The 288,358-nt window shown below is 40.0% G+C and overlaps 1 protein-coding gene across 3 annotated transcripts; it reads right to left on the bottom strand.

Annotated features, from left to right (window-relative positions):
* Nucleotides 1-93,653: 93,653 nt before the first annotated feature.
* EPHA3 (EPH receptor A3) lies at nucleotides 93,654-279,693 on the bottom strand. 3 transcript variants are annotated; one of them, XM_048293609.1, is made up of 17 exons: nucleotides 279,666-279,693; nucleotides 259,494-259,558; nucleotides 220,032-220,692; nucleotides 156,466-156,621; nucleotides 155,651-155,986; nucleotides 144,166-144,290; nucleotides 136,819-136,981; nucleotides 135,186-135,288; nucleotides 134,671-134,738; nucleotides 130,959-131,084; nucleotides 126,235-126,420; nucleotides 122,349-122,410; nucleotides 119,883-120,092; nucleotides 112,448-112,597; nucleotides 110,150-110,343; nucleotides 98,941-99,096; nucleotides 93,654-97,567 (listed from the first exon to the last, which is right to left on the bottom strand). In XM_048293609.1, the coding sequence occupies exons 1-17, from the start codon at nucleotides 279,676-279,678 to the stop codon at nucleotides 97,462-97,464; spliced, it is 2,880 nt and encodes a 959-aa protein (XP_048149566.1). In that variant the 5' UTR covers nucleotides 279,679-279,693; the 3' UTR covers nucleotides 93,654-97,461. The 3 variants fall into 3 exon arrangements, with proteins under 3 accessions (XP_048149566.1, XP_048149564.1, XP_048149565.1); XM_048293607.1 differs by lacking the exon at nucleotides 279,666-279,693 and adding an exon at nucleotides 275,140-275,316; XM_048293608.1 differs by lacking the exon at nucleotides 279,666-279,693 and adding an exon at nucleotides 275,140-275,316 and having other exon boundaries at nucleotides 136,819-136,978.
* Nucleotides 279,694-288,358: the final 8,665 nt, after the last annotated feature.

Below are 288,358 nucleotides of genomic sequence, written 5' to 3'. Positions count from 1 at the left end.
TGAGGAAACAGTAAGGCCCGGCAGGAGAAGAGGGGCTCTCACAGTAGAAAGCACAGTCCCTTCTTGGATAACATGTCAAAGACAGCTCCCCCACAGCACAGGGTATTGCAGCAAACTTTCCGTGAGGCTGTTCTTGTGTCAGTGTAACTTATTTCCCTGAAAGAGTCTCATTTCCTTCCCTTTTATAAGTGCCTCAGGTGACACCCCTTATCTGTAACACATTCTTCTCTAATGTCAAGCAATATTAAGCCTGAGTAGGTTGTACAGAGAATACTGGTCCTGGACGTTATTTTAATAGCAATTCCATATTCATTAACATTGTCTTATATGTCAGAGACCAAGTTATTCCACAGGGCAAACAAACCTGGCAGGATTTAATCAAAATGCATCTAACGACTATCAAGGACAGAGCATTTGAGATAATTTGCTGGGACACAGAGTCTGTTCTTGAAGAAAGTTCAGCTTTCACAGTTCACAAAACATGAAAGCTCTCTGGCTGTTCAGCAGAGAGAGCTTGCAGCCTCCAGTGGAAGATTTCCAAGGAGGGTCTGCCAAGGAGGCCGTAGAGGCAGCCCTCATCAAAGAATAGTCAGTCAGCTCTCACCTCTGCCGAGATTTCAGAGTCTGGAGACCCAGAGTTTGCTCTCCTCCCACTGAGCTTCTTCAACAGTAAGGAAAGAAATGCCATGAAGCACTCAGCTATCAAACATATTCCCCTATTCCCCCCCTCATTTCAACCCCATTCCTTTTCCTCCAGTCATTTACCCTTTAAGTAAAGAAGCTCCTCCTTCACATGATTTTGTTCTACCACTTCAGATCTGGAAAACCTTTGTAAGTGCTTTTTCTCTGGCTGACATTGAGTCCCCATTCTTGCAGCTGTCACAGATGTTTTAAGCAGCATTTTATTATGAGTAAAATCAATAAGGCAGTTTCGCAGCCTTTCTAGCACTGAAACAAACAGAATTAGCTTAAATGACAATCTTATTACTGCTGTAGAAGCTTCAATAAATGGGAGCCCTTCCTACTAAAATATAAACCAGACAAAATTAGATGTAACAAAAAATCAAATAGCCCAATTAAGAACACTGCATCCACAGCACAAGTGGAAGATCAATACCCCTTCAAAGGTGCAGAGAGTCAATTGCCCCCATTTGCATATAAAGAATTCGTTCATCAAAGCACCATCTCATAGCAGGATTTTGAGGTATGATTAACCTTTCATGGTGTTTTAGTCTAAACTACAATCCTCAGTGCTGGGCCTGATTGTAGACAGCACTCTGTGGGCCCAAACGAAACAGCATTTTTCTTTATGCATTAATATGGCCAACCTTATCCTCACTCTACCAGAAGGAAGCTTCAGAAGTAATGACTTAAACCCCCAGTAATGGTACTTCTGTGCTAAGCCATTGGAAATACAACATGATGCTCTAAAATAACAATCTTAATCATAGTCATTATAAAAACAGCTCTTCAGTTTTCCTCTCAGTTCTCCATGGCTTTCTATCATGTTGAGGACATTTGTTATATTAAATATTCATTCACTTTTTTTTTTTTTTTCCTTGTTATGATTGACACTGCTGAGGTCCAAATCCAAGAATTAAAAAATGAGGAGATGTGGATTTCCTGAGGGCAGATACTAAATCCCTGGAGGTGCCAGGGATTGTACTTAGCTTTGCAAGTCACTCTGGAAAATCTGACTTTAAAGACCTTTAAACCCTACAGAGCTCTAGTACAGGCAAAAAGACTTCAAGACTCTGTATCCTATCTGCAGCCAAGATACGTGGGGAAAAAAATCAGAATATTCATAACCAAAATAAACCCCTTCACCCTATGTATCATAGAGGGTATTACTCTGAAATACTCTGTCAAGATCTCCAGATCATTTCAGAAATCACAAGCACATAAAAATTTAAAAGTAAGCCTCAGCTCAACATCTCCCTTCCCTCCTGATCACCCTAATTCCTTAATAATTTTGTTTAAACACTTCCAGTCTCTTATTTCTTGTGTTAGCTGTTCCCAGACAGACACCTGTTTCTTATGACGGGACATATGATCAGAGTCAGGTATTCTTTTGAAAAGATTAGAGAAGTCAGTGGAAAACTGAATTGTGCCAAAATCAAAACTGTTGAGGAACTGAAAGCAGGTTTAGCATACAGTGTTGGTTGAAAGAAATGGGTGGGAAATATTTTGGAAACGCTAAAATATTTCCTTTTAAATTTTGGGAGAAAGGAATGGTATTCAAATCACTTTGAAGGGTCATTTCTCATTCAGAAGCTGAAGTTAATAGAAAAAACAGAGTAAAAAAGCAAATTTCTTTGGAGTTAAGGGGAAAGTTTTAGCCTAAATCAAGGTAAAATTATGGATTTTTGTTTAATAAAACATTTTCTGTTTAGATTCTAAGAACATAATAAATTTTTCCTTATTTCTTCATTTTAACCAACAACAAAAAACCCCCCAAACCTCTCCAGCTATGCTTGTTCTATCACAAGAGCGCTCGTTAATTTTTTTTTGTGCTTGATTAAGGAGACTGCACCCACCCATCTCTGGATCAGTCAAATACTCTTGTGACTCAGTCGCAGCATCCAGAAAGGAAGTGGAGCTGGCAAACCTGCACCCCCTTCAGCTTTCCAAACCTATACTCTCCATGAATTCAATGACATTTTATTATTCTTAAATTGATTAATATATTTTTGCTGGCAATACATCATATTCCTTTTCTGTCATTATTAAAACAGTTTTAAGGACTCGGTATCCAAGAACCTTGCCCAAGGGGTGAGGCATGGAGGGGGGAAATGTGGAAAGTCCACCCTTGCGCAATGCTGTGATTCAAAGTTGCCTTTTCAGCTCCTTCTCCCACGGGAAGAAAATCATCCAGCAGAGCTGGGGCAAATCCAGGCCTTTCTCTCCCTCCCTGCTTGGAGTGGCCGCTGGGAGAGCTCAGCAATCTCTACACAGCACCAGCAAACACCTTCTCCAGCCTAAACGTGAATATCATTTCCTTTTTTTGCCACGCCCAGTAAAACTTAAAGTGTTGTATTTCTCCTGCTTCTGTGGTCAGAATTTTCAGGGGAAACACTAAGATCTCCACTCAAGGTATGGCCTAAGAGTATTTGACTGATCCAGAGATGGGTGGGTGCAGTCTCCTTAATCAAGCACAAAAAAAATTAACGAGCACTCTTTGTGATAGAACAAGCATAGCTGGAGAGGTTTGGGGGGCTTTTTGGTTCACCAGCTAGTGAAACAAACACACAAATAGATTTAAAGGTTCCTAAAAGGTGAGATAGGTGAACTACCAGCTATGCAGTCTTACTGTGAAAGAAATAAATTTGGTATTTTTCACCAGAAAAGGATGTGGGATAAATAAGGCAGTTGTGATTTGTTCACCAAGAATCCTCAAACAAGGCTTTTACCTGAAGAAAGATGAAAGGAGGTATAAATCTTGCTTTTCTTTTTCAAGAAGGATCTTCTTCTGATAGTTTCCGGGGGCTGTCTGACCATTTTAATCATTAGCTGTAAAAATTGAAACAGTCATTTGCATTCATTGCAGAAATTCAATGTATGGAAAAAAGGATACAAGGAATAGAAAGAGATAAAATGTAAAGAATTGTCAGAAAATTTGTTTTCCCTCTTGAATGTTTGACCTGGCATAAAAATAGATTAAGTTTTAACTAACCTTTTTTGGGGTTGGCTGGTGTGTTGGCTTTTACTGCTGTTGCACGTGATTAAACTACTGAACGTGCACTGGTTGTTATCAGGAATAATATAGAAATTCAACACCCAGAAGCCAATTCCCTCTTAGAAACTAGAAGACATTCCCATTCTCTCTGTCCTAAACTCCAATATCATCTCTACGTGCAATTTTGTTATTAAAAAAATTACCCTGCTTAATATTACTTAATTTTGGGTTCACTGACCATTGGGTTTGCAAGTCCACACATGTGATCTTAGATGTATTTAGAGTTCACAAACACAAATACGATGAAATAAAAATGAAATTTGGGGTTATATTTGTCTTGTTCCTTGCATTCAAGCCTGTCATGAACCCAAGGCTACTTTTCCTCATACAGACATATCTGTTCTGTTGTGTCCAACACAGCCTTAAGTAGCAATATAATTTCTGAATCCTGATAAAACATGAGGTTTTGTGCTGGTTTTTGCCTCCCACATTCACTTCAGTTAAACTACAATGCTTTCACACATATGTTATGATTTTACTGACTGTATCTTGTCCTGTCTTCTTTGCACACACAAACATCCAAAGAATGTGAAAAAGAACCCCCAAAACGTTATTCACAGATTATCTGCATTAATTCTGATTTTAACTGTTGGCCCTTTTTCACATGTTGATCTCAGTTTTGCCCTGCCCTGACTGGTACTTGGCATTTCCTTCTCCGCCAGGCATTTCCACTTTATATCTAGAGGTCTGTGGAATTTTGTTCTTAGAGAGGAATAAGTTGAAATAAATAAATGTATTTTGAAATAATTTCTATATCTAGATATATAATTTATAAAGAAACTCAGTGTGAGGGTATGTTAAACTTTCTTCAGAACAAACAAGTCAGGAAAATCTCAGAGAGAAAACAAGTGAGGCCATTAGCACAGGGTGTGATGGTCTGAGGCCACTCAGCGCACAGCCCCTACCAAAGCATGCATTAACAGCTAATGAAAAGCAATGCTATTCTGTTAATATGGATTAGAGACGAAGTCTGAACTGTGAATCCTTGCCAACTTAAACCGTTCCTGTAAGAGCGTGAATAAAAGAATCCACGGACATCTTCCTGACACAGGGGCACTAAATCATCCTAAAATCAATACCAGGGCTTTGGTTTAGTCATCTCCACCAAGAGCTGAAGAAGGCTGGCATTTGTCTTCCAAATCTGTGGCAGGATAAGAGGCACAGCTTAAACAAAGTGGAACGGAAACTACTCCAGCTGCCCCCACACGCATTTTTTAAATCCTGACAAGAGTCAGTCTGGGAATGTGAGGATTATGCCAGGCTGGAAGAATGAAAAAGAGCACTGCTTCTGGAACATATGTTTCCTCTCAGTCTAGAGGTGGTCTCCTCGTGGGCCTGAATTTCTTTGCACTTTCTGTTTGGCGCGAGCGTGCAAGATCCAAAGGTATTTTTAACACACAACAAGAAAGTGCTTGGGCAAAATGCCTCCCACACAAGATGACACTCACACTGGGTCTCTCCTAGTGAATTTCCAGAGTATATTTGTAATATTTATATTATACAGATGATTTCACAGTATTTTTCATTTTAAATTTCCACCAGCCGCAAAACAATTTCAGACACATCATAAAAAAAATAAAGGACAAAGGAAACACAGTTACATTGTTACTGGGAATAACTGGGTTTTCCTTAAGTACTACTTATTTTAAGAAAATATAGCTTCATTTCTCTATTTTATACATTGCAGGAAAAATTCTGGGCAGAAACATTTCCAGCAGTTTAAATACCAAGGGGTTTAAAAAAAATGAAACAAACAAAAAAATTAGCATAGAGGGAGAATGCTAAGTTTTATGAATAGGAATGCAAAAGGAAAACATTCTCAGTGTGCACAAATACTTCTATTCAGCTGAAATGTAAAAATTCCTATTTTCATAAATAACAGATAGCTTCAAAGAAAAAAACCATATTTCCTTCACAATGCCAATTCCCAATATTTAATATTTCACACTACCTTTTTACTCTACATTAACCAGGTATTTGTTATCAGCTAGCAAAATGTTGTATTTCTACAGGTTTGTTTTAAACTGAGCCACCACCAAAAATAAATAGAGAAATTACGGCTCAACATATGAACAAAAATCAGCTCAATTTTGTTACTCTCAGTGAAATCACACCAGAGAAAGATGAGAATGTCAATCTGCAGTAAATTTAGTAGGCAAACAAAAAGAAAATCATACCTGAACAATCCCAGTTAAGTCTGATTAAAAGTTTAAAAATTTTACTTCTCCCCTGCCCTCCAAAGCTACATAAGGTTTTGCTCATATGGTCTTGCTCTACCCTGTTTGCTGAAAGATTTCAAGAAATTCCAAAGTTTCCAAGTGTAGGGGCATGGTATAAGGAATTCAGAGACATTTTCTAAGTTCTAGTAGACACAGAGAAAAATGCTGCAGTCAACAGATTAAACTGATACAAAAATCCATATCATGCGTGGTGAGGTGGGGTATCCCCAAGCTCCTTTCCTGATGTTCATAATTTTCAGGTTTATTTTAAGCTGATGACCCTCAAAAGTAGAGTTGGTTGAGAACTGCTTCTGGAGTTACCTCAGAGAAATGGCTGTATATATGAAGAAAAATATGGTTTTTAAGGGTTGTTGATAAAAGTTAAAATGAAATTCTGGAACTGATAAAAGCTGTGGAGTGGTAACATTCAGCTGCTTGAAAAGCCTTGAAAATACGGTGGTGGACTGGCTGCTGTAACAGTCCTCACCTTGGCCCAGAAATTCTGAAGGAAAGGTAAAACTTAAAACTTGACAGGTTCTCCACCGCTGACTAAACCGTCTGGTAAGCATTCTTCACACTGGTTTTGATTTTACATGTCCTTCAAAACCACCTAAAATGGATTAGAGATTTGGAGAGGGAGAATTTGCCACAACCTTTGATAAAATTACTTTTTGTTTAATTACTTCCCCTCATTGTCATTTCTTTACCCCCCAGTCCCTAATTTTGAATCTAAATTTACTGTGTGAATAGTATTTTAGCTTTCTATACAAGTTTTACTATGCTCCACGTGGTAAAAAGCATAAAGAACTCAGAATTTTAGTCAAATAAAACAGCACCACATTTGCATTCTATGCAGCACACTGGGTTTTGGAACACCCCCTCAGTTTTGAAAGCACAGTAAAATCCATCTCTGACAGCAGGGTGGTTACAGAATCTGTTTCCCTGATAGCAATCAGGCTCGTTCTGTGTTCCAGCCACACAGCCCCAGTGCACACACGAGTCCTGCGCATGAACACAGCAATAAAAAACACTTCATCCTCAGCGGGGCTCAGGGTTCAGCTGTGGTGCTTTTTAATGTTGTTCTGCTCAGGTTAATGGGCAAAGCAAAAGGCTTGTTTGCCCTTATGAATAACTATATTTCAAACAGTAATTTGAGTTGAGGGTTTTCCATCATTTGCACTTGAAGTCACAGATCTTTGAGCACCTTCCATGTTTTCATAATTCCTTTTGCTGGTAGACTATTGATTCCTAAAGATAACACGACTAGAAAGATCAGTGAAGGTTAGCTAGTAAAAGAAACATGCATCATTTAAAATGCCTCTGTGCATCTGGGAGTTCAACAATACCTATTAGTATTACTTAGGAGTTACAGGAAGCAACTGCTTTTAGGATGATTTTTAATCCACACTGTTTGCCTGTCAAGCAAAGCACCAGCTATCTTTTCATATGAAGGCAACTTGGCCATGTAGTAACAGCACATTTGTCTGTTCAAAGTTAAATAAAACACCAAGATTGGTGTTTTACACCAACATTCGGTCTTCAATATAAAATCTCTCCAACGCTTGAATTGAGTGGAAAAGCAATCCTAAATCCTTGCTCCTAGAGATTTTTTATCACTAAATCAAAGAAATAGGACTCTGGATGCCATCAACAGGTCACCATGCCTTGTGCCAGGGGCATTTCCATCCCTGAACCAGGCATCCTTCTTGCCCACATGGGCCAGGATGGTGAGACCACTGCTGTGTTAGCCAGAGGCTTTCCAGCTCCTTGAAGCAGCCACTGGATCTAGCAGCTCACTCTGGGAAGGAGGCAGTGCAGAAAGAAGGATAAGTAGTGCCAAAAAGCCCCATGTGTGCATGGCTAGAGCACAGGACCTGCAGGGTTGGACCCTCAGATGCAAAAAAAAACACTCCAAGAAGAACTTGGGGAAAAAACCCAAGTGGAGCATGCTGCCTTATGGCGGGGGCTCTCTGCATTTTGCAGTTGTAGGATGACCCTGGCTTTTATTTCCACAACCTAACAATGAGGTCAGCTAAGTTTCTTCTCCCTGTACTGAGTTTTGATTTTATTTACCCACTCCATGGGTGAGAGCAGAAGGAATAATTCTGTTTACTGATTTGTTCATTGTGAAATACAGTGGCTGGGTCTAAAGCAAACAAATTCCCTCGTGGGTCAAGTGTCTTACATGGAAGAGCAGCACTTCTTTCTTGGAGCTCTTGACTGAGCTTTTAAGGAAATTGCAGGTAAAGCATGAGCAAAATAATTCTGGTTTTTAGAAAAATTTTATGTTTATGAAAGCAATTGATTGCATTAAGAAATTAATGTTATTACTCTGGCCTTCTATGATTTTTTTAAAATATATTCCTTCCTACTAAGAAGAGATATCTATTAAAATAATTAAAGAGATCACAGAAGCAGAGATTAAAAAGGTGTTTCATTTTTTACAACCTGATGGAAACTGAATTCACATCCACAACTAACAAGAGGTATTCTGTGTGTTTGGAAAAGCAAATCACAGATATACATGGAAGATTTTGAATAATCTTCTTGTTGTGTCTGTACTCACACTATAAAATCAGACTCATCTGTATCTTGTACATTTTTTTCCTTTCCTTCTCTTCACCACCTTTCTGCAAGCCCTTGCTATCATCCAGTGTGAAAATCAAAATCATCTGTCTGTAATGGGCTTCCCCAGCTATGATGTAGCCATTTTCCACCAGAAATGGTGCTGTTATAAACTCAACTTGCAAGCATACCTAAGATGGCAATTTAGAAAATTGTACAAAGCATAAAATACCTGGAATAAAGGCAAAAAATGCTCTCTTTACAAACGTTAAAGCATTCAGTGCTTTATTACTAATGGGCTTGCTTCTATTATCTGTCAACCTATACCCACCTTTGCAGTGCTCCAATGCCAGAGATAATTAGTGCAGGCTTGTCAATTTGATTTTGGTTAACTTTTATGGCCTTTTTATGTTATGGTTCCTGTGGGAGCTTGCAGTTTGCTCACTGGCCAAGCAGAAAAATGCATTTATTTTGGGCTAAACAATAGCACTGTTTAATTAAGAGGTGTCACACTATTTATTGCCTACCACGTGCTGTACCTTTGATGAGGGGGCTATAAACACAGAAAGTTCGTCAGATTGAATTTCTCTGCTGTAATTTCCTACCAGAGAAAATGTGACACAAGTCAGAGAACCAATTTCCCATTTCTATTTAGCATTTATATTGACAGAATTAATGATTTTATCATCATCTTTGGCCTGCTCCTAAATGGAAGATATATATTGCCTGCTGAGACAGTAATTTTTCCACTAAATTATGTATATGTGTGTGTGCATACACTTATATACACTCTCATATATATACATATATATATATTTTTCTGCACTTATTTTTCCATGGGGAAATTATACCTTATTATTAAATCCCCTATTGAGAAACCAAGGGTAAATTGCTGGGAAAGGTAATTAAGAAGAGTAATAAGAATGATCTTAGACAATGATTCTGAGAAAGGATAAAGGTGAAAGAATCCTTTGCACAGCCACCATGACAAAGGGTTTGGGAAGGCCCAAGCCAATGAACTCGTGGCATGCTGATGGAACTAATTTTATTTCTGAAGTTCCCCATGAGAATGCTGTACAATATATATGCTGCACATTTGTCAAAGTTGCCATGTAAGAAATTTCAATTTCCTTCCCTGAAAATAATTGATCAAAGGATCATGAAGTTCAAAAGACTAGGGAAATGAATAAATATTATATAGAGATATAATGCATTGTAATCATACTGTATATACTATTTTAATAGAAATCTGGAGACCCCTGTTACAATTCTTGAACCTCCTAATGGAGCCAGCAAGATCCATTTTGCAGTTTCACGTGCTGGAATTGGACTGAACTCCTTTCCCTAGTAATCTAACCATCTTTATAATTTTGTTGGACACTAGCTTTAATTTACTGCTAAAATAATAAGAAGTGGATGATATCTTACATCCCTTTTCGTGGATATTCCATACTCTGAATAACTTCTGTTGGAATCTTTGGTAAGTAAGAAGCAAGAACAGCCTCACTCTGTTTTAGGGAATATCTGAACTCATCTGACAAAGAAAGATCCATTCAAAGGAAGAAGAACAAGTTTCAGAGGGTGAATTACACTTAGCTCTCCTCTTGATGGCTTGACACAGGCAGGCTCTGTGCATACAGGTTTGCAGTTTGGGGTTGTCAGGCTAAAATATAAAAAAACCCTTAAGTTTCAGCTAATGTCTTTCCTGTTATTAAGGCTTTCCCCTTATTATGGGCTTGGGGTGTCATTTTCCCTCAGGGCACCTAGGCACCCGTTTTTTTCTACATGAGTGACAGAGCTGCCTACCAGAGCTGGCCTGGCATTTTAGGTCCCTTGACTCCTTATCCCAGGCCAGGCCAAACATCTCACCACACCCAGGCAGAGCAGAAAGGAGAGAACAATGGGTAATTTCAATCCCAGCCATGATGGTGCATGGTCATCCACCTCCAGTGCCCTGTGAGGGCACAAAGAGAATGATTTCCCATTGCATTTTTGCCCATAGAGAGGTGGCACTGCAGGAACATGGGATGACTGGAGATAACGGCAATCTGAACAGAAATTAAAATATTTTACTAGAAATGTTTGCCTCCAGTTGCTCCACAGGCCAAATGAATCAGGGTTCAACACAAATACTGGAGGTTAATTTGCAATTTGCTGAGTATCAATGATTTTTTCTGTGAACATCTGAGGAGGGAAGTGTTTTACTGAGCCCCAGAACATTATTCTGATGTTCCTACACCTTCCAATTAGCCTGCTGCAGGACAATCTTCCTCAATTTCCTGTATATGAATTCACTGGAAATAAACATAGAAACCAAAAGGCCAGAAAGACTTTACTTCATTCTTTTTTTTTTTTTTTTTTTAAATTGCTCTTTCAAACTCCAAATCTGCTTGGGAAAGCTCCCAAAAGTAAATCCCTTTTCATATGGGCCAGCATCCTTGTCTGCAGAGTTGTAGGATGCAGATGTGTTCTGACTAAAAGTGCTCATTTGATGGTTACCATTTCAACTCAAGATATTTGGCATGAACAAATTATCCCGGGTTGAGAATATTCTTATGGGAAGAAGTTACAGAAAAATACTTTCTTATACAAAGCTACTCCTTTATATAGGCTTTTAAAAATTATTATATTGCATAGCATCCATCTGGCAGCCATTTGACTTCAACAATATGTTAAAAGGCATTAGAGAAGCATCCTAAATTTACAGATTGTTCCAACTGCCAGGGCAGATACCCTTACAGGGTATACAAACAGCCTGTACTGGTACTACAGACACTTTCTGACTATAAAATTATTGTGTATATTTTCTGCCCATGTGCTACAGCTGAAATAAGAGCAGTCAGGATGTGTTCTTTTCATAAAAAGCACAATTTCAGAAAGTTCTCTAATGGAGTACTAGGGCCAGGCTTCTCCCAGATTTCAGTTTCTGGCAGGTTTTGAAAAATTATTGCAAATTAAAAAGCCATAAAATTAGTATTTGCATTTTTTCCCCCCTACTTTTTAGTCATTTTTATCAGTGAAACAACCAACATACTTAAAATACTATTGAAGGCAATTAATATTATTACAGTTAGTGTTATAATGGGAGTTTTATACAGAAATATATTTTAAATTATGAATGAAACAAAAATGTATCAGAAAATTGTAATTATACTATTTTTAGAATGTAAATTATTGAAATTTCATATTGTGCAAATTAGAGAGGAATTCTATTTCTTCCTAAAGTGTGGTTAACTTATTATCTGTAAGGACAATATTAACAACCTTAGAGGACATGTAGGATTTGAATTCTACTGTCTGCAAACTCATCTAAAAAAGACCTGCACTGTTTTCTGCCTACCTAAAAAGGACTGTAACAGTAATGTGATTATTTTGGTAATTTATACATGAAATAAACTCTTAGAGGTGTTATAATTATGTATGTTATGGGAACTTGAACATATTCCTCATCTGGAAGGGCTCTCTGCTGCATTGTAAGCAAGAAGAAGTAGATCCATCCATGACATCAACTTCCCTTTCCTTTTGAGTATCACATCTAAAATGTCCTGAGGAAATAAAACCCAAAACAAAATCAAGGGATTTGATTTTGACAGAAAATGCCTCCCTCTGTAGAGATGTTCTGGTTAATTTATAGAGTTTCCAGTGCTCTAATTGGAAATGCAGAACCCAGGATAGCTCACAGACCTCCAACTCTACTGACCATGGAAGAGTCTCCCACAGCCTGGAGCCCATGGGAGTATCCCAGGCATGAGCTCTTAACTGGGGGTTTCCAGCTCTGTTGTGTGACGAGAAAAGCTCTAAAAAATTAATGTAAATTACTCCAGTACAGATAAGAAATAAAATCAACCCCCCATTTATAAACCATTGACTGCCAAAGCTGAATTATGAGCTTTAAAGGCTTCTTATAAGCCATGTTTTTGTAATGGCAACCTGTGGATACTTTCCCAGTCTGTTCTCCTGCCACAGCTTCCACCTAACAAGGGAGAGGAAATTGCTGAATGAAATTACAGAAAACCCTTTAGGAATCCACACACCTGTGAAGGACAACAGTTAATGATAGTCCCCCTTCAAAGGAGAAATTTTTGTGCCACATGATTAAATGACATCAATAGGAGAGTCTCCCAGAGAAAGATGTTTCTGCAAAGTCTTGCCAGGCAAAAAGTGTGATGTGAATTATTTCTGTGAACTGAAAAAAAATGGATCATCAATTTGTCTTTAACAAAGTTCAGTGAAAGCAAACACCAGAAAACTCAGTTGTGATGCTTTGCATGGTCTTGGCCCTGCTTGCAGAGGTTGAAAGGGATTGAAAAGTGAAGGCAGAAGGAAAGGTGAAAGCAAAAGAAAGAGGAAAAGAGGCACTGTTCCTATATACAAACCAAATCTCCAGAAATCTGGTGCTGTCTGAGTTAAGTTTGGAACAGGGTACATTCAGAGTGCTAAAAGTGTGACAAATTAATCAAGGAATTTTAACTATTTCATTAATGATTCATACCCTCTAAATATCTCCCAACAGTTAAGGGTATTATAAAGGTGGTGTCTGTGTTGTAACCTACCCATATCTGACCCCTTGCAGCAGCATTTATTGAACAGAGGAACTAATTCATGAAGGAAAAGGCAACCACTACATTTTGCTTCTATACCTGCTCTGTAACCAGGCTGCAATTTCCTATAATGTTTTCATTACCAAAAATTGTTCAATTAATTCCTTCAACATTGCAAACAAAGCGTGAATTCCTTTCTTCAAATATTCACCCCTGAAGGAGTATTGATCAGTCCACACTAGCTGGATAAGTAAACAGCAGTGTTTCTGGTCTCCATCAGGCTGATACTTAAGGACCCTTGGCTCCTACACTTGTTTATGAATCCAAAACTGTAGATCATGAATACTCCAGCATACAAGTTTGGCATTTGCTTTGCACAACCACGCATCATGCTCCCAGTCACTTTGATTTTCAAAATGGCACAATTTTGTGGAACCTCTGGCAACAATCAAAGCCAGCGCAACGAGCTTACAACATTTGACATTTTACCTCCTGGAATCAAAATGACAAAGTTTTTCTTTACAATTTCTTTTTCTCCCCCATTTCAAGATGGAACTTCAGAGCCACTGAAAACCTCTGCGAGATTTAGAGCCTCAGGAGAAGGCAGAAAGTAGTCCCATACTTCATTTTAATCTTCACCTTCTAGTCATTTTTATAGCCCCAGCATTGTAGCTATCCCAGAGGTGGGATGTCTGCAAGCAACTCCAGTGCTTGGGGAACGTGGAGCACTGAGCAGCCAGTGGGCCCTCACAATGTCATTTGGTAAAAAGAGCCTGAAAAATTAAATTCATTTCATAACCCCATATTTTTCTTTTATTGCCCACAACCTTAATCTTTTACTTCACTGAAATGGTATGCAGGAAAAAAGAGCAGGGGGAAGATACAGATATTAATGAGGTAATGGAAGAAATTACTTAAAAATAATTCTAGGAAAATTGATTTTCAAAAGTTATAGTTCTGGCTGCTCACTTTGGCTTGGGGTTAAGGTTTTAGTAGCCACATTTTCAAGCTCAATTCAGGCACAACCTATGGACTAGGTTAAACGACCCCCACAATCAAAAAGGAAATGCAACACCTAAAAATAGATTATCAAGTAGTAACACAGCTCCAAAGCCTAGAGGACTGCCAATCGTCAAATCTGATATCTGCAAACCAGATTTATTTAAGTCCTAAAAAGGATTTCAGCAATGGATTAGGTGACAATAATGTTTACCAAGTAGCAGAGTAGGAAATACAAGATGATGGAGCAGATGACATGTTCATTATGCTTTAGTTTAAATGCTAGACCTATCCAGCAGTTAAAATCGCTGCTATTAAGGAAACTACACCTACACAATTTATTTAAAACTCTACTGACTTCCAGGTTCATCATCTTGAACGTGGTTAATTATTCCTTGCTATTTTGAGATATGGAGAACTCCAAAATAATTTTAGAGACATCAATACAGAGAACATTTTTATCAAAGGAACTCTGGACCAAGACAGACTTTTTTTGCCCCCAGACACAAGTTATTCTCTGAGTTCCTGCCAGCTGCATACAAGGAAGTGGCATGCCAAAAGGGAACCAAAAAGACAACTTACTAATTCCTTATGCCAATACTTCAGATGCTGTTTGACAAATAATGTGCTGAGAACACAAGTGTAAACAACAGACAGGTGAATGCCAGTTGTTTTCCAACAGTGACAGGTGCAAGAAATCTTTAGGAAAGTGTTCATTAGGGGCAAGGCTCAAACGAGGTACTTAAAAATTGTGGCTTCATTTAGGTCATTTATCATCCTCCTCAAAGGCCCTTTTGTACAACTGAATTTTGAAGTGCTTTGTTTGCTCTTAGATCATCACAGCTGCCATGGTATCACTCCAAGCAGATGTTCCACAGACAGAGTGCCCAGCTCACTTCCAGAAGTAACTCCAAGCCCCTCCCTGGCACTGTTGCCCCTGGACGTGGATTTGGCTATGCAGGTGCCAGGGGTCTGCACAAATAAAGTGCCAGCAGCGGCAGACCCCAAGCTGATTCCACTCTGGAGAGCTCCCCACCCTGAATTTTTAATTCTCATTTTTGTTTTGAAACAAGCAGACAATAAATCAGCTCAGATGATTATTGAACTATCTCAGCACTCTGCTGTAAAAATAAGAGGGAAATGGGATTCCTTGACTTTGCACTGCTAGGATTATTCCCCACATGCTACTTGTGTAAAGAGCAGGCTCATCTCACAAGCTAACAAATAATTCCTGTGAGACAGAAGCAGTGCTCACCTGCACGTGGCTTCTCTACCTGCATGGCTGTGCGCTACTGCACAGCCTGAGAGCAGGGATGTGGTGCTGAGGGAATGCAGAAAACTCACTGGAGAAGTTACTTCACTCTTCCAAACAAAACTTCTACAAATGTGCCTCTTCTGCACAAGGCATTGAAAATTCTTTGCCAAAAGAACCTATCTAATGTTGTTCTGGGGGCCATGGTGAGTTTTGCTATAAGATGTGGAAGGTGATGGGAGAAACACATCCTGAAAATGAGCAAATGCTGTGCAGGTCAAACAGCTCTTGTAAAACAGCTCATTAGTGGCAATCCTAGACTAGGAGGCACCTGAAATTAGCAAAGTGCAGAATTAGCTCAAAACTGGCAGATCAGCTCCATCTTGCACAATATCTCTTTAGTTCCAATAAGCATGAGAGCAGAGACATTTAACAAATATTACAGTTCTCTATTTAGACAGAGTCAGGATGACATAATCCCATCCTTTGAAGGCAATGAAGTACTTTCCAGTCCATTAGCAAGGGAGAACGGTGTCATTAGACAATATCCATTAGAGAATTAGTCATTAAAAAAAGTTTAACTCCAGGACCAATGATAACTTTTGCTCAAGACTCAAGAAGTTTCGGAGATCTCTGGCTTGCTATTACTTCTAAAAAATTACAAAACCAGGTATATTTTTGTTAAAGTTCACAAGAAAATGCCTATAATGGTAAGGGAGGGACATCAATCTAAAAAAAAAAAAAAAAAAAATTTAGTAGGAATTCAAAAGCCATGTTCTAAGGAATATAATCCTATGAAAGACAAGTGGTGCCCAATAACCACAATGGCATCTTTAATAAGGTAATGAGTTTAGACAATAAAAATAACTGACATGTTTAAATTAGACTTTTGAGGTATTTTTGACCTTGTTCTACACATCTCCCAATTAATAGCACATATTAACAAAGCATATATTATATGGATTCAGACTTCTCTGCTTCTCAAATATGAAAAAGAAGGTGAGCAGTTAATCAATTATGAAAGTTTGTTTAATTAAGAATTTTTAAGGATCACTTCTAGGCAACTATCTATTAAATTTAAATGTGACCATGGCTGATAACATTGCTGTAGTTGATCTGGATTCTTGAAAAAGTCCTTTGAAGAATAACAACGGGTTGGAAGTATGTTGAAATCTTAGGACAAAAATTGAGATCTTCAAAATTACTTGAGAGCAGTTGGCCAAGTCATACAGCAAGATACATAGAGATGCATGCTTGCTTATCTCTCTCAAAACTTGGGCAAAGAAACCTAACATTAAGGATTATTTAAACCAGTTAACGATGGCTCAAGAAAGAAAATAGCTGGCAATTAAACCAATTTCAGTTACAACAAATAACAGCTTGATTAACTTACTCAAAAGCACATCACATAAACATCTAGAACACACCCCCTGAGGGACATAGTGCAATAGCTTCAAGTTGATACCTTCCTAGAAATTGAGTGTTATGCCAACACAAGTTTCTAGACTCAACACACTGTTAACTGTGTGAAGTGTAATAGCCTGTGGAAAACAGCAGTTCCATCAAACTGATGTAACAGTCCCTTTTGGATCGAAACCCTGGGAATTCAAATCTGGGCCTGAAAAACGCTAGCAAGAAAAGAACACCCTCTCCAACTACTTAAAATACACCCACCTCATATCCTCACCGCCGCTGCGTACTGTAATCTGCCACTTGAAATTATTGACATCTCTGGAGCCCAGTTTGTTAAATAAGGGGGAAGAAATGCTGGCTCTGTGCCTAGAAAACCTCAGCTCTTCACAACAGCATCTCAGGCAACAACGCTTTTAGTTTCCATAGACTGTAACCACAGCTCGTCCTTTAACCCCACTTTCCAGAGTTAAGTAGGGATGACGTTGATATCCAGCAGAAAATTTGAATTTCCTGTCGGCATGGGCTCTTGCGCAAGCTGTCAGTTGTGGGTGAGGCAAAGAATTTATCTCCATCCCTTATGAAGTCCTAAAACAATCATGAAAATCATTTCCTCTGCTTTCCAAACCCTCAAGGAACAGTTTCTTGAAAAGCACTTCCATATGGTGGTAGGTACAGGAGAGGACTCATTTGGCCAGAGATTCCCTCTCTCTCAGACAGCAGAAAGGTCCAAGATGGTTATTGTTGGGTCTTGATGATTAAAGTATTCCAAGGTACTGCTTTTCTTCTCTCTGCCTAGATACTCCCACTTCAGGAAGTTCCTCAATATAGAAAAATATATATGATTCATTAAGATTGAAGCTTTTCAATTCTCTTTCACTGATCACTCATTAAAAAGTAAAAAACAGGTATTAAATAGAGGAAATGTTCATTTTTCAGAAAAATGCTCTCATTCTCATTTGTCTGCAGCAGGAGAGGAAGAACGTAACAATACCTCAGTTACCTCAGTGCTGTGACATGGAGATACAGAGGTCTGGACCTGCCCAGCGCAGGCAGGAGTTACTGGTCACCCTATAAAATTATATTTTCATTTGCTCTGCATGGAGATTAAGCTCATTAATATAAGAAGACCCAAATACCTCCTGTTCATCACATTTTTAAGCTATATACAATCTAAGAATGAAATTTGTCTAAATCATACAGTGAAATTAGAATCAAAATCACAGTAAAATTTGGATTTTTTTTTTTCTTTTTAGATAAAGACACATGACCTGGTTTGTAGAAGACTGCTTATCTCACCTTGAAAAATAAAGGCCTTTGAGCACTTGCTTCAGATTGGTAATTTCCAACTGAAAATTGATGAAGAGCCATTTTGTTCAAAGCCTTACATGTGATGTGAATCCACTTAAAAGCGTTGGAGGAAATGATGAGATTTCCCTTTCTCATTTACCTGATCTCCAAATTCTATTCATTTCCCAGCAGGTGTAAAAGCCCAGCCCTGCATCAGTTATTTGGCATCCTGACATCAACCTTGCTGGGGTCAACATGCTGTTCAGCATTTCATGGGTTATTTTGAAGCACCAAAACTGAGGATACCCAGGCAGGGGGAGAATAGAAAGATTTTCTAACAGGTAAAGGGGTGACTGACTCAGCTGGACTTGAGCACAGCAACAGCAGAAGGCCCAGGGGCAGCTCTGGAAGGCTCAGCATGGCCTAGTGGGGTTCTTCTCATTTTAGGGGGCTCCAAACAGAGCAAGGAGCCTCAAAAAGGGCATTGGGACTTTCTTCAAACAAGCACAGCATTCTTTATTAACCTCTAACTCTCTGCTCTTGGTTGGCTGGGAAAGTGGAGAAGGAAAGAAAGAAGGGGGGAAAAAAATAAACCCCAAACAAAATGCCAGGATCAGCTTGTGCATCCTACAGTGGCAAGAAAAGGACACAAGGGTGTGGATCTAGAACAATCACTGGAGGAAGAGCCCCCGAAGGCACATCTTTTGCCTTAAAGAAATGGATTTGTACTCACTTTCTAACATTAGCTTGGTCTGTCATGGAGCTAAATTGGAAAAGGGACAGAAAGTATCCATCTTTCCTCCATAATTTAAATTATGAACAATGTTAAAGAATAAAATACAGAATGATCATGCCATTAAGGCTAAAAAAAGTCTTGTGCATATAGCACAAACCAAAGACAGAAGATTTATATGAACTGTTTGAACAGTTCTGCATTTTTTAATATTGCATTGTAACTGTTTTAAACTTTACCTTCAGTGAGTGCAAAATAATTTGCTTCTTCTGTCCCTGCTAACTGGGAATGCAATATCAGAGAATGACAGAATATTTGGCATTGGAAGAGACCTCTGGAGGTCACCCAAGGCAGCGTCACCTGGAGCAGGGGACACAGGAGCAGGTGGGGTTTGAATGTCTCCAGAGAGGGAGACTCCACAACCTCCCTGGGCAGCTGTTCCAGGGCTCTGCCACCCTCAGAGTAAAGAAGTTCTTCCTCACTTTGGGGTGGAACTTTCTGTAGTTTTGTTTATGGCCATTGCTCCTCATCCTGTCATTGGTCACCATCCTCTTGACGCTGCCTTTGAGATATTCAAATGCAGTATGAGATCCCCTCTCAGTCTTCCCTCCTGTGGCCTAAATAGGCCCAGCCCCCTCAGTCTCTCCTCAAAAGAGAGGTGCTCCCTCATCATTTTTGTCGCTGCCTGCTGGACCCTCCCCAGTAGCTCCTTGCCTTTCTGATTTGATATTTTGGGAATTTACAAGGCAGAACAGTTAAACCCACCTTGTGTCAAGTAATAGACAGAAAAGGTAGAGATGGCACATGCTATGACAAGATATCCTGAGAGTAGGGATTCTGAATATTCTGTGAAAAAACTCAAAATAAATGGGGACAGGCTCCATTTAAAGAATTTAGTATTTTCAAAACAGGAGCATGAATTCTGCCTTCAGTATTTCTAAGCTTATTGCAGTTTATTGCAGATTTTGTGACTGGAATTAATCACAGTTAGCAACTTTGATTTCCTTTGTAAAGCAAAATGCATTTAAACAGAGAGGTAGGAAGAAGATCATAACAAGGTGACAATTTTTGCCTGAAAGGTTCTTCCAGCAAGTTGCATGATCCCCATCAGCAGGGGGTGGCTCACACAATTTGGCTGGTGGAGTCAGGATAAAATCACAACCACATCTGGTTGATATTTAAATGTCAGTAGTGCCTGCAGTATAACTGTGCTCCCAGAGAACTGAATACAAAAGAGCTCAGGTACCTCGTGCAATACCAAGGGCTTGATGTTTGTGTGCTCTTCAGAAGGAGCAAGGAGAAGAATTAAACCTGTGGCCTCAGAGTATTGCTGTGCTACATTCTGCCTCAGCTTGGCCTTTATATCAACAATTATCTACTGCAAATTTGGTTTGGCTGGAATAGGAGCAATATAACACAACATTTTATATTCAAGAGAGCAGGTACCACAGCTGTCTAACCCCCTTTTTTCCTGGTCCTTTCTAATCCATGAATTGGAATAGAGCATCCATCTAATCTTTGGAACAGACTGTAAACTTGTACATTTAATGTGATAAAAGTATATAATTTTCTCAGTCCTGACAAGTTTGGGGAGTTTCTTTCTGATGGTTAACACCTACCTTGCTGAGGCTAAGTTAATAATCAATTACTTCTGTAGCATTTAAGGCCTGTCAAATTATTTTTGGACAAGATTAATCTTTTTCTTGAATTCATATAACTGAAGTTCAGCAATTTACTTATACCAGCTGCTGTTTTCCCTCCTTTTGCTCTTTATCTCTGGAAGCATAAACCCTGCCTTGGTCATAAGAACAGGGAGGTGAAACCATTTACAGAATTATCCTCCAACTTTCAAGTTAGTTCCATTAAGTTTGGTCAGTGAGCTTAAGGTGAAGTCAGCTACGGTTTTTTGGGTGGAAAAAAAAACACCTCTTAAAATAATAATAATTTCCCCCAGCATCTATAGATAGGTAGAACAGATATACTAATTAAGAGATAGTATGACATATTAAGAAGTTAAAAAAACAAAAGACCTTTTGAAAATTCTGTGTGTTCCAACGATCACTCTTAGCACTCTGGACATTTGGAATGATAAATTGGGTCAGATGGTTTACAAAGCCTAAAATTTGCTAAATGTTCATTCCAAATACTAAATTTAAAAACAAATGTTTTATACCTCTTTGTGGTTTTTTTTTTCAGAGTGCTAACAAGTATCTCTGCCACGACAGCAGCGTTATCTCATGTTCAGTCGCACATTTATTTTGTGATTAAAAATAGGACATTTAAAAATTGATCTGTTTAGAAAGGTAAACAAGAATCATAAAGCCTGAAAACTCTAATAGTACTACACAAATCTCTGGGAATAAACCTATAGAAATGAAACAAAACAAAAGACTCACAAGGCTCTTCTCACTCTCAAGCCCCAAATAAGGAGGGAAAAAGACAGAAGTATTCTTATCTTCAGTGTTTTTGTGCTTTCAGAACTACTCTCTGGGCATGCTTTTTTTCATGTTTTCACAATAAACTTGAGGCTCACATGCATGGAAAAGTTAATATCATGCAGTTTTCCTGTTCTGTTATCCTCACACATCTCCAGTCAGCATTTCCTATGGAATCATGCAAGATATTTTGGGATTGGTCTCGGGGGTTGCTGTAATTTTGGCCAAAAGGATACTTTCCTGATAATAGTTTGTCCATACTGAAAACTTCCATTAGAAGCATGAGCTTTAAAATGATCCTGTCAAAACACTCCCGAGCAGCCTTATTCCTGAATCATGTTTATTTTCCCCTTGGTACACCCTTGTATCACAAGTTCTGGTGTTTTCCTACTTCTTCATCCTGTAGCAGCCAAAGTTCCCATATTTTTTGTCATCCCCCCTGCTGTTTGCATGACTGTAGGTGATGCAATCTTACTGCTCATGGGGTTTTTTTTGCTGTCTACTGGTGATGACTCTCAGCATGGCTTCTCCACCACTTTTTTCCCCTGTTTCTAACATCTTTGAAAAGGGCCAAGCTTTCCCACTCTGCTGCCTCTGTTGCTGCTGTCACAAACCACACAGCATTGGATTCTTTTCCTCTCATATTCATCCAATTCCCAGCTATTATCACTCCACCCTTAACAGAGCCAAATATCCCCTTTCAGTGCAGGCAATGAAATCTTTCGTTATCGTTTTAATTTTCTCACCTTAAAAAATTATCTTCCTTTCTGCAATGCTCATGTTGTCCCAATACACACTCCAAAAACAGGGGATACAACACTCAGTTCCTTCAAATTTGGAGTTCATCTTGAAATTTTTTTTGATATAATAGCCCTGAAACTCTAGCTTGAAAAGAAGTGACACATTGATTTTTCCCTGTCTCTCATTTCCTACTTCTTTAGGAATTGGGATGCATTATTTTCAGGGCTATCAAGTACTGTCACATTTGAAAAGCATTTCCTTTGCAAAAAAAAAAAAAAGAAAAAAAAGTTGTTGAAATATCACAAAGAAGATTGATTCATCTCTCAAGAAAAAGTCGCTGCTGTCTCATGGGTAGTTTTGGCAAAATCATCTACTTGGATTAATATCAGCTGCTTACTTCTTCCTTTCCTTCCTCCTTCCCCAACTGACTACTTAGTCCTAGAGAGTGAGGCATATGAAAACCCATGTTTTCTTGAGGGCTCCTCTGTTTCTGAAATTATATCCTGCCATTGGAGACCAATAAAACTGTAAAACTTCGTGTAAATTGCTATTGGGTTGGAAAATTACCGATTTTGCAAGCAAAGGATGTGACTTTATATGGTAAACAAGCATCATTCATTCTGGCCTAATCTAAAATAATACAAGGCTTCAGAGACAAAATGGGGAAAAATTAAAGAAGAAACAGGAAAAGAAATCCATGTGTCCAAGAATAGTTACTAAAAAACCTCAAAAGTCAGCTAAATGTTATATTAAATAATTTGGTGCCAATTAGCTTTGCTGAGGCCACGTAGGACCCCAGGCAATGATTTGGTGGCAGAGTCCGGCCATGAGTATCTACATACTTTGGCAGTAATTTTATATTTAATCTTCTTATTTCTGACTTCATTTTGAGGAAGAAGAATAATTTGTTCTGCATTCATGTCCATTCAAGTTCCAGCCTGTCTATAGTGCTGCTGATAATTTTGTTTATGAAATAATAAAGTTTTCTGTGTCATTTTATTTTCGTGTGCCAACAGCAGTGCAGTAGTTTATATGATTTAGGATCAACTACGTTTTGGGCTATGAATTATACAGAGATCACAATAATAAGCCAATTCATTCTGTATCTTTCTCAGTGAGAATAAAATTTCTTGTCTTCTTTGTCAAGTGTTAATTTTTGAAAATGAACAGGGTCAACAATGAAAGCATCCTTTGCTTGCCAAAGAAATAATTTGTGATTTATCACATGGGGATTTGCAGTTTTTAACTGAGTTGCGACGAAGAAATCACCCTTGTCAAGCCATCCAAATGACTGGAGATTTATAATTCAACCAGTGAACAAAGACTTTTGTTGCTAGAAAGTCTTACAGCTCTAATACATCTTTTGTCTTTCTGTGAGTGACTCTTTAAGGGATGCTTCAGTTTTCTGTTGGAAAAGCCTTTGTTCAGATATGAATTCCCAGGGATGAGCTAAGTGTTGTGAGAAAAGAGAACATATTCCTTCATGGCTATCAGCTGTGTTGTCAGATTCACCACTGGACAAAACATCCAGATAGGCCTGCTGAGTGGAATAATCAATCCCTTCTCCAGAAATTCTTTAGTTTACCGTCTCAGCAGCTGCTCTGGTTTCTGTGTTTGCCTCCTCACCACTTGACACAAAATCTATCACCGTTTTCAGTATAAAATATGTAGTTTTTTCTCCACATTTTCACCAATGTCCTCTCATGTCTCCATCCCTGTTGTGTTCCTCCACTTTCATCCATCCCTTTGGAGTTAACTGGCCTAAAATCTACTGTTAACCCAATTAAAAGTCAACAATGTGTTTATCCACCACACACCAAGAGGTCTGTCCTGAGCAAGCTGTTGCTGTAAAACAAAGATACCAACACCACCAAGTTTTTATCAGGTGAGTAACTGATCAGATGGGATGCAGAAATAAGGACAAACAGTAATTTCACTACAGAAAAGATCTTAATGCTACACAAGAAATAGAAATATCTTCTCTTCACAAACTTGCCACCTATTTTCTTCACTTCCCTGACACAGTATTTATTTTGGTAAACACAAGCATTTCACATAGAGGTAGAAGAAAAAAAATTTCTTCAACTGAGGGAGAAGAGATGGGAGAAAAAAGCCTCAGGGCACACAGCAACCTGTCAACATATGGAATGAACAGTGATGCAGACCAGATTCGTGGCCCAAACTCCTCCCAGCACAGACTCTGCATTAGGAAGCCAGCGTTGGAATGACTCTTTGTGCCAGGAGGGCCACAGAAGAGAAATGGAACCAAGTCCTCCTGATAAAGAGCACCCACGCTGGTTAGATTTCAGTTCTGCACCTGCTGCTTTCAGCCTCTGCTCCTCAGCTGCTGGCAGAGCTTTCATGGAAACAGGAAAAATTTCAAAGTTCTCTCATTGCTGTTTAAGGTCTTTTGTTTTTCTTCCATCCTTGATTTTGTTTTAGAGCTTGGTTTGGTTTTTGGAGGGTTTCTTCTATTATTATTTGTTTGGGGGTTTTTGAGAATCTGTTTCGCTGCCTGCTTACTCTTTGTACTCAAATTTCTCTGCTTTGAACTTCTGCTGCCTTCACCCATTCCTGACTCTCTATCAGATACCTCTCCTAACCTTTACTGATTTCTCCCTCAGGTCGATCAGTATTGCTCTCCTGCAATCAAGAAAAAGCACAACTTTCCATTTTTTTAATATATGTATATTCATTTTCCTTACCTGAATTATTGGCCAAAATTTATAAACCAAAATTACAAAGTTCTCTTTTTAAACAAGAAATTTGCATTACTGAATTCAAAGAATTTTTATTTTTTGAAAGCACTGACCTTTTGTAGTTCCCTTTGATTTCTCCCCAATGAGGCACTCAAAGCATTCAGGAAAAAAAAAAAAAAAGAAACTCAAACAATTAAAAACACTCTTTGGTTTTCAAGAGAAAAGTTGGATAAAATTAAAAATAACTTTTAATCCTTAATTTAATAAAATTATTTTCTAAACCTCTGTTTCAGTTATTTTCTTCTATTGTCAGCCCTGTGAATACAAGAATGTTCTAACCATATCCTCAAGTCCTTTACACATAAATTTTGGCTACTGTGAATCCAAAAATGATCCTCATTTTACAGATGAGCAGACAAAAAGAACAGTCACAACATCCTGAATGTGGCCTCCAGTTTTGACTTTGAGTCATATCAGCTGACCTAACAACAAGTACAAAATCAAATATCTCCCAAAACATACAGGGAGCTTCCAATATCTGTTTGTTTTTAACATTAATATTTTGATAACTAAGAGAGAAGTAAGATAATAGTAAGACCTCTAGAGAAGTCTGGTAAGGGTGATAAGCAGGACAAACCAGAAAAACAGAAATCCTTTCTTCAATTGTCTCTGCTGATCTGACAAAGTGAACATCGGGAAAAGCCACCCCAGTTCAGAACCCATTTAAAAAGGAAATGGTGCCACGTGTAAAATAATTTTAAAAAAAAATTAAAAACCACTTTAACACCCAAGACAAAGTTGTCATAGAAGTCAGTCAAGGAAATGGTAAATCTTTAAAATGATCAAATAAAATGAGATGGAAGTATTTGGCTGAGATTCCTACTGCTTAATGTTTTTCCCCACTCCTGGTCAAAAGGGTTCCTGATAGAGCATTTTCCGGAATTTTATCCAACTTATTCTGAAATGGCATAATCAGCAGGAGTGACACAGAGCAGCCCAGTGTTCCCAGCAGCAATAATGATAAATAACACCCTGTGAGCGTCCCTGTGCTTACTTTTTTCTGCAAGCCTGAATTACATCAGTGTCAGCTTCCCACAGTTTGCCCCTAAGCCACAATGCCAGGACTGCTGGTCTGGCTCACTGTACTGCTCAGGACATTTTCATTATTTCATGAAATATTCTGTATTTCATTTTATCATCTCTTTTTTTTTATTTCACAGCACATATTTCATTCTTTGCACAGAGCCACAACATGAGCAACCACAACAACACTTTGCAATCCACAGTGGGAGAAAAAACATTTTGGGGTTTCCTTTCTCAAGCAATAGATTCCTTCCCTCTTCCACAAATATGTTTCTACCCTTCTATGGAAATATCCCCTGGAATGTTACATCTTAGACTTCCTAGATATTGGAGAATTTTTATAGGTACTTGAGGTGAAACTCACAAAGGTTTGTTTTTGCAGCAGTGTCTTCACCATTTCATAAATTGAAGAAATAAATTTGTGGAGTGTTGAGATTCCACATTCCCCTGTGGTCAAAGCACTGCCTGACCACACATTCCGGTGTTATGGGTGACAACAAGCTCACATGATCCACACAGTAACTCTGACTAAGAAAAAAAGCTTTGTAACACCCCCAAAGTCCTGACATATCAGTTCAAAACAGTCATTTAGATCTGGTTGTGGTTTACTTTGTAAATAAAGATTCCTGATTCAGATTGTCTTTTTTTTTTTTTTCTCCATTTGTTTCACTGTAAATGTCATCATTAAAAAATTTCTAGTGATTTCTTTTTGCCTCTAGATGAATCCAGTGACAGAGCTCCCTTCCATACCCCCAACCACCTTTGTGAGTCTGGAGAAATTGAAGATCACATGGGCTGCTTCACTACATTCCTCTGAAGAACAAGCTTAGCATTCAAAACTTGAAGAGATGGTTTTTCTTGTTTTTGGAAGTGTCAGGTGTGAATTAGTGAGATGCAGGCACTTATGCACAAATGTGGATTAGTGAGATGCACAGTGGGGTTCTCTGCTGAGCCCCACTGGCATCCTCAAAACAAACTGGTCTGTACTGGCCAGAGGCCTTCATTGCTGGCAGGATTCATAGTCCAAGATAAAACTCAGTCAGACACACGTGGACAGCCATGGAATGCACACCCTGAGGTGGGCTCTCTCTTTGCTGTCCCACTCCATCTTTCCCTTCCCCATTTTCCCCGTGAAAAGATGGGAGAGCAGAAAGAGGAGTCTAGACTCCCTAATGACTCTGGCAGAGAGGGAAAGAAGAGCCCAGCGCCAGACTTCAGACTCAGCAGAGGTAACTGCTGCTTTAATTTCCAGAGGACTTCTCCCCCAGATGCCAAAATCTCCCATATTACATCACGGCCCTGCAGAGCTGATGTTGCAGAGTGAGAGAAGACAGGTTGATTATTTGAAAGGACTTGGATACCTGGGCCTCAGCCCAGATTTCTGCAAGCACTCAATGAGTTACTCTGGGTTCACTGTGTATTAGAGGAAACTGGTTAAAACCAAAAGAATTTTCATTTTAAACCTCTCTAGTACTCAAATCTGATGTTTTTAAACAAAGATGGGACTTGCTCCTGCTTTATGTCTTTGCAGGAATGTATGTCAGATAATAGTTTTTGATATATATTCCTAATATAATCCTGAAAATCATGAATTCAGTCAAATAAAGCAGGTCATAAGTGCTCACTTAAAAATAAAATCACATTTAGAATTAGTCTTGGACACAAAATAGATGTACTATATATATATTATCATGCACTGAATCTAAGGGAGGCTTTGCACATCTCTGCTGAAGGGAGCTAAAGCTGCCCAGCAGAAACAGAAGGGAAAAGTACATTTAAAATAACAAGCTGCAGTGAAACCACTTGCAGGCAGATAAGCTGTTTCAAATAAAACAATGTAACCAAGCCACAGAATGAAACGCACAAAGAACCTGAACGGAATCTTTCTGCAGTTAAAATTTTGACTTAAAATTTGATTAACATAGCTTGCTAACTATTGGAAATACTCAGACAAAGCCTTTTCTATTTCTTAATTTATATAACCTATGTTTTCACTTACTTCTTGCGGCAAAGAATTTTGGGTTAGGCCCAGCATTTCCAGAAGCTGTCACTGAACAAAATCATTGAATATTTTGTGGTTTTTTATTACTACTGAAGGCATGGGTGGGACCCCAAATATATGAGGCCCTTAAAGGACTCTTAACCTTAAACTGAGGCACAAAGACTTGATAAAAGGTTATCTGTACCTTCCTCTAAAACCAAAAAGTCTTCACAGAGTCCTCCATTCACACCAAAACTGTGGGAATGTATTTCTATTTTGCATGGAAGATATCCATAAATGCCATAACCAGGAAAGCAGGCAGGCAGGCAGTGCCAGTGCAGCTCTAATTGTGCCATAAAGTCTGTAAATCTGCTGTTTAGCACTAAAAACCAAACCTTTCCTTTCAAAATGGGATATGAACAGACAGCTCCTCATTCTCTGCAGGATTTAGCCTGTGGCTGTGATCAGCTTTTTCACTTGATACGTTGATAGTTTTGGCTGTGGCACACACACCACCAGGTGGTTGTCAGGATCTGTTGGGATTTTTATTTGATCAAATAGCTGTTCTTGATAAATGCCATTACAGACACAGCCCTACATGGCTGTGTCCTGCTCTGTCATATGCAGATCCACATCTGGACCTGGGGAACTGCTTTATGTTCCTTTTGCCATTTAAATTCCTAAAGAAAACCAAGAGGTGTCCTCATACTCTCCTTGACAATGACACAGGTAGGGAGCCCATTCCTAAGGACCCTGGAGAAGAGGGGATTCAAGGGCAATCTGCTCTCCTGTGGCCCCAGGAATTCATCACTGGTGGTGTCATATATCTTATAGCTTCAGGGAATGAAAAGATGTCCTTCCTGAAGGACATTATCAACCGTTGTTCTTAATTTAACACACGCTGACTGAAGGACAGAGATGTCATCATAATATTTGGCTGTAGATTCCCTGAGTGTAGGTCGGTGCCTGTTTTCAATTCTCTGCCTCCTGCCTTTCACCTACATGGCTCTAAAACTTAGGGACTTATAAATCCAGTATCCTTAAACTGTCTTTCTTTTTGACTATTATTTAATACAAATAAACAGTGATTATGTGGGGGTGGTTTTGTTTTGTTCTTGAGAGGAGCAGCAAGTTACAAAATTGTACACCTAACTGCACAAACCAGAATTTTAACAGGTTGAAAATGCAGTGTACTGAGAAATGTTTGAAATTTTCAGCTTGGACAACACTGGAAAGAACTGTGTGAACACTGCAAAAAACCAGTGATGAAAGTGAGTTTCTTTCACTCTGATTTTGTTTTGCAGAGGAAGAGTAGCCTCATACAAGCATTAAGTTTTCTAAAAGCAGTATTGGCAACAAGTCCCTTCATAATAGCAACACTAACAGTAGCTATACATATAAGGTTATGTAGGTGAACATCTGAACAGGCTTTGTCCTTATTTCTCAGACTTGAAGCATGATGAAGTGAGAATAAAAAAATATCAGACAGTTCGAACGTTCTGATACATTTTCCTACGTTATGAATCTGTTTACATCTTCATGATATGCTTAGCATTTATAACTATCTTTCTTGAATTTACTCTGAACTGTAACTATACACACAACTATTTCCTCTACAAATTTCCACAAAATCTATTATCTTGATGTTATTATTGCTTTAGCAACTTTATCAAACCTGTCCTTCAGCTTCATCCTTGTTTCACCTTTCAAGGTTGTCTTTTATGTGCTCTGCAAACACACAGTTTCTTGCCCAGAGATGATCCTTGAGGGCAGAGAGGAATGAGGGGAAAGAGAGGTGGGGATGAGGGGAATGTCCAAACACTGATTCTGGAACACAGCATGCTCCAAAAAAGCATTAAAAACTTCCTTCTACCATATTTTGCAGCTGCATCACACATGAAATAAACAGACTTGAGGACCATTTTTTCATGCTGTGCATGTGTATGGCATGTACCAGACAAAGATCCCATCTATGTGTTTTATATTTAAATACACACCTGAAGAACTGGTTTGGTGCAAAAGAAGAAACATCACTATTGGCCTCTAGTAAAAGAAGAATTTTTAACACCATGTGGAAAAGAATCTGTACCCTGTCTCTTTGCAAGAAACTGGGGATGTTACAGGGGGAAAAAAAAAAAAAGGTGCCAATAAAACTTGGACCACAGAGCAGAGTATACTCAGTGGAACACCTGGCAGTCACAGTGCTCACCTCAGTGTCCTTTGCTTGAATCTAGATAAGCTGCCAGCTGGATAGAAAGGTTTTCTCCACAAACACTTAGAAGAAAAGCCCGAGTTGCTCTCAGAGTAGTTACAGATACTTTTCCTTGTTAGTTTCCTAAGGCTGTAGAAGAGAAGTAAAGGTATTTCCAAAATAACATCATAACAACAGAAGGAGAACAAGAAGACCTGAAGCTCATCAAAAGCATTTTTCTTTCACTGAAGCTGTGCACATCTTGGCCCAAGCTGAAGGGCTCTGGGGCATCAGACATTTGTCTTTTCCTTTGGAAGGAAAGAAAAATCTTCCCCAAACCAAGGGCTCTGCTAAAAGCTCTGCAGTTGGAATTTCATCTTTTTTTTCACATCCCCTTGTTTGCTCCTCTGGGAGAGTGATTAGCCCCCAGGAAGCTCTGCAACGGAAAGCAAAACCCAAGGCACCCAGCAGGTCACACTGTGTGCATATATTTATATCTGGTGTTTAATGGAAACTAGCTACCTTTAAGCTATGAATTAAGACCATCTTAATGAGCTTGATTGGCTTCATTCTCAATTAAAATTCTCATCCTGCTGATATGAGCCTGAATGCTGGTCCTGCCAAGCTGCCAGACAGCAAGAGTGTCCCTCTTAGCTGAAGAGGAATTTTGCAAGAAGCCAGACACACAGGAATAGATAGGGAGGGGGCTTGGTTAGGCTTACAGAGTTTTTTAAGGTACCTGGTGTTTTGGCAGCTTATTCTTGCTCTTTATAGTCATTAGGCATTTGCAGCCCTCAAAGAATTTATTCCCCAGACACTCCAAGTGAAACAAAAACTGCCATTTATCATCCTTGCTTTTATAGGACATGGAATAGAGACAGAGAAAACAAAAGGGCAGAAGCTCCCCCCTCCTCTGCAGAGGAGCCCTGTCAGCCCTGAGAGCGTCTTGTGCTTCCAAAACTGCCTTCCTCTCTCCATGGATTTCATTCCATGAGCTCCAAAGCAGCTGGCAAACAGTGCCCTGTGTGACTGAGGTTCTCAACTCAGCTTCATTCATTTGCAGCTTAGCAAATTTCCACAAGTCAGCTCCCAGTGCCCATGTGCACAACCCTCAGCAAACAGCAGCTAATGCTGATTAAAATAATCCCTTTTCTTGTGGGTTTGAAAGAGAATGCATTGCTTTTCACCCCCATGCACATGGACAGTTGATGGGACCACTGAAACTGCCATCATTTGCTTGGGCAGCAGAGTTTTGGAAGAGAATGAGCTCAAATGTGTGGATGTTCAGTGTTCAGCATAACCTGAACACAGCAATGCAATTATTTGCTTTTTGAAAAACCAACCCATTCTCATGTTCCCATAAGCCTTAAAAACACTTTGTGGCCTTTTATTTTGCTCAACAGGCTACTGAATATTTACTTTTTCAGGGGGGAAAAAAAAAGGATGATCAAATAAGACTGAAGTAAAAATAAATTTACAATCTCTTCAGAGGCACGAGGGGAGTGTAGACTCAGCTCCTAGTGGCCAGGTCAGAACCAGATGAACTCTGAGGTCCCTTCCAACCCAAACCATGCTATAATTCCACATCATTGCTTCTTTGCCTTAAGCCTCCCTAATTTTAGCAGCCTAAAATTGCCACTCAGCCATCCCCCCTTCAGGAGCTCATCATCTCCCCTCCCCGGGGGGGCCCTGGGGGCTGCTGGCCATCCCCAGACCCCACTGTGGGCACCACCACGGCCAGACTTGGCTTCCCCCAGCTGCAGCAGATGTTTTGGGGTTTGGGCCAAAGGAAACTTTGTAAGGCTTTTCCTCCCCTTCAGGGAGGAATGCCAAAACAGTCAAGAAATGGGAAACATATAATTTTATTCAGCTTTCCAAACCAGGAGGGAAATGCTGCTGTTGGATTGTTTGGAAGAGCGTAAAGGGCCAAATTCTGCCATTGAAAAAAAAAAAAAAAAAAGAATGGGACTTGCACCTGTGTAACTCAAACATCCCTGTCTGCATAAAGGGGCGGAAATCTTTTTTCCACTTCAACAGATAATATATAATTTTCCTAAAACTTCTTCAGACAAGCATAAAATAGCAATGTATTTTTTAAAAACTAATTCTAGAATGGAACAAGGAACATTTTTCTACACAAATCTGGTGCCTTAACTTATCACACTGGGATAACAATGTTTTATTTGCCTTCACAACACAGGCAGCCTAAGATTCTTGAACAGCCAATTCTTTGTTTAAATTAGATTTTTAAATTAACTGTGTCTAGCTTGTCATCAACCCAAAATTTCACTTAGTTTTTAAAATTCTAGTTACTTTAAAGTAAATAAATAAAATAGCCTGAAGAAGGGTAATATATTTTATCGCTTGTATTTTAATTTTCTGTTTGTAGTTTTTCCTGCCTTGATAATGCACAAAGATGTCTTCTTGTGGAAATAATCCCAATTTTCAAATATCACTCATAAGGATTACAAACAGCTTGAACATTTACATTTCTGCAGACACCCTGCTTGTAGACCTCTCTACTGCAAATTCCATCTGAGTAATTAATTATTTCACTGAGAAACAGAGCTGTTCAATTTGAGATAAAAGCACTACAAGAATTCAGAGAACAATCCTTGAAGGCAAAAGACTGAGCACATCTGCTACACCCTTGATCTACAGGATGGATTGTTTTTCTTGGACTCTAGAGATGGATGGATGCATCAAGAAGCCACTAGGCTCCTGTTCAAACTAATCTGGAATGCGAACAAGATGGGTATCAGCTATTCCACTTTCTTTGGTGTGGGATTGTTAAAAAAAACTGAAGTTGCACTTACCCAATATTGAAGCAAGTCAATAAAATACACTCAACTCACACTTTTTCTGGAGGTTCACAGCAAGTTTCAGTCATGAGAAGAGCATTTTTTCTGTGACCATGAACTGTTTAAAACTCCCAGTCCTGTAAATCTCTGAGAACTGGAACAGACCCAGTACTCTGTGGAGCCCTGGTGATCTGAGCTTGGAGCCCTCCCCACTTCTCTGGCAGCAGGGCAGTTCTTAGAATATGCAATTATTTATGGAAGTAGTCAAAACCTCATGGAAATAATAGGGTTCTGATGACAAATAGGCAAAGTTTTTGTTAAACTAAGAATTAAAGGCTTAACATTACAGGTGAAATTTCAAATGTAACCAAAAGGAAGCAAACCCCAATTTGGTGCACTTACACAAGCATTCAGAGGAAAAATCCCAACTTTCTTTCTCTACCTACATGACCACCTGCAGGATCATCCCACGTCCAGTTCACCATCACCTCTGGTTAGTGCACTTATCTCTTTAACTTTTAATATCAGCTAGGTGTTTTTAGGTTAAAATGGGACTCTCCTATTTGCCAACACAGCAGTTTGGCACTTGGCTCCCAAGAACCTGACATGATTCCTATTCCAGTATGTGCCTAATCCCACCAAAGGAAAATATGCATAGCCAACTATCTGTCCAAAAAAAAAAAAAATAAAAAGTACGCAAACCACACACAGGTTCTTTAACCTGTGTGAAAGAACACAGTGAAGCTGAGAGTGTCCAGCCACAATTTCAGTCAGTCATCTATTTCAAAAACCTGTTTTTTCTCACATTGTTCTTAAATGTGTCCAACCACTACAATTCAGGGAAGGTTCCTCAACAGATCAGTGGAATCTGAAAGTAATCCCAGGGAAGACAATTTATTTTATTTTACAAATTAGTCTCCTTACCTTCAATTAATTGTGAATTAACTGAAGCCTTCTTTGTGTCAAGTTTGCTCTTCAAGCAAATTTGGATACTCTGGATGCAAACATATCCTGCCTGTTGTTCTTGAATTATTTGTTACATTCTTAACTTTGTATTTTGAGGGCCTGACAGTTCAGAATAAGAGACTTTACAAATGACATTTTTTTTCCCCTCAGGCTGAATTATCATTTATTCACAAAAGTGAAATTGAAGGTTATGACACCTAAGGAATTTTTTTTTTCCCAGGAACTTCTTTATGTCTATGTATTTGCATAGTCTGAGACTCTCATTCTCACTAAGCACCACAGCCATACCTCACGTTAACTGAGTTAAAACCACTCATGTCCAAGGGTTATGGATTCTCCAGCTTATTTATAAGTTTTATTTGATTAAAAAGAAACCATAACTTACACAGATATTTGCTGAGAATGTATGAACACTCGTGTTGAGGTCAGGAGTTCCGTAAGAATCGCAATTCAGATCATTCGGGAGCGGTCCTACGGTGGCTAAATCCTTTCAGAGGAACATTATCAGGAACTTGCTGTTCCTTAGGAAAATATTTTCTAGAAATGATTTCTACGGGCAGGTGAAAAAGCCATTTCTTTTCCATTATACCCATGATGCAGAGACAAGTAGAGAGCAGGTTCAGAAATGTCTGTCTGAAAGGGAAGAACAAAGGCCTGGGATAATGAAAGCTCTGGATTTCAATGCACAAGAACAGTCTTTATGTTTGTGGCAACAAAACAGAATTCTTTCGTAATGGATCATCCCAACCTCACCAAAACATCTGGTCATCTTTTCCCATCTGGACTCTTTTTTTTCTTTTTTTATTTGGCTTTTCACATCTTGGGACTGGTGAAGGTGAAGCAAGTGCTGGCAAAGAAAACCAGTGAAAAGTGTTTGATAGTTTGGGGCTCAGCCAAGAGGAAAATGTCGAAGCTGTTCCACATTGACCCCCAAGTGGCTGAAGTCTCCAGCAAAAGAGAAGGGCCTCCCATGAGACAAGTAATTCAATCTTTTTCTGGCTGGCTCATGTCTTCTTACCAAAGGCTACGAGTTCATGGCGACCTTAAATGAATTAAATGGAACTCTCTAATTCATAGCTATCGAAACATCACCTGCAGCTTTAACTCTCGCTTGGGAGACCTGAAATACGAGAACCATTTCCAGTTACTTCCATTTTCAGAAATCCTCTGGACATAAAAAAGTAATGCCAAAGCATTACAGGGCCCCAAATACATGGCTGTTATCAGTGTAGAAGGATTAGCACTTCATCCCTTCATGAACAAACCTCACCCACTTGATGTTCACACTGCAAAGGTCCCCTTAAAACCTGAATCTATAACAAAATGAATCAAAATATTTCAGATGACTGATGAAGACTCATCTATTTTTACAGATTCATGGCTGCCTACTTTTTAGTCTAACAGTGGGTATTGATGTTTGTGGCCTGTTCTTCTGCTCAAAAAATAAACTTTCAGCTTTTAAAAACACCAAAGCTGGAAGCATTTCCTTTAGGATGTGACTTCTCTCTAGCAAGCTTTTTCAGAGCAGAACTAATACATGTATTTTCAAAAAAAAATTAGGGTTTTATCTAATAATTCTTTATGTATTTTTATAGAGGAAATCCTTTAACCATTAAAGACTTTCCCTGAATCTTATGTTCACAATTTTATTGACCTTTTACTGTCAGTCATATTTTTTCCTTTTTTCTTTAGCTTTATCCAGCTCCTTTCTGGAGCTGTGCTGTGAACACTCAGTGGTGCTCCAGACACACTATGATTTTGGGAGTAGTTGGTGAGAGTGAACAAAACCTCCCAGACAGTTTTTAATTTGTTGTGAGGGGAAATGAACCCTAGAAGCTGGGAAAATCCTTCAGAGAATGAAGACAAGGGACTCTCTTCAAGTCTAGACTTGTTGCAATTCAAAAGGAAAGGTGTGAAACAGGAAAGGGCCAAGAGCAGCAGGAACAAAAGCTGAGGAAGGTGGTCAAGGGATCCCTCACACTAAGCACCTGTGAGGTTGAATCTGGAACACTGCATCCCATCCCCACCTCCTCAGTCCCCAAGACAAAACAAGACTTATGACAAGGTCATAAGAGAGGTACCAGGATGAGCAGGGGCTAAAGGACCTGTTCTAGGAGGAAAGGCTGAGGGTCTGGGGCTGGTTCAGGCTGGAGAATGGATGGCTTTGAGGGCACCCAGCAGCTGCCCCCACTGCCTACAGGGAGGTCATCACGAGACAGAGGCAGGCCCTTCCCAGGGGTGCGCAGCAGGATGATGGCAGACAGCAGGCAGAAGCTGAAACAAGTAGTTCATGCTGGAAATACAGAAAAACCTTTCCCCCATAAGATCAGTGAGACACTGGAACAGTTCCTGCCCAGTGCAGTCTCCAGCCTTGATGTATTTCAAGATCTGGCTGGATCAAGCCCTGAGCAACCTGGGCTGAACCCATGGCTGACCCTGCTCTGAGCAGGAAGTTGGATTAGAGGCTTCTTTAGCTCCCTTGCAAACTCAGTTGCCCTCTGATCCCATGAAAATTCATGTTTGCCCCTCAGGTGTTTCTCTCATGACTTTTCCAAACTTCACAGAGCTTTTAAGAAAGCATTATAAAAATATTACAGTGGCCTCTTGCTGGTTCCCCTATGATCCTGAAGTCCTGCTGTCACCACTTAGCAATGCAAAGAGGTCATCATCTATCCTCTGAGATTTTCACACACACCTTGCAGCGAGAAAGTATCAAGGTACAAATTCTGTGTTAATACACCTGCAGGGACAATCAAAGACAGGGAAAAGGGAGCACTTAAAAAGGGCTAAGGAAAGGTATTCACTCAAGCCTAATAAATACAGAGAAAGTAGAGCAGCCACAGTACCATGTAAAGCTGTGATAAAAAGAATAAATATTGCAGAAGGGGGTGTAAAAGGCAAGATTTCTGTGAGATGTAGCATTTTGGGCCTCTGGGACACCTGCAAACCTTAATTTACTGCACCAGGACCCATACCTGGGCACTCTGAGCTCATTTCTGCTCAGGCTGGACAGACACTGCAGCCTCATCTTCAGCTCCTGGAAGGAGATGAACCCTGGTTCACCCCTCACTGATCCAGGAGCTGTGGATGAACCCCATCATCATCACCCCTCTCTGTCCATCCAGCATTTATCCAGGCTGGGGAGGGCACAGACTGTGCTGAGGCACAATCCATTTTCTGGCTTCTGCTGTCTCATGGATGCAGGTTTCCTAAACAGCTCCAAGGGAGAATAACCAGGAGAATAAGACACCACCTCTGGAAGAACCGTCATACATGAACTCCTCAGAACCTGAAACATCTGCCACACTTATGACCAATCCAGTAAAAGCAGAATTTAAAAAAATAGATGTGCACTGTTGTCCAGACACGGCGCTAATCTCACCAACAAGAAAATGTGTCCTCTGCAAAGTTCAAAAAGGTAAGGCAGGCATTAGCAGAGGAACACATTTTCTGAGGTGCTATTATTCCCTTGGAAGAAACTGTTGAGCCCTTTAGCAGCTCCAGTAATTGGAAGGAAGGCAGTGCATTTGCAGAGTCCTTTGGAGCGTTTTAACTAATGTCGCTGCAGAAGCGTGGAACCAGAGCAGCCAGCTCACCTTCTACTGATACCACTGAAAAGATAAATATTCCCCAGATCTCAGTTGGATGAGCAAAGCAGTAAAGATCAGCTCTCAGCAAGCTCCCAGACAAGCACTGATTCTGTGTTTTAAAGTTTATAGGGTTTTGGTTTTAGCTGAGTGCAAGCACTCCCCTATTGATCTGTAGTCTGTGCCATTTCACAGAGCCCTGTAGAGCAGCAGGGAAGATAAGGGTGTCTGACAAGTAATAACTCCTTTTCACCTCTATTTTTGATTCTATCTCCAGCCATCAGCCTTCCAAAGGCACCTGTAATGAAAGCTCCTAGGTAAATGAAACCCAGGTCCCCTCCATAAGTCGCAGCTAATACACCATTAAAAATACTTCTGAGGATTTATAGCCCCCAAAAAATACACACTGACTGCACAGAGAGCATCTTATGGGAATATCTCTGGGACAGAGAACTGGGAAATTCCATCCTTGCGAAAGATGGACTTTATTGCTATGCTCAGCAACACCATTATTTTGGTTAAGAACTGCATTAAAGAAGAATTAGCTAAAATAAATTGTATCCCCCTTTGGATCTGAGTATCTCTACAGAGTTTTAGGAATGGGGATTTGTAGTAGTGCCCCTCTGCCCCACCTCTTTGCATTTCCCTATCACCAGTTAGGAAACCGCAGAAGGCGTGAATATTCTATGCTGCAGAACACAGTAAATTTAATAGGTTTACAGGTTCACTGCTTCTGAATGCTGCACAGTCCTCAATGCAATCAGTTATTAGTTGGAGGAGTTAAGCTTTGTTTGCCCAGGAGCCCTGGTAAGATCTCAAATAAAGTTTACTCAAGTACATTTGCAGAGGTGTCACTGAGAATCCCCATAAAACGGTCCTTAAACTGCATTTAACAGGCTTTACTTGATTAATTGAGAAAGATATTGGCTGCTATTGGTGATTAGTAGACACCTAAATGTTTCCATTTACAAGAGTCTTAATAAGGAAGCATCTGAGGAGATTAAAACTTGAATTTAATTAAAAAAACAAATCAAACCACACAGATTTCTTTAACACATCACCTGAGCACACCATGTTGAACCCCAGCAGCAGGAAATCAAGACCACATTGACAACTTCTGACTATCTGCATCCTTACTAGCAAACACTTGTGTTTGTTAGTATTGCTTTAAACATAAAAAACTTCCCCAAAAATTTATATTTACATATATATAAATTTATATTTTTATATATGTATATTTATATATATATCTATATCTCACTTTAACAAAATGTAATTCATCCTTTCTGGATACAAATCTGTTAACTAATTGGAGACATATTAATTCCTACATTAATCCACCCTAAAAGTGACTTTTATTATTTTCCCTCAAACTTTCTCAGTCATCACTTATATGAGCTTTACTAGATCATCATCCAAGATTTATCTTATGTTTTCTCTCCAGACAGACAAAATGCTGCAGTTAGGAGGGTCTATAAACTCAAAATAGAAGTATTCAGTCTTTGCTGATATAGGTGCAAATAAGGCATCTTTTAAAGTAATGGATAAAATTATTTAATTTACCAAACTCAAGTCAATAATTCTAAACAAGACAACCAATGAGTATCCGGGAAAAGCAGAACCAAAAGTAATTATTTTATATTTATGCACCAATAAGAGAATTTATCCCAGTCCTATTGATTTCAAATGCTACAGAAGACAAAAAAAATCCTTATCCAAATCACATGTCACATCAGCTTCTGCTCTGTGCTGAGTCCAATCTCAGATTTCCAGCACATTTCTAGAGCTTAAGTTTGAACTGGCTTTGCACTCTGAGCAAAATAATACATCTTACCCCAAACCTACGTGTTTCAAGTTGAAAGTAGCTGTTTGAACAAGATGGTCTCAAATGTGAAACACTGGGGATTAATTCCGGGAAAATGCTAGCTGAATTGTACAAATATTCAATTATATCTTACAAAAAGAGGAAATCTTCACACAGGATCTTGCTTTTAATTACCACTGATAAAACATCACCAGTGCTACGAGACTCACACACACTACACTAAAGAAAAATTACGTCCAGGAACCTGGATTTCTGCTTAAAAAGCTGACATCTGCCAACAGTGCAGCAATTCCAAGAAATTTCTGTTTTCTCCCAAGGAAGACAATCTCTTCTTTCAAAACAGGGTGCAAAAATTTGGGAAGGAAAACTTTCAGGACTCAGTAAAACATAGAAATTTTCTTGGTAAGAGAATCAAACTGGTTGGTTGTGCTTCAGAGAGGACATTGTAGAGGCCCAGTGGGGCCAAGAGCGTGAAGAGCAAACAACCCCAGAGCAGCTGCTGTGACATTCTCCCAGAAGGAGATTTGGTCATGGAACTGTCAGCAGAATAAACCCAAGCACTGCTTTCCAGAAAACAAATTTTTTCCAATCTGATTTGCAGTCTGGCTGACAAAGTTTATCTGTTACAAAAGCAACAAACCTCAGATTTAAGACCCCATCATGTGTTCAAACAGAAAAAGAACATTTTCAAATAGACCTCTGTGATTTCAAGGAGATACTCAAGAGCCTTTTATCACTTTGCATCACACTTGGGCTTGTGAAGTCTCAGTTGCCTCATAAAATAAGGTTTAAGATATTACATCTTCTCTGATTCTGATGAAAATATACCCATATAATTCCTAAAAGGATGCAGCTGATTTTTGTAATAATTTTCTACACACTCTGTCATATTGTTCAAGTACATAGGAGAAAATTCTTAGAAACTCAAATAAGACAGAAGAAACCCAAAAGCAACAGTGCTGACTGATGTGGGGCTGCAAAGACTTTTAAAAGCAGGGAGAATAGAGAAATTACAGTTGTAACCCATGTAGCTCCAGTTTTACTTGTGCAAATCAGCACCACGTTACCCCATTTTAAAGCACTGTTCCTCTTCCCTGTGTGCAGTGTAAAAACCTACAGAGCTGACTACGTTTTATTAGTGGAGAGCAGCTGGGGAGAAGAGAATTCCTACACAGCACCTTGTCATGTAGAAACACAAGGCATTATTTTTATTAATTATTGAGCAATTTGTCTGCTCTACCACCAAACAACTTTCCCTCATGTGCAATCCACAGCCCTGCCAAGAGAAGGCTGCCAAATCACCACTCCCTCCACCTGAAAGCCATTTTCATAAGCTCTTGTTTAAAGTAGAGACCAAATGGTTATTGTATTTTTGTTAATGTAATGCAGCTCAATTATAACAACCTGTGGCAGATACACAGGATTTGGACATTCATGCTAACAGATGTTTGAGAAGGGAACAATTCTGTTTGGGTTGTTTATATGCCAGCAGATCTTGTGCTGAACCTATATAAAAACTATCTTCCTCCCCCCTGAACATATATATTAGAGGAAGGACTACATTAATCCCCAGTGTAAATCCACTGAAGTCAGCAGTGCTACATCAGCAATGAATTTGACCCTTTGTGGTTAGCTGACATTTATTTTAAAGCACAGTCATGAATCCATCTTCTCCCTGTCTGCCCACCTTCCTAAAGAGAGGACGTGCTGCACCAAATAATGAAGTGAGTTACTTGGAGGTGGCTTTCTGAGTATGTGCTGAACTTCTCCAGTTATCTAAGGATATGGTTTCATGTGTTTAACTTTTGTATTTGGATAAAGGGATTACACCATGAGTAATGTCTAACAACCATTGCATACGGTTTATTTGCTTTGCAACATCTGCTGAATCTGCTGAAGCTCAAATCCAATAAAAAAAAAAAATCTGGAAAATAACTAAAGTCTCAGCAACGTACCAAATTAGGGACACTGTTTTTTTGCTTGAAGAGAAATGTTTCCATGTCCATGAGAATACAAAATGGCCCTGCCTCAAACCCATCCACTGATTTACGTCACTGGTGCCAGTAGGAAATATAACAGTGAAAAGAAAAATAAACAGTAGAAGAACAACAAGGGGAAGAAAAATAAGTGCAGAACAAAGCAGAAATATAATTTCCATGAAGTTGTAATGCTGAGAGAGGGTGAGAATCAGAATAACAGACGGAAGGTTTTGCTGGTGAAGTAATAACACAATAGGGAGAAATTGTGTTGGACCTTTTCAAGGTTTCTTTGAACAAATCTCCTATTTGCAAAGGGCTTGGGTGGCCTGGCAATCTCCTTCCTTGTTTTCCCTGTGAACACTGACATGTGGAATATGTCTTTGAAGGTCCATTAGGAAAGTGACTCCAAAACAGATGTATTTCCCCATTTATTAGCAGGTACAGGCTAATGACAAACAGCACTGTGGCTATTACCTCGTGCTTAAATTACTGCCTTAGCAAAAGACCAGTACACTTAATGATTCTAAGGAAAGAGAGAGCAGGAACAAGTTTTTAACTTTAAAGAAAAAGGTATCTGCCATCTGTTTATTTTTTCAGGTTTTTTGCTCATATTTTAATTTCTCTCCTTTTTTTTTTTTTAAGTGTTCATTAACATCCCTAATCCTTGAGTGCCAAAATGGAAATCCTTGACCAGCAAGCGTTACACTAGAGAACAAAAATCTTTGTCAAATCTCCTCTCACCTGCTCCTAACACAAAAAAGGAATTGGAATTTATTCTTCTTGAAAATGGATGCTTTCAGTGCCAGCAGTACTTTCATGCTTATTCTTTAATATAATTAAGAAAACAAAAAAAAATAAACCAAAAAGATGTTTTACTGATGCTCAGTGGTTGGTGTGGCCCTCCTCAAGGGTTGTTAAGAACATGGAACAAAAAAGTTGGACACTGAGATTGAATGTTCACTTCTCTATCCCAAAGAGGTAAGTGAGGATTTTCATCTGAAGACTACAAAATAGCCGGGGGGAAGGAAAAAAAAAAAAAAAAAAAAAAAAAAAAAAGAGGAGGGACAAGGTCAAATACGCTGATAAATATGAGGCTGTTTGAAGCCTCTCTCTCATCATTTAGGGAGAAATCATCTCACCAACAAAGCTTGCTGGTTCTCTTCCATTTTTTCCATCTAGGGAAGGATCCTAAATTGTGTAAACTCAAAAGAACCTTGCTTAGAGCTTAGGCAATACCTGGATTTGTTATCTAAGCACGGCAGTTTTATCTGTGTCATCGTTCAGAAAGTTGTCAGTCCTGTGAGCGTTTCTCTGAAGTGTGAAATACAGACCCTACTTCTCTGATCAACAACCTTTATTTACAGCCCCTACTTTTCACCTAAACTTGGGAATTTTAAATGAAATTTAGCTTACATTCATCTTTTAAAATATTGAACACAAAGAGGTAATTTTAAAAACCCCAGAGCAACAGTTTTGTTGATTCTGTGGCAAATTCCAAACTAACAGAAAAATCCTGAACTACTTGAAAAGGTTTAGTCTAAGTGATATTTACTGTAATAGCCACTGCACAGTTTGTTGTTCCATCCCAGAGCAACCATCAACTCAATTAAGTAAGTGAGAGAATACAGTTATTCGAGGAATGTACACCTCTAATTAGATGGAATTATTTGTGCAGTTAATTCATTTATGGATAGATTTCTCAGCAAGCCCACGGCTTCCACTGCTTTCTCACTGCTGTACTGGGCTTAATTGCCATTCTGTTTCTCTTGAAAACCTTAATGGGTAATTGAGTGCTGTAAGGGGATGCAGGTGGGGAGAGTGAGATCTGTAAAGGACAGGCTGTCCTCAGTCATAGAGCTGGAAAAGAACCTTTTTCTTCCTTCTGACCACTCCTATTGCCTAACCTGCACTTCTTGTTGGTACAAATAGGCACCAGCATGGTGCTTGCACCTTGCCAGAGAGGGAATATTCAGCCTGAACCTGACCTGGCAAACACTATTCTGCTCCTGGCCAACCCTCCTTGCTGTGTGTTAAAGCAACCTGACCTCCCCTCAAAGCAGCAAAGCAATGACTCTTATCAAATGATGGAACAATATCTGGGCAGAGTTTTCATTATTTCATTTCCACTGCAAATACCCACATCACAGATACATAAAACCCATAGAACATGTCTGTTTTCTTGTTAACTTCAAGTGATTGTCACCAGTTCAGAGAACAAAACCACAGCTGATTTTAGGAAAGTGTATACAAAGAATTTTTAAAAAGTTACCAAATTCTGGGCCAGAGGATTTTGCTGTCTGACTCCATGAGGAAATGTAAGACAGTTAAATTTTTCAACTTGTTATTTTTATTGAAAAGCACTCAAGAGAGAGTCTTTTTTTTTTCCCTTTTAGTGACTTACTGCACTTTGGATGTTGAAAGGACATGGTTCTATTTAAATTAACAGTTAGACATCTGATCAAGTCACTCATGATTAGAGCTCTCCAAAAATACATATCTGCTGAGAGGACTATTTTTGACTAATTAGAACATGGAGAATTTTTATCAGACTGGATCAGTTACTGTTTAAAAATTACAAGGAAAGGATTGTAACAACTGAGCTGAGCTGTATTTTCAGTGTACATAAGTTACTGTCTTGTGACAGTAGAAAGAAAAGAAAACAGCTGGTGGAAATAGTGAGATGGAATAAACCAGGGAGTTTCTCTTTTACAGCCAGCATTTGGCGCCTGCTGTGTGGCTGAAGCATCGCTGAATTTCTTCTAAGGTACAATTTTCAGCTTAGCACATACAATACCTATGGACCACTGAAAGAGGGCAAAATGCTCCAATATGCTGTGATAAAGTGGAACATGACACCCAATTCCTGAGGCAATTTATGACGAGAACAAACACCCTCTTGCCAGCAGCACGCACAGAGCTCAACCAGTGGTTTGTTCTGCCTCCCCCAGCCCCCTGAGAGCTGCAGGCTCACCCCCTGGGAACTGCAGGATATTTTCCTAACAGCAAAGCAGAAATCATCGTCCAGTGGCTGAAATTCAAGAACTTCCCCCTGAAGTTGCTTGCTTCCCTGAGGTCTGCTTTTAGATATGTCACTTCAACACTTCTCCATCCTCCTTCGACTCCTGGCTGCAGCTGCTTGGGCTTCAAGGCGCACAGATCAGGGATGGTCACTGCTGGCTGGGGCAGCACCACGGCCCTGACCCCAGCCAGGGTTGCTAAGTGCTCTTACAACACAAATAAGGATCTGGTGCTTGGCAGCTGCCTGAAATTAATGGGCTGGAGGGGAACTGAGGGACTTTCCAAGGGTTTTGGAGAAACCTTAGGCCAGCCACTTCCCATTCTGGATCCCAGCTTTTCCATCTGTAAAAGCTGAGGGTGAGATGCTGACTTCATGTGAAAGCGCTTGGGAGCCTCCACGAAAGCCAAATGCTAAAAACATGCCCCTCTGTCAGGAGTTATAGCCCATTTGTTTTAGTAATATTGGACAATGTGAATTACATTTAAAGGAAAAAAAACCAAAAATTACTTCCTTAAATATATGAACTTTGCTTGCTGCTACCTTTGCTGATGATGCAGCCACACAATATTTGGATATTGGGGATATTTGAAACATAGTTCACAGAAAAGATACATAATTCCCTGCTATTAATGTCATCAGAGGAAAGATTATTTATGCTCTAGAGATTAAACCTGGATCTATTGGAAAGAAATAAATACAGGTATGAGCTGCTTGATTGATTTTTAATTAGACATTTTAAGATGTATTTATTTTAACTGGTTTCAGGGACAGATCATTATTTATTGCTACATCAGGTTTTACTGGAAACTGGAGGTATGGGATTCATTTGCCAAACTCACTGCAGACATGAGGGGGATAGACAAGTCTCAGTCAACAACTGAGAGGATTTTGGAGGAAATCTTTTGATGGCAAAGCAATCCCAAAAACCAAACCTAGAGGAATTATAATTTCTACTGGTGGAAAGTAGCAGAGCCCACATGGATGACAACAGATGATATTGCAGCCTCCAGGAATCGAGGGATGGAGCAGTACTACAGTGTACATCCCCTGTACCCACCACCCAAATTCCCTAAAATACCTCCCAGGTTACAGAACCTCAGAGGTTCCCGCTTCATCCAAACCCTCTTATCCCACCCCTCAAAGCCCAATATTTTCTGGAAACCAGTCCCTCCCTAAGCCTCTACCCTCTGCAGCAGCAGCATCACTTGTAAAGGGGTTTCAAGTCACTGTCCCCACTGCAGATGTGGGATTACACTCCCTGGCTCTTTTCCTGGGAAAATCAGCCAAGGGATAAGGCTAGGAGTAGGAAGGCTTTGAGCTGCAGAAGTCTCTTCCTCCCACAATACTACACTGATTTGCTTTGCCTAGAGGGGTACAGAGCAGAAATAAAGAGCAGAGTTTCCAGGCAGCTCTCACAGATAAAAATTATTACCTCTTTTGTCTGGCAAACTTTCCAGAGTTTTAGCACAAGATATGAGAGCAACAAGTCCCCTTGGGCCTGGCTTTATGGTCAAAAGGGGCATGCTTGGGAAAACAATCTGGTTCCCTCCACTATTCCCCAGGCACTAAACAGTATTCCTGGATAAGTAACTCTTCAAGCTGAGTCCCTGGACCTGAGTCCACCCATTCAGCAATAAATCTCATCTTCAAATGGTCCAGAGGCACCTTGGGAACAAGGGACAAACACTGTGCCCAGGCTGCCTCTTCCAGCTGGGACCTGCAGGACATGGCTGACAGGGAAAGATGTTGCAGCACTGCTGCTCATTCTGCTTCTCCCTTTCATTTTCACAAAGAAAAAAGTAGTTTTGAGGATTTTCATGGAAAAGAAGCATACCCGAGGCCAGATAGGAAATTAAGGAGGTTCAGAAATATTTTTCAGGGATCACAATGAATGTGATCACATCACAGTCCAGTCATTTATAATTCTCTCCAGAAGCCAACAGCTAAAGACTAAAGGTGAAATGCCCTTTAGCATGAAAGAAACTAGATAATTATCTAATCAAGTCAATACTTCTCAGAAGTGATGAATTCATTCAAGCACTCTGTCACTATTTACAAGGCACTTACCCCACGAAACCTGTAAGTGTTGTGCACTGACAAGTTACCAGCACGTTTTGTTACCTGTGGACTTGTATTTCATTCTTTTCTGCCACAGGAAGGAAAAGGCTGAAATTTATAATTACCGGGATGCTTTTAAGTAGTGCAATTTTTCAGTAATGCACAAAAAAAGGGGGGAAAAAACCCCAACAACAACCAGACAATTCCTACACACGTACACACAAAACACCCAATGAAAAACCACAACCAAACAAAAACAGAAAGAGAAATCCAGAATTTTCTCTTTTTAGTTGAAAAGGTGCCCTCATGCCTTCATAAAAAGACACAGCTGGTGTTAGTGGCAACAAATAGGTGAAGAATTCACAACTAAACTGCAAACGAGAGCAATTAGGCCTGCCAGAGCTTACAGAAAAGCAATCACCTAGCTGAGTGTCTTCCCTGTTCAGGTGACCAAGTGCCCTTACAGTTCAGGTCTCCACCAGGAACTCAGACTCAGTGTGTAAATGTGGGGGAGTTCCTGAGGATTTCCCTTCCTCCCATTAAAAATCAAACCCAAAACTTATTCTTTTGATTATGGAGAAGGTCACAGGCCTTAAAAATATTTCAACTTTATTTCAGACTAACACAGTGTTTTCAAATAGACACTAAACATAATATTTATATGGATGGATAAATAAAGAACAAGTATTGTAGGTCAGCAAGTCAAAAGCTTCCCCCAGTTACTGCCATCACACTAAGCTCATATTTGCTAACTTTTCCTATCTCACTGTTTGAAATCACACACATGCACCACAGTCCCAGCAGCGTTCAAAACAAAGCATCTCCAGTAGCTCATTTAAGGAACAATTGTCTAGGCAGAAACTCTGAACTTTTATCTGGAAGTCTCCAAAGACATCCAGAGTGGGGAAACAATAAGGAGAACCAATCTCCAACTAAAACTGTAGTCTGGAGACGTCTTCATTTTCATTACCATATTTTAATTCAGAAAGACTTAATTACCTCCTGAGGATCTGACTGTGATCTAAGTCACTTCATGTTTTTAACAATGAAAGTTGTCCCACTGTAGGAAACTCTTGGCTCATACAGGACTACACCAGATATAGGTAATGACAAAATTATTAGAAATAACTCCTAGAAGTTCCCACGTATTAAATCATATGATGATTATTTTGGGGTCTCCTTACCTCTCCAGTTCTGCTAAATCTTTCTCTATCCCTTGTAGCACCACCCATGCTAACATGCCTCTCTTTTCTGCAGTGCATTTTTCTTTTCCAAGCCAGTTATGAAAGGATTTTTGTTTATTGTTTTGGTTTTTTGGGGGTTTTTTTCCCATTTATTACAACAGAAGAAAAGTATTTACTAAAATAATTCACAGTATATCTCCAAGTTCTGACTTTGCCTTGAGGATTTCTAAATATAACACTTCTACCTCTCAAATGCAGCAGTAGTTACAGTCTGGCAAGATCATTGTCCAAAGTGATGGAACACGTGGGATCAAGTTGGAGCAATGCTGTTCCTCTTGCAGATGAAAATAGAGTAATGCATTTGTGGGTCCATTTAATCCTTTCTTTGCTTTTTACAGGCCAAAGGTCCTCTGGGGATCATTGCAAAGTGTTCCCAAGTGCTGCACTCCACATTTGGGGTTGGCTTTACTGACAGATGTGAAAACACCTAGCCAGATATTCTCCAGCCAATGCACAAGAGGATGCTGAGAGCATAAGTAATCACAGCTAAATTTAAGAATAACGTCCATTTAGGATTTAGGCTATTTTATTCTGAGTTTTTTGTTTGTAATGAGTTAGTTTACTGATCTGCTTAGAATACAGACTTGCTGTTTGCTTGCTGCAGAAAGACACCAGATTAAGATGAAATTCAAAATGAAGCAACTGTCCACTAAGTGTATAAAGCATAAGTAATTTTAGATTAATGAAACAGAATAGTCTGGATCTCACTGGTAGTGTTTGAGGTCATAAATATTTTCATTTAACATTAATTTATAATTGCATCTAACCATTTTACACCTCTTGAGTTCCTTCCTAACCTCATTTCTTGCATGTAGACACTGAGGCTCAGAGTTATTTCCTGAAGTTAATCACCATTTTTATCTTTCTAGCTCTCATTCCTTTTCTACCACATATCTTCATGCCCTATAATCACATGACACAGTGCTTGTTTTTAACGTGTTCCTCCAAGATTGAGACTTAGCACAGAATGTCACTGTGTATAAACCTTAATCCAAATACCCATGGCTGTTCCTGAATAATTTAGAAAGCTAGTCACAAATTGATGGCATTTCTTCCTGGTGGTAAGATGTGTTTAGTACAGCTCAGAAAAGCTTTCTTACAGCACTACTTCTGTTTTCTGGGTGCAAATCCCTCATTAACACTCAAGATCTTTTTTTTTTTTTTTTAGGAATAAACTCGTTACAGCAGAAAATATTTACGAACCTTAAGCCTGATTTCTGGATGCTTTATTCTCTTAGCCTTCTCAGATGGATTCTTTACTCTCAGTTTCCTCAGCTGGCTTGTCAACATCTAACCCAAAGATCTTTATTAAATGTTTTCAGATACCTGCTGCTCCATTTTGTCATGTTTCACTTGGATCTTGGTTGGCAAAGGTGATTTGTATTTTGAACCCTTGGACATAACAATCTGCAGTACAGCTCACTGTCTGTTTATGCTGCCAGGTGTTTCAGAAGCTGTGCTGAGCCAAAAGCTGGCAGTGAAAGGTGGAAGGGACTCCCCTCTGGCCAACAAGGTCTGTCCAGTGATCAGGGCATCCCTTCTTGGTGATCCCTGAGGACTTGGTCAGCAAGGACCACTCTTCCTCCATTCAAAAACTCCAGTTAGGAGGCAAATGAGCTTTTGAAGCACCAGCTCAGCCAGCCATGGCCATCTAACAGCTCTCCAATACCATTAATCAGAGTCAGAGCAGCAGCACCAAGTCAAAATAAGGGTCCAGCCACTTCTCCTGTCTCCCAAATAATTCTTGTAGCTTCCATCTGTTTGCAACTCAGACTTTCCAAGTCTGACTTAAAAAATTGCATTTTATATCAATTTTCCTGGATGCCTTTTAACAAAAAAACCATTTAGCTTCCGCATCATCTGGAAGCAAGGCCTGTGCTGGTGTGAGGCCTGGATGTTACAGACATTGCAGCAGCGAGGAGGAAGAGAGGTGACATTTCTGTGATCCTCAGAGCCACCCAGATGACAACACACATTAGTATTATGAGGGAAACAAGGTTAACTCTTTTTGAAAGACATGCACAACACTTCAATAGAATTCAGCTCTGATCTTTATCTGGGCTTTTATTTGTTTGGGCTTTTTGTTTTGTTTTTTTTTTTTTTAATCACATCAACTGAACTTTGAGGCCACAAATCAAAGAACAAGGTCACTGCTGCAGAGTTCCCTCATTTCTTTACTGCTATTTATTGCCCTGGCCCTACATGCTTGCATGTACCCAGTTCTTAATTTTTTAATTGTCCTCAGTCACTCATTGAAAAGCCTGTCAAAAATCTATTTGCCAAAGACAGATTCAGCAATGGAGCACGACTTTACTTGCCTATTATGGAAAGGCAAATACCTATTGTTTTTCCTTTTGTCATCAATGTTTTGAAAGCTTTAGTGTATAAAGTACGAAAAAATCAGCTGTACTTGCTGTTACTTATTCAGGAGATTAAGATGACAAAGGTGTCAAAACAAACAAGAAACACTGATCTACTGCAAATATTTTGTATCAAAGCTCTCAGGAATCCATTCTTAGCATACACCACACGTTTCTTCTTAACATGGTATTACTGAACAGGGTAAGAATTGAGAAGGTTTTGGTAAGTCACCACTCACAGACAGATAATCTTCTGCACAGAGGAAACTCACACTGGGATTTCTCAATAAGAAACTACTGAAAACACACACGAAACACAAATGGGCCAAAACCACAAACAAGTTTCCAGCCCACAATATATGAGTACACATTCCCTTCTCTGAATAAAAGCTGCCGCTGACGTCAGAAGGGCCAAAATAGCACCTTAAATCCAACATCTGCCTCTCAAGTTTTGATCACATCACTAGAGGAAAGTGTGAGGACAGAAAAAAGTATGGTTTCTACTTGGAATAAATTCGAGTAGCATAACTGCATAAAACACATGAGGAACTCGGTATATTTATTCACCACTCAACTCCCAAGGTGCTGAACCACTCTCCTAAAGCAAAGTCTCTGAATCGATCATTTTCGCCCCTTGGTCATGAAAATTTTGATGTCATAAAGGATAAAAGATGCGTATAAAAACAGTGCTACACAAATATTTTAAAATCCTTATAGCCGTCAGGTGAAGATGCTGATTTTAAAGACAGCATTCCCCATTTCTGAGTAGGATCAGATGGCTCATTATGTGCCTTGAGATTCCATCTCCAGTTTCCTAAAAATCACTCCACTTCAGTACCTCACTGCAGTTACCCCATCCTCCCTGCTCCAGAGGATGATGTGTTCCTCAGTACAACTGCCCTGGCCATGCTATAGAGGCAGGGAAAGAACTCATTAGTTATTAATCTGTCCTGGACATCCCACTTCTCTCCTCAATCCCTAGGTGATTTTACTATCATGATTTGTTTCTTTGCCATTCAATGCCCCTTGCAGAAGAGTTTCAAGTAAAGCCTATACATATTTTTTTTCTAGTAGTACAAATTTGACATCCAGTGGGATTTTTTGTTGTTGTTTTTTAGAATTTTTTTTTCTTTTTGAGAATTTTTCTTCCTTTTTGATGAGATCTAATGAGACTACACAAGGTAGAGGTGGATATTTTCTTCTCTTCATCCTCTGGAAGATATAAAGTATATTGATCATCACAGGCAATGTCAAACACCCAACAGCCACCTGAAGAATGCACAGCAAGAAAGTAATAGCTGCAATAAGGTTAAAACCTAGAGTGAAAGTAGTTTAAAAACCCCCCAAAACCAGAATAAAGCTAGAAAATCCTTCACTGGTAATTTATGTGTGCTAAGGAGAGAACGCTGAAACCTGAGCAGTGTGGTCAAAACCCAAGGGTACAGCAAGAAGTTGTACTCAGTGAGAAAACCAAGAGTAAAACACTATATAAGGTACTGCTGGGAGATGATCCAGGTGGGAAACTGGCTAGGACTGTAAATTACAGTCCAGGAAGTGTTCACAGAAGGAATAAAATCTTTTTCACTTATTCCTATTGAAAAAACCTCCAAACCAACCAACCAACAGCACAAAACCCCCCACCAAAAACCAAAACAACCCACATTGCCAAACAAACAAAATTTCTTTTATAACTTAAGACTTATCCAGTTTATTCTATGTTTCAGATGCAGTTTTATCACAAATTAAGTAAAATAGGAAAAAACAAAAGGCTAACAGCACAGGCAAAAAAACCCCAAACCAAACCTCAAACAAAAAAGCTAGCACCATCCTGCTTCTGAAACACTACTATTTCAAAATCTACAAGTCAAGGTAGATTAAAAATTCCATCTGAGGTACAGAAACAGAAAAGAAAATTCTAAGATGTATTAATGAATTTTAAGCTTTTAGACCCTTTCCACTCTTTTTTGTCCCTAAGAATCTTTTGTTTTGTGAAATGTGTGACAGGTTTAAGGTATCCAGGCAGAAAGATGTGGTGGTAAAACTCAAAATAGGTCACTGTACTCAAAATGACACCTGAGGAAGAGCAAACGTCACTAAGATCAACCCTAACATCCAGTTAACAACCCCAACTACGATGGGCAAGCCTCCCACATGAGTTTTGCTGCAGCTTTCTCTGATCACAATTTTTTGTCTTCCTCACGTAACAGAGTCAGGTAACTGTCTGAATATACACATTCTATGGTTTAGGATTTTATTTCTCCATGTTCCTTTTATGAGAGTTTCTGAAAGTTTTGTAACTCACCACCTTGACAGGTTTGAAGATAGATATATTAATTTCCTGACACTCTGGCAGCAACTGCTCTGATAAAAAGGTAATAGCAAGAAGAAAAATAGGTGTCGCTTCCCTGCATTAATTCATAATATGGTTTCACATTCTTTAAGTCCCTTCCTCTCCCATGAAGTCGCTAGTGCAGGGCACTGAAGCAATAATGAAATTCTGCTCTAGTGAAGGAGGGAAAAAGAGGCCTTTCAGTCCCCACAATGAAATGTGAAAACTGAAATTTATATCTAAGTTGTTCCCTGAAAAGCACTCCTCCTGTAAAAGGCTTGCACAGTGCCTGTCTAAAGAAACGCAACTGCAGCATTGTCAAATTATCCCCTCAAAAGGGGGCATTAAGTTGTCCCCAACAAACTCACACCCCTCTGAAATCTACATTTCAGGGCTAAATGTCTTTGCACTTGTCAAGATTGGAGAGCGATGATTATGCGCATCTATAGTCTAACAACAATCCATTAATCTTGAATTTATTCCTTGCAACAGAACATTAAGTGCCTTAAAACATCCAGGGCATAGATTCCCTTTTGGAACTAATACAAAGTGAAAAGCTGTACAAGGAAGGTACCAGCACAAGACAGATACACACTAAACAAATGTTATTACGGAAAAATAGCAATTAAGATTCTCTTAATTAGCCTGTCATTTTGTATTTATCATCATAATGTTTGTTTTACAATGCTTTATTAAATCTGGCTTTATGACAAACAGTCTGCTGGCAATGCATCCTGCTGTGCAACATATGGTGTTACACCTAATGAATATTAATGCTGTGAAGTACAAATGGTCTTCAGGGACAAGGGCTGATGGCTGGGAAACTCCTGCAGATGGCATCATTATTCAAAGAGCTTCACCTCACGTGTTTCTCATCAGGTCTCCTCCACAGCTACCTAGGATGCTGCCTGTGGGCTTTCAAGGGAAGACTAATACGTAAAAAAAAATCTTCACAGGCCTATTCCCAATTTTCAGGGGGCTTAGGGGTGTGTGTGTGTTTTGTTTTCTTTTTATTTTGTTTTGTTTTTTTAAACAAAAGTTGTAGATTAGCTTCATGTTACAAGTTCTTCTAGTCTTTGCTTAAAAAAAAAAAAAAAACCCAAAACAAAAAAAAAAAAAAAAAAAAACCAACAAAAAAGCCCCCAGCCATCTTCCCAAGCTAAAGACAATCCTCATTTGGGATTTCTTACTGTGCTAGACAATGTCTAGTGCTGTTCTGAGAAGATTATTTTTCCCTTTTTCCCTGGTCACTTATTTGTAGCTTTGGAGCCAGCAGAGTCACAGCTCTGAGCCGGACGCAAAGGGACCATGGTAAGGAGTTACAAGGAGTGTTAAGCCTTATCTTTCCCTCTTCACTTTTGGAAGCCCTGGGGAGTTCACAGCAGGAGAGCACTCGGGCACATCCGGCTAACAGAGCTCAAGCCCCGCAACACTTACTCAAAAAATAAACCTGTGTAATTGGGAGACTCTTGAAGAGACCAGAGAACCAGTATTACACTGGTTTTGTGTCCTGTATCAGCCTTCACTGAGAAAAACCTTACTGATTACTCCAAGCAGAGCTACTTCTACACAAAGCTACCTCCTACACTGCTTCCCTTAAGGACCAAATCTCTCCAGAGAGACCCTGTCCTTTTATTGTCACCTACCTCTTCCAGCCCCACCTTCTCCTGTGGGGAGAAGTGATCCTATCAACTGGTAACTCAGGGAAGGGAGAGGGGGGTGTGCTATCCCCAAATTTCCTCGCCCAGGTGCGTTAGTGGTACATACATGACTTTATTGAGGACAGAACCACCCTCATACCAATAACTGAGCAGTCAGTTCTCTTCCACCCATCCCTGGAGGTGGAAGAGGTCTATCTGTCAAGAAATTCTCTCCCTTTTTTCTGGCTGGAAAATCTCAACACCAAGAGAAGTAGTTCATTATGATTTCTACAGCATATCTGTTTAGGGAGCTCCTGCAACTGCACAGATTCCTACTCTAAACAAGCTTCTTATTATTTCACAGCTTCAGCAAAGTAGCTCATGTCTGGCAATGATATGACCCAAGAAGTTATTTCCCAGTCCTTTCAGCACATTAAGTTTTAAAAATTTCATTATTGAATATGACTCATTTTTTTGAAAAAAAAAGCTGCTTGATTTAAAAATTACTTTCTATCATCATTTAAAAAAAACCCCAGACAACAAAACAATCAAAATAACCCACAAAAACCCCCAGCCCACATTCAAAAGCCCTGATTAACTTTGCTTTAATTGCTTCCTTTTGCACCCACAAAGAAACAGTGCTGTATCTCAATGAGCAAAGTGATTATGGCTTTCCCTGCACAAAAAAAAGCACATTATGTTTGTTTGAGAAATCTTCTAGATTCTTCTGGAAGCTTACAAATTAAGAATGACAAAACAGAGCCACCAGATTTTCATAACAAGTGACTCCCAGATTCTCCATCAAGTGTGACTATAGAAATGACAGCTGTGCTCACCAATAGTCACTTTGTTTATGGTACACCAATTATGCAGCATATTCCCCCAAACAGCTGGGCAAAACATGCTTATTTGAATGCCATAAATGCTTCAGCTATTCACAGAACCACCCCAATACATGCTTTTGGCTTCCCTATGCTGAGAGAAGTCACAGTTTTACTCAGAGTACAGAAAAATAAATACAGCACTGGCTGCCAGAATGCTGAAGATAGGCTCTTGGTTTTCCCCAGAGTTATTTTGAGAATATTACATTTATTTCAGTCTTTCAATTGCCTCTTCCTGCAACAAATAGAAGAAACAACTCTTTTATGTTCAAATATTCTTGGTAGACACTGCAGAGACAACACTGGCTGGAACAGAAGAAGCAAATCAGCAGCTTGCTCTAGGCCATAAAGAGCTTCACGGCTTTTGCAACACTTCCCAACCCAAAAGGTTCCAGTAATACACAGAGATGGCCCAGAAGAGTAAGAGCACATAGTGCTAAGCCAACCCTACACCTTTACAGTAGAAACCTCCTCCTAGAGGAAAGAAATTAACCCTCACAGGGTCAGGCATCATCTTCTCAGATGAAATCAGACTAATCTACATTTTCATCAGGTTTTTCAGGAATAGCAATCACTGCACCTGCTGCTCTCCAAGCCAGAGCAGTATGGTTTGAAATGAACCAAGTCTCATATACATATCTTAGGGTGTTTGAGGATATTGCCTGGACAGACAAAGCTTGGTTTCTGCTGTCAGAAAGAGCTCTGTGTCCAACTCCCACATCACCTCCCAGCTCCATGCCTCATTCCCAAAGAGAATCTCCAGTAGACATACAAAGAACTAATTAGATTGACAAATTAACACAGTAAACTGTGGCTGAAGAGCCAGTAAAGGTTCATTTAAGTCCTGAGGATCAGAAGGGTATTAATATCACCATGAATGAATCAGTGCAGAGAATTCCCTGCCAGCAGAGAATTCCCCTCTGGTGCTTGAGAGAAATCATCTGGAAGCTGCCACAATTCTGGTGTGAGGCAGGAGCAAGGGGAATAAATGGCAATAGAAGTGTATTAAAAAGCTATTGAATTTATCAACAAAAAACTGTGTGGAGTTTTGGCAGTCTTTGGACACAAGGTCAGAAGCTGTCCTGCCAATGTCCTCCTCCATCCCTCTGCTTGGCTGACACTTTTTCCCACTGCACGCTGAGAACAAAGCAGAGGTTGGACTCTCACCCTCTCTTTACTTGTTTTCCTCTTTGTTAAAAGACCATCAATAATGAAGGCAGATCTCTGGGAATGAGGTTTGTATTCAGCTTGTGACATTTGTTGTAATTGGATCCAAAAAAGTGTAAAACATCGTGGATGTTTCTGTGCAAGTGGATAAACAGTAGCTGCCGCTTTATGGATATTCTGGCTTATAGTTGGCTTTAGAAACTGAAGCAGTTTCTAAAGAGGCAAATTCTTCATTTTTCATATGGGATCTAGGGAATACATCACATCTGATTAGACTGAATTTTAAGGCAGAGAAATTACAGGCCAAACTTACAGTCTTGATATAATAGACCTTGCACTTCTACATTGCTCAACACAGACGGTGCAAAATCTCTTAGGAGTTATTTCTTCCCTTGTCTTCCTTTTAAAATAAAAGGAAAAAGGGTTTTGAGACACAGAAGATGACAGAAAGCTTATATTTTAACCTGATAAAGTTAACTCCGTTTATTTGCCAATTTTGAGGAGCAGCCTGCTGTCAAGAAGCAGGATCTCTCAAGTTATTTGTAGTTTGACATCAGAATTGTCTCTTGCCCAGAGTGCTTCTCCTCAAGGCACCTACCCTCACTTCCCTCTCTTGGCAGCCCCTACCCAGCTCGGTGTCTGAGCCTGTGGATGGGACAGCAGAGATAAAGGGGATGAGGAAAACCACAGCAAAATCTCTATCCCTTCTCCCTTCTCCTTGCACACTGCCTCAGGGCAGGCCAGTCCAGGGCTGACAACACACCGAGCTGGGTGGAAGGAACAGCCTCGACCTCCTGGGGCAGAGAATACCCAGGAAAGGCACTCTTTTGGCACTGCTGAATCCAAACCTACAGCAGCTGCTGAGACACCCAGAAGGTCTCTCTCTGTCTGGCTTAAGGCTGTAATTTTGTAGCCTGAGGCTGCTGTCTTCTTTTGCCTATTTACCCGAGAGGAACAATTAGCAGTTTCCCCCAACAGGGATATCTGAATACCACTTTATGATTGTTATTCCTGCTTGGTGGCTCAGCATACACTTTTTTAACCTTTATTTAGTTTTCAAATTAACAGTGTTTGTATCCTGATCAGTTTAAACCAGACAATTTCCACAGCAGTTTGTGCTCCTGTTACCCAAATCTGAACAGTAGTTCATCATTATAGCTATTTCAGCATTCAGATCACTGACCTTGAAAACCTCATCCAAATGATTGATAATGGAGCTTCATTCTTTAAAATGGGTCTCATTCCTGATAAAGGTACTACAAAGTAAACACAATTAAATGTAGGTCTGAAAACTTTGCTGCTCCTCCTCCAGTTCCAGACAGCTTTCCAGATGCTGAGGTCAGCTTGTGAAATTCTGCACTAGATCCCCCCCCAACACCTTCATATATTTCTAGGAAGTTCAAACAAGCAGCTACAGAGAAGGTAAAACCCATAATGGTTTCCAAGGATGAAGCCTGCAGCTGCAGGGCTCACTGTGAGAGCAGAGGCAACTTTTCTTGGGCTGCTGATACAGCTTCAAAGATAAACACAGGCACTAAAATAACCAGTCTCTCTCTTATCTATTGTACGTCAAAGCTGTTTTCTCTCTTGCACAGTACAGAGAGGGAAAACTTCTTGGCTGTTTGGTATCTTATGCAGCTGCTTGTCTTCTCTGAGGGGACATAATTCAATACTGAGAACTTTTCATACCCAGACATGAGTGGGAACAGTAACAGAATCCTACAGATTTTGGGGCAAAACTGGAAGAGAAGTGACTTTTAAAAAAATGACTGGGCTACACCAGCTCACCTGAGAGTTTTCATTACACTTCTAAGTATGTTCTCTAAGCAACAGAATAATTCTTTTAATTGACACTAACCTCCAGCTGCTGGGGCTAGGGGTAGATTTTACCCTGACCCCATTCTTGCTACCAGGCTCCTGATTTTTCCAAGAGAGTGTAAATCCCACAGTGTCCAGGTTATAACATTTTCCCCATCACTGTACCAACAAGCAGGTCAATTCAGCTGGCTGAAATGAGCAGTTTCTCCAGAAGACATGAGCATCTCATCAAGTGTTCTATCCCTAAGCAAGCCAGCAAAGGTTAAAACAGCATTAACGTTGATGTCCTGCTTATGAAATGTTTGTCACACACAGGAGGCGAGTGGTTCACAATACTGTGCTAATTCAATAATGAGAGTAGCCATGAAGTTTGTGGTTTTTAATTAATTGGTGCTGTATCCATCTTAAATGTCAAGTACTAAGTTCCTAGGAACTATGCACCATCCATGAAAATAGCAGAAATGGCAGGTATAATGCATCATATCTTATATACTAATAAAAATACGGACTGCTAGGCTTAATAAGGTCATGGCTTACTGCTGTCTCTCAACAATAAAAAGCTTAATGCAACACTGGGCTCTGCATGATCTTCATAGCCAGAATTAATGAGGAGGAATCACAATTAATAGTTTTCTATGAACCAATGGATCACAAGTGACAGGGGCTTATTCACAATTTATGAAGACCTGATTTTTTTCTTTTTTTTTCTTGGTGGGTAGAGGGCTGGAAAATTTCAAAGAGATAATGAAAAGCAACTACTACACAGAATATGGTAATGCAGGTTTATAATCAGAAGCCCCAGACGTGCCCATGGCAGGGAACTAGTGAGCTGCAAGCTTGCAGCTCCTACAGGGATGAGATTTTTAAGACACACTGACAGAAAAGTACCTGGGGCAGCATCTGCAAGTAAATCACTACTGTATAAAGTGACCTACAGAGGGCATCTTTCTGCATGATTTGTGGTTTGAAACATGAATCACAAAAGACAGAGAAGAAAGGTAACTGAGGAGGGAGAGCTGAGCAAGGAGGCAGACTTTCCTCTGCTCACTTACCAGTCACAATATCACAAGGTCCTCCAACCCTCAGGACCTGGGTTTCAAAATAAATCATATTCTGAATACTCACAAATCAAATTTAAGTCATGGGTCTAAAAGTTCATAGTTACGTGGCTCAAGCTACCAGAGTTTCAGTTCCCCAGCCTTTTCTAGGTTTATCTGAAATCCTGTAAAGGCTTAGGTTTATACCTTTGGGCACGTACAGAGTTGTCACAGTCTTGATACAGGTGGGCCCCTTGCTACTTCTTTATTTAAAAAAAAAACCCAACAAACTTACCAAACAAACAACCAACCAACAAACCAGCAAAAACTACCAAAAAAACCCCCATGATACAGACACTAGGTTTTTGTCATTTAAAAGTGAAATATTTGAATCAACAGAAAGAGTGGACCAGAAATACTGAGTCCTAGACCAGACCTTCACCTCTTCTCCCTAACCTTTCAACAGTATTGTTCCTCTTTAGACCACAGGGTAATTTTAGAGCCCTCCTAACTGCAGGTAGCTCTGCAAGTCCCCAGGAGACATCACAGCCACACCAGAGCTCAAACCAGGAGTGTCAGTGGTACAGTGCCCGAGCTTCCCAGTGGTTCAAACCCTCAGCTTCTTTGGCTCCTTAAGATCTTCTGTGGGCCACAAAAGGAAAGCAAGGTGACCTCCTTTACCTTGTAAGGGGAAAATACCAATGGAAGTATTCTGCCTCTGATCCAGAGCCCACGTGGCATTTGGGCCAGCACTGCAGAGGGTTTGAAATGAGGTGCTCAATAAAACGTGCTTTGCTTTCTCGCAGCTGGAGAACAAGTCCTTCTGTAGCACAAGGAATCGACAGAAAAAGAAATGTGTTCCTTGTAGTGGCAGAAAACCACAAAATTGAATGAGTTTGGGAGGGCTTTGCTGGTACAAATATTGTCAAAGTGAACATCACTGGTTCAAGGCTTCCACACCCTTTCTCCTCCCCATCTCACCCTAGAAACCTTTTTAGCACCTAATGTGTTTTCCATTTTAACATTTTGGCTAAGCAAACCCAGTGGTTGTTTTCCCTGACACAGCCAGTTAGCAGGGAGATAGAAACGAAGGCAGAGTGATGAAACCTGGCACAATAATTCCAGCTATGACATAGACTGTGCACTCTTAGATTAATTATTGAATTGAGGTGATTGGTTACAAGGTGAGCTCCTGTTTTCCTTCTGCAGCAATAGATGCAGATCAGAGCAGGCAGCTGGTGACATCAAAAGGCCTGGGCAGCACATCTGATTTTCCATTTGCATCTGCATAAGTCCACCGATTCAGATTTATATGGGGGTGGAACAGAGAATAATCAAAGCCAGTGTGCACTATCTGAGCTAGGGCAAAAAATGTCAGCTACCTTAATCTTTATAAGGAATCCATCAAGCAGGGCTTTAATGCAGCCTGGATGGTACACCCAAAGCTGCTGGTGCACAATGATGGATGCGTGGCAGGTAACAGAGCTTGAAAGCAAGGAGCAGATAATTGAAATACACGTGTAAACTATTAGGCTATCACTCCCTGCGGGGCAGGCAGGGGGAGCAGCAGCAGGATGGCTTCCAGGTGGAGCTTCTGGAACCTGAACTGTCTCCAGCCGAGGAGGGGACACATAGCAAGGGATCAGGAGAGAAAAATATCCCTCAATTTTTGATTAAAAAAAAAAAGCTACAGATGCACACAGCACGAACAAAAGTAAGAGCTATGACATGGCAGAAGGGCAGGTTCTGGTTAGCAATCTGTAGTTAACAGAATTCTTTCCCTTAAGTGGACTGATAGCAGCAGGAGGCAGGGAGGAGGAGGAGGGTGGAAGGGACTTGCAGGAACAGCATCAGCCATGCCCTGACCTGGGCTAACTGCACATTGCAACCCTTCAGCAAGCAAAAGTGACTCCAAGGTCGATGTAGTCCAAAAAACCAGCATGGCACATATTCCTCACATCTCCCTCTGCAGAACGAGGCACAGCTGAGCCAGACAGGGTGTGTGCTGGTAACCCCACGCTGCTGGACAGAGCCTTCAGAGTGACAGTACACCGAACAAAAACCACCAGCAACATTGATGCAGGGGTCTAATGGCTTCTCACTACCTGCAGGAGTGGAAAAACACCTTTAAATCCTATGTGCATCTTCTATTCTAATATATCTGAGGATTCAGCCCTAATACTTCATTTTTACCCACACAGTTAGTCTTTGATATGTGAGGACAGGAACTTCAGAACTCACTCATGCAAAGCTAAGGACACAAGCAGAAAAGTGATCCGTTTGCAGGGAACCATTTGACATGGATCAGCTACCGGTTCAACTATTGGAAGTGAAAGAAAATGGGAGTGCATCCTTTTACACAGACATAAATGTCAGAGCTGTCCTTAGAAGTGAAAGAACAATTATTGCAAGAAATAAAGCTGAAACATTTCCTGTAAACACACAGATGCACAAACGGTGAACTTGTGAAGCCGTGTGCTCATTGCAATGCTGCAGAGAGTAATAGAGCAGAGGTAAGTAACCTTGGTTAGAAATGCACAAAAAGCCTGCACATTTACCCGCCAGCCACAGCATATGGTCTGCTTGCAGGGCTGATTTCCTCCCCCCAGTGCTCCTGGTCACAATGGATGTTGTTTCATCCTTCCCCCCCATCCCTGGTCAGTCCCGCTAAAACACAGATAGGTGGTTGAACTCTTCCAAACAATTTTTGAAGGCAAGTTTTTTTCTGCTTTACTCTCAGAATGGGAAATAGAGCTGAGTGACACCACAAGTGATGACATCAGCTTTAACAGCTCCTCAAAACTTAGATTATGCATGAAACATTTCTCCAACATTTCCCCAAGCCCCTGGTATTTTTCCTGGCCTCCAATTGCAACATGTTGGCCAAGAAAAGATACACTTCACAGGAGTTCTGGAGATCTTTGCTCTGGTGATAGCTTGGAGCTGTATTCAGCACAAAGCCCCTACACAATGGCCTGAGCCGTCACCTGCTTCTGTCTCCCCACACAGAATTTTGATGCTGATCCCCAAAACCCCATTTCCATTGCTCACCTCCACTTTCTCCCACCACCCTGGGTCTCCTGGAACATTTAACCTGAAGATGTTCTGTATTTGGAGCATCAAAGTATTTTCTCGAAGACCTGTGCTATTTGATGTGCACGTGGTTCTCGTTAGTAAGGAATGGTTTGGGCTTTATGAAGAGATTAACTTTGCTGAACTTGTTCATCGGGTGAAAAACAGCTTTCAGATGCAGAACTTCTGTGATCCTTCCTTACCCAGGATGATTTTAGGGTATGAAATAAACCAGTTGCAAAGTCAGTCTTGCTCCTTGCAGACTCTGGGAGTGAGTGGCAATAAAGGGCATATTCATCAAAGGTTAGTGCTCAGCGTGAAGGAGTCCATATGGCTTTAGACTGGAACAGGGGGAAGAGGCAAAGGAGGGGGATGAAGGGGGAAAATTTCAGTGAGGCCAAAGACTACGAGAGAAAATGTATATTTGAACAAGAGTATTGCATAAGGAGGCCTGAATGATACTTCCAGAGATAAGTCCAACAGACAGCAACTTTTCAAGTGCTAAAAGAGGGAGAGGAAGACTGTCAGCACACCTGGTACTGCATTTACTGTGCTCGCTAGAGTGGCTGAAGAAGTCAGATGAGCATGCAAATTAAACAATAAAAAAAAAAATCATTGAAGTCAAAATTGGGAAGATTTAGTTTCAAAGTCTTTTAGTCTCATTATTTGTATATTTCACACAGCTATTTTTCACGAGCTACCATATTGCATTTTTGCAAGACCCTGAACAATATACCATGAGTGAATTTATTCCAAGCAGAAAGAGATTTATTGCCCTGGAAAGTTTCCCCAGATATTCCAAAATCATGTAACCCGTACCTTGAATAAGTGTTGAGAGCCTCCCACTGCCAAATAGGGAATTTAAAAATTCTAGATATTAAAGCTGATTACTTCAAGTAAGCATGAAAAAGAATTATTTAACTGCATAAAAATGAGGAGCACTGGCAAAGTGAAAGAAATTTCTCTTGATTCAACTTAAATATAAAAAAATAACTGATCAAGCAGCCCAAGGTATTGTGCTGCATTCTCACAGTTTAGCTGGCATTCACACCAGACCTGTCTCTGCCCCATATATCAGAGAGAGAAGAAAAATTGCTTAAAGCCTCAGTATCATCAAGAGATTTATAAATGGCAAGGTTTAGTTACAGCAGATTGAATTCATGCCTGCATCTTATCAAACTGGGGCCAAATTATGCCACAGATCTCAGGTTTAAGGCGAGGCACAGGGAACAGACAAGCTATTCACTTGCACCCAGGGCACAAAAGGGAAGGGCCAGATGTGGGAGGGAAGGTGAAGTATCATTTAACCAGAGATGTTAAATCCAGGTCTTAAAGTGTGCCAAGGGAAAAAAAACCCACAACCAACCAACAAGTGAACAAACCCATCTGTTGTTGTTAGTTAACTCAATTGCAGCCCCACCTCAGCGCTGCAGGAATTACAGGGTGCTGCACAACTTCTCACCAGGACTGCATCCTGCACTTCCCCAGGAGCTGGGGGAATGCTTTCTGCCACTGAAAGCTAGGAGATAGCTGAACATATTTTCTCCCTTGCCAGCACTTGCTGTACAACTGAGGCAGAGTTTCACTTGGCAGAACCCGTGTTCAGAAAGCTTGCAGCACCCCACCACACTTCCCTCAGCTTCTTTACACTTCCCTCATGCTGGAGCAGAATGGAAGTTATTCTGAAGACTGAGAAAAATGTCAGTTTAAAATATTCCTGTGTGAATTTGGCACCAGTTATCTTGCTTAGTGTCTTCACTGTAAATTAATTAGCTCTTCTACAGACACATTTTCTATTTATAACACTTTCCTCAGTGACATTGCTGCTGACTTCTTCCTGCCTAAATATTACATGCCATCTGTGGGCTCCCTGTTGTTTCACCCACAAGTCAAACAAACAAACCACAACTGAAAGCACTGCTATCAGTGCATTCAGAAACAAAGCTGATGGTATATTTTAAATTTGGCAATATACAATGGACAACATGCATACATAGAAAACAAAACCAAAACAATTTATACAAATAGCTGCCCAATCCTTCTGTGAAAAGAGGATGCTGACCCAAATTGCTCCCACTGAGGGTCTTTCTCCCTCTCTTTCTCTTATAACAACACTCAGGTGTTCTATACTACTTTCAGAAGGAAACCTTAAAAGACTGTGAAATGGTGATTCTAATACGCACAAGGAAGCAAAATAGATTGTGAGAAGCAGGTTATAGCCAATCCAGGAAACTTCACATACCCAAGACCTAACTCTACTGATTTCTTCATTGGTCTGCTCTGTCTCTTTATAAGGGTTTCAACTAATTAATAAAATGCAGAAAAAATACAAGTTACATTAAAAAAAATAGAAAATACTTTAAATCTTTGCTTTAATCCCTAGAGATGGAGCTGCCCTCTCATAATAAATTTCTTGGATAAATGACATTTAAATTTACACACACACCCCAAAAAAAAAAAAAAACCAAAAAAAAAAACCAAAAAACACTTCAGTTGGGAATAGGTAGCTGGAAATTCCTCCTCCTCCTCCCTCAAGAATCTGATTTAGAAATAGGTTGAATAAGAGTTTTGGTCCCACTTTAAAAAAAAAAAAAAAAAAGAAAATCAATCAACTATCACAAGATATGCAGGTCACGAGGGGATACAAGGGAAAGGGTGAGGAAAAAAGGCCAAGAAGCCCTTGGGAACAGGAAGAAGTGGTGTGAAAAGAGTGAACCTGAAGAACAAATATTGCTGTGCAGGGACTCACAGGCTCCAGAGAGGGGAGAACCCTGAGTGATGCATCCAAGAGATTGTTGCTCAAGCAACTGCAGAGATAAGCATTGTGCACCAAAAAGAGCATGAAGAAGCTATAGAGGAAACACTGTTGTCAATCTAACAATGCTTTTTCTTTCTCTAGATAGAATATGATAGAAAAGGAAAACTTATTGCCTTCATGAATTCTTATCAAGGTTTACAGTGTCCTTATGCATCAGGCATTAATATTTCACACATTCGAGGTGAGTCAAAGTGTCCCTGCTCCCCTCACAGGTTTTCTCTTTGGTGCACAGCAGAGATTTTTGGAGACATCCCTTATCATGTACCAATTATTTTGCAAATACTTCCCTATGTCATCTTTTCCTAAAGCTTCCTACAGGACACAAAGATCTGTCCCAATTGGTGCTGCGTTTAACCAAAACTAAAACCCAGTGCCCAGAGTCCCAATGGTCTGAACTCTACTCTGTGAACACTGATTAATTTTCTTCTTCACATTCTTATCACCATTTCTGATTCAGGTCCAGACAGAAAAAGACAGAGGGCAAAATATAAAGATAAATAGATATAGACACACACCTTGCCCAAACACCCTTGTGCACCTTGGAAAACACTTGATGTGTTTTTTACCTCCCAGTCGCTCCCAACACCAATTTGCAGTTACAATCAGGTTTTCATCTTGGCTATCACACCACAAAGATCACTAGCTAATTAATGGTAGTATCTTTTCTCTCCTTATAAAACTGGGGAGATGTTAAGCTTAGTTATAGTGTGGAATAATTCCTCGACCCTGCTTTCAGAGATTACTGCCCCCACACCAGCTAGAAGCAAAGAAATCAAACGTCTCCATCTACAGCTTTCAGGTTCTTCACTAACATTTTAAACAGAGATTTGGACAAAAATTAAGGCAATTGGTACCCCTGAAAAAAAATCTTCAGCCACTTAAGGCTTCAAAATGACTTATTAAATTATTATTGAGACTCTAATCAATCACATTCCAGAGATATTATTTTTAAAAAAAAGGCAATTTCTGAAAGGCTTTAAGGCTTTAGTACTCTTTACGTCTATAATCAGTGCTTAGATTCCACAGCTTTGCCTGGATTTAAGCACTTCCTAATACAGTTAAGTTCATCAAACTTCTGCAAGGTCAGCATAAGATGTTCTGGAGCAAATGCCTTCTAAACCCTGCACATCCAAGCTCCAATAGCAAAAGAAAAGGAAAGTGGGATACACCACAGGATTTTTCTACCATTAATGTTACAGATCATCTCCACTTATGAAAGTTTTTAGCAGAGAGTAATGCAATGATTAAACAAGACCCTGGTTAAAAGCAGTGAAGACTTCAGAGGGCAGGAAAGGAGGGAGAAGGAAATGTGACATAAATCAAAAAACTGCTATTTGACTGAAGAAAAAGAAAATAAAAGAGTCAAAAGCAGAGGTATGAAAAACCAAAAGACACACATGCACGAGGAAGCTGAAAAAATACAAATGAAACACACGCAAATGAAAAATCAATTCACTTGATACAAAAAAATGTTATGTACTGGGCTTTCTTGTGCCTTCTATCTACACAAATAAGAGATGCAGCAGGAACCAGGGGAGTAGTAAATGCTCAATCCTTCCCCAGCCACACAGAGTAGAGCGAAGTTTGGGTCATGACTCAGAATAGAACGGACATCCCAGATTTGCTCACTGATGTAAAGTTATCCTTATTGTTTTAAGGCCCCTTTCTAGGGACAAGTTTCATCCTGAGGACAGGCCCAGTAATTACAGGCAGGTCTCCTTCTCAGTGATGAAGTTCCAGCCGTGGCCAGACAACATCAAAAAGGAAGGAGCACCCAACATGTCTCCTACAAGCACTTGGTTACAAAATTGAGAAAGCACCAAGCACAAATAAGAGGGAAATGATGGATCTGAGCAGTTATTCTTTTGACATTCCTGCTAAAGGTTCTTCCAGAAACAGTTTATATCCAGGCAACTCACTGTAGCAGTGCCCATAGTTTCCTAATCAAATTAGAAAGATTGAGTCATTAGGGTCAAGTGACCAGCCACAACATGATTAAAGACAGTAATCAAGAAATCGAAACTAATTAGTACCTAAGCCTATTAAAATGGCTTCAAAATAAATTACTTCTACATGAATTTATGTCCAGAAGTTCAATTCTGAAAGGTAATAGAAGCTTCAGGTACAAGTTGCAGCATTCCTGAGAAGAGCAAAGCATTTCACTGGGACAGCAAAACACAGGAAAAAAAAGGGCTTAGTTCCAAGTCAGCATTTTTAGGTGAATAAGCAGATTTTGAAGGGTCAGAAGTGCCACAGGGCTTGCAGTCTGAGCTCATCTGAACAATCTCACACAGAATTTATGGTTAACTCATCTACAACTGCATTTTTAAACATCCAGCTTCAGGAAATTTTACTCCTAAATGTAGAAGCAATAAAACGAACTGTTTTCAGAAGTTCTGAGAAGCTAAGGGGAGAAAACTAGAAAACAGTAATTTGCTCAATTTTTAGTTGCTGGAAAACCTCAGTCTGGGATTTTTTTGTATGTGGAGACCCAGAAGCTGAGACACCCTCCTGGTTACACAGAACTGGATAGGCCACCAGATTTCTAGCTTTTTTCTAATGCAAATGCAACCCTTAATTTAAGACATTTCAGCATTTTGTATTTATTTTCCATTAAAACCAAGAAATGGAAATGAGCATAAAAATTAAGAGTTATAGGGAACAGAAAAATCTCATGCAACTATTTTATATGTCAAGTTCAATTCTGATTTCACTTAAGAAAATAATTTTGACTTGTTTTTATTAGGAACATGAATCCAAAGAGGTTTATTCATATGCTATATGGCTTATCCTTGTGCACAGACCAAGTTCTTTTGGAGACAACACTTCCAGGAACTGTGAAATTAAGCACATTATTCTTTCCGTAGCTGAGGTTTTCTTCCTGGCCCAGTCTCTTCTGCAAGCTGTCAGTACATTTTAGGAAACACATTTTCTTGCATCTCAGCTCTTAGTTCAAAGCACACTCACAGATTTTTCTCATGGCAACAAGTAACACAACATGCATAACCAACTAACCACATCATCAAAAGTAATAACACAGCAAGCAGTTTTTAAGTTCAAAATTAATGATGTGATGATTAGAGTCAAAATAAAAGCAGAATTAATTTTTTTTTTTCTTTTTATCTCTTGATCATAACTTTTCTACTCCAGCCCCACACGTTTTCAGATGATTTTTGGCTGCTGTGTCACCCAGTTTCATAGAAAAAGGAGTCTACTCTCCTAGTAATTAATGCAAACAAATACCTCATACTCAAATCCAGCTGAGGATATATAGGATTTTGGAACTTGAGTAGTCTGTCATACATTGTGATTTCAACTGAATGAGATTATTTTTAAAAAACAAACTACTTCCCATGGAAGTATTTATTCAATTTCATTTCATTTTTAAAGAATAATCTGGAAAATTCTGATGCAGAAAAATATGTCACAAAGAGACTCCTTGGCACCCAGCAGGAACAAGAATTGTAGACCTTATCCCCCATCACCACCCTGTCCTTTGGGAAGTTAGGTCACATATTTTAGCTTGTCAATGAATTAGAAATTATATTTCTTTTCAAAATTTTCTCTTTTCTTACACCAGCTCTTGCTACTTTTCATATGTTACCTCAATTCTTTCCTCAGCTCCTTCACTAGATCTCTATGCCATCTTTATCCCATCTTCCCCCTACAAAATCCCATGGATTACTTCAGAACTCTGGCTGCAGCAGTTCTCTCTTTATCTCTCTGATGGCCCTCCTCCAGTCACTGCCTTGTTCTAAGGCTCAGTGCAGAAAGAACCATCTGGTACACGTTAAACAAGCTTAGATTGAAAATTACTTTTTTTTTGTGGCTGGAATAGGCCACTATGGCTAAAAAGCAAAGGGAAGCAGGGAGCACCAGCTGCAGAGTTTATTCAAGCCCTGCAGAGGATTGCATCTGCACCGTGCCTGAGGTGAGCACGGCACAGAGGTCCACGTTCTCTGGCCTGAGGCACATGGGAGAGGAAGGGTAGGAGCACATTGAGCTGAGGGGCAGGGAGGCCCTAAACTCGACTTTGTAGGTGCCAGTTTGGATTAAATACTAAGATCACTTCAAATCTGCCTCAGTAAAATCCCTGCAAGCACACCACGAGCCACACAGGCCAGCAGGCAACGCTGCCTGCTGACACAGAGAGGAGCTAACACTAAAAATTACATGCACAGCACATTTCTCAGTGTTACACCAGATAAGCAGCATGTCTGGCAGTCATTCAGTTTGAGCCCGTTCTGTTTCTGAGGGCGTGTGTTTCTTGAGGTTTGGCTACCAAATGTTGTGCTCTAATTATCATTGCTTCCTGGAGTTCTCCAGCCCCTGAGACAGACCCTCACTGGATGTATTGTGCTCTTTGCAGGAGTAGCAGCTGCTGGTGTTCACCTGGACGCATTCATCAGGGTAGAGCTCCTTAACACTATTTCAATCATTTTTGCAGGAAAATCTGTGCTAAACAACCCCAAATCTCTCCTCTGCTTCTTGCTTATATGAAGCTTTCAGCTGCTCTGAAGCTTACTGTAAAGATGAGAGTCTATGGGTTGTTAGCAATAAAAATGTTAATTTGGCTGTTCTATAAAATAAACTCAGTACTAAATTTAAAAAAAATATATAAAAATCACATTAAAGTAGTTACAGCAAATTTCCTAGGTAATGAAGAAGGTATGGTCCTTCATTTCCACCTCTATCATTAGTTACAGATGTCGAATTTTAAAATATTTTTCCATGATCATGGACTGTACACCCTGGGAAAACAAATATCTGGGGGAGGGACAGGAATTTGCTGAGGAACTTTTCTCTAACAGTAGTTTTTTCATCCACTGATTTACAAGCCACTGATTTACAAGCTGTGAATGAATAGTAGCCTTCAACAACAGGAAGCCATGGCATTGAGAAACCCTATAGCGTCAGGTGGAGCCTGGAGACAAGGCTGTCTGCTAGCAGGGAAATTCACTGCAGGAGCCCCCTGTAATCAGAGCTGTTAGCCAGAAGGAAATGTCTTCAGTGCTCTTACATGGCTCTTAATCAGATACTGACAGAGTCCCTTTGATCCGTGCATTTCCAGGACGAGGGGAGCTGCAGTTTGCAGTGTGTCTACACAGATTTCACAGCCAGTTCCCAAAGTGTGCAGCCAGAGAAATTACTCTGACTTCACCCTCCTCTCCCCTTTTCTTTTGCTGTCTCAGAAGATAGCCAGGGACCCAGGAACGAGCAACACAGAGCACCACAGATGCTTAACAGCTTTGCTGGTCCCCTGCATGCAGCAGGGAGTCAAGCCTTCCCTTGTGTGCCTCAGGGCATTTTACAACCTTGGGGATGGGGCAGCAGGAGAGAGAACACACTTGGTCAGCTGGTCCAGACTCATGGGGAGTCAAGGCTGGAGAATCAGGCTAAATCAGTCTCCTATAAAATTATTGTGGTCTAAACAAGAGTGTAAGGAAAGCATTACTGAAGATTAAGGCCCTCTATCCTGTCAAGCTCCCTCTGAATGAATTACATTAATCAACTACTAAGCATTAGATGTGTAATAACTTACAGAAGATATTGCATGGAAAGCATCAGCTTCACCCAGAGTGTAAAATGCTGTGGTACTTGGCAAGAGGAGAAGTGAGACAGCTCTGGACGTTCCCTGTCCATGTCATTGCAGGCACATGAAAGCTGGCACACCCCAGGACTCATTTTTTCAGTCATAAGAGTAATTTGGGAAACCAAAAAGGCTCCCAAGCTTTTATTACTTGAGGACAGAACCTCTGTTTCTAATAAGCCGAAGACCACAACAAGAGGTTCCACACATTACACAAGTTAAGGAGGGAAAGAACAGGAGGCTACAGAGGGAGTGGAGGGGAAAATGGTTTTGGGTCCCATTCCTCTAAAAGAATGTGCTCTGAGCAGAGAGATCATCAAGCAAAACAGGAATATATTAATCAGGCAGTCATTCCTCATCCTCTTACATCACCTGGCTGTACCCCGGTGCAGCAGGGGTCCGGAGCAGTGGGTGATCATACACAGCATATGCAGTGACCTGTGCAGCACATATGGTATAGACATTGCAGAAACTGGAGATAAAAGCTCACCTGCTGTTCTGTGGCTTTCTTAATAGAGTGCCTATGCACCACCAGGTGAATTAAGAGCAGAGTAGCAGCTTTAACTCTGGATTTCCTCACCTCTGTGTTAGAACGCCTTTCTTGTTTAATTTAAGTACTTATTAAGTCATTGAGGAAATGAAGGAAATGAAGAATGTGATGTTAAGACAGAGAGTAATTTAAATGGAGCAAAGGAGCCTTCTCAAATTTATTCAGTCTTATTGCATAGTGAAAGTTACCCCACAACATAAAACAGATAGAGATTTGTCCTATAGCAGATGCTCTCTGTAATAATAATAATCTTAATAATTACAGGCATTTAAAAAAACTAACATAAATGGCTCATAAAGGCAGAAGAATACTGGCACTGTTGGTCACAAATACATCAAAGAATCAAATGAGATCAAAACTAACATTTAAATGCCCTAAAAGGCTTCACACCTTCAAGGATGAAAAGAAAAAAAATATTAGAACATTTGACAAATAAATGGTTGCTCATTTACAGTTTGAGAGTGCACCTGTATGCAATGTATACATATTTCATTAGGCACACAACTGGTCTGGATACTGGTAGCACACGAAGAGCTTACAGCATTTTATGGCAGAAACCTCACCTTGGGCTTACTGCTTGCTCCTTTCTTTCTCCTCTGTTTGTAGGAGACAAGATAAAGTATTTCAACCCAGATTCATCCCACATCATTTTTGGTGCCCCAGCAAAAAAATAGTTTATCAAAAATCAGCAGTAGTTCCATATCATGATCTGGATAACACATGAAATTTGAGATTTCATTGGTTCTTATTTTTGGTATTTGCCTGGGCTTCCCCACCACTGCCTGCTATGCAAGGTATATCACATAATCTTGCTTTTCTATTAAACAGCTTCTATATTTGTTCTCATGCACAAAATAAAGTTAACATGGACCCACATGCTGTGGCTTATAGCAAGAATGACCTTCTAAGTAATTGTTTACTTTTAAAGCTAATTCTGCCATCCATCTACTCTAAAATTTAATATAGAAATTGTCAGAACCAGCTTTCTACTGTTTCATGCATGACCATTTTAAGGAAAATTGAGATGGATGCAACACAAAGCAGAATGAAACTCTTTCCTCTACAGCCATTAGATGGTACCTTTTATTTCAGCAAAACTTTTTGCATCATGGAGGGAACCAACCTAAAGGGTAGAGATGGAAGTTTTTATGAAAGTCTTTAAGAAGCTTGTTAATCACAGACAGCTGATGGAAATGGAACAAGAAGAGGATAATAACAAGCCCCAATGTGGCTTCAGTGAGCTTGGTTAGTCTACAGCATTGTGCCTGTCCTGAGGAGACAGCAAAGCACCCAAGAAGAAATCCTCCCTCACTGTTGTATGATGGCTGTCAAATATTAGGATGCTGTTGTCCTCGTGGATGTTTAGAGATATACATTTCTAAATCAAAACATAAACAAACAAGTGAAACCACTGTGCAAGCCTCAAAACAAGAGCAACCTTGTGTGCTAGCCCACAGATTGAAAGCAGATGTAGGGCTTGGTAATTAGGCCTGATTCGAGCTGCATGGAGTGCATAAAGGCAGTTGTTTTGGAAATGAAGGGAAGGACCAAGGTAATGTAAATACAATTTGTCTTTTTGCTGCACATGGCAACAGATTAAAGAACGCAAGAGAATTAATCATGGGGCAAAAAAAGAAAAAAAAAATCTTCAGGGAGGGCACTTACATTCTCTCATCCTTCAAAAGTGAAATGTTTGAATGCTGCTCTTTCGGGGCTTGTATTTGCATTACGCTGATGTGCAACCTGATCAGCAATCTCATTTATTTTAGAAAGTTCTATATTTATCGAACACATGTCTCTGAAAATGCACAATTAAAGTGGTTGTGAACTTATCAGGAAGAGATTGCTGATAGCATTCTGATTTGGTCACAGACTCCTGCTCCAGTCAATGGAACTCCTGCTTCCCAGCACTTGGATCAAGACCCTGTGCGTGCTTAGGAAAGACTGAATGCAGGCATCACCTTTTCCAGATGAGTGACACCAAAATGGTGCCTGGAGGAAGTCACTGTAGATGAATCATATGATTTCATGAACTTTCCTGGTAGTTTTGGCTTTGCAGAGAATTGAAGCACTTTGCAATCTGTTCCCAAAGAACTGAAGTGTGATTGCACATCAACAGGACACAAAATTCATAGGTTGCTCCAATATCCTTTCAAGGTGCAGTGTGGCCTCTGAATGTTGGATCTAATTATTCAGGCTCATCCAGCATCCCCACCTGAATGTGATGTGGGGATATGACAATGTGAGATTTCTTTGTTTATCTCACTAAATGCTGTCAGTCACACACAGGACACAAACACGTTTTATGAAACTTAATGAAAATGTTGCATTAAACACTGAAGTTGTGTAGGCTAAAATCCATTACTTATGGTATTATCACACAGATGAAAAAAATCCAATTTTTTTTGACTTTGAGAAGGAAGATCTGCTATTTAATAACTGCCTGGGGCTATTCTGAGAGCATCAGTGTTATAAATATTCACTATTCTTAATCTCCGCTTTGTGTTTTTCATCACATATCTCAAAATGTTGCCATTTGGATTTTAGCTCAGTTTTTCCAAAAGCCAAAGCATCACAAAAGACCTGCACTCATCTAGGATTAAACACATGCATTCCCACCACACCTGCTTTTGTAACGGCAGGATTATCCCTCTCTCTGTCTCTTTTGCCCCTCCCCAGTATGTAAAAAAGCAGTTTTAAGTTGCAGTGTGCTTGTTTTAAAGGCATTGCCCTAACAGGCCTTGCAAGAAGTTTTAAAAATGAAATACAGGTATTTGACATAGTTGCAAGGGCATGAGTTTTTAGTTGGAAATCAAATTAAGGTTCCCTGTCAATGTTCTCAGAGTACATATATATTTATATGGAAGCTCACTAATAATTATTTTTACTGTTGTGGTTTAGGGCTGGGTTTTCTAGGTTTTTCAGGGGTTTTATTGGGTTTTGGGGTTTTTTTTCCTGAATACTGTAGGCTTTAACACTATCAAGCTGAAAGGAAGTAAAAGCACTCACATCACTGCAGAGCAGCCAAAAGAATTTGTTTTCCCCTTGGTTTCTCCATCTAAGATGTGTTAACATCAGATTCTTGCCCTGCAAATGGTGACAGGATGCTACATTGTTCATGTCTCAGAAATTCACTTTTCTTTTTCCCTTCATATGGAATGTATCACAAAAGCACCAGGGCCATTCCACTAGAATTTTTCAGTAGGAGTTAAATACCTTCTTTTTCTTTTTTTTCAGATAATTAGAGGCTTGAAAACATTAGTGATTGGTGTAGCTCTAGCCCGAATGATCCAGTAAAATACAGCAAAAATAAATCTCCCAGAAGGAAGAAGCACTGAGAAAGATTTTTCAGGTGGTTTTCTTGAGGGGGAAGGTGATGGGAGCAAGCAGAATGTGGCTTAGTGAGCCTCCTTCCACAGTTCTCATCAACCCTCAACTAACTTTGGCTTCTGAACTACTTATATACTGATTTACAGAAAGCCTATGCATACCACTGCTCAAAAAGGAGAGAATTTTGCATTAGGATTTTTTTGTGTGTGTGTGGGTTTAGGGTTGTTTTCAATGGCTTTTCCTGTTTTATCCCAAAGTCTGAGGAAGCAGAGGCAACTCTAACCCACCACAGTACTCAGGGCTTCATGTTCCCCACAGTGAGAGAGATTTCTGCAGCCTCAGGGGCAGCGAAGCCAAAAGCACAACAGCTCGAGCTGATAAAAAAAAGCATTCAGGAAATCAAACTCTGAGGCTGGGGAAAACAAAAGGGAGAAAAAAAAAAAAAAAAAGGAAGATGTTTGTTTTGAACATAGTGACATTAAATCCCAATTTAAAGGCAATTCAGGAATCTCTGCAACCATTTCAAATTTGCCAGCCCAGTGGTTTATGAAAACAACATGAATTCTCTCTCAAAGCAGGAGTCCTCACTGCTTCCCCCTCCCTCAAACACGCACACTTTGGACCATGCAATGCCTATTTTAAAGGCAATTCAGTGTCTTTGTCACCTTTGAGAGGCTCTGGTTTCCAGTTAGAACTCCCGGGGCTGTGGTGGGGAGGATCCCTATCACAGCAAGGAGGGCCCAAGAAGCCCCTTTATTGTCCCAAGTTTTGTTTTACTAACTTGTTTCCACATCACTGACATTTCACATTCTCAATTAAAAAAAAAAAAAACAAACAAAAAACCCCCAACACAACCAACAAAAAACCAAACCCATACAAAACTAAAGTAGCCTTCAATGAAAAATTTTCATTTTTACTATTTTGCCATGCACAAGTTCTGCTTAACTGAGAGCAGTGTAGCTATAAGGTGTCTAAAGTTATGCTGAACCAGTTTCTCAATTATATTAAGCTTTCTTAACATTCAAATACTAATTGGCACTTTTACAATTTGTGTTTCTAGCTTTCTGTCTGAAGGAGTGGCTCCAGGCTGGGCAGCCAGCACCACCAGAAAGCCAGGATTAACTCCAGAAGATGTCACAAAACCTGCAGAAACCCTCTCAGCAGGCTGGGAGCTCTACAGCTAACAAGAGGATACAAACACAGTTCAAATTAATTTCAAATTTTATCTTCCAGCAGTTCAGCTACCAGGTGCCTGCTGTCAGTGAAGAAAGCTCCAGCATCTAGATAGGTCTGCTTTCTAATACATGGTTAATTAATAGTTTGATACATTAATTTTTGTCTCTGACCACTTCTCATTTGTTGAATTGTGAAGTTACCCTCAAGCTCCCCTTTCCCTGTCAGGATGAATGCTGTTCTCCTAATATTTCAGTAAGGATAAATTTGGGGGCACAGGATGGTAACAGCCTCCTTCAGACACATATTCCTGGCAGGGGAAGATGTAAACATTAAGCTTTATCCTTCTGTCTAAATTCCTAGAGACCTTTACTGTCCTCAGGTATTTCTCCTCTGCCAGGATCAGTTCTCACTGCAACCAACCAATGGCCAGGTTCAGGGATCAGCTGGATCATCTTCCAAGAGAGCAAAGCACACAAGAAATAGCAAAGAATGTTTCTTCACAGAGCAAACCTACAAAGTCTCTAAGTTGAATGTAGCAGCAGCTCTCAGACACTCCTTTACTGCTATTTAGATAAACAAAGTAATTCACATCCACCCCCAGGTAACTGCTTTAATAGGAGCTTTTGGGGGTTTTTTTAGATCTTTCTTGTTCTCATAGAACACACATCAGGGAAAAAAAAGTTAAAGTCTTGCATCAGGACACTGGGCTGAACAACTGTTTCTATCAAACCATGTCTGAGATTTTACCCTCTTTCTACTTTCCCCAATTCCACTAGCAAAAGCATTGCCAGTACCCCTTTCCTTGAAGGTTTATTTGTTCTTAATAGAAAAGTTGTGCATCCCTGCACAACTGTCTTAAGGCCAGATGGATTAGTCTTCCCTCCGCTGAGTTCTATGTCTGTTGGTATTCAAATATTTTGGGACTTGGTAACTTATGAAAATTGTTTACCTTGAGAGGTCTCCCCACCACTGGAAGTGTAAAACTCTGGGAGATCTCCTTGCCCAGGAATCTGATCTCTTTTAAGCTATGTGTCTGCAAATTGCTTTCTGTCCTTAAATATACAAATATCAAATATTTCCTCATTGTGTCCTCTCAATTGCCAGTGCAATGAGCTCTTCATGAACTTCATTGTGGCACATTAAAATTGTCCATGCCATGAGACATTTCAAATGCAATAGTTTCTGCTCAATAAAGAATTATTCTGTTGGCTGTTGTGGTTGTTCAGTGGGAGCCATGAGAGACTAAGGACATATGGAAGAATAGGAAAAGGATTTCTATCTTTCTTCCCCTCTCTAGCCCTCATTAAATACAGGCAACCAAGGTTTTGGGCGGACAACCTCGCACCCATAGACCCCATCAGCTCTCACTGTTTAAAATTAACTGAGATTTATTACATAACCTGAAAAATAGAAAAGGTAGGATAAAGAGTGATATCAGCTTTCTGTAGATCTCCCTTTAATTAAGTTTTTTTGTCCCTACCAGCACCCTAACTTTATTAATCCATGTATTTAAAAGTATAGCTGCACATACAGAAGGAAAGAAATCAAAGTGGTTGCATGATATTACAGGTAGCTGTAGCAGACACCTCAGGCTGCTTCCAGCATCACATTTTCACCAGGGAACAGTTTCCTGGGTACTCCATGCACTGCTACATCCCTACTTCTACTCCAAAGAAAAAGAAAGAAAAAACTTAAATCCCCACAGATGCCAAAAACCAGACCTAAACCTGACATGCTGGCACATTCCCTTTTTCTGGGAACACTGCAAGGCACACAGCAGAAATGGTTTCACATGTCTCTTTCATTCAGAGTCTGTAAAAAGCTGAGCAGTCGTGGATGAAGATGTGTTACTGAGACTCACAGAAATGTGAAACATTTTAAAATTGAAACTGCTGGCCTTTAAGTGGCTGTAGGTAATAGCTGAGCTGCAGCCACACTGCTTTTAATTTAACAGCACTGAGTGACAAATGATAGCACAGCATGGAGAGAAATGGCCTCCCTGCAGAGTCCTGCTCTTTACTGCATTTCTAGTGTGCTTACTAATCAGATATGAAAATAAGCAGCACCTTTTAGTTTACGAAGGGACTTGAACTAAAACCTCACAGACCTCTCAGGCAGTTGATCTAGGAAGGTTTTCCATCTGGAGATTCTCTCTTGCTGTAAATTTCTCTCTTTCACCTTTATGTTTATCAGAAAACCAAACATAAAAGGCTAAACGGGATTTTTGGAAGTCTTTAGCAAGCCTTAGCACAGTCAATATGTAAACTATGGGTGTAAAGTTCCTTAACTCTATCAAGGTACTCCTCTCTAACCCTAGTACTCCTTTCAAGACTTGTCCTCAGCCTCCTATTTCTGACATTTTATTTACTCACAGTTTATCACCACAGTGGTGACAGTAACTGTGTCCTCCTACTTCTGACCCAGCTCCAAGCTTAAATCTCAGGACTCCCATTATTTACCCTCTACCATCTGATGATTTTTTATATTAATTAACCATTCAGATCACCCCATTGCCCTGCAATTCAAACCTCGTATGAATTCCATTTCTAAACACAAGTGGTGTCTGATAACCATAACTATGAAACAAAACATTCAAGAGAGTTTATGCAACCAAGCAAAGGATGGTTTGCAGGGGACAGCAACTTTTGTCTCGCTCCTCTCAGAAGAGGGCTTATTTGGGCATTGAAATGTGATTTAAATAAGCTTTGAGACTTCCTCCAAGGAAGCAAGTGCTTCTCCATAGCAGAACTGGGCTCTTTTGACTTTTTTTGAGAGGAAAGGTGCTGCTGCTGCGCCAGAAAAAAAGGTGCAGGGTCTCAGGGGCAGCAAACCCTTCTCATGTGCTGCCACAGCAGGACCTCAAAACATCTCTAGAGGAAATGTCACACCTGCCCCATCTCACCCAGAAGGACGGGATAAAAATCCACAGAGCAATGCCAGTAGATGGGGATACAGGTGCCACAAGAGGACAGCAGGAGTAGTTTTTATCACCCTGCTCCACTGAGCATTGCCCTTGGCCACACACAGGATCCCAAGGCATGATAAATTGTCCTGTCTCACAGGACAACATGCAGCCCTTTGTCTCAGAGTATTTTTCTGTTATGCAAAGGGTAAGTCAAAGCCCTGATTTATGTGAGGTTACAGCCACTGCTTTGTTCTGTGAGAGGGTTTTTGGTGTTTGTTTTAGACTTGGTGTTCGTGTCCTGTGCGCAGGACGAGCACGAAGGTGGTGAAGCTCAAAGGAGCGTAAATGACTCGTGCTGGTCTGTCACTCAGTGACAGCAGAGCTTGGGCACTTGGCTTCTGCAGAACTTTAAGTCTCTAACTTAATAAGTAGGTAGGCAGGCTGTTGGAAGCCCTGTGCATCTAGTTTAAATATGTAACAATAACAGAGAAAAGCAAGGGACAGGGTTGGAAAAATTATGTCAGCTCAGCTGACAAGTTCAAGGAGCTACTGCTATTTTCTACTTTGATTTATTCAGGGAAAATAAAAAGAGCATATAGATTTAAATAACTGAATTTGCCCAATTCACACCAATGGAAGTGCTGGCTCTTCAATGGTAAAGGTTCAGCAGTGTTTTCCCAGAGTCACAGATAGACAGAGGTGACACAGACATAGACCAGACCTGGCTCGTTCTAGGACATATCTCTGGCAATATTTTAATTGCTGGAGCCAAGTTTCATCATTCTACCAATGCTATTGAATAAAAGCTTTCATCTGAAGTAACACTTTCATCTGAAGTAATGTTTTTACATCCTAAAATTGTTCTTGATCAACTTTACCCCCAGGTATCAACAGAGACTCCTTAGGGATTTTGTTTCCACTGCCCAGTTTCCTTGCCCCCACTAAAATTCTGGTAATGGAAAATTGACATGCAGAACCCAAATCCTTCAAAGCCACTGGTCTTGTTAATTAAGGGCCTCCTGCCTTCAGATTTCTTCCAAAAGTCAGATTTTCCTTTAGGTCCTCCAGACCTCCCTTGCGTTACTCTTTCAGTCACTTCAACCTCAGATCTGCTCAGTTCTTTACCAGAGCTGCAGGGTATGTCTATATAGTAGGGCTTAAAAAAATGCCTTAATCTTTCACACTAAAGCTCACAAGGTTCAATTAGATGAGAAACAGGCAAAACTCTGATCAGCAGAGCCTAATTAGTGTAGACATGGCCCTCTATCCCTCCCTCCCTGGTGTAATTGGCAGTAAAACACGCAAAAACAAGAGGAAGAAAGGATGGGCTGGAGACAGAGGTGATCATCTTAAACAACTAACTAATCATTCATAATCTGGATTCTCATATTTAGTAAATACATCCTCTTCCTTTCCATGGGCGTGTGTTGGCACCTTCAGTAATTACTCCCAGAAAGTTAACTCTCTGAGGCAATATTTCTACCCTGCTTAATTGCACAAGGACCAACTTGCAGTGTATCAGCACTGATGAGCACTGACATCCTCCTGTCAGCCAAGTAATTTGTTGGCAGAAAATGCCACAGACACTTTCTTCTGTACCTTTCAAAGCTTCTCATGCAAACGAGGCAAAGTAATTAGCACTGACCTTTGGCTAATGCTGGTCGCCAATCAGCAGTGCTTCCCCCACTCAGCAGCGCTTCCCCCACTCAGCAGCTGCGTTTGTACATCCTTATTTAACAACCAGGAGTACAAAACAGGCACAGCAGGCAGACAGCAGCGCTGACGATTGCTCACCAGAGAGGTTTAGGATATTCCCCCCAGCACTGCTAGAGATTGCAAGTGCCCAGAAGGAAAAAAATTCCACCACACTCCACACCTCATAGGAGTAAAGGAAATTTTTAGCCCAAGAATCGAAGAAACCACACAAATGGAAAGCAAAACAAGCAGTTTTCATTCAGAAAGTTTCAGTGATAAAAAATGCAGGAAACAGAGGAGCTGCAGAAGTGTGGGCAAACTGAAGTCTGGTCTGGAACCTGCTTCTCTGAGACAACCCTGTGGAAAAGGTGATTTGAAGCTTCAGAATGCTAAGGTTCAAAAGTTAGAGTGACCACATAATGCTCCAGGTTTCCATAAGTGACTTCCCCGAGAAAAGGAAGGGCACAGAGGGCTGTCCAGTCCTTCCCTCTGGCAAGCCACCCCCCTAAACCATCAGGGTTCATTCTGAGCTCCCCTGCTCCAGGCAAATTGGTTACAGTCTCATTCACTGTCAAGCAAATCCAACAGAAGACAAATCACCCTGCATCAATCTTTTGCAGTCTACATATAATACAAAAGAGCAGCAACCTGACACTTTAATCATGGCACTGTTACAAGCTGCTGTTCCCCACCAAGCTGAAAACGCCTTTTGCACTTGGGCCTGTCATGATGAGCCTCATCATCAGAGTGGAAAATGCCATCTCTGCCTTTTTCAAGAATAAAGATTAATATAGAAGCCACTGGGAGTTGCTGGGGCCTACCAGGACAGAGGAGGAAGCAAATGGTCCTGGAGCACAGATATCCAAGCAGCCCCACCACCAGCAGGTTTCAGCTTGCTCTGAAGATCCAGAACTGCTGGCATGGGGATCTCCATGATACAAAGCTCACGGGTTCTCTGTCTAGTTCAGTCTGACTCCTCAGCAAAATAAAATTTTACCTTAGGAAGCTGTTTGTCAACAGGATACCTTCCTACCTGCCACATCCATAGAGTCTGTAACCACAAAAACTCTCTGCTGTTTTCAGCATCAGTTTGTTAATGGTAACTAAAGCATTTCTCCAGTGACATGCACTGTCTATCACAGATGGACATAAAGAACTACTTCAGAGCTCCATAACAAATCCACTAAGTCATGAGAAAATATCTAATTGTCTATCCATGGTCTACACTTTAAAAAAGTCACATTTGCTTCTGCAGGAGCAGAAATGTGTAAGCTTTATGTGGGGAGAAGGGGAAGGATGATTTGTATTAAACTTATTAATTAATCACAAGGTCACATTCCTGAAGGAGTTCTGCCCAAAGAATTTCCATTGGAAAACAAGGCAAGACATACAGGCTATACCTAAAAGTAAAATTGAGATAAAGTCTTCTAAGTCACACACATTTCTCTCTCTGAATTGCTCCATGGAACATCTTTCACTTTGAACCAGAGGAAATGTTCTTGGGACAACTTTTCTTCAGGAGACGCTGAGCCAGAAGCTTGCTCTGAAGCCAGGGAAAACTGCAGCTTCTCAACACCTTCAGCAGATATTACTTGCAGATATACACATATGCATGTATCACACGTACATAACACACACAGAGCTGCAGGAAGACATTTGAAACAGAGCTCCCTTTTGTATTTACTTTACAATCACCATGGGACACAACAAATTAACTGAACTAATCAACTAATAGAGAACATTAACTCTTTCAAAATCTAGATGTTGTGGTTGCTGAATACGGGAATTGATACCAGACAGCCTGTAGCCACTGACTGTGTTACTGATTATGTCCAATTATGGCAAAGAAAAAGGATTCTGAAACATTTGAGCTGGGGCAGAGGGAGAGAGAGAAGCATAATTTGTGCCTTATGTTAGGCAGATCCTCCTCACTATTATAGCATTATTCAATTATTCACCATCTATTTACCATCAAGGAGACAGTCTGGCCATGTGCTCTGCAATATTTACCCTTTTGCCAAGCTGTCTGATGCTAACACGTCCTATTAATAGGGCACCAAGGGGTGACACCGAGCGAAGCCGCGCTGGAGTGCTTCAAATCCTGTTCAGCTCACAGCCAATTTGTCAAGGTGGGAGGTTGAGTTTCAGGCCTGGAATGTAGTTCACATTTCAGCATCCTGACAAGAGGCAGCGCCGGTGCCTTCTGCAGGCAGGGAAAGCAATCCTCCGCGAGCCTGCGACGGAGCAGCGGCACGATTATCCCACACACCCTCCACAGAGAATGCCTCCTGTGTCTGAGCACCACAGAGCTGCTCCTGCTGTCTGCCAGGATAATTAACTGTGTGATCTCTTTACTTATCGCTGTGTCTGGCATCCACAGCTCGGACACACACACAGAGCATAAAGCAGACAACACTCCCTGCTCACAAGGGTGGTTTAGGCAAAGTGCTGCTTTAGAGGAACTACAGACGTCACTGCCTTTCCACTGCAATCACCTCCTTTCCCCAACCCCGAGTAAAAAACCAATATAAAACAAAAATAAATCAATCTATATCAACTCAGAAAGGAAAATTCCTGTTTCAGCAAAAGATTTGCAGCTCAAATACACTGGGTGTATCTAACACTAGAGAAGAGCCAAGCATCCATCTTAAGGCACATCTGTCCAGCTGGGCAGGGACACAAACCAAGGCTACCACCATTCCTGGTTTCAGTCCACCAACTTCCACTTCTCAAGCCACAAAAAAACATCTCTGCATCACCCCAAGGCATAGCAGAGCTTGCTCCCAGCCCATGCAGCACCCCAAGGTCACGAGGCCAGGCACCCACACCAAGGCGCTTTCCATGGAAATAGGTTCCTTCCCTATCTCAGGGCCTTGCAGTTCACCTGTAGCAGAGCAGCCATGCCAGGAACCCGCTCTCAGCTACCACATAAAACTCTTTCCAGCCACATTTTAACCAGTGACAACCTACAAACAAACCCATGTCATCCAACACAAGACAGCTCTAGGTTTACCTCAAATGTGAAAATGCCAAAAATGACAATATCAGCAGTTATTTTACCTTTTGCCAGCCAGCAGAAAGCAGCCCTCAGGAAGTCCTGGTGTGCTTGGTCATCAGAAAGAACCAGACACACTTGCCATGAGTTGCTTTAAGCACTGCTTTAAGTATGCACAGCTGTGACAGGGGAACCTCCATTTACACCCAAGCAGAGAGGCTCTCTTCAGTTTACACAGCATTTTAAACAGGTGCTGAGGACTGTACGTGATAAAAGGCCATAAAAAAATAGGTGCACTAACCCCAGGGGTGGTTTGTTTTTTCCTTTATAAGTGTTTTTAATTGATTCTGCAGGACAGAACACCAGAGTAGCCTTTTAATCCCAACATAAGTTTTGCCCTGAGTAAAAGTTTGGACTGGATTTACTTTTATCCAAATCTGTCCCTTGTGTAACTCTGTGGAAGACAATCAAGTTACAGCATGGGAAAATACACACTTTGACATCTAAATGCAAGCTCTCTTTATTAACTCACTGCAGATGGATGCAGGTGCAGGTAGTTGCTACTGATCCCATTTAAAAACTCAGCTACACAGGTTCCCCTAAAGATGTGTGGATGCTAAAAGGAAAAGGTCAAAGCTGCACAGGTCAAATGTTAAGTTTCTTCAACAAAAAGAGAGGTTCCTGTGACAGTAGGGCAAGTTTCTGGTTGCTTGGGTCTCCACTGTTGCTCCCTGATGACCACAGGGTCCAGGACAAGAGCACATCCTGCACCAGGGATGATCCATCTGGATGACTGGGAGATGCATTTTGGGCCCCTGAGGATATGACATATTTCTCTCCTGCATGTCATTACATTAAACCACTTCTTCTGTATCAGATGATCATTTCCTCGGCAGTTTCTAGAAGGAGGTAAATCCCTTAACTGCCTTGGAATAAATCTGCAAGTCATTAGGCATCTCAGGGGGACACGGGGCTCCAGCTGTGCCAGGCTGCAAGGCAGTGCTCCTTCCAGGATTGGAATAGTAAGAAAGGGGACAGGCCTCTTCCTATTTAAGCCTCAAAAAACCGAGGTATAAGCACGATACAACTTGATCATCTTTTGTTTTCATTTTCTCGTTTGGCTGCAGCCCCGTTAGTTTTGATTTGATTTGTTGGGGTTTTTTTTTCACTCTCATCAGTTAACAGGAATTAAACCAAAGGAAAGGCCTCACTAGTTTGATCAACCCACCCAGGCAGTTTTGTAAACATCCAGTGACTCCACATGTGGTATCACTCAGTTAATAAATAGAAGCTCATGATTTCACTATCCCTGTTGCTGTGCAGTGTCCTGAAGGGTGCTGCCATGCCCCAGCCCCTCACAGATGACAAACAAGATGCTGATTTTCCCTGAGAAACTGCAGCTCAGGTAGAACTGGAATGCAATCCAGACCATGAAGATCCAAAACTGAGATTTCACAACACCTTCAGAGAAACACCTGCAGTCTGAGTACACTACAGATGGTGTTTCTGGTGGCTTTCTGCCCACCTCTCAGAGGCCACTCTGTGCCCAAGGGCTACTGTGATGCAAAGGATTCACAGCCCCCTGGTCAGAAAACTCCTGAGGAGCAGACGAGTACAAGGCTATATGAGAAATGTTTTGCCTCTGGATAAGTTTTATGCTGCTTGAAGCTCATGAAATTCCTTTTTTGGAGAAAAAGAAAAGGGTCAGGGCATGACGTCAAAGCTTGCACAGGTGACACAAAAGCCTTCATGCTCTTCTGTCCAGCAAGAGGCTTTAACAAGACCAATGTTTTCCTGCACACTTCATCCAGGAGAGAATAAAATTCTCCCTAAGACGCCCACCTAGGAAAATGGATTGGATTTGTTGAGCTTGTTGGCTGACCCATTAAAAAGTTATTTTAAAATATCAGTTCTCCACTGGCTGCACTTGCACTGCTCAGGACTGCTGGCATTGAGAAAGTACTTTCTCATTAGAAAAATGCTCTTTTGTGGAAATTCCAATAATCTACAAAAAATCTAAAAATATTTATCCCCAAAGCAACCTGATAAGCAGCTAATAAGTCCACAGATGTCCTAAACTCCATTTTTCTGCTGTGAGGACTGTCTCAGAGCAGAAAGCCATGGATTTGAGACAGCAGAGGAAGTCATATAAACTCCAGCTACACATCTGGCTTGATCCTAGAAATTTCCCATGTCTTGGCAGGTGGGCACAGATATCCAGACTCTCCTCTTTTGGGCTTCTGGGAGTTGTGTGTGGGGGCAGGCATCCCAGAAGGTCTTTCAAGCCTCCAGCGGGGTTGTAAATCCTGGTTTTTTCTGCTCTCCTCAGGATTTTATGCTCTGTGGACCAGAAAGCCCCCAAAGCCTTAAGAATCAGGATTGTCCAAAAAAAGTCCTCCAAGGATAATGCTACGGACTCCACAGCTAGATGTAATCATTCATTTAACAATGGAAAAAATATAAGAGGCTGGGATTTCACCTCCCTTTGGCTTTAGCAGTGCCCCTGGTGGGGTGGTTGTGCCCTCCAGCTGTGCATCCTGCAGTGCTCTGGGTCCTGCTTGGCATCTTTCTTCCACCTCCAGCCACAGCACAGGTGGCCTCCTTCCAATTTAATTTGTCTGGATGGCAACTTTCAGGCTTTGGAGATGCCACCACCTCTAATTTTCACATTCTTTGAACAACTGCTTCAACAGGTTATCTAAAATGGTGGTTAAAAATCATATCCTAAGAAAAGGAATATAACCACTGTCAACAGGAGTATAACATATTTTAAGGTTGTATCTACTAAAGAGGTCCTGTTTCTACCTGTAGCAAAAAAAAAAAAAAAACCAAAACAAAAAAACCCAAAACAAACGCAGGGTTTATTTTAAACTCTTTGTTTTGCTCTTGTGATGTCTAAATTATCATTAAAATCGACTCCGAGTTCCTAAATCCATGCAGAGACTTTGTTTTTTCCAAACAGGACAATCAAAATGAAACACTTCCTTGGCTTTTTTCTTTTTTCCTTTTTCTTTTTGTTTTTTTTTTTTTTGAAGTGAGATTTTTTTGAGTGCAATTTTCAGAAGTTCTATGAGCACCTATGTACTAAGCCCGGCTTGGGGACTGAGCTAAATTCTGTGGGAGCACATCAAGGTAGAGAGCTCAACATGCAGCACTAAAATGAGATTGTTATGCGTGTTGTAGCTACCTGGTTTTGAAGGATGGGGTCTTTCAGCCCAGGGAAGGGCTGAGAGTAGAAGCAAACCAAATACTCTTCCAATTACAGGCCATTGATTACCTCCCATTACTCTGCCAAGGAGTAAACACCAGATAGTTTTATATAATTTATGTAACTTAATTCAACCTCATGATCCCACTAAAATCAAACAGGGACCCGTCCTTGCATCTTTTTGTTCAAAATCTTATTCCTTTTGCTTCCCTCACTGGGAATCGTTATCTTACAACAAAAATAAGCTCTATTGTGACCACATGGAGTCAGTGATCAGCAGCTTTAATTGCCTTCATCATGCCCCTTAGTTAATTCAAGAAAAATAAAGGTTACAGTGAGTGGATAGGAGAAAAGTCTTTTCTCAAGCCACAGGACTCCTTCAAGCTTTTGGTCATCATTGATAGACACTGCAGTGACAAAGGTTACATTAAATGATCTTTAACAGAATGTTCTTTAAACACAAATTTAGCAAAAAAATCCAAACCAAAACAAAACACCACTCAGCAAACAGTATAAACCCAGTGCTTTGGCACAGCCTGAAGAAATGAGACGGAAATTATCAGGGTTGCAAAAACATTTATTTCCACTTACAGAGCAAAAACTCGCCAACAAAATCGAGTTGTCTGATTGATTTTAGTTTTTATTAAGTCATCCAGGCCTGCTGCAGCCATAATCTTCATGTTAAAACCTACTGCAATTTCATTTATTAAACATAAAAAAAAAAAAAAAAAAAATCATACAAGCTGATGCCATACTCTTAAATTTCTTGAAGCTACAATTGACTTGTAACAAAATCCCCCGGTGCATTACAAAACAGGGCTGTCAAGTCATAACAGCTCTATTACAGCTTCTGCTCCAGTCTCTGTTAGCCTTTGTACAGACTGCCAAAACCCCCCCCTACCCAAGGGACGTTATATTCAACAACAGAGAAGAGGAAATTGTCCTCGTATGAGCTGTTCTCCCGCCGAACAGATTGCACAGGTCGTTCTCTTGTTACTGTAATGCTGAGGGTGGAGGAGTGGTGCAGAGCTAGAGAAAAGCCACGGGGTGATGAGCAGCAGGAGAGCTGTGTGCAGTTTGGGTTTTTCCCCCACTTTGTGGTTCTCAGAGGGTGTCAGGATTTTATGACAACAAACAGGCAGGGCTGAGCAGCCTGGGGGCAGAGGGACCACGCTGGGTGGGAATCAGCCCTGATCCAGGCTGCAGCAATATTAATGTCTGCCTCAGACACAGCCAGCAAGGGTTGTCATCTCTCTGTGCCCAGCACACCAGGGAGATGGGAAAAATGGGATTTGTCTCTTAGGCCAAAGATTTTTCAAGTGTAGGGATGGGAAGAGCTATGTGACTCCAGGTGAGTCATGAACTCTGAAGCCGAAAACACAGAGAGGTTTTTCTGCCTCAGACCATACCAAATGATTTCTGTGAGATGTCAGACTATTATTTTCTTGAAAGACTTTGGTGACAGAGGTTTCAAACCTGCTTTTGCTGCTGACTTTGGAGCATAGCTAGTGTCCAAGTGAAAACATCTGAATTATTCCACAGCTACACCCCTCATTGTATTTGTTTTCCTCTGCTGTGATTTAATCATTCCCACTGTTTTGCATAAGGCACATTAAGAAGTTTCAGCAGAAAGAAGAAATTTTCCAGTTGTTAGGTTAAAGTAGACCTGAGATCTTCTAAAATGAAACAAAAAACCCAACAAGAACCAAAGCCAACGAGGCATTTAACAAAGTCGTGCTTCTATCTTGGCTCTCCCCTGTTGCTGAGGCACAACAGATACACACAGAGAATGAAATGTAACGAGTTTCAAATGATGAGCACTTTCCTTCATGAAGTATTCCACCACCATCCACCATTTAGCCTTGCCAATACCAGCAGTGCCCCAGCAAGGGCTGGGCAGTGGCTGTGCAGGTGTTGGTATCCCACAGGGAAGCCTGGAGCTGAGTTTTGGGGTCTCCAGCCTGAATGAAATCCCCTCCCTTGCTGTCTCCACCCACACCTGCTGCTTCAGACCCTTCTGCAGCTGAGAAGCAGAGCTGGAAATCACAGCCCCACAGGGAAATTCTGGCCTTCAGGAGATCCCCAGGGACTGTGGCACCATGGGGTGTGATGCCAGGGATGTGGTGGCAAGATCAAAGCAAGGAAGAAAAACCACCCCGTACCTAACAGAGCATTTTTTCTTCTCTTTTCTTTCTTACATTTCTTCTTTTACCTCTGAGAGTTGGATAAAGTGTGCATGGCCTAAAAAGAAAAATATGTGCACATTACTCTAAGCTTCTAATGGTAGCAATAAGTCTCAGGGGTGTTTCTCCGAGCTGCAGTTGGACTTTTACAATATGCAGAACCCCCTTTTAAGGCATCTCATTCTGGTTTCTCACAAATGCAAAGAGCTAGGCAATTACTGAGGGGTTGGAAATGCCACAACCCTTAAATGACACAAGAGCCGGTGTATTTTTCTTCCAAGAATCTTACACTCTCATGTTCTGCAAAGAGATTTATAATGCACTGCTCCCATTCCACATCCAAGCCCCTGCACAGCATCTCTGGAGAGAGGGGTAACTTTACCCTGTGTCCAAACCCTGCTAAGGCTAAATGAAGGAAACAGGAATGCTTCCCCTGAGTCCTCTACTCCTGCCTCCGATATTACTGAGCTTGGTATTTCTGGGACTAAACCAGATATTTTAAATTTTTTTTTTCTCTCACTCTCCCACTGGAAAATTAATCAGCTTTTCACAAACTGTAGGTGAAATTTCTGACAACCCTCTGAGCTTTTTCAGATTCCTTTGCACTGGAAGATAGAGCTTTTCTCTGCATAGTAGTGGCAACCTCTCTCTCAAGATATAGGACTAACATTTAGCCTAAAACATCAAGTAGATTTCATATATCTGGTGATCCAAGCCCATAAAACTTTTACTTGTTAAATATTTTAAAAATATTTCAAGGATATTTTAAAAGTTTTATACTTTCAGTATCACAGTAACTACACACAGCCAGACCTGTCACAGCAAACTCAATATGTTTTACAGAGTGACAAGAATGGTTACTTGGAGAAAGAATTCCTGTTGATAAAATGATAGGATAGTAGCAGATAAGTCTGAAAGTTTCCCTTTTGGGAAGCCACTAAGACATTTTTGACCATTGGTTCATTTGGCTCTGTGCCTGTTTGAGTCGGATCCTGCACAGACATCAAGGACACGGATGAAAAGAGTGTGTGATCTAAATTTCAGATTGTAAATTCCAAAGGATTAGGAGAAAAATATCCAAGTTGGTTGTTCCACTGGTTTCCCACAAGATGGAAAACTTTTGTTCTGTCTTCTGGAGGAGCACAGTCTACCGTGACCCATGGGATCTTCCTGTTGAGAGCAGCAAATTATTTAATCTGTAATTTAGCACTCTTCTAGCAGGCACTTAGCCACAAAAGGCCATAGCCAAAATCCTTGCAAGGACTCAGGAGGAGGTCATTTAACAGCCAGTAATTACCTGTACTAAAGGTAAAGATTTGGGCTTGGGAAGAAATCCTGTGAAAGAGGTTCCTCTGAAAAGGCACAGAACAGATCTCAGTGAAAACATTGAAGCAGATAGAGTGGGAGAAAGGGTTCTTTTGGTGCTGTGCTTGTCATGGTTAAAAACAGACTGGACACACAAAAATGCAGTCCAGACAGAGCACCTAAAACCCAAACAGCAGTAGGTGTCGTGGCAGGCAGAGAGAACGGGCCAAAGAGCTGCTTGTGTTCATGATGCTTATACACATAATGCCTCCAAACACTTGTTGAGGTGGTGGAACCTGGTGTACACAGCAGAGCTGCATCCCCATCAGCCAACATTATCTTAAGCGTGGAGGAGCTGCTTAGCGTGCGGGTGCTACTAAATCTCTTTTTTTTCAGTCTAAATGCTTAGCTTAGCCAGTTATGCTTCAGCAGAGGATATATTGATAGAAAGAGGATATATTGAATAGAAATCACAAGAGAAGGGAAAAAGAATGCACCTAGTTTTGGAGGTTAAGACTAGCAAAGGTCTCTGACTTCTTCAGCTTCAGTGTTTTCCTTCTGTTCTTCTTCTGATGGGATCTCTTACCTTGCAGCAGGAGATTGATAAAGCTGTGTTACAATTCTGATGGCTGGGACAGAGGTTTACTTTAATTTGATCTTTATTTTATATTTGTTTGAAGGAATTTAATTTTTTTTTGGCTTAATTGGTTATTTAGATAGTCCATGCTGGGGAGGTGCTCCCATACAGATTTTTGGTGGTATCTGATATACCTGGTTTTTCACAAAAACCCTATAGAACCTTATATGAAGAGGACTGCTTATATATGAAGAAGAGGTAAAAAGGGGCAGAAAAATAATTTCTCAGTGTGCCAACTCCTCTGTCTCCAAAAACCCACATGCACAAGAGAAGCTGGGAACAGAAAGTAAAAAATTGAATCGAGTAATAACAGAATATAAAAAAACCCCCAAAAACAAAAACCAAGCAAAAAACTCAAGAAAACTATATCTAAATCTCAGAAATAGATTTTATTTGTTCCAATTGTTTCCTATTTTCATTTAACTTCCTTGGCAGGTAGCCCAGTGCTCCATCAGAGAGAGGAAAGGAAGTTACAGCATCACATTGTTGTAGGGATTGAATTTTATTGCTTTGCTATTACAATTAGGCAAGAATTAACTCAGTTAATGAGGCACAACTTTTTTTAAAAGTATATACAAGTGGGAATTGTGACTTAGTCCTCAACTAAAGCCCCCCAAAAAACCTTTATGAAAGTGAAAGAAAGAGATTACAAATAGCTAAATAATAAAAGGTGATGCAACTTGAAAGGGGCACACTAAAAATGGGAATCATTACTGGTGGTTAGCTGACAACCAGCCTGGGGGGAAGCTGCATGTCTTAGCAGTGGTCAAAAAACCTGCCAGCAAATACCCAGCTGGATCTGCAAAAAGCCACCCAGATAATGCAGAAAAGATGGGGACAAAATGTCTACACCGAATGTGATTTATGGGGGGAAGAATCCCAGGCAAATCTAAATGTCTGGTGGGGTTCACAGAGTTAAACTCATATGGCACAGAAAGGGAAAGTGCAGCAAGGCCAACAATCAATAGTGCAGCTACTGAAACACTGCTTCGACTCTAAAATACCTCCTCAAGTCATCTCCCATCCTTATTTTTGGGTTTTCTGGTGGATTGGGCTGCAAGACACAGCAGATGGGGAGCCCCTGTTGCCAGCAGAGGGAGGAGGGGTCAGGGCGATGCTTGGTGGGGACAGCAGGGGACAGCAGGTACCAGGGAAAGCCTGCAGGAGGAAGGGGCTCTGCGACACAAAACTTCTGTGGTTTGAGCCTAATTTTAGCCTCTTTTGAACTGCACAAGCTCTGAGAGCAATGAAAGTGAAAGGAGAGGAGCACCCTGTGAAAACAAAATGCTTCAAATAAAATGTAAACCATACCCAAGAACTATTTCCTGCTGAGTGGGGAGGGGGAATGACAGGAAAATTGACATCAGAGATGCTTATTCGAATCCCTGGTCAGACTATGGTGCAAAACTACCAGACCTCCACTTAATTTTTTTTTTTAATTTAAAAAAATAGGTTTTAGCATTTATATGTGGGGTTTCTTTACAGGCTTCATTTCATCTCAGTGCCTTAAAATAAAATGTTTTACTCTATGCTCTCATGAACACAGTGAGACTAAACGCTCATTTTTTCTGTCCACGCAGGCCTTGAGGCAGGAGAAGAAGCCAAAAGCCTGCTTCCCTAAATCCCCAAATATTAGGAATAAAAAGCTCTGGTTATTTCACAATCTCTTGCAAACGTACACTTCTTAAAGGGCTGGAAGCTAAACTCAGTATTAATTACAAATGCATGGTGAGTAAACACTCACTTTACTGAAGAAACTAAAAAATTGAGCTCCCTGAGAATACTGGATAAAAGGGGAGTGGAGATACAAGATATTTCTCCTCTAGTGGAGAGCAATAAAGTGAACTGGAAGATTTCTAATGAACCCACACCTCAACTACCTTCAAAGTGATATAGCAGTGATGAACCTTAGTTACTGAATCTAATTAAGAGCAAATAATGAAATTTGCTAACCAAATGCTCCCTTAATGATGACTCTTAAGAAGCACAAGAAGTGGCCCACACTAAGTTTTAAACCACTCCTTTTCAGAGCAAAGAGTCCTACAGAAGTCCTGGAGCCCAGGCAACTGGAGAGGAACAAAGATCATCCTGGGCTTTAAAAAGAGGAGAAAAGCAGAGCCAGGCAATTCCAGAGCAGTTATGCTAACCTCAAACACCCAGAAAGATATACATATATATAGAGAGATATATAAATACATATATCTCACACAATACATTTCTAAGCAGCTGGAGGATTACAAGGTCTTAAGAAACCAACTCAGATTTGTCAAGAATAAACAAATCCTGTCAAACTCATCTAATTTGTTTCTGTGACAGCATAATCTAAAAAGTAGTGGATGTGATTTATCTTGTCTTTACTAAGACTTCTGGTGCTGTCCCCCATGACATTCTTATGAGCTAACTGGGGAAATATGGGCTATTATGAAACCATTTTAATGTGAAAGCAGAGTGAGCTGAAAAATCCCATGTACTCAGCACTCTTCACTTACCAGAGGTTCTCTGGCCATCTGAAAAGGATAATGAGGAAGCCAAGAGAAAGCTGGGTTTTTGTGTTTTGTGCTGTTCACCTTTGCATGAGTAACCTAGATGAAGACCATGTGCCTGTTTGTATGTGGGAATGAATCAAAGCTGAGAGAAATATCTCTAGAATAAATATTTTTAAATAGGAAAAGTAAAATTCATTAAGAAATACCAAAGGATTGAACCAAGGACTGAGAAAGGATCTGAGTGCACACCTATTAAACAGGGAATTACTGACCAGGCAGTGATAGTTTGGAAAGGATCTGACGAATTAGAGCAGCTCAGAAAATGAAAGGAAGTCAATAGTCTGGATATCTGTATGAATTAACAGGAGTGGCACATGAGACAGCAGAACTAGTGGTCTGATTTCACTTGGCATTGCTTGGGCTTTTAATGATACAGATATCTGGGTCTGGGCATCATCCTTGAGAAGAAATGCAAAGTGGAAAAACACCACTTGGGCAGCACTAGAAAATCCCACAGACATATTGAATTTATGGAACAGATTATCAGCAATTTACCTCTCCAGACTCGAGGATCCTGATGGGTCCCTTCCAAATCAGCACATTCTGAGATTCTGTGGTGGTGGGGGCTGCCAGGCAGTTCCTTGTCCTGCTGCTCTTAACTGAATGCATCCTGCTGCCCTTCCAGGACTGGCTGAATAAGCACCATTTTACAGTAAAAGCAATAAAAACACCAATAGCCATTGTGCCCTCTAGGATCCAGAGCAAATATGATGTACCAGCAATGCCAAAGGGACAGACACAAATCAGGGTAAGGCAATTCCTGAAGTGAAACCTACTACAGAGCAAATGCTTTGCACACTGCATGGATTAGACCCCGTCAGAGCCGCCTCCCTGGTGCTCATACACAGCATCAAACCCCCCCTGCTTGGAAGCTAAAATGGCACCATTTACCCACTACAGCAGGAAGAAAAAGCAGCTGTCAGTCCAGCTGTTGTCATTTAAGGACAAGTCCAGCTCTGGGTGACTCTTTTCTGTGATTCCCCTTTCTGTTGAACACATCAAGATAAAATGCCACTTCCCCCCTGCCCCCCCGCCAAAAAAAAAAGTATGCTACATCCACATTCATAAAGTTTATCAACTTACAGACTCCAGGACAGGTATATCATTCATTGTTTTGCACCAGTAAGCAGAGTAGTATACAAAAGCATGCAAGATCAGGTATGGTACAGAAAGAACCTGCGAAATTCAAGAAACTGGCAAGCATCAAAACCATTCCTATTTTGATAGGAAGAGGATTCCTGAGTTGTGTATGTTGGCATTTTCAAAGACCCTGTACTTGGGTGAAGCACACAGAAACAATGGGGCAGGGACATAACAAAACAGGGGCAAAATATTATCTAATACAGATACTCAGAGGCAAGAAATGATCATGGGGTGAAATTACAGTATGCGGTGGGCTATTTTATTTTGTTGAAAAGTACATCTTTGACTGGATTCAACATAGTATTAAGATGAAAAGAGGTCCACTGGTGAGGGAGGAAAAAAAGCAAAAGTTTGGAAGTATTTGACACAACTAAAATAAATGACAGCTTTTTTCGATATCCCATAGGCAGGCTGTAGAAGATGATGTTTTCCAGTATCCATGGAGAAAGTAAAGTCTTTGACTGATGTAAGTCAGTTTTGCACAAATGCTGGTCTGTTTAGTTAAAACCTGCACTGCTTGTTTCTTTTAATAGATAATATAGGTAATATCTAGCTTTCACTCCAGACCCATGCTTTAACACTCAGAATTTATCCATATTTAATTACAATTTTATCACACTAATCAAATAAATTTACTTTGTCCTCCAAGCAATCACCTCAGTATTTCAGTATGTAAAAAATACTTTCATTATGTTTATTATAAAAATATAAATGTTTCCACTACAAATCATTTTACATTAGTAAGAGGCCATCTACAATTGCACAATATATAATCTAAATGAGTAAGTAATGCTTTCGAAATACAAGTTAAAGTAAATACATATTGTCAATCAAATCACATCTATACATTGCTTATTGGATGCTAAGTTACAGCACAAAAACTAGGTTATGTTAACAGAAATAAATAAAATGGAAACTATATTGAAAGGTACAAACCCAATAATATGGCATGGCATTTTATGAGCAGTTTGCATTTTGCTTGATGTCCATAACCTGTACAGGCAGATGGCCACACGACCTCTATTTCTCTACTCCACACTGAAGAATTGTACACTGCTATGTTTACATATGTACAGGGGGACAGGGAGTACAGGATGCTTGCAACAGAGGCCACTTAACAGTACAAATCAACTTCTGACAGAGAGAGAAAACCAAACGGGTTTTAAAAACTCTCTACTCCTAACAGCAAAGAAAAGCAAAACTGAGCTGCTTTTTTTTCCCAGTGAGATTGAATCTTCTATGCTGAGCATGCCTGAACAGTGGGCAAGGAACACGACAAGACACATGACAGGAGGAAACTGAGGGTGGTTGGTGCTAAGTTTTCAAGTGTCTAAAACTCTAAGAACTTCCCAGAGGTCAGCCCCCCACCCCAGCCCCTCACCCCACTCTCCCGCAGCAGAATGAGGCTGAGGAGAAATGTCACAAAAAGCTGTCCCCACACAGTCAATGTCTGCCACTGGATTTTGGTGGCTTAAATTCACTAATAGAGTCTGATTCAGAGCAATCTCAGCTCGAAGAAAACAAAGATTCTGGATGAACTGAGCAACAGAGCATGCTGCATTTCATGAGAGATTGGGGCAGATACGGAGAAGATTCTTCACATCTTAAATGCTTTAGTTTAACTTTCTTCCACTTTTTTTTTTAAATTTCAACTTTAAAACCCATTCCCTATTCTTTCAGAAAGAATTACTAATTATTATGCTGTGAGTGTGTTTCAAATCCAGTCCTTTATAGCATGTTCACTGCCAGCACTCATGAAAAAACCTCTAACTGCTTCTCTTTAGCAATGTGTGATAAATGTCATGCCTGGACATTTTATAAGTCCTGGACTCATGGAGAACAATTTCAGCCCCACAGACCCTAGAAACTGATTCTTTCCTTACTTATATACCAAGGAGTTTCAACACCCAAGCCAACAGAAGAAGGCACAACTGGTTACCTGGTTTTGCATGCACAGGGCAAACACAGCGTGCCATTTACTCATCTGCCTCTCACACAGTCTTGGACTTTTAGGGAATCACTCTTATTCATCAGAATCAGGTCTATATTCTAGAATGGCAAGCTGGGAAACAGAATGGTTTCCCCTGGTGACCAAGGCCTGCTGTCTGTGTGCCTGGCATCACATCTAGAGCGTTAAGAAGCACAAGAAGTGGCCCACACTGTGTTTTAAACCACTCCTTTTCAGAGCAAAGAGTTGTGTCTGCTCAGAACTGGGATTGATGTGCTCCAGAGCAACAGCTTAGGAGTTGGGAAGCTCTTTCGAAGATGCTGGAAATGGTGGAGGGCCCTCAAAATCCACTTCCAGTCTCCTTTTTCCCCGGGGAGATGCGAACACTCTCCTAGACTTGGGCTCCCTCCCGCTTTCTTTCAAGGAACAGGTAACCACAGAAGCTGTGCCAAGAATTCAGGTCCTCTGCAGGGTGGCAGTGTCTGTACAGGGGCTTTCTAGCTCAGGCATGTGTAAACTTCCACACCAAAGCCCCACTTCACAGCTTAAGTCATCCTTTTAAACAGGGGCCACTTCCCAGGGAACTCAAAAAGTATCATCAGTTAATGCAGGATGCAAGAACCCTGGCCCTTTTTAAGATTTTCTTGGCAGATCTCTCACCTGAACACCGCCCAAGAATAGGGGTCCTTGTTGTGACAGGAAAGCAGCCTTGGGGAAGGAAATGGGAAGTGCAGTTTGGGGCAGATACTGATCTAAAGATCAGTGTACACACCACTGTCAAAACCCCAGCCTGGTTGAAAATACCACTCACAGCAAGTGGAAGAAATCTCAACAAGTCCAGATGCTTTTCATAGTGTCAGTGCTGAAAAAAAGACCACCTTTCTTTCCTTCTGTACTTCATGCAGGACGCTATGAGTGTAAAATAATCTAGTAACTAACCCTCAGACAACACCTCAGGTTGAACCAAAGAAGTTTTGATAACATTTGGCACTTGGCAATAATACAGCCAGGTTAAGGTATTTAAGCATAAATATAAACAATAATGAAAAAAAAAAAAAAAACAAAACCAAAAAAACAAACCAAGAAAATAAATAAGCCTTTTAAAAATTAAGACTTGTTTCTGTTTAAATGAACACAGGGAAGCTAACATAATGGTGAAAATCTTTTGTCAACTAACTCAAAGTCACTACAAACTTTATTTGTGTGTTCCTTCCTGAAGTTGAAATAGCATGTTACAATGACATTATAGTAAATATGGCCAGACAGGTTGTGAGGTATAGTCCTCCATTTTCCTTGCTTTTAAAGAAATAAAATACCTGTTACAGATCTCTTCTGTATAAAAATACTGCAAGTCTTTCTTTCTTCTTGTTTGCTGTATAGATCAAATACACAGCTTTTATGTCCATGGGGTTTTTTTTCTGTTATTCAGTCACTTAATATTCAAATGGCTCTAGGTTTTAGTAACACTGGTTTTTACTTGGAAGGATTTTTTCACATATTCTTTTTCCTTTTGAAATTTACTATCTGCATTAACAGTCAGTCAAGAGCACCCACCCTTTAGGATTAATAGATAGAAAACAAGTTTGCTCCTATTTTAAGGCATTTATACTCAATATTTGAGTGTCTTGTGGGTTTGAAATCTCAGCCATTACATTTCCAAAGCTGTTGCAAAGAAATCCTTTAAATTCTGCCGTTTATCAGCCATCACTTCTGACCTGTGATGCAACTTTTCTCCTTTTTTTTTTCCTCTCCTGAGCAACATCATTTTGGTAGCTTACACAGGAACGGGGCTGTTCTTTGTATGAGTTTCGAGAGCTTTGATACTGCTGACAATCTTCTTCTGTGGGCCCACCACTGTAACGCCAACTTTCTTCATGTCACTGGAAAAAAGAGAAGATGTGTGAGTGAGGACGCTGAGTTTCCTGGCACTGACCTCAGCAAACAGCAAAGAACTTGTCCATCTCATAATGCTGCACTGCAGGAGCCTCCAGGTACAGGGATATTGCTGAAACACAAGCCCTGGTGCAAAAAATACTGACAGCCACTGTCTGAAAACAAAAGGGGGCTGCAAAAAATAGAGTGAAAGCTCATTTAGCCTCGTTGTGTTTGCTTACCTGGATGGAAACTGTTCTCCAGTGATACAGCACCGGGGTTTTGGGGCAAGGGGATCACTGGTGGATCAGCTGAGCCTCTCTAACATCTCTATCCCCTATCAAACTGATGGCTTTTCCTGGGCAGTGCTGACACATCACTGCCCTCTGAATGGCCCTCTGAACTCTGCTATCAGCACTGAGGTGAAGGACTCCATGGCCAAGCTTGCAGGGTCTGCCCTGGTTTTCACCTCGTTTGTCCAGGATCTCCAGTCCCATTGTTCCTTGTGCAACACAGAGGTGGTTTGACACCTGTGAAGGGCTAATTAACCAGGGGCTCACAGGAAATTGGGCATTCCTACAGGATTTCTACACTGTCCTCAAAGGGTAATTGTTACAAAAAGCCATTAGCACCCTTTTAATAGATGCAATAACACACTAATTAGTGGCATTGATGTGTTTAATTGTTGGTAGCACAGCTGCTGAATACTTCTCCGTAACTCGTAGTGTATCCAGCCAGCCCAACTGGGAATTAAGATTTCCTTTGACATTAAAATTTTATCTGCACTTGATGCCTTTTCAGGTGCAGAGAGAACATTTATCCTACTCTTACTTGTCACTAGAACAAAGATGGATTGCATTTAAAATGTAATAAACTTGCCATTTGCTCACTTCCAAGCATCGCAGGAGGGAGTTCAGCCCCTGAGTAATTATTAGCATGGAGGAGGGAAACAGCAACAAAGAGTTTGCACCCTCACCTGGTTTGGTGACATATAGGCTGGGCAAAAAAGGGAAAGATTGGCAATGTGCCAGCTGTAGAGAAACTCCCATATGAAATACAGAATACAAAGAATCAACAGAGAAACTTCAGTGGAAGAAAGTGACGCTAGTGTACCAGAGGATGCACGGTGCTACCGTATTGGAATAAACAGGGAATTTCCTTGTACTTAGTGAGAAAAAGCTGTGGGACCACGGCCTTAACACAGTCAGCAGACATAGATTTCCTTCATAAGTATTTCAACTACAACAAATAGCTCCCATTTGTCTCTTTAAATGTAAGAAAATTTTAGCTAAGAACTGGAAACACCATATAAAAGTGCTACCTTCATGCTTATGCCTGAACTTGTACCTGTGAGGAAAATCCACAGCAGATTCCAACTTACTCTGTGGAAATCTTGGCTATTGTGTCACAGGAGCTGTACTCCACACCCGTGAAAATGTCCTTGCACTGCCCTGTCCGGAACCCATTGAGCCAATCACCCGTGGTGCGGAAGGCTGAAATGTCGATGCTGCTTTGGTCCAGGAGGAGATTTGACGGCCTGAAACGACAGAATAACGCAATGCAAGTTAGGGAACAGAGGGAGAAACAGATTTACTTTGTATCTAAACTTACAGCGGCAGGAGCACCCAGGCTGGATGTGGCTTTGCTGTTGGTCTATGGGAGTTCTCAGCTGCCGAGGCCACCACAGGGGCTGATGCTGGTGGCTCTGACAAATGCTGTGTAATCATCCTGCTGAAGAGCGCAGCTCCCCATGCCCGTGTTTAAATCATTGCAGCATTCACAAAGCATATTGTCACCTCCCAGTTTAATGTGCAAAGCATTTACAAAGACTAAATCGGATTATATTTATGGGATTCACCCAGTCCCAAACATCACACAAACGATGCACACTCCAGGCTCCAAGTCGAGCGTGTTGGTAGGATTTGGTCATGTCAAATACTCAGAATATTGTGGCCCACTGAAAAACCCTAAGTGTTGCTACTAAGTTAGAAGCCTCAACAATAAGTAAAGTACCTTATTTTTATTGTTTTATTGCAGGCTTAAAGCCAAGCATGTGCTTTGCTCTGCTGCACTTGAGACTGAACTAGAGAATGTTCAAAGCAGTTATCTCTGCAACTTCACAGCCTATTTTCTGCCCCATAATTCTTTTTCCCTCTAAAACCTGCACAGGAGTCTGACTACTGCTGCTGAACCCATTTGAAGTGACTTTTGTCACTGAAAGCATTGAAAATGAGAGGTGGCTGGACTAACAGCATAATTTAAAGGCAGTGATTACACAGTGTAACAGGTAGGTGACAGCTACTGGAACTGGAGAACCGATCTGGGTTGTAAAACACTCTCTTCATACCCAAGTCATCTCTGAGCACAGGAACAAACATAAATAGGAGGAGATTTTAAAGGCACCAAGAGAACCACGTATCTAAATATCAGTGCTTTTAACCTCATAGAAAGCCCAGAAAATCCAAATCCTTCTCAATTCCAGCATGTCTTAAATTCCATCAAGTTCAGCAGCACTACAACAGCACCTGACTTACCCTGGAATCAGGAGATACCTCATCAGTTACAGAAGTAACATTACAGTTACATCTTTTTGAAGAAAAGAACAATGATTTTTGGTATGGCCACACATTAAACAGCTCTTTTTACTTCTGATGCTTTCCTGATTGTTATCAATCAGCTGATTTCTTTCAGGCTCAGGAAGTTAATACAATTTTTTTTCCCCTTCTGGGAATGCAGGGCATAATTAAAGAGCTACTTGGATTCTTGAAAATCTTAACTCCAAAACACAGTTCTCCCCAGGTCCCAGAGCTGTGATGTCCCTGATGGGGCAGCTTTTGCCTGGCTACCTTCCCTCCAGAGCCCAGCCAGGGCTGTGATCACTGGCAACAACTCTGGACCTCACATGCTGGGAACAGCCATCCATGGAAAGAAAAGCAACAGAAGACACCAAAAACCTGGTCTGTCTTCAAAACACCAGCTTAGACACCTACATGATACCCAGCTTTAAATTCCCTCAATTTGATAATCAGGCCCAAGATAATTTTAATCAGTAGCTCTAAGGCCTGAATTTCACTGACTACTGTTTGTCCCATGAAGAGCCAATGGTTTTTATTTATAGTTTTCTGGGTATAGTGTCTGGAATCCCAAGATATTAATTAAGAGTATTTATGAAGTGTTCTTAGTGATAAAGCATGGATTATTTTTTTTCCCCAGCCTAGTATGCCTTTTTAACTTAAGTCTAATAAAACAAGGTCCGACTGAAGAATCACTAATGAAAAAAAAAAGTATAAACAAGTTGAAACAGAACAGGTCTCTAGGATTAGGAATTAGAATGGCCCAAAAGAGCCTTTATGTTTATTACTTGGATCAAAGTATCATTATGATAAAAAATATGACCTAATTTTAATGTGAGTGACCTCAGAGTAACCACCACTGTAAAGTATCATTTTTCTTCGTGCAGGATTCCAAACAAAAATTAGTTACTTTCCTCCTCAGAGAGGACATCTGGACTGTTTATCAATGAGCAGGAATTTGCCTCGCTGCAAAGAGTCTGTGATGTCTCCTCATGTGCACCAGGGGAAAGCTGGGCTTGCAGAGCATCTGCACACCCTGGCAGGCTTTTTCCCCCTGACCCAGCCCCTAGACAGAAGGGCTGAGCACGAAATTTATGGTCTGGGTGATGTGCGCCATGAGCTCACACTTTAGCAGACAAATTAGACGGGCTGCAGTCTGTGCAGCTGTAAACGACGTCCTGCAGGGTTCCACCTGATCCTTTACAGCTTTTCATAAATCAGTACCTACCAGTTTCAGAAGAGAGTCATTAAAAAGAAATCATGGAAATTACATGTTTGCTCAGGGGAAGTGAAATAGAACATTTCTCTCCATCTTTTCTTCGCTCCCCTCCTCTTTCTTTTTCTTTTTTTTTTTTTTTTTTTTTTTTTTTTAACTCTTTTTACTTTGTTGCCTTGACTATGATACACCCTCTCATGTCATCTTCTGACAGTCATGGCAAGATTTTCTATCGGGTTCACCCTGATTTTCTATCCTGTTCACCCTGACTGTGGGCCCCATCTACAAAGTTGTATTTACTGACATGTGGTGCCCCGAAAAAAAAAATCAGGAAGACTCAGTTTGGAGACACAAATTGAACAGTGAGATGCCAGTTACAAAATATCCTGTGGCTGGAAGCTTTCTCTGGATGTGTCCATTACTTTAACAGTTGGAATTAACCTTTGAGCCATCTGCAGTGAGGAGAACTATGGTGCATTGTCATTAGCACAGCTTTTTGTCACAACACAGGAAAAACTTGCTTTACTAACAAGAAAAAACACAGAAAACATCATTACAACCTGGCCCACTACAGCATTGAAAATCTCACCTCTGGTTGGCTGCTGTGTGGGGAGACAAGGAGATACGCCTACTTGTAAAATCCAGGAATTGAGACAAAGAATATGAAAATGTCCTGCCACTTCTTCTGCAAATACACAGAGGAGCTGTGCACACACAATGCCAGACTTTGTACTCTAGGAGCCTCTCTCCTTCCATCCCTTCCTCCAAACAGCACAACCAACCTTCAGTTTTTAAAATCTGGACTTTCCTTTCCACAGTCAATTTCTTTTAAAGAGGAAAGCATTTTTTAAAACCAAAAAAAACCCCATAAAGTAATTTCCTGTAGCAAATTTTAGGTAATTAAAAGCTGATTTTGTAAAGTGAAATTGCTCCCTATGAGCCTGGTTGGAACACAAATCCTATGGGCTTTATGATTATGGCAAGCTGAAGCACAGAATTCAAGTCTAACAAGAATTCTCTTTCAAGAGCAAAATAACTCAAAACCATCAGGTGGCACGGAAAGCAAATTTCAGTTTTATCTTCTACAGCAATCAGAGTCATATGCACAAATGTATATAACAGGAAACCACTAAATAAATGCCATGCCAAGGAGCAGTAGAGTTATTCTGTTTACTTGATTATCCCTGGACCTTAAAGATAAAAATCTTCAGAGTTCCAACTCTTCATGCCCATTTTTAACATGCTCTTAGCAGGCTGTAATTTAGTCCCTAAAGTACAATTCACCTCTTAAGGGGGCACATTTGCATTTCCCCAGGGCTTTCATGTGATGTTTTCATACTCTCCAAATAAGCAGGTCTTGGGCTGCTCCTTGGAGTGAAAGGAGAGCTGGAGAAATGGAGAGGGGCCATACAAATAACCAAAGGGAAAAACAGTGCAGTTGAGGCTGAAAAAATGGTACACCTCTCTAAATGTCAATATTTCTTGTTTCCTAGCTCCATTGTTGCTAAAAAGTCCCGAACTTACCACAGCTTCCTCTAGGATAATAAGCAAATAAAATTTCAACAAAAGTCAGTCCTTCAGTCTTCCCTACTCCTTTAGCTGCCTCTCAGAACATGATTTTCAATATACTTTATCTTCTCAGCATCTTGGTGGGATAATAAATCATATGCCTGGGTGTGTCAATGCTTCTACATTTACTTTTTCCCAACACCAAACCACTAAAGACAAAAAATACCAGCATGCTGCTGAATTTTTTTTTTTCCTTTCATAACCCTGCTTAAGCTGTGCTTTTAAGGAAATACAGGCACATTTCCTGGGATGTGTAGCTACCTGACAGACCCTCAATGCCAACCAGTTATTATTGTTAGGACAGTCTGTAGGCTCCTCAGAAGAGGGAGAGAAAAATGCTATATAAAACTCTTAAAATGCTTAAAATCTAGCATTTGCTGTGGAGAGTTTCCCTTTACGTCTCACTTTTGGCTGCACTGTTGTCGCCTATAATCAAAAGAGAACCAACCCTTGCAGCAGTGTTAGAATAGTAAAGTAAAAAGCAGACCTTTATCTGGAAGCTTCCAGGTGTCCCAGTGCTGATGGGCACACCCTGAAATCAAATTTCTGCAATTTTATAAGGTTAATTAATTAGGATATCTAACAGGCACATCCAATAGGAGATTCAGCTGCCCCAGTAACCCACCCCCAGGTCAGCCCCTTGGAGTTGGTCCAAGGGGTTCTCTGACCCACTTCTTACTGTAGGTCCCCTGCTTGGAATAAATATTATTTATTAATCTAAACAATATTTCAGGGATGTGTTTAGAAGGTCAGCTTATTGTTCCAAAATCTAGGGGGAAAGGGCAGGAAAAGTACTGGAGCTACAGCCATCTACACAGCTACAAATACATGAGAAACACATAAAAAGCTCAGGCAGCACCGTGAATTTCTACTTTTGCCACAAGAAGCGCGGCCATGGCTCCGTGCAGCTCCTCTCTCCAGCACTCCCAGTGTGGAATTGCCACCCCCACTAACGAGGGCTCCACGAGCTGAGAGCAGCAGAAGGAAAACACCTCGGGAGTCACTGAACAGCAAAGCCTCCCTTCCCCACCAGGCCACCCGCTGGTCCAGCTGCATTTCTCTTTAAATTACACAGTACCCAAATTGGCCTGCTGCAAATTCCTGCCCGAGTTTCACCAAATTAGAGGTGCAAAAGTGCCAATAGATGTTTTACTGTCCCTGTTAACAGGGAACCCAGCTCACTTCCATCTACTCACTTCGAAGGGACAATGGGTGAGCCGAGCCTGCCCCAGGCTCAGTAATAATGACTGCTGGGGAAATCGGGTGAAAACAGGGCTTTTCTGTCTCTAGCTGAATGAAGTCTCTAAAAATCTCCTCAGTTTAACTCCTGCACACGTCCAAACTATGTTCAGACACCAAGAAGTAGAATTTACTGTATTCCATTTTGTGATTTGTAGTTCAGTTTCTTCCCCCCCCCTCCATAAAGTCACTATTTTATGTTTAGCAGGCTTCAGAGAGAGAGAGAGAGCTGGAGTTTTAGGTTTACATTACTTGAATTCTTTTAGGGCGAACAGTCTGGGTTTAGGACACAGATTATGTTGTTGCTGGATTTTAAACGAAGCTTAAAATCCACACAGAATCTTGCTCTACACAGCATTTGGCCAAACTCAAACCCCTTTGTTAAGACCCTGACAACATCCAAGGAAAACTGAAATCTCCATCTCTCTTCCACCCTGGAAGTTCCTAACAAGGAGAAGCAAACAAACAATATTACAGCAGGTCAGCAATATATGTCAAGCATCTGAGGCCTTCTGACCTGAATGGCAAAAAAAGAGAACTTCTCAACAAAATGTTCAGCCAATCTAAACAGTAATTTCATTGCAAATATTTTTGTAAAAACAGAGCTGGAATTAGGCTGCAAAAAGGAGCAAGTCTGAATTTTTTCTTTGCCCTGTTCACTGCTCCTTTTGAGCTTGATTTTCATAAAAATCCTACCAAGCTAGAAGGTAGAGTGTTTCCACCAAATTATCAGGTTTTAAGTGGAAATAAACTTTGTGAGGAGCAAACTTCAAATTGTAAACACTGCCCCTGGATGTCTCAGGATGACACCAGTGAGAGCAGCACAATGAGAGACAACAAAGCACATGTTTAGCAGTGAGCCCTTAAAATCAATTACTCACAAATAACAGCTCTTCCAAAGACTGCTCAAGGAAATTACCTCAACCAGTATTTCAAACAACACATCAAATTTAAGAAAGTCAAGTTAGGATTGTAAACAACTTGCTAATACGTAAAAGAATGTATGAGGAATTAATTATTCATACACGGTTTTTCATCAGGAAGAATACCTGACCCTCACTCCTTAAGTTTTCTGGGCTATATGAAAAGAATTTCAGGTACAATTTTTCTGAAATATCCTGAATTCTCAGGTGTTCTTCTCCCCATCCTTGCAGCACAATTATTTCCTCGTCTCCTAAACATGTGCTTGCAGTGTAAAGAAACAACAGCAGCAATACCTGACACTTTCACTCTACCAAAAGCAAGCACAGAAGCAGGCTGGGATTTTTTTGTGCAGACTCCGCATCAGTTTTGCAGTCAATCAGAGGCCTGGCAGAAATCCAGAATTTCTGAAAGTCATATGTTGGAATTAGAAACAAATTTCAGTTTTTTTTCAAGTGCCTTTTTTTTTTTTTGGCAGAGGTCTGTGCACTAACTCGGCTACTCCTTGTTTCATAGGTTCATGAAGACTAAAGGGCTTCAGTTCCCCCTACATCACAGCAAATATGGGAAAGCTGCCACAACGTTTGAGCTGCCTGAATCCCGTGTCACAACCCTGATACCTCAAGATCACACTATATTATGACAGCTTTGGGACACAGAAATGCTTTAGATATATTAAATTACACTCCATGTTTTAAATATATTTTTTGAAACGGCCATGTAAAAGTAAGATTCATATACATAAAAAGGTAATATACATTGTAAATATATATATATATATATATATATATATATAAAAATTCAGAATCAGGAATATAAGCAAGAATTTAAAAAAATCATAAATATAAATAAGTGAAAAAAGTGAAATGGATAAAAATCATTTTCACAAGTGCATTTCAGATTTGTAGTGCACACAAAGTGTTTCCAGTTGCATGACTTGGGTTACATGTTTTCCCCTCACAAATGAAACAACAGCTAAAGAGCCATTTCAGCCTCACCAACTTACTCACAGGTGGGTGAAGTGATTCTGACTCCCCAACCCAAGTTGAGAAAAGTTTCCATCTGCTTTGTATCTGTATGAAATGCTCACAAATGTGAAGTAATACACAGTGGACTAAAAAAAAATAAGCTAGAGAGGAAAAATAATGAACTTGATCAAAACTGGAAGAACGATGAACTCACTTCCACCCTAAAGATATCCAAACAACCCAAGGACTCCATTAGAAAAATGAACATCATGTTCAGAAAACAGGAAAGAACAGCAAGACATAAATCAAATAAAAATATCATGAGGTTGAGCTTTAGAAAACCACATGGCTTGTACTGAGTTCTGTTCCTACAGCCCCTTACAGAGCTGGTTAACTCCAGGCAGCCTAAGGGACACAAAAACCCATGTGTCCAGAACCAGTGCAGGTCTTGTTAGCAAGAGCTCAAGGTGGCCACCTGATTAAAAAGTGAATTTTGACAGGTAAGAAAGAAATCAGCCCTACTCTGTACTTTACAAGGAATAGAAATGGAGCTTTCACGTGAATCCGAGATGAAACACAACACCAGGAAAGGTATTATGAAACGTTTGCTGTGCTGAGGCTACAAAAACCTTTTGTCAGTGTAAGGTTCAAAAGCACGTAGAATGGTCTGCAAAGCAATGATCAATAAGGATAAAAACATCCCCTCGGGCATCAAGAAATTATTAGATGCCATGGAGTGGCCTGAAGGGATAGAAAACTTTAAAGGAAAGAGAGAATTGAAGGCTTTGACTCCTCTTCTGTGAGGTATTAGTGTAAAACATGCCTGGGCTGTGGCCTGGAATCAGATGTACAGCCAAGCACATCCTCCAGTGGAGGTCAGTTAACAGCAACCAGCACCCAGAGGACAGGGATGTCCTATGCACCTCCAGAAATATGTTTTTTAAATAGGATACAACAGTGCTGTGACTATTTTAAACAAACATCAGCCCTAAAATCTGTAAGAAGAGACAGGTTTTGCAGCTGCAGCAGACGTCGTCAGGTTAAACATTTTTCCCTGACCGAGGATATTCTGAACACCTACAAGCATATGGTGGGCATCAAGCTTTAGCATTCCTCCAGTAGCACCACAGACATGGCTAAAAGAGAGCTGGGACCTCTATAATTAAGATTAATTGCTTATTATGGGTAGGAGGAGAGGTGGTGTGGGAGTGCTGCAGCCTCAAGTAACAACTGAGAGCAGCCATCTGAGCAGATGGAGTCCCTGGAGCCCTCGGGGCCGAGTCCCTGAGTTCTTTCCCTCTGCAGTGATGTCTGTCCCTCTCTGGCTGCTGACAGCAGAGGAGCACTGGCAGGGATCCCACTGTGTCCCCTTCTCCAGGAGCTGCTCTGACTCACAGCCCTTCAATATCAGTTGCGTATTCCTGCACACAAGGCTATGGCAAGCCCCAAGCCCATTTTAACTCTTGCTTCTCATTTTTCAGCCTCATTTTTCTCTGTCAGCCTGTCAAAAAGGCGGTGCTGAACCTCCGGGCTCAGTCCCTGGCCAGCAGCACCAGTGGCTGTTACCTGCCACCAGTGCCTCTCTGCAGGACACCAAGGGGGTGTGGAGCTGGCTGCAGATTTTCAGCCATGTCCATGGTTTGAGATTAGTCTAAGGTTTGAGATTAGTCTAAGGTTTGAGATTAGTCTGCTTTGACAATGGTTACCTGGCACAGGCAACCTCTCATTTGTGTTTTTACATGGTTGTGTTTAAGGACAGCCTGGGTTGGCCTGCAGACACTGACAGAGTGTGAGATGGAGAGATCACGGATCACACATTCCCTGAACTGCAACAAGTTCCTTCCTAAAGGGGAAGGGCTTGGGCTCGTCCATGCTGGGACCCCACAGTGCCCTGTCTGTCAGCAGGGAGTGAGGAGCTGCAGAAAGGCAGAGAGACTGCACTGCTTGGGAATGTGCAGGGATGTGGCAGTGGAAGGGTAATTGGGAAGGAAGCAAGGAATAAAATCCCCTTTGATGCCACCCTCCTCAGAAATGCGCTCTGTATCAAAGTGAAAGCAGCAGCAGGAGGAGCATTTTACTGAGAGCTCACCTAAAGCAGCTGTGAGAAGTCCCCTACCATGCAGGCAGCCTCCTTCCCTCCTTCCCTCCCCATGAGCAGAGAGCATGGCACTGTGTTAGGGATGTGCAGCCTCTGCCACCCCTCTGCACCAGCACAGAATGGATCAGGAGCAAAGAGAGCATGAGAGAGACAGAGGGGAACAATATCCCACTGTGGAGCTCCTGCACAGAGCCCAGCAGGTGGAAACAGTGCTCAGACTGAATTTGGTCTCCATTAGAGGATATCAGCTTCTACTGGCTATGAACAGGTAACTGGAAATGATGGTTTCATGTTGTTTTCAGCTCTGCTGTGGTTCAAATCTGCAACTGGAAGGACAGCAAACAGGGAGCATTTTGCTTCTGTTTGGAATGCAAAATATGCAGCACTGGTTTCTGCAATCAAGCCTCCAAACTCAAACAAGATAGTTAGGAATCCCAAGTCCCCTATTCAGCAGATAAAATAATTATTTGCACCAATTGTTTGCCAAATAGGGGTGCAAGGTGTTTGGAAGGAATGTACTTGACTGAGAAAATGGTGTTTAAACAGTTTGGTGTTTTTCCCAAAAATGTGTTGTGTTGTTTTGTTTGGTTGGTTGTTTTTTTCTGTCAACTCCTAGACATAATTGCTTCTGTAAGCATGTGGTTTCCTATGTGTTAAAGACTCACGAAGCAAATTATTGAAACATAACTAGTGTGCAAGCCATCTTCTCTCAATATATAAATTTAAAAGCAAAGCCCATTAGTATGACTGCCTTTCTCCTCCCATCTCTACTTTCTTTTTCTCCTCTCTGGCGTGGCAGTAGGAGGTAATTAGAGTGGTCAGTCTCTAGCTGAGGGTGCAGCACAAAGCTGGGGCCAAGAAGAAGGAGGCAAGGTCCATGGCAGTCGCACAGCAGGCTGCAGGATCAATGCAGTTCTTTCCACTGCCTTTGCTCCTTCTGTGCCTTCCCATTCAATTGCCATGGTGGGAAGCATGCTGCATCTCAAGTAAAGGTCTAACAGAAAGGTCTTCTGTGTTCCCTTTTGAAACTTGCCTTGTGTCAGGCTCTGGTCTCTTGCCCAGTGAAACACAGAACAACCTCCAAGGCGTGGGTCTGAAGCAGCACAGAAGCAGAGTGCATTTCTTCCTGACTCTGCCTGCTTTGCTGACAGAGGATTTGGCACTAGCATTCATGCTAAAAATAATTTTACATCTTTTGCACCCCTCCAGTAAGAGTATGACATTTTGTGCATTGTACAAACGAATTCTCTTTAACCCTACTTAACTAAAGCTCTTCTTTCACCACATCCTCATTATGCCCCTAGGTGTCAACACACTCTTCAGCTGCTCACTCTCAATGAGATAATTCTTATCTCATCATAGTGATGATGTTTCAGAGCGTGTTGAAAACGCAGGATTAAAAATGAAAGTTTTTAATGCAATTAGGAATATTGTACAGGTTGAAAATTAATTCCTAGTTAACACATTGATCTAAGAGGGAGCGTAAGTGCATTTTTAAGTCTGTGAGCACTACAGAAAGCAAAGAAACATTATTCATATGATTAAAGTTAACATGACTTGTCAGAGAAGAGCACAAGTGTATTTGGACCCCATTCAGAAAGATACTTAGGAACGTGGCTGGCTGTAACCTATGAAACACTAAGCACTTAAAACACCACCAAAGAGCAGAAGGAAAAGGAAGATCACATGATGGCCAAATCTGCCAGCTGTGCTTTTCTCATAAAACTCTGCTCAATTCTACAATGGGTTTCAAAACCTTAGAATAAAAATCTTTCACAAATTGGATAAATAATAGCAAATAATTAATAAAAACAACAGCAATAATAAAACCAATAATATTAAATCCTTCTCCCAAAGGGATAGTCCGGAAGCATTCTGTATCCTTAAAGATTACAAACAGCTACAGTTAAAGGGTGAAGAGGCAGCAAAGAGAGCAAACAAATCCTAATTACAGGAGATGAAGGAATCAAAGAGGTTCATGAGCAATGTAAGATCTACTATGTCACCTTGCCGCCGCGTTGGTGATGATTTTCAGACTGCTGGGGTTACGGATCAGCTTATCCAGGATGCTGACAATCTGCTCAAACTTGGGTCTGTTGTTTCTGTCTTTCTGCCAGCAGTCCAGCATCAGCTGATACAAGGCAGCTGGGCAGTCCATGGGAGGTGGCAAGCGGTACCCTTCATCCACAGCCTTAATCACCTGCACAAGGAGAAAAGTTTGTGGAAACTTAAAGGCACTTTACACCAACTTGGTTTTTATCAGCTCTGTGAGCATTAACGTGGACATTCTGAGTTTAAACAAACGTGTTTATTCACTAATTTCCTTGTCATGCAATGCCTCTCGTTTATCTGCAAAGTAAACCAGGCAGTAGATTAGGCATGCAGAAAAGGGAGTTAAGATGCAGTGTGTGACTTTGAAGAAGGTGAGTGTGTGGAAAGGATCTCAAAAACTCACACTCCGTTCAACTGAATCCATAAACAAAAGCCACAGTTAGAAAGTGCTTGCTTAAGTATGCCAACCTTCAAAAGGTCTTGAATATCTCTCCTCTGATCATCCTTAGCAACACATGCTTTCCACATCCTCCAGTGGACACTGGAGTCCAAAAAAAGTCAGAAAAAAGCAACCTTTCCACATCCTCCAGTGGACACTGAACTCGTAAAACAACAGAAAAAACACCTTTCCACATCCTCCAGTGGACACAACTCAAAAAAACAACAGAAAAAACAACCTACCCTGCTGAAAAATCAACCTGCCCACTAACGGGACATCCTGAACCAACAGACGAAAGGTCTCGTGGATGATCTCACAGGGCCACAAAATGTTTTTAAAACTTACATCACAGACACCTATACACTTTCTGTTAGTGTTATACAATTCTTGTATAACTTGCCTAGATTGATAAAATTTGTCTAGATTGTCTATAATTTTTCCAGATTGACACACACATAAACAAGAACAGTTTAGAATTTACGTTGTCCAGAAGCTGTTTAATCCAGCCTTTTCACTAGAGTCTAACACCTCTTGATCAGGCCTACAGGATCTATTGCACCATGAATAAAAAACCCCAATGCATTCAAAGTAGAAAATTACAAAGCCGTACTCTGTTAATCTGTCCTTTTTATCTGGATCAATTAATTGAAAAGCAGAACAAACTATTCTGAATCAGAACAAGGACAAGAGAACAGTTAATGGTTTAAGCAGCCATGAAGGAGAGGCACATAAATAGGTTAATCCTTCTGTTTCTGATTTTAATGGGATATTATTAAAGGCATTCCACTAACATATCAGTCTGCACAACAGGATACATTAACCTCCACAAACAATAGAAAAAACATTCATTACCAATTAAAAGAAATGCATTGTTTTCTGCAGAGACTTGGGTTGCAGAGGTACCAATTTAAAGGAAGTTTTCTTCTCCTTTTCCTTGTTTAACATAAAGTAGTACAGAAAATGTTTAACTACAACTGTGTTACTGACATTTATTTTAATTCAGGACTTGTAAAAATATATATCAGTTCCTTGGAAAATCTATTTGTGTGAGCGACTGCACTCCATAAAATTTGGTTCATAAGTAACTCCTGTGGAATGAATCTAAAATTAATAAAACAACAGAAGAAGAACCCAAAACAGATATAATGAAAATCTTCTTTGGAGAAATGTTATGCTTCTTTAAAAAATGGGGAGACCTCCATTAATCATTTGGATTGCAGGCTTGGACAGTTTACTAATGTTACAAAGAAACCTGTATTGGAAGTCTAATCAGATCACTCTCCTTCTCTAAATTATCCATTGATTACTTCCAGAAGCATTTTGGTTTCATTAAACTCTTAGCAGAAATTCTTTGCTTCTCTTTTTCACAAGTGCCAAGAGCAATTTATTCAGTGGATTTGACATTTACAGAAAATTTCTATAGAATATTATACCAGTGGAACCAAAGGGGATCAACAGAAATTTAGGAGGGTTTTCTAAAAACGAACTAAGGAATGTAAAAGGCAGTGACCTCACTGCAGTGGAATTGTTTGCATCATCTTACAGGAAACCACCAATGGGATAAAATTCTCTACTCTGCTCCTTCAGAGGTCCAAAGCACTCTGCTATAAAGATGGTGGATTTGTTAAGTTCCAATGAACTTTTACTTAACCAGGGAGATGCAGAGATTTTCATCTCTCCACCTTATTCAATGTCACCATCAAAAACTCAGAGCCACTCAGTCTCCTCATGCTTGGCTTCCTTCCACAGCTTGATTCCTTACTCTGAGAACTTCCTTAATCTGAGAACCTAACTCAGATAACAGTTTACTCACATCCTGGTTGGACATCTCCCAGTAGGGTCTCTCCCCATAAGACATCACCTCCCAGAGGACAATCCCATAGCTCCAGGCATCACTGGCTGACGTGAACTTCCGATAGGAAATGGCTTCTGGAGACGTCCATCGGATGGGAATCTTGCCCCCCTGGGAGCAAAACAAAACCAAAGAGTCCATCTGACTGTCCTGCAACAAATATGATTTTGTGTGGTTGATTATTTTATCTCTGAGATTCTCAGTTATCGTGATATTGGTGTGAAAAAAACCCCAGTGTAAGCTGGAAAACGTTGCTGCCATTTACCATGGGAGCAAAAGGGAGAGTAAAATACATTTCAGTGCAAAATCTTCTGATATCTAGTAGGTTTACCACAGATTTATCTATATACAGTATAGATATCCAGGACAGGATACATACTTTATACACATACATACATATATACATATATATATATATATATATATATATGTATCTAAAATGTGTAGCATAATTTGCACAGATAAGAGTGAATGGTAAATCAAGACTGGTTGATTTTCAGTAATAAAATGTTTGGAAACTGGCACAACAGTCATGCAGCATTAAAGGTGAAAAACCCAGTCCAAGGTCCTTGCTTATAACCCAAGGTCCTTTTGCACACCACAGGAGGGCTGGCTTTGGCTGATTTTAAGGCACTGAAGTGAATTCCCTGTTGGTGTGGAACCTGCATGGCTTCACCTCTTTTCACCCCATGTTTTCTAGGACATTCAAGGAAAATGAGGGGCCATGATGCTGCTCTGTTTCACCAAAGCCAAGCCTCCAGCTGCACAAGGCAGTGACTGTGACCACAAGCACAAATTTCCCATTCCAAAGCTCCCTGAGACAGTCACAGAAAGTCAGATGCAGATGGGGTCATCTGTGCAGAGGGAAGAGTGCACATATGTCAGTCGGGAGAGCAGCCTCGGACATTTTTTACAGTCATAAGAGAAGCAAGCTATCGTTAAATGACAAACTTGAAGAGAAGTGAAGCTACCAGTACAATTAACATGGTAGTTAGGGGAACATCTCTCTCTGGTCATGGCCACCACCTGGTGCTGTAGGTCAAATTAGTAAAATGCACACAAAGAACCTCAGGCTGAGTTTCTAAAATGAGAGAATTAGAGGCAAGAGACAATTCCTGGTGATACCATCTTTGACAGAGGTTTTTGAGAGTCACACATGTGAAAATAAAGTTCTAAAAGAGAGCGCTGCAAAACTTGTTCCTGAAGACAATTCTGGAGTGAATGTGTTTTGGTACAAAAAACTGTGAGAGTTTAAAGTTATTTCCAGTTATGCACAACACGTACAGAATATATTCTGAAGATTTCACACCAGACCAGCTCTTTGCAGTGCTTCTGACACCTTCATTATACTCCAGTCACACACCTCTCCTCACAACCACCGTGTGGGAAGAGTGCTCTTACTTCCACTGAGTAACCAGCAAGAAAAAAAGATTTAAATATATTACTGCTTTGCCTACACTTCCATAAACTGTTCCTGCCCTGAAGGTAGCTATACAGTCACCAGCTTTAGACTGACTATCTTGGTTAACAATAGAAATGCAGGCATTCGTGTTAATTAGAAACCTAAATACAGTCTAAAAACACTGAAGCATCTTCATTTTCATGGCTAATATTGCACAAATTAAATTAAGTATAAACAACACAGGCAGGCCTGACTCAGACTACAATTTAGACCTCCAAAATGTCACTAGATATGTCTTAGAGGCTTGCCAAAGGTCAGGGAGGGAATTATCTTGGCATGTGGTTTTCATGGATCCCATTCTATTTAGCAGAGCTCCCTACCAAAAGACAAACCTTCATTTTCCACACAACCCTTAAAATTAGGTAAACACCGAATTAACGTATCACTTGTGGACCAGCAAAGAGGACACAGAAAATAAACTGGAGTATTTGAAACCACTGTTTTATCACTGAAGCCAGATGAAGAGTCTCTCTGTCTCTCTCTTGGAAATTTAATCCATTAGATGATGTTCTTTAGTCACAAAAAGTACATTGTATTTTCCATGCATTATAACTTTATTCACAATTCCCAGTGCTGCTCCAGAACAGCACCAAGAACATAAAAATGACTTTGTTTTTCTCATACTCAATTAATAAGCAATACTATACTCCCTTTACAAGTGTCCAGGGGCCCTCAGCGAGTCCAAGGCCCAGCCAAGAAACAAGGAAAGCTCTCCTGTAGCCTTGTGTTTTCACAACAAATCCACTTACATTTTTAGATGTGAGGCTGATAAAGAAATCAATCTCTCTGTTTTCTATGTTAGTAGTGAACTTTGGTTTTCAATAAAGAATGTCAATCCTGGGGGAAAGCTGTGTCCTAAATCTACACCAACACAAACCCCACCACCACGAAGAGAAAGAACTTCCTAATCAGGCATCTCCCACTTGTCCCACAGGCTCAGCAGACTGACACAGCTGCAAAGCCAAGGTGCCCAAGGCCTACCCAGCAGACCCACATAAGTAGTAACATTTTTGAGTTTTCAGGATATTGCTCCCTAAAAATCTGAATTTCCATGGGTCACTTTTGTAGTTTCATGTCAAGATAGGGAAATGCAGCCCTTCTTGCTGAACCCTAGAGAAATAATGGCCAGGTGCCACACAGAAAAATGTGCTCATGGCTAGAATATGAGCACTTTAGACAAGGGCAGGAATTTCATATTTGATAGAAGGTCTTTATAATCTTATGTAAAAAGTCATTTATGCAATTGGAGAAATAGATTTGGAAAAAAAAAGAAAAGGTAATTAATTCCTCTCCTAACATTTTGGGACTGCTTTATTGCAGGAAGATTAGAAACTCAATGAAACAAGTTTTTAAAGCTTTGCTTTACTGAAAAAGGAAGGTACAGCAACCCCAGATCCGCATTACAATGAGTGTGAGTCAGTGCCTCTCCAATTTTCTTTGCTAAGCCTCAGCTGTAATCCTATATACCTGCAGATACACATAGCATTACCATAAATAAGACAAAAATATTAATTAAAATGTAATTAAAAAAAGACATCAACTGCCACTGAATAGAGTCTAAAAGTGTAATTTTGGTATTCTGCTCCCCAGTTTGTCATAAAAATGTCTTATAATTATTTTTAAAAAGAGATTTTGCTGACTCTTTTTTTGGAATAGTTTAAGAACAAGAACAACGATATATTTACTGACTATTTTCTGAAGACAAATACAGTTTTAATATATTTTTTTCATGGTCTCCCTTCAAGGGTGTGCTTATCATAAAGCCAAGCTCCCTGAATTTGAGTAGAAAGACAGCTTTGGTGCTAGAAAGTGTAGGGGTTTGTTATTACAGCTGAAAATCCCAGGCAGTCTAGGTCAGAGACCCTCTCTCAGGGTTTGAAATCAGTGAGCCAGCAGTAACCAAAGTTTTATCTTCTGTGGATGGAGCTGCTATTCCTGCAGTATAATTCATCTAAGGTCAATGAAGTCCTCAATTTATTTCCAGCACGTCTGGCACTCCAGCACAAGGCAGCTGTTTCCAGGACTTCAGAACCCATTCCAATATCCTGATTTATAATCTGTTACAGGGTGACAGCCACAGGCACCTAAGCCACAGGCCCGGGGAGAAGAGAATCAAGAAAAATGGACTCTAACTGAATGACTAGAAGGACTTTGCAGAAAAAGCTGAAGCTAAAAGTCTGACATCCATTCATTATGCCAGAACTTAGGAGAGTTCAGGAGATATCTTACTGCTACAGAACAAGACAGTTTCATGTGAGTGAGATGAGCCTGACTTACCTTCTTACACACCTGAAAATTATCTGATGCTGCTTGTCAGTCCCTTACTAATGAATATTTTTATATTGAAATTATCTCCTCCTAGAGTAGTCAGTGATGACAGAACACTGTTCCTCTCCCTTGTGCTTATCAGGCAAGAGAATTTATGGGGTTTTGTTTCCTTTCTTGCCACACCCTTCAATACACTCAGAATGTATCACTGTGCTTTTGCATATATAGGGAAAACACAGCTGATTTTTGTCCAGCATGGGCTGCATTTACATTAAAATGCCATGAACACTGGTGATGTATCTATGTGCTTAAATAGTCAAAGTTCATCTACTGATTACCCAAATATTGTCTTTGAGAGATACAACTACAGTCCCTCTACAACTGTGATGGCTTAAATTCACTTCCACTTCTTACTGTGTCGTTAGTCCACCCACTTGTCATACAGACATTGAAAAAATAATAAGGATAAACCAGATCCATTTGACAATGACAATCGTAATACAATCTCGGTGCTTCAATTAGAAGTGAATAGATATGGAGAATGTAGATAATTACAGCACATCCCCTCAGGCACAAAGACTCTGTAAAAAACAAAAAAATCCCAACAGCCAGTCAGCCTGATTCACATACTGGCTTCTGCTTCTGTAAGCAGGCAGAGCCCCTAGGCTGCCAAAGGCCTTTTGTGGTATCAAGGCAGTGACAATAATTCAGGAGGTAAAAAAATGACCCTGTCAGGCAGGAAAGTTCCTTACAACTCCTGATTCGCCGTATTTCACACATGCAGTTGTGATCTTTGCATTGTCCTTCAGGCTTCTTGTACAATAGCAGGAATATCACAGATTATGCATTGATATATAAAGGGATACATAAATTATTGATATATAAAAGGATACATGTTCATAGCCTTTATGCAAAGCTTCAGACACGGCTTCTGAGAACAGCACAACGTAAAATTTCACCCAGGCAGTGGTGAGCACTGAAAGCCTCGCTGGGCTTCTTGAGGGTAGATCAAGCCTGACTTGCAACTATGATTTAAAGCAGTGTAATCATTCTCAGGCTTTGACATTTACAGGTGGAAAATAGAGGTAGAAAAGGAGCCTAAATAGATAAAGCTAACTCTAATCTTTGCAGCTAACTCTGTAAATTTCCCTAGTACCATGGATGCTACGTGGAGAACTGGGAGTAGGAGGAGATGGAGGACAGGAGGACATCAATATAATACACACTCTGTAATGTTTGAACTTGCAGTTATAATTTAGATTTTTTTGGGTCTTTTTAAATAGCTTATAAAGCAGTTGTCATCCTTTAGTTTTAAAGACATGAAATAGTTTGGGGACAATGCCATTATTAGGCACGAAACAGTTTGAGATGATGCCATTATTTTAAAAAGTGGCACTATCTTTGTCTTGGCTTTGTCCTGTAATTAGTGCTAAGAGCAGCCTAGGAAATGGTCCTGTGTTTTGTGAAATGGGCAAGCAGCAGGAGCATGAACTGCTCAGCTCTCTGCCAGTGGACTGAAGCTCTGTTTCACATCTGTGGTCCCCATTTTTTTCAGCTGGGGATCAAGCATCCCACCTGGAAACACTCCCTTGACATGAGCATAAGATTCATTTTGAAGAAAAAGTGAGCAAAAAAAGATGACTATCACATAGCCTTCTTGTTCTCTCAGAGCCAACATGTGGAAGAGGAATATTCACAGCAACAACTCTTGAAAAAAATTTAGCTTTGTCCTAAGTTGTATTTGAAAGTTTAAGTTATGTGAGCATCTTCCTGCAGCAGTTTGCACACACACCACAAATGCCAGATGGAGTTTACTGAACACAGATGATTACAAAATAGTTTCTTTCCATCTGATTTCACTATCTAACTGCAAATAGGCAGGTAGGCTCAGAAGATAGGTGGCAGGAGGAGAGTAAGAGCAAATTCATGTGGAACACTCGCAGAAAACATCTGTGCACCCTGGCTTGTCCAAGCCACCCACAGACATGTCACTGATGTGATGGCTTCATTTTCAGGGAGGTGCACTTTCCTAATAAAAAGCTCTGCAGTTTGATGGGGAGACAGAATTTTTTCTATCCTAAGTTAACTAGGAATTAAGTAGGACTTGAATTCTCAGCTCTTAATGCAAGCACACAAAATGCCTTTACTGAATTATAGATGATTTGCATGCCCAGATCAATTTTGAAATGAGAGAATTGAACTTTGAAGCCTGTCAGAGGTGTGTGCCCAAGCAAAGAACACGTGTTGGGGGTGGGATGAGAAATTGAGAAAGGAGATGTTAACAGAAAGGTCATGTGTAAGAAACATGAGATAAATATGCTATGCCTAGTGCTGTGGATTAGGATCCTGTTTGGGCATCACATTTAAGGGAAATGTAGTGAAGTTGAAAATAATCTGAAGGAGACCAGCAAGAACAGTAAGTTTGGGAAAAATTCTTAGAAAATAAGAGTGGACCGTTTTCTATTGGGGAACTCCTGCATTCCAGGAATATTTCTTTGTTAATGCTGTGACTCTACTGAGAATGAAAATTGCTTTCTCCTACTGATTTCTCTTTATGTTAACCATGAGAGATCTCTGCAGACAGTTTTCTAAAGCGGTATATATTGCATATTTCTAACTACATGACAAAGTTTATCAGAGGGCAAAGAAAACACTGAAAGGTCAAGTAAAGAATAGAGTCTTTATGCCTGGTAAGTTAGGAAGGTATGATTGATAAATACGTATCTATTAATGTATGTGTATATAATGCGTCAGAAAACTGCCGGGATTTCTTTACTCATTTCTCACATGTTATTTTATTTCAATCATGGAGAAGGCAGCATGTAAACTACTAAAATTATTGATTGCTCCTGTCAGTGCTCAGGAATGAAGGAAAACTTAGAAAACCCACATGAAGGTTGTGCTGATACATTGTAATCTGGTTTGTACCAGTGAAGATGAGGTGAATACTATGAGCAAAGCAAATTACGCTTGACTAAGATACTGGATATTAATGTCACTTTGTCTAAAGTTAACAAAATTCCCTTTAAACAGAATTCAAATGAACAACCAGATCTCCAAGTGTAATACACATATATACAAACAGCCAAAGGCTTCCACAAAAAAATGGAAGTGTTATTCAGGGTGATAATCAGGTGTGCATTTTTTTGTTTTAATCAAGTTTTTACTCAGTTAGAGGTACAAGAGCAGGTATAAATCATACAGCCTTGCAGAACAGTGATATCAGTATGCTGCAACCATACATGTGTCCTGTCATACTAGAAAACACACAAAAATTTGATGGGTAGGATAATTTTTTTTTTCCTGTGTGGGAGCTAAACCAGCAGTGCAACTAAAACTTCTCAAAGTACACATGAGGTCTTAAATTATTGTGTGCCAAAAGAACTCAGGGCTTAATTGTGATATTCACTCCTTTACACATCCAGAAGAAAGAAACTGAGCCAAGGATTTTGCATAGTTTAAGAAAAGTAATCTACCAACACAAACCATACTTTCTGCCTTCTATTTTCTCTGAGACATGAATTAAAAAATAACTGTGATGAGCTTCTGGTTTATTGAACATCTCTGGCCATACAAGACTGCAACACAGCCTCAGGGATCACCAGATTTCAGCCTTTGTCACAACCAACAAGAATTTTAAAAGGGTAAAGAAACACAGGAACTCACCCTTGTGGTGTAAGCAGCTTCTGGGTCATCCTCCAGCACACGAGAGAGACCAAAATCAGAGACTTTGCATACCAGGTTACTGTTGATGAGGATGTTACGAGCAGCTAAATCCCGATGGACATAACCCATATCCGACAGGTACTTCATGCCAGATGCAATCCCTCGAAGCATGCCCACCAGCTGGATCACTGTGAACTGGGCATCGTGCTTCTGGAAAACATTGGAAATGTCATGTCAGGGATTGCTCATGTTCCTCCTTGCACAGACTTTTCTATAAATACCCTGGAAGCTCCTCAAATGAAGAGCTCGTGAGTCAGGCATTGTGATTTACATGCCACACGTGGAACCATGTTGATCTCCCAATCAGCTGAGGGAAGGGGACAGATTTGCAATTCAGATAAAAATTCATTTTTCCCCTCTTGCTGTCAGCAGATTTTTAATTTCCTAGATGGGACATGTGTGAAAGCAGCACATAAATCTAAGTTGTGTGTGCTCCTGAGACTAGAGTGTCAGAACATTAGAGAAACAGATGTCCAACTTCCCTGAAAGGCCACAGGATTTTTTAGTGAAAATCCAAGCCTTCCCCAATGGCCTAATGAAAGTTTTCTATTACACAAGAAATTGATTTAACAAAAGCAAATGCTGATCTGAGTCAGTGGCTTTCAAATTCCATTAGTTTTAAACTAATTCTTTAAAATTTTCCTCAACTTCAGGAACACAGAAATTACTGAAACACACTGTGACTTAGCCTCGAAACCACTGGTTGCATAAATTTCTAATCATCTACTTCCGGGCATAATTTACATCTCCCAACTCTTACTAATCCTTTTTGTTAACATCTACTTTTGATATTGATATATGGATATACAGACAATAGGACAGCAGTTTGTTGTAGTGCAGCTCCCAAACGAATTCCCCAGTGCTGTAAATGTATCCTCGTGGGCAGCTCTCCAACTCCTCGTGCTGCTGCTTCTGGAATTTTATTAAATGCAGGGGAGCTGGCTCTGCCACATGAGGTGATCTGACATGAATCAGCCTGCCAGACTGATTGAATCCATTTTTCGTTTTTGATTAGGGTACTTGGGGGTGATATTAGCACTGTAAACATTAGACAAATATATGGCACAGTGGATGCTTGAACAGTTTCTCAGAATTCCCCTTCATGAAGAAATTAATTATTTTAAAAGATTTTTAGCAGTTTTCTGTCCCTCTTGTTTTATTAGAGCCAACCCAAGAGAATTTACATAGATTCTGGAAAAGATTTAGCTAAAAACCAGAAGGTTTCTAACCACGAACAGAATCAGATGCTCAGAGAGCCTTTCAATAGCAATGGGGAAAGCAAACAAAGTAGTTTTCAAAGGCATTTATAGAAGGGGTTATATGGCCCAAGTTGCCTGTGATATTAATGAGTCACAAGGTTCTTATCTATGTTTCCACACAAGAGTAGTAAAAAAAAAAACCAAAATCACACTAAAGTGAAAGAACAAGCTGAACAACTGCTCTGTGCAGTCAGAAATTATTCTCCTTTCCTCAGAGCTCTCCTCAAGGATTTCAAGCCTAAACAAAAAATATATATAGTTCAGTACAGAGATATTTCATTCAGCTCTACTGACACATTATTTATATGTATTTTACATGCTCCAGTAGACACCATAACATATATAGTACATAGTGAAACTAAGGTTGACAATATATCCCCTTTTGGGGTTAAACGTCTAGTTCAATGTTATGAATTTGGGGGATAATGTCATTCAACCATGGCAGAACCAAAGCAGTCTCCCAGCCAAAGCTGAGTTTGCCCTAACAAATTAAAATTAAACCAGTGTTTCCCCTCAGATGGGATTTCATTTCTCCTGCACTCCTTGTTTTGCCACAAGTAAATCTTGGTGACACAGGGAGCGTTTTAATTTTTTTAGGCTCACTACCAACTTTGACAGAAAACAAAGATAAATCAGCCACAGCATTAGTATGTCTAAGGTTGGGAAAAGGAAACAGGCCAGTAGACTTTGCTAGCTAAAGATTTCTAACATCCTCAGGTATGGGGCTATTCTCTCACGTTTTCATTACTGATAAAATTTCCACAAATCCATCCACTTAAAAAATCTCTTGCTTAGACATAGAGGATGCCAACTAATAAGCATTACTGCATTACAGTCACAATTCAGCCTCCAGAAAAACAATTCTCATTTTTATGCTCCAGAATGTTTTGTTTTGTTCATTTTTAGTAGATGTGACATACTAATGAGACCAAAATTGTCTTAATTTTGGACAAATGCTTACTGCAAATGGACCAGCAGATCCCTACGTGGCTTTCTGGGCACATCACGATACACACAAACCCAAATGGAAATACAGAATTATCAAGCAACAAGAGCTGATGATGAATCAGTGTAGAGTGGCAGAAAATCACTAACAAGTTCAGAACAAGAGGCAGTTCAGCCCCATTTACTTTCCTATTGCACTTACTCGTAGGAAGCTGTCCAAGGAACCATTTTCCATATATTCAGTAACAATCATAACTGGTTTACCTGCAAACAGAGCACAGGGGTCAGGTTTTTTAAAGGAATACATTGGAATACAATCAGCAAACCCAGGCATTTCAGGAATGTGTCCAAATCTTCCTAACCCCAAGAATAATTTTTACATTTAGAAAGGAAGCAAAAGATGCACAGGCAAACCAAGGCTGGGTGCAGACAAAGATGGAAAATGCACAGTAAAACGCAGGGCACTGGGAAGAGAAGCAGAGCTGTAAGATGGGCATTCCCTCCTTCCAGGCAGTCCTGCCTCCCTCTCTGCTGGGATCACCGACAGCACAAACCTGGACACAGCTGGGACCTGAACATGCTGCACTCACGGGGCAAAAGCAAACTCTAAGGAAACAGCCCTTGAAAAGCCTTTAATATCATCCAAAACTCATCCACACATATTCAGCCCAGTTCTTGAAACCATTCCTTCCACCCCAGAGTATTTTGTGACACACCCAAGATTTTATATGCAGCTCTGACATGCTGGAGAGAAACGAATGCAAAAATTAACGTGATGATGGTGAAGTTTTCAGACCAAGGTCATTGCCCTGCGAGTATTTTACCATCATATGGATTTTATTATTTCATAATATTTACTAAAGCTTTGCTTATTTTCTCTTTGTGGTAAAGTTGGGTAAGAGCATGAAGTTATTTAGGGAGATGAATTATTATTGCATATAAAATGCAGGAAGGCATCTGACCATAAAAGTAGGACGAAGGCCTGCATATTGTATAGTGGGCACGGTGAAATTTTAGCTTTTAAAATTGAACAGCATGGGGCTTGATAAAGGCACCTGGTTTAATTAAGAACAAGAAAGCCATTAAAAAAGCCAAGTAAATGGTAACAACTCCTTTTTTGTTTGCTTTTCAAAAAAATACAGCTTCTACCAAATGGAAATCTTAGAAGAGAAATAGTAATTTCAAAGAATGAGTTTAGTATGAGAAGAAAATTATGCATTAATGGCTTCAAATGTCTTCTTTCTGTGGCAAAAACGGTGTGTTACACTGTGGGAGTCACACTAATGAGTAATTGACTATCATCCAATGACCAGGAGGAAATACTGTATGCACAATAATAATATTGAATGATACAGGAGATGATACAGATACAAGATCTAACAATGGAAAAGCTTGAAAAACCTCTATTTATGCTTAGTCTTGTTAGCAAGAAATACACAGATAAAGTACCTTAATTACATTCTGTGTGTAACATGAATACAAAGGGATTTCTGGTAACACACACAAGATGCTGCTGGACCTTTCAAGCACAGAGCTATCCAAAACTTTCTATGATAAATCCATGTGCTTTGCCATGCACTTTGAATCCAAGAGACAAGTGCCTGGCTTCTGTACAGACTCAGGCAATTTTACAAGACTTATCAGAAGAACTTAAATTAGAGTAAGAAATATGTCTTCCAAATTATTACAGCAGCATCTTCCTGCCTTCCTTACCCACACTCCAAAAGCCTTAAGTGCAGGGTCTCACTCTCATTCTGTTGGAAACGTGCCCATAACAAGAAGCACATGCTCTGAAGTTTTAAAAGAACCCCCTGCATCCATTTATCAAAGCATGGCCCTTTATAAATGATAACAAGTTGTGTCAACAGTGTTGCCCAGGTTTATTATAATAACAGGCTACAAATTGCTGTAAATTATTAGTAAACTAAGCAGAACATGCATGCTGGTTATTAAGATTGCTGCCTATAGTGTGCCCAGAAGGGTAGGGCAGCAGCTGGGAAAAGCAGGACAGAAATCCATGAGGAGCAGAGGAACAACTCTGCACTGGAGCAAGGCTGGAAGCCTGAGGTGGTGACTGATTTGTTAAAAAAAAACAAAGCAAACACAAAAACCCCCAAACCCAAAAGCTTCTTGTCCTTCTATCACCCTGTAGAATATTAAATAAAACAAATGATTATATTTCCTAGTTTATTTACTTTGGGCCATGTACTTTTGCCCAGTAAAATGGAGACAAATAGCTCCAGAGCAGATTTCTCAATTCCTGTGTTGGAGCTATCTGGAGAGGGTGTTGAACCCCTGAGGCTTTTATTGCCTTCAGCTGGGAATATTCAGAGTTTGTTCTCTCATACACCGACCTGATGGGCAGCTGGCACTCCTGACCTCCCTCCAGCCCCTAAAAGCAGACAGCAGAGGTGTGAATACACCTGAGCAGCAAACTCAAAGAAGTCACTTATACAGAATACAGAGAGAATTAGTAATGCACATGGCAAGAGCAATGCGCAAATTCCTGCAAGTACAGCAATTAATTTATTGTCTCAAGTGCTCCAGGAATACAAAATGTAACAAAATAGATTTAGCTCAGCTGTGTGCAGACTAATGCTGGCATTTCATGTGATTTTGTGACTGCAAATCTTTATTCTGACTGTACAAAGTGTGTGTCACTACAAGGCAGGAGATAAACCTCGATTTATGCAGGCAGACCTTTCCTAATGGGACTGTGAGACCCAAGAAAAACAATCATTTCTTTGTTATTGAAATCAGCAAAATAGATTTTCATGAATCACACATGGAGAAGGCATTATTATTATTATAATTATGTGTCTTCATAACATATAGTGTTTTACATACCTTTCACTAGCGACTTTTAGACATATTCTGGTGGGGTTTTAATTTCTTACACTGTCCTGCAGTGTGCTATGAAATTTTTTCAGACATATGTTTGTGAACCCTTAGTCACACAATTTAAAAAAACAAAATTCTTAAACCATCTACTTAAACCCAAAGTATTTGGTATGTTTCTATCCAGTTAAACTGGAAACATCCTCAGCAAATTCCAAGCTGATCACTGAAATGGCAAAGAGCTGCTTCTCCAGCAGGGTCCTCTAGGATGAACAAGAAAATATCCTACCAATTTTTTCCACTCCCCTGAAAAATCTTGGAGCATTCCTGATTTTTTTTTTTTTTTTTGATTGCCTCATATAAAATCTTACTGATCTCCCACTTAAAAACTAATGTAGCTAGATAAATTTGATTACTAAATTTATCACTTCATTCTGCTGTGGAAATATAAGAAAGTGTAGCTGAAGAGGGTTGTTGAAATATATTACTTTTCCAGGAAGGTACCACATGTACATGGAGGTTTCAGTTAATTTTTTTGGTCTCAAAAGGAGAAGGTGATTTGTTATCATAAACAAAGACCAAGAATATGCTTTAACAAGAAAAAAAAGAAAAGAAAAACCAACCAAACCCATAACAAAAGCACCCAAAGTCAGATTTAGAAAATGCATTTAAGTAAATATATATAAAATCACAGAAATAAAATTAGTTTTACTGCTGAAAGATTAAATCCTCAAGACTTTTTTTTCAATATTTTTACCAAGATGTGTGAATTCTGGAATTCTGGACCTTTAAAATGCCTCATGCTGCTACATACTGAATATCCCATGGAGTATTTCACCTGCATGAAAACTATGTAGGCAAAAAATTTGGTCTTATTTAATAATTCACTAGAACCAGTTGTTGTACCAGGTAGGCTGTTCATTAATTAGTGCTAATGACAAATCTAATGATTCAGTTGAAAGCAGAACACAGTGCAATTCAGTGCAATTAAGAAGCCTCAGCACATCAGACTCCATGACTCCTACCAGATTATCACCCAGTGCCTCTTGGCCACTGTGGAGCAATTTGTAGCTCTGGAGTTTATTAAAGGTGCCAATTTATTATTGAGCTTTTGCAGAGCATAAACCTGGATTACTTAATTTATAATTCACTTTTGCTCTCCTTTGAATCATCAGCAAATCAGAGAATTATTTAGCCTGGAAGGTTCCTCCATGACATTTCCATGCACAGATGTCCCTGTCATATCTTACTTTTAGTGACGACTCCCTCCAGTCGGATGATGTTGGGGTGGTCAAACTGGCCCATGATGCTTGCTTCTCCCAGGAAGTCCCTCCTCTGCTTTTCTGTGTAGCCAACTTTCAGGGTTTTGATGGCCACAGAAATTTCCTTTTTAGAAGGCAGCTTCAGGCGTCCACTGCAAACTTCTCCAAACTCCCCTGAAAAAAAGAGTGGAAAAGGGACAAACACTGAAATGTGGTTATTTCGTAGGGATTCAAGAAAGAAGAATCAGCACTCAAAAAAGCCCCTGGAGTGTGGTGTATTCTGGTTTAACCTTTTGCAATATGCAAGAGCAGAGCACAAGGAAAATCATCTTAGCATTCAAAAGAGGAAGTATTAAATGTGTAGAAAACTGTTGGAAGAAGACATCTCACTTGAAAATTTTTTCAGTTAACTAATTTTTACACAAATCACATAAGGAAGTTCCAGTATGTTAATAAAATAAGTTAATATTTGAGCAGCAACTGATTTCAAAGCCCCTTTTCAGCTGTATTTTCCAAGTTTTGTTTTTAGACAGCCAAGTTAATCAAAAAAGACCCTGAATAAATGTGTGGTAGGGCAATGACCTTTCTCTTTTGCTAACCCAGGCTGGATTTGAGTCAACAACATAGAAATGAATGTCACCATATCTTATCACCAGCTGCTTCACCATCTAGGCATAGAACTGTACTATCAAGGTAATAACCACTAAAAGGAAGATATATCTTTATGTACATTCACATTGCTAAAAAGCACTGACATTACATCCTCTGATTCTAACACTGTTTGTATTTCAGGCTGCCAAGACATGCAGCAGCTCAGAAAACAAACTTTAAAAGCTATCACTAGTAACTAATGAGAGTTGAGTTCTTTTCAAACTTAATTAAAAGCATTCAACTTCTGCAAGCCCAAATGACTACTAAGAGTTCAAACACCAACCCCAGCTCAATACTGTCAGAGCACCACAAAATAGGAAGACCAAAGCACATCTTGAGAACAGAAGGAAGGGGAAAAAAATGCTTGAAATAAATCTTGTAGTGCCCAGCTTCCAGCTCCATTTTCTTGATGTTTTAATGGTCCAAAAAGCTATAACAAGCTAAGCTCTTAGAACTATTCTACAGTTACTGTCAATGGAGACTTTAGCTATGATTTCAGCCAGCAGCCCAGCAATCAATCCTTCATTTTCAAGCTGGAATCATGTATCTGATATTTGTTTAACTTCTGGGAAGGAAAAGGTTATGGTTAATGTCCATCAACACAGTCCCATTTAGCCACAATTCAGAACTTGAGTGATTAATCAGATTCCAAAAGTACCTCAAGGCCAGCGGATGCTGCAAGAGAATAAAACTTGGGCTCTTTCTAGCAATGAAGTTTGCTGTTGTCTATGGATATAAAGCAGGTTTACCTTCTTGGAAATTATTTCATTGGAAAGAGCTCCCCAGGCATCCCAGTAACATTAACCTATGATTATTTATATCCAGAGCAGCACGGATGCTAAATACATCTACATGGTCAACACCCATAGTGACCCATGCAGCAATACTACAATTTTTCCTGCAAATTATTATTATATGGTCCCATTAAGAAATTGATTGGATCGACACTATTTAGGAGGAATAAAGACTTGTGTTTGAGTGGAGCACCTGGCACTGATTGTAAGATACGAGGATGATGGCTTTTCATGAAAAGCCTTCCTGAGGTGTTTATTTTTAATTATGTCACACACACAAAAACTGTATAACCTGCCCTGCAGACTGGTGTGTCTATTCCCACATGAAAAGCTGATAAGGATTATTTAGGAGGGCTGTTCATGATGCAAAGATCTCTCTTCAAAATCCTAAATTCTTTTTATGTAGGCTATTTAGTACATCAGGGGATGGTATTTGCTGTGCATTTAGACTCAGGGGATTAGTAAACGAAGATTCTGTGAAATCAGCTCCTCCCTTTACTTTTAAATCATGATTGTACTGTTGTGCACACAACTCCCTCAGATTTGGAGAGGCACCAAAGCTCAACATTTCATAAACCTTGGGAACATCAGCAATGTTCTAGCCCTCACTGAGACACTGCAAACCTTCACAATAAGTTCATGGACAGGTAGGTCCTGAATTTTAGCAATACTTTGATCGACAAGATGTTATGCTACAAGTGTATTTCAACTTCAAAAGAAAAGCAAATGCTTTCTTGTTCAGCAAAGCATACAGTTAAATCTACCCCAAATCAAGAAAGTACTTTCTGTAGTGTTCTCCTACTGCCCAGTTGGATTTAAACTTCTGAAGTGGTTTGTTGAACTGAATCCATAAAAATAAGTGAGTTATTTTAAAAGAAAGAATTAGTGTAAAGAAAAATCTGAAAAAGCGGCTCCTGACCTCAATTTTCCTATGCTTAGCCTCCCACTAAAATCCCTTGTGTTTTTCTTGAGGTTCTTTTGGACAAGAATATTTCCTTATTGCATTGCATGTTTTCAAAGCTATGTAAGCTCTGAAAGCCCCTCTCTTCTCAGAGACTCCTGGCAAAAGCTGTGAAAAACTGCTTGGTGTACTTCAGAATATTGAGACTGCTTGCCTGACTTGAAGGTCTCATTACTTACGTCACACTTCAAGGCAGTTAAATGAATCCCTTCTTCTCAAATCCCTGTCTTTTTCATAATTTCATTCACACTTGCCTTGCAAAGGACAAGGGCAGGAAGAGACCAAGCCATTCACTCAAGTAAGTCATTGACTCAGTAAGAGGCAGGAAATGCCTTTCTGGTTTTGGGGAGAAGTGTTCCTGAAGAAGTTGCCTCAGAGGCACTCTGAATGTAAAAGCCACCACGTGCTGAGAGTGATAGCAGTGTAAAGTGATGCCACAAACCCAGTTTGGAAGCTCCCAGCACTCTGTGGCCTGATTTTCATCTGTTCTTCCCCTCCTGGCTCCTCCTGTTGGCATCTCAAGCAACGGCTAAGAGGAAATGTTAACTGTAATGCCTGATGTACTTCAGGATACGTGAATTGAGTTATGGTGCCCAGAAAAAGGTGTTATGATATCTTGAGCCCAAGGTTTAATGCAAAAAGTTTGCAGGAACCCTCTGCCACTTAGCTCTGTTGGTTTGAGCAGGGTACTGATAATGCCAAGGTCCAGGTTCAATCCCTGTGTGGACCATTCACTTAAGAGCTAGACTCCATGATCTGTGGGGGTCCCTTCCAACTCAGAATAACCTGTGATTTTCACTGCAGTGGAACAGAAAGACTTTCTTTTAAAACACCTGACTCCTTTAGGACATAGTCCTTTTTTGGAGCCTCTCAAAAAACTCTTCCTCTGTTTTCAGAGGCCATATTTGACAAACTTTGGATTACCTCTTATTCTAACGTGTATCTTGACTAAAAATAGGTCAGAACAACCAAGCTGTAAAACATGGCATGATCCTTAGGAAGTTCTTTTCTAGATTCATATACTGCATACAGCCCAAATTTAGAAAGCTTCAACTTGCAAACAAGGGCTCCTGAAAGTCTTACAAGGAAACAAACACATTGTCCCTGGACTTAAATTTTGAGTATCCTCCTTCTCCATGCCCACACTAATTCCCTATTACGTGCAGTAAGCAGACTTTTGCTGCCTTGACTGAAGATGATGGAGAACAGTGCACTCTTGTGGGGCAAAATTAAAACCAGCAAGGAACACAGATTCTACCTGTACATAAAAAAACTTCAACTAAAAAAAGCTGAGTAGCTTCAGTCGGACAGGATGAAAACAGTTCCTTTTTTTTTGCTGGGTGATTCAGGAGGTGCACTGAGTACAGTAGCTTGGGTTCTACACTTTTTCCAGTTGAAAATCTTTTGCTGTGCACTCGAAGTCTGCCTCTCACATCTCATGGTTTTAATTGAAACCGTGTATTTAGAGAGAAGCTAAACCAATCAACAGTAAAGGAACAAGTATTTTTCAATGGATTAAAAATCAATAGTACTCCTCATAAATGCTTTAATATAGGAGGAAAGGTAACACTCCATGATCTTCTGGCTCAATGAGACAATCTGCCACTTCACTTGAGGGAGGAAGCACACATCCTCTCAGGAGCTACATGCTGCATTGCAACATTCAGGGTAATGGGACTTTCTGAAATCTGGCTCCTCTTTTACAAAATCTGATCATTTCACCAGCTTGTTTCCTGTAAATCCAACAATCTGTGGCACCTGTATGGCTCAGACAGTCAGTTATTGGACAGACAACCCTCTCCTCCTAAATCGATAATTCAAATCCAAAGCAGTGACCAAAATCAATCCAACGACCAAAGGTCACTGCAGTCTGATGGATGCGTGGTGACTGGTATGAAATGAGTTTGTGGTTTCACTCAAGGCACAATAGTCAAGAGCCCTTTTATGGGGGAAAAAAAGAAAAAGAAAAAAACATCTTCACAGCTGATAACATTCTCTGTGCTGCGCTGACAGGTTTTAAAGAGAAACATAGAAGTGAGGCTGAATGACCCTTCCAACAGTGGTGCACTCAACTATGGGCTTGGTGTCCTTTGAAAAACTGTCTTGCTGTCTGCTTTCTTTGAGAAAAAAAGAAATATAATGTTGTGTGCCCTTAACTCCGTACTGAAATCAGCTGTAAATATGACCTACCAATTTGAAGACTTTCTAGAACATTTTCTTTCCAGTCACAACTATGAACCCAAAGATATAAAACAGCATTTACAGGAAAAAGCCATCTTTAGTTCAACATATCTGGTGGTCATTACCTGCTCCAACTACTTTATCAATGGATATATTGGAAGCATCCAGTTCCTTGGCAAATTCATGCACAGCTTGGCTGGGATCTTCATATGTGTGTGGATCTACGTAAGTCCTCAGGCCTGGGAGTTTTACTGTGTAAAAACATATTCAGAGAGAAAATGTTACTTAGGCTTGAGTAATCCTTCTAAAGAAAACTTACGAGACAATAGAAAACAAATCAACAGAAGGAAAAGGTATTCTTCAAATCAAACTGGTTTTTACAGGTCTTCAGAACCTTTGTACAGAGTGAAACCAGGCACTGATGTACTGCAGAGAAGTCTTGACAACCCATTTCAAATATCTGCACATGTAGTATTTAACTGCTTTTCAAATATTAAAATACCACTCACCCCTCCCGGGCTGCTACGTTTAGATGCTGCCTTATACTGACCCTTCCAAAGTAACAACAAAGGGGCAAGGAACAAAATGTGTTGCTACAGTCAGCCTGAAAAGTTCTTAGGAATACACTAAGAAAGCCGATTAACTCCAACTTTTTTTTCCCCAAGTCCATCAACAAGATGCATAATAAGAAACTTATACATGAAAAAATGCATCCCTGCCTCAGTCCCTCTACCAGAACATACAAGGATGGTAGACAATTGTTCTTAATAAAAACTGGTTCTAGAGCTCTGTTCCCCTTACACCCATGTTACTATTTTGGCCCCCTCTACAGTTTCCTGGCTAGGGATTGCTGGAAGAGATCATTCCCAACCTTTGCCTCCAACAAAAATGCTGAAGGCAAAGCACAGCCTCATTCCCCCTCCCCAGCTCAAAGCCTTGCCTGTGTTTGCACCCAGTACTTTTTGTTCCTGCCTCTGTATTCATTTTACAACAGGAATATATTTTATTAACAAAAAGTGAAATACCCAGCTTGAAGTTTTCTGTTTCTGACACAAACCCTACATTCCCAGACATGTATTCCAGCTTTCCCTAACTGTACCAGTTGGTCTTGTAAAAAATATTAACTCGTTCTACAAACACTGCTTTAACCCACTCAGGAATATCCTTTCCAGCTTAGCATTATTATACTGCAGCAATTTTTTCACTGCGCTAAAACAGTTAAACCTTTTTTTGCTGGGGTTGCACAGATGGGAAAAAATACCTTTGGACCATGAGAGCACATATCAAACAATGCAAACCCTACGTAAAAAAGGGGAAAAAAATCAATTTTATGGAGATTTATTTGCCTCAGAATTGACAAGAACAGGATAAAACTGAGTTCCCAAGCTAATTGCCTTGAAAACAATGCAAAGCAAGAGCCATGCTCTCAACACAAGGGCTGCGTGTGCACGGCGTTAAAGGCCGACTGTGTTTCCTTCAAGAGCCTGATGAGTACAGAATTACCTGCAAGTAAAACAAAAAGTAATTGGCTGTATATTGCCGTTGGTTAAAAATCTTGTAAATGCTCCTTTCCGTCCATGCTGAATGCACATTACAGGCCCCCCCATATCCCCAATAAAAATAACAATTAAAAGCTTCTGCACTGTGGGGTTTTGGGCTTCGGATTTTTAATGCTGACCCCAGAGGTTCCCGAGATCAGGTGATGGTGGCTGCAAGGAGAATAATCCCTTCACACCAATAATTAAGGGCAGCCTGTGTAGGAACTGGGTTCTGTCATGAAATACAGATAATAAACACGTGCACATGTGTTAAGCTGCACTACTTTACAGCTCATTCTGTGCAAACATAATAATTTACATTTTCATTTTAACAGCACAAATTGCCCTAAAGGTAGCAAAAAAATAAAAAAGGCCCAGCCAGAGAAGGCAAAGGGAGAGGATCTGAGGAGGTGAAACATTTTTGTTCCTTTGAAGTAATATTATAGGATTTGTAATAAGGCTGCAGGGAATAGTTCATGGCTGGAGCCTTTTTAAAAGTAATTCAGAGTAAACTGACTGAAATAAACCAGCTGCTGTATTTAAGATGCTGAAAGTTTACGACAGCCATGGAAGTTACTTTATCCTATTTTAGTTCATAGGAGCAATTTCGTTATTTTTTGGGAAAGACCGCAATTTGGTAGATTAAAAGTTTCAACAGCCACACACGTATGCACTTACAAATTCTAACAGATAAATATCTGCAAAATCTAAAATAACTAATTTTTAAGAACTTCTAACAGAAGTACCAGGCCCATGATTGGCTCTGTTCTTACTGCACAGTGAATCAGCATGGCACTACTCAGAAAACAGTACATAAATATCTAAAGTGAAATTAAAAGCAATTTAATCCACAGGAATTTAACAGCACCGACATGTTTAAGAATAGTGATTGCAACTTTCCATTGTGTGGGAGTAAGGAGAGCAAATTCTGACCTGTTATTTGTCTGTGACACTTATTTTACTGGCTGCTTTTATTTTATAACCTCATTAAATTTGGATGATGAAGCATTAATTCTATGGGCCACATGTAACCGTAGAGATTTTTTTGAGAATAGTTGGTTTGCAGTTGTTGGGCTGCACGAAGCAAACCCACTGCTACAGCTTGTGTATCCCCTGACAGTGCTGGGGAAGGAGGCAGAAACTGTGGATATTCATGCTCTTGGCTCTCTGGAGATAAGGAGGGGCTGGGAACTTAAAATAATAATAATTTGAACAGTCAGAGAACAGTTATTCCATTGTCACGAGGATTGGGAAGCAGTTCTAATTTCCAGCTACTGCTGGAAAATCCCTCATTAAAATGTTAATTCTTTTATATTTGGGGAGGAGGCACCTGATTATGGTACCAGCAGCTCTTTCCTTGCAAATAGCAGAGTGCCAATGTTGTGTGCAAAAAACCCCCACATATATTAACATTACAACATGCTAAGCAGCAGAAATATCTGGTTCAACATGGTTTACACGGTGCAGCACGACAGTCATCTGGAGCTGAAACAGTTGCAAAGATGAACTACTGCTTCTTATTTAACAAATCCTCACTAATATCAAGAATTATGTGGGTGAAAAAAATTATTCTGGTCTTGGTGTCTAAGAGAGGCATTGTCTTTGCCTGTAAGGATATAAAAATCCAAAGTACAATGATTTAAAAAAAACCAAACAAGTAATCCCCCCATTCAGGAATTAGGCTATCTCCTTCTTTTCCCCTCAGCTTCTCCGGCTCCAAAACTAATTTATTCCTGTTTTAAAGGGTGTATGGGTGTGATCCAATCTTCAGGATCCACAGCTCTGCTGTGGAAAAGTGTAACATAGTTATGCACATTGCAGAGAGGATCCAGGATCAGATTATTACCATTATTTGTAGGTGAACTTTGTCAAGCAAACAATTTTCACAGTTCCTTTAGTGTTCATCAAGACAGGTTTAATTGATTCATATTTTGCTTTGGGGAAAAAAAAAGTATATATTTCTTAGACTTTATATGATGAGGAAGTTGCAGTTACACTCTGGATTTCAGTGATGCACAGCAGAACCAATATCACAATTCCAACCACATGCATTGTTCGAACATAGACAGCGATGTTTTGCTCATTACTAACCTGAACACAGATGAAAGAAGTTGAAACAAAGAATAATTGTTCGGGGAAAATCTCCTTACCCACAACAGAAGGGATAATTCTCTTCCTAATTTCACCTTGGTTTAAGTGAGGTATGGCTCTATTTTTTTTTTTAATTGAAAAATATCAGTTACCTAGGGGATGAATTCAACAGTTCTGGAAGCATTAAAATAAGGCATCAGTAACTTACAATGGCCGTTCCCAAAATGCAGCCTTTTCTCATCAGTGCCATGTTTAGACTTCTTGTATCCACAGAATCTACAAGCAACAGAGAAAAAAAAATATAGAGAATTTTATGTGTTAACTGCAGGTGGAAACAGAATAAAATGTTCTCCCTGCACAATTAAATGCCTGTTTGAAAGTTTAATGATATTTACATTCTCTGTGCCCTATAGAGGCATGGGATGTTCTCAGGGAATTTGAGGAAATTGGCTAATGAGAGGATTTGTTGATTTTTGACCCCTACAGTTTAATTTTACAATTGCCTGAGAATGTGTTTATAGCATTTTTTAACAACTGCTGCATGATTTGGGCTGCTAACGTTAGCGGGCTCATTACTGACTGTGAGGCAGTGTTCGGAGCTCCCGGGCAGCAGACAAAGGATTGAAAACCAGCCACACCACAACACTCGACGTGCCACAGTCATCAGGTCCCCTCTGGGATGTGGAAACAGGAGAAAATGTGCAAATCAGACACCAGACTCACCTCCCAATCAAGATGTACACCACCACTGTGAGGAGAATGATGGCCACTGCTGCTGAAATGGCAATCATCACCACCTGGCTGTTCTCACTGGAGATGGAGAACGCTGCAAAGTCAACACAAAAATATATAAATAACCTTACACACGCACATCACACTGATGATATCACAACTGACATGCATAAAGGGGACAGACATCATTATATAGCATTTGGTGTCCTGGCAGCATTTAATCCAGTACAGAATTTTTCATCAAGCAAATAAATACAAGGGAAGAAAACATAAGACTACAGCCATCTTTGCCAATTTACCAAAGTTGTTTCTGCTACTCTTAATTTTTACTCTTGCTAATTGTAGCAACCTGCTGGCAAACTGATACTTATATACAAACATATACTTAAGTAGCACACATGCCGTGTATGCCATACATACTTTGGGTCATGCTCAGTAAGGAACTTTTTCTTGGCAAGAAATCCCATAATCATCACCTTCACTTTCCCTTCTGTATGATGGAAAGTGCTTTTAGGAGCTGAGTTTCCCAGTTAAGCCTGACAATATCCACATGAAGGTTGTGGAAAGCCAGGGCATGCAGACACAGATGTCTACAGGGAAAATAAGGGCTGTTTTCTGCCTTATGTTGGGTATCCCCCTGTGGTCCCTAAGCATGGAGCTTTAGACTGTTCTATAATGACAGGATGACTTTAGACCTTTGGTGTGAGGACCAGTTTCCAGCAGAGACCTCCTGAGCTTCCCTGAACACAGCAGGACTGAACTCCTCAGCACTGTGCTTTAAGTCAGCTGTCCAAACCAAGCTGAGAGCTACCACTCCTGGCTCACACAGGTTAGAGAGCTTCTGTTTAGGGTCACATCATTCCCATCTCCACCTATTACACACCTGCAACTGCACTCAGTTGTGATAACTTGGCACAGGAACAAACTTATGCCATTTGTTGGTCACCTGTGTAATTTGTACACTCATTATTGAGATGTGCACCACTGTCTCCTTCCACATTTCTACTTTTTCTTTTTCCCCTTCTTTTGGTAACATTACTTTGCAGAGAAAACTCATTTACCTCTAAATTGCTAATTTTTTTATTTCTGCAACTGATTTTTTTCTCCTTGTTATAATTGTCCTACCTTGAGCTCTAGTTTCAACTAGTATGCCAAGTCACCATAACAGCAATTTGTAACTCTGTTTTTTAAACAGGAAGCTTGTTTGCCTTTCACAATAAGAGCTGGGGTGGAGAAGGAAGAAGTGGGGATGAAATACATAAAATATCTCAAATATACATGGAAGCCAAGTGAAAAATTTGCTTGACACTACTCTTTGTTTTCCTATCAAACATCCTCCCTCAGCAAGAGCCATGGCCTAGCAAGGCATCGATTCTGGCCTGAGGTAGAAGCAGGGCAAGGAATGGAACAAAACACCATCTGTGATAGTTATGGGATACTCTTTTATAGCCTGTTTCAAGTTTAATGATAAAATATAAAGTTATACAGCAATGCTACCAAGAAAGACACATCATAAATAGTTATGAGACACGTTTCCTCAGCTAGAGAAGGAGTGAAAGCAACCATTCAGATCAGTCAGAAACTGGGCAGGACGTCAGTATAAACCCTTTGAACAAATACATACAGTCTGGGCTGGTTTCAAACTCAAACTTGCGGCTGCTTGTCCCATATCCAGCTGCAGTTCGGGCTCGGATTTGGAAGACATAGGTGGTATCAGGCTTGAGGCCACTGATGGTAACGTTGGTGCCCTTGGCTCTCAGAATAGTATAGCTTGTCTCTTGTTCCTGCTTTTGAAAAAAGAAGTGATCGGATTAAAACCACACCCTAAAAAACAGAAACGATAGGTACTAAATTACTACAAACATCCTGGAGAGGACTGGCATATTAAATATTTATAGCCTGACAAATGCTTGTACAAACATTCATTTTCAATTATCTTTTAACAAGATATCTTAAATCATCAGATTTTCTATGGTATTGTGCTGTAAATTGAATACTAGACACGCTGAGTATATGACATTTTATTAAATGGCTTTGCAGCATTTTGTCCGTGGTCTGTAATACAACAAGAAAATTATTAAAAGATTATTTAAAAAATGTAAATCAGGTTTGCCTACTGCACTGAACTGGAAGTGCACAACAGGCCAACTTAGACATTTTAGGGCCGTGCAGAGCTGTTTCAGGATGCAGTTTTTACTGCCTCACATTTTACAAGACAGTGGTTACCTTTATAACAGTCAAGAGAAACCCCACTTGGGCTCCTCAGCTCAGAAAAGAGGCAGATTTAGCTGGTTTTCTACTATGCTATAAAAACTATGAGATAGTTGTGTCCATCCTCATTTGGACAAAACCTGAACTCAGTCCTGGACTACGTTCATAACCCCACTCTGCTTAATAGTCACCTAAGTCTGACATAACGTTTTTTATATAAAATAAGAGGAGGACTGGTTTGTAATTTGGTAAGTTTGGATACACTTCACACCATGTGAAAAGCTAACTCTGAAAAAAGTATGTCTCAGTCCCCCTGTAAGCACATAATCTTAACATTTAAGCATGCATTTGGAGCCTGAGGTAGTGCTTATTTTACTAAAGCCATCTTGTACCAAAAGAGCATTTTTGGCTTCTTAAATATGGCAGCTGGAACTGTCTCAGGAAAAAAACCTCTTGGCCAGCAGCCACACATGTGGGAAATTGTGAGAATCTCAATTGTTTAGGTTCCCCACCATGAACATTTTTTATTCTGGAGGTGGTGGGGGTTTCATGTGATGTCCTTTTACTTTGAACACTCTGCAAAACACTGCACCCATTGAATTTTGCCGGGTTGAAAGCAGAAACCGAGCAAATGCACGTCGGATGCAGAGAATCTCACCTAATTCTCATCATGTTTTATGGCATTGCATTAGCTGGTGAGGGGCTGACATTTCAACTCTGACAACACTGGAGTGCCAATGCACAAGCACAGGGGTTGGAAAATACTCAACACGCTCACTGCCAAGGCCATTTCACCTCCACGTGTAAAGTTCAAGTGACTGGAGTTGTTTTAGCGTGTTTACTCTGCTGTGCTGTCTGCAGGAATAGAGTCAGGATATTCTAGGTTAGTAGGTGAACATCAGAAACTGTTCACTTTGGTGTGCTAAAGAAGCCTAAGTGCCCTGTTCTTGGCAGTCTTTGATATAGAGCAACAGAAACATTTACACCATAGTTAGGGGAATTGCCAGAATCTCCACGTAATATTCAACATTATGCTCATGAGAAAGCACAGTGAAAGGAAACAAAGAAAGAAAAAAAGGAAAAAAAAAACCAAAAAAAACCCAACCAAACAAAACAAAACAAAACAAACAAAAAAAAAACCAAAAAACCAAAAAACACCAACCAGAAAACGCAGCTAAGCCCGTGCCTAAAAGTTACCATCCAGAATCCAAACCTCAGACAGGGTGAGCTGGACCCAGTCTTCAAAGAATGACCATAAAAATGTTTACCATGGCCTATTTTCTTTGCCCAGTAAAAATAAAAGGAAATCAGCGTTGGACCTCCTCAGAGTTTCCCTACTTCTCTAAAACGTTCTCTGTTCTAAATTCAGGGGAGCAAATTTACAGGAAGACACTCTAAAGAGCTAACAGGCTTGTGTAAAATTATTTATTTTAGAACCAACAAAGGCCTAGCACTATAATTTGCAGGCTTTCCTTATCTTGTCATTCCGTTGGATGTAGGGAACTATTTTAATTTCAAAGACATAATAATCTTGTCTTTAAAACACAACATCTTTTGTGTATGCTATGACTGGACATTCATTTTGATCTCACTTTAGGCTGCTTTTATGAAATGCAAACATTTCCTTCTGGTGCAGATACATACGTGCAAGGGAAAATATAGTCATGGCCCTGTCTGTTAATAATCCACATTGGAACTTGGAAAATAAACCTCTAAAACAATGGTATGGAGGATGTAATGGTATCTCAGTTTATGGGAAGCTTTTTACACACATATTTTGTAAGTCATTTTTTATGTTACTAGTAATCAAATCAGTGCAACACCACATAAAAGCCCAAGTTTATCTTTCTTGGGGATAAAGCAAAACTTCAGAGATACAGCACCATAAGCAGGAATACACAAAAAGGAGAGCCAGTCTTTGCCAAGCAGAACTTTAACCAAACACTCTGCCTGAGGATAAATTTGAACTTGGAGGCACAAAGCAATTTCTTCCTGAATATTTCTGCATAGTTTACCAGACACAATCTTTGCTGGGAAGCAAATCCCACTACTGTTGGTGTCTCGTTTGCAAGTGACATTTTCTAATTTTATACTTTGTTTTACAAAAAACATATTTTGGAGACATTTTAAATTGACAGTGGCAGCACCAGTAAGGGAGAATGGTCTGTTCTTTTCCAGATAAGCCCAGAGAGTACTTATATCATATAAGGAAAAATATTTTTTCCATTGGCTTCATGTGGACTTGAGAGGCCAAAACCTGGCTACACATTTTTTGGGAGGCCACAGCCCTGATACTGTTTCCCTTATTGCCAAAGTGAACTCTTCATGGATATGACATTTCCTCCAAGTCTCGTGGAGTATCCATGGCCTACCTACACTCAAAGCCAGAATAATAAGAGTTTAAAAGCAACAGGGTGCATTTGAATGCACTTTTTCAGCCTCAGAGAGAGTACAAAGTGCAGAGTTATGTGTTGGCTGTAACCACTGATCACACAATTCCTATGACACCAAAGCAAATCTATTTTAGCAATGTGAGACTGCAGCTGAATTTCACTCACTGTTTGCAGAAGACTCCATCTAAATAAAGTGCACATAATTTAATTGTAAGCCACATATTTAATTGAAACAAAAGCCACATATTTAATTGAAACAATTAATAGTTTATGAGTGGTATTTAAGAGATGGCTTTTTTCTGTACCTTCACATGAAATGATGTACTCCTTCAAGAGAACATTATTATGTGAACAAGGACAAGGAGGAAACAAAGAATAGGACTTGTGCAAGAAAGCAACATGGCTTTGTTATTTATGCACTTTGATGGCTGAGGCACTTAAAATTCAGGACAGCATTATATGGATGAACTAAACTGAGGTGTCATTTAGTACCATGAACTCAACATAAACTGTTATGCCTTACCATAAAAGAAATGCCTAAAAATTCCATATGGTCTCCCTCTAAAAGAGGATTTTGTTTCTTTTAAATGTGTTGAATAAGTATTGATTGGGGCTTCATAATCAAGCTCTAAAATTTTTTACAAAAAATACAATTCTATTCCAACCGCTGCTCCTGAAAAACTGCAACTCAGTCCATAATGCTATGAAGTGTTCAAAGCCAGGCTGGATGGGGCTTCGGACAACCTCGGATAGTGGAAATTATCCCTGCCTATAGCAGGGGGTTGGAACTAGATGATCTTAACGTCCTTTCCAGTCCAAGCCATTCTGATTCATTCCAAAAAGTTAGAATAGTTTCCTAAAGCTGTAGCTACTAATTTCTTTAGACACATATAAAGCTCTGGTCTTTTGGCTACACAAGGGCAATAACTGCTGAAAAAAACCCAAAATAAATGGGTTAATTAACTACCCTTGGGAAAATGAATATATTCCACACATTTTTATGACAATAATGAATTAGAAAAACTACACGATATTATAATGTGGACACATGACATTCTATTTTTTATTCCAAATCTCTTGTAACATCCTAAATACCTTAAGAACAGCTTAGCAAAATAATGTCACAAACAAGAGGTATGACAGAATTGGGCTGACCTGTATTGCTCTATTAATGCTCTGGTTTTTAATTTCTAAGGGATGACAAAACACATATCAGCTGAAAACAAGCAGGATGAAAAAGGATGGCTCAACATAAATCATCTACCAGCAATCAGGTAGATGACTGCCAGGAGAAATACTCAGATATGCTAACTCTGAAGGGTTTATTTCCATCTAACAGTGGTGGGGTTTCTGATGAGCACAACCAAGACGATTTCTGAAGCAGGAAAGCAAATGGAAGGGACCAGTTTGAAAAGAAATCTCTCCTTTTAAAAGAGGAGGGAATGAAGCATGCTTAGAGATCTCAGACTGAAAAGCAGCATCTTTCAAAGGTGTTTCGTGGAGGAATGAAGAGTAACAATCCAACATGAGCTGCTCTGGCCTCAGGTAAGTTTATCACAGCATTAGTTTTGAACCTATTATAATTTGCTTAAAAATGCATAGATTCAAGTCTCCTGACAACAGATTTGCTTTTTAAATTTTTTTCCCCCTCATAAACCCTGAGGAATAGGCCTCTGACTCCCCAAGGGCCTGCAGGACACACATTAAAAGTGCTGGTGCCAGAAGGTTGGCTTTTTAAAAGCCTTTCGCTCTAAATGGTCTGGCTCCCATTGTCAAGCACTTGGCTCCCTGGTTTAAGAAAACTGTCTGGTGCATATGAACTCTTGATCACAGACTTCAAAGGGGAGAAACACATGTGCAAGATCAGCCTCCTAAGACCACGGGTTGTCTTATAAAGCTGTCTTATGACAACCAATTGCTCCCTGAGAGTGGATACACCCAGTGGGAATAGGAGCTGCATGCTCTGTCTGTGCACACAACAGCACGGGATGACAGTTTTCTTGAACAGAAAACCCCAATTTCGGTGTAGAAAGATGATCACAACATCCCAAACCAACACAAATAAAACTTATTGGTGATTTAATTAGAATTAACTGAATGCACACAGCGGGGAAAAAAATCTCTCCCTTTGGAGCAAGTAAAACTCAAGAGATCACCTGTGCTGTTTTTGGCTGGGGTAGAACTAATTTTCTTCACGGCAGCTAGCTGTGGCTTTGGGAATTGCGCTGAAAACAGACAGGTTTGATAATATAGAGATATTTTTATTATTGCTGAACAGTGCTGACAGTGCAAAGGCCTCTTACACCTTTCCAATGAGGAGGCTGGGGGTGAACAAGGATTTGGGAGGTGACACAGCCAGAACAGTTGATTCCAGCTGAACACAAGAACATCCCATCCCACATGGCACCATGCTCAGCATGTAAAGCTTGGGAAGAAGAAGGAAGAGAGGGATATTTGGAGCGATGGCATTTGTCTTCCCAAGTCCCTGTTACATGTGATGGAGCTCTCTTTCCTGGGGATGGCTGAACATGGGAAGTAGCAAATGAATTCCTTGTTTTGCTTTACCTGGTAAAGTGTCTTATCTCAAACTATGAGCTTTATCACTTTTACTCTGACAGTTCTCTCCTCATCCCACAGGGACAGGAGTGAGAGTGGCTGCACGGGGTTTAGCTTCCAGCTGGGATTAAACCACAACATCACCCTAATTCCAAGATGCAGAAGAGAGAGCTGTGTGCCACAGCCTTTACCCTGTGGTACAAAATTCCCCAGGCAAGGGCTTCCACCTGGGGAGACTGGAGCTGGAGCTGCCACAGCTCTTGGAAAACAAAGGTAGGGCCAGTGGCAGCAAGAGCAGTCAGAGGTAGGTCTCAAATCAAGCACAAGTTGATCATCTGGAAAAACAACCTGGCCTGTGCAAGGCAAGCTGAAGTTCTGGCATCTTTCAGGTGTAGGTTCTTTGTGATGTAAATGGATACTTCAAGCCTTGCTAAAAGCCAATAAAAGTGTCTCTTCCCTTAAAAGAAATTTGGAAGTAAGAGACCGGAAATAATTCCTGCATCCTTTTTGTACTAAGGTTGTACAAATCAAAACAATCTGGTCTGTGAGCTGGTTCTTCTTTGCTTCTCAGGCTCAGGATCTGAAACTGATCCTGTCCTCACTGAAATGAAAAAAAAAAAAACCAAGAGTGGAAGTCCACAGAATGCTGCTCCATTATGTGAGACTGAGCTGAAATGTTTCAGATGATTTCTTTTTCTCCCTTTATCACTAGCACGAGGTATGTTTAGATTTTCACTAGGGTTTTTGAAGGTTCAAGTTCTCACCAAAAAACTCTTCTCAAAATCAGATTACATGAATTTGGGAGAAATCTTTTCAGCATACAGCCTTCTGATCCTCTTTCTTCAGCTGAAGATCAGGCATGAACTATCAGCACCACACTGTCCCACTGTAAAGCTCCATGAAAAAAAAAAAATTCTAAAGATTAACTGAATACTTACAGAGTATTTTAACAACATTTTCTTAGAGGATATTATCACTACATCTTCTCTGATATGTATGAAATATAAGCCTGATTGTTAGATATGAAGAGCATTAGCAAATGCTCAATTAAACCAGAATTCTGGCATTTTATTCAAAGTTTGTTAAAGTCAGTAGCAATGTATCAAATAGATCTATCAAAAAATGGCTAATACCACACTTCTCAATCTCCACAGCAATTTATGACCTTTTCAATTCTACCAGCAACACCTCCTAAAAAGCTCCTATTACAATTTTTTTTTTTTCTAAATACAGATCACTATAGGAGGATGTATAAATAAAGAGTTGTAAATAAAAGAAAATGTCAATAAAAAGCAGAACATATTTCATGGCAGATTTTCTGTCATTTGTAGTCATTTGCTTATAATTTATGAAGAATTCAGTTATTAATAAAAAGAACATTCACAGTGCAAAGCAGCCCAGAAGATCAGCCAACATTTTCCAAATAATTTTCATGTAAAAGATGCTTGTGCCAAAGGGAAGCACCAGCACATGGGTGCTGATAGATAAATGTATGAACACTGACAGCATGATAGAACAGCATAATAAGAAAATTTTAGTCAGGAGAATAAGAAAAGAAAGGAATTACGTATTGACTGCATTACTTTGTGTTTGTTCTGATGTGCTTGGGGACGAATTTGGTAGACAACACAATGATTTCACTTTGTATTTCCTGATGTTCTCATTACCAAAAATCGAGCAATTCCAACAGTTAGTGCCATTGTGGCAGACTGAGTAAACCTGAGTGTTTCTGAATCATTAACACAGGGGCAAGATGCAATGATTTCATCACAGTACTGCTGAGGAAAACCCCTCCCCTTTGATCTTCCCACCTTTTCATAGTATTTGACCTCGTAGTCCAATATGATCCCGTTGGGATGCTCGGGCTCTTGCCAAGAGAGGGACACGCTGTTCCTGGACGTCCTGTCCTTCCTTATGACTGTGATGGGGGATGGAGCTGCAGAGGGGTGGGGGGGAGGGGAGGGAGAGAAGCAAACCGAGTTTATCTCCGTTCCAGTTCTTGGCAAAGAGCACGCTTTCCATTTAAACGACTCCCGAGCAAAGGTCTGGCCCTGCATCAACAGCGAGCAGCTGGACTGCAGCCGTGCTACTCATGCCTTGGAGCACCCTGGTCTCATGGAAAATGAGCTGAGATTTTTCTCCTCGACTGGAGGACTGGTGGCAAGGCAGCAGATGGTTTTGATCTGCTACTACAGTGTAAGCAATGAAATACATTCAATGGACGAAAATACAGAGCAAAATAGCAGCACTACCTATTTGTTATAATGCTGAGGTATTATCATTACCAGACTGCAGAACTCTGATAACATTTTGATATGAAAGTCTAAAAGGGTGCTGGGATGCATTAAGTACAAGGAGCTCCTGGTATTCATGGCTGGGAATAACCATCAGCACAATTCAGCCTCTTTGGCATCATGATTTGGTAAGCTCTCCAGATTAAAATTGCTCCCATACACACTTCTCCTTCACCACGTTTCTTTGAAAATGAAATTTGAATGAAAAAGAAAAATCTAAACTGTAAAATAATGTATTTTTTTTACATGCATTGATCAGGGTTAGGCGTGACAACTGATTGCATGCCACAGATTCACCCACCACCCACGACTTGGAAATAATATCAATGTTAAACAAACACATAAAAAAATCATAATTACTTAAGATTCTTGAACACTGGTCCAGTTTTAGACCACCCAGATCCATAAGTTGTTCCAAGACCAGGTCTGGATTTCCTGGACTCACTAAAAGCCGTGCAACTTTTTTAAAAATTATTTTGTTTTGTTTCTTTTGGGTTGGCTTCCCACTTCAAATGCTTCTCTTCCATGGTTTTGGCAAAAATTCATCAGATTATATCTTACAGATCACACACTGAAGGTTGTAACTGCCATTTCAAAAAAAAATCTTTTACTAATAAACAGCCTTTTATCTTAACATGTAAATAAAATGTGTTTATAAGTTCAACATTTGCTATCCTAATAAAAAGGTTCTAGAGCTATCTCAGCAATTTAGTATCAGCTGAATCCTCTGAAGCTTTTATTGTTCATATAAAACCAGCTGCACTTTACAGGCATTACATATTTACATGCTTTAGCCAGTACCCTTTCTGTCTGGGTTTTCATTTCTGCAAAGGAACTTTCAATAGCCAGGAGAAAAAAAAAAAGGGGAGAAAAAAAAGAAGAAAAAAAAAGAAAAAAAGAAGTGTTTTAATTAAAATAAATTTTGTAAAATTCATTCCAGCAAAATATACCTTCCAGTCCTGAGTCATAATCTAAGTAGTGAAATCCTCCTTTAATGGAGTGGAAGATCCACCTTGTCATGTTCATTCCAGGCTGAACACATCCCCTGAACAGCATTTTCACATTTCACATGGTTCACAAAAGATTAAAAAGTTGCAATTTTTGTTTCATCAGCAGGACAAATTTATCCTGTATTTAAACTACTAATATAAATTGCTGTAGGGCTTTTTTTTTTTGGTAAGGTTTACTTATTTCAAGTATAACGCGAAAGAGTCTGTCTATTTTACTCAGCCTCACCAGAGCTATGCTTGGTGAAAAGGAGGTGAAAAGCATTTAGGGGAAGTAGACAGGATTTGTGTGCAACAAACATCCTTCAGCAATTCCACTTGAATTCCACAAACCAGTGCCAGAGCCAAAACACAAAAGTGCTTAGCAGGCTGAACTTCCCTGCTGTAGCCAGCTCCATGAGAACTCATATATCCATACTTGCTGCTTTTATGCTCTCCTAAGTCATTTTTATGTCTTCTTTTTAAGTCAAGCTATTTATTTTATTTTATTTTTTTTCTTGGTATGTGAGTAGATTGTCAAGCCCAGTACCCAGCTGTTAACACTTCCCATTAAGGTAAAATTAATACTGATTTTATGAATAATTAATATATGATTAACAGAAACAGCTTTTCCCCTAATAAATTATGGTAATTTTGCTCTAACAGATTCTCAGGGCAGGCTGAAACAATCTTGCATGCTCCAATACAGATATACTTTAAAAAAAACAAAAGCTTTCTTCTAACGCAGTATTAATTATTTTGAGCTCATTTGCACACATCTCTGCAGATGCTCCCAGTAACTTATCTCCCAGCAGTTTATTAGAAAACATCTGCTCTGCAGTTATCAATAACATCATAAAACATTCATATACCTTCCCTAATCCCTAGGGTTCCCAAAGCTGCTCAGAAATGAGACATCCAGAGTGTCTGGAAGAGTCAGCATCCCACTGCAAGGGCAGAGGGAGGGGAGATAAATAATCAGGGGAACATAATGTTTCAGCCTCCTTTAATTCCACACCAAGCTGAGATAAAATGGAAAAAATTCCCAGCATATAACCTTTCTTTGCTGGTCACTGAGAAGCTGGACTGTCAGAGTTTTAAATTTTAATGCATTCTTTTAGGATTTTTTTGCTATACCTGTCGGATAGGTGGGTTTGGAAAGTGTTCCAAGTCTTGAACCCAATTAAAGGAAATATCTTGTTGAGATAATTTCCAAGTTTATGCTTAAACCTACTGCCATCAATGAATTTTAGATACAGTAAGAGTTAAGGTAACCTCAATATGGCCCCAACCCAGGCCTGGGTTGTAGCTGGGAGAAATAATTTGACATTTGGACCATTTAATTAATTTCTTTTTGTACGCATCCCCAGAATACATTGTAAAACTTAATAAACTCTGTTCTAAATAGTGTCTAAGCAGAAGTCAGCCTTAATTTCCATTTTGTAATACCAGAGCAACTTGGTTACTGTATTTTACTATTTAATTGGAAGAGTCTGAAAATCCAACAGAGAGAAAAATCGAAGTTAAAGGCAATTAACAGTGAAGGCATCATCATACTCAGCAATGCAGTCTTTAGTCTTCCACATGAGGAAGAGAGAACCAAGAGTTTCCTGAAAAGAATTAAATAACCACAGTAGGATGAAACCAAATTCAAAATCAGGCTACAAAAAGGAAGAGAAATACGTGATATTTAGAACAGCCATTTTTCATTGAATCGCCATGATTTTTCTATCTTAAACTGAAAATTTAAAATGACATTTCTGCCTCAAATCTGCAGCTCCCACTGACAAAATAAAGTTTGCATTCTGGGTTAGCAAATAATGAGACCATTATGAAGCTTTTTAGGATTAGTTGAAGTTTTAAAAACTGTATTAAAGTCTCATTAGCAATGCAAAGGCTAAATTAGTTTATCATTTAGAAAACATGCATGCAAAGGTGAAACTTAAGGACAATACTTTTTTAGACTAAGAAGATGAATTAATGCTGTTTCAGTGATTTTTTAAATTAATCCCATGTCTTGTATGCCTCTATGTATTTCCATTTTTATCGATATTTTGATTAATGTATTAGTAGTCACTTCTTCACTTGAATAAGAGCTGGCTTTTTATGATTAACTTTAGGCTCGTATGGACATACATGAAGAGTTTTAGTCTCAGGAGTCCCATACAATGCACAGAGAGGCATTTTTACACATCACATGGTTAGAATTTGTCTGGCACTGCAGCCTAACTGCTTTAAGCACTTAATAGGAGCCTTGAAAACTCCCTGGAGTTAAGAGGGGAAATGTACTTTGAGCACTCTGTGTTGTTAGGTAGCATTTGTGACAACTGGGAATGTGGATGTTGAAAAGGTAACAAACACAATGATTCAGGGAGCTTAGGCTCAAGTGTAAAAAACTCCTCAGTCATGACTATTAAAGGTGCAAGCAAATAACATGAAGGATCTGCAGAGACGACAATAAAACTCTGCTCAAATTGATTTCCCACTGAAACTGACCCCAACAGATGATTTGTTTTCCTCCAGTTTAATAGCAGCTATATATAAATTTCCTTATTGACTTTTTCCTTATTCCTTGGTTATTGTTTTCATATGTGACTGGCCTACAGATGTATAAATGCACTGGAAGAAAATTCCCTGTCCTGTGACAGGGAGAACTCAGTATTAACTCTGGGAAGGCACGTGTGTACAACTGCTGAAACATTTAGAGCCCTATTGTTTCTGGCTTAGGCTTTGAGATCACAAATTAAATTTTAGGAAAGGATTTAATTCTAAAATGACTCACAGCTCACTTCCAGCTTTTGCTTGCAAACGAGAGTAAAATATGCTTTGCCTAGGATGTTCCAAACTATGCTGAAAGATGGTGACCAAGCAGAATTGACTGTATTACTCAATTTTCAACTTCTGCCCTCCTGAACAAATGAACTTGTTCCTTTTTCTTTCTTTAGAAAACTGATGCTGTTATTATCTAATCATAATACTGTAATCTGATATAACCTATAAATTTTCTTTAATGTCTATGAAGCCCCTAGGAGGTAATGTGGAACAAGAGCAGTAAATAAAAATCATAACCTGAAAATTAAATCTGTGTTCTCTGACAGTAGAATCCACAGGGACTCAAACCTAAATCAGTCTTAGAGGACCAGCATACAAACCACAAAACTATCATACAATCCAAAGTAGAAATACCAGTGTTTGAATGAACAAACTGATCTCTCACTTGGAGGCAGTTTCTCTGGGACACTGGACCCACACCCACAGTGTCAGGACATGAGAGAACCAACCCTGGTGCATGGCTGGGTCTGGCACTGCTCATAATGCTCCACACACACATTTTGATTTATGCAAAACCACCCAACATCTGGGGGTTTTGAGAACTTCAGGTTTCTCCATCAGTTCCACTGCCCATCAGCATTCAATTCCTAACAGAGTCGCAAGTACTGACTTGCAAATTGGTATAATGATGTCACACCTCCATGGCATGCTCACATTAACATGAACAGCTGTGCTTGTACTTGGATTCTTTAACATTTCCAGCATCTATTCTGTGGATCAGTGTAAAGGGGTTTATGACAGAAGCCTGCTCACAGAAAGCAGGACCTGCCCTGTTCTAGCCCTCCTCTGGCTGCACTCCTATTCACTTTCTCTATTAAGAGCAGTGATGTGCTGAAGCAAGCAAGCCCCATCCCACAGGCACATTCCAAGAAGGTCCCCAGGTGGCTCCCAGGAGGCAGGAGGAAGAAACAGTCCCACTTTAACAACACTTTGGAAACCTGCTAAATCCTACACACTGCTCCTCCAGATACAATTCCACACCACTTCAAGGTGCGTGCAGGCTCAGTCCTTTGCCCTTTAATCTCCAGGACACGTAGTTAAACCAGCACAGTGCCTATGTTTGTCCTCCTGCACCTTTTCCTTGAGCTGGAGCAGGCTCAATCTATTTTTATGACCTGGGCTGTAAACTGTCACCTGATTCTGTAACATCACCAGGTGACCATTAGCCTGAAGGTGACGTGCCTTCCCTGTCGCCAGGAACGAGGCATCAGGGACTCCACTCATCCCCCACCAGCAAAATGCCCCTCACACCAGCCCCAGGCTGGATCCTAGTAGGACTCAATCATAAGGAAGGGGGTGAAAAGGCTCACAGTTTCTGGGAGGTGGCTATCAAGATCACACATCAAAATGTGGAAGGAAAGAAATAGGACAAAACTTCAAAGGCAAATACAAGCAGGCTGCCTTTGGATGAAATAAAGCTGGGCACATTTCTCCCAGAAACAGAAAAAAATTAAAAACCGGTTTGTTCATGGCTGTTCTAATGGATGACTGCCTGCATTATGGCAGAAGTACCCAAATGCATCTGTAAAAGGCTCCAGCCTGTGGTTACAGACTCCAGAGTGGCTGCAGGCATTTCACAGGTGCTGTGGAAGAAAGACTGCAGGGAACTGGAAAGGGGGAAACAAGCAGCTTCAGCAGGAATTACACCAAAAGGCAGCTGCTTGATTTCCCTCTCAACTGCAGAGAAAGGCAACCTTCTGGGCAGCAGCTGTCACTGGACAAGTGATTATCAGAGATCATTTCTCACTTTTACAAATAAATTCTAAATTAAAAGAAAACGTCATTAAGTGTAGCACAATCGTGTTCTTGCTTCTCTTTTTTATTAAAAGAGATAGCAAATGCCTTCCCCAGAGCAAACAAAACGTTTGATTTGCTCATGTGTTTAACACATGCACAATAAGTCATGGAAATGCCACGTCCATTTGGGAAGGATCAGGCTGCACAAGGCACTCACTTCAGAAACTGGAAATTATGGTGCCGTGGCATTCCCAGCTGTTATTTCAGAGAGGAGACAAATGCTGGATGTGCTTTCATAAGAATTCATCCCAAAGGTACTCACAACACAAATGTTATTCTTTCTGCTCTCTGTTGAGGTGGTGATGGTGGGAGCTTTGCAATAGTTCCTATTTTTCACTGAACGTGTTAAGACCGTATCAGTTTAAATAAACTGTTTTTCTTTGCCTTCCCTACCCCTTTGTTACATTACCTTAGAGGATGTTAGAGCCTCCCATTTCCTGGTGTGAAGTTTTTAGAAAGAAGAATTTATTCACCATGCTCACAACATCAATGTTCAAGTGCTGAGCAGGCTTTCCCTTTCTGTGGTCATTTGATTATTTCCTCAACCAGAGAAATCCCATTCATAAGGTAAGAATATACTCAAGAACTACCTCTGAAAATGCCATTATCTAAAACTGGAGAAGACAATTGCCCTCAAATAAGTAATTTATGAAATAAAATATTCCCCTCCTTTTAAGTAATCACCAAGAGCTCCTGAACTGGTCTGTCAGTAAGTCTTTTCCACCTGGTCAGAACACACTATGAAAAGAAACAACATTTCTCAGACTTCTTGTCCTGTTGTTTGGAGCAATTGCTTTTGTGAAGGTTAACCATGAAAGAGCCTCTAACAGAAAGGACTTGAAAGGTGCTGACATCTTTCACATGCTTTTAGATTTGGGGATGATTTAATATTTTTGTTTGATTTAAAACATTTTTTTTAATGTACATAGAGGCATAGGTTACTAAAAGGAATGCTAGAAAGAAGGCTCTTTTTGCTCTAGAAGCTGACACTTCTTACATTCACAATTCCCATTGCAGGAGTAGTCCCCAAACACAAAGAAACATTTTTTTTCCCATCTGTCCCCAGCCTGCAAATTGCCTAGAGGGAATTGCTTCAAAAAGCAAAGTGATAGCTCTGTTTACAGTCAAGAGGAACACAATTTCCCTCAGTGATCACTGAGAACGCCAGCACAGATAACAGAGAGAGACATAAGTCTAGGGTTTATTATTTTACAGAGGATTAATGTTTACCTACACTTCTTTATTTTCACTCTTTTACCAAACCAAGATATTAAATGAGAAGGACCAACAGAAGCAAGGAAAGAAAACCATTGTCCACCAACTGCTGAATAAAACTTCACCGTGATGTGTGGAAAAGCCAACTGAAAGCTTTGAAAGAGAAAAACTCTCTGAGCCACAAAGTTCACCTGCAAACTTTCTGTCAGGTCAGGAGCGTTCACATGAGGACTGTGCAGCACTGAAGAGCCCAATGTGTGTCACAGACTTTGAAGCCTTGGCAGAGCTTCCTTGACGTTCAGGGGAAAAGGGATCAAAGACTTTGCAGGCAGAACATCTCTAGCTAATAACAGGCTATGCATGGAGTGACATTGTTAAAACACTTCCCTTTTATATCCCTGAAGGAGTTTTATTGAGTTAAAACGATCCTTGAATAGCCTCTGGGCTGAACTGTAAAACACATTTGAAGAGCGTAAAATCTTTATTTATGCCAGGAATGTTTGAAACTCAAAAGATAAATGTCATTCAGAGAAACAAGCATGTCCTAGGTATTCAGTACATAATGGGGCACAGCTGTAATAACAGTCAGTGAACCAGAGACTCCCTACATCATGTCATTAGCTCACTTTTAATAAGTCTATCTTCTTGTCCTTTTTATAAGGGCCATAGGGAAAGAAAGAAATATATCATCCCCCAAACATCTGTGCCTCTCTCAAATTGTCTCTCTTAGAAGACAGATCTACTTCAGGGACTTGCCTTGGGATAGACATTGTAAAGTGCACACAAAACTCTCTAAATGTGGATTTTATTTAAACAGGGAGCATCACACATCATTTGTGAGCTGCTGAAGACAGTGCAGTGCAGGCTGAGCACATAAATAGCATCAAAGTACCTGCAAATAATCAAATACATACAGTGAAACAAAGCTTGGGGCTGAACTTATTCCCTTGAAGCCACAGATTTCAGGCAAATAAAATTCTGGTTCTGAGGAGGTTTTAACAAGCCTTCCAAGGAGCCACAGAAATCTCTGCTTAAAATAGGACTGAAAAAATTGACTGGTTCTTTCTCCACTGTAAATATGTTTATCCCTCCAAGCTGAAATTAACACATGGCTTGGAATTTTTAATGGCACAGGGAGATCAAGATAATGCAAATGAGCTATGTCTGCCCTTTCACACTCCTGATGATTCTAATTTCTCTACCTAGGGGTTACTCTTGTTCTCAAGGTTTTTTTGAATAATTTTCATTGTTATTATTTATAATGTAGCTGTGCATGAGGTGCCTCGGTTTGGATGCAGGGGTGGTTACTCTCTAAGCATCCTCTATGAAAAGTCCCTGACAGAGAAAGAAATCAACATTTTACAGGTGCACAGCTGAACTGTGGAGAGGCCAAAAGTCAGGGTTAGGTACTTATAGGCTCTCAGCTGAGAAGCATAATCACTTTCTACAGTTACTAGGACAACACTGATGTTTCTAGCCAAAATTTAGCTCACAAATAGCCTTCAACGTGTCCTCTGCAGGGATTCCTCTTTATTCCCCAATTTATTTACTTTTGGCACCTATCTGAATCCTACCTGAATTGTGTGGAAGAGCCGTAGTGAGCTGAGGACAGAATCTGAAGAAGTCTCTTGTTACAACGTGTCCCCTTTGTTCCTCTGCTGATGCCAGGATATGTGACAGCACAAAACTCTCTGGAATTGGTTTAGTGCTGGCATTGTCTTATTGTAGCTGAATTTAGTTGCTACCACCTCTTGCAGCTGCACTGTTGGGACCTTGGGTTAAAAGGCCTTAAGTACTTAAGAGCTAAGCTCCATCTGAAGCTGTTACAGTGTGCTTTTGGTGACCAAAAGAAAACAATCTATTTTATTATCAATGCAATAAAGAACTGAGGTACGGGGGAAAAAGCAAAATATTTGGGGATCGGCATGAGTATATTGGGAAAATACAGAAAATGTAATTATTTTCACTAAACTTTAATGCTAAGAATTATTTTGCTGAAACTATGAACACTGAATAATAATCAGAAATAATGGAAGGGGTAAGAATTCAGGAAGATGCACATGGAAAGTTGGGGTTTTGAGACAAAATATTCAGATTGACGTGGAACAGCTGCTCTAGCCAGGAAAATGTCACAAAAAGAGGGTCACAGACTTGACCCCCTTGTTCCCACCTACCCTCTACAGGGTTTTCATTTTGCTCATTGTGCTTGCTCTGCCTCATGGCCCCTCTGGTCTAACCTGGACTTGTGACCCTTCACAGCAACCCAGACCCATTTGGATATGGTACAGGGAAATTAATGTAGAAAAGCTCTCTTGGGACAGCATTCTAGACCTTACAGAGCTAAAAATGTGCTTCTGATATATCCCTTTTGTGATCTGACCAGTCAGGGAATGCAAGACAAATTGCATTTCTGTAATTATACTTTAAGAGACAGCTTACATACATAACTGAAGTCTAATTTTAGGAACTTGCAGAGTTTCTAAGGGAATTTTAACACAGTAAACCAACTGGCATGATCAAGAGATAGCACAATTAAGCCTGTACTAACCCACATCACCTAAATGTACTTACAGAAAAAATGGGCTATGCACGAAAGTAGAAAATAAACAAACTGCTTAAGCTGCCCGTGGGTTGCAATAAACAGAGCTGCTATTGCCAGAAATGCTTTGACTTTGCCAGTACATCCCAGGCACTGTGTGTTCCACAACAAAATCAAAATCCACCTTGCAGTGCAAAGGCAGCGGCTCTGGGCCCTGGGGAAGCACACTGCAAAGCAGGAGGCCTCTGCAGAGAAAGAACTTCCCTGATCCTGGACAGTTCATTTTTTGGACCATCCCCAGGTGATTTCTAACTGCTGTGGTGATGAACAGGCTGAAAGGCAACATCTCTGAGAGAAGAAAGAGAAGAAAAGAGGGCAACTCAACAAGGATGCTCAAATATCCAAAACAATGAACTATAACAGTAACAAATTGAATGGACATAAAATTCAGGTTCCAGAGCTGAATTGGGTAGATTCACCTCTGTCTGCCTACTGCACAGTTAGACAGCCCCAGAGAGCATTTGGAAATGTAGTGACTGGTGTCAGGAAATAGCCTGCTCTCACATTTTTATGCCTCCCACTACAGCTGATCTGTGATTTAAGGAGAAAACATACATCCTCTACAGTGAAAAACATTGCAATAACATAGCCCACCAGGAGGATGCCTACTTAGAACAATGTTAACTTGCCAGTGATTTAAGGAAGACAGAAATGGAAGTATTTTGGGGACATGGTGTGGGATGGGAGGACGTGGGAGAAGGCTTACTGCACTCATGCATGTTTTCAGTACCAAGCTTCCTGATGGAGGCTGCATGGAGCACAACGACAGAAATTTCAGCATCTAGTCTCTCTCTTCACTGGCAAGCACTGCTCCTAAAAAAAGTTACACCTAACCAAATGCCAGGGAAGAGCCTAGATTTTCTAGATTCTTCACAACTTTCAGATAAATGGAGTCATGTCAAAGGAGAAGCAAATGGCAGAACAGTGCAGCGATGACAAAGGCTCTGATCCAACAGTCAGGGCACACTGCCGTGCTCATGCAGGGCCTCAGAGGCTTTAATAAGTCTCCATAGAAGCAGAGCGGTCCTTTTGTACCCCATCAACTGTGACACCGTGATCTAATTCAGTATTCAGCTCCACATCCCCATCATGCTGGCAATAATTCAGAGTTGGTGAGACAACTTGTAAAGGAGAGAAAAAAAAAAAGCTGTGTTTTAAACCTCTCTAATTTAATGTTAGCTTTTTATGTGTCTAACATCAATGCCTTTTTTCACGTCTGTTTAATCAAAATTAATCACTAAGATTACTACAGTAATTTACGTTGGAGATTATTGAAATGAGTGTTTTATTAAAATCTGGTTTTATTAATAAAACACATTCTGGCTAAGGAATCATGTGAGCCTGCTATTAGAGACTATTAACTGGGAACTGGGAGTTAATCATAACAGTCACGCTGCCAGGTTCTTTGACAGAAACACGCACTGGGTTTGCTTCTGCTTTTACTTTTATAGGAATATTCAACTCAATTAGTTACCCCAGCACAGAGTAAATTCTGCAAGGCAGGGAGAGGAAACAAAGGTACACAAAACTCAGTAGCTTCGAACAAAGGAAGGGTGAGCAGAAAGAGACTCACCAGCCTGATTAGTTGTGATGCTGACAGCAGCAAATTGTCTGGAGAGGGTGCTCAAGTCAGACACCCCGTTGACTGCATCGATCTCGAAGGTGTAGTTGGTGTGTGCCAGAAGGTCCACCACTGTCACTGTGGTGTTGGTGAGCCCGCTCTGCCGCGGCAGGAACCGCACGTTGTCGCTGCAAGGCTCGCACATCTTGGTGTTCCCTCCACATTTCTTGCAAATGATGTTGAAGGTGACATCTTTCCTGCCTCCAGTGTCCAGAGGCCAGCTCCAGTCCAGGATAACAGAGGTCTCGTTGATGTTAGAGATCACATTTCTTGGGGCAGATGGCGGTCCTGTGAAAGGAAACGGGAAATCAGGGGAATGAGAATCAGCCTCCTCTCCCTAAGGAGGCTCCAAAATGGGAGTAACAAGGGCACAGAAGTATAAAAGTAAAACTCTTCTGGTTATTTCCTGTGGAGACTCCTGAAATATTTCACTAGATTACAGACCTAGGCTATCAAGGACCATGTTTTCTTATAAAAAGAGAGTCCCCTCAGGGTGCGGTTCAGGACTGAGGGCTGGAAGTACTGGTAGCAATATAAAAATCCTATTTCTCCTTCTCGAGTCTGACAGGGAACAAGAAGGAGAAAATGAAAACAGACACAAACCCAGCCCACCAATTTTTAGCAGCCTGTCCAACACTCAAGAAGACACGTGAGGCAGTGGATGGCTGACTGCAGTGGGGCATGAGAGGAAGCAAGCAAGCGAGCTGTTGTGGAGGTACAGATGGAGGAGCAAGAATGACAGCCCCGAGCAGAATGATGCTACTCACTGGTGCAAGCCATGGATGGAGGGTCTTTCTCAGAGCGAAAGTAATTCTTTTCACACCTGCAGTTCAGAGATGCATCTTCATAGGTGGAGCTGTGAGGGGGGCATTTGGCACACTTCACATTGCCAGCAGAGGCTTTGTAGAACCCAGCTCGACAGGCTGCAAAGCAACAGGGATAGAGTTTTAAATTCCATGGACATCTTGGTTTTAACATGTGACTACTGCCCTGGAACCTACCCATATGTGGATCACAGTTTGCAGACATTTATGGTCTAAATTTGCAATTTTTTCTCATAATGAGAGCTGACAGAAATAAAACCTCATGGTAGAATGGAGTTCTTGCATCAGCTTGGATTTGCATTTAATTTTGCCTGGAAAACAAAACAGCGTATTGCACCACTAAGAAGAAACATTTTCTATGCTCCATTTTGAGAACTTCACTCCTTTTTCTTCTCTTCTACTTAATTTGCCAAAACATTGGCCCTATCCTGAACAGGAAACTAACTTTATCCTCTCCCTACTGCTAACATTTGCTTACAAGGGCACACTGATTGTAAACTATGCCTCTTCAGTTCATCAGGTGAGGGCTAAGCAAGCCAAAACCAAGTAAATAAACTGAACAGAGAAAGATTTCATCCAATTTTGAATGATCACGACAATGAGCGCCTTCTGATACTATCAGGAACTTGTGTGATGTGTATAAGAAGGATATTTTTTGTATTAATTCAACATAAAAGAAAAGGACCACATTTTAGAACACATTCACCTTTTGCTGCAATTTGGTTCCTCAGCAAACACTGCCCCAACTCCCAAGCACATTAGGAAAACCCCAGGATATTCTCATTACAAATATAATGTTAAAAAGAAGGGTAATACAAAGGAAAACATGCCCTATTTTATGTCTGGAGCCTAGGTTAAGCTTAGATAAAATTGCCTGAGACCTGTCACAGAATTAAATGCTTCTTTGGAGCAAAAGGAATGGCTTCACCAGTCTTGAGATAAGCCTAACCAGGGACACACTTCTCAGTTTTGCTTGTGGACACAAATTGATTCATAAATAGTCTAAAATCTGAGATACTAAACTGTGCGGTCTTTTTGTGTTCATTCATGCACTGCCAAAATAGCAAAGTCTTTAGATGAGCAGCCTGAGGTGGAACAAAGTCTGAATAAACATTTCAGCATCTCTGTAAGTGATGGAGGAGGGAGGGACTGTTATTGTCCATCACCAAAACCCAAACAAACGCCTGGGCAAGGCAGATTTGTTGGTTAACTCCTGATGCCAAACACCTGAGTGAAATACTCTGGTGAATAGTGAGAGAACAGCTACTCTGCTCTTCTCTGAAACATCTTAATAAGGGAAGGCCTCCGAAACATCTTAATAAGGGAAGGCCTCCTCCCACTGCACTGCACACAGCAGGAGGAGCACAGGTTTCACAGGGAAGTGCCAATCTCAGCCACCCTTCAGCACTTCCCAGCCCTGGCAAACAGAAGCACTTGGCTGCAGCGGCTCCCTCTGACTTCCAGGCTACAGCAAAGCAGCTGGGAAAGACAGCTCCTGCTCCAAGTTCTCTCCTGCAAGCCCTGAGGAGGCAATCCCAAGTCTGAGCCCCTGGGGCAGCAGCCCAGCAGGGAATCTGTTACAGCAGAATTGCCAAAAATGACCTTGTGTGACCAACACTGACCCGCCCGACTTGGCACGGCCTGTCCGCCCTCAGCTGGCATTTCTGGTGATCCCCTGTCCTCAAAGGCTGCCAAGGGTGTTTGGGGATTCCCATTCAACTTGAGGAAATAAGGGAAACCAAAGTCCCTCTTACCCCCTTCCACTAGGAGGAAATGCAGCAGGAAACAACTGGCTTTTTTTGTTTGGCTGTTGATTTTGCAGCCTTTTACAACTCAAATCCCATTCCCTCCCACGTGCTGCCCCATGAGGTACCTTGAGCAGGCCCCTTTGGTGGCCCTCTGGGTGACAGAGGAAATTACAGTGATTTCCCTGCCTCTGTTCCCAGCCCTAAGACAACAAGCCAGGCAGAAAAGAATGGATGCCAAGACTGTTCTTACCAGCACTAATAACTAAGCAAAGACAGTAAGGAATGAACATCACACTTCATCTGCCTAATTAACACAGAAAACTTGCATCAAAACTTCCCATGGGGACCTGTTTCCAGATATTAAACTCTGATGATTTTGTTTAACCACCTTGAAGAGACACCTTTACCTTTATGGGCAGTCACACATGAGGCAAACACGTATTTATGGTTCTGTACAGTAGAATTTTTTAATAAATCTATATGCTAGTTTAATGTCATGATCAAAAAGAACCCTACCACCACTAATTTAATAAAGCAACAAATTTAACATAAGTAAACAAGCTTGCACAAGAAGTAGGCAGATTCAGAGAGGTGAAGAAGAGAAACTGCTCCATTAATCAATGTCTCTTTCATCCCTCAGGTGAAAACTCATGGACCACATTTAAGAAAAGGTGGTGATGGTCAGAGTGAAGGGGTGAGCCAGCGAGATTCCTGCTGTCCCAATATGCCCTAGCAAGGGCATCCCAATCTCATGTCTTCCCCTCAGGTTGAATTGCACTTTCTGTCTTTGTCTGTCAGACCAATTTAAGATTATTCACAACTGCAGCCCCAAGGAAAAAAAAAGCATTTACACTTGAAACTGAAGCTTAGAACTGGAGGTGCCAATGAAAAATGTTGTCGATGTACTTACTATAATTATTCCTTTCCTAGTAATTTTTTAATTCTGATATATAAGAGAGAAAATATACAGTTGTTACTGCAAAATGCATTAATTTCTCTGTCAGACAAATTGGATTACATGTACTGATAGAAGAAGGTTTGGCTTTTTTGTGGCAAGTACCATGGCTTTAGTTTCAGTTAGGCTGAAAAAAACCATATGAATTAGCATATGAAGTCTTCACAGAATCTACTTTTAGCATGGAAACCAGCTGTGAACAGCAGTGGCTTTTTCTCAACAATTTCTTCCAAAAACTAAGAATTTTTTCTTTCCCTCACAATGGGGAATAATGCAGAAGGAAGGAGATGCAATGGCCCAGGAAGAAAAACCTCTTAGAACACTAAAAGTGAGTAAAGGAAACTTTGGAAATTTCCTCATAAATGATATAAAGTGAACAGCAAGACTGTCTGGTTTTGCTTTTTTAGGAAGCTCTCCTCAAGCCTGTTGGCCCTGGTGATTCCTGTGATAACTCCCAACTGCAGCATTTCAAAACTGTATTTAGTCTGATTTCCGTCTCTTTTATCTGAGTGTGAGGCCAAGGTGACTTTGTTGAGTCACCTGCTGGTAAGAATTTCAGGACTCTGGTTGTCCTTGTCCTTGAACAAAAATGAACTTCCTTAAGCTATAACTGCTGACAGAGAGCAGGGAAAGTTAATTCAGTGAGAGGAAAACAAATGCATGTAACAATCTGTGGTAGCTACTGATTAAAGAAATGTGACTGTCTTTTCTACAGCAAAGTGAATTTTGCCTCAGCTTGAGTAATCGGCTTGAAATGAAAACATGGTCCTAATTAAGGGTTAAATTATTAATTTAAATTGGAATTAATTTTAAATTAAAACATAAATCTGTTAGTAAATAGGAGCATTTTAGTATTCAGGTCCTACAGCCCCCTGCATGCAGAGCAATCTCACCAATTCCCAGCTGTAAACACCGAGGAACGACAGGAGCCTGCACTGGTGACGTCCCAGCCCCAGCACTCCAGGCTTGACAGGGCCCATCTCCCTGCACAAGGTCACAGAAACTTCATTTGCAAACTGCCTGGCACTCCCCAGCCCTGCAGGAGCTCTGCTTTTTGTGTTTTGAGGCAAGACTGGAGCCCCACAACATGCTGGAAGTGGAACCACATCGGGTGTCCAGCACCCACCAATTGATTGGTCCCTGCCTTTGTTCCTCTGCTCCTCATTAGAACAGCCCAGGGGTGAAATGGCATGGTGGCATTAAGCCACAGCATTTAGAAAAGAAGGAAATTCAGTCACAAACCTGTACAGCTCACAGATAACACCTCTTCAGAGTGTGCATTAACGAGACAGGTGAGAAACTCTGGGCATTCCTCCTGTGCCCTGCTGAGAGGACAGGGAAACATTCCCCACGGAAGTGGTCACTCTTAGAGGGGCATTACAAACTATTCCCAATGTCACCTGAGCAGCAGCAGAGGTCCTGAAGCTGGACCTGAGGCCACAGGATGACCTTCAGCTGGGCAGGTATGTTGCGAAGGGAATCACGGAATCAATTAGGTTGGAAAAGACCTCTGAGACCATCAAGTCCAACTTACCACCTAACACTGCAATGCATCTTTCCTTCAAATGCTACTGACTGGCTCACCTCGACGCCCACACACAGCCTGGCATCTTTGAACTGTTCTCCAGCTCCTTTCAAAAGTGTTTACACAGCTCTTTCCTTGTTCACTATGGCACCCCATTCACCAGCAAACAACACTTCATAACGTAGGCTTCCTTCAAAATCCCTCGCAACAATGAAACCACCTTTCGGCAGCTCTCACTGTTTATTAGTACTGAAAAGCCACATAATCCATAGCATTTTATAGGTCTCTGTCATCCTCCCTCTCTCCTGAGCCTCTATGTAAGTTCTTGAATACCAACTCAGCCCAAAAAGGCTTCTAAAAATTACAGAGTATTTCTGATTCATATTTCCATTGAACTTCAGGCACACTTTTTGTCGTCAGATCTGAATAAAAAGACACCACTTCAGTGAGCAGCTCTCAAAACTAAATGCTATTGCTGTACATGCAGAGCAGGCTTTCTCTGTGCTAGGCTGTGGTGCTGGGACCTGAGGGAAGAGGCAAATAAGACTGAGAAAGGCTCTAATGAGGGTTAAAAGCTCTTGTTGTGATTGGACCCTGTTGCCACTACTGTAAGAATATCCCCAGAAAGAGGTAAGGATATTGACTTTCTCTCCTTGCCTGTAGGATTCCATTCTGCCTGGGGAAGAAATAAAAACTTACAAATGTTCTTAGTATTTGTATTCTTACATCACCTGTGGGATATGCATGGGGCAAGGATTCAGTGCAATATGAAAATGAAATGTCTCTAGAAAAATATGCTTTAGAATGAGCACTTTTCATTTTTTACACCTGAAAGCTGCTGCTAGCACAAGAAAAAAAAAATCAGTAGTATTTAATCTTCCTCATGAGTAAATTTCTGCTTTTTCCTCCCCGCTTCCTATTTTATAGTGATCTGTGACCTTAACATATTTTAATCAGATGCTTTTTAAATTGGCTTTACTCCCAGGTCAAGTCATTCAGCAGAAACAATTCCTGTTCTTTGTTTAACAACTGTTACTGGCAGACATATTAATTATATGTACATAAGAGATAGCGTTGTCCTGAGGGAATAACACTGCACCTTTCAACCACAGTCTATAATAGCTGCACGTTGTGCCTTGCAGGGCTTCTGTATCTCTTTTTGTGCAGTGCATTACAGCCAAGGTTGCTGCCAGCAATGTTGTTTAAAGTGCAGTATCAAAGATAGTGGGTCTAAAACAGCTTTACAGCAAAGAGGTTCTCGCTTGTGGGCGCCTGGTTTCAAAATGTGTGAGGCATTGAGGTTTCTCTGCAGTCAGCTTTGGGTGAAAGAAATTCTACTTCAACAAGTATTTAAATCAGGAATTTAATAAACCCATGTTTATAAGCACTAGCTTTCTCTTTCCCTAAGCAAGAGGGTTTCTAAACTCAAAACCTGGACACTCTGAGATATATTATGCTATCATTTTTTCAAACAAAGCAATTTAATGTTTTGTTCTTTTTCAAAAAACTTGATTTAATCCACAGATAGATGAAAAATAACTTGCTAATTCAAGAAGCATTGTAATTTAAAATCTAAAGTAAAGAAATACTAGAGAAAAACCCACCAGAACCAACTTAAACAGGAAAAAGGAGAGGTTGTACAAATAGACGCATGAAGAATTTTAAATGCTCAGTTGGCAAGGATAAAAAGCAAAGAAATGCTTTTTCCCTGAGCTGAACTTACACTATGAACTCCTCAAAGGTGAACCAGACATAGGATTGTGATAGCCTCAGACAGTAAATTTTAAATAAAAATTAATTCAGGCCAAGACTGCCACAAAGGGATAACGATGGCAATGGTCAGGTTTAGTCTTTGCTCAACCTCCCACCTCTATGTCAGAACTCTAAAGAAAAATCAAAACAAGAACAACCAATCCCCCCCAAGTAAAGCAAACAGACCTGGCAGTCTCTGTCCCACAGGCTGCCAGCTCGTGATAAGGTGCTTGCTCTCCAGCCCAATGGAAAAATCAAGACAGTGCCTGGTAATCCTCATGGGCTAGATTTAGCTAATGATTAACAAACCACCTTTCCTAACTTGGGGGTGTTTATGTAGTTTCCCTGTGCCCGAAGCAGGCCAGGTGAGCAGGTTCAGAACAGGAAAGGTACTATAAATAAAGGAGAAGAAATTAATTTCCATGCAGATCTAGAACCCATCTTGCATCTAACAGTAAGACCACACGGAAGTGCAAGAGGAAGGCCAAGAGGGAATCACCATTTGCCACCCCTCACTATTTCACCCTCACACCTACAACCCAGATGTTATTTCAAAAACCTGGAAACATGAGGTTAGATTTAGCTGTTAATTTATTTTTTTAACAAAGATAATTATGTTAACCTTCATTGTACTGTCCTTCATGTAGACTACCCAATGTCTGGGGTTTTTTTGCAAATTAGTGGTCTCAGTGCATTCTGCTCCTGTCTAAGTAGTTGATGTGAAGCAAAAAAATTAATCTTTCCTTCATTTTACCTTCAAATTTGGTAGGTTTTTAGCCAAATCAATGTACCCTTGGTTTTTATTACACGACAGGAAGACCAGCTGCTCCTGATGTGCCCTCTCTAAGCCGTTCCTCATCTTACAAAGATCTATCATGAACTCATCTTCTCTGTGATGAACAAATACAAACTTTTCAATTAGCTTTTACAGGAATACCTTCTGATCCTTTGATCATACCCATCTCTGTTTCTACACTGTCATTTATCCTGTGGAAAATGCTCTTATTCTTGCCATAACATGTCTGATGAAACCAATTGATTTATATATTGGACTACATTTTATATCTTGGTCTCTAACACATCTGGGCCTTTGTTTTGGTTTGTTTTGTTTTTTATTTTGAGCAATCCATGGAACATCTCCCCCAGTGTGTCAGTGCACATATTCCAAGTCAAAACAGTTAATTCAGACATATAAAAGGTATAAATTTTCTCTCAGCGTGGAGGGAAGATGATGATGTGTTTACTCAGGCTGAATGTTCTTTTGCAACTTTCCACCTCTGCTAGCACATACAGGAGTCTGCTGCTGTCCCTATGAGAAAATTAATGCAGAATAGGATCCAACTCCAGTGTCACCTCCTAATCAAAATGCTGCCTGGTGGCTCGTGTGATGTTTCAGAGAGCTCAGCCCAGCTCCCCGATGACACAAGTCCACTACTGCAATTTGCATGAATTAGTACTTTTGTTAGGAGTCTCAGCAGAGCTGTCAAATTAATTGGAAAAGAAATTTAACAAACACCTTTTCCCTCAGAGGTGTGCTCTCAGGTCGAGGTTGAGGCACATTGCTCGAGCAGTGAGGGGGAAGCTTGTGTTCCTTACACCCTTGCTGAACTTATTTATTTTGGTAAAACAGAGAGGACTTGGGTTTCTTGGCTGTTAATTTGGTACCTGTCACAAGCAGCCCACTGACATAAAAATTAGACAGCCTATTTTTATGCTGCTCTTGGCTGGGCTAGGATTAATTTTCTTCATAGTAGCTGCTGTGGGGCTGTGTTTTTGATTTGTACTGAAAACAGTGTTGATAATTCAGCAAAGTTTTTATTTTTTACTGCTGAGTAGCACTTACAAAGTGTCAAGGTCTTTTCTGCCTCTCATCCCACCAGTGAGTGAGCTGGGGGTGCACAAGGAATTGGGAGGGGACACATCTGGGACAGCTGACCCAGTCTGGCCAAAGGGATATTCCATCCCACCTTTCCTGGGGATGGTTGAACACCTGCCTGCTGACAGGGAGTGGGGAATCAACTCCTTGTTTTGTTTTCCTTGTGTGTAGTTTTTGTTTTCCCTATTAAACTGTCTTTCTCTCAACTCACAAGTTTTCTCACTTTGCTCCTTTGATTCCCTCCCACATCCCATGAGGGAAGAGGGAGTGAGTGGCTTAGCTGTCAGCTGGGCTTAAATATGACAGTTTTTTAACACTAAATATACCAGATGCTGATAAAATAAGAACAAAAAGGCCCAGTTAACGGCCAGCAACTAGAATCTATACATTCATTTTTCACAAACCCTCACTACTTTCTCATACCTCAGAGTTAGTTCTTTTCCCCAATTTTAACATATTTTTGAATTCAACCACTGGACGCAAGATATGGCCAGAGGCACATAAAGTTCAGGAAGCAAACACTGGAGATACTTTACTGTCCTCCCTTCTAAAACCCACCCACCCACCCAAAAAAAAAAAAAACCAAAACAAAAAACCCCTACCAAACCCAAAGTTCACATTTTTAAGCATTGACATGAACAGGAGCTGAAAAGCTAAAATTGAAGCTAGAATTGTGTGCCTATGCCTCATTCAGTGCTACTGTCACTGCCAACCACTGACATATCACTTCTTGAATTCACTGAGAACTGGTGCTGGGAAAGGGAAGCTCTTAAGAAGAGAAATGGTGCTGCAATGGCAAGCACTTAAACCCGTAGGAAAAAATCCCTAAGGTTTAAGACACTGTCATTAAGTCTGGGATCTAATTTAGTGTATCAAAAAATGGCTGTAATTTGTAGCAGTGTACAGGAAACAGCCACTGCTTTGCTAGGGATGCTGTTAATGCCACTTAATGGCTGCATCCATATAAGTATTTTAGCCACACTTCTAAAGCAAAATCCCATTTCTCCCCCCTCTTGTCATATGATTCACAGCATAAAGTGTGTCCAGACCACACAAATATATATATTCCAGGTATACTGGAATATGCACGCTTCAAATGTCTCCATGCTGTCAGAATTGCTAAATTTGTTGGATGTTTCCATAAGAACAAAGACGGAAAAAGACCTGGCACTGGAAAAAGGAGGATGATTTTATGTAAAGCCATTAAACATATAAACAGATATTGTCATGTGCAGAGGTTTCAGTGATTGCTAAAGAAGAGCTTTAAACAGACGACCCAAAACATTATGGCTTCATCGTTGTCAGAACATCCTCTTGTCTTCACGTCCTTTTTCACTGACTGTATTTTCATCCCTCCAGCAGATAGCCTGAGAATTAAACAGTTACAGCCCCTGGAGGCATCTGTGAGCTGACTATCTTCTCACAGCTGAAAAGAAAGGCTTTTGCAAAACTATCTGAACACTCAAGTGCATTTCTACATGGTGTGCTTTAGCTTTTGCCTCTTCTTCCTTGGTATTTTTCCTTTTTTAAAGAAAATTCTTAATCACTTAACATTCATTTTGTATGCATGTATTAAAAATGTCTGGCTTTGCAGGGTAAGCAATTATCCACTGAACAAAAACCCAATTAAATGTAAATTTTAAAAAAATCCCACAGGTCAGCATTTTTATTCACTTGCCTGCTACCTGTGTGAATCCAAGGGGGACAGAACCTCAGCTGTTTGGAAAACAAAGAATCTGATGCATTGCATTTTACAGGGTATTTGCTACAGAATGAAATCCTTCCTTACAATCAGTAACAGAAACAAGAACTCAATATTCTCCAACAGAATTCACTTCTCAATGCAGAAAATTCATCAGAAGGGACAGGAAACTACATTTGCATTATTGTTCCCTGTGCTTTCTCTAACAAATAATAGTGTGCTGACATCAAGGGCCACATGTTCAATTACCAGCTTGCAATTCCACTGGACTTTATGGGGAAAAGAATGAAAAAACAGCATTGCAATGCCTTTCGTGACTCTGCACTGCTTTACACAAAGGCTTTCACTATATAGACATCGTGCCATTTTCTGAATGAAGGAACAATAAATATTGCAAACACCATGGATTTGACTACAACATTGGGTTTATATTCATTTTTTCCCCCCACTTCTCGCTTTAACATTCAAAAGCAGAAACCAAGGAGGCTGAAAGGACATCCAAAACCCTTGAAAGATGGAAGTATTTAGGGATTCCACCATGAGATTTGACATTCTGTATCTATCAGGACCAACTGATGCAGAGTAGGGTGGGTGTTTTTTCCCTACTAGGAATATTTCCAACTACTCCCACTAGAATTCTTTGGAGTTGATTAAGAGGTGAGCCATGTGCTCTGCAATTGAGCTGAAATAATTTTTGTGCTTTATCCTGGAAACGAGGAAGTCAAATTCCACCTGGTTACTTTGCTTAGCAAAACTCTGACCACAGATCTATTTCTAAAAGATCTGCTTTACTCTTCCTGACCACATCTCAAGACAATGAGAAAGGTTTTCGTCTTTGTAGGCTGAGTCTCAAGAGCAAGAAAGAATCCAGAAGAAAGGATGCTGTACACATTAAACTGGTACAAATGGTACAAAATAGCATATAAAACCAAACAATTTCAATAAATCAAGTCAAGAAAGTCTGTTCTTGAAAACTAACATTAAAATAGACATAATTTCCTGCTTATTGATATAATTTTGACTGGGACAACTGATTTCCAGCACACACAACAACGAGATATTTTTTCACTAAATACATTTTAAAAGCCAATAGAGAGAGGAGAACAGGAAAAGGGCTTGTCCTTGACTAAGTGGCTACACATCTCACATTCACTGCTAACCATGTGCATTTCTGAGAGCCCAGGGTGGATGGATCAAACTGTACACCTGATCTAAAAGCTTCGCAGATTGGTGAGATCCCATATAAGCTTTCCAGCCACAGCTGAAGCTCCCAGCCCTGTGCTGGGATGAAGTGTGTACCACAGCCAGACAAGAATTCAGCTCGGGATAACCTAGAAGAAGTTAGATAAACCTAGAAGAGGTTCCTTAAACTGTGTCTTTCTGCAAAGCCATGGTTCAGTGGATCAAGAGCCCTCATTTCCCCACCAAACCCACAGAATAATGGTGTATTTCAGCTGTGAGCATCCCATGTACAGTTTTTCTTCTATATAAGGCTCTGTGCTTCAGACAGAGGAATCCAGTTAAAGTGTAATAGTAATAATGTCCATGTAAGTCACTAAAGCTTTTACTTCTTTTTTTCCTCCCCCTCTCCTTGCTGCCTGTCCTGTATGTCAGATTAGAAATACACAACAAGTGATGACGGTAGGCAAGTGTAACTGTATTTTGAAGGTACTGTCAAAATGCATCAGCAAAATGCCCTATTATAGCCCAGCTAATCTGAAATGATCTCCCACTAACACGAATGTCATCAGTGCTGTGCTCTGCTGCCCTGACATCATGAAGTGGGGCTGTGACAGCTCCCCACAGTTACAAACCTGGCCCTGCAGATCCAGCACCATGCCACAACAGCTGATTAAGCGCTCACATCCCCACCTGCTGCCAAGGAAATGGCACACGCAGCCCTCTGTTTTATCTTGGTCCCTCCTTATGAATTAGCTGTGCACTGAACCTCCTCTGGGCTGCCTTCAGCACTGATGGGATAAATAATACCCTTGTCTGGGCAAGCCATGGCCAGCAGTGCAAGGGAAGGGGTAAGGACAGGGAGATTCCTCCAGTACCATCAGAATTTTCTCTGCTGCTCTGTGCCACTTGGGACAGGAATTCTGAGCTGCTGTGTTCAGGTCCAGCTGTGAACTGGGACACTTATTTGCACCTTCTATTCCCTAACAAGGAAACCTTTCCTTCTGCATTAGGATTCACTCTAAAGAACATTTTGCTCTTTTCCCACATCTTCTGTTGGCTGCAGTGAAGACTGGGTTAAATGTGTGTGCAGCAAGCATCTGAAAGAGGCAAGCAGCAAGCAGGCTTGTTATTCTTGATGAATAATGCAACTTAAGAGCTGTAATGCTTACAACTGATTTAACAGCTGCCAACAGCTCCAGCTTAGAAAAAGTGAGGCAATGCTTGTAAATTTGGCTTGAATCAGATTAATCCTCCCTGTTACCCTGCAAGTGGGAAATATTACCCTGCCTGCTTGGTGGCACCCTCCTTGTGCTTTGATTTATCTGTGGCAATGGTAACTCCCTCAGAAGTTTTTCAAAAAGTGATACTACTGTGATAAATTCAGTGTGAGACTCACACCCAACTTAATAGGTGTTCACTCCCAAACTTCAGAAGCAAATTCTAAACTCAGTGGATGATTATGGGCATGAAGGAAGAGTAATTCCCAGAAGTACACAGGGACACGTGGAGCACTTCCTGTGCACCCTGCAGTTCTTCCACTCTGAATCTGCAGAGGACAAAACAATTATCTAAAATTCAGATTTCACATTAAGCTGCTTAGCACCCAGGGGCAGAAATTCCAGACTTGTGGCTTGTAGGATGGTTTGTACCTATCAGTCTTTGTATATCTGCAGTAATGCCAGCTCTGAAAAGAAAGTTGGTTTTACAGACATGACTTCTTAAAGATTGAAATTGATGTTAGCAATTCTTTCGACCCTCTTGAAAATATCAGGTTTTTATATCATATTATAAAATCCCAGATTGGTATTTAATACTGAAAATCTCTGCTGCCCCCTGTTCCATGCACCCTCCAAAGTCTCCAGTAAGATATGGGTATTTTTACCTCATTCTTATTACAGTAATTTCTGCACCTTTTACATCTATGGCACAACAAAATCAGAATAGGAGTTAGGGCTCATCTAAAAATAAAGGACAGCATTCTATTTTAAAAAAAACAACTCTTCTTTCTATTAAAAAACCCCCTTCTTTCTTCTACAACTCCTGGTTTACAAGTTTGAGGCAACACGATCCCAAACCTCTGCAACTACATCACAAAACTTCCGAAGTAGAGGAGGAAGGAAAATAAAACTCTCTGAAATTAGGAATGCTTATCCATGGTGGATTCCTTGTGTATAGCTAATAATCAACCATTTTAAGGAAGCTGTACCAGTAGAAATCACCAAATAAACCCAAACCATTTTCCCCTTGCATCTGAAAGGTGGGAAAGGATACAGTGGAGCTGCCTCTCTGTTTTTTTTTCCACCCTTCGACTAATTCAGGTTTTCTTACAGAGAACTTTCACAGAAAAAAGGTCTAAAAAAGAAACTCGTGGCCCTTGAAAGGGCTACTTTTGATTAGGCAATTTCTGCCCCAGGAAAACTTTGTACAACCAAAACAATTTGAAAATTAAGCCTGTAAACAAATATCAAGTTGAATTTTCTATGGGACCATCAATAGAGGGAAGGAAATATTTAAGGATATAAAGAAAACAGCAGAAAATAATCATGAAACAACAATAGGAGGAGAGTCTAAAAATTTTTAATTAGCATTTTATCCATCAAATTTCTGTTATTTTCAAATAAGCCTCCTACCTCAACATTCATTTGCACCAAGATACCACAGTCCAGGTAAAAAGTAAAAGCTGTGTGCAATACTGAAGTAATATCCCTCCTAATATACAGGAAAAAATTACTATGTTATTTTCACAGCCAAATATTCTGTGAACTCCAGATTACTAAAATAACTCAGTTTCATAAGTGCTCCTGAAACAGTTCCAACTTTACAAGAGCAGAGTTGGCCTGGATGAGCAGTTCAGAATCCATGTGAATATTCAGTCTTCATTTTCACTAAATTTAGCATTGGCTCTTTGGGGATGGACTCCCAGAGGTGAGGCAGAAAAGGGCCACTTAAACCCTGCCAAGTTCAGTGGGGGAAAAACTTGCAGTGCCAGCCTGGTTATCTAATTGTTAGCAGCAGGCAGCAGCAGTTTTAAGTAGCAAATTAATATGTTTGGGGGTTATGCAAAGCCAGAATAATTTACAGCAAATTGGTATCAGGAGCAGTTTTAATCAGCCATGATCTGAAAATCCTGAATTCCCATTAAAATAAATTGGAATTGCATTTGCTTCTACGTAGCCTGCTTCTGACTGCAGGAATTTTGAGTAGTGAAAAGAGATTAGTAGGGGCTTGGCTTTATCTGTAGGCTTTATCTCTCTAATTATATATTTGAGACTGGTAAAATTAGTATACAGAATAATGGAAAAAGGTATTAAAAAGTTGCTGTACAGGCCATTTTTGTTGCCCACATACAGAAAAAAAAGATTCAACTCTGAGTCCAAGAGATCCTCAGCTACTGAGGCAGTGACTAAGTTCAGAGGTAAAGAAAACAGAAAACATAAAAGAAGAAGCGGGGGAAATAAAAACCATCTCCTCTGGAAAAATTAAAGGGTTGTTTCCAGGGGTGACACCAGTGAAAGGGAGCATGATCAGATTATAAATGATAAATAACCAGGCAGCATGAGAAAAGTAGTTAAAGTTGATCGTGCCTCTGGGGACAGACTGGGAGTCCCCTCCAGATCCCTCCCTGCCCTCTTTTGGAGCTCTGCAGCAAGGTCCTTCCTTAAGGTGCACCTCAGAGGCCAGGGACTCCTTGGATGGTCCTTTAAAACCCATATAATATACTTTTGAATCATTAAATATTCACAAATAGAAAAGCAGACCACAAACAAGCACCTAGGATTGTTCACTGCCAGAAAGAGAACACAGGACTAGAAAACCACTTGTCCCCATCCATTCTGGTAGGGCCCCCCAGCTGTGGTGGTCCCTACGTTTCACAGAATTACACCAATGTAACTGGACAAGGTCTGGTTTTGTCTTTCAGCAAAAAATCTCTGTGTATTGATATTTTTCTCAGCTATACCTTCACACTTTAATCTGAAACTTTGTATTTTTATAGTTGGCAATAAGATAAAATCACCCCCCCACACACACCCCACCCCTTGCAGCAGCTGAAAACATTACTTCTAACACACACATAATAAGAAGCTTTTTGAGCTTTTTGAGCTTTTTCTGTGTCTGTCTTTGGAGGTTTTATTTGGAGGTTTGCAGATCTTTAGCTTAGCAGTCATTTCTATCAGCTTATATTAAATAGCTGCTTCGTGAATTCCAGTTAAAACCAAATTACCCTGAAATGAAGCCAGGATCTATACAAGAGTAGCAGTAACTTAAATAAATCAATATCAAACAACAACCTCATCTGAAGCTAGACAGCTTGCTGATATGATAAACAAGAATATAGACACTAAATCCAAGCAAGAGTTTCTTAAATCAGAATGATGTCCCCATATGTGTTTGCACTTACCTAATGAAGCTGTTCTCACTAATAGGGACAGCAGCATACCTAAGAGGGAAACTGACACGAGCCAACAGGATTTCTTGACAAACACAGATAAAAATCTCTGCTGAAACACCTATTGCAAAATGACTGATTCTGGCATTTCTAACATTTCTGTGGGGAAATCCCAGCACACTCTGGAAATAAGCCAAACCCACACAAATTCTACATTAGATTTGATTATTTAGTTTTCAAATTTTAGGGCAGCACTGTTGAGTCCCATCTTGTCATATTTTTCCATTCTCATTGTCTTTCCACAAGAGAGTCCCAGGACTTCTCTATCTTTTCACTTTGCTTTCTTAGCTGAGCATTGAGTGTTCTTCTCCTGTGACAGCTCTCCCAGATTTGGTCTCTCCTAGCTGGGCACCTTAGAGTACAGAATAAACCACACCAAAAAATCACATTTGTGTTCTCATTATGCTCCTCTTTTCCCTTTACCTGTGCAATTATACCACCAGAACAACTTTCTGTGATTCCCTAACGCTGTATTAATCATACATATATATATATATATATATATATGTGGAGAAATATATGAAAATCAATAAATTAATGCAGTAACATTAGTTGGGGGAATTTATAAAAGTGAGAAAAATGAACGCACATATTCCATTGTTTACTGTTTTATAATCCTAAACATTAACTGTGAGAAAGTTAACACAATCTTTTTCAGCATTAGTCTGTTGATCTCCTTTAGCTATCTGCTGTTTAATTAAGCTAAAGAAGCAATGAAATCCCTTCATTATCCTTCCTACTAATTTTCTGCCTCCAATATTAAGACCCAGCATGGAAGAAAGACAGTTACAACATTCTCTGGTTTAGTTTGCTGGTGAATTTGGGATTCATAATGGATGAGAGAATTAAAAAAAAAAAAAAAATTAAAAAAAGAGAGACTACAAGGAACAAGAGAGAGAAAGATGATCAGTTATAATAAAATTATAAGTTGCTTCGTGAAACAGAAATAGTGAAGCTACGACCAGAACATCTTACATTCCTTTCCAAACTTTAAAAAATAGCATTGTCTTTGGGAGAAGATGGTGACATTCCTGGTATTGAGTTGAAGACTGTTCTTGTCAGACGTCCAATCTTTCATCCAGTGGGAGAATTTGGTCCACCTACCCAGCACCTGGTGGTGAAGTTCATGTGGGCAGTGTTTATATTAAAAATGACACCAACTCTGACCACAACAGCCTCCAGAAAATGCCACTAAACAAAATGTTGTATCTGTGTAGAAAGTCTCAATTTTTAAAAGTGGTTTCAACAGCTACCCAGAGGAATAACACTGCTGAAATTTAACATTATTCGTAAGAGCCTAAGAAGTGTTCATAAAAAAGTGAGGCAAGTGCAAGAGAAAAATGCCTGTAAGTCAAGAAATTAAAGCTAACATCTTAAAAGATGAAAAGGAAACTACTAAAAACAAATAGTGTAATGATTTGGCAAAGGAGATTCTGAGATCATTTCAAGCAGAGGACTCAGGGTTGGATGTGACAAAGAGCCACTGTGGCAAACCAGCAGCACTATCATGCAATAACACAAACCGAAGTGCAAAATTACTCCAGAAGCTCATTCTAAGTCGTTAATATCTCTGAATCTTACTTTCAACCCTTGCCATGACATGAGTTTATTATAAACAAAGAAGCATAAAGACTTTGTTCCCTATCAGCCATCAGTGTGAGCACTGAGCACGGAGCCATGGTTAGGACCCACATCTTGAGAACACGTGTTCTGGGACCTGGGAGCCTCCTCTGGCAAAGTGGGATTTAAATGGCTCAAACAGCTTTGTTCTTACCAGCTAAAACTCAAGTGTCTTGGCAGAGTGGCTGAGAAACGCTGTTGCAGCACTTCCCTACTCTAATCCTGGCAAGAGCTGCTGCTGTTGTTAATCTTTTGCTTTCCTAAGGACTAAATTCATTATTATTTTAAATAGACGTGGCAGATGCTGAACTGGTGCTATTCATGCATCCACACAGAGATAAGGGGCCCTCCTTTTGCCCAAGTGATGCAACTCCACTGAAAGTTAAAATCCTTCAATTATGTCCTTTAATCCTAATATTCTCATAAATAAGATCCTTTCAACTCCTTGAAAAAAAATTAATATGTGGAAAAAACGAGAAAGATTTTAAAGGCAGATTTCAGATTGACCAATGCTTTATCTACAACCTACTATTCCTGTTTTCAGAGAGGACAGTGAGATGTTTCAGTTTTAACTACCAATATTAAATTAGATAAAAACAAGAGAAAAAAAAATCTATGAATAACACAACTGCTGTGATAGAGTCCCATGAATTATAGCACAAATATTTTATGTGGCTGTGGACAGTTAGGAGAAATTCTGTCCCTTTCTCTGATTATTTATTTTATATGTCTTTGTTAATCCTAAAAAAAAGGTGTCAAGGTAGCAGCACAGGCAACCCCAAGCCCTTTGTTTAGAGCTATATTACAAACAATCCAATCTTTACCAGTTAAATTCCTTCCTTTTAATTAACCACTCTCAAAAAAGACAGAGAAAATTAATTTCCCTTTTAATGCTGTAATTCCTTATTACAATACCACTGTACTTTAGAAAGACGCTGACATGACAACACTACTAAATGAGGTTTATTTTTGAACCATTAATGTATAAGAACGTTGTGTCCAATTCTCACAAACAGAAGAAGAAATAGTGTCAAAGCAAAAAAAAAAAAAAAAAAGATAAAAACTCAACTATTCCCAAAGGAGAGAAGGGCAATCTTCAGCAATTAAAAAAATTTATTAGAAAGCTGAAGATGTAATTCCCATTTTAAAAACGAAGTGTTAAAGCCATTATATGCTGCCCCATGACAAAGGTACAGCTTGTTTCCTATGCAGTTTCTTATTTGTGGGACTAAAAAATGAACAAATGTTCCAAAAATTGGAGGCATTTTACTTTTCAGGCATGGGAAAAAGAACATCTTGTTGTACTCATACCATAACTGAACTAAAGCTGTAGAAACAGTCAGTCTGGAAGTTGTACTTTCTGCCTCTATAAAGGGAACGTTGGGCAAATATTCTACAATGGGGAGTTGGATTTTTTTACATTTATGAAGAGTTAGCAGGGACCTGCTGGCAATTCAGATAAACAGCCATTTTGGCACTCTTAATATACTGATATCTTCCATTAATTAGGTGTTTTTCTCCTAAGTAGCACCCTCTTGAGACTATTTCTCTGTCTTTATGGCCTTCGGATTGATGAAGCCATTATTTGATGAATATCTGGCCCAAAATACTCTTTTGATATTTCTTGTTTCCCATGTCACCGTTCCCAAACTCCGGCCACCATTCTGAGTTTCACCCTCCCACGCTGAGCACTATTTTAATCTAAGATCAAAGGCTTCACAGACACAGTGCTGGTCTCTGGCTTTCAAAAAGCTGCTTACATGTACCAGGCAAGGGTATTTTGAAGGGAGACACTCACTTGCATGAAGCAGTAATGAGTTGCTGCCCATTACTGCCCACCCTGCACAAAAACTCAGTGTGAGTGATCAGCAAGACAGGAATGCAGCTCAACTTGCTGCGCGTCATTTAACCATTATTAGTTTTCAAATATAAGTCATCTTTAGAAAAAAAAAGACCACAACCAAAGAAAAACTCTGCAAATTGCAAAATTCAGTTAAAAAGTGAAGAGTAAGTTCGTGCCTTCACAGATCCCAGCTCAGTGCAGTGGAGGAACACCTCATGGTGAAAACCTGCATTTCTAAGAGGCAGAAATGCTCAGGCTTTCTCCTTCTTTCTATCTGAGGTTAGGATAAATCTAAGGGTTAAAACTACACAGGGAAGTAGCTCTTTTTATGGGATTTCTTGTGGCAAGGAAATTAACACTACTTGGAGTGCTGACTGGTGCTATAGGACAACCAGAGTAATTAAAACAGAAAAAAGGAAAAAAAAAAAGGGAAATTTCACAAGGCTTTCCTTCATACAGCTCATTAACTCAAGCACTGGCAGGTGCCAGTATTAATTCTTCAGTTCCTTCTCCTTTATTTAGTTTCAGAAATCAGCCTGACTAAACACAGTTGAAAAGAAGCAATGGTGCAGGCTGCAAAGGCTTTGTAATTAACACCAGAGAGAGACAGATGAGAAAGTGCTGACTGCATATTACAGCATCTGAGATCACACCACACCAAAAGAGCTGCCCAGCAAGAGAAAACCAGCAAACTTCGTAACAGAAGCATTAGTGCTGAGTGAAAAGGAGGACTCTGATTTATTTCTGCATACATCAATTAAAAACCCTCATCTCCTGAGGCTCTTAAAAAGCAGAGGGACCTCAAGTGACAGCAACTCTCTACATCCATCCAGGAACCAGAAAAAAAAAAAACCCACCCCAAAATAAAATCAATCAAATCATACGTCTGTGGTTCAGCTGGGATGTCAGCACATTTTTTAAGATTTCACTGCCAGCCATCTCCAATTTATCTCCACTGATTGGGCACTGAAACTGTCACAGGGCAGATTGTAAACCTGCTCAAAATACATCAAACCCCTTGCAAAACAGCATGGAGTTCATCAGGAGAAGAGATGTTTTCATATATCATGCCAGCTGGGCACCCACGTCACATAAATCAGCCCAAACTTTTAGCCATGCACAACAAAGTTTCTTTCTCTTCGCTGCCAGTAAGTGACAAGAGTTATGAAGTGCAGGAAATGATCCTTGCACATAATCTCATGCAACGTTGCACTTCTAGGTCCTCAGTGGTTTAATAACAGCTCTTCAGCCTAAGTACCTAAATTGCCTAAAAGGTGTCTTCAACGTGCAATCTCGTACTGATCTCATTATTCAAATATTCTGTGAAAAATTCTATTGTTTCCTCCCCTTTCCTCCGGGCTTGGGCTTTTGTTCAGGCACTAAAAGTGCCTTCATTAACATCTCTGAATATGCACCAAACTGTTCCGCACAATTAGTTTTGTGGGTTTAGAAAATCATGTTTTTTCTCCAAGCCAGGCATCCCTTGAGTGCCTCAGGAATGCTAAAAGGAACAGTTTGTTGTGGAGCTGGGATGTTTGCAAATGCTCTGTCCTTGGGGAAAGGTGAGGATTGGAGTTCCCAGAAGTGACAAGTGCCAATAATTGAACATTAGAGATAAACTGCTGAAGGAATCAATCTCCTCACAACAAAGGACCTAAGGCATTGGTTTGCTCACTGCACCAAATATTTTGCCTCCCAAATAAATAACTACAAACCCAACAGCAGCAAAAGCAAGCACATCATGGTCATTGACTTTAGCCTGAGTCTCTGAGCATGACACTTAATTTCATTCATTTTCCCAGCTTTGAAACGAGGCCTTCAGATGCCTCTGAGATGTCCTGTCTTGTTAGCAGAAAGCTTTAGGCTTTCCTAACACTGAAAGGGTTTATCTGTGAAAAATCCTTCTTGTGCCTAAGGTGCTTGTTAATCTATAAACATTTGCAAGAAGTAGTTTGATTTATTTTAACTCTACTAGGCCTTTATACACTGAATTACACTCTCTTACGTGGTCAAATGCCACCAATTGGATATTCTCACAGATGATGCAAAAAGGATCTATGCCTTCTGCTTTTTGTCACTTTGAAAGGTTACCGAAATGTGCAGCAATCCAGAAAATCAGCCAGGACTCCAAAGATTTAGCTTCCAAAGCAAAAACTTGGGCTGGTAGGCTACATCCTATCTCACATCATATTCCCTTAAAAGCAAAAGCCTTATAAACTTCAGGTGGCCAGAAGATGAACTTTAAGAGAAGAAATTTATCCTTTTATAAAAATAATTCTATTGAAACCCACTCAATCATACACATATTCCAAAAATATGCTGAAATGTGTTTTTAAAAATTTACAGATAAAATGTTGCAAATTATACTCAAGTACAAAAAAAACTACTACCCATTCCCCCAAGAAATAACTTCAAAAATGACAGGACCAGTTCATTCAACTCCAGAATTCAGCTTTGCTTGGGGATAAGGCAGAGCTTTTCTGTATTAAAATACAAACCTTTACCAGCAAACTCAACAAGACTCACAGGTCAGCACAGGCACAACTTTTTACTTCTTTATGTCTTCATAAAAAGAACTGATCAAAATCCTTCAAATTCTTTCTAAGGAACACCTTCCAAAGATGATAGCTGTGAACTGTCACTGTATTTTTTGTACATCCTTTAAAATAAAAGAGGAGGTTAAAAGCTTTTCCCCAGTTCACAGACAGTGGCAGAAACTCCTCCAAACCTCTTGACACCACATATTTTACATCTCACGTAATGACAAGTTTTCTGATGTTTAAGCTGAGGTCTTAATTTTCCACCAAGTATTTACACCAGAAAGACCCCATGGCTCTCTGAAGGGTCAGCTGGGGCAAGGCCATGTAAAACACACATTCAAAGGCTTCTGGAACATCACAATTTCATTTCTGGGTGGAGAAATATTCACAGTTTTGTCTTGGGGCATGATGCCACTTCTGTGTGTGGTTGTGGGGTGTTCTGAGTGTCCACAGAGAAACCAGATCAGCAGCTCTCTCCCCCCAAAGGAGGCTGCAGAAACACTGCTTTAAAAATCACCTTTTGCACCGCATGCCGCTTTTTGGAAATTAATTTTCTTCATAAAAATCATCTTCCTGGGAAAAGGTACATGGTGACAACTTCATGGAAAATGCATGAATGTTCCAACTAATTCTCAGCTATTAAAACAGAGTTTTCTCCCAGTTAGACCACTCTGAGGGAATCACACTAAACTGAAACCTGAGGACATCCATTCTATATTGATGTAGTCCGGTGAGCAGATAAAATGCACTGCATTGTTTCTCCTGTACCTGTGACAGCAGCAAGGCTGCCAATTCAGTACACCAAACAGTGTAGTCAGGTTTCAGTGACACTGAGGGAAAAGAAAAAGGCTTTAATGCTGAAAGGAATGACAGAATATACATTAAAAAGACCACCCAAAAAGTTTGATTTTTTTTTTTCCTTTTTCCCCTCAGGTCTCTATTGCCACTGCACTGCCACAGATCTTAAAATTATACCATACACACACACACACACACACACACACACACACACTCTGACATGTACATACCCTAATACCAAAACATCATCCTAACTTTGCCAGATTTATAAAAAAAACAGCATTTTCCTCCATTAATGATTAACACATTTTTCATAGCTGGTCATGGAGTGAGAGGCATCTCATTCATAATGTGCTTTTCATTCTGAACATCTGCCTAAACGGATGCCAAACACAATTCTGGGTATGTTCAGTGATTAACTGATAAAATGCCATTTCTCTGACAGAAATGAAGCTCTGTGGTGCTGTGCCCTGTTGGCATTTACAGCCCTTTCCATGGGCCACCTTAAAAAGCTGTGGAGAAAATGAAATGTAATGTACAGAGCAGGCAAACACAGTGATCTTTGTACGATGAGCACCATCTTTTCACAATTATATTCTTCAATGCCTGCACCAGCAACATTTATTCTGCAAGGAGCTGGGAGACAAACAAAACCTTGCACTTGGTGCAGTTGCAGTGGCAAAGGCTGGAACAAAGCTCCAGTGTCACAAGTCTGAAATAATGTCCCACAGTTCACTGCTAAAATACTGCTTTTGTAAGCCTCTTTGCATTCATGCAAGCATATGGGCATGCTGCTGTAGTTATAATCGTGTTTATGGTTAGAGGTGGCTTAGAAAGCTGCTTGACCACTGTAAATTACACAGGGAAAGTCTGGGATCTTTGACCAGCTCTTGAGTATTATCTCCTTTGTAAGGATGGGAATCTACAAAACCACATCAATGTTGGGTTCCTTGCCCCTTGAAGCCCAGAGATTCTCTGTTATTTCTTAGCTCTGGGAGCAAAGGAAAGGATCCTGGTATGCCCCACTCTGGTTTCTGATCAAGGTTTGAGAAAGATGTGCTCTCCTGGTGTTGCAGAGCTATGGTTTGGGCATGAACTCTGCATGCTTCCAGCTGGATCTCTCCAGCACATTGTCCCCCAGCAAGCCCTAAACCCTGTTCCACAGAATTACCGGCTTGCTAAAGCTGGTCCATACCAAATTATTTTACCTGAGGGGTCACTCCCTCACCTCTAATCTGACAACTTCTACTCATGTTTATCAGGTCCAGGAAAAACAAACTGCTTGGCTGCTCCTGTCAGAGCCAAAGCAGGGATGCTGCCAATTCAAGATCCTGACATCACAAAAATCATCCCTGTTTGAAGCCTACCACAGGTAGAGCCTTTAAACCTCTACTGACCAGTACCAGAGTCACACCACACTTGCTGAAAAGAATACAGATGGTGCATGATAAATAGTACCAGCATGGTTTGGAAATCTATAATTCATCTCAACTGCGAGTTAAAAGAATGATTTCTCGACAGTACAACAAACACTTTCCCATTTTGGCTTCTGAAAATGCACTTAAAACCTGCACAGAGCTTTTTCTTGAATCATGGCCATTTGATGGAGTTATGTAAGGTAGCCAGTGCCAGGACAACTGGCACATTTGCATTTCATACAAATCTCTTGTGCTAAGAATATGCTCACACATCTAAAAAAAAAAGGCAAAAACAGAGAAAAGAAACAACTCATCAGTACAGATCACATTACATGGCATTCAGTCACACCACTATTAATGTCCAAGCCATTGCTATCCAACCATAGAAGAGCTTGGTACCACAGTCAGGGAACTGGGAAAGAGCCAGAGGGATTCAGCTCTCCAAAGGATCCCAGGGAGCCAGAAACTCAACCACACAATGGATTTATCCATGAGACTTCTACTTCTCACTTTTTAAAGGAAAAATAAAGAAAAAAAGAAGAAAAATACAATAAAATCATTATTAAATAGATAACCTAGATATCCATAATAAAAATAAGGGGGTTTTTCCCCCAAAACATCACTTATGGCACACTTCACATTAGAATCTAGTACAAGCCACTTCAAAGAAATAAAAACCAAAAGATTTTACTCTTTGATAAGTGGAAAATATTAATCCCAACCATATTAAATTACAAAGGATGTTCTTACATCAAGCAAGATGCCAGAACCAAATATTTAAATTGATCATAAAAAATACCTAGGGAGATGTTCAGACAACTTTTCCACATATCAAGAAAAGCATTAAGAAGTTTACAGCAAAAAGTACTTTCTGCTAAGCTTTCTCTTTTGCTCTCCTGCAGGATAACCTGGCAACTAAATTGGGAAGACTCTGGAATGCATGTTGAAAATAAACTATATTGATGCTTTCCATACAATTAAAAACTATTTTTGTTCAACTCAAGTATTATTTGCAACTGCAGTGGCTTAGCCATTGCAAAACTAAAACCAGGACTTGACCAGAAAAATAAACACCAACACCAAAACCTCAACTGAACACTGACTTACAAGGCAGCCTCCTCACTCATCTGGAATATTTTATCAGTGTTATGACTCAATGACAACAGGAAAGTTTCCCAAGAACTAGAGATTAAAATTTCCCAAGTAGTTTTAGATGTTCTTGTTTACAAATGCAGTTGTAACTTTAAAAACAAACATTTTAATAGCACTTATGTCAATTAATTTTTCAATTTCAAACCATCACAGACTGCTGAACATCACTGGAGAAGGTCCAGGAAGGACCTTCTATATATCTATAAAGGAGATGCACTGGGGACTCAGAAATTCATGAGGAGTAAACTATGGATTCTCTCATGTCCATAACAATTCTTCTCATGTCCATGTGAGTCATCTCACAGCTTTTATCTAAAGAACAAAATTTGTAAAATTGAGCCTAATTAGAGATTTAGGAACAAGAGACTTCCCTTTTATTGGTAATCTGGAAAATAGAACAAAAAAATAATACTAAACTTGGCACACCAAGTTACCATAAAAAGCAACAATTCTGTTTCCTCTCCCTTTCTCCTGAGTTTTCACTGTGTTTAGTCATCAAACTTCCTCTAAAGCAGAACAACTCTGATGCAAGACAGCACAAGCCAATCTAACCACCCTCTTTATAAAAAGCAAAAAAAAGCCAAAGTCAGGCTGACACTCCATCTAGAAACATCTCTCCCAATATGGTATATTGGATGCAAAAATGGAAATTGTCCTCAAATTAAGCTTTTTAAGCTTCTAATTTTAAAATGAAGCATCAATTACTAGTCAATCTTACTCACTCTTCACAAGGCATTAATGGAAAATTTATTAGGATATTGAAATCCTAACACATCTTATTGCATAACTAAGTAGTGATTTGCAAAGAGCTTCAAATAAATAACTTATAGGAGTACTGGATTCCATGTATAATTTTGGGGTAGATATTTTCTTTTAAAATAAAAATTTTTTAAAATTGTCATAATCCTTAGGAGCTCCATTTACTACCAAGTTAATCCCAGAGTGGGTCAGGTTGGAAAGGACCACATTGGGTTCAGCCTTCCTGCTCAGGCAGGGCCATCCCAAAGCACAGGGCACAGGATTCCATCCAGAGGGTTCTGGGATATCCCCAGTGAGGGACACTCCGCAGCCTCTCTGGGCAACCAGTTCCAGTGTCACCTGCACTGTAAAGAAGTTTCTCATATTCTTCCCTTTATTTAAGAAAGATAAAGCAGTGTATTTGCATGTCTAAATATCACCTTATCAGCATCTTAGGAATGCTTGCAAGAGAACAATGTTCAGACACATGGGGCTGAGGCAAGCCCCGGGAGACAAGGTTTGCACGCCCCCAGCAGCAGCCCTGGGCCATCTCCACCTCCATGAAATCCCCACTGCTCCCTCTAAGGCACTCTGAGTTTGTGCCATGCAGGACATGCTGCCAACCACCTGTCCCTCTCAAATCTGTCTCAACAGAGTCATTTTTTTCTTCAGCTTTTGAAAAAAACAATAGTTCCACTGCCTGCACAGACATCTGAAGGCAACTAAAGGTACAGGGAGGGCTGAGAGAGAATGATTTGAGTTGTCATTACAGACCATCAGTGCAGAAGGGATATTTTTAGCTCCTTGTGAGTTGAGAAGAGCGAGCTTCTCATAAACGCTTTAGCACTGAAGACAATCTGCTCACCAAAGTAGCAGCAAGATTTCTTGGATGCTGAGCACCCTGGGGCTGGGATGAGGCTTTAAAACCTGCAAGAAGGCCACTTTGCATTTTCTGTCACTCTTTTAGAGACATTTGTACAAGAGGGCACTTGCTGTGCTGTCTACCTGTGGTAGCTGAGACCCTGCATGGATGAAAAATGCTTTTAAGGTGATGCATTCAGTCGAAGATGGAGCAGGGCATCCAGGAAGCCTCTATTTCCACTTGCCAGCTGCAACTTCTCTTTTCACCACCTCCTTCTTTTTATCACTTCTACATGCTAGAGCTAAAACTGGGTTTCTGTATGTGCTCAAAGCTGGCTGCTCTAACCACTGCCAGCAGCTTAACTTCAGATGTTCGAATAGCTCACGGAAATCAGCTGGCTGCAAATCGGAAATACCCAAAGAATAGTTAATTCCCAGACTCCAAAAGAATTTAAGTGCTTGCAGAAAATCAGTAACTAAGTAAATCAATAAAGGAATGTCTCTTCATTCTGGCTGGAATTTTAACATACTGACCCTGGAAGGCAGTATAAAAACCCCCAAACAAAAAAACAAACAAAAAAAAAACAATGAAGGTTTTAGTGTCTGTGTCCTGAAGGCAACATTTACCCATCAATGTCATCAAATAGTCACTATTAATGGTAGAGCCCACATAACTTACGAGAAGTATACTTTTGACAGAATTTTGTACAGTTTTGGCACAGAGGCTTCGTTCAAAAATAGATTTACCATGACAGATGTCCTCACACACTTCAAAACCCAACAGTTCCTACATGCAATTCCAATGATAGGGAGTGAAGAAGAAATGGTGTCAATCAAACCCTGCATTCCAGCTATTGTAAAACTTGCACAGCATATGACTATCAGTTCGCTAGAGATCAGTTTCCAAAACTCCACGCTGCAGGATCATTTCTGCCTCGTGCTGCTGGGGTCTCAGCTGGGTTTCTTGTGCTCTTTGACACATAGCTATTGAAAACAGTGCAAAATGAATGCAAAGCAGTTCATAAAATGTTACCATTGTCACACTCCTCTCTGTCCTTCCTGGAGTTTAAAATGGCATAAAATGCACAGCCTGTGAATATCACAGTCCCTCCTAGATCTCTATAGGTTAATAAGATTTTTTTCCCTTTTCCCTTAACATTACAACGCTCAATACTTTCCTTAGTTAAAACACTAGAAACTGAACATCAAAATAGCAGGTAGTAATTCAAACATAAAAAATATTAAGATGGCAGGTAAATATTCAATTATAGACTGCTTTTATTCTGTGAATTCAAAACTCTGATGAAACTCAAGATCAAGGCCTAGCTGCCTTTGTTGGGTCCTGAAGCTGCAAAAGATTTCCAACACTAAAATCTGAATCCCAATACAAATCAACTGCTTTGGAGTGCTGACAATAGGTAACTGTTCCCATAAGTTTTTGATTCTGTTGCTGTTTAACCTCCATTTTACTCAAGCTGCTTTCATTCAATTTTTGTTTGAGAAAGAGCAAAATTTGAGAAAATCACCTGAAGTAATGTTTGGTTATTTAAGAAAGATACTTGGAGGAAAAAAAAAAGTTATGCCTAAATTCCTGAAAAAACTGATCCCTGGAGGCTGATCTGCTGCAGTGCATTCTCCTTCTGGGAGAAGTTCTGGAGGAGATGTACTCACTTATTTAAGATCTGAAAGAGTCTATTAACTGGTGTGGAAGACCATGATAAGTCAGAAAACCTCTGCTGAAAAAGCAGTGTGTGATGAAATGACCAGCCAGCACACTATCAAAACCAACACAGCTTTTTCCTTTAATTTTTCCCACCTTTAATTTTTGTCTTCAACTTGCATGTGTTGCTTTGAGGCTAAACTTCTCAAAAATTTGGTTCTGCTGGCTTCCTATGGCATGAAGAAGAACCAAGGGATCAGGTTCATCAACACTGCAAATACACCTGTTGTTTCTAGCCAATAATTCCCACATAATCTTACTTGGTTCCTCTTTCAGATTGTTTATCAAAAGGATAAAAAACATACAGGGAGCTCTCTACCACATTCACTCACTCAAGGCAGGTGGGTATGGACTTGAACTGCATTCCTAACAGCTCCTCTGATGGGACTCAGAAAAAAATCCAAAAGACATCTGAAACCCAATCATAGGCACCTCACACTCTGGAAAACACTCACTCCCTCCAGGACAGCTCCCTCAGCCGAGATCGATTGGGATAGAAACATCACTTGTCTCTGCTGAAGTGCTTTGATTTGTGTGAGCTGTACAACAGGCAGCAGAGACAAGATGACAATGTGTCCCTGGTCTGCTTCACCAGACCTGGCAGCCTTCATATTGATCTGGAATTAAATCTGAGCAGCTCTCCCTGCACTGATGTTGTGAGGATGCAGACGTGCTGTCTAAGGCAACACTCACCTCTCTACAAAGCTCTCGACTTTCTAGACATATTTGTCTCCATTTCTGTGGAATAACTTACTTTTGTGAGACTTCTGTGAAATATAATGTTGTACTGAAAGAATTCCAGAAACATTTTCAGAGATTGAATTATAAATAGCATAAATAAATAGCATAAGTAATGCTATTTATTGATGCATTTAATGCCACTTCATGCATTTATAGGTCCGGGGGACCTTTTAGGTTTCTCTTAGTTTGCCCTGTCCTAGCCAAAGAATGTAAGACAGTAGACCCAGATATCTTGTCTTACTAGATAATAATAAAATCCTTTAGGGGGATTTTATTAAGTTGATGTAATATATACTGAGAAGGAAAAAAAAAAAAAAATTCCTTAGGGAATTTGAGAAAAACACCAGTGGTTAGTAATTTCTAATTCTCAAATGTAAGAATAGGACAGAAAAAAAATTAATCTAGAGGTAATTTAAATCTGCAAAAGTGTTATTGTCAAGAAACAACACTTGCATTGATTTAAAAGGAATGAGGCATACTTGCTGCATTAAAGCAATATATTCTTCTCCTTTTAAACCATGCCCACAGAGATTGAAAAGAGATTATTTTTTCCATCTTGCAGGTGATTATGCTTGAGATGCTAAACAGCACTGCTAGTTGTCTCTGTACTCAGAACTCGTGTCTTGGCATCTTACCTGGTTTTAAAAGCCTTTAACTGTAGCTTAAGCTAAAAATGAATGAGGACAGCCAGCAGCACCCAAAAGGCATAATACACGCCTCAGGTATGCTGTAGAGGAGGTTCCTTTTGCACAAAAAACTCCGCATTTCTGTAGGACACTCCTGAAGATGAATGCCCTCATTTAAGAAACAGTGGGATGTCACTTGTGATCAATTAGCAAAAATCCTCTCTGTACAACTGGCTGACACACCAGCTTATTTCACTGAACACGGAGCAAATTGAGCCATTCCTCCAAATTTTCAGCTCCATTTAGCCTAGGCATTTATTAAACTAATCTTTAAGCCCTCAACCAATCGTCTGTGGAGATCTGTTTGAAAGGAGAATATAAAATGAATTAATGATGGAAAGCTCATGATGTTTCATTTCTAAATTAGGCATATCTGGTACTTTATCTGTAAATATTATAGTACAGCAATTGTACCTCATTGACCTTTTCCATCTCATCCCTGAAAGACAAGCAGAATGTAGCTGTTGTAGCAGACAGGTCTGCACAACCTTTTAAGGATATTGCTCCCCGCTTGGAGAAGAATCTATACCTGACTGATAACAGTTTGCTTTTTAGTCAGAAATGGCCACTTTTATCCTAACGGAAAGGGATACATTTCATTAGGAAGAAGGTCACTCTTCCCAGTTACAAACATATAAATAAATAACAACAGAAAGCATCTTGCCCCTCGTCAAAAACCTTTTAGGCTTTGACTTTTTAGAGGCGCAAAATGGACTGAAGGCTAGCTTTTGGAAGCTATTGGAAGCTTTTGGAAGCTTTTGGAAGCGAGGAATCACTCGCTCCTAATGAATATTGATGTCAGATAAACATCTTGAAAGTGCCCCTGAAAGCCTGCATAAATAGTTTCACTTAGTTTGGTTTTAGTTTTAGTAAAACTGCTTTTTTAAAAAAAGGAAATACGCAAACTACGCAAGACAGCACTTGTGGGAGGAATGACCTCTCGGACCGCGTTCTCTGCGTCACAGAGCCCCACAAAGGCTGATGCCAGATCCTGCAGCCCTTTCTATCCCTAAGTGACTGCAATCACTGAGGAAGGATTCATTTATGAATGAGGGCAGCAAATAGCAGTGATCAAGTAAACAGGTACCACATTTCAGTTCCTTGCTGACAGAATGTGAAATTTATCCCTGTGTCTCACCTGGGAAGCTCTTTAGCTGCTCAAAATAGCAAATGACAGCAACATCTGCAGTCAGAGCATCCCTTCTTTATCAAATCTTGCACCATATTCTGTGTCAAAAGATTACTTGATGGGGCTCAACCTTTTGGGTTGCAAATATACCATATTTAAGTGTACTGAGCAGAATATTTAAGGGCAACTGTAATAGTCTGGTTGAGATATCCATGTCATTACACGAGATACTTATGTCATTACATGCTGTTCTTCCACATTTTATCCAAACATGAGTTTGCTCATATCCACCACAGCAAAAGACAACAGAAAATACAGATACTATACATGACACCAACCAGAATCACAAAATAACTTTCTGGCAGAGGAAATCAATGGGGAATCTGGAATGTCCTCCTGCTGGGCCTACACATGGTATTGCACTCAGTGAATGAAAAACTGGATTGTTTCACTGGAACAAACACAGGGAGCAATGGGAACCCAGAGCTGCAAAAGTTTTCATTTAATGAACTTGGTACACTAATCGTGGTCCCATAACTCAGCCTGACAGGCTGACTTCCCACCTGAAAGAAGGCAGCTTCTTCAACCTGAAACCACCTACAGAGCCAACCACATGCTCACTGCTGCCTTTATGCCAGAGGTATGGCATGCCTGGATACTGCTGGGGAACCAGCAGAGCACTGGAATAAAATCAGGCAGTGTGTCTTGAATCGTGTTCCAGTGTGCTTGGGATTAGAAACACACCTTCAAAAAGGGACAGGTGGCCAAGAAAAGTTACCACAAATTTGTCTTCAGTGCAATCTTCATTCAGGAGCTAAGGTGACATAGTCCATTTTAAAAGGTTTCAGGGGAATTAAAGGGTGTTATTACAAAGACACATTGTAAAAAGTATAAACCCAGTATGAAGCTTCCAAAAGCAAAACCAAGCACCATTTGTGAATCTTCTTGTTGTTGTTGTTTGTACAGTGAAGCATAAACAGCTAACTAGAAAAGTAAGGTGCTGCTACTCTTCACATAAAGATTAAAAACTTTGTGAACTGAGCTGAAACTTCCAGAAACAGCACTGTTTGAATATCAATTGTAATAGGCTAGCAAAAGAAAAATAATGATGCTGTGAATTTCTTTCTCCAATTTGTGTTTAGATTTACCAGAAGTTCAGGTTTGTAACCTTCTCCTCAACTCCAAACCATTTTTCATTGACAAGTCACTTTCTTCCCCATTAGGAAAGGACAGACAGAAGTGTCATGCCCTGAAATTAGATCAAAGCTTTGAAAATATGAACTGGCATGACTGGTTGCTCTTTCTATAACAGATACTATTCATGGTTTTAAAGAATTCTAAATTCTCCTCTCTTTCTTGCCTGACTTTATTGTCTCCATATTTTCCATCTTTATTTTATGTACTCCAGCAGCTCTCGCTCTCTACAGCTCTGATTCAGGAAGTGTGTTTAAAATATGCTTTAATTTAAGCACGTACCTATATCCTAAGGGGCAAGGCATATATTTAAGTGCTATTCTAGATGAATGCCTTTTTCCCTCCTCTCTGCCATTTTTATCCCCTGGAGGGTCTTTACCAGGTGAAACACAGATCCAATTGTGTTAATCCAACTAATTTAGCGTTTATTCAGACAGGATCAAGACAATTCTAAACCCCCTGCTGCTTAAAAACTTCTGTCTTTTATCATGTTGTTACTGTGAATTAGTATTAAATCTAGATGAACTAAACAGGTATTTAATTTCTGGTCTTACACAGTTGGAAAAAAAAGGTAAACAGCACTGAGCTGCTGGTATTAAAGGAATAAAATTAAAAAGGAAGCCCTTTTTGATCTTAGGTCCCTAAAATCTGGAGCAATAAAGAGCCATATTTGAAATGCAAAGTGCTAAGAAATTGTAAAAAGCTGACAGCTCATTACAGCAAAACAGTAAAAAGCGCTGTGTGAAAATCTACAAGGTATGTGGAAATGCTCCCATAATTTAAAAAGAGTCAGGAGAAGGTGATAATTTTAAATGCAACTATTTGCTAGCAATATTATCACTTTCTGAGATGTAACCACAGCCTCAGAACCGTTATCCTGACAGGCACATTAATGCAAACAGTTGCTTTGAGAAATTGTTGGCTCATATTCTTATTTCATCATCTAATCATAACCTCGCTGCTAAGGAAAATACAAACCCCCAGACAAGTGCTTTGCTCCTCTGATGTGAGTTCAATGCCACTTTGAACAGCTCCTCCTGTCCTTTCTGCTGAAGCAAAGGATACTCATCTACAAATGGGAAGTCTGCATATTTTTAAGGTGTTCAGTTCTGTGTCTTTCTAAATTAAACAAGTGTTGCTTATTTGCTCAAAATTAAGCAACCTGAAACTTTGACGTTCTGGAGGTTTTTGAGTAAAACCATCACTTTCATAGCTGTCTGGAAAGAAATACAGCCCAGGTTTGTGGCTCATGAACTCGCCCCTGAGTTTTTTTCTATCCACTTTGTCTTAAGGGATTACTTCAATTTTTAGCCTTCTATTCAATGACAAAAATACCTCAGCTAGAAAAACCACAGTGGGATCTTCACTTGAACACAAGGGCCTGCTTTTCCCAGGAAGAGATGACCCTCAGCTGCCAAGCCTGCTGATATCCCGCTGTACAACAAATTCCAGCCTATAAAATTCCAGAGGAAGAAAGGTCAGTTCATAGGACAATCAGTTAAAAAATGTTGTTGCCTTAAAAGCTGCAAGTTTAATCCTTCAGTGCAGTGCTCACTAAATATAAGCAGAGAGAGCACATAATGGAAAAAAAAAGCTGCTGTTACAGCCTTAGCCAAAACATGATCTCCTGGAATCCCTGCAACAATCCATGTTCACATTTTGCAAATTAAACAGTAACTATGAAAACAAGCTTGAAATAACATCTCTTAAATCAGAGTTTCCATTTCACTTAAGTGCTTGCGCTTTGTTAAACGTCAGGGACAGAGCATGGCCATTAACTGCAGCAACATCACAAGTGCACCCAGTAAAAACTCAGCTGTAATTGCTTGAGAGAAGAAATAAATTTCAGACCAAATATTTTACTTCAGACCAAAAAAAAAAAAAAGAGAAAGAAACAAAGACCTGCCAGATGACAGAAGAGAAGAACAACAAGGCTTTTGAAATATTCATGATGGATGTGAACTGTAACACTTATTTGGGATCAATATGTGGGGAAGCAACAAGGGGAGTATTTCAAGATTACAGATTAAAATTAATTGTCTTGACTGACTCTTCAGTTTAAAATAAATAAAGTTATTTATTGCAAAATATCCGCCAGATATATGTAAATCCATCTTTGGTCATTTTATTTTTCTAACAGGGAGTAAAATTACAGTGGTCTGGATTAGTACCACAGCTGCACTCCCTCAGAACATCAGTGACTTACAGATATGCCTTTTAATGCAGAATGCTCTCTTTAGTGTTGCAGAAAAAAAATACATGATTTCCTGAATTCTGTGGGAACTTTGGCTTCTTGAGAGCACCATTTAGCTTATTCTCATAAATCTTCCTACCAAACGCAGAAAGCTCAGGAAAATTCACTCTTACTTAATCAAACTTATAAAATAAGGCTTTTTTAAAACAACATCCAAGCAGTTCAGCTGGGTCTCTACCCTTCACTGCTGCTTTCAGCTCCTGCTTTTTTTTTTTAAATTTACATGTGAAACCACGGTATGGAAAACAGAAGAGCACAAGTTACCTTTGCGTGTGTTGCTATTCAGGCTTTAATCACACGCTGTAAAAGACATACAGTAACACTCTCCTCACTGGCAGGCAACCATTTAAAACAAATCTCTTCCATTCATTCCCCTCTTGCCCTCCTGGAAGTACCAGCCAGGGGCAGGTAGGAGGATGGATGACCCAGGAGGGCTGGATGTGAAGCCTCAGCAAGGCGCGTGGCTCTGCTCGAACTGGAGGCTCGGCCGAACCTCATCAAAGAGCCTTTCAAGCAGCAGAGTGCTCTCATGGCTGTAGGTCGGGTGGGGTCAGCATTACCATCACAAAACCCCATTGTTCCTCACTTGTAATTCGGACAGAGGTGGCCAGACCGCAGGAGCGACTTTGAATTTGCAGGAGTGAGGCTGGATCAGGAAAGAAATTTATGGCAGCCAGCTCAGAGTGCTGCGAAACAATTCGAGTGCGCACAGAAAATGTGCGAGAGCGTCAGAGAACTTTTTTCCTTTCGAGTGGTTCAAATTGGTTTTGCCCAAAACAATGGCAGCGTCCACGAGCCAGTGGCAGCCTCCTAAACAGGGCTCAGTGCTGGAAGGGATGCACAAGAACAAATTTCCAGTGCTGCGTTTAATCCTCTCTAAATTAGGCATGAAGCAGAGTTTGCAGCCTTGCTGTGCTTCTCAAGTCCCTTCAATAAAAAGGTAATCTATAACTCATTATAAACAATACCCAGAACAAAGGGGGGAGGGGAGGGGACGGGAGGGGGGAAAGAAAGAAAAAGAGACTTTTCCTCCTCATGTCCAATGGTTCTCAAGGGAATTTCCATGTGACTACATGTAAGATTACATCCCATTTACAATAGCCCTGGTTTTAACAGTGAAAGTATCCTATTAGCTCTTGGGAAGCCCTCTTGGGACTTCAAACAGCAGATTTTGAAGTTACTTTTTGAAGTTTGCAAGCATCACTGTGCAAAGGCTAAAGCTATCTAGAACGATTTTCATATTCCTATTTCACTTAGCATTAACTTAGCAATACCAAGGATTGCTCTATAAAAACTGTGGAGAAAACCAGCAAAGAAAACGCAATTCATTTGTTTCTGTTAGACAGTTGTTTATGGTTTTTTTTCTTCTCGCTCCACAAAAGGTTTCTCGAAAACCTTGGACAGAGCTAAAGCTTTCACTGTTTAGTATCAGTGACTGCACAACTTTTACTTTAGAATGTCATGTTCCCAAAGAAGGATCCTGATTATTTATTCCACACTTCCCCTCCCCTCACATACCCCCCCAAGACAGATTACAGTATTTTTAGGAATAGAAAATGTGGCTGTGTGAACAAAGAAAATATCATTAAGTCATTCCTCACGGATAGCCACAGCCAAAGCCTATTCATAATCTTTGTTCATCCTTTTGAAAAACATCATTTCAGCAAGAAAACTCTTCTTCCAGGGGAAGGTCCACTTGTTAAAATTAAAGAAATCACCTGCAAAAATATTAAAAATAGGTTTCCTCTCTTGAATTCAAGGCCCAGGAACATTACACAGCTTTCGTCTGTTATCTCAGTCATTATTAATGTATGGATACGCTTAACACTTAAATATTTGTACAGGAAAAAGGGAAAAGGAGCAGCAGACAGACATTCTATGAACCAGGGAGAGAACAGCTGCAAAAGGGACCAGCAGAAGTTATGATGCAAGGCACAGCATCCTCACTGAGAGGCTTGATAGAGCTCCTTCCTTTTTCTACGCTTATGTGAGCCCATCATGTTATTTGGGCATCACAAAGAGAAACTAAATTGCAACTGCAGTGCTCTCACCACAATAGGGAACATTAGCTCCTTTGTAGAGATGGAATACTGAGGGCCAAAAAAAAGTCACCAAAACCATCTGTAGAATATGGGAAGGGGATTTGGTAGAGTTGCTCAAACCCTTGACAATAAGGCACTTTTCTTCTGAAACAACAGCAGCTTGGCCATTAGCATTTCAGCACAAGGAAAAACCGCATAATTCCGTGCCATTCTGGGAGTGAAAGAGAGCAGGGTTTGGCAGGGCTTTTTCTGACTCAGCCTAGTTAATACCAGCAGTGGGAAGGGATTCAAGTGTTTTCCTTCCAGTGATTCTGCTGGCAGAAATGTTGGCATTTTTGCCAAGCTCTAGATGCAGAGAAAGGCAGGAAGACAACTTCCTGCCTTAAAGCTGCCCCATTCCAGCCTCGGGTGTATGAATTACACAGGAACTCACTGGAAGTAGGAGCAATCAGCACTGAGAAAGACAGAACAAGTAGGTCTTACTTCATCTCTGGCTTAGACATTTTTAAATTCGTAATTAGAAATTTTTGCTATGGATTTCCTTCCTATCTTCTCCTTTTTTTTTTTTTTTTAATTATTAGAATGACTATGAAGCAATTGAAAGTGAAATACTAAATGCCATAAGGACGCTGGTCTGTTTTTGAATAGACTTTATAGCTTCATTCCATATAGGAGATCAGTAAAATGTCTAAACAGTCTCCACAGATGCATACAACCAAAATAAAATATGGAGAATGGTTCATTAGATAATTCTTAGCACAGTAAAATATATCCCTTTGAAGAACATTCCTCACTTATTTTAACAAAGACAGGCTGATACTTGGAGGGTCTAGATTCAGCCCCAAGTAGCTGTGAGAAATAAGAGGGGGGGTGAAATTCTTCTGTCAAAATGCAGACCACATAACTCTCAAGCCATCAAAGATTTTCTCCAACCTCATTTCTGGTTTTATTCAAGGATTTGGATGAGATTTATAAAATATCTTGAAACTGGTGTAATCAATGACTTCATACCAGAATTATGCCCTGCATTCACACCAACGCTTCTGCAAACCACTGAAGACTAAAAAGAGGTGCAGAATCAATGCGTACAAGCAGTGAAACCTGAACACTTTGATTTTTCACATTCCTGACTGATGAGGCTTTGGGCAATTCAGTTTATCTGTAAAAAGAAACCAGCTGGCAGCCAGAAAGCCCCTGGGTTTTGCACTTAAGTCCCTCCTTCCTTATCCATAGGCGCCACAGTCCAACAGGTAGCCGGGAGGCTGCCTCTGGATAAGCAGGATGCCTCCTTCTCCCTGGAGCCAGGAGGCCCCCAGAGGGACAGAAAGAGGGTTAAGGATGACTCTGTGTCCCAGAAAAGGGAGGTAGCCAAAGGCAGGCAAGGCTGAGGCAAAAGGGGACAGAAAGGACACCAAACACCCCAGCACGGTGTGGTACCTGCTTTGCTTCCCCTATTTTAGAGCATTCCCTGATCAGAAATGGGTACAAAACCCATGTCACAGGTCAGCTCTAAGAAGCTAAAACAGGTACTAAAAAACCCTCATGCAAGGCCCAAGGTAACAGCATAGAAAGTTTCACCAAAGCTGCTAAAGGATGAACCAGAGCCCATAAAAACAGGCAAAGCCAAACAGACCAGGGTATTCTTTCTAGACACAGACATCAGCCCCAAAGCAGATCTTCCAGCTGTGGCACCACATCACAAGTGCAGTGTATTTTCCCATTATTTGTCACAGAAACCTTTGGAAGTGTCCAGAATTTAACCAACACAGGTCAAGCAGCACTGTCTTGCTGATCCCCTCCCTGTGACTGGCACGCCAAGCCCAGCAGATCTTGACCCTTAATTCCTCTTCCATCACTTCTCCTCCATGATTTCCACTGGGAATTGCAGTGTGGTTGCTCATGGAGGATTTGCTGGCTTCTCTTTTTCTTTTAAATGAGAATATCCCAAGGCCCCAGTAAGCCTATTTCCCAGATTCATAGAAGCTGGAAATGGAAAGGACCTAGGTGATCCATGTCTTTGCTTCCCCTCCCTCCTTCCCCATTTGTCCGGTGTGTGATTGTTTCCTACAATGTATTTCTTCCCTGCCTGCTGGCCTGGTAATGTCTGATTTATCCACTGCATGAAATCAGCGCAGATAATTAATGACATGCTTTCAGTGAATGCACAGCCCGCTGCCTCCCCACAACTCCAGCTCCCACACCAGCAAACAGCCAACTGAATTCATCTACAAAGCAAACAATAATGTTGCTCACCAGCTCCTTAAATTACTTCTGGAGGCCTCGAAACGTTTTCTCTAACTCAGAATTTGGCATTCTGAGGATAAGGTTACTTTTTCCCACTGATCTAGTTTGATTTCTACTAATTTTCTGCTACATGTTTTACTCGGTTTCATTTGCAATTTAGTTACCACAGAAAAAGAGCAGTCTCGGGGTCTGGGTTGTATTTTTTTTTCCCCCTCTTCTCCTCAGCTTCTACCAACAAACCTGGCTGTACTGTAATAGCAAGAGAGCATAAAATACGTCTAAGCAATGAATAATATCTGAGGAAAAGGATGTAGGCAAGAGTTTCACTTAACAAAACTCTCATCTGGCATTTTGTTTTAAGTATTTTTTAAAGGTCAACTACTCTTGAAGGACTTTAAAGGTTGAGCAGGAAGATCTCAGTATCTGAACAAAATATAATATCCATAAGGTAGTGAAGCAGTGCGAAAATGTCATGGATGGGGAGTTTGACAAATTACAAGGTCAGTAATCACCATATTTCCCCTCCTTCATTTTTGCACTTGCTATTGACACTCCAGATCACAAAAAGCACACAAGTTTTCTCATGCTTCAACATGTTTGTGTTGCTGCTCCACATACAGTGCTCCCCTCACCCTATAAGTCAGCAATACCAAAGCCACAGTATACTTTTGTCTCCCAGAGGTACCCCCAGCTTTCTTGAAAGAGGCAACTTTTCCTCTCAAAGGTACAACAGAACAACTGCAAAATAAGCAAAGCAGCAAACCCCTACCTGTGCCCTGTGATTTCAGCATGCTGTGCTCAGTGAAGGCATTATTTGGTGACCCCAGAAGACTCAAACTGCACTGATGCATTTTTCGATGTCCAACCACATGTGCCCAGGCCCTGCTTTTGGCCATAGAGAAGCTTTTTAGTGGTTTGGGCAATTTTCATTCCAACCTTGGGGAAACAGATTCATTAGTGCTGACCTTGAGCTGTTAATAACAGCAATTAACAGGGAACCCACAATTATCATTCCACTCCTCGTCTCTCTTCCATGATTTCCTCTGACAGTCTTTGCCTCCACACCAGTCTCCCAAACCTAAACTCTCATGCAGCAGGAAAGCAATCAGGTAAACTGAAGGATATGAAGGAGTTTCAAGATTTAATATCCACCTCATCCTCTCTCCCATTTCAGCTTGCAATTCATCTTCTGAGGAAATGAGGAGTAAATAACCTCTGGACAGCAGGACAGACTTGCACAGATGCTGGGGAAGCTCCAGCAACCTGAGGGACTCTACAAGTAATCAGGATGCTCTGGAGAAGGCATCTTTCATTCTCTTTTCAACACTAAACACCAATTTCCTTCATCTATGAACTCTTTAATCCCCACAAGATAAAATTACTGTGAAACAAATCATAATACAATAGGGGGAAGACAACAGTGGAGTGGCTGACAGTAGGTTCAGGGACCAGCTCCTGTAATGCTGGAAAAAGGCCTGTTCTCAACATTCCTCTTAGGATGTCTCCCAAAATAAGCACCTCCATTTGTTAATTTGTCTACTTTTTACAGACTGTGTCCTCTGCTGTGCCCTTCACGTCTCCAAAGGAGAAACAGCCAACAGTAAATTAGGGTTGGACCCAAAATTTCCCCAAAAAGACTGACAGAAGAACAAATATTGACTGACCTACCTCTTGGTCTTACTTCTGTTTTGTAGCAGGAAAAGTGCTGTGTGTATAGCTTTGGGTACAGGCCAGTGGCAGGTTAAGAAAAATAAAACTCTTATTTACAATCACATATACAAAATACTTCAATATCTCAAAGATATCCTGAATGCATCTAAACCATCTTCACATACAATCAACAAATTTCCTCTTTTTTTCCTTTTTTTTTGTTTTGTTTTTGTTTGTAGGTTTTTTTGTTTTGTTTTTATTGCCCATGTAATCCGTGGATGAAAGTCCCCATGCAGTTCAGATGACCATAAATTCAATTTCCCCAGCTGTTAAAACCAAAGAAGATACATGCACTATGTGCAGACACTCTTTGAAGATAGTCTTGCCTTTGAAGCAACTGAGATGTAGGGTAGGATGATGGCCACTGGTTTTTAAGTGCTACTGAAAAAAACAGCTGAAATTCAACAATTTCTTAAAGCTATCCACTAGATCCTCATTCCCTGCAAAGACAGACCAAACTTTTATGAGTTGCACTTTAGTTTTGGGGTTTTTTTCCTCTGACAGTCTCCCTGCTATCAGCAAAGGCTTTTGAAGCCCCAAATATTTGGAAGTGCAGCCTGTGCTGGGCTAACCAAGGCAAGTGCTTATTTATAACATCCCTGCTTGACTCAGTAATCTCCCCTCTTTTCTTTATATGTGGGACCTGAAACTGGCCTTTCGTTTTTAATACACCATGAAACCAGGACCTGATCTCTGCCCATTATACACGGGGTCATTTCTGACACACATTCTCTTTTTGATGAATTCAATCCATGTTACAGCTCTCAAGAGATTAACTGCTGTTACAGCACAATCAGAGCAACTAAGGCTTACTCTGACTCCTGAAAAGTTTTGAGGTTTTTTTCATCTCCCTTTCTTTGCTTGGGTAGGGTTTTTTCATTCCTTTCTTTGTTAAAAAAGTTGTGGGAGAAAGGAATAAGAAGTACTCAAACTGTTAATTGATGGTAATTGTTCTTATTTCGTAAGCCTGCAAATCCTCTTCTTTTTTTTCCATATAATAAAAGCCTTTCAGATCCTCTGAGCAAAAAATGTACTGGATTAACTTCTATTATGCAGCTCAGGAATCTCCAGGCCAGAAGAGGTGACATGAGCTTCCACAAGAAAAGTCTCACTGCAATAATTTATGGTTATTCACGAGGGGAAACTCTGCAAAACCTTCCAAAAAATGCAAGCATGGCAGCAGCTCCTGCTGGGATCAGGAGTATCACTTGCAGCACTGCTTCAACCACAGTTTCACCTCCACACTTGTCGATGCATAAATCTTTCGTTATCGCTGGGAATACCTGAGTGACACCTGGGAACAGCACTGGAGACGAAAAAAACCCCTGAAGACTCCCACATTTCCTCAAAACAGATGAATTTGAGAGGCTTATCCAAACGATCATGGTCAGGCTCATCTTAAATATACTCATTTGATGTTCAGAGCATTCTTGAAATGGAAAAAGATATAAAGTTGTCCCTGTCCTGCAGTCAACAACCACAGTATTGTAATTCATATGGACTGAATATTTCACTAGTGGCCATGCAGAGAGAAATCACTGCAAAAATCCTGGTAGTTATTTGAATTCTTCTCACTTAGCACATTTTATTTAAAATAGAATAAATTTCTGATTTCAGGAATATATGACAAACATCCAGTGAAAATTGAAGGGTGTCACAATCCAAGTGTCAGCCATCAACCTTTGGAAAGAAGGGTCCAAAATAAAAAATGTACATATATTTTATGTATTTTGTTTTCAAGCAATAGTTCTTGGACCACTTCTAAGATACTCTGTGAAATTTACATATTGAGTATTCAGTTCCAATAAATTCTCAAATGCACAGATTTATATTTGCCATGTTTTATTACAGCTGAATCAGTGTTATAAGGTACAACCTGTTAGAAAATACTTCACACTGATATTTTAAAAAATGCTATTTATGGTTTTCATGCAACAGCTCTGGCAAAGGTAAAACAACTTTGTTCACAGCTTTGCTCCAACTAACCTACCTTCCTTCAACAGCAAGGAAATCCCTCAACTGTTTTAGAGAAATTTTTATCTGTGCATATATATTTTACATATGTGCAGTCTCACACACATGCACACAAAAATCACATTTTGGCAATCAAGAGAATTCTGAAGGGATGCTCCACGAGACTATTCCTCTGCTTTTCTCACTCTGTCCAGATTCTTAAATAAATAAACAAATGCAGCGTAGTGTGAGGACAGGAGAGATTTTTAATAATGCATCCATTTGTTCTGAGCCTTCAAAGGCTCAGTGACCTTCAAAGCTGATCAGGTGGAGCTGTGGTTGGATTCCCACCAGCCACAGCTCCAATAATGAAAGCTCAGCATCACTGTGAGTGAGAGAGACTCTTTCCACTTCAATTTGGATCAGAAATACACTGTGGAACTCTGTGCTGCTAGAATCACTGAATCAATGCATCATTAAGGCTGGAAAAGAGTTAAAATTAGTCTCATATTAATTCAACCTTCTGTTTTGTCTTCAGACAGGAACAAACTTCAAAACTTCTCTAAGCACCTCAATTAAACCATCCAAAAAAAAAAAGGTTTTGTTTTTTCTCCTTTTAAAATTAAAAATTTAAAAAATATTCCATGGGATCACAAGGCTTAACTCAGCTTCACTGAAGGTTTTGTATCCACAAAATACAACCATTTCTTCTTGACTTTTTTTTTCTTGAAGAGAGTGAGCTGAGTTGTACATCATCAGAATATCAGAGTCCAAGCCACCAGAGAAGTGAAAGGATGATGAAGAGCACCAGGGAAGAAAGGGATGTCAGGCTGACATAACAACTTTTTGCCTTTTTCACACAATGTTTTAGGGGAGGTTGGAAACACTTTGTATCTTACTGTTTCAGGATCTAATTTCTGATCTTGCATTGAAATATATCACAAAACTGAGGTAAGTAATGCACTGAGGTTATTCCTTCCATCAATATCTTCTTCTCTCACAGGAAAAACAGAAAGAAGAACCAGTGCTTCGTGTCCCCCATGTTCCCATTTGAAAGGGGCAGTTAACAGGAAATGATCTCCCTACCATAAAAAAATTTATATTGAGGGGATTTTTTTTTCTTTTTTAGATGATGGATTCAGTCTTTTCAAATTTATGATGTATTCCTCTGCAAAAGCTTCAGATCCCTGAGCATTTAGGGGTCTTTTGAACTGTTGAGTGAGCTGCTTTCAATTTGTTCCCTATGAAAGAGGTTGTAGCTTGCACAGGATAGAAGTGAGCACCCCACAGCATCCCAGAGGCCAACAGCAGATCCCAAAAATTAACTCCGATGACTCACTGAGATGTCCCTGTCCCACTAATGTGTTTAAAAAGCTGTCAAACTTCCTTCCTTAACCTGCAGCACCAAGAAGAGACACAGCCCCAAAACCCTGACCCTCTGCCTACACTGGGATGTTCCACACCCTAAAGGCTCAGCTGGTTGGATAGGAACACCCAGGAGAGACCTATTAGCACGTCCACGGCTCAGGCCACTCTGCTTGATTACAAATTCATTGAAATTAATTAATTTTTAATTTCCCACTAACCTCAGCTATTATAAATCAAGTCAGCCAGGCCAGGAGAAGGTTCACTGAAATATGAAACTGTCTGTGGAAGAGGCGCCTGAGCAGAGGTTCAGCTTCAGCAATCTGGCACTTGAGAGACAAGAACAAAGCAAATTACTTTGCACAGAAATAATTAGAAAATAGTGCCTTGATTAGTTATGCTGTTTCAGAAAAGGCACAAAAAGAAAAAGATGCTATACCAGTACTGAGCTCTGTAAGTCTGGGTCTGGTAGTGCAGCTACTTAAAAGGTTTAATCATCTGGAAAATCCAGTTCTTTTTTTTTCAACCATTTTGTTGTTGTTGTTGTTTTTGTTTGGTTGGGTTTTTTTTCAAATGAAGGCGTAAAACCCATTTTACACAATAAAAATAATGAAAAATAATATACAGTATTACCATACCTGGATCTAGGAAAGCAATATCCAGGCTCCTCATAGATGTTTCTCTCACTGTCCTCAGACTTCTCTGCCACAGCTCCAGGGAAAAGGAAATAATCTTACTTTGAGATATTGACAGGTTTGATAAAGATTCACTTGATATCCCCCTTCCTGGCCCCTGGTGCTTTATTAACATGAGAGTTATTTATCAAATACATCTATACAACAGGAGCATGTTTCAGTTCCACCAAAATTAACTCTCATGTGAGATCCACAACCTTCTGTCATGAAAAAAGATGGGGATAGGGGGAGACTTCCTGGGGCTGTTGCTGCTTTCCAGTTTTTGAAGTTCAGATCTATTATGTGTGAAGTATGAATTCGCACCCGGTGTAAAGGAAGAGTAAGTATTTCAGTAAACTCAGATCATAAACCTGAGGCGGTTGAATATAACCCTCTCAATATTCATATATTGGGTATCACTAGTGCATAGCCTAAGCAACATGGCACTGAACATGTAAAATACCAGTTAATTTCAGAGACAAACTGGGACTTGACACCTCTGGTGCTACTTTTCTTTCTCTACTCAACACCCATTCTGCATTTACATCTACTTACTCTCAATGGCACTTTGAAGCAAAGCTATTTTTCTTCTTTAAGGGTAATATTTCAGAACCGATACCTTTACAAGTGTAAGAACTACTACAACAAGTATTTCATAAAATAAGACCAGACATCCACAGAGACTCTATTGTTATACTTGAGACTATTTTTGTAACTGCCTCTGCCTGAAAAGAGTACAGAAAAAAGACAAATAGTGTTTGATGCTTCCTCAGAATATTTCCCTACACTCCAGGTATTTGTGGTAAAGCGATTTCCTGCTCCAGAGAAGGTGCCTTTGTATTTAATAATCTTTGATGGCATTTTCAGCATCCACAGTGTCTCAAGGATAGTAGTGCCATAATTTAAAGTGCAATTAGACAATAATTAAACAGCTTTAAGTAAGGAAATAACCACAGATGTCCTCTAGAATTGTGAGGATATAAACCACTATCTCACACCCTAACATTTTGTGGATAATTTAAATAACTTGGTAGGAGTAGGAAGTTGAAGAATTGTATTCTTAATCCTGGTACTCCTAGGATAGAAACAGAAATGGAAAGGTGGGAATTTTCTCCTTCCCAGGAGACAAAACTCTCAACTCAATCTTTGTTTGCACTAGTATTTAATTTAAAATTTAAAAATCAGTACCAGTGACTGGTACCTTTACTAATGGTACCAGTGATGCCAATTTAAAACTATAATACCTTTAGGAATAGGGAAGTCATCCCTGGTTGAATTTGGCTCCCATTCCCCTTTGCACAGAGATGATTTCGGTAGGAGCATTCTATATTTCAAGCAGGACATGTATTTCTTCTCCAAAACCAGAATGACTTCAAAGCTACTCAGACATGCAAGATTAGAGCTGATTGGAAAATCCTTCACCAAACAATTTTCTGCTCAAAAATACTGCTCCATCAAGACTGAAATCCCTCATCAAAACTGACAGGATGTGTGCATGTGCATAAATATTTGGGTGACTGAGAAAGTCAATGAGCCACCTATGCTGGAGCATAGAAATCCAAAAATATCATCCTAAAAAATCAGGTTATTGGAAGCCTACCACCTGGTATTTCAAAAATACTAATTTTTTGGCGTGTGTTTAAATTACCAAAAAACCCCAACCAACCAACCAACCAACCAACCAAAAAAACAAACTAAACCCAAAATCTAGAGATAAGGAAAAACCTTCCCTATATCATCTTTGAAAGTACTTTATGGTACATGACCCAATTTTTTATTTTCAAATTTACTTTATTTTATTCCATTTGCTCTCGAATAGCTCATTCTGCTTTGTACAAAACGTCTAAAGATAAACCTAGAATGGCTAAAGACAAAGATTATAGAAATGAAAGACAGAGAATTTGCCAAAGGAAAACACAGATATGTGAACACTATGGTTTCTTTCAAGCAGCTATGAACCTGCCACGAGGAAGAGAGGAAGAGATTATTTCGCCTCAGAATGCACCGTCCACTTGATGGAGGAGGTGAGATGAACATAATTATTCTTAAATTCTGTGTTATCAAAGCACTCCGAGGTGCCTTCACCTCCAGAACAATTTCCTGGCAAAGCCTGGGAGTTCTGTGGGGTTGTTTTTTAAAACTGTCCACAGTCCTTTTTTTCATCTCTACTTGTTTAAAGTGGCCTGGAGAACACAGCACCTGAATTAATCATAGCAACACAGAATTATTTAGGTTGGAAAACAGCTTTGAAAAATTTGATTCAAAACTTAAATTTCAAAACCAAAGCCCAGTTAATGTGTCTGCAGGAACACAAAATGTGAGAGCCTTCACTAAACTTTCATGTTAAGGATAATCATAACCTACATCAATTCCTACATCAATTTCTGAGCAAACAAAAGCAATGCCTCTTCTGCAAGTCACTGGGCAGGTGAATTATGAAAATTAAAACTTAGGAAGTGACCTAAAGGAAAGCCATTTTAGGAACAGCAGAAGTCACCTCACTTCTCTTGCAAGGGGCTTTCTCATATGATCTCATGCATAGTGATACTACATTTATTCTTTTTCATTCTAAAAGAAAAAGCAAACCAAACCCTCACTTCTGATTTGTTTCATGCTAGCTCTTTTCCTCCCCTGAGAAGCTTTAAACACACATTATGAGCTTGGTCTAGCAATCATTCAAAGCAGAACTCTGACTCGAGCCCACAAGAGTTTTGTCTGCATGAGGACCACAGGCTTGGCCCCTTGTGAATACTTTCATTAACACTGAAAGGCTCCTTTGTTTACTGCATGACCAGAACATGCATATGTGCCTATAAATGGGAGGCATTTATCATTCCCAAACAGCGATGAGGTGGCCACGGTTCATGAAGCAAGCAGAGAGATGAGACTCAAGAAAGCTGGGTTCTGTTGCTCACTGGGTGACAGATTTATGTGACCAAGCAACTGCATCTCCTCCTATTTTAGTACTCTGTTTGTAATCTGTAGACGATATTTTATTGTGCCGCAGACTGCTTTCAGATTAATGAATTAAATTCCCTGATTGATCATTAAACAAAGAGGCTTCTTAGCAAACATAATCATCAGCACAATGAAATATGAATGAGACACTATCCAGTGAGACGCAGGGGAAGCAGGAAATCTCTCATTTAACAAAGTATTTCCATAACATTAAGCTGTAGCTTGGTCCACCTTCACTAAAAATACATTTTCTAAAACCACCAGATTTTGTGGACCTGATATGGCAGGCAAATTTTACAAAATAGAGAAATAAAGGAAAAGACACAGAAATAACTTGAGCCCTTACAGGAATTTAACCTCTCACAACCCTTTTTGGGTGCACTGTGCCCACTCCTCCTGGAGTAGCCAGGTACCCCAAATCCTTCGAGCTCATGGATGGCTTTGCTTTAGCAGCACCTGTGCAGTGCTAGTGCTGCCTGCCCTATCTCCTGTGGTCACACTGGTGTCACCACAGTCCCCAGCCCTGTCCCCAGCACAGCACTCCAGCATGCCTGGGACTAGGGCAAGCTCAACCCAGGACAGTGCAGGAGGGCGGCACATCAAAAAAGAGCTCCCAAAACTGGGAAATGACTTCTCCAGTGTGCAACTATCAGGTCTGAAACACAGCAGACTGGCTGATTCTGTAGCAGTGATCCTTCTAACACACTTGAAGCAAGAATAGGGCACGGTGAAGAAGGTCAGGAAGTGATAATCAATACTATTCTTAGAGAGATACCTTCCCCTAGAAAAGACCCTGAGGGATATTTATCAGAAATTCTAGAAGCCATGATTGTCCTGAGTGAAGAGCATGAGCTGCACTGAAACAGGTCCTGAGCTCACTTGAATCCAGGTGATAAGAAAAGATTGTATCAAGGATGAAGAAAAAAATATGAATATGGGTGAGCTGTGCAACCACTGGACACTGAAAAAAGAAAAGAGATGGGGAGAGGAGGGAGACAGATATAAACACAACTGCAGAGGACAACACTGAGCACCTCAGCTCAACAAACCTGCCAGAAACTGGCATCTGATTAAAATCACTCATAATTCAGAATTAAAGAGAGTGAGCCAGAGACTGCCTCTTAAAAAAAGAACATTTCGGCTCTCATAAAAAATACAGAACAATTATGGACAAAGCTGAGAAGATACAAACTATAAAGCATTAAGAAAAAACACCCATTCAGACCATAATAATTTACTGCATTAGTTGAATAATTACTTCTCAACAGTGCTCTAAATGAATTATGAGCTTTACTCATGGCAAACCAGCCGAAAAAACCTAAAATTTAAGTATTCCAATCACAGTTCAGCTTGAGCCCAGCAAATAAACATTTTTTTTGGCTACAGACACAAGAGCTTCTAGGGGTTTTAAATAATTCTAATACTTAATTTCTGCACCAAGTTTTCTTTTCACTGCACATGCCTTGGTAGCTTGTTCTTTAAAATAGCTTTAAAGCAGACCTCCTACATTTAAAAGCATCAATTACTATTTATGCCAACAAATCAATTCACCAATTCAATTAAATTCACATACGTGCCAATTTTTTTTTTCTTTCATACTATGTTTTTTTAGATGAAATGTGTAACTGTTATTCATTGCTTTTTCACATAGCTTGCATTAGGTAAAATTCCGCTATGTTTTGGCAAGTTTGGGCTTTATGGACAGGGAAATATATTTCGTGGCAGCAGTGGCCTGAGAGGCAAATTTCCCTGGTCACTGAGCTCCTGCAGGCTGCCAGCCCCAGCATGGGGTCACCCAGCCTGATCCAGCAGCTTCTGGTCAGGTTGAGGTGGAGCATCCCATGCTGGGGCAAGTGGCCTCTTCAGGCTTCCCCCCTGCGGTTTCCATATGTTTTCAAATAAATCTCCATATTCTGTATTTTGCAAATTGCTCTCTCAAGGCATGCAGAGGGAATAGACTTTCAGTTCTTCTTTCTGTGGGATATATCGATGTATTTTATATAGATATATATCTGTATCTATACTCGTATCTGTACAGAGATATAGATATGACAAAAAGAAAACACACATCAAGAAAAAAGGTAGAAAAGGACAGGTTTTCTCTTAAGGTATTGCATCGACTGATTTGAACCAGAAGCCCAGACCCAAAGCCCTCAGGCATGCTGGAAGTTCAGTCCTGTGAATGCAGTAATTTATGCAAACTCCTAAATTACAGGGAACGAGCAAACCATTTGCAAACCATTTCCATATATTGCTAATTGGAGCATTTTTCATGCATAAAGCTGTAATGAAACTGGGACCACGAGGACTCTGTAAAATCCAAACCCAAAAGCAATAAAAACAAAGCCTTCAGGTTATCATAATTCTTCTGTAACAAAACATGTGTGGGCCACTGGTGATATTTTTTGTAACTGATAAAAAACATTTATTTTTTTACAAAGCCTTGATGTACAAACATTGCATTAAGTTTCTCAATGGCAGGGCTGGATCCTGAATAACGAGAGCTGTAAAAACACCAGAGTGTACATAGCTTTCTAGAGTCTAACCTAAGTTTCAGCTGGACAAAATTACATTTAAACACACAAAATTATTGCAAATACTTGTGCTGGTGAAGCTCAGCTGCTGCCTTTTTATTGTTTTGTGAGATACTATTTTTAGATTAAATATGTGCTAAAGCATCTCTTTAACTAAGTATTTGCTTATTAAATTGATCATTTGAAAGTTGGACTCCATCTATTAGTAAAGTCACACAGCCAAATACTTTTGTTTTCTAGTTGGATCACATTCACTAGAATTAATGTCACACAAATGTTATATACTTCATTGAAATGTTTCAATGTTCACATTGATGTTAAGTTACAGAGGCTGGAATTTAAAAGAATGCCACTTGATTAATATTATTAGCACACCAACTGTCTTGTACCTTAAATCACAATACAAAAGTATAAAATAAAATACAAAAAAGAGGTGATTTTGAGTGACTGACAAAGCGAAAGATATTCTCTAGGTAAATTAGCTAAACAATTGATTAACTAATAATTTTGCAAATTTCATGACCTGATTTGTATTTTGATTTTGTATTTCACATATACAAAAATTTATTCACTAATATATTGCACTGCTTTCTTAACTGTAGAGAGATATGTTGTTGTTTAAGAGGCACAGCATTTTATCAAAAAGCCACATGTTCACATCTGTCCAAGAGCTGACTGTTTGAAATTCTTGACTTCTTCCCATTAAATCAATGCGAACTCCACCACTGATTTCAGTGACTGCACAAGCAACAACCCTGGCATGTGGTTAGAGACTCCGCATCTCAAACGTAAAGACAAAGGAAAATACATCGTCCACCAGGCAGCCATTCCCCCATGTCCCACCTTCACAGGAGGCAAAAATCAAGCCTTGCTGATGAGGAAAGCATTCCTCCTCTTTCAGGCCCCTGCCATTTTCAGCTGACAGGCTCCAGCGTGCCATCATCTGTCTCTGTCACTGGCTCCAGTGGCTCCCACTGCGAGCCAGCCATGAGCATCAATCCTGAGCCCAAGAGCTCACCAGCTCAGAGGTGGGAAATCTGCCCCTGCCTATCTACCCATTCCCTCTTACCAAAACAGGAACACAGCACACAGGCAGGAAAAGCAGCCTGTGCAGAGGTCTGCAGGTCCATCACAGCGTGAGAAGGTGAAGTGGAAAGTTATGTTAACAACCACAAAGGGAGAAATGAATGCTCTGACGTTATGGATGGCTGCTGGTGCAGAAGGTGCTCCTGCTCCTCAGGGAGAAGGACTCCCAGAGCCACTGGCCATTTTTACTCATTTCTCTTCAACTGAATTCCCCTAGAATGAACAAGCCTTTATTTGTTAGGAAACATTTCACTGGAAGTTACAAAAGCCTCTCAAGCACAATTTTGATGACTCTCCAATGGGAATGTTTAATACCTCTATCAATAATTGTCTTCATAAATACCTTTTTCTTTTTCAACTTTTATACAAAATGGCAGTTGTCACATCTCTTCATGTGGTCAACTTGACATAAAGAGAATTCCTAACGGAACCTGGTGTGAACGATTCTGCTCACATCCAAGAGTCTCCAGTACGTAACAGTCAAGTACATCTCACTCCAAAAATCTTCATAATTACTAGAGGAAGGAAAAAATTACACATTTTCTTTTTTCCCCCCAGCTAGAAACCTTCTCAAATTACTGCAGGACATGACTGTTATCCAAAACCAGTAAGTGTTTCTAAATTGTTTGCAAAGAGAATATGCAACACTGTTTATTCTTTGGTTTGTTTTTAAATCAACCTTTGGACACAGACAGATTCTCAAGTAATGGAAACAGTCTATAGAAAGTCAACAAACACATCAGGAAACACCACAAAACAAGGTGAAATGCCCCAAAGCAGATTTACAGTCTGCAAGGAAAACCAAAAGTCTTAACTGTATCAAAACATTTCACCTCTAAGATTTCAAGAGAATTTCTAAAGTCCTCACTCCCAGCAACTTTTTTCAGAGTCCTGCACATGATCTCACAAAATCAGCTGAATCCCACAGCAAGGTTATGAATGCATAACCTTGTGTTCACATGTGTTTGGGAATCTGATAGATTTGACCAAACTGATCCAGGATAAAACTCCTTCCCTGCTTTCAAACATCCAATCTAACAAGCAGATTAATGTAGAAGGCAGGAGCTCAGCAAGGAATCTGATGTGCCTAAGAAAAATAACTTAGAGGAGCACAGAATCATGGAATCACTAAGGTTGGAGAAAACCTCCAACATCATCCAGTCCAACCTGTGACCAAACACCATTGTGTCAACCAAAGCATGGCACTGACATGTCCAGTTGTTTCTGGAACACTGCCAGGACTCCACCACCTCCCTGGGCAGCCCTCTTTCAGGGAAAAAACTCTTCCTGATGGCCAACCTGAACCTTCCCTGGCACAGCCTGGGGCTGTATCCTCTTGTCCTGTTGCAGTTCTCTGGGAGAAGAGGCCACTCCACACCTTGTCACAGCCTCCTTTCAGGCACTTGTAGAGCAGAGAGAAGGTCCCCCCTGAGCTTTTTTTTTTTCTCCAAACCATACAAAAGCAAGAAAACACCTGTAGGTTGAATGACCACTTCAACCTCATGGATTTGCAATCTGGGGATGCACATCTGGGGATCTGATACCAAGGGGCAAGCAGGAGGTGATAGCTTGGCTGTCCTGACTGCAAAACAGACAAGGAAGCTTCCCAGCAGATGGATAACTAACAAGCTATAAGATAATTCCAAATTATAAGAGAATTTGGGATAGAGGGCATACTAAGTTTTAAGACAGTCATTTAGACACACTGGCTCTGGAAAGTAATTATTGCGCAGAAAAAACCAACGTATTCCATTCCAAAGAAGCCTTTAATCCATGTTTAAATAAGCTCTTTACTAAACAGGCTTGTGCCTGAACACCTGCTTTTACCAGAGGATTTGGCAGTGCATTGTGTATTTTTCAATTAAACACTAGTATTTAACTTTTGGGGGGAAGCAGGGCCTACTTGGTCAGGAAAGAGATTAAAAATTAAAAGGTTAGGTTGCTATCACACTGCAGATGTGGATCAGAGGTAAAACTCAAAATCCAATTGGGTGAAAACTCCTGCAAGCTGTATTATTGTCATCACATTTCGGATTTGCTGTGGATTAGAACAGATCAGTAGCATGGCTGCAGTGTGAGGGCAAACATGGATTAACTTTTACCCAGCCCAAAAAGCTCTGCCACCCTCTTCCTCCAACCCCCTGAGGGATCCATCACCTGATACCCTCCTCTCCCCTGTTGTAAGCAGCTAAAGAAAGCAGAGAGCAGGAGGACTCTGAGTTCCCCTGTGCTGCACACACACCTCCTCCCTGGCCACAGCAGCTGCTTGCCCATGAATACGGCATGAAGCAGCTGTTCCCAAAGGATGAGGATGATAAACTGCACCTCTGAGTCATCCCTGCAAAGAGAAACCATGGATGTGGACATGGCCGCTGACAAGCACTTTATTTCATGTCCCTCTGCTAAGAACTCTGCAGAGCAGGGCTAAATCCACTGGACACAAGGCTTTTCAAACTCAAAAAACCCCGAATCCACTGAGTTTAGAACTAGGTGCAGTCTTTGGGCTTTCAATTTCACAGAATAACAGAACTGGCAGGGTTGGAAGGGACCTCTGGAGATCTTCCAGTCCAACCCCGCCATGTAATTTCCATAATTTCTGAGAAACTGCTAGGTACATATTCATGAGAGCCCTTGAAAATTCAGTGACACAAAGAAACATCAAGGAAACCTTCTTAAAATGCTGTCCAGACAAAATTCAGAGAGAGAATTCTGAGAGAAAGGCTCTTAAGAAAACAATAAACCTTTCTAGTCTGCAGGTTCATTTAGACAGGGCTCACTGAGACACAGGAGATGTGTCCCTGCTTACTGTACCTCACACTGGCTTTAAATCTCCCAGTGTAACACACTCATTATTGCTGTTCTGATATTATTATTATTTGCAGACCAATTCTGTGTGAGATCTACCTTATACCCAAACGTGGACTCGAAGCAGCCACCATATTTTTTTCCCCTGAAACATGAATATCTTTAGCAGTTAGGCATAGAGCAAACCTGCATACGAGATTTACATCTTCCTTTAAAGACACCATTGACTCCTGTCTGAACTAAAATCAGTATTCTTTCTTTTCTCAGGAGAGCCTCTTAGTTTTGGGGCTTTTTTGAGAATACTAATTGCAGCATTTAGGTTTCAGTGAAACAATATTTTATTTACTATGGTGATTTTTTCTCTCTATTCTCTTTCCTCTAGTTCTTTTTCTTATTCTGACCCTCCTGAAAAAATGCTTTTAGCTTTCTTCCACCATCTGCTGTGGTTGGTGCGGGCAGAGAAGAGACACCGAAGCTGATTCCCCTTTTACTGTTAATTTCACTGCCAGTTCATCCGCTCACATGGTGTGAGAAACAGGACTGTCATTGCTTATTAAATGCCACACACACGTAAAAATTTCATATCCATCCTCTGTATATTCATATGAGCTCGAGGTGAAAGCTCTGGACACAGTCAAAAAAGTCAGAGACATTATACACTGCATAAAAGTAGCAGCTGAAGGAATGATCTATTAATTAATGAAGCAGAAGGTTCATTAGCTGTGGTTACCTGAGATTTCTAACCAGCTACTTCTTCAGCTGATCTCAGTCTTGGTTCCTACCCAGGCTCCTCCTCCCCAGGATAACTCCAGTCTCACAGCTGCAACAGTGATCTCATACTCGTGTTTAATACACTTTGACTCCACTTCAAGTCACAGTCCCTCAGCCCTGTTTTAGTTTTCCACATTATTCTTTTGGGAGCAAAACCTGAAAATTCCTAGAACAGATTTGAAGAGTAGCTTCTTAAAATAAACTGCCCATAGCTGTCATCTCAGTATTAGGATCACATTACCAAAATCAGGAAAAAAAATCCTGTTAGACCTTCAGAGTTCAAGTTGTTCTGGCATCTAAAGAGGCACATTACAGCAGCTGGAGGTGCTCCTGTTAAATCTGAATTACATATTATTGAATAATTCACTTGTATATCTTTTAATAATAATAATAATAATAATTACATTATGCTGTTCATTAGCAAAACAGAGGAGGAATTTTTACTCACTGGATTCTACAGCACCCTACTATTAATTTGGCATTAAAAAAATGCTACAGAAGGCATTTATAAATGAACAATTCTATAGGTACATACCTTAATCTTAGAATTACCTCTTACAGAGATAAAGGGGCTGGTCAGGTTAGGTCAAACTCTGCATAAATGACCTCTGTATAGGGCTGCAGAACATCAAAGAACATGTTTCATATTTGACTTTAAAATTTTTGCCACACTTTAGGTCTTTTCTAAGCTCAGCTGGGTAACAGATGACCATTTCAATATATTTGACTGCTTTACTATAATCACCTCAGAGATTTTCTTTTTCTTGGAGAAGGAAAGAATTTTTTTCTTTAAACAACGGGTTTTTGTCCCATCCTCATTATGGGGGGGAGATGGGGGAATGGGACACACCAAAAAAAAGTATTTCTAGAGGCAAGTGCACTGCTGGTGGAAGGTTTTGGTCACTTGTTTAGTGGCACTTTTTAAAGGTAAGAGCTGGGCACTCTAAGTAATTTATTCTGTTATTCTCCTTCCCTTAAAAATCTCTGCCAGATCAAAAGGAGTCTATGTTTTGGGGTTTTTTTTACCTAGAACTAATTATTGTGACAAGTGATTCCCCTCCTCCAAATTGGGGGACAGATGAATTCTGCATAAGATTTTGAACTCCTGATGACCACCTTATTCCTATTGACCACTACTGTTTAGGATGAGCACTGGGAATTACTAATTTCATGATATTTCATGCTATTTCACATGCTCAATTTACTAAAATTTAAGTATGTGAATAAAGGCAGCATCACTTAAGTGAATTACTTTGCTAAAAGCATCTGAATTAAAGTGTGGGACACATCCTCTAACAATAAATGTTAAATAGCTTGAAAATCTTGAAGCAAACATTCTATGAAACTTTGATACGTGTTTAGAGCACAAAGACTGGTCTGCACAGGGCTATGAACGTGTATTTTTAAAGCCCACCACCCTTTTCTGCCAATTAATCATCATTGTTAATAAAAAGTATTATATAAAAATAACTAGGAAAAAGTACTTGTAGGTCAGTTAAGTTATGATTCAAAAAAGCACACAGATTGGAAACACCAATGGCAAGTAAAATGCCTTACTTTGAGCATAGTGTTGAAGAGAACTGTCCTGTATCACTTCTGCAGCTATTCAGGTCTGGCACAGTGTCAACTTTTACCATATGGCTTTCTCTTCCCTTGCTGAAAGTGACTCTTCCTGTCAAAGAGCAGCTGTTCTAAATTATCACATCAAATTTTAACCTTACAGTAGACAACCACTGAACCCACAGAGCCATGACAGTGAAATAGTTCACCTCCTTGACCTGTGAAGGATTTGTCATTGTTTAGGTCTGTCCCTGCCTCAGAACAACACCCCCACTAATTGCCACGGTACCTGATGCAGGTACTTAAAGCTGAAGCTACCAACAAATTCTTTGAACTTTGCATCTTCTCTCCCTAAACGGCTGTGTGAAGTGCAAGTTATTATTTTCCTGGCGTGCTGTAAAGAATAAAACTGCAACTTCAAACTCAGGGAGGATGAAGCACTACAAATGAACTGAATGTTATTCCGTTTGTCATCCAAGAAACAGCAAATGCTGATACTTCTCCCACAGCCTGAGTGTTTCAATAAAGTCTGCTATCAATTGCTGCTTATTTAGATGTCTGCCAACAGCATGTTTTCACAACATCTTGTGCTTCACGCTGAGGAGCAGCAGACTCAGAGAAGATTCTCGTCGTCTCGTACTCATCTTTCAAGATGGTCCTTACTCTGAGAGTATTTTCAGAGTTGTGTGTTACCAAAACTCACAGCTCTTGCTGCGATTGCTCTCTATTTAAAGCCTAGTGCCAGCTGTCAGTGGCAATGCAAACCCCTGTTAGCCTTTATAAGTCCCACTCTGGAACTAATAGGGGATTGTCAAACGGCTCTTTACACTCTGCCAGTGTCAGAGGAACTGATGGGCAACATTCCCTGAATTCCCACTGACAATGCAATCCTCCTGCAGCTCCAAGGTTGAAAAATCACTCAAGGCACAGCGAGAGAAACGTGCCGAGGATGATACTCGTTATTTAGTTTTTAATCTTTTGAAAGCCTCCTAAGAAGGGAACCCATTAAAGTGAAAAGGTTAAGGAAATGCCAGCGAGATCCCTTAGGATTCTCGGTGACAGACATCCAGAAGATTCCTGCAGGAAAACCCTGCACACAAATTCAGGGGTATTGAACACGTGAGTGTCAAAGAACTAAGGCAAGAACTTCCGCATTAAGAAGAGCAAGCAAATGTGTCACAAACTTGTTAAATTGTAGAGAGTCTGGGTTCCAGGCAGTGGGGTGTGGTGTGGAGGGGTTTTTTTGTAGGGTTTAGACCGGGCTGGTCATTTTGTTGCTTGAAAAGCAGGTAAGGAAGACAAGGAAGGAATTGTCAACACACCCACAAAGTAGCAGAACAAACACTTATAAAGTGGCAACACATCTGGATTAAACAAACATACAGCTATACTACGTTGCATTTTGTGAGTCATTAACACTTTGGCAAATATTTCCATTTTTTCTGAGTGAACCTTTTCATTTCCCAAGTGGTTTTAAATACAAAAATTTAATTCTAAATTATCTAGTCCTGCCATATATTGGCACTGCAGCACTGAACAACTTGGAGAGATGTATTGCTAAGTTTACTAAGAACACTCAACAGTAATGTTACATTTAAGCTCCTAATCACTGAACATGAAAAACTTTATAGTAATATTTATAATAATGTTTTTAAATACTTCTATCACTATCTCCAAGAAATTTAGTAAAGATTTGTTTCAAGAAATTAAAAAGGGCTGAACAAACACTTTTCTTACATGAGAACGTGCATAGTATTGTATCAAAAAAATCTCTTTTCCAATAATTTCAGAATGATTTTTTTTTCTTCAGGATTTGTGACAGATGTGGACAAAAACCATAAAATTGTGTCCAATAAATTTTGCCTTAAAAACTTGCATTTTTATATCTACTGCTTATGATGAACAAATTGGAGAATATTTCCCAAATTTGTGACAGTCAGAAAATATTACATAAAAAGTTGGCTGGGATCTTTAGGAAGTATTGAGTGCAACATAATTCTTCTCCCATAAAAAGCATCCGGACATGTTCTACATAACTTTCATAAGAGTTAAATAAATTCTAAGCAGGAAGGTAAATCCTTCCCTGTTGTGCTCTGTTTATGTACTTATAGAATATAAAGTGGATGAAAACAATGAATATTTTACAAATAAAGTGATTCATAATTTATAGCTGCTGTCATTTTAGTTTACCAGCTTGAAAGATTAAGAGTCCTTTTAAAAAGCATCTCTCCTGCCTTTTAAAATCAAAACAACACAAGCCAAAGGAGTAAAAAACACCCCTCAGACCTCTGCTTGAAAAAATTTGAATCCCCAGCTTTTTTCAGATTTCATGTAAAAGGAAACTTTCTTGATAGCTCCATTATTATATTGTATGATCTCCATATGATCACTGCCTACATTTTATTAAATATAATTGCTCCTGTGCAGAGTCTAAGAGTTAAGGCCACACATTTTTGCAGGGTAAGTAACACATCCAAGCCACTCAATTAATTCCAAGGGAAACTTTGCAGTTGCAAAAAGCATTTGTGCCTTCTTTCTGTTTTCACTTGCCCAAAATTAAGTAGTTCCTCACAGTATCTTTTTTCTCTTTACATGTAAAGTCATATTTTTTTCCTACTGATCTGGGAAAGTAAAAATTAGATTTACTTATGCAGAGACAAAATAGTTATTTAAAGCTTAGAGAAAAAAAAAAGAAGTCTGGAGAAATGCTCTGCTTCCTTGGTATTAATGGTGTTTTATATTTTTTTACCTCAAGTGAAGCAGTCATTCCACTCAAAGAATTAAGCAATGTATGTGATGGTTCAGATTTAGCAGCCACAGATGGCATTCCTTTCATATCTCCAGAAACTCAGAGAGAGAAATATGATTTAGGACATACTCACTGCACAACTTGAAGCACTGAAAAATTTAGTGTTAGGGAAAGTTTTGCGAAGTAGTTTTTGCGATAACCAGGCACAGTGGGTGAACTTAACCTCTCCCTCCTTTACTCCTCACTCCCTTTTCTCCCATTCAATGCACCTGATTAATAGCCAAAAGTTAAATACATAAGGAAGGACTGTTGGGTTCTGTAGGGTATGCCCAACCAGTGCCCCGGAGGAACGTCTGCTGAGATAAGGAGATTGAGCAATCCCCCAGCAGAACTCCCCTGGGAAGGCAGCTGCTCTTCAGTTACGGCAAGAAGACGACAAACCCAGAATCCTCTGGGAGACCCTATGCAGATCCTTTGTAGCCCACTGGCCTTTACCCTCTGACACCCACCCCCTGTATCCCTATAAAGCTATAGCCCCCTGCCCCTGCCAGGGCAGAGAGATGCCCATCCCTGGCTCCCCTTTGCCGGACTAATAAAGCTGCCTCGTGTGGAACAGCTACATGAGCTGGTCTGGCCTGGAGGCTGCCCTGCAGAGCTGAGCTGGAATCACGAGCTGACAATCACTCAAGAGCTGACAATCACTCAAGAGCTGACAGCCTCTGCACAGACCCTCCTGCCAGCAGCTGAGGGAACACACCGGGCCTCGGGAAGGCGATTCCTTTTGGGACCATCTCTCCGGACCGGCCACCTCTTCCTCGGTCAGAGCTACTGACCCCTCACCAGCTGTAATAGGGTTCCACTCTCTTTTTCCTTCTGGCTTTGTTATAGAAAATGTATCAGTCACTCATCATTAAGACTTACAACTTTATTACAAAGTATTACAGAGGAAGTTTACAGTTCAGACTTACTCAATTCCAGCAACAAAAATTTAGAACTACACCTTGAAACAATACCATGCATAAAGTGTTATTCTGTGCTTTTTGGGTCATTCTGTTCAGGCCTACCTATTTAAATTTTTCATTTGATAACCAGAGCGAGAAAATTTGGTTTTGGTCTAAAAGGTCACCTGTTGGAAGCATTCAAAAGAGCATTCAAGCTCACTCATAGTCCCACATGGATAAACAATTGCCCACTGCATGCTTGCTAATTAAGGATATTGCAATGAAAAAAAACCTTCTCCATGTCCAATTGGTCTTTCTGAAGTGCATGAAATAAAGCAACAACAGATAGACACATTCAGGACGGAAAAGATTTTTTAGTCCAGACCTGCCAGTGCAGGACTTCCTTTATCATCTGGTTACTGCAATGTTTTTAAGAACAACTCCTGAAATGAGGCTTCCATTATTTCTCTGAGGAGCCTTCTAGATCATTAGAGAACTACAGATAGTTCTTCTACCACTTAGCCTACATTTTCCCATTTATTTTGATACCAATACACCAACTAACCAACCTTCAGCTAGTGAGATCTATCTCTTCTACTGTGTTCAAAACAAAACTGAGTCAAGCTTTTCCATGTACAGATCCCTCACTGGGCAGGTGATGTGAATGCTTTCTTTCAATCTCTGGGCTGTTCCAAACTCTAAGCCACTTTCTAAATTCCTCCTGCACTCGAAACTTAAATAGTACACACAAGACTCATTGCCCTTTTCATAAAAATCACATTGTTTACTTTGAAGAGGCAGTCAAAAAGGATGAGGTACAGAGCAGTTAGTCTGTCCTCTAAAAAAGAAGGCACTAGTAGAGAGGAAAAGTTCAGAACAAATGTATTTATTAGAGATGAGATATTAGACATGAAAGGGATCTTGAAACTTGTTAATATGGAAGCTGAAAAGAGAGAAGTTATTCCCTCACTATACAAGGACATGGAAAAACTTATCCCAGTGACTCTAAAAGAGAAGGCTTAAACACAGCAAGGAATTATGTTTTTCACACAACGCAAGACATGGCATCCATTGCCATAAAACCTTAAAGAGACTTAAGGCCATTAGTCACTGTCAGAGAAACAATATTAAGACAGACAAACCTTTGACCTGATCTACTCTGCCTGTTTGATGGGGAACAAATTGAAAAGATGATTTTTTTCCTTGTTGACTGAGAAGCAGGATGGAGATTATTAGAAAGCATTAAGCTTAGTGTGTAGTTCCAGACAGCTGGCTTTTTTTCCCCCTAATTAAAACACACTAATTCTAAGAGAGAAGATGCCAGAAAGATGTAGCTTGGTCAAAGTGGCAGGAAAATATAATTTATAAAAGACTTTGTGAGGAAGAAGTCCTGTTCAACCATGAAATACTAGAATAAGATTAAATAGGATCCCTGTGGTACTCACACCCTCCAAACACTGAGCAGGAGCACAAGCCTTTGCTAGAGGAGGAATTAAATCTTAAGCTGTTAACCAAAGTGTATCACAAATACCAGAATTCCTCAAAGTGAGGTCTACAAATCATTTTTGGGACATCATTTCTCCACAAACACACAAAAAAGAGGACAAGGATGGTCACAGTGAAGTTCTTTCACTGACTGACAGGTAGGGATGTTGCTGCTCTACATGTAAAATCAGTCAACAGGATCCAGAACAGGACAATATTCCATCCAGCAAGAACCCATCAGCTGAGCTGGCTTTTCACAGCTTACATAAAAATGTGTTATAAAAAGATACACCAATAACAAAAAATGGTCTGAGTTTATATTGACTTTTCCTAGTTACGCAGAGAAAAGAAAGCAGTCAAGGAAATTGATGAAATTTGTGTTATTTGGGAGGCCAAGTTTTCCACGTACAAAGAAAAGCTGTTCTGAATGAAGTTTATATAGGCTGACCTTATACCATTAAGGTCCTCCATTTTAATCCTCAGCGATGATCTCCGGTTCATGCAAGAGGACACTGTTTGTGAAAACATCATTATGGAAACAAACAAAATCAGAAACAGTCTGAAAGCAGGATCAAGTAGTGACGGACACTAAGCTCTTAAATGTTTTCATCTACTAGGAAGACAATTACCTCTGTTACTAATTGCTCCTTAGACTTCAACTAAAACTTATTTTTCCTTAGTTATGCCTTCATTCCAGCCCATGCTTATAACACCATTTTGGTGTTACATTGCTACAATCCCCATTCTACTGCCCTTTTGGTGACAAAACAAAAAACAAAAACCCAAACAAACACAAAAATCCCTAAACACCCTAAAAGATGGAGCAAGAAAAGGAGAGAAAAAAAAGAAAAGGAAAGATGCAGGAGCAGCCTTGAGGCTGAGGTGAAAACTGAACTGGTTTTCTGAGTTTTCCAACTCCTGCTGCATCACCAATGCTGACAAACAGGAGGTTTTGAGTTCCTGCTTCCAGAGAGCCACTTCAATCACACTGAAAGAATCTGATCAATATGACTTCCAAGAAAAGTCAGTAGAACATTCTATGTTAAATCTGAATAAACCAGAAGGACCTGTCACTATTGTTAACAGCTTCATCATATATAACCCCCTTGATCAACAGTGAGCAAGGAAGCAAAAAAAAAAAAAGGAAAAAAGAAAAGGTATGGGAGAAAAAAAAACCAACAAAAACCAGAAAAATATTTTCATTCTATGGTCTGATTTTCTCTGTAGAACTCAGTAGGAGCTACCTTGCCTGCCCCAAGCATCTGAGAACTCATTTTAAATAAAAGTTTAGTTTAATTTATTTAGCTTTCCTTTTGCTCAGTTGTAGTGACGCTTTCTGGAGTGCTTGTCTCTTTGTGCTCACGTGTAACTGAAACTCTAAACCAACAGCCTTCAACCATTTACAGGACCAGAGGCTCTGTGGCAAGCAAGAACATAGGCAGTGGATAAAAGAGTATTGCTCCTGTTTTAGCATTTCTAAGTGCAGCTGTAGGAGGCCCTGGATAAAGCATTTCTGAACAATAAAATATCCTCCCCTGAATTCAGCTCTTAACAGAAGAGTTTAATTGGGTTTTTTTCTTAATATCAGTACCTAACCTCAAAAAAGCATCCTCAGACCTGGCTACTCAATTTTTTCAAGGGTAAAAAATTATTTTAAATCTACTTAAAAGAAAATCAAAGCAAGAACACCTTCCCCACACATCTCCCTGGCATTTTCTGAGAAAAATTCATGCTATTTAGGATTATACTTTTCACAACAACCTGGCTACGGTTTGATGGGCTCTAAGTATCTCCCCAGGACTTGTTTGACACAAGTATTATTGCAGGACTGATAAAAAGGAGTAGGCACTGTCCCAACAAGGTTCAGAATACTTTAAATTTCTGTTCTATGCATACACACCGCCTGCAGTAAACATCTCAGCTATTCTTCTTCCATCCACGGGATTTCCAGATACTACTGTCTAACTTTTACTTACATATTTAATGGAAGACCCTTTGCCCATAGCCAGCACCCTTCAAGGCACTCTGTGATAAGACTGAATCAGCACAAAACTTCAAATGTAACTTTATAAAAAGCATAAAAATGTTAGCTGCTATCACCTTGGTTGATATGAAAATTAGTAAATACAATATGCAGTTCTCTAAGATTTAAAAGACCATTTCTGTAAAAAACCCAAATCCCTGTACTGTTGTTCTTGGGAGCATTCACATAACCACAGTTTGCAGAAATCAAAACTTTGGAGGAAATTGAGTTAAATACATGAGTATTTATGAATAAAGTTCAACTATGAATTTTTCAAATGCACCTGCATTTAGTAATTATGCTACAGGAACATTACTACTTTTTTTTTTCCAGCCAATCCCAATTAACCAACACAGCTCAGTGGCAAAAGTCATACATCAAGCCACAAAGTTTAAAAGAAAAAGAGACACCCAAAAAAAAAATCATTTTTTTGACACAAGCATTTAAGAAAACTATTGTAGACTGGAAGAAAGTCCAAAAGTGGTAAGAGAGCCTAGATTTGCTACAGAACATGTTACTAAAAATCAATTGTTGACTCTTACCAAGTATTTTTAGCAAATTACGTTATTTACACAGCTTTAACAAACCCCATTTCCATGGTGATTTTAACACCTAATTGATTTCTCTCCAGAACCTGGAGCAAATGAGCACAACCCAACACAGAGGGCAGGGAAACACGGGGAAGCCCCTGCTCAGAGCAGAGCTACGCACACGGAGGGCATCGTTACCTTGGCACGCAAAGCCTCTCTCTTCATAGCCAGCGTTGCACAAGCACTTCCCTATGGGCACGAGCCACTCTCCCTCCGTGCTGCAGTACATCTTGGGGGGCTCCTCCTCCTTGGAATGGTTGACACAGGAGCCCCGCACCTCCACCAGCGACTGGGAGTCCATGGGCACCGTGTCCGGGAACATGGCGAGGTTCTTGACGGTGAAAGGGCACTTCTTGAAGTACACCCGCACCGACACTAAGGCAACGCACGCGCCCACGTCCTGGAAAGCCAAGTAAAAGCCTTTCCTGCTGATGGGCCCCACCTCACGGATTTCTGTGTTCAGCTTGAGAATTCGGTCGCCGAGGTCCATCTGCGTGAAGCTCTCGTCGGCCGCGATGGTGTCGATCTTTGTAAACTGGTGCTCCTTGAACTTGACCGAGTGGTCGTCATCAGACTCCATGTAATACAGGTTGAAGGTCTCCTTGCAAGTGCCCAGGACCAGGGGGATGCTGTTGCAGTCCCTCAGGGTGAACTTGAGCTCCACATAGATCTTCTGAGCCGAGTTGCGCGGGATCCAGTTTGTCCGCAGCCAATTGTTCTGGCTGTGATCCATGACATTACACACTTGGTAAGTTCTGATTGGAGTGTAATGCTCGTCAACACCACTAATCTCCTCCCACTGGATTAAAAAATAAAAAAGAAGAAAAGGAAATGTTTTAAGATTCATGATTATACCAATAAAAATCACATTTCGAGCAAAAGCTGTGAAAAAGCAAGAATAACTTTGCTTGGACATCACTATAAAATAAACAATGAAGTCTGGTTGAACTTGTGCTTACTTCTTTCTTATTAAAACACATAAACATCTTAAATGAACACAGAATTCACCATTAATAAGTCAGTTTTGACCAAGTTACTTCAAGGTGTTTTGTATTATTAAAACCCTCTGATTTCCTAAACAATAAGCAGTGCTGTCCCTTCCACCACAATTCCATGTCTTTACAAGAACTACACTCACCTCAAACAGAAGAGATCCTCAAGAACAACACACATTCACACTATTAGAACCAGTTTTATTTCGAAGATTAAACAAAAGCCAACGGCTCCAGCTGAAATTCCATACAGTCACAATAAAATGTTACAGTTTTAGATTTATTCAAAGCATAACAATTGATTCTCCTTGGGATATATATACTCTGGACAAACAATAACTCTGGAAACTGCGTTGAGCTGGACTAAGAATTGCTACCAATTTACCATATCTTGATTAATTGGTTCTTCTGTGGACTACGTAGGCCACGACACTAGAATGGTTTTTGAAGAACCCAGGGCCATGATTTGTTTTTACAGCAGCCATCAGCTGACAAATTCTCTTGACCCAAAACACGAAGGAAGGGGCTTCCTACTTGTAAATTACTCATGTACCAATCCTACCTGATTTTCTAAAGTCACACTGTCTAGAAAGGAATATTTACCAATCACAGGAAAAAGTAAAAAAAAACCCACAACAAAAACTGGAGAATTAAGTATGCTGTCATAAATCAATGCCACCCCTAGGGGAGGGAGACAAAGAAGAACTTCTACCAGAAAAACATTTTCCCTCAAAAATCAAGTCACATCAATTTCCTATTTAAGATCTCAATTTACTAATTACTTGCTTTACATAAGCACCTTTTGCTGCAGGACTTTAGTGTAGTGCAGACAGTAGGAGAGGAAAGAACTATTCCCACTATAAAGACAAAAATCGTGGCGCAGAAGTGTTTACAGTTTCTTGGGTTTACAATGCATGTATATAACCCACATATACAAAGCAAGGAAAAAAAACCCATGGCCATATCAAGAGTAGCATCTGAGAGTTCTCAGTCTCCACCCGCTGATTTAAGGAAGTTTTGATCTGACTAAGAGCTGGTCTGCACAATGAAATTGTCCACACACCACTGAAGATGTGATTTTAAATCACATTATTAAACCAGCAGATAAAAGTAGTGTAAATACTCTTTCTTTAATTGAAACCAAGTTTACTGGAGTTCACTTTACAGACCTGACTATACACAAGTTTTATCTCTTCCTGACTAGCTCAACAGAGTTTAAAACACTATCTTGGATGTGTCTACAGCAGCTGATATGCTGCAGCATGCCACAGCAGGATCCATTGCCAAAAAGAGCCAGCAGTGCAGGGACTTTCTGAGTCAAAATTACCGCACTGGAGCCCGTGGCCACTTGAGAGCTTGGCACCAACCATACAAGGATGAGCTGCTGCCTGCAGAAGAGGCAGCTGGACCCTGGCTCCCAGCCTCTGTCAACTTCCCAAAAATGAGTGAAGGACTCTCCTCTGGCAGATGTCCTTGCACAAGCACAGGCCCTGAGCCAATGATCTAACCCTGCTGCAAAGAGCCCCTCAGATGCCATAACTGCCTCCAGAGAAACTGGATGCACTGGTTCTCTGGAGCTCTTACCTGGACAAATAACCACTCAGTAACAACACCTGGATGAAACTAGATAAGATTATATAATGAAACTAAATTTTACAGACATTTTAAGCGGCTCACACTGATTCAGAAGTCATCTAGTGATTATCTTCTCCTTATCATTTCTAATCAGTTCTATTTTAAATGTCCAGTGGGAGATAGAGACAAAACCAGGAACTTGTAGAGCTTAAAATATCTCCACAGCAAGATGTTAGTTTTCTGAACAAGCCTGATAGTAATTTTTTTTGACTAAGTTTCTTATCCAACACGCTTACACAGACGTTCGAATGTAGATGTAGGACTTGCATGACAGAGGTAGCATCACCACTATGTTCTTCACCTAGAAGCTTCAATTAATAATTTCATGCAATTATCACTTCAATAATTTTCAGTGAAGATCAAATTGCCTGGAAGTCTGTGTTAGTCCACCTTCATGAACAATAAAGTTTTAAATCTATCATTTAATGCTGAGGCATTGCTGAAGGGCAATGCCACTCTCACACTGGGTGCTAACTTGACTAAAATATTTTAACACATAAAATTGTGGAGATTGCAGCTATTGCATTAGAAAAACATGAAATAAATCACCAAAACTACAGGAAGAGCACCCAAATCACAACATGTACCAGATTCAAATACATTTGGAAATTCAATAGCTATTATGATCAAAGTAAAAGGGAAGCAGTACATTTGCATTGCTCATACATTGCAACTCTTCCCAGTAAGCCTCTGTGTTGTCATCTCCAAGTGATCTTCATGGTAAACAGATCACCAAGGATATTGAGACAATTTTCATTCCATGACCCATGAGCTTCTTCTGTTAATGTTTCTCAAACACCTATATTTACGCCTGTTTTAATTTTTATTTCTGTACTTGTAACTCATGTTCAACTTGTCCTGTAAAGCTAAAACAGTTACAAAATTTCTTTAAAAAAATAAATAGAGAGAAATTCTTATTCCAGGGATGAAATTATGCAGGGAAAATAGTAAAACAGATGGAAAGGGGAGAGAAAATACAAAAAAAGACTCATGGGTCAAGACAAGGAGAGGGAGAGGTCACTCACACGTTACTGCCATGGACAAAACAGTCCCAACTGGGGGAAACTGGCTTAATTTATTATCAATCAAATGAGATCAAGTTAATGACAAATAAAAACTAAATCTTTGGTAACTCTGGTCCATGGAGCATTACACTGCAGAGATGTCCCAGCTGGAATTTCTTTCAAAACTGTACAAAACTAATGGATGTTCATCAGTCCTGGCTACTGTTAGAGAGGAAATTAATAGCCAAGTCCTGGAATTCTGGAATGACAGGAAAAATGACAGGACTATCCTCCTACAAGACCAACAGGAATGATAAATGCAAAATTTTTTAGGAAGATGTTTTTATAAAAGTGTTTATAAAAAAGGGACTCTATGTCAGAATGATGTGGGGCACAATTTCTGAATTCATATTATTACACAGTATTTATATCATGCTCCCCTGATGCCTTCAGGCACCTTCAATATTTCTGAAATATGTCCAGAAGTGCCATAGCACCACTCCCTTCTCAGCATGTAACTTGGCTTTTGGAAAATGTTCTGCCTTTTGCTTTTCACTTCTTAAAATCTTTGTTGGATACCGTTAACGACAGGAAACAAGAGATTCCTTTCAGTGGTGTAGAAAAATCTCCAGATCCCCAGTGAGAGGGTCTAACTCCTGTCTCTGAGTGACAGAGTTGGGCCAAAAAGGATTTTCTTCTCCAAGATCTGGCAGTGTGCTGGACTTACGGCTTTGGTTTATTTCTTCCAATTTCTTTACAAAAGGAAATGTACAGCAGTGAATGCAGGACGTTTCTATAATGTCATGAGCAGCCTCAATAAAAAGCTCCCTCTCAATGTGGGAATCTAGGACACGAGTGATCTCAATTCTTTCATCCTGCCTGTGAAATCACTTTTTGTGTCTTTTTATCCATCATAATAAAAAAAAAACAAACCTGAATTACAGTAAGAAACGGAAGGATGTTTGTGACTTACAATACAACATATACGCAACTGTGTGATTGCAAAAAAACCCATTTTTTTCTGTCAGCATCACGTTGCTATAAAACTCTTAAACTACAAAGTATAAAACTCCAACTTGAGATGAGCAATAAAATAATTCAAGTCTAAATAAAAACCAGAACCTTCCCACATACTATTTTAAAGTTCAACAAAATAGTAGCAGGATGCAAGAGCTCTGAAAGGTTGCTATTAACAAAAACCCTGTAATGACCATATTATAGGAGAATGCATTCCAGAGCGGCTCATCAGTATGGAAACTTTCCTCGTAACATCACCAAAGATGTTGATTCAAGGCCCATAAATACCAACGGCTGAGATCAGAGGACAGAAAATTATCTGATTTGGGAGTTTAAGAAACTTTAAAAGTACCACGGAATTTTTTTTTGTCTACATTTGACATTCAAAAATCAATGAAATTTCCTCATGTCACTGGCTCTGGCCACAGATTTTATTTTTAGTTTTTTCTAAGTTGCAAATGAAAGAATAAGTCGCATTGCAAGTTTTCTGATTAAGTTATACACATAATGAAATGGATCATTTCCATCACATAAACCCTCCCAAGACACAGACTTTGGTACACTCATAGCTTCAACCTAAAACTTGGGTTTCTTCACAGCTAAGCAAAACTGTTTCAGAATTACAAGCAAGACAAAATATTAGTATATTGTCTGTTGAGTGCTCAGGTGAGATGAGAAACTCTTATTATGAGTATCCAGATACTAAACCTCCCCAAGAAAAACTGAGGTCTATCATTTTACCACACAACTAGCTCCAAATTTATCCCAAATTATCCAAACCAGTCAGATCTGTGTTCCATGCAGTTATGCTTCTGAGTTTTTAAAGAAGTGGGAAGGAAAATAAAATAAATATTATAATAAATAACTGCCTTACAGCAGCTAAGCACAAATAAACAATATTGAGAAAGCAAGAGCACATACCTTATCATGGGAATACTAAACTATAAATTAAACCAAACTGCAGAAAGACAAGGAAAGCCATCTTTTTCCCCCCATCTCTAATTGGCAGACAGATGAGTACTTCATCATCAAATTTTTAAGGACAGCTGATTCTCACCCTTCAGCAAGCAAAAGCCTCAACCACAGTGAGGTAAAAAGGTCACCACAACGAGGATAACATCTGAGTTCCTAACAGACATCTGAATCCAGCATTCAAACACCCATTCAGAGCTTGGACAAGCAAATCATTTACAGCTTTGGTTTTTTTTTCTTTTCGTAGGCTATATATCTCCTGGAGAAGCAGGTTTCAGTCTTATTTATCTCACAGGTGAAGCAGATTTTCTGGGAAGTTCTCAACACAACAGTCCCCATGGCTGAAATCTGTACTGAACAATAATTTGTATAAAAGCACCTTTCTCCACAAGCATTGAATAAACTAGGTAAGATTCAGCCTCTAAGTGTAGTTGTTTCAGAGACAGAAATTTACCCAAAATGGAACTCACCCACGGCTGTGGATGTGGCAACCTGGTGAAAAAAATGTGCCTTCGAGTAATTATAATCAGAAGTTATTTCACACAATGTTAGACATGACACTTCACTCATAACAATAATCTTCTGTAAATATTTAATAATAACACAAATAAAAAGTATCAGGTCATCCAACACCATCCTCTGGTCCACCTAAAGCACAACCTAGCACCTAAAACTGAATGTACCCACACAGGCAGTGATGGCAAACTTCTACAAAGAAATAATCAGGACACAGTCAATTAAAAATGGGAAGAACCCACTTCTCCAAACTATTTGCTGGCTACCCAAATAGGGATCCCTTGCCCACATTTATGCCCCCGTTTTCTAATACATAGAACAAATTAATGGTAGGGCAACATTTGTGTTACTATTTTAGTTATTTCTTGTACTGTAAGAAAGAGTCAATGATGCCTTCATAAAAAAACCCCAAAGCATTAGCAAATGCTTTCAGAACCACCAGCAAACAGGAATTTTTAAGCATGAAATTCTTACTTAAATGGGAAAACAGCACCACAACAGAGAAAGTGAAAAACATCTGTGGCACCAGAACACTTAAAAATTCACATTTAAAAAGCCCCTGCAGTTTGTTGCTTTGTATTTGCCAGCAAAACACATAAACAAAAAAAGTATTTACATCAAAATGCACAAAACAGGTGCATTATATAGCATTTCCTTGCTAGCCAGTCTTTCAAAACAATGTATTTTTACACAATGGCTTTTCCTAGAGGAATTCCAAACCACCCCACATTCTCCTATTGTCATTAACACAACACTCAGTGTACAGTGAAATTCAGTAGTGTTGTGCTGAATGTAACTGTAAAAAGCACCAGCTGGCTGTATTAGAAATGGCATCCTTCCAGGTCTCAAATGTCTTATTTATATACAATGGAATCCTTCCAGCTGTTTAATATTTAGAGCTAATAAATATAATTGGCAGTACTACTGCACAAGGGCAAGGAACACAAATACATATAAAACTACTTCCCAACAGAAAATCTCATTTGTTCTTAGATGATTAAACCAAAGAGGGGTATGGAGTTCTGAGCAAATTTTACATAGCAGCCTTTTTTTTTCTTTAATCTGAACAATATTTGCTTGTTTTCTAAGTGCAAAACTGAGGAGACAAAAACCAACCCAGGCATCCTTTACTCCAGCTGCTCCTGGAGCAATGTTTCCTTCAACCAGTGCCCTGCACAGGCCATGAATAAAGATACATTGGCAAGGTAGAAAAACAAGAAACAGCAATGCTGGATCCAGAAAACAGTCACACCACACCAGCCAATCCAGAAGTGAGGCTTATTCCAAATTCTGTGCAGGAAAATTTTACCCCTCATGAGCAGATTAACCCCGCACTGAGTGGGAAGTGAGCACAGTGCAGCTGAGAATGCAGATATAAGAGTTGCCCTGTGGACATGCTGTAAGATTTGTGTCCCTATTTCCAGCTTTCCAGCAGATTTGATGATGGCAAAGCCACCACAGCATTACCAAAGTGACACTGCAGCAGGTTCCTGCTGAATGGAGCAGTCTCCCTCCAGCTCCAGAGGATCCCCAAGGCCAGGGAGCTGGGCTTTTTCACAGCCATCTTCACAGACTGAGAAAAGCTCCAAGAGCTCTGGCCTCCAATACAAAAAAACCCTTTAAGATCACAACGCTGGATGCAATCCTGCACAAAAAGGCAAGAACTGCGACTCTGCCCCTTCTGAAAGACCTTGATTCCACCGAAATCTTCAACTCCCTGGCACGACCCAGATGTAGAACTAATCTAGAAATGGAAACCTTTAATTTGGGTGAGTGAAACACAGTTAATGCTTCATAACTTCATGTGAGGGAACAATTTAATTTGAAAACTCAAACAACTTCCATGACAGCTGGAGCCCACAATCAATTCCATAAAAGGTTGCTCAGTGTAATTACTGTAATTTAAAGGTATTTGGGTTGTTTTGGTTTTAACTTTGTTCACATGGCAATGTTCCTTTTTGATATCCTTTAGCTGGGCAGTTACGCACTCACATATCTCCATGCTTCCATCTTTAGCATCATTTCTTAATAACAAGGGGCTTCCTTGTCATTCATCAGTTCATGTTTTCATTGAAAACTGCATTCTTCAGTACAGGTACTTAAATTACACTATGATATTCTTCTAAGTAAAACACATTTTTCCTCCTGAGGTTGCCTCTATTCCTGTAGAAGGCAACACACCTCAAAGAAAACAGCATCTGAAATCCTGTCTCAGCCATCATACCTCCCCTTTAATGAGGGCAAGCCAAAAATAGTTATGATATATACCTGAAAAGCACAATATTCATAATATTGTTTCCTCCAATCCCTTGCTTGGGAAGTGCTGCAAAAAAAGGGCAATAAATAAAAATAGCACACGTACTATTTTTTAAATATAGCTATCATATAGGGTCTTGAAAATTAAGCCCATGCTAAAATCAGACAAGAGTCATTATGCTTAAAAGGCTAAGTTAAAAATACCTCCAAAAAGGTGATTATTCTTTTGTCAACTGCTGAGTCAAAAGAGAAATGGTAATTATTGTATTTTTACTGTAACTGTATGGAAATTAATTTCCTCACCATACAATTAGGAAAAGTTAGTTCTGTGCACATATTTCCAGTTATTTTAATTGAAAAATATGTGTAATACAGGAAATCATATTTCACTGACATTTCATATTTTCTAAAGATAAATTTGTTTCAGTTGAACAAGAAGAAAGTAATTAGACTGGGAATTCTGGAGATAGTCCAGATATCTTCTCAACCTCTGGCTGAGATGCTCTTGATTTCTCAAGGCTCTAAAACATTATTAAACAATTACTTTTCCTGTGTCAACCTAGGGATGCAAGAAGAACTCATGGCTAATTTAATATGAGAGAAACAAACAGAAGTAACTCAACCAGGATTCTAACCAAAGACTCTTGAGGAGAAATGGCATTAACTGATTTTCATAGTTCTATACTGTAGCAGTAAACTGGAGAAACACCATTTTCTAAACACTCTCTGTTATTTTACAAATTGTACACACTGGGAACTGCAAAAAAGTATGCCACAAAAATACATCACTTTACCTGTAGAAACAAACAAACAAAAAATGAACCAAAGGCGACCAACCATAAAAAACCCCCAAAAAGTTAATCATACTTTTATAGCTGTCAGGTTAAATCAATTCCAGTCCTGGGTAAACAGCAGCTCATTAGATAAAACAGCTCACAAATGCACAAACAAACACTTGAAAATAATAAATCTGGTCACAGATCACTGCAAGCCCAAAGAGGAGCCAAATGTCTCTGGGAATAGGATACATCCAATATAAAAGGTATTGTCATATTTGAGAGAAGCATCACAAACAACCTCAAATTCAAATCTCATTAAATAGGTATATTTGTGTACTTGCTCTGTGGGAGGTTGAGAGACATTAGCAGGAACAGAAACTCCTGACCTATAATCCTACCCACCAAATTCCTCCATAAGGCCTTGCATGTAAATATGAGGCTTAAATTTCATTTTTGAGCTTACTGTGGAGCACAAAGTGCTTCCGGAAATCCACTACATTAATTATTATCAGTGGTATCAATACCTTACTGCAGAGATTAAACATGGTTCAGAGAATTACCCTAAAGACTGCTCATTAATGCCAAAAATACTTCTATAGCTTACATTTATTTACTCATGCTTCATTTCTTTGTCATAATGTTGGATATAAACACACTCAGGAGTTCTGCAGTGTAATTTTTGTATTCAAACATTCAGAATTGTCTCACTTTTAGGTCCTGTGGTTAAAAAAGAAAGTTAAGCTTGCGCTGCTCTCAGTAAGACACTGATTACATGCACGTGAAAAGCTCAAAATGTAAACAACTGCACAGCAGAGAGGTTTGTTATTTTTTAACACATAACACACTAAATAGAAGCCTGCTGGGAATGTGCATCAATAAATGTGTGTTTGACTCAGTTCTCTGCATTTGGGACTGCAGAGAGAGAAAAAAAAAAAATCAGACAAGGATTTCAGTGTTTTATTTATTTTGCTGAATTGTGGCTCCAGAGGTGAAACTTTACACAGAACCAGAATACAATAAGCCCCCTGTATTTGCCATCCAGGTAGCCTTGCAGGAGTAACCACAGGGTCTTCCACGATGTCCTGACAATGACCTCAACAGGAATGGGTGAATCACAACCTAAAGGAGGAGACACAAACCAACCTTCACGCTATCTCATTCGCCTGGTCTTTTCCTGCCCCAAGGTTAGGGACTGCATCCAATTATTTATGTTTCTGATAAAGACTCAATTTCAAGACTCTGAGATAAGGCCGTCACAGACTTTCTGGGTGAGTTAAGTCTTTGAAGTCCCATAAACCAGAGGTAAAAATGACATTTTAATATACTTGGTTAGAAAAGCTACCACGTGTATGCAACACTCTTTCAGATCTTCAGCTTCAGTCACTTGCTTCCCAGGGTGCAACTGAATACGTGAGAGTGAAATTCAAAGCCCACAAAGAACCTGAGCTGTCAGGAATCCTTTCCATTACTAGAATCAGAATTCTCCCCTAGAAGATGGATGGGACCTAGAGAGAAACCCAGGACATGAAAACACTTGGAATGTGCTTCAAGCCACAGGAAACAGGAAAAATCTAGTATCACTGCTGATTTATAACCCATGAAATACAGCCAGTAACAGAGATTTACTGATAGGCAATAAAGTTCAGAAGTGCATTTCAGGGTTGTTTCATATTCACATGTCCCAGAGCCAGCATCCCAACTGGGAATGTTTTGGGAAATGAGAACTCCAGCTTGAACTGAACCCACATGCCACTTAGAGCAGCAGAAAAGGAGATGGAGAACATAAGAGGCTGATAAACATAACAAGAAAAGTTCCATTTTTGAAATGATAATGAACAAAATATTGCTGATGAACCTTAGTGGTGCTACATCCCAAAGCAAAGGAGTTAGGAAAACAAATAAACTGTTAAATAAACATTATCTTTGACAGCACCAAAACTCCTATTTCATATACCAACATTTCATGTGTAAAGCCTAACACTTTTGTCATGAAAATAGCAACTTCTGCCCCAAACATACCAAAAATGCAAATTCGTTTAGCTATTTCAATTGTCAGGAAAAAAAAATTTAACTAAAAAATCCCCACAATATACCTTTGAACTCTCAGGAGTATTTCATGCAGGTGATATTAAATACACACTTTATGCCCAGGAGTTTCATAATTTACATATTAAACATTCTGGAATATTCCAGACTGCTAATTTTAGGTACAATGTTATTTCCTACTAAATGAGAAATTCTGTCTACTGTAATTACACTGCACCTATTTCACACCATAGACAAGGACACTTCCAACAGGAAAAGCATTTTGTTTCCATTACTGATAAGACAGCAATTATTTTACTTAAACTGAATACAAAAAGTCAGTGAAAAACCTGAAAAATCATGCTTCACACGCCTGGATGTAACTTGAGCACATTTAACATTTCATTCACTATTTACAGAGATTTTGGAAAGAAAATAATAAAATACTATTTATATGCCTACTTATACCACAGTTTGAGAAGAAATTGCTTAGACTTAGAACTTCTGCTAAATATAATTATGTGGGCAGAGAGACCAAGAAGTTAAAAATATAAGAACTCATTTTTTAAAATAATAAGGCATAATTTTTTATTGGAATAGTCCTACTCTACATACCACATATACTTATTTTGCATTGTAATTTCTCTCTTTAATTAAAGCATTTTTGAACTGTATGAAAAACTATAAATTCTATTGCCCTGCCTCAAAAGGCAAGGAGATTTTTCCAAGTAGAAAGAAAATAAATGCAGCTTTTAGGGAAATATAAAGAAAAAAAAAAGTTTGAAGTATCAGAAACATCGGAGGGAGAGGAAAAGTGGGGACAAAATGATGTGAAGCTTACTAGATGAGAAAGAATGGAAAAAGCAGGCACTGTAAACATAAAAGTGGGAGTCTGTACCAGAACTATTCCCAGATACTTGGAAATTTGGGGAAGAACCAGAACGATGAAGGTCAGGATCAGCAAGCAGATATAACAGAGGCCAGAGAGAGAGAGTGAAGCAAATTCATGCAGCTTTCCAAAAGCTAGGAAGGCAACTCCTAATTAGATCAGAAGGCTGTGAAGGTGACAGAATACAGAGGCAATATAATCATGTTTTTGGAGTCAAGCTGCACTGTGACTACAGCAAACTGGGTACCTCCACATGCAGAGCATGACAATTTAAGTAAGAGCAACAATTTACAACACTCGGGATATTTTGGACACAAGCTTGTATTATTCAAGATGGTCTAACACAGTGTTCTAAGGCATAAATTAAACTCCTCTCACTGCCTTTGAGAAATAAACACTGTCTGACTAAGGCAAATCAAAACAGCACGAACAAAATACCTGGCCAAAATACTCTGATGTCTTTTTCTTGTGAAGAGTACAGAAATGTGCATCTGACCTCTAGGCACCACATGGAAAGCTGACTGAACTTGCATAGTGAGTGAAGTCATGGCCCTACACAGCTTAACTGCTGATTCTGCTCTGCCCTACTCCTACCTCCTCTTCTGCTCCCTGCATCAGCTTTAAAGTGCCCATACTTAGAGCTGATGAGAGGAAAAACCCATCTGCATGTCAACCTGGCAAAAACACACCAAAAATAGAGCAAAAGAAAAAAAACCCAAACAAACAGCCTTAAATAAAGACACAGAAGTGGCTGCTATGATCAACAGTCATGAAGTTAATGACTGGGTTGGGACAGGAAGAGAGGGATGATGGGGAGTAGGGGAATCCTGAGGAACCACAGTCTGGTCAGCTTCCATCCCTGTGAACTTAATCGAAGAAGTAATCCTGGGAATCATTGCTAAGCATACAAAGGACAAGGAAACCATGAGGAAGAGTCAGCACAGTTTCACCACATTCTCCCACAACACAGTTACAGGGAATCTGATGAAACACAGACAAGTTGAGAAGACAGGGAGGTGAACTGAAACTGAACAGCCAAGTTCAGGAGGTTGTGAACAGTGGCACAAGGTCTGTCTGGAGGCACCCCGAGAGTCCAATCCTATTCAACAGCTTCATCAATGCTCCGGATGATGGGGCTGATGCACCCTCAGCAAGTTTGGGAGACAAAACTGGGAGGAGTGGCCAATACACCAGAGGATCGTGCTGCTACTCAGGACCACCTCGACAGGATGGAGAAATGGGCTGAGAGAAACTGCAAGGGCTTCGGCAAGGGAAGCGCAAAGTCCTGAAGCGTGGGAGGAACAACTCACTTCGAACTTTTACTTGGCAAAACTGCGTTCCTGTGCCACATAATCAGCTCACCACGACCCAAACAATAGCTGATCACATTGGTAAAGAGCCAGCTAGAGCCACGTAATTGCTTTCTAGACTGTCTCCCCTCCCACAGTGGTATCACTCCATACACTGCAGCAAGGAGTTGGCAGCAGAACCAGCACTGCTGCTTTCCTTCATAATTTACAGCCACCTCATTGTGGTTCTCAGGAGAGCACCCCATGTCTGGCACAAACCATTTGACTGTGCAAGTGAAATTGTCCATCTCAGCAGCAGCAGCAAGCACAGCACAAAGCTCAGCGAAACAGTCCCAGCCTGCAGGTGATTTAAGGTAAAATCGGTAACTTGGTAGCTGCACGTTGCAGCATCTGAGCATGCACACCGGTCACAAAGTAGCTTCTTTAAATTATGATGAGGGAACTCCCATTTCAGCCAAGCATAAGAAAGCAGAGTGTGCCCTGAATACCTGTGCAAGGCCTTTTATTCCTACATAAAAGCACTTTCCCAGATACCTTCTGTGATTCCTCAGACCCAGTCAACACTTGCTATTCCTGAAGCCTGTACCCCAAGGGCCCTGTCTCCTCCATCAGCAGGGAAGGTACCCCTCACTCCAGAGCAGGAACAGGATTTCTCTTAACTATTTCCAGGCTATACCTAGCAGCCAATTATTTAAATAATGTTAATTCAATCATGACAGCAATTCTGGGGTGACTGCACACGTGATCCAAGGAGGGATCAAACAAACCTATGTCACAGAAACAACCTAAAATCCATGCAAGTATTTCTGGTATGTGGTCATAAAACACAGCACTAACTTAAAATCGAAGATTTAGCTAGCATTAAAATTATTTAGGATGCACTAAATGACAAAGAAAATGAGATTTACACAATAAAGGCAGATTAGCTGTGGAAAAAGGAAGAAGTCTAAGAAATATCTACCCTACAAAGTAGGTCACCTAAAGAAAAAAAAGAAGTTTAACATTCCTGAAAGTGAGGTAATGGCACTTCTTTTTGTAGCAGACAAGTTCAGGGGAAAAGTGTTTTTACTGTTACCTTTATTACTTGACAAGTGGTAGTACTGAGAAAGACCAATTCCATTGTGAAAGGCATAATAGGAATAGGTTAGAATGACTCATCTCTGCCCATAAAAAGTTTTGTTTGAATGCTGGACGCTATTTTATAGCACAGATTTGAGAGACAGGGCCCCATGCTTCTCCACAGTGAATCATCAGGGCAGAAAGAATACAACATTTTTCAAAACAGAAGTTCATGTTTTATCAAACTAAACAGTATATGTAATGCCCTGGCTTAAAATAACTACAAATCAGAAAGTTCAAGTGGACTTTTCAGTAAAACTCAAATATAAATGTCTGAGCATACAGATGGACTGAGCCATCCTTTAATGACATTATTTTCTGGAAATAGAGACCATAGCTAAGAAAAGGGCCATCAAAACTTCAAAGAAATTTCAGTCTTTGTCTGAAGTAGGGGAGAAAAGTTGAAACAAAGTGTCATAAGAACATTTAGTGAAAAGCATTCTTGGCTTTCATTGGCTAAGAAACAAAAAACCAAGAAAGTCTGTTAGAAAAAAAAAATATTTGGTGAGGTTTTTTGGTCTTACACCTGGAAAGGAAAATATAAAATATAGCACAATGTTAAACATCTATACAAAAAACCCTGAGATCCAGGAAGCTATATCAGTTTAAGTTAGCCTATGCAATTTTTTGGTTTTACTTAGCCAAAAAGTTTCAAACAATCCAAAATCTTACTCTTTTCCTGCAGGAGTACAACACATTATTCAGCAGTCATGTTGAAAAAATTTAAAAATGTATTGATCCTCCTGAAAGTTGGTAACTTCTGAGCACAACACATTGCAACATAATGCAGGAAACAGGGAAAGAAATATTCCCTATGCTAATTTTGTGTCAGCCACTCTCACTGTTCCATTCATTTTCCAGTGAGGAAGAACTGGTTTCCTTAAGACAAACTTCTTGTGATATTCTGTTGGGTTTATCTTTGCTTTTTTTCTGCTTGGTCACCCTTTTTGTTTTAAGGAGAGGAGTGTGGGACAAGCACAATCCAGCAGCTCCCAGGTGATAGGAACCATTTGCCTGCTCACTGGGACAGCAAAGCCCCTTTGAGTCCACTCTGCACAAACAGAGCCCTAACAGCCCTGCAATTATCAGTAATTTCAATCAAGTGACCAAAGGAAAGGTTAACTTGGAGAAAAAGAAAGCATGGCAACTAATTAACGTGTCAAAGTAGCACTCTCTGCTCTGTTCATGAAGCTTTAGGAAGGACACACGTGTGATTTTTGCTGTCCAGGCTTGAGGAGCAGCACTGAGTTAATTTAAATAATTCCATTTTATTTACCTGAGTGCCAACAGCACCTGAATACCTGTGCCAGAGCCCTCTCCTGCCCAGCATCCCACCTTTGCCATGGTAACTCAAAATAGCTGAGGATGGGTAACCCCACAACGAGCTCCTGGCATGGCAATGAAGAGTGGGCATACAGGATGAACGACCAGGTTTATCTGCTTAAGGTCATATAAAAAACATTTAAAAAAACCCACCAAAATAAACAGAAAAAAAAGCCAAGAAACACAAAACAAAACCCAACCAAACAAAAAAAACCCAAAAAACAAACAATCCCCAAACAAAACAAACAAAAAACCCCAGACAACAAAAAACCCCAAACAAAACAAAATCTATTACCTAACACCCCCCCACACACTCCACCCTCTGTGCAAATGTTGAAATGCATAAGAAGATAACCTCTGAGGCAGCTATTATCATACTCAGTCCTTAGACTGACTGTGAGAGCTTCAGACACTAAAAATAAATAAGTTTATCCACTTCAAAGAACATGTTCTTCTCCTCAAAAAAGCTTCTTATTTACACTCTGCTTCCATCTGGGAAGAACCAGTACATTGGTCAATCCTCTTGCCTCAGAGAAATTATAATTTTCAGTTGGCTTTTTATGGGAAAGGACTACACTGCAAAAAAATAATACAAAAAAAAAGCAGTAATTCCAAATTACATGAAAATCTACCACAAAGTATTTTCCCATCGCAAAACAAAACCCACATGAAATACTGTTCAAAAAACGTGCAAAACACCCCAACAAACATTCTGCCTCTTCTTACTTAGCATAAGAGCACTCACTTCTTTCCCTCAGAAAACATCTTTCACCCTGACTAGTTTATATCACAAAACAAAATTCACATCAAAAATATTGATGTGACTCTTGAAGAGCAATTTTATATGTAAAGTGTAAATTACTCTTGTTCCTATGACCATATAAAAATCCAGTTAGTTTTAGGACCACTGAAGAGTCTTTCCAAGCTAAATTCTTTACTTATTTAAGTCTGGTAAGATTCTCATTTCATTAAATTGTAAATTCTGCATTTTTTCTAAATGGCTGCAGAAGAGAAACAGTTCTCTCTGCTGAGCTCAGGATTCAGTTCTTTTCTCCAGAAAGCAAGTTAGGCCTATAAAGCTCTAAGCTCTCAAATCTTTGCAGCATCGCTATTTCTGTGAGGGGAAAAAAACCCCCAAACCAAACAATGAAACATCACTTATGGTAAATTTCAATTCTCACCAAGACTCACCTCTTTGGGTGGCAAGTGAGCCTGCCATGAACACATGCACAGAGGAACTTGACTATGATCAAAAATCTCTTAAATATTTCTTTTTTATGGGCTGGGACAAAAACCAGCAGAATTGAACTGCTACAAACCCAAAGTTAACAGAGCAAAACAGATTTTAAAAGAAAAAATGGACACTAGATTGATGGCATTGCTTTGAAGGCAAGAAGCCACAGGACACTTGTGGGCAATCTGTGGTTAGGATGTCAAACCAGAGAAAATAAAAATCACCTATTTCTGCCACTTGTGGAACAGGCTTTGTGATTCTGTGCAGCTTGAACAACTTACAAGAGCTCACAACCTGCTTCTGAAATTATTTTACTTCTTCCCGTTTGAAAAAAGGGCATTCCTCCAGTGTTCCAATCATCATCATCGCTTAAAAACTACTGCACTATCAGCTAACACCTTCAGCTCCCAGGAAACACTGCCCTTGCCCCATCTCCCATGGAACATCCAGCAGAAATGGGAAGCAGGGACAAGTCAAGAGGCTGGGTTTGCCCTACAAGTCAAAAGCTCTTGAGATGGTACCAAACAAATGTTAGGCGATTCCAGAGCTGCAAACTCTTCACTAAAAAGCTTGTAGCACCTACAGAATCCTCAGAAAAAGATGGGAATGAAGAAACTAACATCATTTGTCACAAAGCCACTGAAATATCAAACAACTGTATGGTCTTTGAGATGTGCAAATCCAACTCTGCTCCAGAGTACGCACACATGGTGGTACCACCTAATTCAATGATTATACATCATCTTTCCCACAGAACCTTTGAGTTCTAGGAGAGTGGGAAATCCTGATGAATGGCAAGATCTGGTCTGGATTCTGGAGACAGACAGTTTGAAAATTATATTCTAGCTTCTGGCCACAGATGAAGGGTCCCCTTGATTTTGTACAGTGGAATGCAGCATCCTCTTAGATCTATGTTAGGACGCCTGTTCTGCAGAGAGAACGCCTGGGTGAGCTGCAGGAGCTCACCAGCCACGGGAAAAGGCAGAATCCAGAATGAGGAAGGCAACAAGAGAGGCTCTGAGTAGTCTGACTGCGACAGAACCTTTGCTCAGGCATTCATTCATTTGGCATTTTATCTGGTAGCCTCAGGACTCAGGAAGAGCTTTGCTTCTGGCATCTTTGGGATTTAATATAAAAATGAGCCACGCTGGTTAAATATTTTGGCTCAGTGAACAACCTTCAAGATGCACAGGCAGTGACTCCACATTTAATACTTGAATTTACTTTTTTTAAAGTTTCTGGACTAAAGACACTGAACATACAGTTATTCCCCATGTTTTCTTTCCCCAGCCTCCTCCCACATCAACACCAAGCAGCAAATCCAGAGTCCACTGAGATGAAAGAACAAACAAACAAAAACATTCAGTGATTTTAGGTGACTAGGAGACAGCCCTGAGAGATGTTTACAAGAAAAAAAATGTGACCATGAAAAGATATTATCACAGCAGAACTTCTTTTAGGAACAGGGATGTTGCTTGGATAGGCTAAAAACTCCTCTAGATCCATATTCTGCCATGGCATCCACAACACATTAGAGTTCACTGCCCAAAGAGGTGTAAGTTTCTGGTGCAACATTAGGATTGGCATTGGAAAAAATCACTTTAGAAAAACATTAATTACATATAGAAGTAGAAGGTTAAAGACTAGCTACAAGTAGGAAAACTTCCTATATACCTCCTGTTCAAGTTTGCACAGAGTTTAAGGTCCAATCAAATGCATAAAAGGCCTGTCACCAAGAAAGACCTTTAAAACACAGCACATGTAGCAGCAGTCGACAAGCTCCAAAATTGAAATCCTCATTGTAACAATTTTACCTGAAGCACATGCAGAAGTGAAGGAACAAATCAACTCTCAGTTTGTCAGCTCTCACAGTAAATTTATATCTTGCATTTTGGTCTCAAAAGTCTTTCTTTAGAGCCACATTTGTTGCAGAGAACTTCACTCACAATGTTATAATTTCAAGGTAGTGAGTAGAAGCCAAATAATCTCTGGATTGAGAGACTGCTGCTCACAGCTCAGTTATGGAGTCACTGACCAGAGCACTATCGTATGCTCTGTTTTAATCAGTTTATTAGGAACAGGTTGAAAACTAGTAAACATTTGTTCACTAGTCCAACAAGATAAAAATGTGTAGAAGTCCAGAAGATAAGAGCATATTACTTAAAATCAACTTTTTCCCCTCTTCATTAAACACATCTAATTTCAAAAGAGCCTCACGTCCACCTGCACCTAAGCTCATATAAAGTGAATTACATAGATAGAAATGATCACTCAAGCCAGAGAAAGAAGCAAACACCTCTGAAGACTTCAGAAGCATTAACTAAGCTACAATGCAGGAATCTGAACACAATCTTTTTGTTTCTGCTTCAGCTTTGCTCTAATAATGACACACAGCTGTATTTATGCCACTGAATATTGACGTAAAACGTGCCTCCAACCTGTGTAAGATAAGCAATGCATCTTGCTGCTTTAACATTAACTTTAGGCTCTGCTGACCTGAGTTTTCAAAATGTTCCACCTTACTACCCCCTTCATTTTCTCGGCCCTGAATGGCTACACACACAACGTGCAGACCTGTTTCGTGTTCGCAATGCTGGAATTCCTTGCTGCCCTTTGATCATGGCCCAGTGAGTGGTAATTTTCTATGTTGAACATGTCACTTGGAAAAAAAAACCAAGAACAAACTGTTCCCAGTCTCAGAAATCTAAAAACAAAAAATCCACAGTTGCCAAAGTTATCTGCTTCTTATCAAGATCCATGTTTGGCACCAGATGCATTTGATTCATTCATCATTGTCAGTGCACTCGCACACTAATTATTTCAAATTGTTTCCTCAGGCAGAGGTCTAGGACAAATGCAAGCAAGCCAAAAATAGCAGTTATGAATAATTATGCATAATTTACCTCAAGGCCTGGGCCAGGCTATCATTAAAACTTCTTCTTGCCACCTGTGATCCCGACTAATTGTGGACTTTAAATTAGTTCAAGACAGCTTTTTTTTTTTCCCGAATACAATGCCCACATTTAACCTTCCTATTAAAAGTTTTCTGATGCTTTAAAAATTCCCAATAAAATGTCAACAAGGTTTCTTCTTTTTTAACAATGCCTTTGTATTTCACAGCCTGACAACAAGTTTGCTAACAGAGACAAGGTCAGCAACCTCAATTTAAGGCGCTGCCAAACAAGGTTCTAGGAAAAGCACAATTCCTCCTCCCCAACCTCAAAGTAAATCCTGATCCTCCAAAACTAAAGCTGTTTCAGTCGCTAAAACTTTCCCTACTACAGTTCTGACTCCTTCTTAAGGCAAGAAGAGAACTTTCACAACACTGATATTTCATACAGCAACCATAACAAATTGATAAAACACTTGCTCCTCCGAAAGCAGAAGTATCTGTTTAATTTTACAGATAGCAAACTCATTAATTCCAATGGGATCTGAAGTGAAGCTGTAGATGGTTTTGCAGAGCCTTATTCCATTCATTGTAATGAATGTACCTCCTACGTTCTTGTGCTGCTTTAACTATTCAAATTACAGGTTTAAAATAAAAACAGCTGAAAAAAAAAAGGAAAACCCACCCTGACTATTTCCAGCAGAAGAAATATGTATCTCATAAAAAAACCAAGTGTATGTACCAATGATAGTATAATTCCTAAGCACTCTCCAGTTTGGGAGCACAGCATATGCTGCATTTTGAGACAACAGAAAGTGTGTAACAGTAGCCAGAGATATTAATAAAAAATTACAAGTGCTGCTTATTCATGAAAAACCATCTACAAATTCCTCCATTCAGGCACCCAAACATCAGACCTCTCAGGGACAAAAATATTCCACTGTTCAGTAAAAACAGTGCAAGACATGAAGGAACCAGACCAGCTAACTTCTGAACCCTTTGAACCTGAGGATATGTTTATATACTTTCTTTATTCAAGGCAACAAAAAAATATCAGAGCAGAGATTTAAAAAAAAAAAAAGTTAAAATGTAAGGTGTTATTAAAAAGAAAACACACAGAGGAAAAGATGAATTCAAGCTTTCTTCTGGATAGCTTCCTAAAACGTCAGTCGCAAAATAGCTCTGCTATTAAAATCAGATATTCCTAAAACATTAGTGAATTTTACACAGAATGATCAGCTCTGAAGCTGACACACACAGTTCTGCATCAGCACCAGACTTCTGGCAGAACACAAAGCAAGCTAACACATCCTAAGTTGGTGTTTATTAAGTTTCCTAAGCAGGAGAAGAAAAAATGACAGCAATCTCTCATCTCAATTCTGTGTCCAACTTCCCTGCGGTCAGTTCACTGTTATGGACCTTCTACCACTGAAGTCTGTTATTTACCAGTCTGCTTGTGTTGGTCATAAGGAGTAAGGAAGTGCTTTACTACTTGTAGAATAAATAACTCTAGAATAGATATCTCCAGGTCCTTCAAGACTGAATTAATACAAGTTCAGGAATTCAAGTGACCTCCTTGACTTCTATTTTCCACAAGGAGAAAACAAAGGCATAAACTCATCTTTCAGCTCTTTTCTGTCCATCACACACCCCCACAACCCTTCTATGTGAGGTATAGACTGCTAAATGCTCCTCAAAGCACAAGTATTTTTATTATTAACAACTTTGAATTGAAAGCCTTGTTACGAGCAAAGTTTTCAGAACAACTAAAACTAATAGATAAACAACATCCAGATATTGCTTAGAAACTAATGAAATCTTACCATGAAACAAATTAATATAATGGATTATACTACAAACAGTAGTATAACAGTAGATAACATCACGGTCATCTTAAATAAATTTCTCTCAGTAAATTTCATCAAAATAAGCGCACTCATTTTTCCAACTATGATTGCACTGAGGCTGTTGAATTATTTTTTCCCTCAATGCCTCTATTTTTTTTCCAGACAATGCTGCAGTCAAGCAGCTTTGTTTCATGTCTCTTCCATGTTACACCCTCAAATTATTTGTCATAAAACATCTGCTTTGAGCAAAACAGCATCTAGAGATAAAAAAAAAGAAGATAAAATCCTATTCACTACATTTGCAGAAGGAAGCAAAAAACCACAGGACAATGAAGTATCAGGTATTTATGACAAAGTGGAACAAATTCAGAGATGCTGTGAACTGTGGTGTCAATTACACACAGTGAAACACACATAATTCAGGGTGAAAAGAAACAAATAAGCAGACTATCCCCTCACCCCACCCGGCTGTTTTATTTCATAATGGGACAGAAGACTGCCATTTTCTTCCCTAGGAATGCCTGGAAAATTGCATTCCAATTCCGTGTGGCTCTGCTGCTTCTATGAACCACGGCCCAGACCTCAAGGTAGCTGCCGAGTGCCCAAGAGGGGACTGGGGGAGTTCATCCTGCGCAGGAAGCACAGGGGCAGGAGAACACTGGGCAAAGGGACAAAACCCCACTCAAATGCAAAATTTGTCAGTGTTTGACCTCTAACTGTTTAGGGTTTTTTATCTGCAAGCAAATTTTCCATTCTCATTTTTCCCCATCCATGCTGCAGTTCCTGAGTACAGTAAATCTTTCCCTTTTTTTGAGATTTATCATCTCTTTTAATACCCTGTGCTCTCTTATCACACTGCAGTCCTCCCCTATAATATATTGTCCCTAAATTTCTCAAATGACATGAACTTTAACAGCTTTGGAAGTGATTGAAATACAATGTCAACTATTTTGTTCCGACAAAAATATTCTAGGGAGGCTCACACTTGTTCCTGACACAGAAGCAACAGGTGGGTCATGCAAATTTAAGAACAGAAAAAAATTATTTTGGTCTCAAACTCCAGGTCATAAAAGACACAACACCAATGATGATTTTTTTGTGATTTCCTCTGATTTATAATACACATTGACTTGATCATTAAAGGAGGTGCATAAGCAGTTCAAGTCAAATACATGTAATTAAAATGCTAAAACTCAAAAATGTGATGTGACGTTGTTACAGCTGATAAATATATCAGCCATAAATATAAATATATCAGCCATAAACAGCCTACAGATGCTATGCCACAAATAAGAATTAAATACGGTTTTGTTGAGGTGTTACATAATAACATTTTAAAAAGCACAGTAATCCGCCAAGTTAAAATGCAGTTCTTTCTAAAATGATCCAACTCACCCATTGAAATGTTTAATTTTTGCTACATTTTCAGCTCTCTCCTCAGATAATTGCACAGAACTCAAACGATTGTATTTGCTGAACTGTCACTCTCTCTTGGGTCAATTCCAGCTACACTTCCAGCTGCTAAAGTAGTGTGGTGTCTTTCGAAAATTGCAACTTGCTTTTCATGTCCCCGCTTTCCACCTGTCACAGTGTTCCACTCCATGCAAATTCCATGGCACACTCTTACGCAATGCTCACAATTAATGATCCCAATTTGTCACAAAAACTCAAATATGTGGATTTTTTTTGCTGCAAGTTACGCTTTTGACAGACCTTTGGAGAGGTCTAATGACATATCTTACACAAAACTCTGCTGCAACTGTAGGTCCAATACCCTCTTAAATTGAGTTAATGATTATAGTGAAGCATTTCTTGAACACTTTGAATTAAGCAACAAAAATTCCCTCCTGAAGCTCTTTCCTGGTACCCAATTTGCTCTTTACAAAGACCACCATAATAAAAGAGCAACTCTTGTACTTTAGAATGTGCCACACCATATTAACAGGAGATTAAAGAACTTCTGCTCAGAAGTACATCACAGAAAATCTGAAAATCAAGTCCAGGGAGTAAAGCAACAGCAGGTACACACATTGTTGGTCTCCAAACATGAAGATTCTCTGTATTTTTGAGACATGTTTAATGCTACAGAAAAAGAAAAAAAAAAAAACAAAATTCAAATTTTAAAAGCTTAGGTGAAAACCTCATACCTCAGTAATTTTACTTTTTGTACCATTTGTTTAAAGTTAAGTCTTACTTCATATTCCAGCAACTGGCACAAACCACGGTCAGGAAACAGCAAACTATTTTCTCATTAAAAATTACTGTCTTATTCACCTCCTCATACCCCCAAAAAACTTTCACTTTTTCTTCCAAACCCCAGCTAGCATTTCCTTAATTTCCAAAGAGATTATGCCAGTGAAACATACAGCATCTGTGCAATGCACACATTTTCTCTTGCTATTTATCACTAAACAATAAAGATTATTAATTTCATTTCAGAAAACAACAATATTTCATATTAGCCAACTATTTAGTTGAATACGGAAGGGTGGTGGAGGGAAGACAGTTCTTAGCTGTAAAAATAATCAAACCTGTAAAATTGTCCTGCTCTACATTTAGTATCAAAGCAACAAGAAAATTTCATTAAGTTAGGATTCTAGTTGTCACTACAATTTCACCCCCTTAGATTCAGTGATTGTCTGGGAAGAAAATGTGATTTCATTAACAATGTTTTTAAATAAGCGTTTTTTCTGCTAATACGGTGATATAACCATAGAATACAAGCGCTGTTCCTCTGAAATCAGCATATTAGTGCTACAAAAAAAGTAGTACAATGGATGTACTTGATGTGCTTGAACACCATGGGAACACCTCATGGCATGAGCTCACAAAGGGCAGTGTAACTATTCCACGTTTAGTAAGACAAAAATCTAAAGGAAAACTATTCTGTAGCATAAGGAATCATTTCAGACTGGAGCTGCTCAAGTTTACATCATATTTCACCACAAATTGCTGATGTGCAACAGTTCCTTCTTCTCCCTCAAGAAATACTGAGATGTATTACTGCATCTTCCTACCATAAATCAGGATTGGATCAGGCTTGTGATAGGGAACATCACTCACTGTCTCATCAAATTAAGCCGCCAGGATCAGAAATATTGTGACTCTAAGCTTGACAAAACTGACTGAACGTCTCCCCTGGAACTGTTGTCTGAAATAACACTCCTTATTCCTAGTAAGACATTCAAACCATAAAATGATTTTGTATAGTATGTGAGTACTTTTCTTTACACCTCTGACAGATACTATTATGGGGTGTTTTTTCCTATTTCTCTGTAAAAGTGATATTTGAGGATATTTACATGACTACTACTTGCAACCACCCCTTAAAGCACATCTCAATGGATCAGAGAAGTACCCAAAAAGCTCCAAATAATATCTACAACAGTTTTCCTATGCCTACCAGCACCAAATCCAGAGGTAATATCATCAAAACCGTGATTGACCTGAACACTGTGCTAATGTCCAAATGCTTTCCAAGTTCCAAAGTTTATACAATAAATTGTATTGATGTGGTTTGATGACTTTTCAAAGAAATTATTCGAAACTAATCAGAGCTGTAGAATAAAGGCAACAGAGCTTAAAGGAGACATAGAAAAAGTAAAATTAAATGGTAGAAGGTAGAGGAATTTAACTCTGCATACCCAGTAAAATTTTATACATGTAGTCATCCATTAAATCCTATTTTGTTATGAAAACTTCAGAAGCAAGAGATTTAGTGAAGACTTAATTTCTCAAAAGGAGGAAAGCAGTCCAGGCCAAATCATCCCATGTCTGTGAAACCAAACAAGTTGCCCAAAACAGCCAAGGGTGGAATGTTCACTTCTTCATGTTAATAAAAAAGGCAGGAAGTAGAGAAATAAGGAATAACCTTTAAGAGCAATAAGAAAGCAGTCAGGTTCTGTAAGGCAGATATCACACTGCACGTTGTCAATACACTGCAGTACAAAATCAATGACTATCAAATTAATTTCATATTCACTCTCGTACCATCAATCACAAAGAACTTGGTATCAATACAATGATCTGGTCTATAGCCTTCATTTGAATTAAACTGAATTCTTTCAATACTGGCTGTTTTCTTTGGGAATGGCAAGGCTTCTTTGGTTTGTGGTTGTTTGGGGTTTTTTTAACTCTCAGTAATATAAAAATCTGATTTCCATGACAGTCTTTCCCTCATTTTACATACACTGCATTTGGCTGCTCTGATACACCAGCAACAGAAGTTCTAGTTTAATAAATATAAGTTTATTTTAGATGAGTCTTTTAAAATTAGCATGAAAACACTAAAAAATACCAACTTGTTTGCATGAAGAAAAGACGAGATTTGCATAGCAGGACTGATAAAAAACCTTGAACTGGCAGGACCTAATGCAACTCACAGATAATAAGTATCTACTGTAAGGTTATGAAATAGGTGTGAATGTTTTAATGCACAGAATAGGCTGCATACAGCATTAAATGTATATAATTTTGCAGAGTTATTTTTTAACTTTTTATCAGACAAGAGTGTGTGCATGGCTATAAAAATTTCTGCAGCTGTGTGACCTTCACAAAAAAAAATGACCACTGAGAGCTTCTACTATGCCCATAAAATTTTAATATTTGAATTTTAATTCAAATATTAGAATTTTGCTTTATACTTTAATTTGAACAGGACTCTGTATTTATTCTATCCATTAAGGTATCTGCTGAACCATGGAAAAGGAGACTTAAAAAGAAAAAAATAAAAGAAAAAAGGGACAAATGCTGCTGTGGTGGGAGTCACTGCTTCAGGAACACAGCCCTGTGGAGAGAAAGGACAATGCTGTCCTACAGACCCCAGAGCATGAAGCAAACATGGATTCTCTTCTGGGTTTAACAAACAAGAGGGAAAAAAATTAACCTATAAACCATGCGTGTCTCTTTCTCAGTCTGCAGCTTGTTCATACATGATTATGTATTTCAAAGATTGCATCCTTCATTTTTCTTTTTTTTTTCTCCTTCCTGAATTTCCTCTTGGTCTCTTCCTTAGTTCCACCTCCTTTTGCTATTATCTCTTATATTGTGATCTCCTGTTTTCCCCTACATCCCTGTTCATTTCAGAGCACAAAATGTCAAGTGGCACCAAAAAACCTAATACCAAACCATACTCAGTGTCAGCTAGCCCAATATCATCTTTCTTGCATTACTCCTGGTTTACACATTTTCAGAGATTTGTGCACACTGAAACAATGTTTTTAACCTAATTTTGGTTTTAGACAAACTCCACATTAATCAAATTAGTCTGGGTTACTTCTAAAATTCTTCACTTTTTCTTCTTGTTATTTGCCCATTCTCTCCCAGATAATACAATACATCCTTATTATTTATTTTGACCTTTTAGCATTCTTACTTTATTATCATTTTAATAAAGCCATTAGCCATTCCATAACCTTTCCAGCAGCACAGAATACCATATTCATTGCTCACACCAGCCATCAGTGGTTACTTATTACACTTTTGCACTCATTATGTTTTCACAACAAAGGCATTTACAGTCACGTTGAACCAATGATTCCTCTTCAGACACTCACTCCGCCTCTGTCCTTTCCAGCCATGACTTGGTCTCACAATGCCTGGCACAGGACATGATGCCAAAATATAATTTATATTCATTTTGGTTCATGCATTTACAAAACACTACTCACATTTAGGATGCCAGAGGAAGGAAAAAAACTCCAAAACACAAAACCCTTATATTAACTTGTCTCTTTGTTATGTTCAGTGCAGGAGCATTACCTACATGAAGTCAAATTTTACTCTTAGTTACAACAGAAATTCAGCACAATTCCAATTTGAATATGAACAAGGCATAGAAAAAGAGAAATAAAACCCTGCCCTAAGTTACTAAATGAACTTGATTCCTAAATACAACACATTGCAAGTGGCCATGACAAAAGCTGTTTACATTTGGTCACAGCACTGCCTTGAACTCAGCCAGGGAAGCAAGTTAAACAAACCAACATCACATTTGGCCGGTGTTTGTAAATACCTCTACCATGCACCAGTTAAAAGGCATATGGTTTAAAGGAAAGTTCACTTCCAAACATGTCAGAGACAATTAAATATACTTTTTTTAGTAAACATAAAATAGGGTGGCAGATATAACCCTGCAAATTTTCTGTACATCAGCATTACAAGAATCCATGAACCTTCAGGTCTGACACTTCCTTGCTCCACTGTTGAATCCTTTGTTTTTCAAAGGACATAAACACAAAAAATTACATATTTAATGCAAACTATATACTTAATAACAGATTATATTGCTCTTTCACACCTTCTATATAGGAATCTGCCGTTCTTCAGATTAAAACACAACTCTGAGTCAAGTAAAACTTTTTGTATTTTCTCTGGTCTGTCTTCAAAGTCACCACATTTCAGCCTGTATGACACAGATTGCAGACCTTTCACTTTGTGTCTCTCTTAATAGTGGTTTACCCCAGTAAATTAGCTCTATGGGTTTAATGCTGCCCTCCACCTTCTACATCAAGACATTGCACTGGTGCAGTCACATGCAACAACTGAATTTTCAAAATGTAGTGGGCAAGATACGTCAATTTTCCTAAAATTTTAAGAATGCCAACATTCAGCATTTACTATTTTCAAAATGTCTTCCATTCTCTCAATTTCTTGTTATATTTCCTTTATCAATACTTAAATACAAAAATCCCAAACCCTTCAGGAAGTCGGGAGTGGGGAAGCCCACAACCCACCCTCTGCTTGCTGCCACACAAGACGGACAATGCCCAACTTCCTCTTAAAACACTATTTAAATCAAAAATGTGACAGTGCTGATGTTCAATAAGGGGTTTGTTCCCAGATCTGGCCATCCCATCCTACCCTCTGTGCTTTAAAACCAACACCTGCCTTTAGTCACATGGGTATTTTTCAGATACTTCAGTTAGTTCCCAGTCTACAGGAGTAAGAATTCAGGAGTCCTGTGGTTGTGGCAAATCAATCCCATGGTAAAAGGAAAGTTTCCACCTGGGCTGCACATTTATTTTGTGCATTACCTCATCACCTCTGCCTGTCCTTCATCCACACAGCACTTTTCTACAAGATCTGATTAACATTCACCCTCTGGATGTTTTCATTGTAAGAGGATGTTCTAATCTGAAAACCATTTACTTCTGAATACACACTGCTGAATTACGGTGCCATAAGGAGAAGCGCAGCTCGGCTTCTCCTCTAAACATTTCTTCAGGCTAAAACACTTCTCCAGAAATGCTCTGCGGTTCAAACATTTATTACCAGGTTTCACAGCAAAATTAAATTACCACCATGGATACATTATGTTTATTAATAAAGTGTCACAGAAATATTAGTGAAAGTTAAACAGGTAACACAAGGCTATCAGGGAACATAAACGCTCAAGTTCCAGTAGCAGTGTTTGCTTTGCCAGGTTACACATCCCCTAAGTCTGATGGAATGCACTGCACATGATGCATCAAACTGCACAGTCAGGAAGAAAATTAACTTCTGAAGCTCTGGTTGGGATTTTAACTCTTGTGAAAAGTAGAAAAGTGAGAATCTTGTTTGTTTGGACTTTGAGTGAGTGCTTACAGAGGTGCAGAGTTTTGAAGAGGTGACAGGCACAAATGTCACTGAACCAATCTCTGAAATACGAAGTCAGAGTCTCAGGGAAACCAGGAGTTAACCCAAGCTCTCTCCCTCTCAAAGAAGCCAAAGGGTTCTGTCTTTTCTCTGGAACATGAAGGTTGTTGTGGCATCTTTATTCCCCATTGTCACAGGGGAGAGAAGCTCCAAGCCTTCCAGATGGAAGGCAGCAGAAACAGCCCCATAAGCAATTTAAATCCAGGTTGCTTTCTGGAGATTTCAATCTTGATCCTTCACTCACCCTCACACCTGACACCTCTCCACACAGATCTGAATGTTGAATGTCACCATACTCAGAGCTCTCACCTTCAGTTCAGCTGCCACGGTTTACTCAGCTCTCTTTTTTTTGTATCCTGTTTACCCACAGAAAATGTTTGGGTTCTTTTAACAAACAAAAACCCCACAAACAAACAAAGATACAAACAAACAAAACCACAGAAAAACCAAAAGGAAAACAAAAAAAACAGCCCAAAAAAACAAACCTCAAAACACTTAATTCCAAAAAGCATTTCTGTTACTGAAACTTAAACAAACAAAATCTCCCTTCTGGGTAGAAAATACAATCTTAAGAATTTTTGCCATCATTGAAAAAGCTCTTAAGATTGGAAAAGGTCTTGAAAACATTCAGATTTTAGACAAACATGTCTCCTTTTACAAGAGCTATTGATCACAAGTTAGTTTAAGGCCAAACTTCTCATTTTTAGGAGCTGTGAAGAAATAAGCCACACTATGCTGTTACCTTTCTTTTCAAGAAATCCTTCCAGAACCCATTTAGCTTACATAAATCCCTGGGTTGTAAAAGGAATGTAAACTAAACTGCAGTGTTGCTTGTGAAGTGTTTCTAGACTGAAACACTCAACCAGTTACACAGATAAAGCACCTACATCCTTACTTCATCCCATTCTTGGATATTTTTCCACCGTCCTAGTAGAGGTTTTCCACATTAACCTTCCCATTAAGGAAGCCAGGATAGCAGTGAGTATGGCATCACACCTAACAGGATTGTTCAATATCAACTTCGAGGACAAATCTGTTGCAAAGACACAGGGATTGTTCAGTCCTGTAAAAAGGAAAAGCTGAGGAATGATCTCATTACAGACTGCAACAACTTGAAAGGGAGTTAACACAAACTCTCCTCAGTAACAGCAGATGGTCTAAGAAGAGAAAATAGCCACAAAATGTGTCTTGAGAAATTCAGGTTAGGCATCAGGCAGAATTCTACCCACTAGCAGACTTTGTGGCACTAAAACAGGCTGCCTGGAAGGGCTGTGGTATCTCCATCCTCAGACTCCACTATCCAAAACCAGAGCTGCTGACCTGGTAGAACCTGAGCAATAATCCTGCTCCGAGCAGGAGAGCGGATGGAGTAAACGGCCTCCTGGCAACACTCCTGAACAACATTTTAATATGTCCCTGGTAATCTACATCTCTGAAAATAAGGCATATTTCAGCACAACATTTTAACGACGATTCTGATTGAAAAGTAGATTCTGATTTATGCCATTCTGCAGCCTGAGTCATAACCAGTACTAACATTATCACCCTCTCCCATCACTCATAACTTTTGGGAGAATTAACTTAAACCAACTTAATTCACTATAATGCTTCTGTTGATATCAATGAAGTCTGAACAAGCACTAATTAAAGGATTAGTGGTCCAAATCTACCCTTAACATTCCAAGATAAACAACTGATACAGGATACTAATTCCTACCTTTCTACTCAGAAAGTGCAGCATGTAAACGTCGACATCCAATTTAGAAACTAAGTTTCAGCTGCTGTAAACAGAAACTTTCCTCCAGATTTAAGAGATTCACTTTGGGGTTAGGCTTTTATTTTGTTTAAAAACACGAACACAGAGCAATTCATTTTTTTTTTCCCTGGAGTCCAACTAAAATCAATTGTCAGGCTCTTGAGGAAGGATGGTGTTGACTGCCCCTCCTCGTCTACTGCAAGAGCACACAAACCACATCGCAGCACAGCACTCATCCACACGTCCTCGGGCTAACACACAACCAGCAATCAAATCACTCCGCGTGTCCCAGCTGCCCTTTGGGGCCTCTGGAAACCCAACAGCTGGAAATAAAGTTCGAGGAATCGCTGTTAGGCAGGAAGAACCAAGCCACAGACACAGTGGCCGAATGTCAGAGTAAAACGCCGAGATTTCATCACCTCATTACGTGTAAGATGGTATCTACACACCGTGCAGAGAGCCCTCCGCACCGCACAGCCTTCACTGAGCTCAACCACTGATTAAAAGCAGAACATGAGTACAAAACACGAGTTTGGAGCAGAAGGTGCTGGGGTGAAACACCAAACCGAGGGCACCAAGAACCGAAACACCGGGCCTGGCCGTGATCTGGAGTCGGATGGTTTATCCCAAGGGACCCACAGCAGCTGCCTAAATCGTGGCGAGCCTGTCCACGCGGGAGCGGGGAGGTGCGGGAGAGCATCCCGCTGCCCGCCGCAGGAACATCGCCACCTGCCGGGACACACCCCGGGAATGGCAGGCGGGAGAGGGCTTGGGAAGCAGGAGCGGAGATGGGAAGTGGGATGAGGCTTGGGAAGCAGGAGCGGGGATGGGAGGGCAGCAGCGGGGACGGGAGGCGGGATGCTGCGCTCGGAGCGAGCCGGGCTGCGCTGTGCCGGCTGAGCCCCGCCGCTCCCGCTGGTGCAGGACACCAACACCAACATCCCCGCAGGGCACTCCGCAGGATGCCGGGCGGCTGGGAGGGGAACAGCGAGGTGGGTCATGCTCCCACCATACTCATCATCATCACACACGGCTCCGAGCGAGCCGCAGCCCGTCCCTGCGCGTCCCGCAGTGTCCCCAGGGCTGGCCATGCCCAGGCTGGGGTGAGGGTGGCCGGAGCACGGCGGGGAAGGAAGGGAAGGCGCTGTCCCTCTGGCCGGGGACCCCTCCCGGGCCAGCACTGGACGCTGCTCCCGCTCGCAGCGAGCCTTGGGAGCCGCTCCGGGCAAGTTAAAGCGGGCGAAATTAGGAAATTAATTAACACAGTCCTCAGGCTATTTTCACAAACAACTCTGAAAGACTGGGGGAAGAGGGAAATCGAGCAACGAGTGTCTCCTGCCTCGGAACATCCTGCGAGTCTCGCTCCTTCACCCTGCACAGCCATCAGTGCCCTTCGTGCCCACTTCCCAGTTCCTTTTAAAAGGACTTTACAGCATGGAAAACACTCTTCTAGAACTACAATCTCACACTGAATACGTACAGACATTTGGGGAAATAAGAAAGAAACTCCAGAATAAACCACCTACCCAAACTACTGAGACCATAAATAGAACCACAGCAAAGCTATCAGGAGAAAACATTTATGGGCATTTTAACAGGAGACGTGAATTGCTTGTCTTGTGGACTTGATGTTATACAAACAGTCTTAAAACCGACTGCAGTGTGCCCCTGTGATAAACAATATTGCATTTCATGACAGTTCCTGTATTTACTTTGCTCTCTTCTGGTTTATGCAAATAAATTCAGCACAAAAGAATAAAATTATGAAGTGAGCCTTTCCTTACAAAATGAAAAATACCTCATGGCGATGAGACCATTTGAGAGAACTTCTCACAAATGGCCTGGATTTATGCTGACAGAAATAAAAGTCTGCCCATGAGGAGAATGATGTTGCTTCTAAGCTTTGAAAGTTAAAAGGGAAAATTGGAAGCTGAAGTATCTGCATTTCCAATTTTAAGTAAGATCTTTATTTAACTCTTGGAATAGAAGCCAAAACTTGCTCTTTCCTTTTTTTTTCTTTTTTATTTGAAACCACAGAAAACTGATACCCAACCTTCAGCAACTTATTACCAGTAAATAGAAGGACTGATGAGACTAATGAAATACAGGGAGGGTGTCCACGTATTTTTTTATTAAGTGTGGTATAAAGACATGGCCTTACTTTTTCTTCTTGTTGTTGCAACTTTTTTTTTTTTTAATAGAAATCTCATCATTTGAAGTAACATAGTAAAAAAGTGAGGGGGAGAAAGCCTTTCTCCCTCCCTTAATAATAATCACTGAAACTAGCACAGTTTCTACTTTAGATCAACTTCAAAGCTGTTTCAAAAATGTACCAAAACACAGCACCGTTATGATCACACTGAATTTTTCAAATGAATGCAATGCAGACTGCAATTATCAAAAAAGCCACGTCTTAAGAGTATCACAGTGCTCCGCATTTTAAAAAGGAAGGCATTTCTTTCTGGTAACAATTCCTAACAAGACCAGGGATGCATAAAAATCTGAAGTAATACGCTTAATGTCTTTTTTTTTTTTCCCCAAAGCATTTCTCTTATTTCTTTAGTCAACTCCACTCAAGTTTTTTGATTTAAACTTCCTTTTTAAATGCATCCAAGTAGCAAAAACAGTGTATAGATGAAACACAAGTAAAAGCCAGCTAAAGTACACCAAAAATACAATTTGTCATTGACTACTCACACACTGCTTCTGAAAATATCAACAAAACTCACATTTATTCAAAAAGCAGTCGTTGATATAAAAACATTCATAGAACTAATATATTAATCTGGCCTATCTCATAGCTTTATATTGTCACCAGAAATACCTATCAGAAAGGGGAAAAAAATAGAGTACAAACAATTTTCTTTTTACTCATTCACATTTTGTATAAAAGAAGTACCCACAAACTGAAGAAACCACCATTGCATTCTGATTCAAGGACTTGAGTGTGAATGAAGAGACTTTTAAAAATTCAAAAATCAGGCAGATTTTTAAATGTCCCTCTCCAAAGCAAAATCATTCCCTTTACAGCAATACATTCAGAGAGTTTTATTCTAGCAGAAAGAAAACAAGAAGTCTAAAAATGAGGAAGAGCACAGGCTTGATTACAGAAAACTGAGATGAAGAGAAAAACTTACGAAAACTCTTATTTTTTAACGCTTTCACTATTTCGAAAAAAGAATCAAATGAAACAAATACACTTTCAGTGCACCCCAAAAGGACCTACTGAAGTGAAAAAAATAAGCAGATTAACAAAAAAAAATTATTTTCCCAATCAGCCACTCACTGAAAGATGAAACAAAGTCTGTGAATCGCTAAACCAGAATCCCAAGTGGTTCCTTTGACTTGCAAACGTCACAATAGTCTGCCTGCATTTCAGACATGATACACAACTCGTGGAAGGCAGGGTAACAGTATGAGGTTGTAAGGACACCAGAGCTCAGGCAAAACAGATAAATCTTGATTTTAACAGAACACATTGTTTTAAGAAGTACTGAGGAAATTCCACTGCTAATGGATAGGAAAAAGAAAGTATAAAGCACAGCATGTTTATTTTCGTTTTTAAAACAAGGACTTAATTTTTTGTTTTACAAAGATATCTTTAAGTTTCAGGTTTTTGTCTCATACCAATTTTTTGATATCACTGGACTCACTTTGAAACTCCTTTTCACAACCACTTAGTGATTTCAGCAACACTGCCCACTTTATATACAGCAGAAGTTGTCAAGTTTGGTGTCAGACAAAAAACGAACACAGGCTAAGACATCAATCAGCATCAAAAGAAAACTAAAATGAGGCGTCTGATAAATTTTTGTATTTTTGTTGGCCAGTTTCAAGGTTTTTTGACAGCTCAGCTGCCCTGAGATTCTGCAGTGGTGTGAAAATATGAGACTTGTGCAAGGAAGGGAAAGTTCATGTGCGCAGCTGAGAGGGAAGGCTGAAGTAGACACAAGGAAATCCACTAGCACTGAGGACCTACTGAAAAAAACCAAACCCAAACCTTCCACAGCACAGGATGCAATTAACATCAAGACACAAAGCTGCAGGAAAACAAACCTTGTGGAAATACTTATTAATCTGCAAAACATCTTCTGCATAACAGAGAAACTTTCCAGTCACAGTGGCCTGAGAAACTGATTCTTGAGCGCCATTTATTTGAGTGCACCTTGATCAGAGCCCAGATGTCACTCTGCACAAATTCTCCTCCACCTTCACCTAGTCACAAGGGACTGCTTATAAAAGTCAGGCTCTTCTGCAGTCATTCTGTCCATGATATCCCACAAAAAGAGAAGACCCAAAAGTTTTTACAGTGCCACACATTAGCCAACTATTGAAAGCAGAACAAATGAAGCCAAAGAGGCTGCCAGCAGCCTGGGTAGGCAGCAATGCAGGCTAATGTGACAAACTACTTTCAGGCTTTTGAAATATAAGAAAGGAGGCATTTTCCTCACTTTCATTTGGATTTTTTTTTGATTCTAACCCAATTTTTGGTTGATGGAAAAACTCTCATTAATCTCAGTCAGGCAGGCTCTAGCCTGCCCAACACACCACCAACTATTACAGGAGCAGGGAATGCTATCCTTCTTTCCTCTAATACTCATGAACCAGTTTCCATTACTGAAATGATGAGCTTGATTTGTTCAAATCACCACCAAAGTTACCACCAAGAAAACGCCAAGTTATTCACACCAGATTTCAAACTACATGCCCAAAGTTTAGGTGCTGACTATGGCCAGCTCTCAAAGAAATCCAATATTTGTGAAGAAACTCAGGGATTTAGGAAGCTGTTGAGATCAAAGATAGGATCTTTATTTTCCAATCAGTCTTTTAAATTTTGCCTGCATTTTACTAACTTTAGTCGTGTACAGAACACATTGCGGTTAGGTATTTTTTTTGTTAGGGCTGTTTCTGCTGTGGTTTGTTTTTCCTGACTTGGTTTGCTTTCTTTTTCAACAATTATCTCTTACATGACAGTAAAAAAATGCCACAGCATTCCCTTCTCTAGCTACAAGCAAAACAAGATAAGAGTGATTTCTCTGTTACTTTTCTACTGACTACATGAAAAAACTGTGCCCAAAATTTCAAGTCCATAAGTTTGACGGATAAACATGTAAAGATTGAGTCACAAGCTGGGTGAGTGCAGAATGATGGATTGAGATTATGTCACGAATATATTTATTTTTTCAAATTTCCCAAAAAAAACCATGGAGCAGGAGTCAGACATCTTTCCCCCTAAAAAATGATGCTGAAACCAATACAATTCCCTCCATGAATATGCAGAGCAGGTTGTAGACTGTACTCCTTTTGTCCTGTGTGAATTATCCATCACATTTCTATTGTATATTATTAAAGTGACTTGCTTTATCCCAACCCCCACATCTGTGCTGCTGTAATTTATGTGAATTACGGTTAATGATCATTTGCATTATGCTTAATCAGCATATCAATAATATACTCTGCACAGACTAAGTAGCTCTTCTTTCTTTCCCCTTTAATGAAACCTATAGAAATGGTGCTGCTGTTTGACTGATTGGCAACACAAAAAGGTTGCCTGGGCAGGTGCTGGGGATGGTGGCACAGGATAGAGGCCTTGTGGCTGCTGCCAATCATGCTCAAGCATCAGCAAAACCTGCTATTATATTTTTTAAATTCTGGTGCCTTGCTTTCTGGAGGGGCCAACGCTTTGGGCTGACGGGGCTTTAATGAGCTTGACCAGATCAGTGTTCCTAGAGCCAAGGCTGTGGCTGTGCGGGATGGTTCAAGGAGAGATCCCATTCTTCCAGGGTGATATTACTCACCAGAGTCTAAACCACTGCCATCACAGTGTGCTCATGTGGATCACACAAACTCCTGAATACAAATGAGCTACAAACCATAACATGAATATTCAGGAATTGCTGGAAAGCTATTATTATATATGCCCAAGTCGAGGGCAACTTGGAATAAAGAATGCTCGAATGCTGGAAACAAGAGCCAATCGATTTGGGTCATTTTGCCAGAAATCAATCAGTATCATGTATTAACAGGATAAAATTATTAACCTAGTAAGAGGTTTGTTAAACACTTCAGTTAAATTATTTTTAAAAACTCTCTAAGTCACCAGCTTTGGTGTAATGACATTTTATGTGAACACTGCTGCACGCTTGAGAGGAACTGGCACAACACCAATATTCTCATTTGTGAGTCACAGCCTCCAGAGCAGCTCTATCAGCTTTACCTTGTAAATCACAGCTCTGCTATTAGCAATCTTTCAATATGATGTGACATCTTTATTATAATGTTTTTCCACTGAAGTTTAAGTTCATATTTTAGTTAGCTCAGAGACAGACACAGACATATTTACCAGGTTTAATTAATTGACTATAAATAAAAGGGCTGTAAGAAGAAGGCGCCTCTCACACGATGTTCAAGTTGTCACCATCTTACAGCAAAATGCCAATTGGGATAGGATAAACATGGCTATTTCTACACTTTACATTTATATTTCAATATGCAAGCTTAAAATTTCAGGGTATTGTGAAGACTACAGTTTAGAGCTTCAGTTCTCTTCCAAAAACAGTCACAGCATATGATCTACATTAATTTACTGCCATGCGATTTTTAACTAAGAATTTCATTAACTTGTAAGAACATCAGTGAAATTCCATGATTTACTTTGGCTTCGATATCCGTGGATATGGCAGCAAATAGGAACACCATGTACAAACACACGCAAACAACAAGTTGGGCTGGATTTACCTGACAAAAACTTGCAGAAGCCAATAAAATCGGCTTTGACAGATCTGGGGGCCCTTTTAGGTGGGGTAATACAGCACATCTGTTTTACTTATAGCCCCCATGATACCCTGCATCATCCCCTACCAACTGCTTTAGGCATCCAAGGCAGGGGAGACACAGCTGCAGGGATCAGAGCAGCAGATCTGCACAGCTGCAAGGAGCTGAACAGAGCAGAAGAGCAAAGCAGAGGAGCAGCGGGAGCTGGGAGAGAAAGGCTTCACAAAAAAAAAAAAAAAAAAAAAAGGCAAGTGAAAACAAAAAAAAACCAACCCTGATGAGCCAGAAATTGCTGGAGAGTTCCCTCTTGGACATCCTGTTTAGAGACGTTTCTTGTTGGGAAAAGTCAGCAGAAAAAGCCACTGGGAGGAAACATGAACCCTCTTCCCACTTCTTCCCCATGAGAATGGAACAATTTTATCCAGAGACACGGAGAGAAATCCATGCATAAACTCAAAAAATAAACCAAACCTTCATCCTTAAATACTGCTAAACACCTGCATCATGCTTAATATCAAGAAGGCACAACTTAAACATTAGGAAAGGAATCCCATGAGGCAGAGATGCAAAGGCACTGTTACCACTGATTCTGTAAAAGTGATAAAGGTGAATTAACAGCTTGCCCAAAGGTACAAAAAAAAAGAAAGAACAGCAAAAGAAAGTCTCACAGGTGCCTTCTTTAAGCAAAGACTTGATGGCCCAGCCTTCTCTGAGAGCAAGGGCAGCTCTGGACACAGGGGTTTCAGTTTACCAGGTGGGTTTTTTTTGTGTCTGAGGAAACAGAATGCAAGAATGCAAGAGTCACCCTGCATATCTGCACGATGTAATGCAGAAGGAGAGCCATGGGATGTTCCTACACACACCCACGTTCCACAGGGACATGAAGGTGGGGAGTGAACACATACCAGCAGCACTAGACAGATACACACTATTTAGTCATCAATATAATGTTTTAAAAAAATTTTTTTAAAAGAGGCTGCTGGCAGAAACTGCGTACAAATGATGGAGTTAGCAAACTGGAAAGTACAGATGCTTCAGGACTGCACTTCTAAATCTTCCAATACAATGCCTCGTTTCATTAGCTCTGGATACATGGTAAACAAAAAAACCAGCAACCACCACTAGAACATTATTTGGACATTTCTTTAGTAATATTTTACCTCATAATTTGAACAGTTCAGCAACAATTCAGCACAAATTTACAAACAAGTACTTACATCAGCCACTTATGTCCACACATTTTTCACCTTCCGCTACTTCCATCTGAACAAATTAGCAACTAATACCATGAAGCAGAGCCATGATCTCTTTTAGAAATACACTTTATGACAGAAGAAGGAGCAGTACCTAAAGAGAACTTTTTGCTGCTGTTGTTCAGTGCACCTCTTGCTTTCATTTTTCTCCATGAGGAGCGAGGCCTTCCTGGGGTTTACCTGCAGTGGGATGCATGTTCTAAAGAGAAGGCCCCACAGCTACGTAAGCCATATTTTGCACATTCAGAGCAGACTATTTTTGCAGCTCCAAAGACCCAGCATTACTGCACGGTGTCCTCTGAAGAGGAAACAATGGTTAAATAGCACATTGGTCTGTAGCAGCACTTTTCCATTTCACACTCTAGTGAACTCACCCCATGTGACGGGTAGGAGATCCAGCCCAGCTCCCCTTGAATTGTTTTTGAATCCAGCAGATTAACTACAAAAGAAGACACAACGAAGAGGAGTGAGTTTTGTTTGCCTCTGCCCAGTTAACCTCAGTTACCCACACCCAGAGCCGCGTTTATCTGAGGACCCTGTGAGCCGTTGATTTGTTCAGGTGGCCTGGCAGTGAAGCTGCACAGAAGAAAATGACAAGACAAATGAAAAGGATCGTCTTGTTTAGCTTAAAACACTATGAACAGCAGAGACGGGAACTTCTGAAAAACAGAAAAGTGACAAAAAACAAACAATGGATCACTGGCTAAATTAATTGCAGCAGGGGGTGGGAACAGAACTCTTCTATCAGCTGCACAAACCATAGCGTTTTCCCCTTGGATGCCTGAAATTTGGGTCAATGCATCTAACTGCACTGGTGAGATCTGAATACTTGAATCATTATTTGATTAAAGGCCTTATTTGATTTGGCATCTATAATTTTCTCAGAATACAGGAATAAATAATGAAAGCTGATTAAAGTCCTTCCTGCAGTTCCTTCTTCCTTCTGATCTAATTTGTTCTCAGATTGTCTTGCAGTACCGTTCTCTAAATGTCATGTGTAACACATTAGATACAAAAGTAATTGTTTACAACGTTACAAGTTCAGACAGGCCTACTTTTAAAGAGGGCCATCAACTGATTGCTAATCTTGCTGTTACCTCTTTTTTTTGTGCCATGCAATAATTTTCACTGTAAGAAGGAAGATTTTATTTGTGAACAGTCTGACAGGCATTTTCCAGTCAATCAGATCTCAGTGGGTTTATACCTATTTTTAGACACAACAGGTATTTAAAATAAATACATACGTCCAAATTAAAGGATTTTCTTCTTTTGGCATTTACTTATTTATTTCATACAAGCACAAAAATAAATTCTCTTCCTCATCTTGGCCATACAGTCTCCAAGTGCTAGATCACACACTTCCCTAAGTAACCATTTCTTTATCAACATGAAGCAGAACAGGTGAATTTATACAAAATACTGTACAAAAAAAAACCCCAAAAAACCTCTCTATATATAAACTAATGAAGTATTAATACTCAACCTGGCAACACTGTAATATTTATTATCTGCAGTCTGGGCTTACTCTTGTTGGGTGTGTTCACCAGCCCCCACACCCCCTTTATTTTTTTTTCCCCCCTTCAGTATGGAAATTAATGATATTGAGAAATGAAATAAATCTCACCATATGCTAGGAAATTTTAACACCTGACAATGACAGATCTATTAGAGGTGGCCACTGTAGCAGTCTGAGCAGCTTCAATTTCTATTTGTTAACCCAAAGGGTTGTCACTGCCCACAGAATCAGATAGCCTGAGCATTGGTGCTCCAAGTAAACAGAAGAATGGGAAGCAAAAAAACTGAAGGAGAATATCAGCTAAGATATTTGTATTATTTCATCATTCTCCTTTTAACTGCTGTTTAATTTTGGACACCACATTAAAAAAAGGGCTCTCTGAAGGCATTATTTTTACTGTTAATTAGGATGTACAGAAGGAGACACGGGTGTACAGGATTATAAATAAGACTGTGTCATAAAGAACCATAAATATACATGTTTTCTACATTTGTGTGCACACATATTTGTGTTTTGTATGGATATATATGCACTGCTATACTGCCATGAATGAGCTGCCCTGCCATCTCTGTGGGAAAAATGTTTCCCCCTGCAGTTATACTCCCCTTTCAAAGAAAACAGTAGCATTGTTTTATCTACATCAATAAACAAAATATCTTTACTAATCTGACAGAAAGAACATAATCCAGCGCTACATATTCCTTAGCTCTGAATCAAGTCCTCAGTCACGTACACAAAGAAAAACCAGTCAGTCCTTCATTGAATGCACAGGGCCCTAGGCAGGCTATTCTGCAGCAAGGTTTGCATCTGTAAAAAGGAAACAGTAATAAAAACTCAAAAGGAAAAAGTGCACTTCTCATTTTTATTAGTAGAAATTCCCACAGATTCTAGATCTCCCGGGATGAGACAGATCTGTTTGCTGTGCACCTGCACTGCATGGTGCTGAAGGAAGTGTGGCTCCTGAGGTAAATCACTTGGCAAGAAGTGGCTGAGGCAAATCACTCAGGAGTAAACTTAAGTGACATATTTATTCTTTAAGAACGAGCTTCTTGAAAGCATGATTGCAGCCACTCTGAAATTGATGACTTCAGACCAAACTCACCAGTTTCATCTGCAAAACATTACCAGGCAATGGATCCACGGCCAGGTGGCAGTTTCCCCTCTCTAGACCTGCCCAGCAGGTCCAGCTTGCCCTCACAGGCATCACAACAGGACATTAAATATTCAGAGTTCCCCATGACAGGCAGGTACCTCGGCCATGGGGCATCTTGACATCATCAGGATCAAATCTATCAAGTTAAGAACAATTTTTCACCTCCTCTCCTTCATTCCACCTTCCTCATCTCCTTCAGACTGGAACCACTAACTTTTAGAAATCCTTGCAAGGGAGGCTTTCACACTGGCTACAGGAGGCTTCTGGTTCAGATGTGTGCTGTTCTTTAACAGTATCTAAAATGCAAAAAACATATTTCCTTTCAAGTAGTAACCTGACAAAAAACATTTCCCTCTCCCTGATAAAAGCTTCTAGGACACTCATTTTCCCCTGTGACTTCAAGAGAGAGTTGCACACCTCAATAGAGAGGAAACAATTAATGCAGAACTTCAAAGATGCAGTCTTGGTCTCTAGACAAAAATGATGGGGAGAGGCAGTAGTACATTTTGTCATTGTATGTCCTACTACTACATACTAATCTGGAAACTGGAGGAGAAAATAGCATTTTTCTACACCAAGACTGAAGAAATACATAAAGAATGGGTTAGAAATTCATTGTCTCATTTATTTCTTTTTTCATGGATTTGGATGGTTAGGTAAAAAGTAAAAAAGTAAAACTTCACACAAGCACTTTATCCTACATTAACTCATTACAACTCCTCTCAATTCTGATAGATCCTTTAGTGTAACAAAATATAACATTTGGTCAGGTTCATTTTGTGAACCGATTCATTAAGTGTTTCATGAAGATATATTAAGTCAGAGCATCACTGGCAGGCATTTTTCAGTGTGATCCTCATTTGTTTTTCCCCATACAATTAAAGTTAAATGAAAGCCAATCGTTAAATATCCTACAAATGCCTATAGCCACATATTTACTACATGAACGAAGTTTTTGAGCTTCTCACACAACTGATTTGCTCTCCTTGTATCAACTCCTCCTGCAAAACTCTGTGATCATCACTCAGCTGGTTCCTACAAAAATCTCTGAGGTCGACCTGGCAGTTACCAGGGCTAACTCTTAAAAAAGCTGAACAGTTTTGTTGCTACTGATTCTTTCCAGCAGAATGCCTTGGAAAGGATTCCTGGTTGTGCTGAGGAGACACAGAGGAGCTCTCATAAAGCAACTTTAAATAAATAAATAAGTAAAGTGCTGTCTAATAATCTCAGTGTCCTGCACTGGTTCCCATCACGTAATTAACTCGGCTTAAAGCTGGTGGTAATTCTGAGGGAGAATTTACTGGTATTAAGATGAGCAGCCATGACTTCTGACTCTGAAAACCAGCGATTCGGTCCCCCTGTAAAACAGCCCTGCTCACCATACTACAATGCAGTACTTCTGCCAATCCAGCACAGCCCCAGAATGCCAATTAAGAACAAGTTCTCTTTCTAGAGGCTCTCTCCTGCCTGACTCTCCTGGCCTTCCCCACACACAACCACAAGAGAAAGAATTATCAGCTCCCTCCATGTAGATTTCCAGGGAAAAAATGAATCTCTTTCCAGAACTGGAATAGGGATGTGGATGTGAAACACAAAGCTCCCTCACTCTGCCTCTCATGGCACCAAGCAGAAGATGAATGGAGGCTTGGGTGGAACATGGCACTCGTGCTACCAGAAACTGCTTCCAGATTGGGGAGTGATGGTTCAGGGCTCATTAACAGCATGTTCCATCAGGAGTAACGTCAGGGAAAGAAAAGAACCCGAAACTAAAGTGATTCCTGAGCACAGTCTGAAAGCTGCAGCATGTCCAGAAATACGTGGAGTAATAACTGCTACAATGAACTGAATGCAGTATAAATATCCCCCCCTCCAAGGAAAAAATAAACAAACAAATGTTGTGCCAGGTAGAATCACTCTGAGATTCCCTTCCTTGCCTAAGAAATGAGGAAAGACTGCTAGGAGACACTATCTTGCAACTTACAATATTTAGAGAACCACCTACAAACAACTTCACCACTGGAAACCACTTCCAAATGGTCTTCTTTAGAAAGAAAATACAGAGCAATAGCCAATGTCAAAAGATAGACAAAATATTTTTTCTTCAACTAATTAACATTTCCCATTAATATTAAAAAAAACTGCATAAAAAAACCTCGCACCACCACGTTGTCTTTTCCTGTTTGGCATCAAACTGCCAGTTTAGAAACACTGTAGTTAGTTGTTAGAAAAATGCCAACAAATGGGAAAAATTAAACTTCCTATGCAACATAAAAAAAAACCTAAAATGGTGAATGTCTAATTGAAAAGTGCCATATAATCCCAAGCAGCAAAGAAAATACTCTGCGGCAGGAAGTCAGCCAGAACTTGGTTTTGGGGTGGGACAGAGCGGAGTCAGCGCAAAGCCTGATGTACATTTTTGGAATGGTGAACCCTTCCCAGGAAAGGGAGCTTCCACCCGTATTTTCACCCATCTATGAGCACAGACCTGAGTCTTCCCAACTCTCTACTGCCCCAGCAGTGGCAGTGGAGCACCTTTGTGTCTTTAAATTATTCTGGGGTTAGAACCAACACTTACAGACAGACTGGCAGAACTCGGGCAACGCCAGAGTTGCACTTTGATGAAATTTTAATTGCCAGCTAGGATCAGCTATCGTGCTGATGTTGCCAAAATCATGCTGAAAATGGCTAAAGCAGACCAAGAAACCTTTGGGAAGGAACAACAAATAAAAAAGGGTGCCCAACAATGAAGCCTGGTTTTAAGTAGCCTAATTTGCTGCTTGTCCAATAATAAAAGTCAAGCCTCCTGTGATTTTATGGTCCTGCATTTCCCCTCAGACACTGGAGTGAAGATGTCAGCACTGCTCAGAAGAAAATGATCTATAAACAGCCAGTAGAACTTTACAGCACTTTCCCAACCCACATGCCAAGAGTTCGGCCCATTTACCAAAAAACTCTTCTCCAAACCTGAGATTTCTGCTGCAGCCCAAAGCCAGGCTGCAGGCCTGAGAGAGACACAGCCCTGTGAGGTCTGCACTTCCAGCCCTCCTTGCCTGCACTGTGATGCTGTAAATACAAATATGATTTTGTGCAGAACAGTGCAAATTTGGCAACTGTCATGTTCAATCTCTGGTCAAACTGCTGACTGAAGGACTCCACCAGGGTGGGGGCAAGGGATGAACAAGCAAGCGAAAACCAAAATGAATTTAAAAACAGCTGCTGCAATACTTAACACAGGAATCTTCAGAGAAGACTGGAAAGACCAAGCCTTCATTATTTTCATTTCAACGTTCAGTAAAAACTTTCCAAAATTAAGAGATTTTGTTACAAATATCAGATGAAAAGACAAAAGACTAGCAAAATATTTTAAGTTACCCTAGAGATTATTGCTTCTGCAGACCATAAAAGCTTCCACCATCAATTCGGATGATTTGGCAAATTCTAATTTTATGGCAGCTTCCTGTGGCTTTTGAAGTGGAAGAATTTAATTTTCCTCCTCCCAGATTTTACTTTTCTTATCAAACACTCTCCCCAAGAGCATCTGAGGCCAGATTTAGATACCTCAGCTTTTCCTATAGCTGAAAAATAAGAAGCAGAAGCAGCCAAAGCAGCAACCTCACTGCAAGTTCCTCTCAAAAGACTGCCATGAAGGGGGGAATGCAGGACAGCAATCAGCAGTGCAGGAATCCCTATAAATAAAAATATCTCCTGCACTTGATGTTAAGTGGAAGCTCTCCAGTGGTCCTCCTCCTTTTGCTAAGTATGGAGCCTGCCTGTGGAAAAGGGACAATGATCCACCCACTCTCAGTGATGAACACGGGCAAAGCAGATTTTTATTTCTTTTTTATTACTTTGAAACATGAGCATTCTCTTGATATTGTTAAAGTGGCACAAAGCTCAATTTCCAAGTACGCAAAAACATATGACTGGTGGTGGGCTGGAATGCACTGTTTATCAAAGGGGCCTAATAAGGTTTTGGTTTTATTAGGCTATTTCCTGTAAGTTGATATGTGCCAGTTCTTTTCATTAAGACAAGGATATAAAAATTAAAAATGGATTAACCTAATGGGTTCCAAATTACTGTGTCGCCTTCACCTCTTTGCATTTTTTTTAAACAGTTCCAGTTGGTCCTTCTCCAGTACCTCCTACAAAAAGCAAGAGGCATAAAGCTTCAGCATACCTGAATTAGAGTTTAGCTGAACTCACATTCACATACAAATCCTACAGATCTCATTCCACTCCACCACTCTGGCATTAAATCTGATATCACTGAGGCACCATGTTAAACATGCAAATGCAAAATGGGGGCTACTGTGTTGAACGGGAGTTTAAATTCCCTTTAAAACCCAAGTTTTCTTCCCCTCTCAGAGGAAAAAAACCCCAGAAACTACAGATGAGATTCAGTTACCTAAACCCTGCCAATCCCTGCCTTTTATCAGCCCAGAACAGAAGTGGGTCTCTTGTAGGATGTGTCATATTTATCAGTCCCACTGGGTGCCCAAACCCTGAGGCACATAAAATGGCACCAAATGTCTAGCCAAAACTCAACAGAAAACGTTACTCATATAATTTTAGTAAGTTCTAAAGCACTTCTCAGAAAGGTTTAACCACACTGCACATCTAACTTTTACATTCCTTTGGGGGAAAAAAAAAAAAAGTAATTTCCAGTATTCACTGGTTTTACAGAATTGAGCTCTCTGAAGGTCTGGTAGATTTGGAGCGTGACAAAGATCCTCCTTAGGAAGACTTTTAGCAACTTAAAGGGGAAAATAAATGTTGAGTCACAGTGTCCAAGTTCACTTAAGGTAAGCTGAGAATTCCAAACCTACTACGACACGCTCAGTTTCTAGAATTCTAGACACCAAAAAGTGTCACAGAAGAGACTCTCGGGCATGCATAACACCCACAACTAAAAGTTCCAAGGTTCCCACAGATTTTACTGCAGTTCAAACCTATTCAAGGTCCTGAAATCAACAAAAACCACAGCAAATGATCAATACCCCTTTGGAGGACAGAAATTTTTGAGACAGGGACCAGAGCATAAGTCCAGGAAATGACTAGTCATTTGTTAAAAAGGCTGTGATATCCCCCAAGTGAACCAACTGGCAGCATGCCACAACTCATAAAATTTTGCTTTTAAGGAACTCCTTGCGTGGGGCACAGACAAACAAAAATAAAGAGAGTTGGGTTGGGCTTGGCTGAGTTTTGCTTTTCTAAGTTTAAAACAGAGAAGTCTAGAATCGTAAAACAATTCTGAGAATCCTGAAGTACTACAGTTGGAAAGCCACGTACTCAAGAGTGCCCTGGTAATTTTGTCAATCTTTTCTTCTCTACCTCCACAAATAAAGAGCTCCAGCTTACATGGAATGCTTGGGCCCTTACATGGCTGCCCCACAGATAAAATAAACCCACAGAGCAAACGACTCAACATCACGGTGCAAACTACAGGAGTAAAATGCCAATAGTAGAAGAAATCTCCTCAAATGTCATGCTGAGAAAATCAAGATGCTGAACCCATTTTTATATTCCAATACAGTGATGTCACCAACATGATATTTTCATTGTTTGCCAGGTTAACAGAATTTATGGAGGTAATTAATGCAGAACATGTGTGCCGAGCTATTTGTATGAAAAATGGAATTGCCCCGACTTCATCTGCTGCCTTTGCAACCAAAACCCCACCAACATCTTTTTTCACTATTTCCATATGTGAGAAACACAAATATTTATAAGAAAGGTAAATGACTGAATGACTGCTCTATTCCCATCCACCCACAAGACACTTTTTCATACCCGTCGTCTTCTTATTCTTCTGCTTCCACCACCTTACCACAAAGGGCTCGGGTTTCCATTCTATTCTACAAATTAACCATGTTCTTCACGCCTCTTCTCCAGTGTTTCTTTCCTTGGTTTGCATGGAAAACTTCTGTTTTAATTTCTTAAACACCCTCTATCTAGCTCTAGCCCATCTTTCAGGAAAAGCAATGCCATTAAACATTTAATTCTTCTCGTGTCTTTTCTTCTGGGCATCTACAGGGTCAAAGTATCCCCTCTATGGTAAACAGCTTCTAGTAAAAAAAGGACTGGACACACAGCCCTCAAAATCAGAAAAAGATGAACTTTGCCTTCTATCCTTTCTGGCTGAATGTTGATTTCTGGGAGGGAAGGAACAGAAAAAATGGCACAGACAGGAGAGGAAGGGTGGGTAGGTAAGCTGGGAATAAAGAACCTGATGAGTTTTCCCTACAGCTGGGTTTTCTTTAGAGAGTTTCGGTGAGCACAGAACATTTTCCACAGCTGGAACCACGTACTCCAGGAAAGCTGAATTCTCAAGCATTGCTAGCACATTTGTTCTCTGAGGTCAATCACGCATGGGAGAAAAGTTTTTGCAGGGTAAGGCCCTCACCATCTCAGAACCTGTCTGAATATAAAGGCCTCAAGTCAGTGTTCTCCATGAACATTAAGGCTGGGCAGACATAACTTGCTTTGCTTTTTTTTTTTTTTTTTTTTCCTTTTTTAAAGAAAGCACTGTCAGAGCAAGATTAAATGGAATGGTAAAAATGCCTCTACCCTTTCTTAACTGCAGCCTCTGTTCAAATTCACCACTGGTAAATCAGAGGCACAATGCTTACTAATGTAAACACAGCTCAGACTTGCAGGGAGGCAAGGAATTTCTTAATTTGTGCTTTGCTCGCTGTTCAGATCCCTGGCAGGGCTGAATTCTGGGTTCCTAACTTTGCCATTAATCAGAGACAGTTTGGATTTTGGTCTGATTTTTTTAATATTCAGATCCAACTTTCACTTCATCTCTGCCTACCTATTCCCTTCCTTTAATCCTTCTCTCCCTCTCCAAAAGGGATCTCTCAAAAAGCCTTGCCTCTCAAAAAAAAGTCAAACAAACCCCCTCTAGCTGCCTTCTAACTTCTCCGCAATTAAATTAAGAAATACCATGTCATTTGTTATTATTTGCTACTGCACAAAGTTTGTGGGAAGCCTACCACGGACCAAAACATATTTTTGTGCTTTAATTGGAATTTATTTAAAGAGTAACTTGTCATTCTAGATTTTCTACAAAACCCTCCATTCCTAGTCACCAATTTAAAAGTTTCAGGTTTTAATTACTGTCTTCTTATGCGAGGCAGCTATACTTGAGCAGGTTTAGTCACTCTCTAAAAGAAAATAAAAAAAAAAAGAGAGACCAATGCCATTCAAATCCTTCTATCCAAATATAGATATAAAAACATTATGAGAAACCAGATGGAAATAAAAAAAAAGCACCATTCCCACACTATATTACACTAAACTGCCCTGACTGAACCTTAACATTCAACCTATTGTTCTCTTAATTGCTAGCAAGTTTCAAGCACTGTTCGTTTGGTCCGCTATTCTTCTTTCATCAATATTTTTCCAGCAGATTAATGGGATTTTCCTCCATATTTTGCCTGAAACAGCAGGACATGGTAGTTAAATGAACAAAAAAAAAAAAAAAACAAAAAACCACCAAAACGGAGAGTGGTACAAACGTTTCTGCTTACAATGTGTCTGATTTAATAGCATCTCTGCAAATGTAAGGCTTTACGTGCTGGTGTTTCACTCTGGCTCCCTGTCACTCTTGCAGACTGGAACTTTTCTGTCACCATCACAAGGTTCCTTTCAGGCAGGATTATCTTTACTTCTACATCTTTATTTCTTTCATTGATTCACTGCAGAAATTTGAAAGGAACTTTCCATTTAACGGACTGAATTTTAATCTTGCATCTGTTTCACACTGCAAAATGAGTACTTGCACTTGGATTTAGCAAGCGCCTAAGAAACTAAAAAACACAAGACTACTGCTGGGGAATACAATCCTAAACCCACAAATTGCTACCATGCTCTGTTTCCAAAATTACACTCCTGGGACTTCATATCTAATCTTCTGAATTAACCTATTTTCTTTTAAAAGTTTTACTTCTTGTCTAGAACCATTTAAATATGGGGGGTTTTTTTAAAAAAAAAAAGCCACTGCTCTAAAATGTTTATAGGAATAAGGGTTACCCCACTGTGGTAAATATTTAGGAAAAAGGATCATTTAACAGTAGTCAGATGCTTTTGTAAACAAAAAAATTATTCTCTTTCACTCTATAATTTCTTATGGCAAATCTTTTCCTTCTTGCAAATGTGTTTTCAGCAATGCTTCAACCAATCTAACAATGCAAAAGAAAGGAAATGTCTCATTCCAGAAAAAGCACTCTTTGGACGCTGGAATTACATTTTAGAAAGGCAGTGGGTTAGGGAAAGCCCTCTGCCCCACTTCTGGAGATTTATCTAACAACTCTAGAAACATCCCATTTTGCACCCTAGGGTATCAAAATTATCTTCTGGGTTTCAATATCAGCTCCACAGAGCAGAGCTTTGAAATTCACCAAAATAAGGGCATGATTTCTCTCCAGTTACTTACTTACTTTTATTTTCTTTCACAGAAAAATCAGAGAGCAGCTACAAAGCTGCACGAGTTACAGGTACCTTATGGCACTAACTCAGGCTCTGTATAAAACTCCACAAACAGGACTGTGGTATTTGGTAACAGCTCTGTAGTGACCCTCACTGGTGATAAAATCCAGAGCTCTGAAAACAAGAAAATGAACACCTGCGTCCGTATTTCTAAACTTTCATCAAGTGGGGATTACAAGAACAAGAGCAATTATAGACATTTTCCTAGAGGAAAACTTGCAAATTCTCCAAAAGAATCAAAAAGTAAGTATACTAATAGCAATTTACCTAACTCCAGCAGAGAATAATTAAAAAAAAATTAAAACTAATTTGTACATCCTCCCAGATGGGAATGAAAAATTTAAAGTTCAATCAGAACACACTCCTGATTTGCAAAGATTTTGTGTAAACAACTGTTAAACTTGGTGTGCCTATTATCTGTTTTGTGCTTGCCCATCTGGTGGTGCCTCTTTGCTGAAGCTGAGGCTACAGAAGACTTCTGACCCATTTCTATGCCCTGAGTGCTTCGCTGGGCAGCAAATACGTTGTATTTTGCACATCTCTGTGTTTCAAACACCTGCTTTAAGTTTGCTATAGCCAATTCAGAGATTTTACTTTTTAATATGCTATGCTGAAATAGTAAGTCAAGAAAAAGCCCAGAGAAAAACAGTAAAGAAAATAAGTTATTCCACGTGTTAGAGCCTACTATCAAAAATGTTGTCAGAAAATGATGCATTTACCCAACTTCTCCTGGTTTTAAAACCACCATGGTGTGAATTTTAAAACATGTTTATTATTTGTCTAATTGTACAGCTCAGGGTTAAGCACAGAAGCTTTGAATAAGACACAGCTGTATGACAAACAGTCCTCTAGTCCCCCATGACTCTGAGCTTTCTGAAACTAAATTTTAAAAGGCATCACATTCAGACTTCCAAACCCACTTTTAGCTTCTTCCGCAGATAAACACTCAGTTGCAAGCCAGGGGCAGCAGCAGGAATTGTGTCACGAGAAATGAAGACTTACCCTGACCTAATGATACATGACATAGAGCAAAGTAAGATTTGTAAAAAGCATTTTCCCCTTCTGATTCTATTGAGAAGTTCCCAGTATTGCCAGCCTTTCCCAAAATCAGATGCAAGACTTGGGCAAGTATTTTGTTCCGTGTGCAAGCAGCAGATTTTTCAAAACCACACCAAGAGCTGTCACGACTACAAAGGCACAGTAAATTGTCTTTAGCAACTTTAAGTGTTAACAGAGACCAGCTCAGATAAAAATGGTGCATTTAATTGCGCAGTTATGCAAAGTTCTGAGATGGTAATCAATGCTCAAAAGATGAAACTGCATCTCCAAATCCAATACGGACTGAAAAGAGAGGCTGATCGGAATCTTCTTACTGTAAACCCAAAACAGGCACTGTTTGAAACCAAGTACCATAAGCAGATTTCCCGTATTGATCTTTTGGTAGCTGTGTTCTCAAGAAATTAATTTTATGCTAGATTGAGAGGTTACAAGAAGTTTCCTGTCTGCACAGTCAAAATATTATTGAAGCAATTCAGGTTGTCAGTAAAAGCTTAAACAAATTTGCTGATAATCCTGTTAATGACCTAGGTCAAGTGTTAACTGTTGTGGGTTATAAAACAGTGAAATTAAGGTGGCTGGTACCCCCAGGCAGGCAATATAGTTACAGAAGAGACTGAGGAGAAATTATTAAATTTCCCCATTCGATTTCTTGATACCACAGGAATTATTCAGAAAGAGAATTGCATCCTTCTAAGAAAAAAAGAAACACAATCCTCACCAAGCAGAAAATATCCAACAGAACGGAACAGGAGAACCTGTGGTTTCTGTGCACCTACGGGGTTCGGTCTGTGAACTCCAAACTGGAAAAGTTGGATGTTAAATCTTCCTGACACCTTCCTGCCCCGCAGAAAATGGCACACACCTTTTACCAGTCAACACAGATAAATTTGAGCTTCAGAGAACCTCCTTGGGTTCCTGTGATTGCGTAGGGAAAACGCAGGCAGATTTCTCATGAGCACGGCAGAGAGTTTGAAAACAAACTTGAGGGAAAAATTTTACTTTTTATCCAGAAAAAACTCTAAATGAGACTTCTCTGGGATGAAGCAAATTAAGAAAATGTCGAGCTCTCCAAGAAAAAGACAAAAAAGGAATGCATTGAACACCACAAAGTGCAGTAAGCCAGCAGTTTGTCTTCAGCCCCTCTTTCATCCTTTTCTCCCTTCATCCCATCCACTTCCATTGCAGTATTACCACTAACAGTCGTCAGCTTCAATATTAATTGCAAATGTTAAGTGAAGTTGGATTTAAAAAAAAGAGAAATAATTATTTAAAGTTAAATAAATTTAGGAAATATTTCTCTGATAGCTCTGCCCCTACTCTTGTTACGTGCCCACTGCAACATTTACATCCCCTAGAAGTTAGATTAAGCTGTATAAACACACCAAAAATTAGTTCCATCCTTTGCTAAAACAACTTATGGGGAGAATTTCAACAGTAGCTTTAATATAAAACGTAGGGAAAAAGGTAGACTTTTTATCTGCCTGCCTACATTAACAAACGCTGTCCAAAACGCATCTTTTTTTATTCTCAGTAGTGGAAAAAAGGAAACTTTTGTAAATACTCCAGAGAAACGCAGAAACGTCTATCTCTAGTTTTGGGAGGAAATTTATGGGAACAACAGCAGAAATGTAAATGAAGTGGTTAGAAAAAGATTATTTAATAGAGAAAAACATCATCTTCTGACATAATTTAAAGCTGCATGCTAACACTTGTTCATCAAATTAGTGGGTCAGCAAATTATAATAATTAAGATTTCTAAACTCACATGATCAATCTGTATAGTGTAAATAAATAAAAGAATTACTGAGCTTTCCTAAATGGGGGGTTAAAAAAAATTTTAAAGCCCTTTAAAGTTGATCTCTTTTTTTAAAAGAAACTCAGTATTTCTGTTTTTGAAAAGCATAGCAAAACATATACTTTGAAAAAAAAAAAATCCACTCAAAATCAGGTTACACTCCAGTAACTGCATTTTTACTGTTGTTTTCACTACCAATTCTGCAAATATTGCTCATCTTGTACAAGCTCTTGAAGCTGAAAAGAGAGAAGGCAGGCAGCATTTGCTGAAAGCTGACTTGAAAAAGTGTACTTAACATGCATTCCGTATGATACCCATATTTTCCCTCCTTTCTCAATTCTCAGCGCCAGCGACTTGAAACAAAGACACAAAAAGTGGGGTTTTTTTGCAAACTGGAATGCTCCCATATCTCTCTGGCATAGTCAGTGTCAGTTTGCAGAATGCATCTGCCTGCCACAGCCATGGAGGCAGAGCTGCTCCGCTGACTGACAGAACCACAACCATTCCCAAAGAGCTCTTAATAAGACAACAGTAACCCCTGTTCACACTCTTGCTTTCATTTCTGAAAATGATTTTTGAGAGACGACAATATTTACAAAATAGCTTCTATCTGGAGGCTTAAAAGGGACTGTTGAAAGCACACTCATTTAAAAAAAACCTATAAAGCACTGCATAAAAAACAAATTTACATGAAACATACAAACAGATGACATATTGCTCTTCTTGTATAATGGTACTATAATTATTTCCTAGCAATGATACCAAGTGATTAAAGATTACCCAGGACTTCTAAAGTTTGCACCTCTCCTTATTTATTTTTTTATTATATTTCTTTTTCCCTTCCAGAAATCATTTAAAGTTGTTATCTCACCGCCTTATCGCACAAGCACACAGAATATCAGTAAGTACATCAGCATTATTGCTAACGGAAAAATAATTGCTCTGACAGCTTTCAGAGCTTCTCTACACAGCCATGTAACTCAAGCAGGTGCAAGTTTTACATGGTTGTTAGGTGCTAGAAGTTCTTCACAACCCTTTGGCCTCTGGATTTTATCCCTAAAGATAATTGCACTGGACATCCTGGTCATGCCGAGTGCCTTCACTGTGCGAGCAAGCAAAAAGATCCTTTTTTTTTTTTTTTTTTTTTTTTTTTTTTAATAGGAAAAGGACAGGGGTCTTTTAGGGGTTTTTTTTCCAAGTATTTCAATCACTTTTTCAGAGTCCAGTTGTCATTACTTTTTTTCCCTGAATCCTAGCATGGGTTTTCAGCAAATATCATCTTAAAAATTAACGCAGCAAAAGAAAACAAACCATTCATGCTTTGTATCCGTAAATTTACACACATTCACATCCACACGCAACACGACTTGAACACATTGATGCACATCCGATACAAACGACACGATCCGACACAAATCCGCTAGGAAACCAGAAGGAGGTTTTGGAGGGGAACTAGCTTCTTTCTCGTATTAATTAAAAGTTTTGAAAGACAGGACGACTAACGCACCCGTGCCCATGCGAAAGAGCTCAGAGTTATCAGCGGGGTGAAGGCGGCGGGGCCATCGGAGGCTGAGGCAGAGGCGGCTCGCCCCGGGCACCTGCCGAGGCTGGGGCGCTGCCCCTTCGCGTCCCCGCCGGTGCCACCTCGCCCCGGGGCTGGGCTCCTGGCTGCCCATCGCTGGTGGAGGGCCGCGGGTGGCACAGGCTGCGCTGCCCCCGCCAACTTTGCTCGGGGGCGGGTGGGGCGGATGTCCACCCATCCATCCATCCGTCCGTCCATCCATCCACCCACCCACCCCCCGCACGGCCGCGCTGTGCCAGGGCGAGCCCTGCGCTCCCGGGGCGAGAAGCCGCTGCCGCACGGGACCACCTTAACGGGGAGCGAGGCGGGGGAGAATAACGAGGGGGGGGGGGGAAAAAAAAAAAGAAAAGAAGAATAGAGAAGGTGTGAATAGCGGAAAGAAAGAACGAGGAAGAAACGGGTCACCCGGCCGTGCCGCGGCTCACCTTCGTTGCCGGGGCGGGCGCTCAGACGGCCGGCAGCGCCGAGCGCGGCGCGGAGCAGCAGCAGCAGGAGCAGCAGCGGCGGCGGTGGCGGCAGGCGGCGGCGGCGGTCCATGTCGGCGGGGCAGAGCGCAGGCACAGCCGCATGTCTCCGCGCCGCATGCCACCGCTCCGCGCCCGCTCCGCGCCGCCGCCACCGGCCCCGGCGCCGGGACCATGCCCCGCGCCCGCCTCCGCGCTGCGCCCGGGCGGGGCCGCCCCCGCCCGGCCCCGCCGCCGCCGCCGCCGCCGCGCAGCCCCCGCCCCGCTCCGCGCCCCGCCCACCGCACCGCCCCGCCCGCCCCTGGGGCAGAGCGCGGAGCCTGCCCCCGGCCCGCGGAGATGCTCCGGAGCCCGCCCCCAGCACCGTGAAATACCCCCGACCCCGTCCCCAGCCCGCGGAGATGCCCCCGAGCCCGCCCCCAGCGCCGGGAGATGCCCCGTGACACGGAGCGGGGGCTCTGCAATAGGGGGTGACACGAGTCACGTAACTCGGGAGCCTCGGGTGGGTGTTGCAGCCAGCTACGATCCGGTCGTGTCCAATTACCGGGCTCTCCTGGGCGGGAGGCGACGGCAAAGTAGCGGTAAAACCTGGGAGTTTCAGACTGCAGCCATAGCTGGCTGGCCAGAGAAACGCCAACTACATCGTTCGTCTCTTGGCTGCTCTGGTCCAGCCTGCACCACGCGGGGCCACAACTCCGGCCCCAAAGAACAGACTGACTTTGCCATCACTAAAGCAAACTGCAGCGGGGGCCTCCACCCAAGAGCTGCTCTCTGTAGGAGTGTGTAGCTCTGCTCTAGAAGTTGCCATGTAAAACGACTATTTTTTAGAAGCGTTCTCTTCATGGCCTGCACCTTTCCTTCAGTCCTTGCAGCCCATCAGAGGCCCCTGAGTACCTGTCAGAACACAGAGCAGAGAAACAGGCGTGCAATGCTGCTATTCCACTGCTCTCAGGGGGAATCACTGCAGAGCAGTGCTTCCCCTTCTGCAGATCATTTTTGCAGAATATGGACATCTCTCTTCCCAAGTGACTTGTCTCAGGTCTCCAGAGCCACCCAGTGTGGTTCTGTGGAAAATGGGAAAATATTTGAATAATACTGAGGTCAAATAAATATTTCACTCCAAACCAAAGTTGTGCATCCTCATAGTACAAAGTCTAGCTCTGAATGCATGTCCTGTCTGTACCAACAGCAAGCAACAGGATGGGAGGAGAGGAGCCTTTGGCAACAGATGTGGAACTATGTGGCAGAATTAACATCCCAAATCTGTGACAGCAGAGAAACTGAGCACCAGTGTTTCTCAAACCAGTATGGTAAACATCTGAACAACCTCCTTCTTCATTGTTCTGAGTGTCCTTCTGTCCTCAGGATCACCAGTGCCAGCAGGACAGCTGGGAACTGCTGCCTGCAGCACCTGAGCCCCAGGTTTATCAAACAGTATAGAATCACCAGCTCTCTTCAGCAGTGATGCAGCATTCCTGCCCTCAGCAGCAGAAGAGGAGGTGCTGGACTGGTTGCAAGCCAGGACATGTGCCAAGGTCTCTCCTGCACACCCCAAACATCTGGTTTAACTCTGCCAGGTCTACACTGCACTGGAGGGATTGGAAATGTATGGAAGCCAAAGCAAAGGAGAGAGAAGCCCGTGAGAAGTCAGACAGGTTCCTGCTTCAGGAGAGCACAGTGGAGGACATAAGCACTAAAAATTAATATGAAGACATTAATCTTTCCTGTTTCCAGGCTTGATTATTCAGTCAACCAAATTAAGGAATCATGAAAATTTAATACCATTTGTTTCATGTCTCCAACCCTTCCTTTCCCTCATATTTACCATCTACACTATTTCGTCTGTGGTCAAACTTCCAAAAGAAGGAAAAGATGCCCAGAGCTCTTCAGCAGGAAACCTCCAGGGGCAGAGGGAGGAGCAGCGTGGTCTGGTCATGCAGTTGACAGTGTATGGCTCAGAAAAAAATGTCTCCTGGCCTCCTTTGTGTTTCTCAAGGCTCATTTCACTACACCTTTCCATTCATTAGACAAAGATGCTTTTCCACAGCAAAAAGGCCAGAAATATACCCTGATTTCTCCAAAATATAATTTTCCCTAGTAATAAAAACTATTTTGCTTTTGTTCGAAGGGGATTTTTGCCAACATTTTCCTCAGCTTTTTTAGAATACACCACTGTTTTCATTGAGTTCTTTCGTACAACAGAAATACATCTTTAAAACCCTACTAAGTTTACAGGACTACTATTTCTGGTCTCTCTGAAGACACATCTTTCTTTCCTGATTTCAGGTAGATATTTTTTTTTACAGTGTGAGAAAAAGGTGAAAGAAAAAGGGTAAAGAAAAAGGGTGGAGAAAAAGGTGCAATTAAAAGGGTGAAGAAAGATGACACATCTGGGGGCTAGGGGGTGGGGAAGAACGAAGACAACAGTCAACTCAAAACCTAACAAACTTCTGTTTTCAGTTAGTGGAAAAAAAATATTTCCAAAGAAAGGAGTTTTTGAGGTTCCTCACTGCAATCTCTTTCTGAATTTGTAAATATCTCAGCACCAGTGAACTCATCTCATCCAGGAAGAAAAGAATATTAAACAACACAATCCATATAATGGAAATTTTAGTGTCAGACTTCTAAAAAAGAAAACCTCTCAAGCTAAAAAATGAATAGGAGAAATACTTGGAAAAATTTGAAATAAAGAACTTATTAAAAACTAAAAAACAACCTGGGAAAATTCTCAGCAGGAAAGAAAGATTAAATTCGTTACAAATTTCTCACTAGGCTTTTTTCTCTGTGACGCACGTTGTGTTAGTTTTGTGCAAATTGCGTGTTTACTCTATTAAGAGTAATTTTCTGTGAGCTTAAAGGGCACCTTTGAAGAAAGAAAATAGCCTCTAGTGGCATTTCTACATAACCAGAGTGCACATGGTAATATCTTTGCCCTAGCATCCATAAAATGCTTCTGGAGAAACACATAACTATGATTTATGATTTTCTGCCAAGCCTGGGCTTTAATTTCTTTAATATATTGGAGATCAAAATCCTTACTAAACACAAATTTTATCTCTTACATTTTTCTTTTGTAAACAGGGAGGTGACACATTCTGTGATTGTATAATGGAAAAAAGAAATCATAACACATGGGCAGAATGCTCCCAATCCCACGTTTGCATACTAAATAGGAACACAACTTTCTGCCTAATGAAAAAATGCTACAGATTATTAGGAATAGCCACAGAAGTAATCAATCAATTTATCCAATAGACTGGGCCACAGCCTGCTTCCAAGAAGCTTTTTAATGTTTATGGCTCTTGAGTGGTGTCGTTTAATTAATTGAATGGCACGAAACTTCTAATCTTAGAGATTTAAAGTATTTTGCTTAAAAAACAAACAAAAAGAATTAATGACAGGTTCACTACTCATAAAGAAAGGTGGCTGGACAATCCCCCATTTATTCAGGAAGGAGGCAGAACAATGCTCCCCAAGTGATGCCTCGCCTGTGCCTCCATAGGATTGTTGGGAGGCGTGAGAACATTTCCCCCTCCATTTCTGGGATTTATTTATGAAGGTTCTTGTTTGTGATGTGGATACACACCACAAACTTCACACAGACCTGCTGTGACAGAACTTTTCCACATAAATCATACCAGGGACAGATTTTTAAAATTGTTCCATGATCAGTTAGGCCTCCAAATAACCACCTGAGTATATATAATACATATCTATATGCATCTGTTTTAATATTAACTAGTGCTCAGGTAGAAAATATTATAAATGGAAGCATTTCTGCTTGAATTCATCCTAAGTCTGACATGGGCGAGTCTTGGAGATGGTGACCAAGGAGGAAAAAAGAGCCACCAAGTAGATTTACTAGGTTTAAATATTCTTTGTGAGAGGTTTTACAGCATTACTCAAAGGTCTCCTAATGCACAGTGTCACCCTGAAAATGCAAGCAGATGAGGAAATGCAGGATGGGGAAGAGTAAAAGGCAGGATGCAATAAAAACAAAAGATAATGAAGTGTGAAAAGTTACTTTAAATAAGTCATCTAAAGCTAAGCTATAGCCCTTTCCAATCAATACTTACATAATAATTATGTGAAAATCCAGAAAAATGGATTAACGAGACAGTGTAAGAAACTCAGCTTCAAGCAGCAACAAAGCTGAACTTGTAATTATGAAGCAAGTGCACGCCAATCCCATAATGAAAAAAGCACGGAGAAGGAAAAGAGTAGAAAAGCAAAATGCAAATTCAGTTTAGCTGCAAGTTTCCCCCATAAAGTCTGAATAATTTGTTAAATATGCAATAAAAAGGTGACAGTCCAAGCACTTAGACTGAATTTACCTATCTGTAAACAAAAATCTATAGAAGCCATAAAAGAAAAGCTTCACCAGCATTACTGCCAGTTTTCAGAGAAAAGCAACATTTATGTGCAGGAGAGAGTATTGCTATCATGAAAGAGCTTGCCAAATTTTAGCTTTAGGATGGAGCACTTACAGTAGAAATCCATGAATCCAGTAAAACCAGACTGTATTATGGAGATACTGGCAGACCTCCAATAAGGTGCATAATGATAAGTTGGATTCGTTTATTTTTCTTCTTGCCGGTCACAAAGAATGTTCAGAAATTTCTGTTATAAGAAAAAAAAAAGACAACCAAGAAAAGAAATTATTTATTCTCATGTGTTTCAACTAACTGACTTTTTTTTTTTTTCCCAGAAGATAGTGCAAGGCAGTGTTGGACAAAAAATAGGCAGGCACATTTTAAAATAAGTATGACAGTACTTCTAATGCCAGGGGTCATCATCCAATCTAGGGAATGCACTTGGAGAGCACAGAGGCAAAATTCCGTAATCTGGCTGAGCTGGATTGGAAGAATTCCCTCCTCTTTGCAGAGCCAGGCTTGAGCACTGACAGCAAAATAGGTCGTCTATTTTTGCCAGCTAAAAAACAGAGAGAAACACTCATGGCCAGCTGCAATTTTAAACAGCAGAATGCAAATAATCTGAGGAGTCTGTGTTCACAACATGTGAGAACTCCTTAACAGTTTCATTTCCACAGGGAACTTTTTGCATTCAACAGTGGACTATCTTATTTTATTTTTTTTTGCTACAGTAAAGAAAACCTGAGATTCCACAAATGATTGAGGTACTTTTATATTTCCTGGTCATTTGCTGTTTTTTCTCAAATCACCTCACCTCCTCCCTGGTAATCAAAGTTTTCTCCTCTTCTGTCTCATGGAACTGGCACCATGACTTCTGTCCACATCCAAGGAAGCATCAGGGGATAGACTAAGATGGGAAAAAGACCATAAAGTGGAATTATCTTAGAGCCCTCAACTTCACATCAGCATCAAAGCATGAAATAATTTCATACCTTTGCTCATAATGGCAAGATTTATATTTGATTGCATGCTGTACATATGGTTACTAATTCCCAACTGAATGCCACCACCCAAGAGGAAAATCAGAATGCAAAAGGTGACAGCCTTTTACCAAAGGCTTGTTCCCAACTCTAATGCCTGCATGTGGACAGAGAGTTCCTGTTTGCTTCAAAAGCTGCTTCGTTCAGGACTTTGGGGGGAAATTAATTAACTTGGAAACTGAGAACAGCATCATAGGTAATAATTAGGAGCTACATAAGCTCAGGATTTGTCAGGGTACACAGGTCCTTCAGAAGTTCCTCCATGGGCGAGTTCCTCACATGCCCAGTTTGTACCAACATTTCTCAGCCTCCCAACATAATAATTAGGGGCCAAGGTAGCCCCTAATTACAGCTCCCCAAACCATCCTTCCCCCCAGCTGCAGCCAGCTGGGTGCACTCACCCCTCAGCTGGGTGCAGAACACATTCTCAGCAGTCACACCTGTGCTGCTGGATGACTTCAGGCTCTGTGAAAAGTCCCCATCCTCCTGACCCATCACCCCAGCTCACCCTGTGCGTGCTGAGAAGCTCTCCAGTCTTCCAGTGTTTTCTTCTTGATTATAATGAGTTAATTACTTTGCCAGAAAGCACGAGGTAGCTTTTTATTAATCTCCATGGCCACTTGGGCAATGAAGAATTGCAGTTTCTGCAGAAGGCTAAGCTAGCACTATCTAAATATTATTCTTTATAATTATTAGAAAACACGTGCAATAAATAATTATACATCATTAGCATTCTCCCAGCCCAAATGGCCCATAGCAGGACAGTCTGTCAACCTTGGGTCAAGCAGCCCTTATCCATTAAATAGGATATTTTATGATATTTTATTCTTTCCTCCCCAGTCTTGTGGCCAGTTGCAGCTCTGTAGTGAAGGATGGAGCTCCCTGGCCTTTCTAACTCACCAAAGGAAATGCAAACATTTCTTATTCTGAGCTGGAGATGTGCTGTCATGTCAGGAGAATGTATTACAAAGATTTCTTGTTTTCTTGAACATGATAAAAAAAGTTTTTCCCACTGCAGTAGCAGTTTTGGTTTGTCTGCACTAAATTTTCAATCTTTAAAACCCCTTTATTCATCAGGGTTATTTTTCATGAGACAGTTCATTTAAAGGGACTGTTGGCTTCAACATTTGCTTAAAGAGATTCCCTCATTTCTTTGAGCTGTCACCAAAACCTGGAAGAATGTGTGAGTTACTTTTTTTGGTACCAGAAATGGAGAAAGCCTCTGTCATTTGTATTACCAAACTAAAGTTCCTGGAAAAGGTTTCCCAGCATTGAAATTAGTCATCTCTCTAGAGACTTTAATGAGAGAAATAAACCAGTCAGTACTCAATCATTTCCTTTGGATGCATCGGCTTTGGAACTGGGAAGTAGCAGCAGGATGAAAAGAAAGAAATAACAATAAAAAAATTTGTACAGTATGGTGGGGGAAATTTATTACAAAGAGTTGCAGGATTTTCCTAAATGAATGCAAGGTTCTAGCTCAAAAGGCAGCTGTAGAAAACGCATAGAGAAGAAGAACTGTAATAAAATAAAACCAAAAAAACCACCAAACTATTGGAAAAGCTGGAGACAATTAGTAGAAAATAGTCCCCATTCAGTTCCTAAGCTGAACTTACACTAGTGGCATGCCAAGCTGCAAAACTAAAAATCCAAAACCCATTAGAATCGAGGACCATTTCTAGAGAAAAGAGGACACTCATCAAAAATGACATAAAATGAGAGCCTTACATAAAATGAAAAAAATTCACGGCCTTGTAGAAAGAAAAGTTTTACTGAAACCCAATCTATGCAAACAGTGTACTCTGCTGCGTTTATGGAGGTGCTCCCTTCAATGGGACTTTGTTTCAAATAATACTTTGCTTTAAGATGGAAGCTGAGTGAATTATTACCATTGCCCAGGAGAGAACAAAAACTGCAGCATTTACAGAAGTAAAAACTCCTGAGATAAATCACAGAAAGGGGAAGGAGGAATGGAACCTCCATCTCTGCTTAAGGATGGAGAACCTTGCAAACACCTCCAGAAAAGGGCAAAAGCCTGAGATCTGTGACCCAGAAGGGACAGAAGAGAGGGTCCTGATTGTTGGGTTGGTTGGGAGTTTTGTTTGTTTGTTGGGGTATTTGGGTTTGGTTTGTTTTGGGTTGGTTTTGGATTTTTTTTACCTTTTTTTTTTTTAATTAAAATCCAAGTTATAACATCACCTACTTCTAAAGAATTTGCTGTTATATCAATTTCAGACCTATACATGCTGGGCCACCTTCCCTTTAGCTTTCCTTGAGATGACTGTAAAAGATTCTTGTGAGCTCTAGAATAATAAAGACAGAATTTTCTATTATTTTATACAGTCTCAAATGTTTTGTCTACAATTAAATAACCAAACCATGCTGATTTGGCCAAGTTTCTTGTTGGTTTTGTGTTTTTCACGTTTTTTTTATTAAGTGGTGTGCACTGGGCTTGTCAGAGAAGCAAATATGTTTATATTCCTTCCACATACGCTGTCTGATTTCATTTTACCCTTTTTGCCAAGGAGGTAAATAGGTTTCTTGAAGACTTTAGGGTTTTAAGCTTATGACCTCCCAACTTTTACAAGAGAAAACAAAAAATTGCTCACTCAAATATTAGGAAGGGCCCTCCATTTTTAAAGGATCTTATTATTTGAGTTGGAGTTGTAATGGAGATAAGCCACACCTACTTAGAGAACAGGGCCAAACATTGCTCTTGCTTACAGCAGTTTAAATCCTTGGAGGCCTTTATTACTAAGAAAATTGAGTAAGATTTCAGTAAAATCAATTTTTAAAAGCACCAGGAGCTTGCTGTTGACCTCAGCTACAGCAATCTGTGCAGCTTTGCTAAAACCTGCTCTCTCTCTCAAATCTGACTGACGCCACTGATGAATTGTGCTGTAAAATTTACTGTTTCAATCCCTTAACACACAGAAGCTGCTGCCTGTGTTTCTGGAGTACCCTGTGAGATGAAAAGGAGAGGTTTTCTCCAGCTGACTGCCAAAATGCAGGCATCTTGTCTTCTCTCTGGCACCACTTCTCAGCTCCTTTAGCATCTACATTAACCCACAGCAGCCCCAGAGATGGGGGAGAACAGCAGCCTTAAAGGTAGCATTGGAGCAAACTGTCCCCACCTCTGTCCCCTCACAAAGTACTGCACAGAGCTGGCAAGTCTGCACCTGCTATTTCCCTTGCCTTATATGCAGTGATCTAGTGCTTTGGAGTTTTAATTCACAATTTTTATTTATCATCGTTATTATTACTGCATAATGGGATCTTTGACTAAGACTATAGCACCTAGAGTACCTCGGGAATCCGAGCAATAACTATTTCACACCTTTAAACTTTCCTTCTTGTGTGCATGCTCAGAAGCTTTTGGACATTTTACCTGACACAGCCTGAAATAAATGTGGGATTCCTGGCTTGGTAATGAGGTAATATTATTTCCATTTTCAATTTTGGTTTTTTTCAGCTTTTTCCATGAAGGATTGCCCTTGGTGGCACATCATTCACCTCGCACCACCAGACCGAGCAGCAGTACCTAAATAAGAAACATTTAAATATCTTACCCAATACACGCCTATCAGTAATGCATATCCAAACTCCCACAGTAGCTTCATTTTTTAACATGTCTCTGTTTGCCATCAAATCACCATGTGCACTTTGATCTTGCACACTTGACACATTCTAACAGACAGAAGGAACAGAACCATCAGTTCTCCCTGGCACCATCTGGGGTTCTTCTGCAGTTACTTTCTCCCTGGCTGCCTACAGCTCAACTCAGCTTTGGTTTTTTGCTTTCCCCCTCCCCGCCCACCTCCCACCACGTTCCTGATCTTTTTGCTCGGCCTCAGGTTTCTTCCCAACATCACCTTCCCCAAACCCTTTACCTTTGTCACACATTCCAGGGCTGCTCTAAAGCTCAGGAGAGGTTTTCCCCCCCCCCGCCTTGCTATTCTCATTCTGCTTGAAGTGCACTGCAATTACAACAGGATATGAACTATCTTGCACTGTTATAGATGTGTTCAATTTTCTCTCTTTTAGTAGAAGTCTTTTCCCATCACTTTGGCCTGACAAACGTGACATTCACGCATTGATTGTATATGTCTGCTTTACACAGCATAGCTAATGACTTTCCCTTCCCCTGACTTGAATTCCAGATTAGTTTTGCTACTGCTGAGCATCCCATTCTATCAATAATTGCAGGACGATTATCTCATTTGTGATTTTTTTCCTCCAAATGCTGAAAAAATCTGTGAATCTTAAAGAATATGATGCAGTCAATGTAAGGTTTTAAACTAATACTTCATTCTGGAGACTCTCCTCACTGTGTCTATCAGCTTGAAGACACCCCAATGACTTCTGCATATCCTCAGAAGGGAATTCAGCTTGCCTTCTGCATTGCCAACTACTCAGTTTCCTCTGAAAGTTATGTGGTGCTGTGACACAAGTGTTACAAAATTTGAGGCTTAATCTTAAAAGTCAGGACAGAAAATAAGATTTCTATCGTAAAGCCTCACCACTGTCTCACCTGATTGTTCCATCACTTGCCTTAATGCAAAAAGTACTTTATAAATCACGCTGTTTTCTAGGGGCAGAGGCCAATCATATCACAGAAGATTTTCCTTTTATCTCTGGGGGATCTCAGATATCATCTCCTTTGCAAGGTGTTATTTTGGGCAACGAATCATGGATACCATTTACTACCTTACACAGCTCTTCATTTTGGACTTTCAATCTTTAGTGTAAATATCAAGTCTCACTTGAGTTCACCTGGCCATTTCTGTTGGGTTTTTTTAAATTAATTTTTTATAGGCTCTGAAATGAAAAAGAAAATACTGGTATTACTGAACTGATATCAGATATCCATGAAAGATAGGATGGAAAGATTTTTTTCCTGATCGTTAATCTCCTCGCTCTTCCATGTGCTGAAAATTATCCTAATTTCTTCCCACTAAAGAATTTTATAAAGCCCTGAAAAATAAGAGATGCAAAGCTACCTTTGATCTGTGACTCATTTCTGGACCTGATCCTCCTTAGCCTGAATGGAAAATCCAATTTAGGAAAATAATATGTTCCAATCAATTTTTTCTTTTTCTTTTTTTTTTTTTTTTTTTTTTTTTCAGCTAATCAGAACAACTGTAACTAAATAACATTGAGTTCCAGTCTGTACCAAGAAATGTAATATTTTAAGTTTCCTAAAGAGACATAGGATGTCAAATTCAAGGCAGGTGATGTAAAATTTGATGCCAGGAGTGTGACTTTGGTGTTTCAAACTGAGGAGATGCGTTGGTAGTTTTGACAGTGGGTTTCTGCATTTCAGAAGCCTTGTGGTTTTGCTTAATATATTTTCCAGTGCTTCTTTCCAGGCAATTCTTTGTGCATTCAAATAAAAGCATATTAATAATGAGAAAATATAAACCCTCACCACCTCCCAGCACTCACAGAACCATTAAGGTTGGAAAGTACCTTTAAGATCACCAAGTCCAATTACTTAAACAAAGAATAAACCCAGTTAAAGACTGAGGCAACTTCAATTTACCAGACATTTTCCTACTTTGTGGTTAATAGAAAAATAAGTTTAATGACAACGTGACAGATGGTTTTCTTTGTGTAACAGAAAATAGGGGATAAAGAGATTTGACTGAGAGAAATCAGGACTCTTGTCTCTCAACATATATTTTGGGAACTGTGGGCTCTTGGTTTAAGGTAACCATTTAAATAGCGAGGACAGAACTCTGAAGCCATTTCATGGATTGAAAAGATGAACATGACTTCATCAGAAACAAGAAATTCGTTACAAATCCACTGCAAAACTAAGGGTGCATTGGAAGGAGGAAGGCTTAAAATAGATCTCCCAAGAAATACGAGTGTATTTCATATTTATCTCCAGTGGAAGTTGCAGAGTGACACAAACATCTCTGTGTTGTTTCTGTGTCTCACTCAGTTTTATTGCAGATCATTCACTGAATACTCTCCATGCAAAAATATATTCCTGACAGTGCTTGAAATATAGATTTTTCCATTATAATTTTTCAATTCCTTTTTTTGTGCTACCTTTACATCATCCTGGCCCTTTTCATTGCACTCCCAGAATTAAATTGGTGCTGTTAGAAGTTCCTGATTTCACAGGATGGATTTACTGCCTTTCATAACCTTTTTATCATTTCACCAAAACTCCCCAACAACACATCCCTACAGGTACAAACATGAATATAAACACCACATATAATCTTATCCTTTTTTTCCTTTCCTTTTTTGTTTTTATTTTTGAATTATAGTGGTGTCTGAAAATACCAGCCAAGAACAATGTCCTTTAAAGCTCTATGAGAATACAGTCCTGAGCCATAAAGTCCTTGGTATTAACCCAATAAGATATGCAAGGAATTCAAGAGAAACAAAGCCTAATGTACAGATAGAAACTGGATCAGGAAATACCCATTCTCTGCCTCTTTCAGTCCAAAAAATTACTGGGTCTTTCACCCTTGCTGAGAACAACCCCAAGCAGATGAAACACTTGCTCCTCTCAGAAGCTCAAGTTAGGAACATTTCAATGGAAACAAAAATGCCAACATAGACAATATGAAAAGGGAAAATACTGCTTTGGTAATACCTCAGAAGAAAGGAACGAGGCCCAAAGCTATGATAGTGATCTCTAGCAGGATTCCACAAGGTTCTGCAGTTAAGCAGGAAGGACATGGGGAGATGGCCCTGCTCACTGTGTGGTGGGAAACAACTTTCAGGTGAAAACTGCCAATCAAAGAAGCAAAACTTTGAAATCCTGATTGGAAATTTTACTATTTCTAGCTAAGCTATCATCGTTCTAAGTGGGAAAATGAGGGGAAAAAGCCAGCTTGATAAACAAGAGATTTTTACTGCTTACCATGAGCTAATGCCAGGTGCTGGCAAACAACATTTGCAGCAAATGGCAGAATAGAGCATCAACTTGCAGAAGTAGATTTGCAAGAAAGATTTGATGCAGAACTGGTTGTTCCTGTGCTATTATTCAGTCCAATCTATTGCTTCTTTTACATATCATTAAATGTTTTCTGGAAATCAGGAGCTCTCATCCCATATCATGTTTAAAGTTCACATTAGGGGAGCCTGGTTCTCTGCAAAATTCAGTTGCAAGCTGAACACTACAAGAGAAGGACCCTTAAAATGAACTACTACAAAGTTAAAACCTTCAGCAGACTATACATGGGATTTTTATTTTACTGTAAAATTTGATGTGCAGATGCTAGAGATTTGGAAAACATGGCTTGGACAAAATTTGTAACACAGGAGAATTTTTCTGAAGAGAAGAAAAGAGGTCTCACTGAAATAAAATTAAACTCCAGGAGAAACTTGATCAGGGAAAAGGAGAAGCAAGAAAGAGGGAAGAGAAATGGGGTAGCAGAGTGAAACATCAAGTGTAGGATTGTTTCTGTCAGTACTCCTTTATCTTTCTTGTTCACTTCTCACTGGGTCACTCCAGTTGTCATTCCTGCACAAGAAGCTATAACAGAAATAACCAAATTTAGTAAATCTGGGGCAAACTAGTGTCATACAGAAATAGTTTATCCTGGAAGAACTAGCAGATGTACTTTTAATGGTGAAATGTGGGCCCTCAGGGAGATGTCCCAGCCATAGCAAAAAGGACTGGAATTTCAGCCACTCACCACAACTCAAAGCCACCAGGAAGCAGCCAGCTAACTCTGAGGAGACAGCTCTGATCTGAAGACACCCTTTTTTTTGGAGAAGTGGACCCCTGTATCTCCATCTGAC

Source organism: Corvus hawaiiensis, chromosome 2, assembly GCF_020740725.1.
Source record: "Corvus hawaiiensis isolate bCorHaw1 chromosome 2, bCorHaw1.pri.cur, whole genome shotgun sequence".
Classification (NCBI taxonomy): domain Eukaryota; kingdom Metazoa; phylum Chordata; class Aves; order Passeriformes; family Corvidae; genus Corvus; species Corvus hawaiiensis.
The sequence above is the reverse complement of the archived record's forward strand: the minus strand, read 5'-3'. Positions and strand labels throughout refer to the sequence as shown.

Bases quoted from the DNA above. Each gene is read 5' to 3' on its own strand.
- EPHA3 (XM_048293607.1), bottom strand. From the start codon at position 275,251: ATGGACCGCCGCCGCCGCCTGCCGCCACCGCCGCCGCTGCTGCTCCTG. The intron at 134,739-135,185 runs GTGAGTCTGGTG...TGTTGCTTGTAG, and splicing joins GTGTACATCTTGATTGGGAG to ATTCTGTGGATACAAGAAGT. The intron at 110,344-112,447 runs GTGAGTAAACTG...CTCCTTGTGCAG, and splicing joins GGGAGATGTCCAACCAGGAT to GTGATTAAGGCTGTGGATGA.